This window comes from Bacillus rossius, chromosome 16, assembly GCF_032445375.1.
Source record: "Bacillus rossius redtenbacheri isolate Brsri chromosome 16, Brsri_v3, whole genome shotgun sequence".
NCBI lineage: Eukaryota > Metazoa > Arthropoda > Insecta > Phasmatodea > Bacillidae > Bacillus > Bacillus rossius.
The window spans coordinates 16,645,270-16,933,627 of NC_086343.1; the positions used below are offsets into that span (position 1 = coordinate 16,645,270).

General features: G+C 38.9%; 6 protein-coding genes across 10 annotated transcripts; 5 read left to right on the forward strand and 1 right to left on the reverse strand.

The window, feature by feature from the left end:
- Positions 1-27,786: 27,786 nt before the first annotated feature.
- LOC134539967 (protein PRRC1-like) lies at positions 27,787-40,191 on the forward strand. Of its 2 annotated transcripts, none has more exons than XM_063382364.1 (7): positions 27,787-28,233; positions 28,639-28,858; positions 29,658-29,890; positions 32,406-32,508; positions 33,869-34,036; positions 35,579-35,768; positions 37,652-40,191. In XM_063382364.1, exons 1-7 carry the CDS (start codon positions 28,137-28,139, stop codon positions 37,766-37,768), a joined length of 1,128 nt encoding a protein of 375 aa, XP_063238434.1. In that variant the 5' UTR covers positions 27,787-28,136; the 3' UTR covers positions 37,769-40,191. The 2 variants fall into 2 exon arrangements, with proteins under 2 accessions (XP_063238434.1, XP_063238435.1); XM_063382365.1 differs by having other exon boundaries at positions 28,642-28,858.
- Positions 40,192-42,397: 2,206 nt separating this feature from the next.
- On the forward strand, positions 42,398-218,197 carry LOC134540210 (uncharacterized). The gene is made up of 10 exons (XM_063382799.1): positions 42,398-42,675; positions 46,074-46,183; positions 48,318-48,523; positions 52,706-52,894; positions 54,377-54,523; positions 56,355-56,448; positions 59,776-59,940; positions 192,661-193,122; positions 202,936-203,081; positions 213,066-218,197. Exons 1-10 carry the CDS (start codon positions 42,506-42,508, stop codon positions 216,699-216,701), a joined length of 5,325 nt encoding a protein of 1,774 aa, XP_063238869.1. The 5' UTR covers positions 42,398-42,505; the 3' UTR covers positions 216,702-218,197.
- Positions 104,828-116,394, reverse strand: LOC134540509 (uncharacterized). The gene is made up of 3 exons (XM_063383335.1): positions 113,695-116,394; positions 113,428-113,568; positions 104,828-110,843 (listed from the first exon to the last, which is right to left on the reverse strand). The coding sequence occupies exons 1-3, from the start codon at positions 113,934-113,936 to the stop codon at positions 108,581-108,583; spliced, it is 2,646 nt and encodes an 881-aa protein (XP_063239405.1). The 5' UTR covers positions 113,937-116,394; the 3' UTR covers positions 104,828-108,580.
- On the forward strand, positions 138,854-148,418 carry LOC134540211 (uncharacterized). 4 transcript variants are annotated; one of them, XM_063382800.1, is made up of 2 exons: positions 138,854-143,193; positions 143,575-148,418. In XM_063382800.1, the coding sequence occupies exon 2, from the start codon at positions 145,667-145,669 to the stop codon at positions 148,016-148,018; it is 2,352 nt and encodes a 783-aa protein (XP_063238870.1). In that variant the 5' UTR covers positions 138,854-143,193; positions 143,575-145,666; the 3' UTR covers positions 148,019-148,418. The 4 variants fall into 4 exon arrangements, with proteins under 4 accessions (XP_063238870.1, XP_063238871.1, XP_063238872.1 ...); XM_063382801.1 differs by having other exon boundaries at positions 138,855-144,510; positions 144,746-148,418; XM_063382802.1 differs by having other exon boundaries at positions 138,855-143,712; positions 144,328-148,418.
- A 5,217-nt stretch (positions 218,198-223,414) lies between the features above and the next one.
- Positions 223,415-231,335, forward strand: LOC134540081 (uncharacterized). Its single transcript, XM_063382548.1, has 2 exons — positions 223,415-223,829; positions 228,809-231,335. Exons 1-2 carry the CDS (start codon positions 223,764-223,766, stop codon positions 229,202-229,204), a joined length of 462 nt encoding a protein of 153 aa, XP_063238618.1. The 5' UTR covers positions 223,415-223,763; the 3' UTR covers positions 229,205-231,335.
- A 21,831-nt stretch (positions 231,336-253,166) lies between these two features.
- Positions 253,167-271,334, forward strand: LOC134540195 (MORN repeat-containing protein 3). The gene is made up of 6 exons (XM_063382771.1): positions 253,167-253,927; positions 257,598-257,746; positions 262,047-262,206; positions 266,044-266,231; positions 270,761-270,876; positions 271,090-271,334. The coding sequence occupies exons 1-6, from the start codon at positions 253,774-253,776 to the stop codon at positions 271,097-271,099; spliced, it is 777 nt and encodes a 258-aa protein (XP_063238841.1). The 5' UTR covers positions 253,167-253,773; the 3' UTR covers positions 271,100-271,334.
- The last annotated feature ends 17,024 nt before the right edge of the window (positions 271,335-288,358 follow it).

Genomic DNA, 288,358 nt, shown 5'->3' on the forward strand with positions numbered 1-288,358 from the left:
TTAATTTTATGTCACTAATTGGTAGATCACGTTGTTGTTATTAAGCATTTAGAGATATGCTGTAATGTATAAGATTATACAAATATGCTTTTGGAAGGCGTTTTCATAAACAAATAGTTTGATCACCACCCTCTTGCACCCCTCCAAAAGAAAAAAAATAAATAAATGTGTAATATTGAAATTTTAATGATCCAACCGTATGCAGTCTGGAAACCCTAAATACATAAGAACAATTATTTCAACCATAGGAGTAGACTCGTTGAGGAGGGGGAAGGGGAGGCAGAAGGCTTGGGCATGCAAAATCGTGACAGGGAAACTGGTTTGTTGTCAATACTGTTTTATGGAAAACTTTCTGTAGGTATATTTTAAAAGTTGTCTGCATGTTTCATTCGTATATGCCATATTGTGGGCAGTGTTCAAGGTACAAGCTCCCTATCCAGAGATGACTTGCGTCTGTTAAAACTCACGCGATAAAATTCTCACACCTCCTCCCCCCCCCCCATTTTTTTTTTTTTTTTTGCGAATTACCGCGGGCTCATGCCCTTGCGACAGGGCCGGATTTAGGGGAGGGCAACCGGGGCGAAAGCCCAGGGGCCTCCACAAACGGAGGGCCCCCACAAACGGACTCATACAAAAAGGACTATGGAAAAGACCAATCTCCGGAACTATTTTACTACCAAATTCTTGCAGATCAAAATTTCAGAGCTACATTTCCAAACCTTGAAATTGCATTGAGAATTTATTTGGTTTTGATGGTTTCAAATTGCACTGGAGAGCGCTTATTTTCAAAAATGAAAATTATAAAAAATAGGCTCCGAAACACGATGGGACAAAACCGTTTATCGAAGCTTTCTCTCCTGAGCATTGAAAGCGATTTACTCCGGGAATTGGATTTCAGCGAAATCATCAACGATTTTTCGGCGAAAAAAGCTCGGAAAGGTTCCGTTCATTAACACTAAAATTTAATTTCATATAATTCTTGTCTCCTATTATATTTATGTATGTTTTTTTTTTAATACTAAGAGAATCTACTTGATTTCAGAATAAATTATTTATTGGAAAACTCGACTGAAAAAAATTGTTCATTTTATTTGGAAAATAATTTGGGGCCAGGGGGGCCTCCGCTCCTCTGTTTCCCCGAGGCCTCCAGACATCTAAATCCGGCCCTGCCTTGCGAATCCTACAGACTCACGCCCTTGACTTCAACAGTCAACCGCTGTCGTACGAACTGTCGGAACCACTGCTCGTACCTTCAACGACGCCCTGGGCATCTGGAGAAGACACGCAGACCGCCGGGTGGTACGAGTCCTTCCGAGACAACTCGTACTAATCACCTTGATGGATCGACGCGACGTCATCTGGAACGAGCCGGCGAGAATAACGCGCGCGGCTGACAAATTGCCTGCTCGTAAAACGCAGGCGAAACAACAACACACACTCACTGCTAACTACTGTGCAAGGGCCCTTGTTCAAACACGATGCGCTGGTAGCAAGCAGTCCCCCATTAAATACTGTTTAAAATTTCATTAGTTGAAGCATTAGACACTGACCCCCTCGCGGAAGAGATATTTTTTTTTTAATTCAATTATAATCATTGTTTGAAACGGTGAGGATACAAAGTAATGTTTGTCGGCGAACGCCTCTCTCTCTCTCTTAAAATAAAAGAGGCATGACTAGCTGTCCTGTTGAAAATTAACATTCTAAGCCAAACCATCAAAACAAAACAAAAAAAAAAAACCTATTCTTGTGACGAGGGGTGAAAAAATCCCATTCTCGTGACGAGGGGTGATGGAACCAGTAGTTCAAAGTATCAGTAAATTTACGTACTTTCTAACGAAGAGTCAGTCTCAAAAAAAAGACGCAAGGTCCTTTGCATTGCCAGACAGCCGCATTACAACTTCTGAGTTCTGTGTGTAAACAAGGTTAACATCAAGCGTAAGGAAATATAGTGCTTGTTATACTATTTTTAAGTCATATTTATTTTATAATATCATTATTGTATAAGTACCCACTCTGTTAAGAGTTTACGAAGTACGCTCTTTACAAATTATCCAGAGATGTCCGTCAATTTACGGTTTACCTTTCGAAAATTTACGGTACTGAGTTAATGTATTTTGAACATGAATCAAAAATTGTAATCTTATTATATTAACAAAACATTCAGAATCTTGTTGAATACACGGCAAACACCTTATGTTTTCCTTCCACACTTGTGTTTACTCTGTTTACAACGAAACACTAACTGAAGTCGGAATTCGCCGTACTTTCTACGAAGATCTAGATATCTGAGATTACGAAGAACATTTCGTTTATCTCGGGTTGATTCTTTCTTGGTAAAAACCGTAAATCTAATGTAATTTCTAACAGTGTGGTGTTTTCCAGTAATAAATTAGATCATTATTTAAGTATCTGCAATGAAAAACTGTTATTTTTAATATATAGGTATGGGTATATTTTAATTTCGTTATTAATTTTATGTTTTAAAATACTATTTCCCGCTTTTCCACATGCGCAGTGTATACAAACTAAAGGTGAGTAGATTCATTTTTCTCGTATATGAATTTCTAACTCAATTATTTAAAAAAAAATTTAAAAAAAATCTGTTGAACCTACATTCTCAAGAGGTGGGAATAAAATTATATATGAGGAAAAAACACAAAAATATAAGATTTTAAAAACCTTAAATCTTTAGAAATAAAAATATAATTATCGTTCGTTCAAAAAATTAAATCTTAGAAAGTTCTTCACAGATTGCTTTGAAACTTTTATACAACGTTCCATTTGAATACGCGCATGTTTTGATATACTTTTGCCACACCTGTGACAGGTAAAAAGATATTAAAAATAAATATAGGTAAATGAATGTTTGTGTGATCGTCTTCTATTTTGTAAAGATAAAGATATAGATATGAAGTTACAGACATAGAGATAAAGAGATATAGAGTGAGGTATAGAGAGGTATAGATAGGTATAGAGAGTTAGAGAGAGGGATACACAGAAATATAGAACGATAGAGCGAGAGATATATAGATATACTATGGGCGTAGATCCCGGGGGGGCCAGGGGGGCCCGGGCCCCCCTGGAATTAATGGGCCCCTCCTTGGGGGGGCCCACTTCGTGATTTTAAAGTTAATGGTGTACACAACATATATATATCAGATTATTATTTACAACGACGACAGACACTTGGACATGCTTTACATTCCTACCTTCTTCAAGTTCCATAGTTATTTTCCCTTACCCCTTATGCGAAAGCCATGTTATGGAGTTTTCCAGTGAGAACTTTGAAACCCTTAATTCCTAGAAACCGTTCATTCCAAAGGACGAAGCTAGGGTAGGGTTCCGTTAGCACGACAGTATTATAGGTTTCAGGTAGTCTGTTTTTAAAGTGGTTTTGCTCTCGTGTGCGCCAGTCTTCTGCTTTCTTGGCAAACATCAACATGAATAAGTTCGTGACGCGGAAGAAACGGAAAAAAGAATCTGATTCTCACCTGGTAAGCTTGATTGTTTTATAAGTAGTGACTATTATTTAGGTAATATATTTTATTTAAGTGATTATGTAACATTATTTTTTCCAGTAAATAAACAACTTAATACTTTAACAGTAATTATAGCAGAATTTAGTTTATTTACGAACTTAAACTTATATACCATTTTCTGGAATTTTTTTAGCTCATCTCCATTCTGTAAGGCTAGCTGCTCTGTACGTTACATGTGAATATACAGGGAATAATTTTTTTCCTCGTCAATATGGAATTTAAAATCACTTCCCTTTTATTATCAAACGATAATTTTCACAATTCATGGCCGATAATCACTTTATAACATTTGTTATTTGATAACTGCAACACTGCACGAGTAAACAGAAGTAAGAGTGAGAAAGAAGTATTTAAACGTTACACATCCGTATTTAAGTTAATAAGGAAGCAAACGCGTCTCTTTAATAACTAATCAAGCAGCATATTTTAACTAAATAATTCACTGCCAAAATACTGATTATACTAAATATAAGCCGAGAAATGTATGTGGTTCAATTAGCTGTAGGATAAATGTCATAGCTCTATCTCCGATATTTTTCATTTGTGTCATTAAGTTTTTTCTTTTTTACCTGGTTGATGCCTTTACTAAATAAAATAGTCTTTAATGGTTTTAATATGATTCGATCGTTCATTTGATGTTGATCCGTTTATTAGCTTTGGCGCTTTGGGTTTTTAAGGCGCATCAAAAACTGTGAACAAAGAATTTCACGAACAGCATTTGAAACGCAGTAATTATGTGATGTGGCATAAAAAATACCCGACAAAGTGCGAGTCGAACTCGCGCACGAAGGGTTCCGTACCATTATCTATAAAAACGGCAAAAAAATCATGTCTGTTGTATGGGAGCCCCACTTAAATATTTATTTTATTCTGTTTTAGTATTTCTTGTTATAGCGGCAACAGAAATACATCATTTGTGAAATTTTATTCTGTTTTCACGTTGTATGGGAGCCCCCCTTAAATATTTGTTTTACTATGTTTTTAGTATTTGTTGTTGTCGTTTGGATGAACTTACTTTACATGAATTAGCTAAAGATTTTGCTTCAAGATCTGAAATTAGAATAAACACTTTTGGAAAATGGTAATGTATGGGTGGGGTGTTATCTATTTGCAATATATTCACGTATATTATTTTTATAGATTTTTTCATGGATATTTTATGTATTTAGGTTAGCAAATTATTCAAACATGTTTGAGAGATCACTTGTTATAGTCATTAATTAATAATTACTAAAACATATGTTGCTCTGCTTTATTGTTAATATCAAGCAAAAATAAAGTGTATAACATACGAGCTTATCATCCAGAGAAGACTTGTTTCGGTTGACCTCTAGCGCAAAATTCTTAAACCACAGAATTCACGGGCCCCCCCTGGAAATCCTACAGATTTGCGCCCATGGATATACAGATGGATGTAGAGATATAGATAGGGAGATAAATTGATATATATATAAATATCGACACATAGGGAGATAGAGATAAATAGATATATATAGAGAGAATTTAATATAAAGAAATATAGTGAGATTTATAGAGGGACATCTATATAGAGAGATAGGGAGGGATTCTAATTACAAAAAAATTGAAAGAGGCATAGCAACGCATGCCGGACATTAGCTAGTTTTTAAAATAATAAAAAAACTTATTTTGTGTTAATAATACAAAAAAAATTTAATTTTTTCTCTAAAGTGCTAAGCACATTTTCCCAGATTATTGTATCTGGTGGCGCATATAAACATTTCTAATACTTATAGCTTCTGTATGAGTAAATAATGTAGTCATTTTTTTAATTAAAGAAGAGCTTTTGTTTGAATTTCTTAGTCTTCCTTCCTCAGATATACATATTTTGTGGAATACTTACCTTCTTATATCAAATATTTTGAATACAAAATATTTCATAGTATTTTAGGATATTTTTGACTATTCTCTAGCGCAAACTTTTCATAATTTCTCTGACTGATCAAAGAGTTGGAAACACCTGTAGAAGTGAAAGGCGGCTCAAAAGAGAAGGGAAAAAATGTTCATCTTAAAATACGCGTGCCCAAAACTTTGAAAACACGTCGAACGAGTTCAGAATGTTCGCGAGAAATTCAGATGGTAAATAAACAAATTTTTTGCATGATTATGAACGCGAGCAACCTGTTTGTACGCGTCCGCTGGAAGCAAGAATTCGTTATCACGGTGATTACACAATATTGAGTCGCTTTCCCATTAAATAAAACTCCGGCCCTATAAACGTCAAAACCTGTATGTGAGTTTAAGTTAAAAAATTCTGAGTGAAGGGGGAGGGGGAAATATTATTAATGTTTTCACAGGGCAAGGTACTCAACCTGTAGTAAGCTGCATGTACTTATGCGAACACGGTAATTTGACTTCTTTCAACTCATGTCACTATTGCCACAGCACTCGTCAGTGTACAGTTAAGTTGAACACAAAGGGAACCTTGGAAAAATAGAAACCCATGCTCAGCATCAGTGCACAATTTTTTGGGTTAAGCGTTTGAATAAGAATATAAAATTAAAAATCCATTTCGGCACAGCCTACAGGCGCAGGTAGATTTCGAAGAAACTATTTCTTCCAGAAAGGTCTGGAAATTTCTAGGAACTTCTGATTCATTTTGAGAATTTTATGTACATAACATTGTTAATGTTCTCCAATATTCCAAAATGATCGATTAAACATCCTCATATTCCATGCAGCAAAAATATTTCGAATGTTAATAATCCAATTAATTCAGCATTGAACAAGTTATAACGAATTTCATGCTATGCCTACTAAGGTAGTTAAGAATTGTATTGGCCTTCAAACTCTATACTATTTTATCATTTGTACTAATAAGTGGTTACATAAAAATTGTTTTGGACCAAGATTAAATATAATGAATCGAAACGAGGACTGACATAGATTAAGTAACTAAAAATGTGAAGTAAACTATTTTATTTGTTATATTATTGGGAATTTTTTTTTCGGAAATTTTTGTTTAAAATTTAAAGAATTTCAAGTTTACGGTAAAGGCTAAGGTCATGACCTCGGTGGCTAGTGGCGGTTTGCTTTTAGGTATCTTAAGCCGCATTTAGGACATTTTTTTCGTTTAAAGACAAAAATCTTTCGAAGCATTTCAAATTTTAAATTTTTGAATTTTGAGGAATAAAATGGGATATTTTCCCCTCAAAACGGGAATTTTTCCTTCTAAATAGGGAAATTTCTAGAAAATTTGACACCAAGATGGCCGCCGTAACGTCAGATGTCGGGCGGTCATTGACCCCACCACACACCACAGCCTGAAACCTGCTTCCGAAGCCCCTTTTATATACTGCTGGGTATGTACCCCCTTAGGACGAGTTCGATAAGCTCGTCGAAACATCCAGACGAACCTAGACAGTCACCTTCGATGAGCGCCATTTTCGCTTCCGACCACCGGGCCGGGAGTTCCGAGGATTGCCGAAGTTCCCCGACCCCCGACGAGGCGGTGCTCCGTGCGCGGCGGGACAGTATCACAGTCAGCAGGGACTCGCATTTATGTTCGGGTACACGGGTACCCGTAACAATTTAAAAGCTTATACTAGAGGTTGGTTTAAAAGTTTGAAAGGAACTCGCTAGAAGTACGTAATCGAAAAGTACCATCATGAACCGAGTATTTTAAAACAAAAATTTGTAAAACAAAAAAAAAAGAACAAATCAGCAAGGAATGTAACGATGTGATGTAATGGAATTATTCTTTTTTCTTCTGTCTAGGAATGAAAAATTTTGACATCAGCTGATATTGACTTGTTCTTCGTATGTTTATGTAGATCTATGTTTTCCGTTCTTGAGGAGTTTTCTGCGGCATACAAGAGTAAACAAACAACTACGTGTGTCCACGGAATAATATTAAACCATTTCTTTTTCCACTAACTCACCTTGGCCAAACATTAAACTCCCTGCGTATCGACGCTCCTGGAATCTTGAGGCCTTCTCCCGGCTGTTTAATTTCGTTCGTGAGAACGAGCACTAAATAACGCGTCTAATTAACGGCGCGGGGCTTATCTGACGGTGCAATTCAGGGGGGCGTTCGGGTATACGCGCCGCGGCACGAAGTTTTAAGGCCGCGTGACCTTGAATCTGGCATCTGGGCAGTACGAGGAGAACACACTTCTATATTAAGGCTGTGCGTAAACAAAAAAAAATCCTTAGTTTTTATTTGTAATGACGTGGTACTGAAGAGCAGTCAAAACTAACGTTACCTTAATTCAAAAGAATTTTTTTTTTATCTCTTGAACTTTTTCGTATTTATTTAAAAAATCTCTCCTGACTTTTATAAAAAAAAAATTTACTTATCCAGTATAAGATATTCAACGAAAATATGTTGTCTACTGTTATTTCGTTCACAGTTCCTATCTAATATTAAAATTTATAAGTAAAAATTATTTGAAATAATTTTCTAAATTTCAGATATTATGAAGTGTTATTTAAAAACCAAATATCTAGTGTATTATTAAATAATCATAACAAATGATATTTGGAAACATACATACGTACTTGGTAAGAAAGTATTTGTTTTTGGAGAGAGACCCCCTCGAGAGTGGCACGATGCGGAGTGACGGAATCCAGAGAGTGCGACTGAGTGGCGCGAGACTGTGTGTGTAGACAGGCGCGAGCCTAGCTCCAGTGAGGAGTGCAAACTGCAGAACTTTGCAGAAATTGAGTGACTTCCGAATAAACATTTTTAAGTGTCAGTGATTGGTGATCGGACATTTTTAGTACAATTATTTATTAGTAATGTATACATTAGTAATTAATAAAACTGTAATAAAACTTAATTGGGCTTTCCCTTAAGAACTCAGTTCTCGCAATATAGGTCGTATCAGTATTAAACATGGATGTACTAGTCCATGGTCTAGTGTCTGCGCTAAGGAGGAAATCACTTTTGTTGGCAATTATTGTAGCTGTAACTGAATAAACGCCAAATGCTTTGAAGATTGTTCAAATCTTGAAAGTAACTCCTTAGGAAGGTTCGTACAAATGTTTCATCGTGAAGTTAGTGTTGTTAAACAAAGATTTTATGAACACTTAGATATTAGTGTTCGAGTTCATTGATTAGGAAAATTTTGGTTGCGGGGAAGGTTATTCTCATTTTGACTTCAATCATTAAAGGGTATTACGCGTCAGCATCTTCCGATTTCAAATATTTTGGTTCTGCTTGCAATAAAGCTTCCATGCCTTTTTTTTGATTGACATGGCATAGGACCTTGCTTTTGCTATTTGTTGAAACTTGACATTTGTATTAGTCCGCGTGAAATAATAAGTTACTTTCTCAAGGCGCTTACAGACTAGAGTCTGTTAGTAAACGCGTGGTTTCAACAAGGTATAGAAGGTCTGGGAAATATGATTTATGACATGACATGCCAAAAATTGGGATAAAGAGTTCAAAATTAGAACATTATAAAAAATATTGCACACTCGCTATTTAAATTCTTACCTCCATAGTATAAATATCTTGGAAAAATATTTTTATGAACGATGCAACCGACAATTTTGATTAATGACTCGTCATTGAAAGCATAACCAAAAATTTAAAAATTTCCAAAACAGAAGGGACAAATTCCTCTTGACCGAACGAGGAAAGAAAATGAGTTGCGGGGGGGGGGGGGGGGGGGGAGGAAGTGAAGAAACAGCGCCTCTCGTTGCGAAACTTCACGATCGCGTGTTTGGAAACTGTAAATCTGATGAACTCCCCGTATGAAAGGCAATAATTAATAATTCACAGCGAATGTCCTCCCACCACCGATGGGCACCGTTCCAGCTCAGTATCGTTGAGGAGGGGGGGGGGGGGAACATGTGAGATAGCCTTTCAGTGCACGCCAGTGATACGTAAAAATTAAACGTCGGAAACGAGCATATTCATGTGTTCTCGTGTTGCAAATACACTTTATAATACGAATCTCGGACACGAAATTCAATGTAGAATTCTTTTAAATAATGCCGAGCGTGATAAATATGCGCAAATTGTGTTTTCAACTACATTTCTTGACGCGAAGCACACGTAGTTTCCGCACCCACCGCTAGAATTCGCTGCCGGAGCAGCTACGTCGACAACTGAATAATTTTATTATCAGATCGAATTCTTAAACTATATAATGAAACAGCTCCGATAAAAGTGAAAAATGACTCGAAAAAATATTAAACCCCGACTATGGACCTAATATTCGACAAGGTATATTATTAAAATACTGCCTATCTGTTAACATATAATTTTATGGAGTTGCCCCTTGGCTTTGTGAACTTTGCTTCACGCTATCCACCACAGATGGCAGCACCGTGATGATAAATCAACATTTAAAAAAATTAATGTATTACAACAAGATTTGCAGTATGCATAGAACTTTGTTCCAGTAAATGTTATATAATTTGCAGAAATATTGCTTCATAGTCTTTCTACATTACTTTTTCAACTGCTGCTGACATGTGCTGGTAGAATTCTGACTCATGCTGTTTACTGTACTTTTTTTATTTGTAAATGGAACTGAAATATTCATGTGAAATTACAGATACTTGTAAATTTCTACTTTAAAACAACTGTATGACTACAAAATAGTGTTCACAGTAATACTGTGTTCGGTTTCTTAACCACATTTATACTTTGTGTTGTCCCAGTGCCTCCAATAGTTAAAAGTTATTTGCAAACCGTTCCCTGATTAGCTTTCCAGTATTAACTGCGCGCCTAATAATGCATGATACAACAAAATAGTCAAATTATTGAAATATCGATTGTATTTTTCCATTGATTAAAAAACTATGCTTGAATGAAACATCGATTAAAATATAAAATTATACGTCAACTTTCATAATAATTATCTCGAAAAACGTATTTTATACGTGCAAAAATGTGTTGTACAAACCTACAGTACATTTCTTGTAGTATTTCAAACTGTTTCTTGGCAACTGGTTTTCGAAGGAAAAAAAAATATTCTGTGTATAAGCTTGGATGTTTTTTATCATAATTTTAATTTGGCACCGATGGAAGATAATTGCAGTTTTTCTGTGCTTGTCTTGCGTTCTCTTCTCGCCCGCATCTACTTTCCAAGGAAATCCGTGTGCGCAGCTGTTTTGAAAGTTGGCGGCAGAAAAGGCGTATAAATAACCGGAACCTTTACACGCGACCTCTGACGGCGGAGCCAAGGTTTCCATTTATCATTTGTCACCGAGCGGCGAACAGAAGTTGGTACGTCTGCAGTGGAAGCCTGTCGAAACGGCAGGGGATCGAGGCTGTAAACAAACACCCTTGTGATCATAAACAAGGCGCTATAGGCAAGACAATATTTTAATGGTTATTACCGTTGGCTCATGCTTAATTAAGTCTTATAAATTCATTAGGGCTTGCGCTCAATCAAAAACTTTTTTTTATTTAATGTAAAATTTACATGAAGAAATATGTATTATTTAGGAAATGATACACTGGTCACACAAAAAGAATTTTTTTTTCAGGATAAACCTCACCAAATATTGTGTAATAACAAAATAGTATTAGTAATAGCAAAACATTGTTATTACTTAAAATCGCATTTTAAGAGACTTAAACATTATTTTACTATCAAAAATATTTGATATATTGACAAGAAAATATTGTACCGGCCACACAACTGTTTCTTTTTTCAGTGTATAGATACATTAAAAAAACATAAATGCCAATATAGAAGCATGGTGATTCTGAATTCGATCGACAAACCTCTACTACAAACTACGATTTAATGTTTAAAGTGCTTCTCAAGGCTGTTTGGTAAACATATATGTCAAGTTCTTTATTACAAATTATTAAAAAAATTATTTAAATGTAACACTAAATTTTGAATAATGTTTAATACAACTAATATATAGAACCACAACGAAAACTGACGGTGTTGCAACACGAGATCACAAAAATATATATTTCCGTAAAAGTTTGTGACACAAAATTAAAATTGGTTTGTAATTTCGGGTTGTTAATCAAACGTGTTGAAACTAAAGTTTGTTATTGATTTCGACGTGTAAACGTCTATTCGCTCGTTATATTCGCGGTTTCATTTCCTGTTATGCTAAAATTCAAATAATTACCTATATCTTAGTGCTGCTTCTGCCATTGGTCCACTGTTAATCTGGAGGACTGAGGGCCAGTTAGAGACCCTCACTCATTGAAGTGTCGAATGCGAATCACAGGCCACCCAGTCGAAACGACTCACAAGTCAGCAGCCAATGAACAGTTGGCATTTGCCCGAGTGTTAGAGGATATTGGAGTCTATCCTGGAGGTCATTGAACCCGCGAATTTTTCCGGTCTCTACTTAAATGTCTCTAATATGTACAGGAAAGTTGAGTCTAGCCTGGAGTGTAGATAAATTCGCAAAATAGTCGTGGCTCTTTCTTAAATACTTTTATATTTCGCGATGTAAGTTATACTTAGAGACCAGAAAAATTCGCGTATTTATTTAGCGATAGGCTAACACTCATATCCTTTTATCTTTTAGATGATTTAGCAATTGGCTCACGGTTTATAAGGACACTGGCCCAGTGCGAGACTTGTACCAAGGAAGTACGTATCGAATCTCGGCCAAACCAAATGTGACGCCAGTCAGCAGCCAATGAACAGGGAATATTTGTTGACGTATGCAGAGACTGTGGAGTCTATCCTAGAGGTCAATGAAACCGCGACTTTTTTTCTTTCGGTCCCTCCATAGTTCGTCATATTAAAGAGTATCGATTAAGTGACAAACATATTTGACTCTATGTATAATGTAACACCGTTTTCTCAGCTAGTAAATTATAAGTAGAGACCGGAAAAATTCGTGGATTAATTTAATGATATGTTGGCATTCAAGTAATCATACCACTGTGCTGCTTCTATTATTGGTTGAGTGTTTATCTAGAGGACTCTGGGACCAATCAGAGACCCTCAGTGAAAGCTTTGAATATATATACTGTATAGAAGTCGCGAGTGGATAGGATTTACTCTACGTTTTTCAGGAGCGTATGATGAGCAGCTTGGGAACTTCACCGCTGCAGTGCGCTGCCGTAACGCCCTGTATCGTCTTAGTTGTTGTGTACACGTTATAGCGCAGCACTGTCGCCTGCTGTCATTCCCCGCACCCCTCATCCATCATTCACTGCAGCTCAACGTCGTTCAACAGGAGGGGGAAGGGGTGTTTGAAGAGTTGGACACTTGTCCGCTAGGAACCACCACAAGTCGATGCCCTAGAGATGGTGGCGATTGCGGCGGTGAATTAACCAACTACCTCAAAACCGTATTAGAAATTTTAACCTGGGCTGGCGACTTCTATACAGTATATATATTCAAAGGTGAAAGAGGTGTCGAATCACGAGCGGCCGATGGGCAGGCGACGTTGGCGCGAGTCTGTCCCGGAGGCCAGTGAACCGAACGCGCCAGAGGAAGTGTGCCGGCGGTGGCGACTCGTGCAGGCTGCTCAGGGGGAAGGGCGGGGAGGAGGATTGGTATTTTCAATGATTTACCAGCTGTGATAATTATTCCCGTTCATAATTATACAACACGTAAATTTTTGTTTGGGTAAGTAGCTGCGTGAAACTGAAGGTTTAATTATATTTTCGTTTTACCTCAATGTAATTTCTTGTGTGCAAGCAAAAATATAAACGATGGAACAGTGTGTGTGGCAGTTTTTGGCGTGTATAATCATGATGGAGACACGCAGTTTTTGACGTGACAACGTCTAATAAATCGATGAACGCCGGCTGCACGCACGAAAAAGTGCCCCACTACGGATGTCCCACTACGGATGTGTTCTGTTTGCTCATTGTACGCATGCGTGGCATCTCTCTTCCACTCGATTGGAACAACCATCGATTTGACTTTTCAATCATATTTTCGTCGTTTGAATTATTAATATTACTTAATTTAACATTCGTCCACCGATTTTCAGCACAATCGGTACGGTTATTTAAAAGTAATGTTGAATATTCAAATACCTACGTTTTGAATCAACAATGGTGTTTTACAGTTACACATAATAATTCAAATTACACCCGGGACCTTTTGCACAATGTTTTAAAATATATTGTAACACATCATAAATAAGTTTTGTGTATTTGGGATACGTATTTGTTATGAAATCGTGTTATAAAAACGAAATAATATTATTCCCCTACCGTGAACAAATTTTATATTACGAGTATATAACATCTGAAACTATGAATTTTCAAGGTTGGCCTCGTGGTCTTGTGGTTAGATATAAATATTAAAAAAAAATTATTCCTCAAACAATATAACATTTTTAATGCCTAAATGGTTTGGTTGCAAAAACCAATTACGGCTCAGTCTCAGGCCGAATATGATATTTCCTTTTCTTCTGGATCAATAATTTCATTCATGTTTTGTTATGACGTTGTCACGTTAAACTATCGTCCGTAAACCAACTTTACAGACAACCATTTTTTGATTAGAATATAATAAGTACTATTTGCAAGGTGAATGAATAAGAGCCAGAAAAAATTGACAGAGACAGTGATAGAATAAGTGGAGCTAAGAGGATGGACCTGGGAGGATGTGGAGAGGGAGGAAATGTACTAAGGCAGGATGACAAAGAGACTTGTAAACAATATGGTGAACAGGAGTGGAACATTGATGATGATGATGATGATAATGATGAAGAAGAATTAACACATACTTCTATGCAGTTACAGTTTGATGACTGATCCACTTACACATCTATACATTCCATTATCAATGTACAGCCTAAATTTATGGACACAACAGTATGAAATTTAAAGGAAATTTTCCCAAAATAGTGCATCAGTACACTAACTTCATACGATGAAGATAAACTAGTTAACTTAAATATATTTTGTTTTTAAAAATATTGGTAAGTAGCAAATTTACTACATTAACATATACAATTTTTAAAAATAATGATACCCTTATTTTTTTGTTTGCTAAAATACTGAGAACTGCAGGTTACATCGTATTTATGAAAAATTTTAATAATTTAAGCGGTGGTATTTTCTCTGCTTTATTAATGAAGCTTTTCATTAGGCTCCATATGTAATTATACCTATTACTTAATTTAGATATTTTCTCATCTCACAAACTCGTGCGTCTAAAAGCTGCTTCGTTAAAATTATGCTATTCAATTAATTCTAGATTAAAAGCTATTATTCGTTATCGGTGCCTCAAGCACCACCTACCCAAGTGTTTCTTATAAATGTTCAAATCTTTAATGTACTGCGGAAAGAGTCAAGTCTGTGTGTAATTTTTTCTTATTTATACTATTATTAATTTATATTTAATAAAAAATTTCACACTCTTCTTAATTAAACTTATTTTAAAAAAAAATATTTTTGTTATAATTTATATTTAATAGTTTGGTTTTTATACCAAGTATGTTTTTTAGTTTTTTGAACTATTAATTATTTTCTACTATTTAGTTTATTTATAAAGCGTATTTTTAGTTTTTTTAAACTATTTTTTTTATTAGAACAAAATTAATAGGTAACTCAATCACCATTCATTACAACAGCCAACAAGGCTCTTTCCTCAAAAAATTGTAAATTTAAATTCCTACTTATTTTGTTGAATTGAATATTCTCTTTGGTATTCGGAAATTTGTTAATATTAGAGAAATCGACTAAAGATAATGGTTGGAAATTAATTTTAACATAAATTCCTGCCTTATCGACTATAGATGAAAATTATATAAATTGACAAAAATCTTATTTTGAAAATTAAATAATGGAATAATCTTATTAAATTATTGTATTGTCATCGGTCCTCGATAAATCTACAAAGTTTGAATGAAATCTGACCGTTTAAAGTGGGTCAAAATCGCACCCAAAGGAGTCGGTTACAAACATAGAAACTTACAGGTGAAGCTAATATAAAGCGTGGTTGAGGTTTTCTCTGGGAATAACTGCCTGAATCCTAGAATTTCTTACCAATGGCGGCTCCAGGAAGACCTCTCGGGCAGGGCTCTCACACACAGGAGGATGCAGTTAATAATCATGACATTGCCAGAGGGGATATTCACAAAATATGTGGTCTCGAATACTGAAATTTAGTATTTCCGTACAAATTTTGATTGAAAGAAGAGTTTAGCACATTTACGAAAGTATTTAAGTTAACATTGATATTCCCTACAAAGAAATAAGAAGTAAAATTTGGGCTCGGAAGAGGCTAACGCCCCCCGCGCCCTGCCTCAGGAGCCGCGCTTGTTTATTACTTCCCGACCAGGCGTCCTCAGCGGTAGACACTTTTCCTGCGAACACATGTGCTTATCGCGATATCCGATACCCCGACGCGCTGATAAGGCGACCGAGCAGCAATCAGACCTTTGAATAATATATATACTGTATAGAAGTCGCCAGCCCAGGTTAAAATTTCTAATACGGTTTTGAGGTAGTTGGTTAATTCACCGCCGCAATCGCCACCATCTCTAGGGCATCGACTTGTGGTGGTCCCTAGCGGACAAGTGTCGAACTATTCAAACACCCCTTCCCCCTCCTCTAGAACGACGTTGAGCTGCAGTGAATGATGGATGAGGGGTGCGGGGAATGACAGCGGGCGACAGCGCTGCGCTCTAACGTGTAAATAACAACTAAGACGATACAGGGCGTTACGGCAGCGCACTGCAGCGGTGATTTTCCCAAGCTGCTCATCATACGCTTCTGAAAAACGTAGAGTAAATCCTATCCACTCGCGACTTCTAGACAGTATATATATTCAAAGATCAGACTGACTGCCTTCACAACACCGCTCGCTCCACTCCTCGGCTCCAGTCGCCGGCTGAAGAATACGCCGCGCGAGGGAGACACTTCCCGGCAGAATAAATGTGCGGAAATGTATTTCGTCGTAGAAGAATTCTGGGAGATTTTCAGCGGTGACCTATGTATTTTTTTTTTTACACCATTTTAATCAACGATTAATACTCTATCGTTGTGTGTGTCTACTTTTTTGTATGCATTACACACGATACATAAAACAGCTGCGTAAAACCACACATTCGGAAATAGTTTTACCTATGTTACGAATTTTAAAAAGCATTATAAAAATATTATAGATCGATCCATTCATCCTTTCCCTATACACAAAAAAACATGACAGTTTTATCTGTTTTGAGAAGCTGCAAATTCTTCTTAACAAAAGGCCCTACAATCACGCCCTGAAGACTGTCTGTACTGACGAAACCTTTTCTTTTAAGATGAAGGTGGAAAGTTTATCTCGGTGGTGAAATTAAAGATTTGGATTTTCTGAAGATGCCTCTTAATGGTCGGCCATGACGGCCATGATTGACAAAACACAGACGAAACCTTTTCTTTTAAGATGAAGGTGGAAAGTTTATCTCGGTGGTGAAATTAAAGATTTGGATTTTCTGAAGATATTGATTATTCAATTAATTTTACAAAATTTACAAAATGTCAGTTTACATTATTTTTGAAGCCACGGCTGATCTCGGTTTACAAGACGTCAGATAATTAGTAGATGCTTCGAACTGAGAAACAAGGAAATTAAAACATGAAACTGCACGCGGTACACAGACTCACGGCGAAAAACTTTACGAAGTGGGATGGGAGGCTTGGGCCTCCCTCGCCCAAACGGCCTACGGACACGGGCGGAAAAAGAAATTTAGAAAAAAAAAAAATAAGTGAACCGAAAGAAAATAAAATTACTTGTTATTAAAACAGCGTTATAAGGCCTGGGTGCTGCCTGTGTCCGGTAAATTTAGTCACTCGCCAAAACTTTTACGTTTTATATCGCTATCCTCGAATGGGGCCCTAGACACGTATAAGTGTATGTGTTTATATATATATATGTGTGTGTGTGTGTGTGTGTGTGTGTGTATATATATATATATATATATATATATATATATATATATACATCTAAAAATATATAGTACCATTAGAACACCAAGTGATTGTATATTGTTGCAAGAAGATATAAATAATGTAACTAAGTGGTGTCAAACTAACGGAATGAAATTAAATCTTAAGAAGATTAAAATAATATCATATTCTAGGAAAACATATACAGAAAATTTTAACTATGTAATAAACAACAACATGATACAGAGAACTTATTGTATGCGTGTCCTAGGTATTTTCCTAGATTCAAAATTTTACTTTCATCACCACGTGGATAATTTAAGTGCAAACAAAATAATTGTGCTTATAAAATATTTAAATTATTTGGCTAGCTCTCTTGATTCTGTAATTAGTCTTTATTTTACCTTAGTAAGATCGAGATTAGAGTATGGCTCTGTCATCTTGAACTCTTTAACTACCACTGGCTCAAATAGACTTGAAAATATACAAAAGAAATTGTTTAGATACATTTATAACAAACATTTAATAGATGATAATTCAGAGAATTTTAACTACGACTTAACCCTTGAAATCCTGAACACGCATGCACTGCAGTTTAGAAGGAAAGTTACTGATACTGTTTTTATAATAAATTGTTTTATAAATGTTTACCACAGCACTGAAATATTAAACAAAATTGGTCTTCGAGTTCCTTCATTCAATCATAGAACAATGCGACCCTTTCAAACGTATCATATAAAAAATGAACTATCAAAACGGTGTAATGATAATTGCAATGATATTTTGAAAGATTTAGACCCTTTCCAAAGGGCAAAAATCTCAATGAAAGACATTTTGAATTCTTAATTTTTTGCAGTTAAGATAACTTCTGATGTAAATAATGTTTTATTGTTATTTCATTGATAAGAATTAATTTAAAATTGACACATTTAGCTATTATAATCTTATATGTGTCTTTTGTCATGTGTTTATGTTTGTGTTGTCCCATTTTTATTGTTGTGTTTATCATTGTGTTTTGTGTATGTTATTGTTATTTAATTATGTAATATTTGTTAAGTGCCCACCTGTTAAATGCTTGGACTGTTGGTAGGCACTGAAAGAATAATAAATAAAAAAATATATATATACATATATAAAACCCAACGTTTCAGTAGTAAGTTAAACTTGTTTAATTAAAATACAATGCTATATTAAATAATTGTATTACATATTTTGGAAAACATTAAGTATGTTTAATAATAATATTTTTAATATTCTAAAATCATTAGTCCTATAGACTGGTAAATAGCAAATGCAATAGGTCAAAAGTTTTTGCCTAAATATTGAAGGATTCATTCGTTATCTTAAATTTTCATATTAAGTATTTGTTGTGCACTCATTTAAAGCTATATACCTCAATTAAAAGTGTGATTTGAAAAGTTATCCCCGCATTAGAATTTTTTGCACAAAATGCTCTGTAACTTATTTATCGGGCAAAGTATTGCACACCAGGACTTTATTAGACTAAAAACCTCGTACCTAGCTTTCGGTTTGCATTCTTAAAATTATTTTAATTAAAGCCCCTTTATCACATTTACCAACAATATAATTGCTTTGCAAAGATTTATTGCCAGAACCAAAATAAAATGACGAATAGGCCTATAGGTAGGAACACCTGTATTTCGCGAATACATTTCATGTCAAGGTATTTCACAAAACACTGTAGCTTTTTCTAAGAGTCATGGCAACATGTGAGGGTGCAGCAGTACGGTGACCACATTCTCATTGGCCCCGTCAAGAGCGGGACGACACCTCTCACCGACCTCAGCCAATAACCACAGGAGTAAAGCTACAGTATTTTATGAAATACCTTGACACGAAATGTATTCGCGAAATACAGGTGTCCCTACCTATAGGCATAATTATTATACAAGGCTTATTTATAAAGAAGCCAAATGCTTCTTGTCGCAATATCAATTACGAAAAAAACAAAATAAACTTGCAAACAATGTAGTTACAGACCTTCAGCACATAGTGACCACTATACTACGTACCCAAATTATAAAAAATAAAAAAACAGGAAATTGATACATACCTTATGCTGCCCCACTTCACAATAACTCGTGCTACAAAAAATATTCACAACACGTACACGTGACCGGCGTACACGAGACGCATGGTTACTCTTGGGCTTCAACAATGGAATGAAGAATCTTCCTTTTCCACGGCGACAATTGCGGCAGCGTTTAGCACTCCAAACGGTACCACTCGGAACTACCGCAGAGAGCTCGGTGTAATAAGAGCAGTCGATAACACAGTTTCGGTGCTACATGCAAGGACTGGGATATCTGATTACACAGCCACACACACTGCTATCTTTCAGCGACGTCTTGCTCAAGCATGACCATGGGAATGATGTGTTCAAGGCGCTCCCTCACTTCGTTCTCTCTGTTTTGTCCATACCTCATGCCAATGCTGATGCAGAGAGAATTTTTTCCCAAGTTAATGACATGAAAACTGCAAAGCGCAATCGCATGATTACTTCCACGATCAATGGAACACTTCTAGCAAGACAAACAGTGAAGATGTCTGGATGCTGTACAGGCTTCACTCCAACCAAAAGCATGGTTGGCCGCATGACAAAGACATCTTTGTATCCCAGGACCAGTACTTTGACTTCTGCGAATGTGCTAAATTCTGCTGACGACAGCAGTACAGAGGATGAAGCTCTTCCTTAGCTGTATTTGGCTATTAATATGTGTGTGTGTGTGTGTGTGTAAAGAAAAACAGCTTGGACTATAAATCAAATGAATATTAATTTATAATAATACATATTATAATAGTTTATGTGCACTATTAAGTTTTAGCAAATTTTTACAGCTTTATTTAATACAATGACTGTTGTGGTTGTTGAATTAAATAAATTTGTGTAATATTACGTATTCTAAGGATATTTTTACCCGTACTTTCGATTTTTTTTACATCCATTTTACGGTTAAATACCACAATTCTTGTGTTATTTTACACTACGAATGTACCACTTTTTAAGTGTAACAGAATAATGGGTAGTTTTGAACTGATGTACGTATTTTAACAAATACTGTTGTGGTTGTAAAATTACATAAATTTGTGTAATATTACTTATTGTTAGGGTATTTTTACCCGTACTTATATTTTGTAATTTTACACCCATTTTATGGTTATTTAGTAGTACTTCTTGTGTTATTTTACACTAAGAATGTACCACTTTTTAAGTGTACCAGAATAATGGGTAGTTTTACACTGATGTACGTGTTTTAACACAATGACTGTTGCGGTTGTAAAATTACATAAATTTGTGTAATATTTCTTATTGTTAGGTTATTTTTACTCGTACTTTCGATTTTGTATTTTTACACCATTTTATGGCTAAATACCACAATTATTGTGTTATTTTACACTACGAATGTACCACTTTTTAAGTGTACCAGAATAATGGGTAGTTTTACGCTGATGTACATGTTTTAACACAATGACGGTTGTGGTTGTAAAATTACATAAATTTGTCTAATATTACTTATTGTTAGGGTATTTTTTCCCGTACTTTCGATTTTGTATTTTTACACCCATTATATGGTTAAATACCAGTACTTCTTGAGTTATTTTACACTACGAATATACCACTTTTTAAGTGTAACAGATAATGGGTAGTTTTACACTGATGTACGTGTTTTAACACAATGACTGTTGCGGTTGTAAAATTACATAAATTTGTGTAATATTTCTTATTGTTAGGTTATTTTTACTCGTACTTTCGATTTTGTATTTTTACACCATTTTATGGCTAAATACCACAATTATTGTGTTATTTTACACTACGAATGTACCACTTTTTAAGTGTACCAGAATAATGGGTAGTTTTACGCTGATGTACATGTTTTAACACAATGACGGTTGTGGTTGTAAAATTACATAAATTTGTCTAATATTACTTATTGTTAGGGTATTTTTTCCCGTACTTTCGATTTTGTATTTTTACACCCATTATATGGTTAAATACCAGTACTTCTTGAGTTATTTTACACTACGAATATACCACTTTTTAAGTGTAACAGATAATGGGTAGTTTTACACTGATGTACGTGTTTTAACACAATGACGGTTGTGGTTGTAAAATTACATAAATTTGTGTAATATTACTTATTGTTAGGGTATTTTTACCCGTACTTATATTTTGTATTTTTACACCCTTTTTATGGTTATTTAGTAGTACTTATGGTGTTATTTTACACTAATAATGTACCACTTTTTATGTGTAACAGAATAATGGGTAGTTTTCCACTGATGTACGTGTTTTAATACAGTGACTGTTGTAGTTGTAAAATTACATACATTCGTGTACTAATACTTAGTTATAGTTTTTTACCCATACTTTCTATATTGTATTTTTACACACATTTTATGATTATTTAGTAGTACTTCTTGTGTTATTTTACACTAAGAATGTACTACAATTTAGTGAAAAAAATAATGGGTAGTTTTACACTGATGTACGTGTTATAATATAATGACAAATGTGACTGTAAATCACATAAATTCGTGTAATAATACTAATTCCTGGTGGATTTTACATGTACATATAAAAATGTATTTTTACACATTTTTCAAGTAAATTTTCCAGTATATTTGTGTTTTTTTTATCTTGTTAATGTACTATAATATGTATAAATAGGTACATTTATGTAAAGTTACACGCACAATGTACATGCATTTACAAGTTACTCACAGGAAATGTAAAATTACCTGATTTTTGTACGTGTATTTTTACTAAAAATTTTTACAGTGAAGGGTTAGTAGTTGGAGGGGATGCCCACCCCGCCAGACTCCCGCAGCGTCCTGATCTGGTCCGACCTCGCACACGTGATGGTGGCCGCGGCGAGGCTGTCGTTGCTGGTCCTCAGGCGCTCGGCCGCGTGCAGGATGGGCGACATCCCGAGCACCACGTGGCCCGTGGAGATGAGCTCCCGCAGCCTCCCGCAGCGCCGCAGCACGCAGCGAAGCACGTCCGACCTCACGCTCGGCCTGGTCTGGAACTGGTGGCCCTTGCACATCGCCACGACCAGCTTCACGAGTCTGCGGTTGTGCTTCGCCACGCAGCGGAGCAGGTCGTTGGCGTCGCTCCTGTTCTCCAGGCGCAGCACCTGCAGGAACCTGGCCCTCCTCAGCACGCGGAGCACCTGCAGGGTCGACCCCCTCCTCTGGTCCAGCTGCAGGATCCTCCAGTGGTACGGGTCCGCCGCGAGCCTCCGGAACCGCCTGCTGACGGCTGCCAGAGCGCCGCGCTGCTCCACCGGCAGATGCTGGAAGATCATGCCCAGGAGTTCTTCTGGCAGCTGCTCCAGTCCTACCATGTCGCGACAAACAGTCCGGAGAAACTTATAAAATTTAGATTTCAGTTGAAAATTTTGCTCCTTCGTGACGAGAAAAAATAAGAACGGTTGAATTGCCAGGCAACAAAACATTATGAATAATTACTCTCTTTCAACTATCGTCATTCTTGAAATTATTCATAGTAACTGATTCTTATTGAATCCCGGCCACAGAATAAACAATTGTTTATTCTGTGGCCGCGTTGCGCGATTTTTGGTAGGAGCAAAACTTATGGGTTCGCGTCACCGATACGCTAGTGACGTGTTGCGCCACCAGACTGGCGACGCGCAGCTGCCTGTGTACATGTATACGCATAAATACACTAATGCATTATATATACTCGACTGTATCATGTGCGTGTTGAACTCTTTTTGGATGGGTAAAATCTTGCGAGTTCGCGTCGCCGACATGCTGTAATAGCAGTAAGTGAAGTAAAATTGACCGCGTTGAGCGATTTTCTTTTGTTTATTTATTTACGTAGTGATTATTGTTTATTTGTGGATTTAAGTTCATAGTTGGCTATTTTTAGTAGGTAGTTAAGTTAGGTTATGTTTTTCCTTTTGTTTATTTATTTACGTAGTGAATTTCTTCAAATGCCAGGTTATTTGTGCATTTAATTACTTTTTTCAAGACCTACAAAGAAACCCTCGGCTCCGAGAAGCCATTCAATATGTGCAGTCTAATGTGCACCAATTATCTCTCTCTGCCCAGCACTCCCTTTCCTGTTAAGAGTGCTGAGAAAATACTTCACCCCGGAAGACCATACGCTACTTTACATACTAAATCCATATGAGGATCCTCCAGTGGAATTGCAGGTCTCTACAACTACAATTGGGACTTCTACAAACATATATCCTCCAAAATCCTACTGATATCATCTTTCTTCAAGAAACTCACTGGAAAAATTTCAATCACAGGCAATACATATCTGGGTACAAAGTATATCATGTTGAACCACCATATACGCATGGTGTTGCCATCCTTGTCAACATCAATATTGCCTCCACTTCATGCCATATTGATAATATTCCTGATGGTGTTGAACTTGTGGCATGCACTGTCTGGCATAATGACTGTGAAATCACTTTTATTTCTCTGTATGCTTCCCCCAGGCACAACGTTACTCAAGCCGAATGGGATACTTCACTTAATTTGGAGAAAGGCAATCTGTTTATTGGTGGTGATTTTAATGCCCACCATCCCTTTTGGGGAGATCCAGTTCAAGACTTTGCGGGACGGCACCTAGTTGACTTCATAACCAATTCCTCCTTTGTATTACTTAACACTGGACAAGTAACATATATGGGCACACCTGACCGTCGAGCCTCAGCAATCGATTTAACATTCTGTTCTTCCAGTATTGCTCACGATTTTCAATGGACCACTCTCCAGGATACTATGGGCAGTGACCATTACCCCATAGTTATTACTACGTCGACAGATTGTCCGAACCATCCTTGTCTTGCGCATAATACTTCACCACTATGGTACTACTCTTACGATTATCACCGCACTTCATGGGATTTATATAAAACTCAGGTGGAGGAACATCTCCTTCGTAGTAATTTGACTACCAGCTCTATACAAGAACTCTACAATCATTGGCAACATTCAATTACCACTGCCATAAAACTCAGCTCTCCTTCTAAACAACTCAAGACTACTACCCGACGACCATACTGTGGGTGGTGGTCTGCAGAATGTGCAAGCTTGAATGAAAAGCGTTTGAATGCATTCCATGTTTATAGCAAGAAAGTAACAGAGTGAATTTTTTAATCTACCTCTCACATCAAGCTAAATTCAAACGAGCAGTTAAAAGTAGTAAAAAACAGCACTGGAAGATTTTTTGTCAAAAAATGTCTGCACACACCACTACTCAAGAGGTGTGGAGGGTCCTACGAGCACTTCAAAATAAACCGCCTCATTCTACTTTTGAGAATTTAGGTCCCCGGTTAGTAGAAGCCATACACCAGCATATCGCTCCTGCCTATGTACCCTCTAGACTGGAAATGCACCATGCAGATATCCCATCTGGACATCCCCACTGTCGTCTTGATACTGCAGTACTTACTTCTCCGATAGCCTATAGAGAATATCACGCCGTTCTCAGACGAACACAAAAATCACCAGGACTAGATGGCATTACATTCTGCCACATTCAAGAAATGCCTCAATGTGGACATGATGTACTTCTTACTATTATGAATAAGATAATACAAGATGGACAGATACCATATCAGTGGCGACAAGCCCTCATCATCCCTCTCCTTAAACCACGGAAGAACCCCGCTATTGCTGCCTCTTACAGACCTATTGCACTAACCTCATGTATAGCCAAGACTATTGAACACATCCTGAAACTACGCTTGGAATGGTGGCTAGAACACAATCGTTTGATACGCAATGAACAGTTTGGATTTCGAAAGTTCCGTTCTCCTGTTGATCCTGTTGTTCTGGTACAGAAAGCCAAGGAGGCTATAACTAAGAAGAATATCCTAACTGCCTGCTATCTTGACCTGGTTTCTGCTTTTGATTCTGTCAATATTCCTATGCTTCTGTATAAACTCATGCACCTTGGCATACCCCACTCACTAATTAAAGTTCTCCACTCTATGCTGACACACCGCTCACTTTACATCAAAATAGGGAAAACTCATAGCTCTCCCAGATACGTGTTTTGCAGCACCCCTCAAGGTGGCGTCCTCAGTCCACTACTCTTAATCTTGTACACTCAAGACTTTTTTTCCACATTGGTTCCCATGTACGCTCCCTAGCCTATGCAGATGATATTGTTCTCTACCATCTTGCCTCACACCATTCTGAAGCTGAAGAAACAATGAATGGGGCTTTGAAGAAGTTGGAGGTCTGGCTTGATCACAATAATCTGGATATTTCCCTAGAGAAAACCAGACGTATGTTCTTCACACGCAAACACTTTGACCGTACTACTGTCAACTTTCAAATATACAACCATACACTTCTCATTGAAACTTCTCATTGCTATCTGGGAATTGAGCTGGACGGACACCTAACATGGCAATATCAAGTCCAACGCATGACCAACAAACTCTACCAAGCTCTCAACATGATTAAAAGTATCATTCATACTGTCTGGGGTGGGGACCCTGCCAGGCTTCTGCTATTTTACAACGCCTACATCCTCTCGAAACTGGAGTATGGTTGTATACTTATGGCCAATGTCAGCGCCACTCATTTGACTGCATTACATACTGTACAAAATACCTGCCTACGAAGATGTCTGGGAGCACTGAAAACAACGCCTGTGGCAGCTCTCCATGTGGAAGCCAACATTTTCCCCATCCACCTGCATTTCAAATGTCTTCTGCAACGTTATTGGATACAAACCTCCAACTATAGGCTTCACCCGCTCTTCATAACAATCAAGAGTATGGATTTGGATCTTTTCTCATGCCTTCAGAAATATCAGAACCTACTTCCTTTGGAAGGACGTCCTTCATATTATACCATGGAATACCAGGCGCTCTTCTATAGTGGGGAGGTTATTAATCCTTTTCATACCAATAAGCAACTCCTCTTGCCACGAGAGGTGCAATGTATGCATCAGGAAATCTTACGAGCCCACCCCGGAACCCTTCAAATATATACAGATGGCTCTAAATACGACAATGTCACTGGTGCGGCGTACTATGTCCCGCAACTAAAGAAATCTGGCCTCTATAAATTACCTGCTGACGCCTCGATCTTTTACGCCGAAGCCTATGCTATCTATAAAGCCTTGGAAACATGTAATATGGACTACACAGACATAGTGATTTTTGCAGATTCATATAGTGTGCTTTCTGCATTACACAGTAATAACCTCGCTCACAAAGCCTCTGATATCATCATAAAGTTAAAGTATCACTTGTACTCCTTGTCCAATCAAGGTATCCACGTTTTCTTTACATGGATACCGAGTCATATGGGGATTGAGCAAAACGACATTGTCGACAACATGGCTAAACTGGCAGCTACAAGTGGACTTCCAATAACTACCCCCATAATGGAAGTAATGCAACGGGAACTATATCGTGAAACTAGATCACTGTGGGCTCTTCAATGGGACAGAATTGAACTTACACAATCATATAAAGTAGTCCAACCAGATCTACAACCTCGCCCTTGGTTCTCTCTACCTCACTACAGAAGATCGTTTTATTCAACATTAATTCGTCTCAGGTTCAACCATGTTTGCTTTCGAAGTCACTTATATAGGATAAATATTGTCTCTTCCCCAATGTGTGACTGTGGAACAGCGAATCACGACATCAACCATATATTATTTCAATGTCCCCTAATGGAAAATCGTGACGCATAATATTTTACACTTATGCGAGAAGGGAAATTTCCTCCCTACAATCGCGAGTATGTGTTATATAGAACTAATCTTAATGTCTATCTTGCCATATATAAATATTTGTTTTCAAATGGTGTAAAAATTTAACAAAATGGCACCTAATCAATGAAGCAGTGCATTTATTGTATCCACTCTGACTTTGCGACGAACTTAGACTCTTCAAGAAGATCCGTAATAGGATCTATTCGGATTTGTGAAAACAATTTACTTTTATCGCAGATGGAGACACTCCAACTTTCATGACAATGTGTCATTTCTGATATTGGGCATGTATTCCTGTATCTTAACAGTGTTTCACACATCCAGGGGATTAAGTTGTTTACACAATATGGCGTCGCTTTGTCGCAAGTGCTCCCCATCATCACGCAGTCCAGACTTTGTGATCCACTGTCCAACATTGAGGTGTACCAAGTAAGTCGCAACTTCCGACAGTTATCTGCAGACAACCGAACGAAGTGGATGTGTGTACTCTCCACTTGTCACCGCAACGCCGCTCCGCAAGTTTTCCGTTAAGATGGTCAAATGCAGGTACGGAGGACGCAAGGTAACGTAATAATCGGGTTAGGGCTACGTTTCCGCAGCCAACTATGTTAATATCTATAATACTTGGGACAAACTCAAATTTGTCAAATTTCTGGCTAAACGGGTACCCCTCAAGGCCAAAACCCCAGTAGTGAAGTGAAGTGAAGTGAAGTGAACCTGAAAACATTACTCTATAAAAATGTTCACTTTTACCGTTCGTATTCATTTTAGCGCTAGTGTATAGACCGGACTGAATACTAAGTATTGCGTGTTAAACCCTAGAAAGAACAACACAATAACAGATCATTGCTCAGCTGTAAAGCCTAAATTTTCCTGCCTTATCAGTTGTTTTGTTGCTTTTGGTTTTGTGCTGAGATTTATATTGCTTGTCTGCATTATTTGAAGGCTTTGAGATATTTGCTGTCAATTTTTATTTTTTTTGCTGGTAGTTGGATGTTTGCTACAAACTGGAATGTTTTTGTAGTATCACATTAAAGTATTTGCGTACAATATGATGCAGGAAGATTCTAATGGTGAATCCACTTTTGAATTTGTTGAAAAGAAATTTGAAGGAATGTCTACTTCGGGCGATGATGTAACGAAATCAGGTAGATGTATACTTAATTGAATTTTTGTACTTATTTATAAACTATTTATGTAAAAAAAATATTCGTAAATTACGCTTTCAAATCTCACTAATGTTTTAACATTTTATTATTTATTTATGTCCTTTGGTCTGATAGGTGTCTGACACGTCACATATCAATTTGTTACGTATTTTCAAAACATATAGTTATAAAAATAAAATAATAATCCAATTAATCAAAGTTTTGTGTTAAAATTTTAAGAAATTAGTAAATCGTTTAAGAAAGTTTCCGTTGCTGATCCAGCAATTTATTATTAGTTGAGTATTGAAATAAATACGCTGCATTGATATGAAGCTAAGCTACTAAAGAGTGTCAAAAACTTGATTAGAAATTATTATTTTTACTCAGCTTGGTTATGTTTGTCAGAAGGGCTAGCAAGCAATGCCTCGGTGGGTACAACGTCATTGATGGCGGCTGCAGCCTCCATCACTACTTCTGCGGGCAACCTTCTCTCGAACGTGGCGCCTCCGTCAGCTCTCCCCAGTTTCCTTTCTGGCGAACGCGAGGCGGCAACCAAGGACTCTGCCCCGCCCGTCCCCAAGGATCCAGCTGCAGAGACTCACGTATTTCACCAGACGACATTCAGGTGTGTGTTTGGCCGGAGATACCGTCACTGATGTGCCTGAAAGCTTTCTTACTCTAATTTTGTTTGTGTATTTATTTTTTTATTTTTAAATGTCTTATCGATCACAAAATCATTAAAATGGACAAACACTATACCAGTCAAGGATATGAAAGAGGGAATCTGCTATTTCTTTATTTTACTTATGTATTTATTCCTTTGACACTTCAGGTGTGGTAGGTGAAGATGTTATTTCTAGAAAAGTATATTTGAGAAGATTTTTGTCAAATTTACCGGAAAAGTTTCTGAAAAACTAGAAAATTTTACAAAAATGTATGTTTTAACACACACTCACACAAATTTTTATTACTTTTTCATACAATCATAACCAAATAAAAAATATATATATTTAGTCTTTCTTTACCACCTAAGGTCTTCAACTAATAAGCTCACAAGTAGGAAAATATAAAGTTCTAATTATCTTTATGGTTAGTGTAGCTGTGACACATAAAGTCCTTGGTGGGTTAAGGGTTTTCCCACCACCATATTGATATTCAGTTGAAAGCAGCAATAGACAAAGAAAAAGCTCTACAATATCTAATAGCAGGGATGTAAATCTGTATGATTTGCTTTCCCAGAGATGGGGGGGGAGGGGGATTAGAGTTTGCGCGTGGGTTAACCGACACTAATAATCTTTGGGTAGTCAGTTTGTATGTTGTGTATACCACCCGAATCAGCGCAATGTCCCGGTCTCTGTGGTCCTTACAAAGAGGCCAAAACCCGGACTTCAGTTTTCCCACGACTGTTGTAATGCTGCCCGCAGTCCGGTGATCCCCGCGAGCAAGAGCTCGGGCGCCGCGTCCCCGGCCTCGCCGCAGGGCCCGCCGGCTGGCCCCCCCTCGCCCCCCGCCGGCGAGCAGTCGGGCGGCCTGATTGGCTGGGTGAAGGGGGCGGTAGGCACCGGCGGAGGCCTCCTGTCCCGGGTCGCCGAGAAGGCCAAGAGCTCCGTCGACTCCATGATCACCACGCTCGACCCCCAGATGAAGGAGTTCATATGTGAGTACTCCAGGGTGTCTCTCGACAGTTAGTAGGGTGGGCAGAAGCGATCACTCGTTAAGTGTGTGACGAAAGGTTAAAACGCTCAGTGGGGGAGAGTCGAGCTCCACTCCTCACTCTCGTTCGAGTGGTAGTAAACCTGTGCTGCAGTGCTGCATTTTTCGTCAGATATTAATCACAGAAGTTTTTTCTTTAAAAATTAAACTTCTTTAAAGCGGCTGTAATGAATGTTCTTACAGTAGTACAGAGAGAGAGAGATAGATGAACGAAAGGATAAGACGGAGAGTGTGCACATGCGGTTGTTTCAGAAAATAGGAGAGAAAGGTATCCTATACAGTCAGATTTGAATGCCTTGAATTTTTATGTTCTCTACCAACACGCTTGCGTTCCTCCTTGTTCAACCAGTTGCGTAGAGAGCGCTATTGAGACAGTCCGTCCGTTTCCCGTATAGATAGCGCTACCTGTTATGAACTTCATATTTCTTTCAGACATTTGGCGTGTTTCAAATGGCAGAATTATTTGAAGAAAAATACCATGTACAGTTTTTCTTTATGGTGTATTTCAACAGTAAGAAATATTTATTTTAAAAATTGTCTTCTCTCTCACTGCCGTTTTACCCCTTATGATATACTTACGAGTTTGATTTGCCAACAAGTTTCACTCTATCACGTGTACTATGTTACATGCACTCTTTTTTTTTAAATTTTTTAATTACTTTTATCTAAGGGCTATTTTTAAAATTTAACTCATTACCTTTCATGCATTTGTTTTTTTGCCACAAATATTTTGAACATATATTCTCAGGGGTCTAAAAAGTTGCACAAGTAATGATAATTACGAAGACTTGTGCACATGTTTACTCCCTTGATGTTACACTGAGTGAACATCTGTTGAAAATATGTGTGACAACCACAAGTGCAAAGGAGGTATAGAGTTTAAATTTTAGAACTAGCCCTTAATTAAAAGTATTAATGTGAAAATAAAATGCAGGCCGAGCCTTAAGAATCACTTCTAACGCACATGTCGGCAACACACACAATTTTTTTTTATGTATGTCTTTAGGGATGGTAATAGACGACGACGCTGATGAGGGGTATCGGGGAAGGAATCGGCCATGGTCTGTAGTAGGCAGTACTGCCAAGTATTAAGGATTTTCAGTTATTGTTAACCATAAAATTAATACGGAAGCTGTTCTTTAAGAGCCTAGCCAGAGGTGTATCGGTGCTGGTGAGGCAAGATGATAAAGCGTGACGCTGGTGCTCCTACGTGGTATCGCCTCTTAAGAACAAGACTGTGGTGGACTGATGCGTGGTCTTCTCGTCGTGCATAAACCAACCATGAGATTAGAATGGTAAACATAGCACTTTTTTGGTGGAGAAATTAACGTAAAAGTGAAGTGTTAGGTCTTTGAGTGCTTTCAAGCATCAGTTCCAGGTGTTTCATGTATAAAAATTATTCTCACACACTGTTTAGCCATTTTAACTCTTCTAAAAATACAATTTATAAACGAAGTACAGAAACTGAATGCTTTTCGTAAACAGACCCCACTAGGGTATTTTGTCTGTTTTTAAATCTCGTGGTTTTTATGAAACTCTGCACGCTGTATGTGTGTCTAGATAGGTGGGGGCCTTAAGGTAAGGAAAAGTATTTGTAGAAAAAATATTAGACACTATCGTACACATTTTACATTTCTTATTGTAGTATTGGTTCAGTGTGATGTATTTTTTTAGCTGTGAATGAACAAATTAACAACGTACATACAGCATGAAGAGCCGACGAGAGAGGACATAGATCAGGACTGTTTTCATTAGTGCTTATTTGGTTGTGCATTAAGATTTTGGCAATGTTCAAGAATGTGATTGATGGTTAGAGTAACGTTGCTAGAAACTGTTTGTACCAAGGTTGCTTTTATTTTGGGTTTTAGCCTCATAGAAGGGGAAGGTTTCACTGACATTTTGGTTGACATTGCAGCCGCCACGAGTCAAGCACCGTCAAGAAAATGACCAAAAAACCCACATTCCTTAATAGTTGTACCAGTTTTGAGTTTTGAAATGAAAATTAACTGTTAATTCAATGCATCAATAAAACAATGGAGATTGTATGTATCAGTGCCAGACATAACAACTATCATTAGGTAACATATTTTTTTTACATTAAGGCTTGTTATTTTGAATTATCTGTTCGTTTGTTTTTTTCCCCAGCTAATGTTAACTTTTGATGATTTAAAAAATAAAATATGTTTTTATTTGAAGGTCTATGAGAATAAATTTTATTAGCCTTAAATTAATGTTTATTTAGCACCTGATTTAATACTACCTGTACATACATTTTGACAGGAGATAAGCTTAACTTTTTTCCTGCATATTTATATATTTATATATTTATTTATTTATTTGTGTGGAGAATAAATAGCTTATGTTCACAATTTATCAGTTGTTTAATGATCTGGTTGCATTTGCAAAGAAATTGAGCTGTCTAATCAAGGAATTACTGCAATGGAATTTATTTTTCCCAGATTCTGGTGGTGATATAAGTGTCGTCGTAGCTTCTGACAAGGAAATAAAAATCAGCCCAGTGAGAGAAGCATTCCAAGCTGTTTTTGGAAAAGCAACAGTTTCGTAAGTGCTCTTGTTCGTGCTTTTATGAAAACAAACTTTACAATTCCACATGATTATGATGGGAAATCTCGAATACAATTGAATCTCTAGTGGCTGAAACATTCAATATTAAGGAAAAATATTGGAGGAAATGTAGGAAAATTTTAAAATTCAACACTAACAACTCTGTAGTTTATTAGGCCTATTTATGTTTTACTTTGTAACTATCCATATATTGTTCCCCAGAGTATTGTGTTTTTAATATGTAATTACGTAAATAAAATAATTAAGTACATGTATTAAATCAGGAAATTTAGTTTGTGAAACGAACATGTAAAGAGTTGAATGTTTCATCACCCTTTGTTAATATGTCATATTTTGTGTACATTATTATATTTTTCACACTTGAGAATTAGATTCTGATTCTAGGGGTAGGTTTGAGATGATCTTTGTGATAAAAATACAAAGTGTGGATTCAAGAAATCTGTCATATACCCATAACTGCACACGATCATATAATACATTAAATTAAAAAATATAATATATTGGGGAATAGTAACAGGATAGGTATGGAAAAAAAAATTATCCTTGTAAACTTCGTAGGTTATCAGTGTTAATTTTTTAATTTACAGTATTTCCTCTAATATTTTCCTACAAATCTTTTTCCTCGTATATTGAATCCTTTGACTACTAAGGATTTGATGGTATTTAAAGATTTCATAGGCCCATCCCTAATAATAATTATATTAATAATAATAATTATACTGAAGTAATAGTCAGTTTCATTTGATACACATGTATTCTGTGTCATGGAGCCTGTTGGACTCTCAACTGCAGAATCCACTTTAACTAAAAAAATAAATTAAAAATATTAAGTCATTCAATGTGTGTTGTGAATGCTGTGATGTACCATAAAATGGGGTGAATAAGAATAGTCCGGTCGAGGGTTCAATAAGTCTTCGATGAATTTGACTGGAATAATGATCTGTAAATGACTAGTTTTATGTCTAATAGTTTAATATCCAACATAAATTATGAGATAAGAAAGTGAGGAATGGCTATTAACTTACTTTTATAATATGGGAAATATTATCTATTTTGTTAAAATGATATACTAATCAGTGTAAAATGTTGTACCGTATTTTGTACTAATATTACACAATAAAGGATGATGTTGTCAATTAAAAACAGTGACTTTGATGCCTGTATTTTCAACCAAATAATCGCAATCTAACTTGTGTTCCAAGCAGCTCACTTTCAAACTATGCATCTGAAACGTTCCCTCTCGTTCACCGCAACACGGGCACACGACGTTTGTTCGTGCAGACAGACACACACTGTCCCGCCCCGTTTGACGGCACGCGACGAATGTTTCCCCCAGGGGCGTCGCGGCGCAGTCATCGAGCGTCGCCGCCCAGCCCGTGGGGTTCGAGGCGGGCCTGAAGGCGGCCGAGGAGAGGGTCGCGATCGCCAGGGCGGGTGGCAAGCTGCACCCCCGCCAGCCCGTCGTCGCCATCGAGAACTTCATCGTCGAGGTGGCAAAAGACAAGTGCGTCGATCGCCCTTTCCGTTGTTTGCGTGACGTGTCGGCAGGAGAGCGTATTTTTTTTCCGAGAGAAAATAATCTGATCGCTCATTATTAGAGACCCGGAAATTTTGCGAATTCGTCTGGCCTCAGGGTAGAATATTAAGTCATAGGTGTGTTAAACCGATGTTTGCTTATCCATTGGTTGATTTCTTAGTGAGACAGTTTTACACTTGTTAATTGGCGCTAGCTGATTCGCTTACTTCTCTCCTAGCTGGGCATCGTTGGCTCACAGTCGTAGAGGGGGCGTGTCCAAATAACTACGGTCCAATCATGAACACAGTGCAAGAGTGTAGAGGTTTGCATTCTAACTTGTTACTAAATGAATGTGCGAAATTTCCGTATCTCTACTCATTATGCTGAAAAAATTTATCCCTGCTGTAGCGATTTTTTCATTGTAATTGGCAGCCGTCTGAAATGAAGACCATTGGCCTCTTTGGTCGGGCCATTCAGGACGTACTGGATGGCTTTGATTTGGTCTGCTGACAGTAGAAACGTAACTGAAAAAAAAAATCCAGCCAACCACAATACGTAGACAATGCTGCAAAGTTTTCCAGCTTGTCTGTAAATCTTTTCATGAAAAGTACATGCCCCTGTGTGTTCAATACTTGTGCGATTGCTTTGTGGGTTTTATGGTTATGCACTTACAGCTGTGGAGTGGTTTCTCAGAGTGGTTCAGGAACTGCTTGCCTGTTAGCTTTGTCCACAGAGATAGAGAGTTCAGGGATACTCTTCCAGTGAAGGCAATCCTTGGGTCAGATTTCTTGGGAGGTATTCCTCGCAAGCTGAAACGTTGGGGGCGTTGCAGTGAGCCGGTGGGTATTCTCTTGAGTACTCACATTTTGCCCACTCATTCATTCCATCAGTGTTCCATTCTGTTAGTCAACTCCAGATTATCCGTGGGCAGGTTACATCATTCGTACCTATGCAACTCTTCTGAAGACGGAGAGATTGGGGGACTCATACACTGGGCCGACCCCTATGCAGGTAACTGATGCACACATTTTGTTAATCATTTTGTGTTACCCAATGTTTTAAATCATCCACGCCCTTGGCCCCCTTCAATACCATATAATAAGATGGGAGTTTACTATTTTATGTTCACCCCCCCAACATCTCTAATGGCTAGAGACCGGAAAAGATTCGCGGGTTCAGTGACCTTCAGGATAGACTCCAATATCCTCTACACACTCGGGCAAATGCCACCTGTACATTGGCTGCTGACTTGTGAGTCGTCTCGACCGGGTGGCCTGTGATTCGACACTTCTATGGGCGATGGTCTCTAATTGGCCCCCAGTTCTCCAGATTAACAGTGTACCAATGGCAGAAGCAGCACTAATGTATAATTATTTGAATTTTAGCATAACACAAAATGAATCCGCGAATTTTTCAGGTCTCTGCTAACGGCCCCGATGTCGAAACGGACCGGGCCGCGATCCCCGGGACCTTCTGGAGGTTTTGGGATCCCACCGGCCCCTGACCAGGTACTTTGTTTTCTCGCGGCAGGTGGTTCGACGCGGGGGCGCTCCTGCTCTGCGACCCCGGGCGCGACGTCAGCCTGCACGTGTTCACGCAGCTGACGCCGGTGCCCTCGAGCATCGTGGAGCTGGCCCAGGAGGACACTCCCGGGGACTACCCCCTGCGGTCGTCGGGCCTGGCGGTGCCCGTGGGCAGCCTGATGGCCGGCAACCTGCTGGTGGGTGCCGGCACGCAAAATCCCCGGAGCCCGTTTCAGTTTAGAGACTTTTTCATGCATGGTTTTGTGACGTGTGTGTTCACGTCACATTTGGCGCTTGTTTTTGTGTTCCGGCGCGGTGTTATTTACCGATAGCCGTATGGCGGCGCGAGACGTAACCTCAGATTTGGTGCTTTGGCCGGTGTGGATCTAGGAGCGCGGGCACGTTTCCGGTTGTCAGGATCTAGAGCCGCTAACTAACTCATTATTTCGCTGTCAATTCTTTGTATCCTGCCTTCTGCAAGTTTTTGGTCAAAGTGGGTGAATGGGGTACAGTTTTACTCTCATAGTGTTACACGTCTATTGCTAATAGAATTCAATGAAAACGTTACACATTATGCATAGGGCAAGATTTTATGGGTTTTTTTTAAAATGGAAGATATTCGCTTTTATTGTGTTTATTCGTAAAAATGGCCCATTATTAAACAAATATGAAACTAAAAAAATTTTTAAAAACATATTTCACCAAAATAGTCTTAATTTTGACTTAACACTTATACAATAAAATATTTTTAAACTACCTATATTTCACCAAAATAGTCTTTATTTTGACTTTACATGTGATGCACTTATACAATAAAATATTTTGTAATAAGCCTGTCTCAAAAAGAACTACTCAGAAAAATTAATTGGCCTATTTTTGAGTGTTTGAAAAATGTGCCAACATGATTAATGTAAGACATGTAAATAATAAGAGATGCAAGATCAAACATTAAATTTTTTTTGATCCTATTAATTTATACATTATGTTACATAAGTCATGCTAAAAAATTACATTAAATGAATTTTTAATAATGAAAGATAATTTTTTGTAGTTTGAATTAAGTTTTGTCAAATTATTATTGATTTTATGTTTTTTTAGTTCAATTTCGGTGCTAAATGGTGTATTAACTTGCATTTTGGTGTATTGACATGGTTTGCGGTGTTATTTCTGTTTTATCACAATTCACCATATAATCTTGTCCGTAGTTATGCAGTAGGCACATTTACAGTTACAGCCACTTTACCATTTACTCCCACTAGAGTTTTTTTAACTAGTGGGTTTTGAAAAATTATACATAAAGTAATGGGGAAGGGGCCGTACAAATTATTCACCTAGGGCCCTTATTTTTTCTTGACGGCTCTGTCAGCACAACGGTACAATTAATAGCCTGACGGTGGAGCTGCCTGCTCTTGATGCCGACATGGGTTATGTGTCTACGTACCTGCAGTGACCTCATTTGATAGTAGTATTTGTCTTTCTTTTGTGTGTTGGGCCCACCAGAAAAAAGTCCTTGACTGTTGGTGGCCATGTAGCAAATATAAATAAATAAGTTAAATATATTTTGTACTGCATATTAATCTTTTTTTTTTTTTTTTTTATTCTTGTTAAGTATAAATTTGTCAGGGTGTCCACATCCTGTAAATCAGGAAAAAGTCAGGGAGGTTGGAATTGGTCTGGGGAAAGTAAGAGGATATAGGTACTTGAAAACCTGGAAAATTCATGGAAACTGTGCAGTAGTCATGCACACTATAAAATGGCGTATGCAAAGTTCTGTTTGAAATATTGGAGAGAGAAGCAGGCCAGCTTTGGGGGTGGTGGAGGTGACACTTTCTTTATTTCTTGCAAAAAATTGCAAGTTAGCTAAGTTATTTTTTATGAAGTTAAGTTAGGGAAATTTGTAATTTCGATCAGGGAAAGTCAAGGAAATTACTAACCCAGCACGGTTGTGGTTAAAAAAAAAAGTGTTGGTGAAAAACTGCTAGCATTTTTATGGTGCTAAGAGCATTACTTGCTTTCAGAGCTGTATTGTAAACAATTCCATTCGGGACTCCCTAGCAATTTTTTTTCTTCTTTCTTTCAGGTTCACCACTCAGAGTGGCACCATGCCCTGACGGGGGTGTCGAGACGAGAGATGCTACTGGTGGCTGCCAAAGCCCTCGCAGGGTTGTACAAAACGAGCATTGGCAGCATCGTGTGACGAGGATTATGAACCCAAACCCCCCTCCCATCTCGTTTGCAGTGTGTTTGTACGAAATGTATTTATTTATATACTCGGGACCTTCGTAACCGTGTCTCAGGCCTGCGTGAGTGGGCTTTGCTTTTGTTGGGAGAACGTGTTCGTGCACAGATTCGTGAAGATAGCAAGCAGCTTCTAGCCGAGTTGTTATTGTGAATATTTAATATTATTTGAAGGGATTACTATTCTAGTATCATTATAATTTTGAGTACCTACCTTATTAATATCTTAAATTTATCATATTTCCTAAAAATATTTGTATTTTTTTTTTCCAGTGAATCTATATTTAATTTTTTGTTTTATTTTTGTACCTATACATATTTTAATGTGGTTAACTACGTAAGAATCTGTAGTAATTTTTTTTTAAAATCTCTATTGTACTTATTTAAAAGTACAGGTGTGCTCACCTAGGAACATGCTTGCCTTTTTAAAACATACACAACATATATATCACATTTTCTTGTTAATTGAACTTGAAACATGGTTTTGTCTGTCACTGTATGTTATGCAAGATTTTTTCTAATTTCAATGTTAGTCGGTACATACATCTGCACTTATGGGATAGCATTGTAACCATAACAATGCCGTATGTGAAAAATATTACCATCTCATTACTAAATAGTGTTTCATATTCTTAATTGTGCTTGAACCAGGAAAAAGTTAACTCAATATTTTTGATGTAAAGACTGAGTTTTTGTATAACTATTCAGTTAATCAGGCAGCCAACTTCATCATATCAATTATCATGGCTTTATGAGAATGTTCTGTATATGTATGTAAGATAGTTTTTTCTATACTTTTGAAGCAGCTAGGTTTAACTGTGCATGGCAGTTAATATGGACACAGAATTGGTGTTCACATGATCTGTACAATAATAAACATGATTACATACAATTACGTAATGGCGTAGCTGACATGTCAGAAGCACTAATGTGTTTTTTTATATTTCTCATTGAAAGTAATTTGTATTTTCTATGTTTATAGAAAATTATTATTCAAAGAAACATGGGATGCTGGGGTTAAAAATCCTATTACTGTTGTTAGTTGTCATTACTTAATACATACCTGCAAAATTATGATGGTTTCCTGGTGCCAGGTGTATGCCTGATGAATTATATCATTTGTCTCGTTTTCATTGGCTGTTGCAATCTATTCTGCAGTTTGGTAATAGTGTGTATTTTGCATGTTCGTAGCTAATACTGAGATCTTGAACTAATCAAACTGCATTTTGTTGTAAGTTGATATATAATTTATTTTATTCCCATTAACCATTGTGTGTTGTCTATATTATTGTACTGCCTCAGAACTTATTAATTGTTCATTCACCAACACTTATTATAATTAGTTACATTTTTATTTTTAAAAAAAAAATATTATTAAGAATATTTTATAGTTGTAATAATAACCAAGTTGAATCCTTAATCATCACATTTATATTTCCATTTTTCTCCATAACACACTCTCTCTACATCCTTAAACAAAAAACGGCAATACAACCTCAAAACAAAACACTCTCAAATTCCAGACCATGTTCCGACAAACAACACTTCCTCCTCCGTACCAACCCATAAACATAAAAACATCACAGAATAGAACCCATGGAAGATGTTTTATCAGTGTACTTTTTGTTACATCTCATTAACCCAGTTGGGATGTACTTTTCTATATACAGTATCTCCCTTCCTCTTGGATTCTGCTGTTGCATTGGCCGCCATCTTGAATTTAAGAGGGAATTGGGTTTTGTCAAATAACTCTGCCATTTCAAGTTGTAGGAATTTTATTTCTCTACAACTTTACTGTAAGATAAATATTTTAAATAAAATGTGAAACAAGTGGCAAAGTATAGTTATTGCATTCTGATTTATTGTTAATTGGGCATAAACAAACATTAAAAAACTTGTAGTGAATTAAATCCTGGACAGTTTTGGTTTTAATCCTTTTTTTATCCTTATTTTTATAGATTTTTTTTGTAATGTACTCACTAATTGTATTTTCAAAGAAAATAGCCTCCTGTGTGTACACATAATTAATATTTATGGGTTGAAAAGTTCTATATCTAATATCTATATTAATTATGGGAAATTTTTTTGTAGTTAATAATTTGAATGTTAATTTTTTTAAATAAATTATTCTGGAATTGCTTCATGTATACATATTCTACATATTTTCCCGTGATCATTTTAAATGATTGTTTCCATACATAGGTACCTTCAAATACAACTTCTATCATTTCAGCTAACTTTTTTTATAAATGTTTATTACTCTGTATAGTGTTTATTTTTTGGGACTCCAAATCGTATCCAAATCACCACATCTATGCTAAAAGAAGTTAAATAAAAATGTAAATGATGTAAAAAATGTTAAAAATAAACTTTTGGATTCAATGATCTTGTCCACTTCTAATCTATTTAACCATTCTATTAACTTTTGGTTAAAACACAGTACCACCTACTACAGCAGATACAAGTTTAAGGGCATATATTGTTGGCCTGCTGGTATCGGTGATGTGATGTTCTGAGTTAATGATTGATGATCGCTGAGGGTGCCGACTAGCCTAGGGGCATGATTTCGCCACATGGCAGGCAGGGATGAATTACGGAAAGAGAGGCTTTCCCAGACGTTGCAACCACCGGTGATGCTGGGTTGACGGTAGGTTGATAAACACAATTTGGCATGAGATCTGCTAGGTTTAATTTTATTCCATTCATCACTGGTACGTGACACTACCTGGCACATGGCTTGCCCTATATTCGAACTGAGTTTCGATGAGGCACGCATGTTCTGTTGTGTATGCAGCATGATAATGGAGTGAAACGTTCTACCATTCTTAAGGGCCCAAGCCCTTATCACAAATACAGTCCAAGTGCTCCTAGACACAGGAATGTTCTCTGCACAAGTACTGTGTAACTTCGTGGAAATTAAACATAACAGGGTACTAGTTTCCATACCATAAACTTAACATGGCAGTGTGACTACACGGAACTAGACATACCAGAATACTAATATAAGCTGGCACACTGCGGAGGTCTTTGTAGAAATGCAACATATGAATAAACAAAGACCCTAAAGACATGACTGTAACCCTAACATAATAGACAAACAAAAACCACTCCAGCATGGTACAACAATTACGTAGAACTCGGAATAACTACCAGTGTATAGCCATAAATTAAAATGAACACCTCATGGACGGTAAGAGAGCAAGCCCCGAAATCCTCAGGCCGTCTTAACAAAAATATGTCTTTGGCACATAAGGTATCGCTTTACATGAGGGCGCGGTGCGGGCGAAATGTCAATGTTGCCTAATGGCAAACATCCACAACTGTAGACCTGGGCACAACACGCAAAGATGTATGTAAAACGAAAAATTCCCTACGCGAAGAGAGACAATTAATTATTTCAGACCAACCGAGAGGCTAGCCATGGAGCCAACCAAGATGCCTGGAGGGGGCCAGCACACATGTTTTGTGTCTCACTTTCTCTCTGTAATACTGAGGGGGGTTTGATAAGGCTTAGTATTGAATGACTAATTACAGATGACCACTTTCTATGGGGTCATTTTTATGGCACTCTTATACACAACACATTTTACATAGTTGTTCCCTTGACTTGGGCATGCAAGCTGGGAGAGTGCATTCTGTCATCAGGAACTGGTATTGGTAGGGTGGGGATCTGGCTTTACTGCTGTGGCCTGCACACTTCCGTGTGTTGGTCAATTACTTGAAAACACTCGTCGATCCAGTAAGCATTTTGCCTGGCTGTGTACACTATGGTGCAGGATGAAGAACTAAGGAAGGAATGTTAGGCCCCCACTTTAAAAAACACAAAGTGAGATGCCCATTGAGTTTCAAGAATAAGAAATAGTTTAAAAACAACTTTTAAAGAACTATGTAATTTACTAATGAGTTAAGGCAAGACATGATAGGGTCTGCGAGATTAGATCTGACCACACAGGCCCGGAGCAAGGGTTACAAGACCGCAGAAGTCGTCGGTCAACAGTATGGCTAACTTAGATCTCAAATGCTGCCAGTTATATCTGGTTGGCGTAAAAGAACATATCAATTACATTGAAATATATGACGCCGTCCATCTTGCTGGTTGAAGTTTTAAAACTACATCTTTAAACACAATACTGGCGGTGGCTGGCATTGATGTCTTAGGATGCACTCCAACAGTGGCAGACAGTACTAGGAACTGGACGTTACTTACTACTCAGGGACTATCCTGAAAAAACCCACAGGCTCACAACAAAATCTTCTCGGTGTCCTTTTTGCTTAAAATCCGGTTTCAAGTTCACAGATTACTGGAACCCGGTCAGCCTTGGTAAGAGATTCTATCAACCATAATAGCCAGCTAGATAGGTACTTAGATTAGCATTGATTTTAAAAATTTGCTTTTGCATTTATAGTTGACCCAAAAGTCAACGTATTGCAGGATTTTATTTTTTGTGACTGTTGATTTGATTTTTTTACTACTTATTTATTGTTCTATAAATATAGTTAGTGAAGAGTAATATAACTGTTTCTAACTATTTCATACATTTTCACGTATATATTTTTAACTGACCAGAGGCTGAATTGTTTGTATTTGTATAATAGGCCTATGGTTTGTGTGTTGTGATTCATTGTGTTTTGTTGTTAACGTGACTAATTATGGTTATTAAGTTGTGTAACTAAATTTTTACTGGTTTTGAAGGCAATGGCAGACGCTAAAGATTATCTACATGTTTACAAAAAGTTTTTTGAAGATTTTGCAGCCAGTATTGAACCTTACGATCAACTTCCTGTAAAAGTCGCAGGTTATTATATTCGTGAGTCAGAGGTGACAGGGGAAGTTGTCGATTGGACTTTGCAATATCTGTCTCAAAAGTAAGTTGATAATGAGAATATTTGCTGGTGACAATTTCAAACTGGCTTGTTTATTTATTTGAAAAGAGTTATTTTTGCGTTTTAGACAATTTTCGGAAACGTATTCACGGCCATCCTGTAGATACAAGACATTGACGCATTACGGAAAGTTACTTTTCAGAAAACGTGACGATCGTCTTCCAGTAATCTCATAGACAATAGTGATGATTTATCGTTGTATTAACTTTAAATACACCTACAATTAAAAAATTAAAATGACACTTCTCGATTCACTTTCATTTCAAGTAGTAAATCATATTGCATGCCTTCAACAGCAGAAGCACTGCAGTAGTGCTTAATGCAGCTTGTTTAGCAGCCGTGCTGCAGCTGTTTTAGTGGGAAAATACTTGCTGCAACTCTGATGCAATCAGATGACTCACTATAACCACAATGCCGTCAAATGTAAACATACAATATGCTTAAGGCGGAATTACAATAGCCTGTCACATCCATCCATTGGTCATGTGACCTTCAGCCAATCGGATGGCCTGAAAAATTCTATTCGTCCATCCGTTGAAAGCTTGGCAAGCTCTAACTTATGACGGATGGACAGATTGATTATATCTATGGTTTTGACCGCAGCAGTCAATTGTTCCCAGAGTTCAGGCCTGTGGTGTTTCTGTAGGTCATTCATATGGTTTGTATAGTAACATTGCAGTTCGTAAAGCTAGTGTTCAAACAATTTAATCACGAGACTGAATATTTGAGAGAAAATAGTAATAAAATACCTATATAAAAATGACTTAAATAGCAACAACATCTATATAAATCTCTGAGAGAAAAATATGGTTTCTTGGCCGCACTTATTTGGGAAACTATTCTGACGGATGAATGAAGTACCTAGGTTGTAAATTGCTTGGCCAGATGCGTGGCGTTGATGGATGGAGGTGACGTGCTATTGTAATTCCGCATTTTGATAATGTTATACGAGGTGACTTCCGGTGGGATAGTAACATTTGGAGTTAATGAGGAAATATGGTTCGATTTTGGGTAAAAGAAACAAATTGAAGGTTTTACATTACACACTTATTTACAGAGTCTCAACCCATTGGCCCCTCTGAAACTACAGTGGTCTTTCGAATCAATTGTGTAGGCTACTGACTTGATGCTCTCAGATATGAGTGATTGAGTTGTAGAAATGTAACCACCAAAGCTCGTAAAATTAGCAGACACATTAGTGATCGCAACCACCAAGGACTTGACGACTTTAGCGATGTTGGCTTGAGTCTTGAAGGGAGGCTTTTGTTCTGCAGTGGAGAAGTTGTGCACCACTACTGTAGGTACATTTGCAGGTTTCCTGCAGACAGGGAAAATCTGGAAAATGGAGAAATTTCCAGGAATTGTTAAGGTGTAGGTATTCAAAACCTGGCAAACACAGGGAAATTTACAAATTTTTTTTTGTAGCAGTTTTAGTTTGTGCAAATTTAAGATTGATTATAAAAAAAATATCCAATGACGATGGTCTCTATCAACCATTTATCGGAAACACAATGTTTGCCAACTCTTACCGGTAATGGGGGGGAGGGGGGGGTGCCAACTTACTCGCGACCACAGGAATGTGGCGAACTGCGGAATACAAACATTAGTGTATGACATCATAGTTGCACTCCCAATACCATTTTCATATCCTAATAATTTCCAAAATCTTTTATTCCTGAATTTCCTTCAGTTTGTAAATTAATGTATTCCCTCCCCCCCTTCCCGACTTGAAATAGTTATGGTTACGATGTTATCCTATAAGTGCAGATGTAGGTATGTACCGAATAACATAAAAATTAGAAAAAATCTTGCATAACATGCAGTGACAGACAAAACAATGTTTCAAGTTCAATTAACAAGAAAATGTGATATATATAAGAAGATGAAGACTTTTGTTAATTTGTTTTGGGCACCAATAACATTATTTTAGAAGTTATATTATTTTTGTACAAGATTTTGTACCAAACCCTGATTTAAAAAAAAATGTGAATCAGTAGTAAAAAAAATTGTTGGTAAATTTTTTTTTATATTTCTGAAAAATATGCAATATATCAGCGAGGAGGTTGGTGTTTGGTGGTGGAGCCCTCTGCCTGACCCGAGAGACAAACCTTTGGCTCTCAGCATGCTTCAAGCGAGATACGAAGAGGGAAGTGGTGAAGTGACGATGGACGAAAGCAAATTAGTACCGTGAGAAAACCATATATGTTTCTTACTTACTATGAATAAGTAAATATAGGTCTTCTGATATCTGTTTGTATGTCAATTTTTTGCTTGGCCATTACACCACCATAGTATTATTTTACGTTTGTCCCACACGCCATTTTGATTTTTTTTAAATTTATTTTATGTCAATACTTTTATTTAAGAACTAGTTTCTAAAATTTTATAACTCTATTCCTTTCTTGCATTTTTTGTTCTGCCACAAATATTTTGTACAGAAATTGGCTCAGTGTAACACCATGGGTGTCAAAAGTCTTGTACAAGTGATGACAATTACACTGAGTGAATAGCTTAGCTGTTGAAAATATTTGTGACAGAACCACAAATGTAAGGGAGGAATTGAGTTAAAATTTCAGAAATATTCTTTAAAAACAACTACTGATCGAGCCTTAAGACATATGGGGCTATAAGTTGTTTTGTCAAACTCAGAATTTTTTTTTTTAGCTTGTTTCATCCATTAGATATTTTTTGAGCATACAAGTTTGCACAAAGATATTGGTAAAGTTTTTCCATACAATGAAAATGATGTATAGTATACAAAATTACAAAAATATAAGTAACTGCATAAAATTTAAATTTTATTGAAAATTATTATATTTTATTTGTACAGTTAGCAATTTTTTTTTCTGGCTTTCTTCAGTTTGGAATATTCTGCAATCAGGCACAACCATTTATTTTTTTTTTTTTTTTTTAAATGGTGGATTCTGGCATTTGTTGATGAATTTGTAGCCATGTGTAGCGGTGTGTTGCTGTTGTGTCCAATGCACTGGCTGTTACACATATTTATGTACACATAGCTGCACCCCGTGGTTTCACACACAGTTTTTAAGAGTTAGATTTAACAAAAAAACCAGTCAGGTGTGAGTCGGAGAAATACATTTTTAAACAATAACACTCATCTGTATTTTATTCTAACCATAGAGAAGCTTATTAACATTTGTTTTAAATATTTTAGTATTGCATATTTAATTTTTCTTTAGTATTCCAGTTAAAACTATATTGACGTTCAGAATCCCGCATGGCAGAGGTTCTGAACAGGTCGGTTTAAAAGGGCCTTTACTGTATTTGCTCAGATGTATAAACTTGACAGAAACAGCAGTTAATTGCTGCATTTAAAATGTGATATACGTAACTGCAAGGATTATGTTTTTGTGTTTCAGGAAATGCCCTCCTTCTTTGGTGACGCCTTTGATAAAAATTGTTGTTGATGAAGTTAAAGTGGCATGTGCCAAAAATCCAGCTGATTGCGGTTTTGTTGCACATGAAAACGGTATGTGAGCATGTACTTGATTCTGTTTTGTAGTAATCCAGTTAAAGTGTAGGTCTGTATTTTATTGCCTGTGAAGAGAAAAAATGAGAGTATTTTTGGAGGGGGCACAAATTTATTTGCTTGTAAAGAAAATTAAATAAATGATGGTATTAAATTTTAGTCATTATTAAATTAACAGTCTAGAGCATTCAGCATCTTCATTCAAAAGGTTACTTAATGATAGTTCTGAATGAATGTAACTTGTAAATTATAATAATATTATCCATGTTCAGTGAAAGGATGGAAGCGTAAACATTAAATCACTTTGTATTTTCAAGGAACTTTACAGTTTACATTCTGAAAGAAATATCAATATCTATACACCAATTATTATTTCACTGGATAAACTTTTTGTAGCTGTCACTGTTACCTAATAAGACATTCCATTAATTATGTACTATGGTCAAACAGAGCCTAAATTTTTAATATTAAATCAAATTTAAAAAAATTATGGCAAAACCTGTTGAAAATAAGATGGAGTGAACAGTTACGTTTTATCAAAATAAAAATTGAATGTTATCAGATGAGAATAAACAAAAAAAAATTATTTCCAATTTTTTTTCTTTTAAATATATTTATACCTTTTTCTTTTTTTTAACACTATAAAGTTGTGTTCAAATATTTAGTGTTTATCTGGCATAAGAGCTAATAGCAGATATTGTGCATTGGGATGAGACAGTAAATGTCCATTAAAATGCACACTGCAACCATGAATGATAAGAAGATGGAGACTTGTGTTAATTTGTTTTGGGCACCAATGATTTGAATAGCATTATTTTAGAAGTTATATTATTTATGTACAAGATTTTGTTGCAAAACCCTGATCCAAAAACATTTTTATGTGAATCAGTAGAACAAAAATTCATTAAACACATTTTTTTTATATTTCTGAAAAATATGCAATATATAATTTTATCTGTTGTGGATTCGAAAAGGTTTTCAAATTGCAACAATTTTTGCAGTTTGTCATTAAAAATTTAGCTTGGTTGCATTATAGCACATAACTTAGTTGTATGCCTGAAGTTGACAGTGATTACTAGAAGTGGGAAAAAAGGTTCAAAAAGCGTAGCTGAGTTAGTTAAATACAGTTCTATTTACTAACTACTATATACACTATTAATTTAATTACAACACTTAAAATGTATGTTCGCAAAATAATCATTCTTTCATTTAACCCACAGTTCAGTCTCCCCACTGGAGCTCGGCTCGACAGTGGCTTTCCCTTCTGCTCGTCTCTTACCTCACACCTCTGTCTCTTAGCACTGCCTCGCACCACTCACTCGTCCTTCAACACACAAAGCCCATTGCTCTTCGCCCACATCGCTCTTCACTGCCTCAGAGGCTGGCGTCACCGGATTTATGCCCCCTCATCCGCCTTCTGGAATGTTCTCACGCTCTAGTAAAGTGTCGCGACTTGACACCCGAAGCTTCCAGAACAATGGCGTTCTAGTTAATGTCGCTTCACGCAGGCAGGACTCTCGGAACGTGCCGAACCCTCCAGAGGCACCGTGGAATTGGGGGGGGGGGGGGGGGTAGCGAGGCGCTGTTGCTAATCCAATTAGTCATTGTAGCTGTAATGGACTGCACCCTGCCGCCAAATATTCATAATTAAAATGTTTGCCTGGTTGTCAGTTTGTGTTTTTTCCCCCCCAGTTTTGGTAACATATATGCAAAATTGCTTCCAATATGTAATTTTTTTAATTCATTAATTCATAAATCTGGAAACCCCGCCTATCCGAACTGGTTTCAAAAAATAAAATTTAAAAAATTTAATGTAATCTCATAGAGTTTTTGTTTGTTAATCCTAAATCAGTTCATATATTGAAAACTAAGGTCTACTTATACAGTAGTATTAAAACTGAGCTGGTAGAAAATGTATTTATGAAGAAGAAAAAAAAAGATTTTTATAGTTTTACCCATCCAAAACTTGTATAATGTGTATTTTAAGGCTAATTCCGTTTAATCCGGACTTTAAAATTGATCTGGACAGGGTCCGGTTCCATCCGGTCTGTACTAGTGGGACTCTACTGTAGGTACTTAATATAAATCTGCAACCAGCGAAAGACGGCCCGGCGTGTTGTTGGTGTCGCTGCAGTGTACCAGCCCCTGAGACTGATGCACGCGGTCATGGCGAAGGCCAACGAGGTGTGCCTCCGCTACAAGGACAACGGGCGGCTGCACTCGCTGCCAGAGCCGGCGTCCAAGTCGCACATATCCTGCTGCGCCATCAAGAACTCTCGTCGCCGCATGGAGGACAGACACGTCGTCATCGAAGACTTCCACGGTCTCTTTGGTGTCGAGGTCTGTCTTTTTTTGCCGCTTCTAGAAGTAGCGATGTGGCGTTCCCTCTTGCCTTTCCTCCTTCTTGTAGAAGTCTTCACACGAACCTGATTAGCACAGGCGAATCAGTGGCGACCAACCCAAGCTCGCCAGTTCTTGGATAGTGGCACGCCACACTAGCACGAAATTACTGCTCAACCACTGAAAAAAAAAAAAACTGGAACTAAGCATCATAGCAAAATTTCAACACATATTGTGTAGAGCTGTGATTTTAAGGACACAATTCATAGTTGCTTGGACTCAAATTCTGCCCAAACCAAAATCATGAGAATTAAAGGGAAAATGAAGGGCGGTGGTTCAGATACCAGAGCCTAAAAGAGAACACTTAGTGCCGATCCCATGGAGAGAAAATTTTTCGCGACTGATAAACCTCGACCAGGCGGGGAATCAGACCCATGACCAGTGGCTCACCAGCCTGAATCTTCAACCGCTTAGCATGATTTTTGTCTGATTTTCAATCTGGTTTTAGGAAATAACGTAGCACAACCACCGCACAGCTGAACGTCACAGAAGACCTAAGATTAGACGTTGACCCTCACGCAGTCACACTCGTACTTCTAGACTTTTCCGAGGCTCTTAACTCTGTGAATCACTATGTACTATTGGCTAAATTATTTGCATACTTTAATTTTTTACACACCAAAGTGATTTTGGTGAAATCTTACTCATGTGGATGATGTGGCGATGATTCATCAGAATCAGGTACTGTTGATATTTGAGTTCCTCAAGGCACTTCCCAGGGTTGGCTGCCCTTTTCCTGTTAAGTAAACGACATCTTTGCACCAATATTCTACTGTATGCAGACCTTCTATTATATGTTTCAACTAATAAGTAAAATATTAGTACAATAATGGAGAATATGAACAAAGATGTTATCTACGACTGTCGCTTGGTGAACTCAAACAGCCTCATACTACACATTGAAAAGAGACTATATATTCTAATTGATACACTGTAACTTCTCAGAACTGTTGATTATAGCCATTTAAAATTCATGAAAGTAAATTATTAGAATTTATCCACATAAACACAGTTAATTATCTTGGTGTCATATTTGCGATATGCTTGTTGGTCAGCCAATGCATTCAAATAAATTTTTAAAAAATCAATTCATTATGTAAACTCAAGAAAAATTGTTGATTGGAAAACATGAAAAAGAAACTGGTTCAAGCATTAGTTTTTCATCCTTAAGTTACCGGTATTGCAGCTTGTACCTACCTACACAAACAAAAATCTGGGCAGTAAAGTATAGGGATTGCAAAATTCTTGTATTCATTACATCATCTTCAAACATTATGATCAGTTATCACTATCCATGAGAAATTGAAATGGCTATGCTTGGAAGATAATCATAAGTTTAATTTTAATTTGCTCTTACTTCAACACATATGATCAACCATTAAGTACTAGTCATGAAAGTTACGAAAAATTCCAGAAATAAACATTAACGGTGATGGAAGTCACTGGGATTTAATTACAGAAGCATATTGCTACCTTGCATTTTGTTTAAACATAAATAGTCGAAAAGTATTCACTTAAATCATGTGAAAATTATCCCTGAAAAGTTTTATAGCTTTCTATAATATAAAAATAAAAATTGACATGTCCCTGTGAAAAGTAAATCAACTTAGTAGTTTTATTTATGTATAAAAATGACCCTGTGATATTAAAAGGCGTAAGAAAACTTTATTAAAAGATCCTGATAAAATTCTGAAACTGGTTCACCGGGTATTTGTACACCAATTTTTCATTTCATGTGACATTGTTCTGTGGCTAACAATTTGTATTTCTTTGCCATGCGTGTAACTTGCACGAACTGGGTAATAGAATTTCTGTATTATTTGAGAGGTCTTGCTTAAAAGTTAAAAGCAAGCATCAGAATGATTCACCTTTTCCTGGTGAGAACGTTATCACTGTTACATGAAAAAACACTCACACTGAAATGCTTCATTCTCGGCAGGTTGCCACTGATTTTTTACTTTGCCATCTGTTATCTTTCTCACCCTATCGTGATAAGCTATCTTTTTGTATGAGCTAGCTTGGAACAGGAAATTGGAATGTTTGCAATAGGAGCCAAATAATACTGACATGATTGAGCGGATTGCATATTAAAGATCCTGATTCTTATAATTTCATAAACTTAGCAGTAGCTACATTTTTGGCTCTTTATATATATGTGTGTGTGTGTGTGTGTGTGTTTATGAGATAAATCAATGGAAGACAATAGAAGGTAGGCTAGGCTGGACAATGCTGTGATTTTATTTCAAGGAAATGTTATTGAACTGAGTTTTATTTATTTTGAAATAATCCATAAGGCTCCGTCCTAACACACAGCTGCTTCATAAAATGATGAAATTCTTAAAATAATTTTTTTTAATTAATTTCATTAACTTTTTTTTTATACTTGCTTTGAGAGCCAGCAGAATATCATAATCGTTGGAGTCATCACTCGAACCACACAGCATCTTCAATATCGTGAACTAGACTGATATGTCTGTCCAGCTAGCTCAGCAAACATAGCATACATAGCGAACATAATCTAGCTATCTTTGTGGCCTCATGTTAAACAGAAAGAAAGCCCTGAACCAGGATTCTCAAGTGTTCCGTTCAAGCTGAGATGAGGAGAGTGAGCACATTTTCACCCACTTGTATAGCAAAGTGATAACATTTACATGTTGGTGTTCACGGAAAGTATGATACTCCACACAGCCGTCATGCAGTTCTGATGTGTCCTGTCGCCTGGCATCTGAGCGCAGTCATAGCCGGGAGCGACAAACACGAAGCAAGAAAACGTTGGTAGTTTCAGCTTGTTCGTTAGTTCCACAGAGGCACGTTACTGATGGAAAGACAGCACTCTAGTGCATTGTCTTGCGAGTAGAGGCGAAGAGGCATGTGATGCATGAGCCAGTGTTAGCCATACATACTTGGCTTCATCTGCCATGTTGAATTTTTTTATTAAATCTAGTTATTTATGAAGAAATATTTTTTTATGGGACCATATATGTAACGTTACAAGCATTACGCAGCTTTGGGACCATGACAATATTAGTCAGATAAAAATTTTTATTAATTTTTGGCTGACGTTTTATAAAAGTGGATAATGTGAAAGATGTGCTTATTGCAAAACTATATAATTCTAAAAAGTAATAATTTTCAGTGGCTGTTTCTGTACCTCAGAGCCAAACGAACCTTTATACAAAGTTTTACAACTTTTTTTACTGTATAGTACGTCTTAAAATATTTTTTTCTCTCAAACCACAACATCCTAACCCAGTTGAAAATTTTTCTAAAGCATTTAGCGAGAGTTTAAAGAGCCCAAGTCCAAAGCTTTAGTTGTACCAGACGAGCATAAGTCCAGATACAGTGTTATGTATCTGTGGCTATTGGTAAATGTCCCCCATCTGGAAGAAATTAATAATGAGCTGCTTCTTGCCAGCCACACCCATATGGAGATCTATTTGAAATCACCGAGAACTGTTTTATTCCCGTGAAGTTGCCCAATTGTGAATTAGGCTCGTTTGGTTCTGAGGCACAGGTTTAGTGAGACATCGAAAGGAATTGCAACAAAAAAAACATAGTGACGTGAAAATCCAATAACCCAGCTTGGAACAATGAGGCCGATCGTTAAGGGACTCGCATATTCAGGGGTTTTGGTGAGTCGAGATGATAAAGTGCGACGCTTGCTGGGGCTTCTAGCGCGGTATCTCCTCCAAGTTCAAGACTGTGGACTGGTGTAATGCAAGGGCCTTGAATTTTTTCAAGAATCTGTAACAGTCATTTCAAATCGTTCTGAAAACACTTGTTTTTAGCCCATTTTTCACTCTTCTTGAAGTACAGTTTTAAAAAACTAAATACGTAATACGGAACAACTCATTCTCCTTCAGTTTATTCTTAAATGCTGTTCGTGAACAGACACCACCGTTTTTCATGTTGCGTGGTTTATTTCGGAAGCCATACATACTAGCCAGCCACACCCATATGGAGGTCGATTTGAAATCACGGAGAACTGTTTTATTCCTGTGAAGTTGCCCAATTGTGAATCAGGCTCGTTTGGTTCTGAGGCACAGGTTTAGTGAGACATCCAAAGGAATTGCAATCGGCGTCCGTGCCACAGGAGTGCGGACGTGTGTCCCTACTGCGCAGGGCTGCGGGCCGGCCAGCTACTTCGCGGTGTTCGACGGGCATGCTGGCGTCGACGCTGCCTCCTACAGCGTGAGCCACCTGCACCAGTTCCTGGCCGAGAGCCACTTCTACCCGTCCGACCCGGAGCGCGCTCTCCGGGACGCCTTCCTCCGCACCGACGCCCTCTTCCTGGAGAAGTCCAACAGAGAGGTGAGTTACAGCCCCCCCTTCCCCCCCTGATCATTCCCACCAACAGATAAAAATTATTTATTTATTTATTTATTTATAAATTGTGACATGCACACCAACACTCTGAGAAGAGATTACAGGGGGTGTGCACGGTACAAAAAAAAAACACAATGCACAAGAGACACCACAGACAAAGGACACAAAACACAAAAATTTAAAAAAAAAAAAATTAATAAATTCAAAAATACGGAAAATTAGTAAATTTAGAATAATGGTACATTTAGAATGCCAACAAACAAAGATACACAGTTAATTGAGTTGACTGCAAGTGCTACTAAAATAATTTACTAATTGATTAAGCTTGTTACTATTACGTCTAAAATTGTAAACAAACAGTGGGCAAAGTGGTTCTATTTTCTACCCCCCCCCCCCCCCTCTTTTTTTTTCCTCCCTACAAAATTAAATTCCGGTATACGCTCCTGATGCCAAGTGCCGAGTTGTGCAAGGCTGGGTTCACAGAATTATAAAATAAGAACTACAGCGAGTGCGTAGCTCTGGCCCCGTGCACACGACTGAACCCACCGCCTGTGTGAAATTGCTTCACAATGAATTGATATCTGTTAATTTTAGCCAGTGAAATCACCCTTTGAATTTAACATCTGTTGTTAGTGTTATTAAATTTTAAAAAAAGTATTGTTCTTCTGTGACAACTGATTAGGTGCTTATAAACACTAAGTTTTTTTTTTACTCGTGGGGAAAAAAAGTGTTACCATTGGTTCTTGCACCTTCCATCCAAAACGGAAACAGAGTACATTCATTTCCCTCCCGTACGCGAGACCTTTCCCTCATGCAAACCATTGTGCAATGCTGAGTTGTGAATCGGTCGGTTCACAAACTATTGTGCGACCCATTTTCTACGGTACTAATATATATATTTTTTTTTTTTTTTCAATCGTGACTCCACCTTTGCATTTCTGTGAAAGTGTAACTGGTTGCAGTGGCGTAGCCAGGATTTGTGTGTGGGGAGTGTTAGGAAGCATGTCGTCGTCCCCGTATTAAAGCGCGGGGGGGATCCGGGGGTCCTCCCCCGGGAAAATTTGGATTTTAAGGTGTAAAATAGTGCTATTTCAGCAGTTTTCGGTACTCAAATTTAAATATTGTGATGGGAAAAATTTTTACTAATTTTAATATGAAATTTGTTTGAGTGATGAATAAGAAATTAATTAAAGATTTGGTGCTAAGGGGAGGGGGGATGGTGGTTTGAACCCCTAACCCCCCCCTCCCCCCTGGCTACGCTCCTGACTGGTTGTAATATTTTTTTTGGTTTTCAGGACAAATTTCCCGTTCTCAGACGACTGTCCTGTTTTCAGATGATTTTCCCGGCTTACAGACAATTTCCCGGGGTTTCGAGGCAATTTCCGGTGTAAATCGCCAGGGAAATTGCTCCGTAGGAATGGGGAAATAAAGGGGAAAGCGACGTGCGATGACTGTGCTGGATTGCAGAACCTGCACAGCGGCACGACGGCCGTGTGCGCGCTGCTGGGGCCGGGCAAAGCGCTCCACGTGGCGTGGCTGGGCGACTCCCAGGCCCTGCTGGTGCGCCGGGGGCGGTCGGTCGGCCTCGTCAACCCCCACAAGCCGGACCGCGAGGTCGGTACCCCGCCTTCGCTCGTGCCGTCCCTGTCTCTCGGGTGGCGGTTCCCTAAACCATGTTGTACCTGCTATTCATAAGTAAATTTTCAAAAAAATTGGTTCTCCCTTAACCCTGAAAATATCAGCCCTCTCAAGCTTTTTGGTTGATTAAATTTTTATTGATTTTTTTTTTTAACGATACCTCGAAAATGACAAAATTCACACACAAATGTCTAGTTCCAAAATGTGTATATGACACAATTACATGCTCTTTGTTCATGTTAGGATTGAAAAATATATTAGCTTTTAAGTTTGTTAGAAACTGTTAAATAAACACTTATTAAATGTCTAACTATTTATCAGATATCAATAATGATACTATGAAATTAATTAAAATTATTTGGGAAAAAAAAGTATTTATAGATATTATGTAAGATAGTTTCTCCTTAGTATTCATACTATAACAGTTCAGACCTCCCAAGTAAATGGTCAGACTGTTAAAAACATGTAAACACTGGAAATAATTTGCTGGGCATCAAAAATACTGTTCAGTTCCATTAACTGTTGTCCTTGATACTGTTTTCCTGAAATAAAGTGTCTCAAAACATTTCTAGGTACATTACAAGGCAACAATGAAACAACTCATGTTAGCCTCGTTGGGGGCAACAAATTCTAATTAAAAGTTCCAAAAAGTTGTGCATCTTGGCGTAGCCCGAACCTTAGCTGTGAAATTTGCATATTCATACATTATATATATTTTTCGAGCCATTGCCCGACCACAACTCAACGACTACAGGACACCTGACTACCTCCAATTACGATGGAGGTAGATGGTCACGTGTCCCCCCCACAAACAGTTGCACGCAAGTTTTATTAAACACATTTTCAAAAATCAGCCAACCCTAGCCCACTTTACAATACAGGAAAAAATTTTACATCCATATAATCGGGGCATTTTCATTGTCTTTCTTCAAAAATTAGATCACTTCCCTTAGGAATGTCTATGATTCATCATTCTCATGCTGACAAAATTTACATACTTATTGTATCATCTCGTTTCCTGGCACAAAGTCATAGCAAATAATACTAAATAAATAAGTAAAAATACATTAAAACTTAACAAACAAAAAAAATAGGTAATAATAATTTCTGGTGGCTTTATCAAATTAAATCAAGTAAATCATCAGAAATACTACTTGAAAACATGAACCTATATAAAATACAATCTTTAAAACATTCTGCCAGCACACATACAGTAGACTCCCGATTATCAGGTGCGGGTAATCCGGTTTGCGAAATGAGTATGCCATATTTCAATTTCATAAACCAGAAAAACAAAAACAATTTTTGACTTTTATTTCAGTGTGCACACAATGGCAACTGCATTTGTGTAGCATTAATAGGGGCAAGATTTTATGGTTTTATTTTTTGTGTACTCTGGTTATTCATAAAGATAGCACATATTTCAACAAATACAATTTTTTAAATGTAATATAACTTTAACTTCACCAAAGCAGTGTCATTTTGACTGACACATGAAGCACTTTTACAATATAATAATTTTTTTACGAGTATGTCTAACTATTGGGAATAATACAAACAAATCAGCAAATATATGTGTTATAAAAATGCACTAGTGTTCCTGCCGCATATTATTTACGCCTAATATTACCATTTTCAAATTTCTTCCTTATTTGAATTCTGGAAAGTTGCCAAGTATGCGGTGGTGCTTATTAAGTCCTGGCTGGTCTGAACGCGACAGACTCGAGTGGGACAGTTGTGCTGTCGTAATGCTCGTGGTGTCCCAAAGCGTCGAGGTTGAAGCAGGGCTCCCAACTGTTTGTTTCAGGACGAGCGCCAGCGGATAGAAGGCATGGGCGGCAGTGTTCTGTTCTGGGGGACGTGGAGAGTCAACGGCCAGCTGGCAGTGTCCAGAGCTATAGGTTCGAGCGACGAGATGAGACCGCATGCTCGCTAGTTCCTAGTCTCCAATGCTTTAGCAGGGTGTCTCGAGCACAATCCTGCTTTGTCTTCCAAAGTTACTGCATGCAGTTCCGAGAAATTGTGTTAAAAAAAATTTAATTATCGGGTGTGTGAGAATGAAATTTGCATGTGATTGGCTGTAGCAGTGTCCATTACTCATTGCTTTTTTCCAGCCCACAGTCAGATCCTAATCCTAAATTTTAAATGTAGCCGAATCAATCTTTCTCTTTGACAATTGTTTTCTCTTCTGAACTATTTCTTTGTCTCATGCACTCCTGCAATTATCTGTTTCTCCTGCCACCTACTTTGTTTTCCTTAGTGCTCCTTCTGTGCATATAATTCTCGAGGAAAGTTTTTGCCTTTCCATTCTTTGTATATGACCATACAGGCTATTGTCACCTTGAGCAGCCTGGGAATTCCGGGCTTACAGAGGCCGCTGCGTGGAGTGGCATGAATAAGTGTCGCCGTTATCGATTTTTGGGCGTCGCGTCGGCCCGGGTTGACTCAACTCATCACAGCAGCTGCGCTCTTCGGTTCGAGAAGGGCACCACAGGTACTTAAGCAACGACGCCGGCCTCCGCGGGAGTTCTGCGACAGTTCCGAGCGAGTTCTGAGAGTTCGGAGAGCAGCAACGAGTAAAGTGCGACATAAGCGAAGAGGGTGAGAGACCCCTCCAGAGTGGCGCGATGCGGAGTGACGGGATCGAGAGAGTGCGACTGAGTGGCGTGAGACTAAGTGTGTGTGTGTGTGGACAGGCGCGTGGTAAGGGGTGAACCACTGTGTTGAGCCTAGCTCCAGTGAGGAGTGCGAACTGCGGAACTTTACATACATTGAGTGACTTCCGAATTAAGCATTTTTAAGTGTCGGTGATTGGTGAGTGGACATTTTTAAGTGCAACTTTTTATTAGTAATGTAAATATTAGTAATTAATAAAACTGTAATAAAACTTGATTGGAAAAATTTGGGCTATCCCTTACGAAACCAGTTCTCCCCACATAGGTCGTAACAATACGTAGTTTCAGACAAATGTTTTGGATAAAAATTATATGATTTACAAACAATTTGAACGGATTCGATTGTGTGCCTACTAAGGTAGTTAAAAAAAAATTTTGGTTCTCCAACCCTGTTTCTTCCCCCCCTTGCAATTATGGTTAATCGTATCAAAAATTGTTTCAGACAAAAGATTTAGATAATATCTGTACAAACAATTCAAACTGGTTTAATAATGTGCATATTAAGGGAGTTAATGAATATTTTTGTTTTCTATCCGGTGTTTTTTTCAACCCCTTGCAGCAATAGTTTGTCTTATCAAAAGTTGTTTTAGACAAACGTGTTGGACTTGGATGTAAAGAGACTGTGCAGGCAGTGTGAAATGTGCTCTGCTAGAAAAGAACCACAGTACAGAAGTCGTGGGAAGATAAAGGCAAACAAAATGGAGACCTGTTTGAGAAGATAGCAATTGGCATTGCTGGACCAATCCCAAAGACTAAAGATGGTGACCAGTGTATTCTGGTGGCCATGGAGTATATTAGCAAGTCGTCAGAGGCTTGTGCCACTTCTAACCAGGCAGCCACCATCGTAGCAGGTGTGGTAGTCAATACGCTCTGTCTATTGACATGATGGAGAAATTCTACATAACTCCGAAGAAACGCCTTGCTCTAGCTGGTCATAAACAAAATTGGGACCAGCACATCCATTTTTTTTTTCTGATGGCATTCAGGGCACCACTCATGAATTAACTGGTCTGCCGGTATCATGTGTGGCCAGGAGTCGAGGCTGCCCTGCGATATTGGTTCTCCTCGACCAAAAACCATCCAGTACCACCGACCACACCTGTCATCTGGAGGAGAGTATGGCAATCATGCATGATGACGTGATAGCTACCAACCGGATGAAGACAAGGTACAACCTGCTTATTTTTTGAGGTACTCTAGCTGAGCGACAACTCCTGATGCAGCACGTGCCGGCTACTTTGGAACCACTTGACCGATCCCGCCATTTCTCTAGACAATTCATTTGGTCCTGGGGCCAGAAAATGTGACCTAGGCATGAAATAAAAAAAATTGGTTGTCTGTAAAGTCGGTTTACGGACGATAGTTTAACGTGACGACGTCATAACAAAACATTGATGAAGTGATTCCATACTTTTATGAATAAAATTGAATCATTTTTATTGAATTATCACTATTTTATATGGATACAAAGAAGGAGTATAATGAAATCTACAATTTAATTGATAAATTTACTTTTATTTGCACTCATTAATTCAAATATGTTTATTACTTTAACAAAAAGATTATTTTAACTATAACTTTTATACATGTTTGCTATTTAACTTCTTCCAATCTGTGTTATTCTGTTAAGGATAGGACGATGATAGGAAAAGTAGGAAACGAATGGGAGTGTTTCAAGTTTAATGTGCCTCGAAAAAGTCAAATCGATGGTGGTTTCAATCGAGTGGAAGAGAGATAGATGCGGCGCAAGCGTACAATGAGTGTAACGGGACACAGCGCAACAGGACACTTTTTCGTGCGTGCAGCCGGCGTTCATTGATTTATTAGACGTCACGTCAAAAAACACCAATTTGCAGAAAAGGTATCATTTCATAGCCAATCATTCTGCAGGTATCCGAGCTAGTCGTCGGATGAGCAGAGAGAGTATATAGTAGTGTTTTTCGTTGGCAATACCAGTGAGTATTGCGCGCAACTGTTCTGCTTATGGTTCGTGACCAATGAGTGGAAGATCCGAGCAGCGTTGCAGCACAGTTTGCGAGTGAGTAATGTGAAGAAGTAGTATGTTCAGCGCAGACAGACTAATGATAGATCAAGTCACTTTCGATCCAAGCTCCAGTGACAAGAGTGACAAGTGAATGTAGGGGATTAATTATGTTGAACGGACTGGTTATACCTAATTTGAGAGATAAGCTTTGAAAATTAGTTTAAAGAATAAATAGGTTAATGTAGTTAATTGATTGAGCTAGCCTTTCTAAACATTGCTATCCCAACACTTAACAATACAGTTGCGGTACAACTTCAGTATTAGTTACATCAAAATTATACTTTGGCACTTTTCAAAGTTGACCATGGACTGCTGTGTGGTAATCAATTTCTCCCTTAGATTCCAGCTTGTAATCTTTTAATAAAGTAACTCAAAATTAAAAATATAGCTGTAATTTTTTTATTTATTTAAAAAAGGAATTGGCAGTCATTGTGTAATGTTATCTTATTTTGTGTTGCTTGACAGGATTGTATGTGCTTTCCCTAAAGCCTTCACGATTCACACTGTAGGTGACCTGGAGTACAAACCCTACGTGACGGCCGAACCAGACGTCGTCTCGGTGCCGCTGGACGGGACCGAAGACTTTCTGATCCTCGGGTGCGACGGCCTCTGGGACTTTGTGTCCGAGGAAGCCATCGTCAGAGCGATATACGAGCAGCTGAAGAACTCCCCAGGTGAGTGCGGTGGGGCTTGCATGCCAGCTTCGTGGTTTCCTAATTACTCATTTATGTATTTTATTGCCTTGGACGTGTGCAAAATTTTCAATAAATCATGATCCCAGTCCTTGATGATGTGTGACCATTGTAAGATTAATTAATATAGACAAGATTGTGTGGCTATAGTATTAGAGCAATTTAGTTTTTAAATCAGAAGATTAGTGTTTTAATTTTTTTGTCTTATAAATTCAGTTTATTTATTAAAATAGTGTATTTTTTAATAAGCATGGCATCAATAAAGTGTGTGTTACTGATATATAATGAATTTTTACTATCAAATAAATGTTACTGATTACATAAATATTGGTTATAAATATATGTCTAGGACAAAATTACTCAAAACAATGAAAATAAATTCGCAAGCATTTGTATTTGAAAATTGTACTATCCGTGATTTTATCTCTCCATCCATTTGGTTTATATATTTTGTAACAAAATATTTCATTTTTCACAGGTTACATTTTTGTGATGTTAGTTGATTTTTGTTAAAATTTTTATTTATTTCAAGATTTTAGTTGCATTTGGGTGCTATATGGTGTGCTAACTTGACTTTCCGAATTATATGGTGCCTTGACATACATGCCTTTAGGTTTTTTATTCAGTTTTATCACAGCTTACAATAAAATCTTTACCTTGTAAATCAAAGAACTAACAGTCTCAGTTTAAAAATATTAAAAAATAAAAATAAAAATTAGTGATACATGTTTGAATATGCTATTGCAGTGTATCCTACAGTATTAGAAACAGACTGACTATCAATACATTTTAAGTTTAAATTACCTATATTTTTTTAATTCAAAGAAATAAATAAATAAAACGTGTACTCTCATTCATATAAATGCATCTTGTAATGTGTTAAAATTGTTATATATTGATACATAGAAAACAGAAAATTATGGTAAGCTATAATAAAAAAAATTTTTGTATTTAATCTTTACAACATTTGAAAAAATGCTCATTACCCTGCCTGCATGGTTCTAATTCAACGGAAAATGGACTCCTCAGAAGGTGAGACTATAATTGTCATCTCTGTCATCGTTGTTGCATGCAGAATGAGCATCAGTTTGGAGTCATCATGAATAGAAATAGAAACCTTCTCTATCCTAGATCCTAGAAGAATAGGTACAGGTGCAGCATGCAGATCCCGGTGCCAAGTGAGTTGTTGGCAATCATGATGAGTCCCCACCTATTTCGGTTTTGACTCTGGACCTTTGCTTTATTAGTCATTCCGGGAGTTTTCCCCCACCTTCAGAAATGAGAAGAGTAGTAGTATGCATGCATCACTCAGCTGTTGAAATACAAAAAAAAAAAAACAACTTCTAGTGAATGACCATGAAGACAAAAATTTTGATTATGAATTTTGTTCTGACTTTTTACAAATAGTAGATACCGCATAGAATAAATAACTTTGGTGCAAAAAAATTAATAAAAAATTTATTTTGAATGCTTATAAAGTGTTAAATTGGTAGGAAATGCTGTAAAACATAAATAATGATGGGAAAATGCAATAATCCACTACAGAAAGTGAAGACGAGCTTTAATTAAAACTGCGTCTCTTTGGTTCGTTTGTTACTTAGTTTCATCTATAAGTGAAATGTGCACGCCATGCTCTTTTAGCTGCAGAAACATATAAACTTGAATAAATTAGAGGAAATATTGGTTTGTTTTAATGTTTTTTTTTTTTTTTTTCATTATACCTTTCATTACTATTTGGTAGATAGCTGTAACCTTACTGAAATTTATATATGTATTATTGTATTACTATCTGTAACGGCCACGAGTTTCTGCGGCTCAGTCTGGTTAAATGGAAAATAAATAAAAGAGAAAGCACACATTTCTAATATGTTTAATTTCACAATTAAGTGAAACTTATTTAGGTGCTATGAGAATAAAATTTAAATTACAATTTCAAAGTCGAATTTTAATTCAACATTTTTGTGACACATTGTTTTGTAAAGTTTCTGCCAACAAAGAGATAATAAAGAGAGCCAAGAAGTTTTGTCCATCGCGTATACTGAGTTACACGCGCTCATTTTTGTGTATGAATTTTTATTTTATTTTTTATTCTTTTATTATATAAAAACATGCACATATACAAATGCAACATTTGTGTCCAAATTTAAAAGCAAATGGTGAGGGACTTTCTTTTATTTTGTACAAACGAACATTTACTTTTTTATTTATATTCATTACCTTTGTGGTGGTCGTAAGAATGAAACTGATTTTTACAATATACTTTAAGAAAGTTGACAAGTGGCGATCCTTTGAAAGGGGTGGTGCCCCCCCCCCCCTACTTTTATCTTCTCAAAAAAACACCTTATAACTTAAATAATTGAAACAAACAAAATAATCAACAACAGACCACACCTGGCCTTTGAAGTTTTTATTTTATTTTGGTGGTACTATACTGTCTCTGATTATCCACCTCTCTTGAAAATCGAGGCTGTTTTGCCAATGGGAAAAACTCCTTAAGCTTGTATCTTTACTGAAATACTATCTGGCAGTGGCAAATCACAAGAAGAGTACAGGGAAAAGTGACAATAAATAAAAGTGTCTCTCTTGTTTTGCATCACAGTTGAACGTTAGAATTTATTATTTAGGGAAACACTGTATTAACGTTATAAATAGTTTACAGCCAAGGGAACGAACTGTTGACATGACGTACCACAAAAAAACAAAAAAACAAAACATCCCCCCCCCCCTTCTTTTTTTTGTTGGGGACCCATTTCTGTTTTGCCGGTGACATTAAATACTCACTGTTCCAGGAAGATTGGTTCACATTTTTTGACATGTTGGGTGCTAACAATTAATATTACCATTTCCTTTGTTCAGAAATTAGTGGAAGTGTGTTAGTATTTACCATGTGCATCATTTTTTTTTTCTCTCTTTCTTGCAAGAATTGTCACAGTCATAAATTTTATTTAAAATAATTCATTCATGAAGATAAGGTTTTTTTTCTTTCTTCCCCCCCCCCCCCCCTACCCATCCAACCAACGTGGTGTCTTATGAAGATAGTCTACATAATGCCACATACATGAGTGCTGTATGTCTGCACGTCAGGAAGAAAATAAATTTAAAGAATTATTACGGTTATGAAAAAAGAAATGAAAGTTATTATTTTATATAAATATAACTCAGTACAAAAGACATTCAGCAATCTGAATAATTTAAAAAAAAAAATTCATAACCATTCTAGGTGAATATTTATGATACCTAATTTGTACATGGAATATTAACATAAACAATTTGTTAGCATATAGGCAGGCCTACTCTGTCCGATTCACGTTGCAAAACAGATATTTCTTTATATAATAATATTTAGGTTCTAAGTCTGAACAATCTTCTAGTAAATAATGAATGGTAATAAATTTCACCTGCATTTTAGAGTACAGCAGTTCTTCAGCTAAATACAAAAATTAGAGAAATCTTCATTGGTGTCTATTTTTTTTTGCTTTGGTTTTGTTTTTACGAAAGAAACATAGTTTGTCTTATGTTACTCGTCTCAATTTTGACAGTTTGGCAGTTTTTAAAAGTTATATGGGGGGGGGGGGTTAACCCATTTGCCAAATATCACTTACAAAGCTTCATATAATTTTTTTTTTTATGAACACTGACAATACAATGACAATCTCATGAAGTTGTTTATAAACAACTGTGTTGGAAGGATACATATACCAATGGTACTACTTTTTAGAACTATCAAGTTTGAGACATGTTATATGATGCAGATTATACTTGTCTGAATATAAAGTGATGACAAACCAACAAGTCTCAGACATGAAGGTGAATAAAACCAATATGAACTAGGTGTTATTTTTATTTGTGTACTTCTTATAACTTATGCATATTTAATGCCTTTGTATTATATGTGGTCTTTGTATCTACATATATACACTATAATATTGCTTAAGTTTCCAGACACCACAGGACCATTAATTTCTTAGTGTCATCTCTATGCTATGTGTGTATCACATGAGTAAATATTGTGATTTAAAGCAAAAGCACTAATAGGAATTTTGACCAATCCTGCTTGATTATTTTAGGATTGCATCAAGTCACATAACAGCCTGGCAATGTTGCAGTATGACATACTGATTATAAATGCTATTCACTGTCCATATTTTGTTCTTTATTGACTGTCAAGTGGTCATAATTGTATGTGTATCACTCCCTTTATTTATGTACTGTCTACTGAGTATGACATTGTCTGTGCATTATGAATTGTATTTAAGTTATTTCAAGAATAAGACTTTGGTGTGGCGAAGGTAAAGTTTTACAGTGCAGTGTTACTAACAAAAAGGCCTAGTCGATAAGAACTCCAACGCAAAAATTAGTTCTGAACAATTATTTCTATTGATTTTCTTATCTTAACATGAAACCTGTGCATTGTTACAACCGAATCACCATCTTGGCTCTCTTTGTTCGTTAAAAATACAGCGGCTAATGATGTACGATACAGTCTGACTCGACCAGAAATGTCGGAATGAGGTGATGCAGTGTTGAAACATTAGACTTGCATCTTAGAGTAAGTATCCTGTGTTCGAATCTCGGTATAGCCATTCTGATTTATTTTTTTCCTGTGGTTTCCCAAAGTCTCTCCATACATTGTGGTCACATTAAATTTCCATGGGTCCAACACTTATGACCTTGCTGCTGAACTGCCTTAAGTCCTCAGTGAAATTAATTAAATAAATCAGTGTGAAAAGTTTGTTTGATTCGGCGAGCTCAGCCTCACCACCAAATTTGGGTGATTGCATTTTCACGTTGTTATGTTTGCAAGTTTCTGCCATTGAACGCCTCACTCCAGAGCGTTCCACTGTTAGTTACTCTCCGATAAGTCGTCGCTTCGACTTACCCCACTGACTGTTAAGAATTTTCACATCAAATTCTTTATGGAGGTTCAAGCTGAGTCTTTCAAACTGGATCTCTTAACTCCATATTGATTGTTTGATTATCTTTTCACAACTATTATTCAAAGGTTTTTTTTTTTTGTCAATCTATTACGCTAGCTCTATTGCATTTTTTGTTTCGTCTCAAATTTTCTCCACTTATATTTATTAATTATTTTCTGGTGGTATTAAAACACCACACAAGTGTTAATTATCAGTAGTAGCCCCAAACTTTCCAGAAAATTGGGAAAATTTACTCTTTCAAAAAATTTTCATCCCAACCTGGAATTAAAAACTGTATGGGTTTTTTTTCTCTCTCTCTCTTATGTTAGAATATTTTGATATTTTTTTCATAGTGAATAATTCTCGGGTTACTTTATATATGCTCAAGATATATATAAAAAAAAATTGATAGCTTTTTTTTCTGATGCGTAATCATGATTTTTAAAAAAACAGGTATTGACCGCCTCATAAAGTTGCAATATAATAAAAAAAATAACGAACGGGGCCCCGTTAGGCGCGCGACCCTGAAGACGCCCCTGTTCATTTTTGCGTAACTTACGGGTAGTAAACATCGGGTAAGAAAATTTGTGATCCAACAAGTTCAAGGGAGCTGTCGGAGTTAATTTGCAGGAAGAGATCCATTGTTTCGTAGTGACGCACCCGTTTCGGCGCAGGAGACGGAGCCCTTGGGGAGCGATCGCCACGTAATCTACACCCCGCATCGGGCGGGCTGTCTTCAGCCACTATATCACGGCCTCGTTGCAAACACAGGGTCTGGCCTGTCTCGCGGCTCGCGGCTCCCGCCCGGATGCCACGGACATGCCGGTATCTGATTGGCAGCGGAGTGGTTTCGGACCACACCCTCCATGGCCCCCTTCCCCTCCCCCCCCCCTCATCCCCGACATCTTCACCAAAACCAGCCCTTCGGAACGCCGCGCGAGACACACCTCCCCATGATTTCAGATCTTCTGATTTCACAACTACTCATAGTCACGACAATGTGCGCATGCGAGGGAAAGGAGTATATATTTTTTATGCATGTTATGGGCGCATGGCGGAACAGCCAATGAGATTTTAGAGTAGTTCGGCATTTTCGGCTGGAGTAATGAGCTGTTGAAATCAGTTGCGTATGCAGATTTTTTTTTTTTTTTTTTCGGAAAAATAAAATTTTTAAAAATTTGAGCACGTGTCTTAAAAAAAAAAAAACTTACATTGCTATTGAAATAAAATCCCAGGCATTAATCTCGCATATCTTGCTTTTCGATATTCTTCTATCGGGCTTATTCCATAAACACGGATATCGTCGTACTTCTTCAAGTGATCTTTTCCCGTCGGCGTGTTACTAATTCAAAGCAAACACAGGAACTACAGCGTGATTCCGAGCGAAAAACAAGAGGTTTCTGTGCGCGAGGCCAGCGATTTTTTTTTTTGGGGGGGGGGGGGGGGGGGGAAGCCGATAACCAAACACCTGGCTACGTCGCCGACACAGCGAACTTGGCGAACGTAACTTGGTTTGTGGCCAGCGACAGCTGAGATGCGGCTGGCTTATGTTTTTACTGGGGACGCACCACAACGCCGACAGCTAGGAAACTGCTGTGTACCATAACGCCGAATTACCACAACGCCGAAAAAATGTCATTGCAGGACTTCCACAAATGTTAGGTTAGGTTAGACTAGGATAGGCTAGGTTAAGTTAGGTTAGGTTAGGTTATATTACGCAAGGTTAGGTAAGGTTAGGTTTGATTGTGGTATTTCGGCGTTAAGGTACATTTAAGAAACACACACAAATTCATTCAGTTGTTATTTCGGCGTTGTGGTGCACAGCAGTTTTCTAGCTGTCGGCGTTGTGGTCAATTTTGACATTTCGGCGTTATGGTATTTCGGCGTTGTGGTAACGACCCGTTTTCACTGGCGTAGCGAACATAGCGAGCATGGCGCTCTGTGGCTTTTAACACAGATACCGACCACCCTCTGAAATTCAGTCACGACCTTACTGGAGCGCGTCTGACGGCGAACGGGCGGCCACCGTAGCGCGGGAGGAAAGGGCTCGGGCCTTTTTTTTTAAATTATTTTTCTTGCCCCCGGCAGCGCGACGGAATCCGGGCACCAACTCCACCCCCCCCCCCTTCCCTATCTCCGCTCGCGTGTGCCCCGTTACGGGCCGGCTGCGTGACCGACCGACAAACCCGTGGCGTGGTCGCCGGCTGTGGAGGGGGCGTCAAGGCGTCGCGGGCAGCTAGGCCGGCCGGACGTGGTTGGGGGGGGGGGCAGGGGGGTTATTCAGGGCGTAGCGACGTCCTCCCCCCCCCCCCCGGGTCTAGCACCGGGCGCCCGCCGGCGAACAACCTTAGCACGGATGATCAATGAACAGCCTCTGTAAAGAGGTGCGTGCTCAGGACGGCATTCACCAGACTTTGCACCCACCGGCAAGCAGCAGCAGGTTGATGATAGTTAGGGACCGGAAAAAATATTCGCGGATTCAATTCGCGACAGGCTAAAATACAAATAGTTTTATACCCCAGTGCTGCCTCTGCCATTGGCTGACAACTCACCTGGAGGACTCAGGGCCAGTGAGAAACGCCCAACCGAAACTTTATCGAATCACGGGCTGCTACGTTGGGACGTCTCGCAAGACAGCAGCCAAATGAGTGGGTGGCATTTGACCGAGTGTACGCAGAACTATGGAGTTCATCCTGGAGGTCATTGAACCCGCGAATTTGTTTCCGGTCCCTAATGATAGTGTCTCGTATGGGACGCGGTTTACTCCCGTCTGTCTGGACACAGTTGTCTCTCTCCCTACTCGCCGCATCGCGCACCGAAGGGTCAACTGCGCCCTCTTCACTGCACACTGCTCCGAGCAGCGCTCTCTGGCCGGTGTCGCCACCTACCTCCCACTCACACACACACGCATACCAATTCCCGTTCGTGGCCCTTCTAAGCGTCGCGTCATCAGAATCGCCGGCTTCAATGCTCGAAGCCCCGAGAACAGGGGCGTCCCAGTCACGCCACTTCGCGCACACTGGGCTCTGGAAACGTGCCTGAGCCCTCGGGCGCAATGGCCGGGCGAAGGCGCCGCTGCTAGTCGTATCAGGCGTGTAGCGATGATGGAGGGTGAGCGCTGCCTGCATCGCGGCCCCCACCTGCAGGGCGTGTTCTGTCTGGCCAACCTCGTCGCTAGAGTCCTCGTAACAATAGTTTTACAAGGTTGTATTTGCCAATCTAAGAACACCAGTTAGTAACAGTTTAATGTATTTTAAGAATAGTTTATATGTATAAAGTACCAAAACCCAAAATGTAACTGTCCTATATTAACCCTCTCATGCATACAATTATACAACCAGTTGTAAAAAATATCAGACTACAAAAATTTCATTTTTAAATTTTTTTTTTTAGTGCAAAAAATTATGCAACAGTAAAAGTACAGTGTTTTTGCTCTTATTTTGTGCTGTCCTCATTTGAGGAGATTATACTTTACTGCCACAAACAACAAATATGTCCCGCATGAAGACAGTGTGTAAAAAAACTAGTTCTAAAAAAAACACCAACGTTGTTATTATCGAAGTATCCGAAATGTCACTAATACTCAGAAATATAATTTACAACATTACAATGTATATAATGTTTAGAACTATGAAACCATAGTAAAATTGTAATATATGTAATACTTTTGTTTTGTTTGGTAATAAATCTTTGTATACATTGAAACTAGAACTGGAACCTTGCAAGTACCACACAAAAATCTTGTCTTTCACCCACATTATATAGATATATATTTTTAAGGTACTGCCTGAGCGAAGAGCGGCCTTGAATTGTATCATCATTTCATCGACACTGTGGTATTCTTCTGGGTTAACAGCATTATAAAATGTATCATGCAGCTTATTAAAAATGGGACGAATTATGATAGCTTTTTCCTTATTATCTAGCGGAATGTAACTTGTATCGGTAAAATACAAATACCTCCATACTTCCTCAAAACGATGTACTGACATTGTGTGTTCAGCAATCAGGTCCATTCGTAGTCCACTTTGCTCAGACCATTGCTGTCTTACTCGTGGATACTTTATGTGGGTTATAACTAGAGACCCGGAAATTGCGCGGATTCTTCTGGCCTCAGGATATAATTCAAAGTTATAGGTGTGCTCGACCCATGTTTACTTTCCCATTGGTTGATTTCTTAGCGAGAACATATTTATCCTTGTTATTTGGCACTAGCTGATTCGCTTACTTCTCTCCTAGCTGGACATCATTGGCTCACGGTCGTAGAGGGGCGTGTACAAACAACTACTGTCCAATCATGAACACAGTGCGAGAGTGTGAAGCTTTGCATTCTAGCTTGCGACTTTATGAATCCGCGAAATTTCGGGGTCTCTAGTCATAACAAGGACGATGCCAAGAAATGCTTTATAGTTCTGAAGTGGGAAGAGAAAGGTTTTTGCCCTTTCCCGATTTGACAACCATGCAGATGTGTATGACGTGCAGTTTCTGAAAGTAGTTCAAGAGGAGACAAGTGAGTGGAGTGGTACTTTGTGGTTAGCCAGTAAATACTGGGGCAGGGATCGTGCCAGACGACGAAACACAAGCGATGTCGGGGGTAGGAATCAAGTGATATCGGGGAAGCCATGGTTAGAGACCCGGAAAATTCGCGGGTTCATTTCGTGTTATGCTAAAATTCAAATAATTATACCTTAGTGCTGCTTCTGTCATTGGTTCACTGTTAATCTGGAGTAATGAGGGGCCAATTAGATACCCTCACTCGCAGAAGTGTCGAATCACAGGCCGCACCCAGTCGAGACGACTCACAAGTCGGCAGCCAATGAACAGTTGGCATTTGCCCGAGTGTGTAGAGAATATTGGAGTCTATCCTGGAGGTGATTGAACCCGCGAATTTTCCGGGTCTCTAGCCATGGTATACCGAAGCCCGGATGTGCGCACCGTGTTACTTACCCGGGTTCTAGACACGTTCATTTGATTTGTTAAGTTATTATTGTCTTGTGTGAGAGGGTTTATAGGTTTTTTTTTTTTTTTTTTTTACTTACGCGGGTTCTCGACGCGTTAATTTGATTTGTTAAGTTGTTATTGTCTTGTGTGAGAGGGTTTTTAATTTTTTAATTACCTGGGTTCTCGATTCGTTCATTTGATTTGTTAAGTTATTATTGTCTTGTGTGAGAGGGTTTATAGTTTTTTTTTGTTTTTACTTACGTGGGTTCTCGACGCGTTCATTTGATTTGTTAAGTTGTTATTGTCTTGTGTGAGAGGGTTTTTAATTTTTTAATTACCTGGATTCTCGATTCGTTCATTTGATTTGTTAAGTTATTATTGTCTTGTGTGAGAGGGTTTATAGGTTTTTTTTTTTTGTTTTTACTTACGTGGGTTCTCGACGCGTTCATTTGATTTGTTTAGTTATTATTGTCTTGTGTGAGAAAGTTTTTAATTTTTACTTACCGGGGTCCTCGACACGTTCATTTGATTTGTTAGTTATTATTGTCTTGTGTGAGAGGGTTTTTATTTTATTTTGTTCCCGGGCGTGGCGTCTCCCTCGGAGGGGGGAAAGCGGTCGATGTCTCGTGCTCGAACCGGGGTGGGGAGGGGGGGTGGGGGTGGAATTGCGACACGCCCGCTCGTCCCGCGCCATTCCCCCAGCGACCACGCGGCGACGTCGAGAGACCTTGATTGCCGTCGTTCGACCCGCGCGCGCCTTCCCCCCCCCCTCGACATTGTCTGTCTGGAGGAGGGTGATGGTGGTCGTCGTCATTAACGGCCGTCTGCGGTGCGCGCAGAGCACGCCTCCCGACCAGCCGCACATCGGGAGAACGCGCACCTGCTGACTTCAGCATACCATACATGTAATATACATTATTTCCCTTTTGACGTGACAACGTCTAATAAATCGATTAACGCCGGCTGCACGCACGAAAAAAGCGTCCCGTTACGCTCATTGTACGCTTGCGCCGCATCTATCTCTCTTCCACTCGATTGGAACAACCATCGATTTGACTTTTTCGAGGCACGTTAAACTTGAAACACTCCCATTCGTTTCCTACTTTTCCGATCATCGTCCTATCCTTAACAGAATAACACAGATTGGAAGAAGTTAGATAGCAAACATGTGTAAAAGTTATAGTTAAAATAATCTCTTCGTTAAGGTAATAAACATATTTGAATTAATGAGTGCAAATGAAAGTAAATTTATCAATTAAATTGTAGATTTCATTTCACTCCTTTGTATCCATACAAAATAGTGATAATTCAATAAAAATTATTCAATTTTATTCATAAAAGTATGCAATCATTTCATAAATGTTTTGTTATGACGTCACGGTAAACTATCGTCCGTAAACCGACTTTACAGACAACCAATTTTTTTTTAAATGTGTATCATCCATCCTACCTCGCGGTATATGTATGGCATTGTGAGGATGGAAGGAATGGAAATGTGTAACAACCACGGTGCTGCCGTCTGTGGCGGCGTATGGCGCGAACCAAAGTTCACAAAGACAAAGGGAAGCTTTATAGTATTAACTGTTTAATGAATTTTAACGAGAAGAAATTCCTTGTCGAAAATCGTGCTTATATTCGGATTTTTAGTATTTATTTAAAGTTTTTTTTTTTTTTTCGCTCTGCAAGTCGAATGATTCTGTAGTCGACGTAGCTGCTCCGGCAGCGGATTCTAGCGGCGGGTGCGGAAACTACGAGTGATTCGCGTCCAGAAGTGTGGTTTGCAACGTGAGAACACGTGAATTTGCTCGTTACCAAGGCAATTGTTACACATTCCTGGAGAGCTCTTGAGAACCGATGTATTGATCCTTAGTTTTCCTAACTAGACACTTTGAAAATTTTCGTAAAAAAAATTGGAGAATTTTCAAAATTGATTATAAAAACGATTAAAATATCGTCAGGTAAAAAACCTTATGTTTCACTCTTCAGATACCAGAGAGCTCAATTGGACGGTGTTATGTAAAAATGGTTCAACCCACAAACATTTTCAACTGAGTAAATTGAGCTGAAAGCCGAACACACAATAACCGGTATTGTGGCAGTGCGTTGAAGGTTTGATCGCAAGATGGCATAGTAGCAAGGAATGTTGGTTAAAAAAAATTTAGCTCAATTAAAAGTGTCATTTTACCTGCATAATTATTTCAATAACTCTTTTTTTTTTTCCTTTTGTTGGTTAACTCATTTGTGCATAACACCATCCAATTGTAGTCTAGCCCATAATTATAGTGATTTTTATAGGTGTGTATGAGGCATACAAATAATGTCATAATGTAAAAATAAAAAATACTTATATTTTCACAGAAATTTGCTAACCAATCATTCGCTTGCGGAGTCAAGTATATGACTCTGTTTTGACTGAGTGACCTGAGATAAACGTCGCCGCTAGGCGTGCTCGCGGAGGAGGTTGAGGGAGGGGAAGTCATGTCCATTTATTTTTTTTTCCTAGTTAATTCTAAGTGTGTAGGGGAGGGTCCAGGTTAGGGGAGGACCTAAGTGTGTCTCAGGCCGAAGCCTATACACTCTACCATGCGGGTTTTTAACCATGCAGGACAAGGGCGCGTGCATCGTGTGCTTATTGGGGTTTACTGGCCAGCCATGGCTGCGATTGGCGCCATGACTGACGCCCCATTGGTCGCCTAGCTTAAAAGCTAGCTAATGTGACCCAGGTAAAACCTGCATAGACACAGGGAAAACCCTGGGCCGGTTCATGCGGGGATCAAATAACATGCATTAAGCAAGCAGGTAACTACTGGACAAGAGGGAAGAAGGGTCCAGGTAAGAAGAGTTGGAGGGGCTGAAAAATCAACCATGCAGGAGTTGGGTGCTTGGGCCTTGCGGCCCGCATTTAAAGTTGGGAGCTCCTGGGTTATTATTAACCAGGGGCGCAAGCGCCCCCAGGGGCGGGCGACTTCACTCGTCAGCCCAGCCACAGCTGCCCAGGCAGCCACAGTTAAAACAGAAGTGGGCAGACGAGCCAGTAAACCGGCTCGAACTGCGGGCGCACGGAGCGAAAGGCAGCCTGACGTTGCGCCATCTTCATCTTCCTTCTTCAGGTCAACAGCAGTACTTTTCAAGCCAGGGTGGGGGGAGGGAACCAACCTCGCCACCCAAAATCCCCGAGACGGTTTAAGGTCGCGCCGCTCGAGGCTACTGCTGCCACAGCTACAGCAGCCCCAGCTGAAGGTTCCTGATGTCTTCCTTCAGAGTTCCGATGCTTTTCAATTCCGTTGCGCGCGCAGCAGTTCACAGCTCCGCAAGCTCCAGCCCGCAGTTCGTCTACACTTCGCATTTTTTCAGCACATCGAGCTCCCCTGCGGTGCCTTCGCCGACGAAGCTGCTTCCTGCCACGCGCCGAGCTACATTCAGGCTACCTTTCACCCCGATAGCCGTAATAACGACTACACAGGCCGGCCATTGGTCCGCGGACTGCTATTGGTTATTCACAGCCACCCCAGCGAGATTGCAACTCTCGAGCTGGGCTCCCGTATCCGCCACCCGCGGGACGCGGTCGGTAGCAGTTGGCGCTGCTAGGCCGCCCCCAGCACGCACACAAATCCCACACGCACTGCCAGCCTTCGGTTACCCAATAGGTCGCAGGGAACTCCCAGCCAACAGCCCGCGAGAAAGATGCGCACGCCCCGAGAGACGACCACCGACGTCATGTCCATCAAGTTTTGTTCCTGCCCGATTACACCCGAACAATTCACCTTCGGCCAACCTCTGGTTCATTTATATATACATATTTATATTTCTCTGTTTATTCTAATGTAGCTATACTAACCTAACTAACCGTCCGTGGTGTTTTAAAAGTGTTTTAATGTTGCTAACCTAACCCGACCACTTTTAACATTTGAATTCATTTTTTCCTGCGCAAAAATATAAACAAATCCCGAAGTTGGCCGAAGGTTGAATTGTTCGGGGTGTAATCGGGAATGGCAGAACTTTAAGTGCATCTTAAGGTCTCCCTTGTGGGAAGGAGACGGGGGGAGGGGTGGGGGGGGGGGGGGGAGGTGCGAGGGCGTCGAACTCCCCACGAGGCCGCAGCGGCTGTGACGGTCACCCGGACCGTGAACGGCAAGAGACTGAATGCGCTCGGTTGGGAGGAGGGGAGACGTGGAACGGGGGCAACTTTCCAATCCCTCCCATTTCCCCCCCCTCCCACACACACCCCTTCATCGTCGCCAATCAGCACCCCTCCTGCCCCTGGCTCACGGTCGTTACTTCTCTCCCCGAAAGTACCCGGTGCCAGATAATTTTGGTCATCTTTCCCAAACTACAGAGTTAAAATAAAAAAAAAAATTTAAAAAAAATTGGTTGTCTGTAAAGTCGGTTTACGGACGGTAGTTTAACGTGTAAACGTCATAAAAAACATTGATGAAATGATTGCATAGTTTTATAAATAAAATTGAATCATTTGTATGGATACAAAGAAGGAGTGAAATGAAATCTACAATTTAATTGATAAATTTACTTTTATTTGCACCTCATTAATTCAAATATGTTTATTACTTTAACGAAGATATTATTTTAACTATAACTTTTATACATGTTTGCTATTTAACTTTCTTCCAATCTGTGTTATTCTGTTAAGGATATGACGATGATAGGAAAAGTAGGAAACGAACGGGAGTGTTTCAAGTTTAATGTGCCTCGAAAAAGTCAAATCGATTGTTGTTCCAATCGAGTGGAAGAGAGATAGATGCGGCGCAAGCGTACAATGAGCGTAACGGGACAATGAGTCATCCTTTTTCGTGCGTGCAACCGGCGTTCGTCGATTTATTAGACGTTGTCACGTCAAAAGTAATGAGCAAAAACACGAGATTATAGAAGCACGGTAATTTACTTGACTTGCTCTTACCAGCGCAGACACTTGGGAGGCCGTCGCCCTGCCTTTGCCTGCGAACGGCCGGATCTGACGTCAGCACCTTCCCCCTCCCCCTCCCCAGCACACAACCCCGCGGGCAATTAGGCGGGCAGGTGGGCGGTGCGCACGCGCGTGATGGTGTTCGAGAATGGCCGGCCAATTGTTTCCCTTCCGTGCCTCCCCGGTTCCCTCCCGCCCCTCCTACACTTGCTGGTCAGGTCCGGCTGGCGCCGACTTCCCTCGGACCCGTGCGCACAGAATAGACAACCTCGCAGAAGAGAAATGGCGCGGCTGCGGCGGATTTTTCCCACCACGCGGGCGTGTGTTCCTTCCTCGTGTTCCTCGACCACGAAATGGCGGTTCATCGCGGCGGGGAGATTTTTTTATTTATTATTATTATTTTTTTTACTGTCGCTGCCTTACCCGAACGTGTTGGAATACCGCCCTTATGTGGGAAGCCGTCATTTTCACAGACGAGAGAGCCACACCCGAAGTTCAACGAAGTTCATGCTCGCTTTTTTTTTTTTTTTTCCATTCTATCTCATTGTATAAACCGGTGTGGCATTAAATTTTGCGGTCAATTAGGATAGGTTAGCTACATTATAAATACTTTAAAACATTGTGGATGGTTGGTTATATATATATTAGGTAAGTATAGCTACATTAAAAATACCGTAAAATCATTTTATGGTTGCTTAGGAAATAACTTCTCAATATGTAGCTATCCAGGGCTAGGAAACCGTTTACATGATTTCACAGTATCTTTAATGTAGCTATCCTAACCAAATCAACCGTCCACAATGTTTTAAAGTATTTATAATGTAGCTAACCTAACCTAATTGACTATTAGTTATCAAGAGTTACAATGATCAAAAAGAAAACCCCGAAGATGCATGATCGGTCGTTTGGCTCTCTCGTCTGTGAAAAGAAGGTTTCACCCCCCCCCCCCCCCCTTATGTGCCCCGAGCGGCAATATGGTGGATCATAGGGCGGCGGCCTGGAATGAGCCACGCAAACTACGTCCGAAAGCGCGGCTGGACTTCGTGCATCGACGCGCATTTGTCTTGAGCAGAAAAGCTCAGTTCCTGTGACTTGTGTAGGGTGAAAAAAGGGGGGGGGGGAGTGGATTGTAGTACTGTTGTTCTGCGCCATATCCAACCCGCTTTAATCCTGGTGTGTGTGTGTGTATTGTTGGATATGGCGCAGAACAACAGTAGTACTACAATCCACTCCCCCCCCCCCCCCCCATATATATATATATTTTTTTTTTCGCGGATTTGGCATTCGAACTGTGTAGTGTGGACCATGCGCCCCCCCCCCCCCCCCTTCCCACATTCGATTACGGGCCCTGGACCCAAAATCGGAGACGGGTCTCCCCCCCCCCCCCTTTTTCCCGTGCTGCATTATAATTGCATGGTTATTTCTTACCTACACTTTTTTTTAGAATGTTATTTAACCTGAAAATACAGGTTATAATAATATTATGGTTACTATTTTATAAGTCCAAACTAAGCTTTATTTATAAAAAATATTCAATATGTTGTTTTTTTTTTCCTTGTTCGTGGAAAAAAAAATTATAATAGTTAAATATTTAAAAATAAACAGGGTTGGCTTGGACCTTGGACCCAGGTGTCGACCCAGCCCCAACCTTGTGGGGGTTATCTAACTCCCCCGTCGACGACAGGTACACGTTAATTTTTCCAGCATTACACAACCTACCAGCGCACACACAGGCCCGTGTGCCAAACCTATCCCACAAGACTCGCCCGTTGATCCAAGTGATTCTAACAAAAGTGTGGGGTGCATCTTGATTTAGTATGCACTGAGCGAGTCATAGAAACCTAGGTTTCTGGTCTCGCACACACTAAAATGCCCCCGGATGACAGTATGATGGATCGGGCGGTGTGTAGTGTGACACGTGTTATTTGTACATCATCATATGCCGTAGTGCTTTAGTGTCGCTGACACCCATATTAGTTTCAACGTTTCCTCCTAGCAAGCGCTAGTGAAATTCTATCATTAAATGTAAGGTCGAAATTTCCATTATCTGCCAGTGATTTTGTATGGTCCTTATAGGCACGTTAAATTTAATTTTATATACAAACTACATTAGAAGCGAGGTGATTGGAACATTCACAGCTCGGACAGCTCTAGAATGTAAAAATTAAAAAAATTATGCCTTTGACCATACTGTCATCGAGACATTCACCATATTAAGAATTAAATAAGGTAATCAGGGGCGCAAGGGTATTTTGCCCCCCTCTGAAACCTTGAAGTGGGAGCAAACAGGGGCAAAGAAAGTGATGTGTAATTAATTTTTAGATAATAAAACTGCTTAAATAGCACCATTTTCCACCTTGAAATACAAATTTTCCCGTGGGAGGACCCCCGGACCCCGCTTCAATAGGGGGGATCGATGATTCTTTATAAAAAGGTATATTGCCCCCCCCCCCCTCCCCTTTTTAAAATTTAGTTATTGCGCTCCTGGGTATATATAAAAATAGCACATATTCGTACTTGTATTTTTCTTTTAATACGAAGGAATATTAGTATCACCTACCAGATGATGTTGCCACCATATTTGATTTCAATACTTGATACTGGGAGCGCTAGTATCGTGTAGCGCACACATCTTTTACTAGAGGGTTCTGCCATCATCTTTGTTTAGTTTTTACCAACAATAGTGCAGTTGTGCCAATTGCCAGACAATCTTAGCATCGGCCATCTTAGCCGCCATATTGAAATTCTGTTATAATTGACCTATAAATTCGGGGAAATAAATATTTTAAAAAATCATCTAATAGTATAGTAATTAATTCGGTCGATTGTATTCCTTGATTCGATCCGTGGACAATGCAAAAATATTTTACCATAAATGTGACAGGTTCAAGAAATAAAACAACACACAATTTATTTACAAAAAAAAAGCATTAAGTGGACAGGTTCCATCCAGGTCAAAATTGATGGCCGGAACAGAAAATTCAACCATGCTGCGGTCAGAAGCTCGGACAACGCGGTCCGCATTGGTAGGGACCGGAAAAATTCGCGGATTCAATTACCTCTAGAATAGCCTCCATTATCCTCTGCATTTCTCAAGTAAACACGCGTGTTCATTGGGTACTAAATTGTGAGGCGTCTCCACTGGGTAGCTTGTGATTCGACGCTTCTTTGGTCGATAGTCTCTCGTTGGCCCAGAGAGCTCCAGTTAAACTGCGAGCCAATAGCAGAAACAGCAGAATTGTAAACATGTTTGTATTTCAGCCTATCACGAAATGAATCCGCGAATTTTTCCGGTCTCTACGTATTGGTGGTTGTGCGCGTCTGGATTGGTACCCCTGGCGGCGAGCGACTTCAATCGTCGCCCTACGTGTATTCAAAGAAAAAAAAAGTTACGAAGACGGTGTTGTGCACATATTAATAATATTATTGTAAGTTAATTTACTTTGATTATTCGCGAACTGACGGGTCATCGGATCTCACTCCAGAAGGGACAGATTGGTTGTCAGTAGTTAGCGAAATTATTAAATCTGTAAATTGCAATTGTTGAATTGTGGTGCGAGCCACGTAGTTGTTGCAACAGTGAGCGCCGCAGTTTTTTTGCCAGGTCTGCTAAAGTTTCCGTGCAATTTTGAAAAATCTCGTTTTTTTTCTTTTCTTTCTCTGAATTTACGTGGAGCACAGACTAGGAATAATTACTAGAGACCGGGAAAATTCGCGAATTCATTTCGCGATAGGCTAAAATACAAATCGTTATACCTCAATGCTGCCATTGCTATTGGCTCACAACTCACCTGGATGACTCTGGGCCAATGACAAACGCCCAACCAAAGCTTTATCGAATCACAGGTTGCTACGTTGGGACGTCTCACAAGACAGCAGCCAACGAGTGGGTGACATTTGACCGGGTGTACGTATAACTGTGGAGTTCATCCTACAGGGCATTGAACCCGCGAATTTTTCCGGTCCCTAATAATTACTCTAGGGATCTTCGTCGAGCTACGGGTACATATTCGCGGACATCGCACTCGGGACAGCACAAGAAGGAGATTCCCGCACGCCTGGCAACACTGCCCGTGCGGGTGTCGCTGTGCGTTGCAGCGTTGCAGGTAACGCCGTGTGACGCGGCAGACGGCTTTCCGCCGCCGGGAACATGAAGGTAACCGTCACAGCTCGCCTGCTTGCCTCGCGCTAGATCGCAGTACACTGTTGCCAGATTAAAACCACCCGGCGTGTTAACTTAAACAAACAAGCAATGGCTAGGGACAGGAAATATTCCCGTATTCAACGACCTCCAGGATAGACTCCACGATCCTGTGCCCACTCGGGCAAACGTCGCCTGTTCATTGGCTGCTGACTTGTGAGGCGTCTCAACTGGGAGACTCGTGATTCCATACTGCTTCGGCTGAGGGTCTATAATTGGCCCACACTCCTCCAGGTTAACAGTGAACCAATACCAGAAGTTGCATAAAGATACAATTATTTGCATTCCAGCATATCGCGAAATGAATCCGCGAATTTTTCCGGTCTCTATCAATGGCGTATGTCCACAAAAAAAATCTGAAGTCTTGTGTTTTTCAGCCGTAAATAAAAAATCAAAAGAAACGAGATAGTAACCCACACAGAAAAAAAAAAGTACTTTTACAATAGATTCCTTTGGAAACCAGTTGCCAAGAAATAGTTTGTAATACCAGACGAAATATATTGTTAACTTTGTACAACACACGGGTATGGTTATTTTTACATATGTAAGATACGTTATTCGATGAAACGCTGAGTATTTCTTACTAAAATCGGCGCATGATTTTACATTTTGATAGAGGTTTCATTCGAGCATAATTTTTCTAATCCATGGGAAAGATAATCGAATATTAAAATATTTTTTTTTATTGTGCTCATTAATGTGCGCGGTTTAATGCTAGAAAGCTATTCCGGGAACGGTTTACAAGCTACTGGGACCACACAAAGCGTAAATTCCCGGGTAAGAATCAGAACCCAGATTTACTGCGAACACTGTTTTGTAGTGTCTGAGGCTCAGATAAGTTGCCAGTACAGTCAGCGACCGTCGCGGAACTGACACTGTCGTCACTGCCGGTAGCGAGACACCCGGTCCGCATGCCTGTCTGTGCCTGTCTGTGGCATCGATCCAGGGAGAGTCCCAGGCCGCACTATGCCGCCCATTACCTCTTGTTTTGTGTCTGTGTGTACGTTTTTGTTGTGTTTGTGTGTAAATGATTCTGGAGTCTGTGGTGGAATGCTGGTGTCTGGTTGCGTGAAGTGGGGGAGTAACGGGTCGTTACCACAACGCCGAAATACCATAACGCCGAATGTCAAAATTGACCACAACGCCGACAGCTAGAAAACTGCTGTGTACCACAACGCCGAAATAACCACTGAATGAATTTGTGTGTTGTTTCTTAAATGTACCTTAACGCCGAAATACCACAATCAAACCTAACCTTACCTAACCTAGCGTAATATAACCTAACCTAACTGAACCTAGCCTAACCTAACCTAGTCTAACCTAACCTAGTCTAACGTAACCTAACCTTTGTGGCAGTCCTGCAATGACATTTTTCGGCGTTAGTGTATTTCGGCGTTGTAATTTGGCGTTGTGGTACACAGCAGTTTTCTAGCTGTCGGCGTTGTGGTCAATTTGGCATTTCGGCGTTGTGGTGCGTCCCCGGGAGTGATGCGCTCACGAGGTGCGCCAGGGCCCCTGCGCTGCGCTCTGCCAGTCTGCGCCTGGGTGTCGTCTTGTGCTGGAGTGGTCTGTGTCGGCCACCGCGGTCCACGTAGGGCCCTTTAGGCAGGAGGGGGTTAGGCCAGAGGCCGAGCCCGGGTTTTGTAGTGACGCAGTTGTTTTTCGTGTAAATTGCACGGATGTACTCGGCGCAGCGTTCCTTCGACAGCAACTGCCGCCTGTCGCCGCAGATTGGGGTTCCGCTGGGATGGTTTCCGGCAGCTGGCCTTGTGACGTCTCCTTCCTCGGTTTCCCTGGAGCGCGTCCCGTCCCCCGGCGACCGCTCAGGCCGCGAGACGTAGAAACGTGAAACAAAACACAGTGTCCTCCATCTTGACAAGTCTTCAAAAGTCGTGCCGATGCAACCTCCTGCGACTGTAGATCTGCCAACAGTGCTCGCAAACAAACAATGGAATTTGGCAGTTTGGGAAATGTGTGTCACTGGTACTGCTTTCGAGAGCTGTCAAATTCGAAACAAGTTTCAGCGCGCGTACTATGCGTACCAAAACTGTTGCGCAAGCAGCTGTAAACGTTTCTACGGAATATACGTTTCTACGCCCCCCCTTCCCGGAAGCAGTGTGAGGGATTGGTTCACATGAATGTGGTTCGCAGGCTGGAATGGCTGCTATTATTAATGTTCCCGCAGTCATAAAGGACAAAAGAGCAGTGATTCATTTTACATTCGGCGACGCGAGCTTTAGGATCGGGTTCAACCAACTGTGCCGAGCGAACTAGTTCAATCATCAGAATTATTTTTTCACGATAATTACCAACCAACCCCTTTCCATAAAAATAATAATTATTTTAATTGGGATTAGAATTTTTTTAAATTATACCTCTTTAGGCGCGTTATATTTGATTTATATATGCGTGCACCATGCAACGCAAATTTACAGGAATTAAATAAGGCTACATACGAATAAAAATTTTGTATGTGCTTTTAAATATTATAGTGTTTGATTCAGAATACTGGTCCTTATCATTAAAAAGTTTCATTTATTGCGGCTATTAGTGGGCGCTTTACCAGTCTTGACAGATGTTGTTGACCCACTGTTAATGTTATTGACCCGCTGGTAAACGTCTTGGTCGATGTTATTGACCCGCTGTTAACTGTCTTGGTCGATGTTATTGTCGCGGGCCGTGCGCGGGGCGCAGTCTGGGAATGCGACCGATGCTCCGGGAAGGAAGAGCCCCGCCCGCCATAAATACTCCCCGTCGGCCGCCATGTTGGAAGAGGGCGTGATGCAGTGCTTCCGAACAAGGGGCCGTTATAACCACGTGTTACATTAGCGGTCCGCCGGCGGGCGGTCTAGCTCTAGTCTGATGAAGCGTCGACTAGGCTGTGCTCTACGGACCATCAGGGCAAGCATGGTTCTACTCGCCACCGTCAAAGTAACGACGCGTCACCGATATGACGGCTGAAGGATGACGGCCGCGCGCGTATCCCATCACAACTAACTCTCCCCCGTCACCACTGCGACGTCGTACCTAAGACGGCTCGGCACTCGATGATATGCAGAGGTTGGCAGTGAATTTACAGTTTTTTTTTTTGCAGTTGGTGTATTTGCTAGCAATATAGGTGCGAGAAGCCTGAGATGTACATCAAGCTCTGTCCCTGCCCGAACACGCCCGAATATTCACCTTCGGCCAACCTCGGGATTTGTTTTATTTTTGCGCAGGAAAAATGAATTCAAGTATTAAAAGTGGTCGGTTAGGTTAGCTACATTAAAACACTTTAAAACACTATGGACGGTTAGTTAGGTTAGTATAGCTACATTAAAATAAACAGAGAAATATAAATATATATATAAATCAACCCGAGGTTGGCCGAAAGTGAATATTCGGGCGTGTTCGGGCAGGGACAGAGCTTGATGTACATCTTAGGCTTCCCATATAGGTGCAGCCAATAGAAACCCACAGAAACAAAAACAAGACTGTGGACATTCGCAAAACTTAGCCGTAATTTTTCTGTCCTATTTATGCATTTTCCACAGTTATGTTCTTTTTATTTTTCGCAGGCCTGCACGTTCACCTGACATAACGCCGTGTAATTTTTTTTTCTTTTAGGGCTTTTATAAAAGATCGTGTATACATTCCGCCGCTGCCTAATGATTTGCCAGGGTTGAGACACAGAATTGAGGCTATGAGACTATTGCTTCCATTACTCCGGATTTGTTAACCAAAGTGTTTGAAGAATTGGACTTCAAGGTTGGATGTGTGCCGTATAACTAAGGTGCACATATTAAAACTTTGTTAAGAAAAATTTAGGTTAATTTACCTTCAATTATATGTATGATTTGTTTAAATAGTCAAGATTAAACTGTTATACAACTGAAACTGGGACATTATTTTATGAACAATCTGTATTTTGTGGCTGTTATCACATAATCATCTGTACCTGTGTGACTTTGACAGCAACGCATGAGAGCGTAAACATAAAGAGCATAGTTAGATCCTTTCTTCTACTATTTATTTATTTATAAAAAAATGCTTTGTAACGTAGGATCGTCAAAGTGTAATTTAAATGTTATAAAACTATTAAATTTAAATTAAGATTCATTTACATTTTTTGTAGTGGCTGAACTTGCCTACCTGCATGCGCTAATGTGTCGAGGGTGAGAGTTGGTTGTGAGAGATCGTGAGAAACAACTGCTCGCGGGTGTAATTTTTTTTCTCTTTCTCTCTTTCTCTTTCAAGAAGGCCTCTCTACAACGTGTTGGAACATAGCATCATCATAACCCTCTGCCGTCTCCGAGTTTATTGAATTACCCGCATGGTACATTATAGAGGCCGGAAAAATTCGCGTATTCATTTCGCGATAGGCTAAAATACAAATAGTTACCTATACCTCAGTGCTGCCTCTGTTATTGGCTCACAACTCACCTGGATGACTCTGGGCCAATGAGAAACACCCAACCGAAGCTTTATCGAATCGCAGGCTGCTACGTTGGGACGTCTCACAAGACAGCAGCCAATGAGTGGGTGGCATTTGACCGAGTGTACGCAGAGCTATGGAGTTCATCATGGAGGTCATTGAACCCGCGAATTTTTCAAGTCCCTATTACATTACTAACTTGCTTTGTGCTGTAAAATTTAATTTTGATCGAATTTTTTTTTTTTGGCATGAACCTCATGTTTGTTCGTATTGAGTGCATATTTCTGCGGATCTAAAAAAGTTTAGGAAACACACCTTCCCCCGCCTCTTCCCCCCCCCCCCCATCCTTTCCCACGCCATGTATTTTCCTGATCACCTTGCGCGCGTCGTACATCTCATCGTTAGAGACCTGCAAAATTCGCGGTTTCGATGGCCTTCAGGATAGACTGCACATACCCCTGTACACTCGGGCAAATAACGCAAGTTCATTGGCTGCCGACTTGTAAGTCGTCTCAGCTGGTTTGTCTGTGATTCGATCCTTCTTTGGTTGAGGGTTTATATAACTTATTGAGATCCGTCCAGATGGAACAGTAAGCCAATAGCAAAATTGTCTAAGAGGTATATGTGTTTGAATTCTAGCCTATCACCGAATGAATCCGCGAATTTTGCAGGTCTCTACAGTCATCGTCAGGACACGGATCGGTCTCGTGGTTGCGGGGATTGACGGTGACTTGGTTGGTTGGTTGGTTGGATGGTTGGGGGAGGAGGGAGTGGTCCGACAGTGGTTGCCAAGTAAGGCGCTGCACTGTCTGCTCACGGCCTTATAAGGGGCAGACAGGTTTGTGACTCAGAAGCTGCCGCGGCCTTGACACTCATACCTCGGGGAGAGTCGTTCTCGACGACTGAGGCGTGACCATGCTGTCTTGCCTTGGTGGGAGTCCTACCGAAAGTTCCTGTGGTAGAAAGCTAATGGCTAGAGACCTGCAAAATTCGCGGATTCATTGACCTCTAGGATAGACTCCACAGTCCTTTAAATACTCGCGGAAATGACACCTGTTCATTGGCTACTGACGCGTGAGACGTCTCAACTAGGCTGTCCGTAATTCGGCACTTTCTTGGTTTAGTGTTTCCCATTGGCTGACAGTTCCCCGGATGAAATGTGGACCAATCGCAGAAGCGGTACGAAGGTATGGTTGTTTTGATGCTAGCCTATCGCGAAATGAATCCGCGAATTTTGCATGTCTCTACTAATGTAATAGCAACTCATGAAAAAAAAAAGGGGGGGGGGGGAATCTGGCCTTTGAAAAATAAAAATTTTTTTTTTTTTTAATTAAACCTAGTACCTAAAATTTCAACAATGGTTTTGCTAATTTTTTTTCAGGATTTTTTTGTATCCTTATTAATATTCAAATAAATTACGTAGACAACATACAATGAGTAGGATTGTACACTAATGATAAATGACCAATGTTTTGTATTTAATATTTGTAGGTTAATATTTCATCATAATTAAATATTTCCATATTTAAAACATTCTTTTTTAAATGTGATTCATCGGTAACTGCTGTAATTTGTAATATGTTAGTTTTTTGATTTTAGGTTTGATTCCTAGATATTGAAACCAGCGATCTCAACCACAACCCCTATTCCCTCAATATGCTGGTTTCGTACGTGATGTAAACACAATCACATCATTCAACAAACAAAACATGATTATATATTATAATTTTAATATTCTTTTTTTTTTTGGAGTGAGTACAAAACCCTTATAATAAAATAGCAAAAATACACACAGCATATAAAATTAGCTAAATCATATTTGTTACGACCCTCATGTAGCCGCAAATACAGTACAATTGTAGGAAGTTGACTATGTGTTTATCTCATATAAAGGAAATTAAGAAAGTTACATATTATTACCAAAAGTAAAATCACATCTCGTATACAGCTGTATATACTAGCCGCCTTTACAAATTCAAGATTACGGTTATGGAGCGTGTCGTAGCCCGACACGTATACTACACATAATTAGTTACATTCTTAATCAACATTACAATTGCTTTCACATATAAGTCATTCATGTAACGTGCTCGAGCTTCTTGTATACTTAATAGCTTTCATAAAAAAAATAACCAGAATGTAACTCAACATTAAACAAGCATCAGCAGTTTGCCGAATCTAAACAGTACCATAGAGTGTTAATTTATTACGCGACAAAATTGATTGCAAGTAAACTCCATTTAAATTAAGATAGAAAAGACTATGTATATTAGTCTAAAATGACATAGCAGACTAAACCAATGCATCATAAAAAAGCCTGATCGAAATGTCGCTCGGGCAACATGTTCATTAACTAGTACATAAAAGATAAAAGTTACATTCAAATCAATTTCTAAGGGCGTGCCGAAACGAATTGACTAGATAAACGTTCCTACGATCCGTACTCACGCTAAGTGCTGCCCAGACACCCAACGGCCATCACGACCTAACCAGACTATGCCATGTCAGTTACCAAGTTACGCCGGAGAAGAAGGAGCCAACCAAATTTACGAGCTTATATAAACTTTATGTGACGTCGGCGCATGCGCAGAGTGGACGGATCCAATTCAGGAGGGGTAAGGGAGACCTATAGGAGGGGATATCAATCTCTCATCCCGCGGCGGGCACTTCAAAATATCCGCCATTACGTCGGTCTGCCGGCTCAATATAACTTATAAGTTGTTTGTGTTTCGTGGTTGTGTTTCATGGTTTGCGCCTTCTGTTCATTAGCTAATGATAAGGTTCTTTACAGAAATCAAGATTCAATCTATTTCAAATAATTAGTCCAAGTGCGTATTCTTCTCAAAAACAGAAAAGTAGTTGGGGGAATTTTTCGAAATCCGACTGATAAAAGCTGGGGAAGGGGGGGAGGTAAATTTTCCTGAACTAAACTTAAAAAATATATATATAATTTTTTTAACAATAAATTGTGAACATTAGTCACAAATACCAACTACAGGGCCTTGCTCCCTTGTTTTATTTATTTTATTCACCTTGGGAAGGTTACTCCTCTTTCCCGGATATGCCCATGCTTTAGTGTGTGATCTTGTAGTCTCTCTACGCTTACAGCCGGGCTGTACGAGTTCCCAGCTTCCCCTCCCCCCCTCTTTTCAGCAACACCACGTGGGCCTCCGTGAGACGGTGCGAAGAAGCGCGGTATTTTTAGCCCGGCTCTTGCGCGGCTTCTACGTCAGCGCGCCGTGGCGAGTGTTGGACCATCTGCAGGCTGCACTTACTTGGCGCAGAGAGACACAGTGTGACAGAGAGAGAGAGCGGGTAGAAGTTGGGGGAATTGCAGTTGGCGAGATAGCCGGAGCTACTCGTGCCGCGAGTGAGCGCTTTCTGGAACCATCCGGACGACCCATTTTCTATCTTCTCCCTTCGAGTCGTCTCTCGCGTATCTGTGCTTGTGAGCAGGGTGTCCACAAGGAAAATAATATTTCGTATCAACTTAGGCGAGAAAAAAGTACTAGATTTGAAATAAAAAGCACTAAATTATAATCTGTTATGGTTTTTAACAATTTAGGAAGTTATTATGACATTGCAATGCTCGAACTTAAATATCACACCACACACACGTACATTCCATAGTTTTTAAAAATAATTACGCTTAATAATAAAATATATTGGAGTTATTAATATTATTATATTAAAGAAAAATGTACTAGATCTGAGAGTAAATGTACTAGACCACTAAAAAAAGTTATTAAAGTACTAGATCTAGTACGAAAGTACTAACTGTGGACACTCTGCTTGTGAGGCGGGATGATATTAAAGTGCGACGCTCGCTGGTGCTTCTAGCGCGGTGTCGCCTCTGTGCTGGCGCGCAGTCTTCTCCCAGTGCATGGGACAACTATGAGATTTGAGCGGTGACAGTAACATTGTATATGACGGAGAAATAAAAGATAAAGGTGTAATTGCAAGGTTCTTGGGTGCCTTCAAGAATCTTTACCGGATGTTTCATGCTGCTGCTGAAGATTGTCTAGGCTGATGGTCTGCACCATATTTGCAGGGCACCCAAAACATTGGCCGAAGTGTAGTATTTAAACTGTGGGGGACAGTTCTAAAGTGGCCGTCTTCTAACGAAGGGAATTGTAATCCATGCTTATCGACCTATCACCATAGACGCGGTAAAGCACCGTGCACACAATGTTCCGGGTGTCGCGCCGTAGCGTCGGTGAGAGTTACGTCACGCCAATGCCGTCTCCTCGTACTATTCGTAGCTCTATGTGGCCGCTGCTTGCAGCAGCGCGAATTTCGCAACCTGTGCGGAAGAAACGGCGCAGTCGCTGCGGAGATGGTCGATTGTCTTACCTCTCTCCTCCCTCATTTTCCTTTTTTTTTTTTTTTTTTTTTTTTCCCAAATTCTTCCTGTCCTTCGCTGTGGACACGGTCTTCGGTCGCTTCCGTCCTCCCATTGTCCCTCGGCGCACAAGTCGCGCGCCGCTGCCACCAGTCGCGCTGTTTCCATAAAAAAAATTAAAAAAAACCTTGTTTCGTCGGGGAGGAGAGAAATAGAGAGAGAGAGAGATCTGAGAAATGCATCCAGGAAACTATGGAACTGGCGGTTCCCCCCCCCCCCCTCCCCCCCCCCCAACATTCTCTTGTGTCCCCAGAGAACGTGGCGCTAATGTATTTTCCTTTCTTGCGTCACTGTCGCCCCCTCCCCTCCCTTCCCAACACAAGAAGAAAACCGCAGGACGTTGGATTCGTCATGTTTGATTCACGCTTGTTTCAAACACTTTTGAAAAAGGAGCTTTGAAAAATAAAAATTACAAACTGCACTTGATAAATACACACCTACGAAATTCACTTAATTTTTCTGGTACCACGCTAAACTCAGCACGCGCGTAGGCCTACTTAAAGTCGTTGTCTTTTGTTTTTTTAGCTGCTGCCAAGGGCTTATTAAGCAGAAAACTCATGTTTTGGTTGAGGAGGGCTGTGCCTTGGTGCAATAAATAATAAATAAAAGGAATAACATGAGTGAGTGTGTCTATATAACAATTAGTTTCTTTCATTGTGTTGAGAACTACCAACAACCCACCTGTCAATAAATACTTCAGGAATTTGTTGTTTATATGTTTTACGCTTTTTCCCCCCACCTTTCAAAGTTTTCAGCTACCCTTTCCTATCCCGTGCACCCTCCCTTTGGATACGCCCGTGGCTGCTGTTTAATATTACGTTCCATAATATCTAGCATGTGATTGGGTTATGTGTGGGGTCATGTATATTTCGCGAAAATATTCTGTGACTAGCTGAAAGCAAATGTTGTAATAGTGATGTCAACGAACCTGGTGGCGTGGAGTATACCTAGGTTTTGGTACAATGTGTGTTATACGTAGGGACTGGAAAAATTCGCTGTTTGAATGACCTCTAGGATGGACTCCACGATCCTCTGTGTAGGCGGGAATATTACACCAGCTCATTGGCTACTGACTCGTGGCACCTGCTAACTGGGATGCTTATGATTCGATACTTCTTACTTTGAGTTACTTCTTACATTGGCTCACAGTCCTTCAGGCAAACTGTGTTCCAATCACTGAAGCGGCAATAAGTTACACGCACTTGGATTCTAGCCTATCGCGAAATGAACTCGCGAATTGTTCCTGTCTCTAGTTATAAGTGCGTGGGACCACTCACAGTAGTGGCATCTAGCGGCGTGGAGTGGAAAATAGCTAGAAAGCAATGCAGTTATGTGTCTCTCGCTTCGCCAATGCTGATTGACCAGTCTTTCCCCTTATTGTCCTAACTCAAATTTTCCGAAAGTTAAAAACACTGCAGCAACGTCTGTGTTTCTTGTTTGGGCGAGTTACTTTCAGATACATGTTACAACACCAATCACAGTAATTAATTCACTGCAGAAGCAAACTCGTCCTGAGTGGCTCGTTCACATAAGGCAACGACTTCTCTCATAGACGGCCGCCAATCACAAGGAAGAAACCGCTGGTGCAGGTATACCTTTTTTGCAGTCCAAATAGGCCCCCTAATTATGTGTATTTTTGTAATGTTGTTATTGGTTTATTGCCTTTCAGGGCGAGTTCGAACTACCGAAGATCCAATGAGAAGGCCATTCAAAAGAACAACGCGAAATTTCCATCAGGTCTCTAGTGATAAATGGAGACCAGGCAATTTCGCGGATTCATTTTGTGTCAGGCTAAAATTCAGTGCACACTTACTTCCCTTCTTTCGAGTAAATCGATGTGATTCGGCCACTCTGCTACTGGCTGGTAGTTGACTGGCCCAAAGTCGTAAATGAGAGTGTCGAGAGAAATGCGATCCTATAATTTCTACCAAAAGAATCCACTGAATTTCCGTGTCCTTAGTAATAAGTAGGGACCGGAAAAATTCGCTGGTCCAATGACCTGCAGGATGAACTCCATAGTTCTACGTGCACTCGGTCAAATGTCACCCACTCATTGGCTGCTGTATTGTGAGACGTCCCAACGTAGCAGCCTGTGATTCGATAAAACTTTGGTTGCGTGTTTCTCATTGGCCCAGAGTCATCCAGGTGAGTTGTGAGCCAATAGCAGAGGCAGCACTGAGGTATAACTATTTATATTTTAGCCTATCGCGAAATGAATTCGCAAATTTTCCCGGTCTCCAGTAATAAGTTGAGTTGGCAGTAATTTTGGAAAAAAAATGGAATCTAATGTCTTTCAGCTGTAATGCTAAAAATACTGAATTTTTTTGTTGACGGTTACGTATAGTTTAACGTACATACACGAATAATGGTGTTTCCTAGTATTTATAATCACGATTCATTTAACGAAAGGATGAACTTGAAGTATATCTGATTCACATTTCATGATTGGTCTACATTTCTCACCCCCTAGGCGACCATTAGTGAGTAATAAATGGGGGCAGATTTTTTCTTTCAAAAAATAAAATCTGAACTCTTTATTAGACTTCAATATGGTATTCCTGCGCCAGCGGTTTCTTCCTCGTAAATGACGACCGTCAGCAAAAGAAACGATCGCTTTTTTTTTTGCCGGACCATCCGGAACAAGTTTGTCGCCATTTGACACGATTTAGAGTGCTGCTCTTTTTGGTCGATAACGAGATCAAGTTGTTTGGCGGGTACATATGCGATTGGGTAACCAACCACTTCTTTTCCTTGTTTACAACTGGCTCAGGGTCGTGTCAAGGGCGTGTCAAGAGCACGGTGGTGCAATCTTCAGTGTGAGAACAAATGTTCACGTGCTTCAAGTCTGCTTTGCTCCCAGTGAATCCGAAAAAAAATAAAAAAAATATCCAGTCCACTTTAAAAACAGGAAGAATTAAAAAAAAAATATTCTGGCCTTGCTGTCGGCCAGTGAGCATACACGAGTGGCTCCATCCTGAAGAAAGAAGAAATTCGCGAAGAAGTATTGGCGTCTGTTCTGTGGTACATACTTGGGGGGGGGGGGGGGGGGGGGGACGCACAACAACGCCGAAATACCACAACACCGAAATGCCAAATTGACCACAACGCCGACAGCTAGAAAACTGCTGTGTACCACAACGCCGAAATACATTAACGCCGAAATACATTAACGCCGAAAAATGTAATTGAAGGACTGCCACAAAGGTTAGGTTAGGTAAGGTTAGCACACAAATTCATTCAGTTGTTTTTCATTTTGCTCCTGCGCCCCCCCCCCCCCCCCTCCCCGCAGCAACATTTTTCGGCGTTACTGTATTTCGGCGTTGTGGTACATAGCAGTTTTCTAGCTGTCGGCGTTGCGGTCAATTTGGCATTCGGCGTTATTGTACGTTCGGCGTTGTGGTATTTCGGCGTGGTGGTAACGACTCATACTTGGGTCCTGATCGCGGCCACTCTGTCCGAGTGACGGGGAAGTCAGCTTCCTGGGAGCCGAGACCACCAGGAGGAAAACCAGCCCGTCGTTGGCAACCTTCAGCAAAGCCTCTGGCTCCGTGGGAAAAATAATCGCCGCGCCAATTAAAAAAAAAAAAAAACTTTCTTGTGGGGGGGGGGGGGGAGGTTTTGCTTGTGGTACTGTACCATCATCTCGTCTCCTTCCTTCTTCTTCTCTCTCTACCATTTCGACTTTTCCAAACCCCTCTCTGGCCGGGTCGTGCGCCAATCCGACCTTTCATCTAGGACGGCGCAACGAAGCAGATGATGAGCCATATTTTTTATTTTATTTTTTTTAACGGACTTGATTTCCTTTTTTGCTGTCTTGCTGTTTCGCCCGCTTCTGCTGAGCAACGCCGTACCTCCGTCTTCTCACGGGTTTCCTGTCCTACGTGTATTCCGGGTTACACTGTAAAAAAATACGCTGTTTTATTGTTTATAAAAAATAATTGGGTGTGTGTGGTCATTAAGCGCGTTAGGAGTATGTACACTCCCCTCTTGAACGATGAAACAAACTACGAACAATAAAGTTAGCGATAACGTACCAAAAGTTTTTTTAGTCATGATGTTAAATCACGATCCGGTACAGATTCTGGAAGCACTCGAGGGTTAAATGACACATATATCTTCATTCTCCGCTTAGTGTCATTGTTACTGTTCAAATCTCACAGTTGGTTTATGCACAATAGATTTTGTAATAAAATATTAGTTCATCCAGCCATGGTTTCGGAAGTCTATTCCTTGTGTATTTTCATAAAAATTATGTAAATAAACTTATCTTTAACAATGTGTTATGATGGACAACATGTCATTTATTACAAAAAATTACTAAACAATTTAAAATTAGCTGTGTAAACAGCCGTAATGTTCAATAAAGATTATGTATACTTTCAGAGACTTATTCCTACAGCGCGATTAAGTAATAAAAGGCAAGTACATTTGTTTAACAGCAAAATACTTATTCAATAAATAGTTAGAAATTTTACTAACCAAAATTGATTTATTCAAAAACCTAAGTTAAATCAATATTGCCCATACAGAACAACATGCAAGAAATAACCTTGCAAGTAATTTTAATTAAATTCATTATTTTGCGTTCAACTCATTACCTTTTTAATACTTCATATACTTATTAAAATTGTTGCATATTTGCTGTATGGTCCGCTACTTCCGATTAAAGGGCTCGTGTTAAGTTAAAGGCTTTTGTGATCAAATTTCTCGTCTTTTGCTTTAGCTGCAAGCCGGAGCGGTATTAAATAAATGATTTGACATTCGTCACAGTTTAAATAAAACCAAATAAGGTTACAGACTCATTTCGGTGTATGTGGATTTATTCCATTTCCATTTGTATCGTTTCAGATTATTTCGGTCGTTTCACATTTATATGTTCAAGTAGATAACATTTCTATACCTTTCAATCCCTTTCCTTTGATTTATTTCGTTACAATTCATGCATTTAATCATTGAAATTCGTTTCTGTTAAAGTACACTTATTTCGTTATAAATGGGTTCTTTTGATGATTTTTTATGGGTTTTTTAATACATTTTATTTATTTAGTTACGTTTGGGTACAAATCATTTTATTTCTATTGTATCGAGTGATTAGACAAAATACAAGTATTCTGGATAACCTAGAAATTTGTCCCGAGCTTGTCGTCCCAATTCCGAGGGTGAGCTACGCGGAACATCAGCCGCTAAGATAGCTCAGTGCGACGACGAGACCGTTTACAAAACGTCGACGGACTATCGACCTCCGTTGCGTAGTCAAATGCACAGCGGCTTACGATGCGAAGGGTTTTGGGTTCGAATCCCGGGCAATCAGTGATTTTGACTTGTTATTTATATAAATTAATTTCAGTAATTACCATTACTGCAGTAGAATTTGAATTATGTGAAGAAAATGTTGATTTCCATAGTAATTTCAGAGTGAAAAATATGTTTACATCTGTCTTAATTTTCTGTTACAATAATAAATTAAAACATATGTTTACCTCTTGGCAAAATTGAAAAATGAGTTATGATTATTTTTTTCATTGCAATATTACTAAACGTCATACAAAGTTTTGAGAGTTCTGAATAGCTATCATTCTTGATAGTGCAGTTTGTTGCTGCCTACTATATTGGCTGTGATATAAATTTAACGAAAGGACTACGAACGCAGTATTTTTCTACAATTTGACAAGCTAACTGATTTCGAGGAGCCCCCCCCCCCCCCCCCAACCTTGTGTCGTAAAATATTTATACCCTCTGTCAGGTTATTTTTTATAGTAAAAATATTTTGGTCAAAGTTATGCGAGGCATATATTCCGAAAAGTTTGATAGTGTTGGATTACGCCAATTGCTTCTAAATGTGCCTTATAATTATTTGTTGGATTTATGTGACAGCCCTGTTAGGAGTGTTAAGGAGAAAGTAAGCAATTTGCTGAACTCTTAATGTTTAAGTCGTGGTTCGTGAATCGTGGCTGTCCCAGGAAACTTGCATCGCGAATTGAAGCGTGGGCTTTAAATCATTCAAGTGTTAAGCTGCGGCAGTTAAATAATAATTTTTTTTCAAACAGTTTTCAGTAAAAAAAAAAAGTTTTCACTTTTAAAACAAATATAGCTCCCGTATTATTATTGCAGTTAAAGAAAAAATCTCTGGCATGTTAGCGTAAGTGATAAGATTCTAAATGTAGGACCCCTACCTACTTGAACACCCTTACGGTTGTTCAGCTTCAGAAGATCCTGCACGATTTGAAAGCTTCTGAAGATAGCCAAGTGGTGTTTGTTTACAAAAAAAAATTAAGAAAATGTTGAATGTTGGCTGTTTTCAGATTTCGTTTTTAAACTGCTTTTTTTGACGTGACAACGTCTAATAAATCAATGAACGCCGTATGCACGCACGAAAGTGTCCCGTTACACACATTGTCCCGTTACGCTGTGTCCCGTTGCGCTCATTGTACGCTTGCGCCGCATCTATATCTCTTCCACTCGATTGGAACAACCATCGATTTGACTTTTTCGAGGCACATTAAACTTGAAACACTCCCAATCGTTTTCTACTTTTCTTATCATCGTCCTATCCTTAACAGAATAACTAGGGACCGGAAAAATTCGCGGGTTCAATTACCTCTAGGATGAACCTTATAGTTCTACGTACACTCGGTCAAATGTCACCCTCTCATTGGCTGCTGTCTTGTGGAGGTGTCCCAACGTAGCGGCCTGTGATTCGATACAGCTTCGGTTGAGTGTTTCTCACTGGCCCAGAGTCGTCCAGGTGAGTTGTGAGCCAATAGCAGAGGCAGCACTGAGGTATAATTATTTGAATTTCAGGCTGTCGTGAAATGAATCCGCGAATTTTACCTGTCTCTAAGAATAACACATATTGGAAGAAGTTAAATAGCTAACATGTATAAAAGTTATAGTTAAAGTAATAAACATATTTGAATTAATGAGTGCAAATAAAAGTAAATTTATCAATTAAATTGTAGATTTCATTTCACTCCTTCTTTGTATCCATACAAAATAGTGATAATTCAATAAAAATTATTCAATTTTATTCATAAAAATATGCAATCATTTCATCAATGTTTTGTTATGACGTCACGTTAAACTATCGTCCGTAAACCGACTTTACAGACAACCAATTTATTTATTTAGTACACCCAAAATATTTTTTTAGATTGCAATTATCTTAAAAGGGCTTGTTTAAAATAATGTTATGTATAAAACTCTCGGTCTATATTGTTTAAAAGCACCGTACGCTGGTAAAAAAAAAAAAAATTGTTTGTTGTGAACAAAACTAGTTTTGTCATTATAGACCTCACAAAATATTTTATGGCGACATAATATTAACTGTGTAACGTAACTGAACTATTTGGTGGGGTCTAAATTGACAAAAACAATACGAGGCGGGAGCAAAACCAATTTTGTTTTCCAGTTGTGGGAACTTGCAAAACACCTCTAGCTTAATTTCTCACCTCTGACTTAATTCTACGCCATTAAACGTGAAGGCTTGGTCTCACACGCCATTTTGGATTTTCGTTTTTTTTTCCCCACTTGTCGTTACTTTTATTTAAGGATTATTTAAAAAATTATAACTCGATAAATTCCTTGCATTTGTTTTCCTGTCGTAAATATTTTCAACATACATTACCTTACACTAACCGGGGGGGGGGGGGTCTCGGAGTCGGGGCTCAGCGGTTTGGCTTAAACTGTGTGAGTAGAAGCAAATATTGTACCTATACGATATTTGGTAGAAGCAGGTAGTTAGATGCCCCTTTCAACGTCCGGAATTACCTCGCCTGAGTGGGCCCTAGAAAAAGAGAAAGGGCTCTTTAAAGATTTCTAATTATAGTTTGTTTTTTTCTCTCCGTTAACTGTCAAGTCAGCGGCGTGGTGCAGTAGTCAAGCACATTGTCCGGCCAGTTGGGTACGTACAACACAGGCACAATTACTGTGCAGTCCAAAAGAAGAGTGTTGTAGGCAATTGACACATAACAAAAACAGTGTTGCAAAACTGGATATCTTTTGGGTGTTGCAAATTACTTAAAAAAATCAAAACTGATTTTATTATACAGATTAAGTTTCAAACTAGCAAATAATGAAATCTGAACTTTTTTCCATCGAGAGATTAATGGTGGTTTATATTCAAGCGACACTAATGATTACAGAAAGCATTTGGCAATTGATTTATCGCTTTAAGGAAAAAATGGATAGTTAATAAAAAAATTGGCACACAAAAGCCCGGAATTATCAACTTTGAAGTGAAACATTTTGAAAATTGGATGGTGTTATGCACAAATGAGTTAACCAACAAAAGGAAAAAAAAAAGTTATTGAAATAATTGTGTACGTAAAATGACACTTAATGAGCTAAAAAAATTTTAACCGACATTCCTTGCTACTATGCCATCTTGCGACCAAACATTCAACGCACTGCCACAATACAGGTTATTGCGTGTTCAACTTTGAGCTCAATTTACTCAGTTGAAAATGTTTGTGGGTTGAACCATTTTTACATAACACCGTCCAATTATGCTTCTTAAACAAAAAGCAACTACAATTTTAAAGTGTCCATGCACAACTCTCTTGCATGGAAAAATAATAAAAAAATCTGTGCGATACTGCACGAGAAGCACCAACTAGCTACGTCATTATTTGACCTCGCCACCAAAAAAAAAAATTACACCACACCCCTCTTCCCCTCCGCACTCCTGGACATAAGGCGGAACCGCAATCTCGATCGCGCGGATGTTTTCGCCGGGAGCCCCAGACGCTTCCCCCAATATCCGGGCCGCCGCCACCTGCCCTGGCTGCGCCCTCGAGGGAGGCAGCGCCCTCTGTAGGGCCGCACGCAGACAGGCGCGCAGGTGCTGCGAACAACCCTGTGCGGGCCTGCTGGCCTTTGGAATTATTGTCATCTCCCGCAATATTAAAACTGTTCATTACCGGAATTCGCTGCCCTGCTCGCGACAGTTCAAGCCAAATCGGCGTAAACGTAACTGAATACTGATAGTTTATTCCGATATTACGGCCGGCATTCTCACGTTACCCTCCCACATATGCGCACTAATAAGGTGAGGTGGGAGTAACATTCCAGTGGGATTTTCATAAACATTCCAGAGCTTTTTAAAAAAAAAACAGTTTTTTTTTTTTGTTGATCGGGAGGGTATTAGAGCTTCGGCAATGACCAGCGGCTGGGGCCACCAACCCAGCATAGTCACCGCCTCACTCAGCTGACCAGACAGTTGGCTGTGTCCTGAGCCCTGAGACTTTATCAGCACTGCTGGCTGGCGCCTTCCCCGATCTCCATCACGCTGGGAATCCTCGGAACACCCAGTGAACCCGTGGTCCGGTGAAGTCATATTCTGAATACGAGCAAACGTATTTTCTCGTCTGTCTGCAACTCCAGTGTGAACAATGTCGAGTCCGGCAACGCCCATCGCGGTTAGCTTGCGAACGTCACCGCCGTCGCTTGCCCTCGCGACTACGATGTAGCTCGAGCGCCTTTAACTGTAGTGAACGAGTATGAGTTGCCACTTAAGGTGGGTTTACGATTGAAAATTAAGAATTAAGACTTAAGACTTAGTCGTGTACTTACCATATGACTCTATGTAAACTAGTGGAATGGTTTATGATTGTCGTGTGTGAATTTTGACGGGTCGTGTGCGAACCATATGATGACTTAAGACTTAACAGAAATGGTTATATTTTATATTTTTCTTTAAGACTTAAGGGAAGCGACCAATCACAACAAACCGGAACCTTTCAACCGGAAGTTTATGTCTTATTATTGGACCGAGCGAGGCAGTATTTTGGGTTAGAATTTGTATATTTATAATCATCATCCATTTCGAAAAATAGATATCCCATTTGTCAATAACCTATTTCAAACCTGCTTCTCCGTTTCAAACAATGGCCGACCATGTGTTTTGTGCTGTGATTGGTTAGAATTAACGACTTCTATGTCGATCATAAACTGGAAAATGTAGTTTTGACTTAATCGTGTGCTCGATGTTAAGTTATAATTCTTAAGGAAATCAATCGTAAACGCAGCTTTACTGACACAGTCTCCAAGTTACCGAGTTGTATTCTGCAACCGTCCGCGTACCAGTCTTGTTTTCTCTAACTCGAGCTAAAGTGTAGTCGACGAGGCTCACCAGCGTCTTGAAAATCCAACGTCTTCTGACGTCATAGGCGCGGCGGCGGTGGCGGGCAGCTTTTTGACGGTGTAGCTCGCTGAGTGCTCGAACACCCTGGCGGTCTTCGGCGTCGCCATCCTTCTGCGTCTCGATACCTTCGTCGAAACATCCAGAATAGCCTGGACAGCCGCCTTCGATTAGTGCCATCTCGATTTTTTTTTCTAACCTAACTAAAACTAAGTGTATTTTGGAGGGGTCCGGGTTAGGGAGGGACCTAGGTGCGTCTCAGGCCGAAGCCTATACGCCTTAGTCATGCTGAGATTAGCCATGTAGGGAGAGGGTCGCATGCATCATGTGCTAGGAGGGGATTGGCCAGCCATGGCAGCGATTGGCGCCATGACTAACTCCCCTCACTCTTAAATCTAGACTTATAACTAGAGATAGGTTGGGCCCAGGTAAAACCTGCATAGACACAGGGAAAAACCCTGGGCACATTCATGCGGGATGCAAATTGACATGCATTACGTGTAGGAATTTACAGGAGACAGAGGATGGTCTGGATGAAGTGTTGGACAGAGTAGAAAAGAGTCTACCATGCGGGGGTTGGGCACTTGGACTCGTGGTCCGCTTTGAATTTTGTTTGTATCTGGAATATTTGACCAGGGACGCAACCGACCCTGGTGGTGAGTGGTTACACTGACCACTCACTCCGCCGCCAGTCAGCACGTGCCATCTCCGCTTTCGACTACCGGGCGAGGAGTTCCGAGTATTTCCGAAGATTCCCGAACTGACCTCTCCCCCTCCCCCATCCGACGAGGACATTATCGCTCTCAGCAGCGGCTCGCACACACTTATGTTCGAGTACACGGGGTACCCGTAACATCGAGAATGAAATCATAACACGAAACTTTTGAACACGAAATTTAATGTAAAATTCTTTGAAATAATACAAGGGGCGCGATCAGTACACGAAAATTGTGTTTTCAACCACATTACTCGACGCGAAGTACACGGTCTATTGAGTCATTCGTTTTGCAGAGCGAAAGGTGAAACAATATATGCCTAATGAAACGGCTCAGATTAAAAGACGAATAAGACTTGAGGAAAAAAATAATCGATTCCCTGCTTTTGGACTTGATTTCCCGACAAGGAATTTGATCAAAAATACTGTCCGTATTGTTTATGATCCATCAAAAATTACTGTTAATGTTTAAATGTGGCTTCGTGAACTTTCGGGTTCGCGCCATCCGTCACAGATGGCAGCACCGTGGTTACACGCATGGGCGTCGCAACCGGGGGGGACTGGGGGGACACGTCCCCCCCCCCCCCCCAATAATAAAGGCTTCAATTTCGTCCCCTCCAATAATATATTTAGTTTCGTAGTTATATTAAAAATATGATTTCTGTGATACAACCCATATGTTGCGCATGGTGCATTTAGTCCAATCGTGGTAATGTGAGCACTTTTTAATTCGATCTTTGTGTAAAATAAAAATCAAGTCCGATACCGAATACAGATATGTTAACTGTGCTTTTACAAATTTGTTCTCTGAAAATATTAAAAAAAAAAAAAAAAAAAATTATATATTGCAACCAACCTTAATTAGAATATTTAGGAAAGAAAAATGCCTAAAAACCAACTTTTTGCACCTTCAAACCCCAGATTTGTCCGGGGGAGGCCCCCCCCCCCCCCCCCCCTCATCACGCGCTTTTTCCCAAAGGATGGATATTCCTCAACACTAAATCAATTGAAGTCCCCCCCCCCCCTCCCAAAAAAAAAATATATCCTTGCGACGCCCATGGTTCCACGCGACTCCCGTTCCAAACACCTCACACCGAGAGCCCGGATGTCGCACGTGTGAAAATGACGGCGCGCCGTCGCGTCGCATCGCCTCGCCGGCTGTCGGGGGCAGGAGGCGAGCAACACCGCTAATTATAGCGCTCGTCCCGGCGACCTCCGACCACCACGTGACGTCCGCGCGGTGTTTGTTCGCGGACGTTTCAGTTCGCCGCTTTCCTCCGGGGTGTTTTTTGGGGGGGGAGTTCCGACGACCCCCGGGTCTTGGGTGAGAAGCCCAATAAGATGTCCATCGAGTTCTGTCCCTGCCCGAACACGCGCCCGAATAATTCACCTTCGGCCAACCTCGGGATTTGTTTAATTTTTCGCGCAGGAAAAAAATTAATTCAAATATTAGAAGTGGTCGGTTAGGTTAGCTACATTAAAACACTTTAAAACACCATGGACGGTTAGTTAGGTTGGTATAGCTACATTAAAATAAGCAGAGAAATATAAATATATGTATAAATAAACCCGAGGTTGGCCGAAGGTGAATATTCGGGTTATGTTCGGGCAGGGACAGAACCTGATGTACATCTTAGGCTTCCCGTCTTGGGTCGGGTTCAGAAACCACCGCAACGACGCAACAACATCGCGGTCGTTCATAAACAGCACGCAAGTCAGAATACGTCACCAGTCCCAACTAGGGCCTAGTCAGAGAGGGGTCGGTAAGGGGTATTCCCACCCCCCACCCCTCCACCACCACCACCACCCAGAGCAACTCATTACCCAGCTTAAAATTACTAATGTATGGCTCAACATGGCCACTGATTATTCGACATTTAGTGTAGCATTTTCTTCAAAACGCGTATTAGGTCATATATCTAAGCAAGCGGTACTTTTTATTTAAGAATTTCCTGTTTAGAAAAACTTCGTTCATGTCCTCAGCCAGAAAAATACGTTTTTAAGGAATCATATTTAAAAAATTAAAAAATTTTGATGAGGACACCCGGGCAGGGGCTATGTATTCCACCCCTATCAAACCCACCAGAAACAGACCTATAAATATATATTCTTGTAGCTTCCTTGGTCCCCTATTCTACAAATCCTGTTTCATGAATCCTACAGCATGAAATTTTTACACAGTAGAAAACAAATTTTTCCTTGTGCTTCTTTTAATAATTCATTTTTTATCGTGAAAACATGTGAAACCGTCAAAGTTTTGATTTTAAGGTGTTATTTTCTTTTACTGTGTGAAAGTTTTAACAAATGTAAATGTGATGTACTTATATAATCAAAAGAACATCGTAGGTTTCTATGCACATTATCTTCTGCGTCTTTAAAAGTTTTGAGCACGAGTAGGGAACCCTGGTTAAGTATTGTCCTCGAATATTATTTTTTTAATGTTAGACATCGTAGCTCTCGGAATACGGCATTTGGTAGGAGTAATTTCGTAAATGGAACGGAATTCGCCGCGTGGAACGGAAATGTGTAACCACGGCGATGCCATATATTGCACGAAGCCATGGGGAAATTTTATAGTATTAACTATTTAGTGAATTTTAACAAGATGGGCAGTATTTTAATAAATCTCCTGGTTTAAAATTAGGTTCAAAACAAAGATTTAGTGTTTTTTCAAGCATTTTTCGCTTTTAGCGGAGCCGTTTCATCATAAGATAGTTTAACCTTTCGCTCTGCAAATCTAATCATTCGCTATTCGACGTAGCTTCTCCGGCAACGAATTCTAGCTGCGTGTGATTCGCGCCCATAAATCAGGGCCGGCACGTCCATATAGGCGAACCAGGCAACCGCCTAGGGCGCCAAGTAGCTGGGGGCGGCGCAGCACGACACATAACAGCTCATATAATATGTTTAACGATTATTGAAACTAGATGAAAAAGGATTTTTGTAACAGTTTGGAATGTTTATATTGATATAAGTAATTATTTAAAGTCCACGGTGACCTGTTTATGATTTGTAATAAGTAATAAGTAAAAAAGCAAAAAAAAACACAAGCCTGCTTACATTTGATTGTTGACAATATCCTAGGCTTACGTGATGTATTTTGAGGCAAGGAAAAATTTTTTGGGGTGTCCGCCGTGGGAAGGGGGGGGGGGGGCATTGAGGTTTTTCGCCTAGAGCGCCAATTTACCTTGCAACGGCCCTGCCATAAATGTATTTTGAAAATATAATTTGCGCAAATTTATCACGCTCGGCGCTATTTTCAAGAATTCTACGTTAAATTCCGTGTCCGAGTTTAGTATATAATAAGTGTATTTGCAACATGAGAACTCGCGAATTTGTTCCTTACCGAGGTTAGATGTTACACATATCTGGCAAATACTGAAAGACTAGATCGATATATTTTTTTTTTACATCTCGCTGTTTGCTGGCCTGAGCTCGGCGGTTGGGACTCCCAGCAGTTTTTTTTTTCCCAATAAAGAACGGATTTGCACGGTTCTCCTTCCCCCCCCCCTTTTTTTTTTTTCCTTCTACGTGAACCCTCGCGAGAACCCTCGTCATTGCCCGCTTTCCTTGCGCCCTATGGACGTTGGTTCGAGGGTTGGAGGTCGGCAGGTGTTGAGACGTGCCTTTGGAGATCCTATGGGAGGATGATGGGGATATTCCATCCGCACCCCCTACTAATTCACAAACCACCCCCCAAAAAATATTTTTAAGTGAAAACCTTTAGCGATAACAAAAAAAAAAAATTAGTTGTCTGTAAAGTCGGTTTACGGACGATAGTTTAACGTGACGTCATAACAAAACATTTATGAAATAATTGCACACTTTTATGAATAAAATTGAATCATTTATATTCAATTATCATTATTTTGTCTGGATACAAAGAAGGAGTGAAATGAAATCTACAATTTAATTGATAAATTTACTTTTATTTGCACTCATTAATTCAAATATGTTTGTTACTTTAACGAAGAGATTATTTTAACTATAACTTTTATACATGTTTGCTATTTAACTTCTTCCAATCTGTGTTATTCTGAGGATAGGACGATGATAGGAAAAGTAGGAAACGAATGGGAGTGTTTCAAGTTTAATGTGCCTCGAAAAAATCAAATTGATGGTTGTTCCAAACGAGTGGAAGAGAGATAGATGCGGCGCAAGCGTACAATGAGCGTAACGGGACAATGTGCGTAACGGGACACTTTTTCGTGTGTGCAGCCGTCCTTCATCGATTTATTAGACGTCACGTCAAAAAAAATCTACGCTAGACGGCACCTGATCTTTGAATTTGTTTTTGTTGTTGTTGTAGAATGACCATTTTATTGCTTAATTAAAGTACTCTAAAAAGATCAGAGTTTTTAAAATGACCTTCCAAAGTGTCATAAATTAGTTAAAATAACGTTTTTTGAGACCCCCGCCTACCGGGGGACACATACGGTGTACAGATACTCGGTAGAAACCACGTGATATCCGAGTGTTGTCTGTTTACGAGAAGCATTTAAGGCTAAGATCCTGAGTTTCTCGCGAGCTGGCAAAGACACGCGTAGTTATCTTTGTCCTCAACAGAGCGCACTAGTAGTACGGCTGAACGATGTAGTGACGCGCTGAAAAAGGATTGGGGGGGGGGGGGGGGGAAAGAGGACGCTGTTCTCAGAATTCTTATCTCCCAGCGGGGTGTCATGTTTACGACAGGTCTGGAAGAGGGGGGTGGGGGAAGAGTGTACTCTGCCTCGGCGAGCATTTAGATTTCCAATCCCTTTGCCATTCTGTCCCTTTCCACCACACCCACTCAAGACTACTCGATCCTCAACAAAGCGCAAGGGAATAAATATTACTATTTTTGGTACATTTCAGTTAGAAACCTGTACGTAACCGAGTGCAACCCAAGGTAATTATAATAAATATTAATTTGGTGCACTACACATATACGATATACAAATTGTATGTTTTACTGCGGTGATTATGTGGCCAAAACTGTCAGATTTGGTCTCTTTTGCAAGAACGCTCGTTCACAGCTAACCACTACATTCAAATAAACTGGCCAGTAATGAGTAATGTAGTTTTCCTGCCCCTGTAAAAAAAAATAATAATTTTTAACTGAGTACTACAAAGGTTTTGCGCTTCTACAAAATTTTTTTTTTTTTCCACATTTTGTCACAGGTGTGTGCGTATGTGTATTATACAAACAGTTGAACGTTGACCATCTAATAGCATGACTTTATGTTGCAAAACGGTATTATTTGCTATATTGATATCTGATTAGAACTGTATTTTTCTGTGCAACTATATATATATATATATATATATATATATATATATATATATATATATATATATATATATATATATATATATACAGGCGAACTTTTTATACTATCGGATAATTTTTTGTAGCTGAATATCTGTCTTCAAAATATTGCAGGTTATTGCATTAATTTTAGTGTTTTAAATGTATTATGTTTTTATGTATGTATACATGAGGCTAGAGCTAGAAAAACGTTTTTGTTTGCTTTTTTAGCTGACCTGTGGCTTTTGATTACACTTTTTTTTTATATGTGATGTTTAAAAACGTTATTAGTAAATGTCCTGGCATTCGTACTTCTTGTAAAAAATATAATCATATTTTCGAAAATTAAACTATCATTTAGTAATTTATTATTGCAATATAAATACTTGTGTATGCCAGTCGCGTCTGGCGAAATGAGGAGCTCCTTCACGCTATCCCTACTGGTGACGTCAAGCATCACTGGTAGTTCGTTTTTTATGTATGAACTGGATGTCAAAGAGGCTCGAAATAAACATCAGTTGTAACTAATAATAATAATAATAATTTAATTATGAAAGGGCCACATACTCGAAGAATCGCCTTCTCTACGCAATCAAACGTGTTTTAAAATATCTAAGGAGTAGGCTACACGTCATAGGTTGTATAAGAATATTTCGGAGGGAGCTAACCAAGGATATTTTATCGTGCATACAGATAAAGTGATATTTTAAGAGTAGTATTATCCCCCCCCCCCCCAACACCACCACCAAACTGATGGATTTATTGGCACATCCGTACATAAAAAAAAAAACACTGCTCCAGAATCTGCACCTGAATCGTCTTAGTGGGAAAAAGGTGTACATAAATTACGAGATCACTGAGGTTATAAGGAAGGTAATCAACCAGAGTAAGTGATTAGGAGCAAGGAATACTAATGCAATAAATATTCCATTGATATAATTTAATGATAATTTTTACTCACGTTTTAGAAGTTGATATTGCTGAATAGCAAATTTTTCATTTTAAAATATTGTAACAATGAAAAATTGCGAACCAATAAACATTTTTTGCTTAGTATATCATTTTATTATGTCTTAAGACAAATGGAAACTAGATATTATGAGTACGAAATATTTGTAAGTAATAAAAATTTACATAATAAAATACTTACATTCATACAAAATACAAATATTTTTCTTAGATATACAAGTATAACTACATTTCATTTTCGGCCAACGAACAAATAGTTTTGCTTTGGGCCCTGATAATAATACATAATTACATTTTCATTTTTCACCAAAAGTACATGAGGCACAAAAGTCAATAAATCTTAAACACACAATAAAAATATACCCAGATACAAACACCAATACAATAAAATAAAATACAATACAATACAATACTAATTTTAACTGAACATTTTTTGGATATATGCATAATTTTATTAAAATTAATCAGAAAGTAATGCAGTTACATGTTTGCAACCTTACGTACTTCACTTGCCTTTAACGAATCCGGATAAGTTCAATGTTTAGCCAGCCGAAAAGGATGTTTAGATTTTATTTTTAAACGCATGTGAAATTAGTCCTTTTTTTTTTAACACTTCATCGCTGTCACGTGAATTTACGGCAACATACATTATTATTGTACTTTTGTTTTGTAGTAACGATCTGTAGGCTAAATATGTACATGTGTTTGTTGAAACTTCGTTTTAAACATCCATATACATAAATTAATTTTGTCAATTTATTTATAGATACCAGTAAAATACAAAATAAATTATATTTATTTTACGTCCTCTTAAATTATTTAAATGATATATAAAATATGACCAAAAATATTTCAAATGAAGAAGTATTTTCAACTTCAAGTACGCGAGAATTACACAGACTCATTTACTTGCGTATTGCATAGCATACATACTTCACGTCCATTTCTGACAGTCTTGCAAAGTCACTTCCAAAGTATCTACAAGTATATTCTTCAGGCGAATTCGGACACGGCATTATAATCTTACATTATATCTAGAAGACGTGTTCTTACATTTGCTTGGAGTTTTAAATTATTTTTTTGAAATAATAAAGTCAATTTTAAAGTTTAACTCATTGCAGAAACACTTACGCAATATATTTGGTGGTTCTCTGCAAGTGTATTTTGTGTTTTATTATAGTTTGATAATGAAGTTAATATGAATTTATTGCCTTTTTTCTGATATGTGTATACATTAGATGTATATGAATATAAAAATTTATGTAACAGGATGAATCTTAAATGGTTTGAACAGTTATCTATAATGACTGAGTAGGTTTTTTCATTAAAAGCCTTTCTTTTTTACTGTTTAAGTTGGATTTCTTTATAACTCAAAAAAATTATCACGTAACTAAAAAAATGAATAAAAGAGCAAACTTCTGTTCGTATGTAGGTGTTAATTTTGCTACCGTTTAAATCATGAAAATAATGTAATACAATTTGTTCTCTAGATAATTAGATTTAGAAGTAAGGCTACATATTTTAGTCATTACCATGGTACGACTTCCGGAAAAGTTTTACATTTATATATTTTTTTTACAGAAGGTACCGGAGCTTGCAGGTTGCGCAGAAAGGAATTGTATTGTTTGTGAGAGTTCTCTGTTCGCAGTAACACCTATGATATATGTTTGATGTTCTGTTTACAACTCATCGTTAAAACTAAATTTTACATACTGATTATTATCCTTTTATTTAAAATCTAAGTTATTTACAGTGTTTAAAATATGCTTTCTTGCGTTTCGTTTTGTTTGTATGATATTTGAGTCACCCGCAAAGATAATGAGATAGATATTTTATACTGCTTCTTTCGCAGTTTTTTTAATTTTAGTCTTGACAATGGGGAAGCAATTATACAGGCTGTGCTAAATAGATAAATTATGCTTTATGTCATTGAGATCAAACTCTTCTATTTTTGTGCATTTTATAGTATTCCTAGTTTAGTTAATTTATCCAACAATATATTTATACAATCAAGGCCTTAGATGCTTTATAAAAAAAACTCATCTGATTCATAATCAGTTGCCGTGTATAGATTTATTTTGTAGATAATAAGCAGTATGGGTTTTAGTGCTTAGAGTTGATGTAAAACCATGTATTAAATTTGAAAGTATTTTGTACTTTTCATACTTAAAATTATCATACAATGTTCAAATATTTTTCGATATAATTAAGGACACCTGTATTTCGTGAATACATCTCGTGTCAGGCTATTTCACACATAACTGTAGCTTTTTTTTCTTAGAGGTTTGGCGAATTGCGGGCGTGCAGCAGTACGGTAACTACGTCCTCATTGGCCCCGTCAAGTGCGGGAAAACAGCCTTCACCGACCACAGCCAATAATTACAAGAAAAATCTACAGTGTTTTGTTAAATACCTTGACACGAAATGTATTAGCGAAATACAGGTGTCCCTAAATATAAGACGTAATTGCTCTCGGACGATAATTTTCTTTACTGGTATTATCACCTTTCTTATGCAGGAGAATAGTTTTTGTAGTCTTGTGATTCCCATTCTGAAATAATTCCAATAATGGAATATGTGTTTATTATAATAAATGGAGAAGTGTATATAATATTAGCAAATGGCTCATTAAAAATATGAAAAGAAATAATCATAAATTACAAATCATTCTACTGCACATAAATCACAGATTTTAAAAAGCAAAAATTACTATAACATTCAAAATATTACAGAGCGTGCAATGTAGAAAACACGGACGCATGTTGTTGTCTAAATGCAATAAATAAAATACAAGTCTGCGGCTTTAAAAACAAAAGAAATAAAATGTTTCATAAATATTCAACGCTTGTAAGGGTACAACTATTACACTGATATGACATAGTTTTTCTAGTAAGTACATCATACAAATTCCTAACCAGGCACACACAAATATATAATTTGTGTTACACTTCAATAAATTTGGCCATGATTTAAACCTAATAAATAAAGAATGCAAACAAGCTAAACTCTACAGAGTATCGTCGAATAAAATCTGGGCCAAAAGTAAATCAATATTTTAGTGCTCAATACAATTCGAAGGAAATGGAAGATATTTTGTAGTATTATAAATGATAATACAAGGATTGCTGATTTGGTTTTGTATTAATTTTGAGCGTAAAACCACCCCGAAAATATTGAATAAATTTTTCAGTTAAACTGCATATAAACTGAACTGGTTTGCTAGCTGTCTTGCTATCGTAAACATGACTGTGAGTCTGATTGGCCATGTTGGTGATATGCACGATTTTCAAGGCTGTCTCCCGATATTATATATGTGTTTTATTTTTATACAAAATGAAGCACGAATATGTTATATATTTATTGTATGAGATACTAGTTGCAAAGACGTTACAGTTTGATTTTATGGGTAGTGAATCAGTGGTATAAAATAACTTCATTTATTTTTTCCCGATAACATCTTTTTGACATTAGTATAAAATAATCACTCGCCAACCAGAGAACCTTATTTTTTGTAGTCATGAAAAAAAAATGTTTGTATTCAATATCAGCTAATAACTTACTATTGCTTATGTCATCAAATACATTTACAGTACTGTTCAATTTGTACAAGCATGAGAAGTAAACAATAATTAGAATTTTTTTATCAGATATAAAGCATCACTGTATCAAATTAAAAAAAAGAGTTCTCGTCAGCCACACAATTTCTGTCTCTCAAAATTCACACATCTGAAATTTTGCGTTTCTTTGAACGACTTTCTTGTGCCTGTATAATATATTCTGGCTCACGAATCGGTTGTCCCCTGGGACGACATGGATCAGCAAGCTCTGGCAACAAGCAGTTGTTAAAAAATCGCAACAATTTTGACTCCATTTTCTCAAGCCAGAAACAATCATCTCTCACAATTCTTTCTATTGAAATGCCTTTCGTTGTCCAAACGACAAAATCACACCACTTTCTTCGTGTGATGTGTAATTGCCCTTGCACTTGATAGTAGTAATTGTGAGAGCGATTCAAGCAAAGCTCGCCGTCGACAACTCTGCAAAAGAACGTTTTCAGCTGCATTGCTGCATCTAAAGGGTTAAGTTCCCTTGCAGAGTATGGACATTTCACCTCCACCAAACCATCTTCATCAACTAAACCATCAGGAGAAGCTGCAAGAAAGCAATGCTGAAGGTCAACGAAGAGACCACATTGTTTAACAGTATGGCCTGTTTGTTCTTCGTATAAAGCGACAGCTATGCGCTCGTTTGCTAGACCATGTATTGTGGCAGCATTCTCCAATACACGACTGTACACAATCGCTTCCACTGTCACTTTACACGAAGTATTTTCCCTCATTTTACAGACACGTCCGAAAAAGGAAGCAGTGACTCGTTTTCTCCGCTCCTTCATCCACAACTGACTGCTTCCTTGATCTCGTGTCTGCACCTCCAGATCATTCCTTTCTTGCACTGTAAGCTCTATGCTTCTCATCACAGACTCAGTCAGAATTTCTAGTTCAAGACCAGAAGCTGGAGGCTGAGTTGCATGAGGACCATAGCTCTTATCACCCTGTGGTTTAAATGATTCCGATTTCCGTGGTACATGCGGATTCATATCCAACCTTCGCCTACAGTTCGCCTGCTGTTTCTGTCTTTTTGCCATTAATCGCTTCACAGTCACTCCAGGGCTGTGACCTGTGATCGCCTTCATAGTTTGTCCATGCCATTTGTAGCGAAGTTGGAAAGACAAACCAGCAGCAGTAGCCCTACGGCTGTAAGACCCCTGCTGTGAACGGTTTATCTGCTTACCGCCAGCCATCCTTGCAACTAATGACATGTACATTTCTGCTTGGTTGGTTGTGAGATCCATTACAAGTGCTTGTGACTTTGCTCTCACTCGGTCAAAAGCTTGTTTGATTCCCACAATCAATTCACGAGGCAATGCGTCATAACTGCAGGGATTTGCTGTTTTACCAGCTCTCTCACACACATCTAAATTGCATAACTTATGGTCTCCAAACACATGGTTGGGCACATTTAGAAGTGTTGATTGAAGTAGCATAGCATCACCCCCACAGTTGCTGATACAACCTCTTGCACAGCGACAGAGGGCTTTGATTTTCGACTGGCTGAGATGCCGCATATGGATGCCCTTGGCTATGGCATAAAGATTCTTTTTGAGATTCTTCACGACATGGTTAGCACATTCAATCTTTTCAACATCTCTTCCGTACGAAACATTTGCAACTATGGCTGCATGCACACTTGAATCCCCATCACCAACAAACTTCTTAAATTGAAGTTTGTACTTGGCTTCACAGAACCGGAAACCTTCCACTATAATGTCTGCCTCCATTGCAGTGGAAGAATCAGTCCAGTTCCGGAAACACAGGTGAGGCGTGGGTTCCTTTTCCATCCGTTCGCTCCGAATGCATGCGGTACAATATTTGTTTCTCACACCAAGGAATAACAATTTCTTAGTGTAGAAGCCAATTATTATAGCACATCCAGACTTAGCAGAATACCTATGACCATAGGATCTTTGGCTCCAACCTCCATCCAAAATTCCTATGGTCCAAGCATATTCCTCATTTCCAACCATACAGATGCGTCCATCATCTTTCGCCATAGAGAACTCTTCCAGTGCAGCATCTTCCATTTCCTTCTGCAACATTGCCTTCCAGTGCTCTCCGATTCTGTTCTCGTGATAAGAAAAGCAACCCGGGCTCATAGGATGCATATCAATTAGTGACAATAGTTCATACAATGGTCCGTAGCCTAGACCAACCGAAATTGCGCCCCAAACAATCTTATCGTTGATATCTAAGTTGGTATCGATTTTGCATTTTCTTTTTCTTCCCACTGGAAGGCATTCCACAGGCTCAGATTTGAACTGCTGCTCTTGATTGCAGTGAGTGCACTTAAATTTAAAATTTGTCAGCAGACCGTACCTGTTGACACTTTCCAGAAAATATGTTCCTGAAGATGAAATGGGACACCTGTAAAACCAACATAATAATAATTTCTGGTAACATCTCCCAAAAACATTTGTTACCCGTTTGGCTTTCACACAATAAACAAGACAATTTTTTACTAGCATCGGCAATTTAGCTATAACTATTGCTATACATTGGTACTCAAGCTGTTAGGTTGTGATTTTATTAATTTCATACAACTGCTCTAACAGCATAATATTGCATACATCCAAACTACTGTCGTTAAAATCGAACATAAATAGCTTGCAGTGAATCCTGAAAGATCTGCCCGACTCTTTGTGATAAAAGATTATTCTATATATACGTAAATGTACGTTGAAGTGCACTGAGGTAAGGTGGTCAAGTTATCAGTACGGGTGTTACCTCGTTTCACCATACACAATAATCTTAGCAGCTCCTGAGCTCTGTCGAGTGACATGTGAACAGAATAAAATGAAAGAGATAAACTTACATGCCAGTAGGTTCGCTAATTTTTGAATATGAACAGAAGCTTCTTTATCTTTGTACTTATCAATATAATAACATGCACACCACTACAGTTTTCCCAAACTGTTGATGTGCATGTCACAATTAAATAAAAAAATAATTGTGACATGGCTCGAACAGATATACATTTTACATGCTTAAAAATTATGCTATTTTAATGTAAGTCTGAAATGTTGTTCAAGAAAAGGATACAATTTTCATTTGCATTTCACTGTGCTGCAAGAAGCCATGTGGCCATGGCCACATTTATTCGCGCATTTGCCCTCTTACACATCATGGTATAGTAAAACACTATTTCGATCGTCATCGTCTTCACCTCCAAAAAATTAATAATAAAAAATTAATAAAAAATAAATTGGATATTTACGTTGAGGTATTAAAATGTTACTTACTCGTAGAACAGATAGGTACTATCGCCATATCGGCAGACACGTTGGCACGTCCAACTGTCGTAAGCCAAGCGTGCAAATGTTATGATGCTATCTTCTTATAAGTAACAAGAATATGCACAATTAGAATATTACGTTTTTAAATTATTAAAAAATATATTTATCTTGTTCCTTTTACTATGTTTCTTAAAAAATTTCTGCAACAACGTTCTTCCGAAAGAAGGTATACACCGATTTTAAAGGTGCGTGCCTACTTTTTAATTTTATTTTTTTAGTAATTAGAAAATAAAAATTGGTACTTTTCCCACTTTCATCATTGAGGCTGCGACCCAAATTTAAAGTTTCCAGCCCTTTTGACAGTGGGTTGGAATTTGTATAGGCCATTGTGTGAGCGAGTGAATTACTTTTTGCATATTCGAGCAATTCTAAATTTAGGCCCTAAGTTTAATTATAACAATTTCACGTCAGCCAGAAAGCTCAAAGGCTGGTAAAACAATAGAATTTTATTTCATATAATTCTGTATCAATTTCATCTAAGTATTACACACCCATTTAAACACAATTTCTATACATAATAATTTTACTTCAGCAAGGTCTTCGGTTTCTTGTAACAAATAAAATTACCTAAAAAAATAACTGGACATACTTAAACAAAGTTTTTAAATTGTAACATTTGCCAAAGAATTTAAATAAATCTAACTGCAAATGTAAGAACACAGTATAAAGGTCTTTAAAATTGTATTTTGGAAAATTACCTCAATGTTTATTTGCTAAAACTCCTCATTTCACTTGTTGTGTGTGCGCGCACGTGGAACTTATGTTTCTATGATCATTTATAGTTGCAAATAATGTAGCGGAAGTTAAATTGAAAAATATATAATTCTTTCTGGCCAATATTTGTTTACAAACAAAATTTTACAGACCCCAAAAGCAAAAAAAAAAAAAAAGAATCGCCACTGCCTTGTAATTGTGTTTCTAACGAACTTGTATAACTAACGAAAATGTGTAACTGCTAGGGGTTAGTGATACAATAAATGCTTGGGTAGTGAAAAATCCATTGTTGAACGACAGCATCGAGAGATTGGCCCTTATTTTTGTATCGTTATATACATAACTAAATAATTACGGGAGGAAGTGGCCGTAGGCGGCTGGTCCGCTCGGCGCGCAGGGGGGTTCCTTTGCGCGGCTGCCAAAAGTATGAAATTAAAAGAAAAACATAATATTGTTCGTACTGCAATTCAACTTTGCATTGCTTAGTGTAAAACTATACGATAAAAATGGAACCCTGTAATTTTTTAGCATAGTAATTATTTTTTTTGTTTGTTGGGGCAAAAGTCCATCTTTCCCCGATGAAAATTTTATATGGTGTGCAATTTTTTTTCCACTATAGTGTTTAACCTCTTATCGAATAAAGGCTTACTACGTTAGTAAGTAGCTCCACCACAGTTCACTCGATATATGCGTTAGCTGTGATTACATTGGCTATTTATCTCTCCTCGTCAATATGGCTCAAATATATTTTCCTTTTATTTTCAACATTTATTAATTTAAATCGGTATTGTTACATATCTATCCTATTTACTTACTAACTAATGAAGTCAATAAGTTTGTAGAAGAATTTTCAACCTTCCAGCCGGTTAAACGTTCAGAAGGCGGTAAACAGTAGTGGAAAAAAATCTAAATAACTCAATTTTACATAAAACAATTTTTACCTGTGTCTCTCCAGAAGACGGCATTGCACCATGAAGTGACGAACGTCAACCATCATTCGACCCTCTAACATACTGAGTCCCGGATCTGTCTGTGGCAATGGAGGCTCGTAAACCACTATCAGCGGAGGAAGGTCATCATTCCTAGAAGAGTTATTCCCTTTTAAGAAACATAGCCCATACAATAATTTTTATTCATATGAGTATTATCACATGAATTCTAAATTTACCTGTCATATCACAAACAAGATATGTAAGTGTAAAGCTTACCCTTGATAGTCATCGGACAGAGTATGTGTACTGTCATCAGTGTTGCGTGATGTACACGCCGCCACTGAAGACGCCATGGTGGTTACATCTGGCACTGTGGGGACCGAACTTTCACCGCCTGGGCTCTCTGGCAAGGTTGGTGTTGCAGGACCATCACCAGCAGGCAGAGGGTTCTGTGTCAACCCCAGCTTCTTCTTTTTTCTCGCTAATGTTGCAAGCCTAAGTGAAATAATATAATTCATTAGAGTAGTTAAAGAATTTTAATTTGCCTTTGCTTTAATATTCATTAAGTTTGCTAGTTTAAGATTTATTAAAAATTTATTTAAAGGAAACTATTTAATTAAAAATAGCCTGTCCCCCCCCCCTTCTTTTTTTTGTGATTCATCTGCTGTTTGCCTAGATTTAGTCCATTAATCATTAATCTCTCTGTTGTCTATTTTCATCTGTAATATTTTTTAAAATATTTCTGAGTTAAGTGGTTTTTGTTTGTTGATTTTACTCTCGAATTGTTTAAGGTTTTTTCTGGGTGCACTTATAGCAATTTTTGCGGAAATTTTGATTTATTTACTACACATTATAGCATAAGTTTCGACCAATAGGTGGCACGGTAAAATGTCTAACATGTTTTTTATGTGATTAATTACGCATTTGTATTTAAAAATGCTTAAACTGTCTTTGGAATTTTGAATTCTATTCTGAACCACCTTTAGCATGTTACTGAATTTTACGTAACTATAAAAGATGTTGTCAATAACTTAATATGTTGCTCAGAATTCATATAGTATTACATTTGGCAAATTTTAAACCTGTAGATGCTCTTTAATAGTACTTAATTTTTTTTCATTATTTTTGCAAACAGTAGTTGTACCTTCGGAAATAAAAAGTAAATATTACAAAACTAAACTTGAAAAATATTTATCTACTGTATTAATCTTTATGCTACAAAACGAAATTTCGTTTGTGTGTGGGTACATTTTCACATTTGTAGTGTTACGTAACTGTTTACATACACGGATATCATCGTGATTATGGTTAAATATTTTTTTAATAAAATTAGTCAAGATTTAATTTAATAATGGGCCATTTCAGCGAAAAACTTGTAATGAAATGTTGGTATTCTGTAAGACAATGAGTTGAAGGATTGCTGGAATCAGAAGAAAAAAACAGTATGTGACGAAATTGTTTGTTTGTTTTTTTCGAAAGAGGAAGTATCTAAAATAAACTTAATCTCATAACGTGCCAGAGACGATTAAATGTTATGTTTTTGTGCACGTAAACTGTCAACAGAAAATAAAATTTTTCTAAATGGCCTGCTTGTTTTTAGTGCATTATATACTGTATTTTATATACGCATTTGTTATAGGAATATACTATAAACTTTGACTTAATGGAACGATGTACGACATGTAATATGATTTGTCTTGTCATTTAGGTTGTATTTCCCAGGTTAGAACGAACAGTTACAACTCAAATGGAATTTTTAAGTAAGTACTTAAGTTTAAAAATTCATAATATGTTTGTGCCGCGTAGAATGCATGAAAACCATCGATAACTATATAATAATTGCCGCGGACTAATACGTATGCACTCATTTATACAAATTTGATTTCCTAGTCTAAACTCCCCCGTATCAAATACAGTCCTGCTACGATATTTGTTTTGTTTGCATTCATTTTGTTTTAGCACACCAATGTTTTTTTATGGCATATAAAACGTGCATTTTGTATCTAATTCTTATTCCTTACATTACTTTCTTTAGAAAATTTCAAATACGTAAGGAAAAATCATTAAAAAAAATATAGAATTTTCAACGTACCAGCGCAGCGGTGCGACTTCCTGAAAGATTTTATGTAGTTTTACGTTTCATAGTCCAAGAAACCCATAACCATCATCAGTTCTAAAGTTATATGTATATGTATGTATATATATATATATATCACAATTTTATGAACACGATAACTGCCGTAATTTTTCGCACATCAATTCCAAACTGATACATAAAATCAAGTAATGGAAAATCTCGATCGAGTTCGTCAATGGACAAAATCAGTCCATAGGGGTAGAAATGGGGAAGGTTTTTTTTAACAGAAAAATCGCAACAACTTCCATAATATGATGCATATCGCATCCGTGTGAACATAAAGCTTAAAGGAAAAAATAGGAAGAACTTTTGTCTGAATAAGTTTTTGATACGACCAACCATAACTGCAAGGGGTGTAAAAATTTAAGTGTTTCGGACCAAAAAAATCGTAACTCTCTTATTATGCATACTATCGAATCCGTTATAATTCTTCAAAAACCTTGTAATTTTTTAACTAAATCTTTTGTCGGAAACAATTTTTGATTAGACGAACCATTTTTGCAGGGGTTAAACAGGAATTGACAAAAAAAAAATCATTGCTCCCTTAGTAGGCACACCATCGAATATGTTCTAACTGTTTGTAAATCTTATAAACGTTATCAAAAAATTTTGTCTGAAACAATTTTAGATACACCCAATCATTGCAGAGTTATCCTTAATTTTCGCTATAGCAAAAAACTATGGGGAAATATTGAATAAACACAATCTCTTTCATTGCTATATCAATTTGTTATTTAATTTGAGGTGTTGCAGTTACTAGGAAACATGTATCACATTAAAAGAATATTCATATTTTTAAATTTTTATATAACCAAGCATCACTGCAATGGGTGAAATAACAAAAAAAAAATCATTGTTTGAGTAACTACGCTATATAATATATACGTCTTAATTTTTTATAAAAATTCTAAATACTATCTCAAACCTTTATCAAATAAATAAATACTACAAAATATACGGGCGAAAGGGATTTTTAATATAATGCCATTGATTTTAACACCAACACAGTATGTACAAGAAAAGGGTAATGTAATTATTTAAAAAAAAAATTACCGCTAGTTATAAATTAATAAATTCTTTAAACTCTAAACCAATAAAACGGCTAATAATATAAATATATATAACATAAATATATACATATGAATGGACTGGAATTACTTTTCCGGGGGAAAAAAAATACAATATGTGATTACAATGTAGAACAAGTACATAAAAATACTTACTCAAGTTGGCGTCGATGGGCTTCTTTCCATTTCCTGCTGTGCTTCATTTTAAATACACGTCCACTTACTATTGCTGATACTAGTGTTGTGTTTTGACCGTTTCGAAGCGATAATATTCCCGCCTGAACTCCTGCGATATTCGAGGCATCTAGTGAGTAAACTCGGAACCAACCGGAGCTCTAGCGGCAAACTGTTGAACTCGTTCCTTTCATCAGCGGCAAGTGACAGTTAAATCACAATATTTTGTACTCAGATTATTTAAATTCTGTACGTTGTATTAAAAAAATTAAACCGAAGAATTGTTCATTGTACCTCCTTTAAGTTGTGTGCAAAGTAACAGCCGTGTACAGTTTAAATATATACCTAATATTTAGTTTTGAAAATTTCTAAATTAAAATTAAATAAGAAAGAATTTTTTGAGAAAATTTTCATCATCATATTTACAAAATTCAAAGTTTTATTTACAATTCTACTGTTTATTAATTTTTTTATCTACTACGATATTCATGGGAGAAATAATTTTCTTGGAGGCTGCAAAACTAAGGATCTTAGCCTTAATAATGCGCTAAGGCAGCCCAGCTCTGATTGCCAACCAAACGAAAGGAAGGCTGTGATTGGCTCACAGCTGCAGCCAATCGGGAAACACTCCCCTCTCAGGCGAGAGTATTGAAAGGCAGGAGAACTTGAAATAACCTCAGTAGGTAACTCTACCCTTTTGATAGCGACTGTGGTAAAAATAATGTTGAATTATCTGCATAAAAGTTATAAAAAAGAAAAACGTTTTTGTGTGTTGAAATATATATGTATTTTTTAGTTTCTTAAAAGAAGTTGATTATTTGAAACACTAAAATTCCAAATAATTCGTAAGTAAAGAGAATAGTATGTTACCATTTGTTTGAATTATATATTTTTTTTCTAGTAAAATGTTGATTATTTGTATTTTATAATTCTAATTATATAATGTTAATGTAAGAGCGGGTAAAAGAATATATATAACTGCGAGATTACCTTAGTGAAGAAACCTAATTTATTTTTTGAAAAAACTTTTGTAATAAAAATGCTTGAAAATTAATATTTTTGTCTTATTTAATATTATTCTCACATTTAAAAAATGTACGATTTTTTTTATTCCGATTTTCATATGCGTAGTTACATCACTAGTGGATACGTAGGCCGTGGGTTCTACTTTTGAGAAACTGCCCGGTTTGAGACAGTTCAGCACGACACAGACTATACGAACCACGTGAAAAAAGGAGGGGGGGGGGGTGGCCTTGCGCAGAACTGTACAGTGTACTATAACTCCCTGGGCTTCGCAGCTCCTGTAACTCAGGCTCTGGAAGTGGCGGCAATACCGCGCGGCAGTTTTTCTCTTCCCCCATTTCCCCTTTCTCAGATCTTGCCAGCCGCGCTGTTTGCAATTCCGTTATTTATGTATGAGTTCTGCCGCGTTGCGGTCGAAGCTGTAGACCTGGGGAAGGTGTGCGGTTGTGGAGTCTTCAGGGGCGGGGAGGGAGGAAGAGAGCCTGAACTCTAGTGGGGGGAGAGGAAATTGTGGAAAGGGAAAGGTAAGGAAACTGAGAAACAGGGAGAGAATGATGAAGAAAGAAAGAAAAAAATGAATTACGGAATAAGGGGAGAGAAGAATGGAGGGAAATAGCTAAATAAGGAATATCTAGGGACCGGAAAAATTCGCGGATTCAATGACCTCTAGGATAACCTCCATCATCCTCTGCATTTCTCAAGTAAACACGCGTGTTCATTGGGTACTAAATTGTGAGGCGTCTCCAATGGGTAGCTTGTGATTCGACGCTTCTTTGGTCGATAGTCTCTCATTGGCCCAGAGAGCTCCAGTTAAATTGCGAGCCAATATCAGAACCAGCAGAAATGTACACAAGATCACGAAATTAATCCGCGAATTTTTCCGGTCTCTAGGAATATCTTTGAACAGAAAGAAAGTAATGCGGGATGTAGCGAAGAGTAGGAACTCCCGTGGTTGTACGCAGTCGTCACTGCTGACGAGGGTTGAGTGTACAGCCCGAACCGGAAGTTGTTGGTTTGCACCCAAAACTCCCGCGTTCCATTCGTAGTCTATTGATCACCGGGTTCAGCTTCCGGTTGTTACAGGGCTCTTTATGTAATCTGGCGCTATTTAAGAGGGATACATGAAAACACCATCTTGGTTTTACTAGTTATTTAGGTTTTTAGCACTATGTTATATCTTTAAACTGTCAAAATTTGGCTTCGTTAAAAGCCTAGTTTATAATTTAGAGGAATTTCTGACAAATATTTTTTGCCTGTGAAGTCACTTAAACAGGGTAGTCAATGTGCACGTGAAATGGGGAAGAAAGTTTTAGCTGCTGTCTTTGCAAGTTTTTGGAGGTTTTTTGCTGTTATTCTAAATCTAAACTATTTATACCAAATTTGTGCATGTCAAGGCATAAATCATATCTCCCGGAGCTTCTACACCTTGTTGCAACCACATGTTCACAAACAGGCTCTAGTCTGTAAGTGCCTTGAGAAAATAACTTATTATTTCTCCCGAGCCACTACAACTGTCATGATAACCACGCCCGTTCACGAGTGCCGACTCCAACAAGTAGCAAAAGCTAAGTCCTGTGCAATGTCAAACCAAAAAAAAAAAAAACTTAGCACCGTAGTGATATCAAAATATTTTTGAAAGTGCAAGATGGCGAGGACTTAACGGAAGTGAATTTTTAGAATTACCCGCGGGATATCCCTTGATGATTTCTAACCATCAGTGTTTTTGGTAAGTTTTTGGGGACTTTTATTTACATTGTACTAATCGTCTTTCCGGCTTTGAGCAGAGAATGTTGACGACTGGACGAATAGCCGTTAGCAAGCGTGTGTCTCGTTATGATGGGTGTCCCGTGTGTGGAATGGAATTCCCCTCTTGTCAGAAGTGTTGGAAAGGGGGGGGGGGAATATATATGTCTTAAACGAAAGGGACGAATGATTACGATTCGTGTGTGGAAGGCGTGCAGGATATATTTATGACGACGTGAGTTCCAGACACTCTGTCCATGACGGGAACGCATTAAGCCGAGGATGGCATTCCAAGTAGGAGTTCCTCCTGTTCATTTATGGTGACAGTTAAAGACGGGTTTTACTGACTGACGTCAGATTTCTACGTGCGGGATGCCTTGTCCATCTTCCCTTCTCCTGTGAAGGCTATTACAGCGTCCCATGCCCAAGTGCTTCTTTACATGGAAAGAGTTATGTATGCTTCAATTATTTATTTACATTGTCTTTTAGTCACACTTTGTCGTTTCCTAAGTTATCATTTTATTATTTCATTATGTATAAATAATCTTAAGCTATAATTATAATACATATTAATATATGATTTATATAACATTTAACTTAATGTAAATCATATGTATTGCCCTAAATCATGATTCGGCTAGAATGTAGGTTACACCATGACCCATAAATTCAAAGGTAAATTACGAATGGACAAAAAGGGCCAAGTATTTCCTCAAGGGATTTCCCATTTAAGGAAAAATATGTCTAGGATTCCACTGCAGGAATTTTAGTCTGTAGACAATTTTTTTTACCTTCCTGGTTATATAGCTGACGTTTCAGGAAACACGACGAAAACGATTGATTTGGCCTAAAATTAGCATATTAGTGTCTTCTTGTTATATTTTTGAAGTGAAAACTTCTATTGGAAGGTTTGGATAGGGAGTAAATTCATGTAAGTCGTCATCGACATGGTCACGTGACGTGTAAATTTTTTTATATTTAAAGGATAAAACTTAATTTCTTATATTTTTAAAGATACAAGTTTTTAATTATATCTTTATTTTCCAAGGAAATTTTAACGTTATTGTGTGGTGCATATTGCGAGTATTTAACATTTTTTAGTAGGTAGTTAAGTTGGGGTTATGTTTTTTATTTTGTTTATTTATTTACGATGTGAATTTTTTCAAATGTCGGGTTATTAATTTAGTAGAGATAACGTTGATTATTTTTAGATTTAAGTTAATAATTTTTTATTCTTTCAATGAAAAAACTTCGTTTCTTCTAGTTTTAAAGTTATTATTGGTAGGGGCAAAACTTATGGGTTTCGCGTCACTGACATGCTAGTGATATAATACAAAAATAATTTTCTTGCGTACATTTGACGTAGAAATGATTTCATATTACACGTTTAAAAACAAAATTTTAAGTTTTCACTTCTGTCGACAGTCCCCATGACTGACTTTTAGTTTTTTTAAATCTTATTTTATTAATTCTTCTTATTTTATCTTGACGTTGTTTCGTCTCCCAAAAATACACATTTTGCAGTTTTTAATACTAACCGTCATTGCTTGATTGTGCGTGCGTGCCCGACTGGACCTAAAGTCTCTTGCAGGTGTGAAGCAGGTCGAGACTTTAATGGTATGCCAAAGGAGTAATAGACAGTAGAAAATAGTCAGTAGGTAATTGCTACCTGATGATGGCGACTGTAGTGTCGACCGAAACGTCGGTGAATTTATCGCCAAGGACACGGCTACAACCCAGAAGCCAAGCTACTTCAGACAATGGCCGTGAAAGCCTGCGAAAATTAATAATAGAAAGTAGTTGCACATTTCCGGACAGGCCGCGCAGACAGCGTAGTACTGTTTGGGCCGCATTCATGCGGTGGTCGAATATTTCTGTACCGATACGGAAGTTCGCGTAACCCAGTGATACACGACGTGAAGTGTTTTGCGTTCGAGATTGCGGATTGGATAACTGCAGGGCAAGTGCTGTTATTGAAAAAAATTGGTAACAACCATTTCCTCACAGAAGCGAAGTGCTACAATCATACTCTAGATGATTTACTTTTGCAGAAGCTAAATTTCAAGCAAGAGTTGCGAAGATCACGTGAAGAATCTACTGCATTACGCCTAGGTCTTTCCTGACCTGGGCCTCTCCCGTACTTACTTCATTATTAATTTAGGTTAGGAAAAAAATATTGTTACTTTGAACACTCACGTTCCCCAAAATTACTACAAAACTCGCAAAAATTAGTCAAAAATACAGTTTTCAAAAACGTGGTATCGGATCGACGCAGAAGTGCACATCGGACCTTGCGGATAGGCAGGCTTGGAGTTGCGTCTGAGAACCACACAAAAATAAACTTGTTTAAGAACCTTTATTGAAAAGATTTTCGAGGGACGTCTTAGTTGATGGTGTAAGTTGGTTGAAGGTGTTTCTGATAGTTCGTCTAGAATGAATTGTTGTATAATAATTAAAATAAAATGTGTGCTTGGACAGTTATCGAATAAATTAAGAAGGAATATATATATATATATATGTGTGTGTGTGTGTGTGTGTGTGTGTGTGTGTGTGTGTGTGTTTGTTACGGCCGTCGACTTACTCTTATCTGTGTCGACCGTAAAGATGGAAATGAAGGGAATATGTACATGAAAAGTTCATAATGAAATGATTCGTGAAGGATGATGGGGATAGGGAATGAATGGGAATGAATCTACCGGGATCGTATGTGTACATAGATATATATGTACATCCTTTTTTTAGGAACTGATGCAAACATTATTCCCGGGACGAGGAGTTCGTAACGTAACCGCAACCGCGTGTCTATTTAAAGCTCATTGCGTCATTCTTCAGGGAATGTAGCAGTCGCATCTTGTTCGTGAATATTTCCCCCACTCCCGTGTTGAATCGTTGATGCGTAACTGTTTCTCCGTACGTAGTTGTGTTCGAACGAGCGATAACAATCAAGTGGAGCACTCGCGATTCACTCAGAAAGTGTTTCTAAGGGCGCGGTTACACGGGAGTCTGAACTACTTCAGGTGAACATGTTCAGCTGTTGAGTGCGGTTACACACAGTCTGAACATGTTTCGTTCGAGGCCATTTCTCATTTAACTTAAACAGGTTGGCAAAGTAGTTCAGATCGACATATCTTCTACGTTAGCCTCTGATTGGCTGGTTAGAATATAAACAGTCTTTTGCAGAAATTCTAGATGGAAAGTGTTTCTGGCACAAGTTCGAGTAATATTTTACCGAATGCAACAAAAAAACCAACAGATAATATACATATTTTTTAATTTATCCTGACCTTAATTTTCTTAAAACTGAGATAGGTACTCTCGCTCAAAAAATAATAAAAAATAAGTTTAAAAATTTTACTGTGCATGTTTGAATTCCCGATTTGTAAAAAAATATTGAGCAATATGTAAACACATTTCATTTCTGCTGATAATGCTGTATAAACAAGTTAGAAAATCCCGCGTTTTCTGGATGCAATTAAAAAATAGAGATCAACAACACAGTCATTCGTTGACAGTAGACAATCGGTTTTAGAGCTAAACACACTTTTCAGCAACTACCGTGTAACCGCACACTTTCGCGTTTGTAAACGTGTTTACTTAAACATGTTCACCTGAAGTAGTTCAGGGTCCCGTGTAACCGCGCCCTAAGTAATGTTATCTGCAGTTCACGAAAGTCCTGAAAGTCACGGGAAAAAAGTAACGAAACTGAAGGTCTGGTCGCGAAATTCACAAAAAAAAAAAAAGTCTTGAAATCAACAGTAATTATGCTGGAATTTTCAGTAAAATTTCACCAACTTCCCCCCCCCCCCCCCCCCCCCCCCTCCTTCTCTTCAGAATGGTTTGTGACTGTCCAGTTTAATCACGGGAAAAAATATATCTGAATAGGTTTTCGGCTTACAACCATAAAAATCGGTACGTGCATGTGAATGCAAAAAATTTTGTTTTACAATTTATGTTTATTTTTAATTAGTAATATATTTAAAAAATAGTCCATAAGAGTTCTGGGTTCGAGTTACGGGTAAGGCAAAGTTGTATGTTTGTATGTGTGTAAATGGGGAATCTCCCCCCCCCCCTTCGCCTCCTTCATACCCAGAAATAGGGAAAAAAATTTACAAACTATCAGTAATAGCAATAATTATTTTTTAAAGCAGGAATTACATACACTTAAAGAGTTGTAATATCTTGACAATTCATAGCCACGAAATTATTTATTATTAAAAACATTTCTCAAGTCCCGCCAAAATTCCATCCTAGTCTACTATCATTGGCTGTTGCGCCATGAGTCCGTAACGAAATGAAATATATTAATTTACCTCTTATGCACATGACCTTTCTCTCTCTCTCTCTCTCTCTCTCTCTCTCTCTCTCTCTCTCTCTCTCTCTCTCCCACGCATAGGATCATCCTATGCGCTATTTTGAATCAGTAGGTTTCAAAAACATGGTGGGTAAATCTTGTGCACACGATTTAATTGTTACTGTTTGTTTTTGACGTGACAACGTCTAATAAAACGATGAACGCCGGCTGCACGCACGAAAAAGTGTACCGTTACGCACATTGTTCCGTTACGCTGTGTGCCGTTACGCACATTGTTCCGTTACGCTGTGTGCCGTTACGCACATTGTTCCGTTACGCTGTGTCCCGTTACGCTCATTGTACGCTATCTCTCTTCCACTCGACTGTTTATAAAGTGAAGTGAAACGTTAATGTGGTTTTCATTGCTTATTACAACAACAATTTCGGCAATAAAGGTTAATTATTCTTGCATTTTAAAAATCTGATTACTAGTATAATTTCAAGTATTTATTATTTTATTATTAAATAAAAGTGATTCAATTTTATTCATTAAGTATGCAATCATTTCATCAATGTTTTGTTATGATGTAGTCACGTTAAACTATCGTCCGTAAACCGACTTAACAGACAACCAATTTTTTTTTTTCAATTGCGTTCGATCGCCGTTGACTCTACGGGTCGCATTCCTCGGCCATGAGTCTTGCAGAGGCACACACTCTCCGCTCTTTGTGTTCTGTCAGTGATTGTGGCGGAGGGGGAGGGAAGGTGGTTTGATATTTACAGCCCCGTCTCGCCAGGGAGTGGCCTCATTCTCGATGCAGCCACCCGGGGCGCTGCTGGCGACTCAGCCCACTCTGCTGCTGACACGCACCTGTTGTTGTATTCCTCCGACACAGGAGCCCCTCGCGAACTTTAACCGCAAGAGTTTTGTTTTTTCGCGTGTGAAGTCCCTGTCACACTGTCATGTTCACGCTTCCGACACCTTCCAGCATGTTGGTTCAAAGTTGGAGGGTTATGAGTATGACATTCCTTTACCAGGGCCAAGACCCCAGCCCACCGAGAGAAGTGGATGTGGTGGGACGAGTGAAGTGTCTCCAGACCGTTTACGAAGAACTGAACTGCGCGCGTGGTCCGCTCTGTTGTCACCGACTCCTGTCCGAAGTTAACGACCGTGACGCGGACGAGAATGGGAGAACAAACACCCCAGTTGCGCCTTTTGAGACGCTCGTTAAGGCATAGTTTCAGCTCGTTAGCCCGTCGAAACGAGCGACGGGTCTTGAGAAGTTCCGTCTGACACTTCGAGGAACGTGCTGTAAGTGATGTTAATTCATCCAAGGGTTGCGTTAAGCGCATGCCCGAAACTGACTATGGGATGTATATGTGTGCATGCTCTCAGCTACCATTAAAAAAAAAAATGGTTGTCTTTAAAGTCGGTTTACGGACGATAGTTTGACGTGACAACGTCCTAACAAATCATTGATGAAATGATTGCATTCTTTAATGAATAAAATTGAATCATTTTTGTTGAATTATCACTATTTTACACTATATTTATTTTCACTATTTTATTTCTTTTTTTACAGTTTCCATTCTACTGCTGAAACAATACTTTATTATTAATAACTTATATATTTAACAGACCATCGTCGGCTTCAGTGCACAAAATGCTTGCGTTTTCGGAACACTTGCCATTCGATGTGGTCGTCAGAAACGCAAGACAGAACTCAATGAAGTTGGGAGTTGAACAATACTTTCGTTGCGTTAGCGCCTTGCGCAGCTCATGAACCGATACTCTGGAAAGCGGTTGTGTTCTGGCGCAGTCTCTATGCTAGGGCTAAGGCTGGGTTCACAATTGAAAAAAATAACAGTAACAGTAACAGTAGGTCGTGTGCACAGGATATGAACGCCATGTTTCCTAACCTAACGATTCACAATAGCTGAAAGTTGGTCGTGTGCATGGGAGCGAGGTCGTGCGCATAGGAGTGAAATGAATATATTTTATTTCGGTCGCGTACGCATGGCACTACAGCCAATAAGAGAAGAGCAGGGTGCTTTTTTGGCGGGACTAGAAATATGTTTATATTTATTAACCATATTGTGGTAAGAAAATGTCGAGATAATAATAGTATTATCGTTATTTTGAAAGTTAATATGTTTATTTACCAACACTGTTAACATGTCGCATAATTCGCGAAATTTCATTGGTTGAAATTAACAGTAATAATTCAATTGTGAACCGATTTCGCAGTTCACACAGGTCGTGTGCATGGCTTGCTATGCACTCGCTTAATTTTTTAAATTGTGAACCCAGCCTAAGTGTGTTTGGTGTAGGGTTGTCATTGCTGATGACGTGAGGCGGGTGTTGCTTCGAGGGCACGTTATACGTCGTCCATCGAGCACTTGGGAGGGAGGGGGGGACTGCCTTCGCCCAATTTGACTGCAGCACTCACCATGGTTCATCTTCCACCGACCCACACACCTGAAGTACCTAGCGTTGTCGGGCCTTTATGTAGAGTAAGAGGTTTCAGTTAGGAGGATGGAGTTTTTTGAAGTGAAACTTCTAATGAGACTTCCAGCAAGGTTGCGTTAAAAGTTTAACGCTACCATGGAGGGGGTATGAAAGCACTGTTGCGTTAAACGTTCAACGCTCCTGGGGAGGGGGAATAGAAAGAGACAGAGCGAGAGTGAATGCGTGGCAGTCGAACGCATGCGCGAGCGTTAGCAACTTGTAGCGTCCAATATTCCAACGCAAGAGGGAGAGAGAAAGAAAGGTAGAAAGTAGGAGAGAGAAAGAGAGTGAGTCAGTAGATCCCAAGCACATGCGCGTGGTATTCTTGCTATGCATTGTAAGCAATGTTAATAAAGTTTGTCTTAAAGAAACAATATGATTTCACTAAAAATAAAATTTCTACCCCTTCCTATTTTCATTTCCACATTACGAAGTTTCACTTCTTCCGCGCGGAGGGACTCCGCGCACTATTTTTATTTTATTTTTCGAATTCTGTCGTAGACAGTAATTGTACTCTTATTTTGAACGTCAAGTTTGCAAAATTGTATCAAAAAGCACCAACATTTTTCTTAAAGTGGTAAGAAAGTTTGTTTGTGAAGGTTAAATATGCAACATTTTACTGCGCTCGAAATGAAACCATAAAACGTCTTTCGCCACCACGGCGTTACGTGGTCGGACGCGAGTTTCAAGGTAGCGTCATCATCGCTGGTGATTAAACCAGTCAATGTCGGGGCCATGGCGGTCTATTTCATCATTAGGATGTGGTACGGATGCCAAGAAGCAGCTGGCGTGAAGATGCAGTAAAAAAAAAAAAAAAAGATGCATCCGATAGTCACGCAGGCTGAACAAAACCATGTCCAATTAATTCGCGTAATAATGCGGCCGCCTACCTAGAACTATTATTATTGTTATTATTTCCTTCACGCGAAGCATCTGAACTCTAAAATAAAATAAACATGTGCGCTAGTCTTTCCAGTACTGGCCAGAGATGTGTGATCATCTAACCTCTGTAACGAGCAAATTCGTGTGTTCTCGTGTCGCAAAAGCACTTATAATACGAAACTCGGACACGAAATTTAACGTAGAATTCTTTAAAATAATGCCGAGCGTGATAAATGTACACGCGAATATTGTGTTTTCAACTACATTACTGGACGCGACTCACACGTAGTTACCGCAACCGCCGGCTAGAATTCGCTGCCCCGGAGCAGCTACGTCGACTATCGAATCATTTGATTTTACATAGCGAAATTTTAAACAGGTATAAAGAAAAGTCTCCGATTAAAGCAAAAAAAAAAAATATTGAAAAAATATCACACCCCGGCTTTGGACATGATCTTCAGGTTTCGGTCGTGTTTCCGGCCAGGTCACGTGGTGTGTGGGTGTGTGGGTGGTGGGGGGGAGGGGGCAGAAGCCGTACACGATCCGAGATCCGAGCCGCGCGACGGAGGGAACATCCGACACCGGCGCGGCGCGGCGACGTGCCCCGTAGCCCACATCCGGTCGAGATACGCCGTCCGGCGCGACGTTGCCACGTTGCCGCTTCGTGCCTGCGGGCGACGCGACGTCTCGCCAAGGCCGACGGCCCGCGCAGGTTTTTTTTTTTTTTGCGTGACACCTGGAACATGGGCTGAAGTGCAGTGTTCGAACTGAGGAAACTGTTATAGGCGCCGGCAGTGCTGATAAAGTCTCAGGCCTCAGGACACAGGCAACTGTCTGGTCAGCTGAGTGAGGCGGTGACTATGCTGGTTTGGTGGCCCCAGCCGCTGGTCATTGCCGAAGCTCTAATACGCTCCCGATCAAACAAGAGGGATTGATCGCTAGCAGTTCTGTTTAAATTTATTGCTCTGGAATGTAAAAAAAAAAAATAACTGGAAATTTCTCCCACCCTACCCTGATGGGGCGGGGGACGCACCACAACGCCGAAATACCACAACGCCGAACGTACAATAACGCCGAAAACCATAACGCCGAATGCCAAATTGACTACAACGCCGACAGCTAGAAAACTGCTGTGTACCACAACGCCAAAATATATTACCGCCGAAAAAGTTAGGTTAGGTAAGGTTAGCACACAAATTCATTCAGTTGTTTTTCATTTTGCTCCTGTGGCCCCCCCTCCCCGCTGCAACATTTTTCGGCGTTACTGTATTTCGGCGTTGTGGTACACAGCAGAGTTTTCTAGCTGTCGGCGTTGCGGTCAATTTGGCATTCGGCGTTATGATATTCGGCGTTATTGTACGTTCGGCGTTGTGGTAACGACCCGATGGGGCGCATATGTGGGAGGGGAACGTGAGAATGCCGGCCGTTGGTCGGAACAATCCGTGGAAACTGTTGTAAAGCCCCGTGTTTTATTATTTATTTATGTGGTGACCTTTTCTTACACTTGACCACAGTACTATGAAACATACTTCATGAACCTATAATAATAAACCAACCTAATCTAAATCACTATATTTTGCTCTACTAAAGAACATAAACAAACATGAGTTAATAACGTTAAAAAATTTAAAGAAATTAAAGCAAGCGTACAACTTTTACGTGGTTGCAAACTATACACATACATATAAGCGACTGTGGTTTGTGTAATCATCGGCGACATTGAACGATGTATTTCGCAACCTCGTGTTTCAACTTGGAATGTGTTTCTGCAGGAACAGTGGTTGAGTGGGGATATGGCACTGCGTATTGTGAGCGGGGATACAGGAGTGACTGCGTTCAACCACCGGAATTGTGGTTCGTTCTTATTAACCATCATCTGGCGTGGTGAAGCACCATCTCCGCAATGTATTGGGTGCATCAGTACGGCGGTGGTGAGACGATATTACCAACTACGTCAAAGCATGTCATCTCCTGACGATTCCTAACTCTGCGATGGAAATTCAATAAGGCAACTTGAGCTTGTTTGGCGGGAAGGGGGTGATAAACTAAGCTGACACTGCATGTCATACTTTCATTTTGACTTAGCGTGATATTTTCGATCTGCGAAATGTTATAATAACTTTTCAACGTCAGCAGACATTTTCTTGAAAATTTCTTTCACAATTTTGGAACATGCTGATTCTTTGATTGTTAAAGTTTAAATTTGAATGTATTATGTGACGAGGTCCATAACAAAATTGTTCGAGTTTCCGTCGAATATTTTCCCCATTCGAAATTTGTCGGATGTCTGTCGGAAACAGCGAGAGTGGAAGTGACGCACGTTTTCGTCTCGACAGATATTTAAAATGGCGAAAAGGACGTGAAAATAAAGAGGACATGAAGGTAAATAATATTTGTGAGAATGACGTTTGTTAGGTAATTTAGCTTGGGGAGGGGGGGGGGGGGGAAGTGAATGATTTGTCTATAACTTTTAAAAATTGCAGAACATTTCATTATTTTTTAAGTTGTCATTATTTATTTTAATTACTATAATTATAATATAAAGTATTAAAGGATAGTTGTAATATTATAAAGTTTTAGTTTAAATATCTTTGCGCGGTGTAAAAGGGCTGCGGTGTTCATGAAAGGAATATACACGGATGGATCACACGGGTCCGCCATCTTGTCGGGATTTCTTAGACGTCCACAAAATGGCGGCACCGTGTTTACACATTTACGTTCCATACACAAAATTACTCCAACCAAAAATACCCTCTACCGAAGAGCTAAGATGTTACACATCAGTAAATATTGTGGAAAGTGTGTAAAAATTTTGTAATGCCGCGAAGTCGGACGTGCGATGGACGAACTTCGGGTTACGTCGAGGGTGGACTGATTAAGTTTTGGTGATACGTAGGCTTTCCTTGAGGACACGGTGAGTTTGACGGTGAGGCGAGCGCGGCTCCAGAAGGGGGGCGGTGGGGGGCGATAGCCCCTCCCGCGACCAATTTTATTGATTAGTGTATATTTATGTTTACTTAAATATTTACTTTCATATGTTAAACTTTCATCTCATCAAAAGTTTCATGGAGCTACTAAGGTTCTGTATTTGAAACCTGTAATTTGTGAATATTATTCCAAGGCCAATATCTGACCACTTTCATTTTTTGCAACTACGACCTTTCTTTGTGCGATAGCCCCTCCCGAAAAGTCATCCTGAAGCCGCCATTGCGGTGAGGTCGGTGGGTATCGCTCAGGCATTAGCGCTGGGGCGTTGTCGAGCTGCGTCACGATATGGCCCACTTACAGGAAGGTCACCCGTTATCCCAGGCCTGTTTCAGGGGGGGTCAGGGAACTCGAAATGTCTTTGAGCCTTGGTACTGAACCTTTATATCGGGGAAGTTCCGATAGAAAAATACCTACCTATCACATAATGCCAGCTACCCTATGGTTGCATCCGAATACTAGCCTGTTGATCCGCTAAAAAGTGCATCATCGTAATAGACGCGGCCATCTTAGCGTTGCTTTCGAATCCTCGCAAGAGATGCCGATACATCGCTACTTGCGTCCACTAAAATCAAGATTTCTAATGATGCGACACTCGCATCCACTCATGTGACTCTTTGGAATCGTGTTTTATTTTGTTTCGTATATAATATTACATCACATTTTTGGCATAATATTTGTTTAAAATGTTATAAGCGTAAGTGATAATTCAAATAGAGGCAAATAAATACGCTAATAAAATTGAAAGGTTAACTTAAACACATAAGAGAATTTAATGTTCATTATAAGTATGTTTTGACGTGACGATGTTTAATAAATCGATGAACGCCGGCTGCACGCACGAAAAAGAAGACTCATTGTCCCCGTTACGCACATTGTCCCGTTACGCGGTGTCACGTTACGTTAATTTTACGCTTGCGCCGCATCTATCTCTCTTCCACTCTATTGGAACAACCATACATAGATTTGACTTTTTCGAGGCACATTAAACTTGAAAGACTCCCATTCGTTTCCTACTTTACCTATCATCGTCCTATCCTTAACAGAATAACACAGATTGGAAAAAGTTAAATAGCAAACATGTATAAAAGTTATAGTTAAAATAATCTGTTCGTTAACGTAATAAACATATTTGAATTAATGAGTGCAAATAAAAGTAAATTTATCAATTAAATTGTAGATTTCATTTCACTCCTTCTTTATATCCATACAAAATAGTGATAATTCAATAAAAATGATTCAATTTTATTCATAAAAGTATGTAATCATTTCATCAATGTTTTGTTATGACGTTGTCACGTTAAACTATCGTCCGTAAACCGACTTTACAGACAACCAATTTTTTTTAATATAATTTGAGATTCATAATTTTTTTTATTTTTTTTAGAACGCTAACATTTATAACATCCGCGCTACATTATTATTTTTTTTAACAGGTCGTTTTTATTTACGTTTTGGTGATAATTTCGTATATATCACGACTCAGAATGGGTACGTGCACATTAGTACGACCAACTATCAATGTAAAATATCTCTGAAAAGGTTTTAACTTGCCAACATAAAAATCGGCATGTTTCTGTGAATAGTAATTGCTCTTATTTTGTATGATGATTGATTTTCTTTAGTGTACATAAAAATTACCCTTGGTTAAAATGATTGTTATTAGGGATGGTTCAATCAAATCTTCAAATACAGTACCATCAATCCTGAGTATTGGAAAGAGTCTATATTCGACAAAAAAGATTTTAGTAAAAATATTAGAGGAAATTAAGTATCTTACAAAATTCAACATTGATAACCTCTGAAATGTACTAGGTTATTTTCTCTTCGTACCTATCCTGTTACGATTCCCCAAGATATTGTACTTTTATCACGCAATTACATAAATAAAATTGCAATATGTATTGATTCTGGAAACTTAGCTAATGAATAAACTATTAAAAAAGTTAAATGTTTCAAAATCATAGTTGATATTCATTTATTGTGCAGTATTTTTATTTTGTACCTTGAGATATAGATTCTGATTCGAGGGGTTGTAGTCGAAGTACGCTTTGGGATTCGAATTTGAGATACGGATTGGAGAAAATTGGGTTTTTTTTGACCCCATTACTGGTTGTACTCGTAATGCAATGTTATAAAAAGTTAGTGAAAAAAAATTTTTTTGGACGTGACAACGTCTAATAAATCGATGAACGCCGGCTGCACGCACGAACAAGTGTCCCGTTACACACAATGTCCCGTTACGCTGTCTCACGTTACGCTCATTGTACGCTTGCGCCGCATCTATCTCTCTTCCACTCGATTGGAACAACCATAGATTTGACTTTTTCGAGGCACATTAAACTTGAAACACTCCCATTCGTTTCCTACTTTTCCTATCATCGTCCTATCCTTAACAGAATAACACAGATCGGAAGAAGTTAAATAGCAAACATGTATAAAAGTTATAGTTAAAATAATCTGTTCGTTAAAGTAATAAACATATTTGAATTAATGAGTGCAAATAAAAGTAAATTTATCAATTTAATTGTAGATTTCATTTCACTCCTTCTTTGTATCTATACAAAATAGTGATAATTCAATAAAAAATGATTCAATTTTATTCATAAAAGTATGCAATCATTTCATCAATGTTTTGTTATGACTTTGTCACGATAAACTATCGTCCGTAAACGGACTTTACAGACAACCAATTTTTTTTTTTTTTTCCCCCCCTTAATTTTGTAAATGTGTTGTTTATACTTGTAGAAACCTTGTGCTTTCCGCGCGCTGTTCGCCACGTGTGTCGCACCTACACCGAGCTCGTGGCGACGCGCCGGTCATCAATCAAGCTCAATCATTGGTTCATCGACAGGCCGCTCGCTCTTGTCCTCCAACCTCGCCTGGCGTTTCTGTCGGCCCAGGAGCTCGCCCGTTGGTGGGATACACACATAGGTCCGCGGCTCCAACCTCCTTTTTCAAAGCTTTCTTGGTATGGTATTCATACGAATCGCGGGTTCGTAAAGGGATAGCCCAATTAAAGATTTTTTATCACACATACTGTTTTATTTATTGCCACTATTTACATCACTAGCAAATAATCTAAAAATTCCAATTAATCACTTTTACTTAAAGATGTTGCTTCCTCAGTCACTCGTTTTTTCGCTGGGCGCAACTCTCGCCGCAGCACCCCTCTTGGTCCTCCGTCGCAGGACTCCGTCGCCGCACTCCGCCGCCGCCGTCGCACTTCCCCTTCGCCGAGGACCCACTAGACGCCTCGCACCCACTTGACGCCTCGCTCGGAACTTCTCTTGGAACTCCGCCGCGGCCGCAACACTATCGGCCGGAACTGAACCTTCGTCCAGGGACTTCGCCGCTCTATCGCCCGGAAACTCCATGGCACTATCGCCTTGGAAACTCCGCCGCGGGAAAGCTCCCGACTTCACTCTGAACTCCTGAGGCCGGCGTCCCCCGGCTTTTATATCAGTCCAGACACCTTCCAGAACTCTCGAGCGCGGCTGGGGCCAGTCGCGTTATTCCGCGCCGACCCGACGGCAGAAATCTCTCGAAACACGTGTCGGCGGCTCGCGTAACTTGGCAGCTGTCAGGTTTCGGATGTCAAACTCACAGCGCCGCGCGGGAAGCTTAGGTCTGGAGGGAGGGGAAGCGGCGATCCAAGGTGCGCACGGCACATCCTCATGTTACAGCGGCATGTGATATCAGCCCAGCTAGCTCTGCACATGCGCGTGACGCAATCTTGCTCACGTTCGTAACAGTATTATACACAGGACACGCATTTAACGAGAAATATGTGCATATGAACGAACATTCAAATCAGAGAGGATACGATCTCGTCGCAGGGATACGACAGGGATACGATCTCGTCGCAGGGATACGATCTCGTCGCAGGGATACGATCTCGTCGCAAGGACGATCTCGTTGCAGGGATACGATCTGGTTCACAAGCAAGCATTTATGGATGTCGTATGTTTGGTGTGTCTGTAACAGCAAGGAACATTATTTTATGTACAAGTTTTTTTTGTTACCGTGTTGGTAAAAACCACATGTTCACAATAACGCGATGATGTGCTGTCGCATCGCAATCTTCGCATCGCGCCGTTGCGTTGTCGAGCATAACTTGTCTAAAAATGTGCGACCGTTCTCAAAAGTAGTGCCGGTGGTCAACGTATCATTCCGCCGCTGTTGTTCTTGTGAACTGTGTTTGTAAAATACGTACTTCAATCGGTAACCACTGAGACCTGTGGAATTCCAGACAAGTTACGTGTCACAGACTGTACCCTGTTTAAACCTTCAGGTGACGCGTTTTTGTTGGAGTGCTGGTGTTGCGGAATGTACGCTACAAACCAGATGACTCACTCTTTTCGCGTTTTGCTGTTCTGTGGTTATGTTGCCCAGCCTGTTTTGTTTTGTTTTGTTTTTTGTGCGGCGTCAGCTGCGATAGGTACTGGTTTTTTTTTTTTTCCCCGCTCTACGGCTGCTTGCATACGTCCTTCGCTAGCAGTACTGCCAACTTGAACACCGGTGGATTAAATTCTCACGAGGCAGTTCGGCAAATCGGTCGTCGTTTTCGCTCTGGTTCATCAACTACGCTATGCAAGAAACGCTATAGACGCAAAAAAAAAAGTGAGCTAGTCTTTCAGTAAAGATCTAACCTCGGTAACGAGCAAATGAACGTTTTCTTATATTGCAGATACGAAACTCGAACACAACATTTAAAGTAGAATTCTTAAAAATAATGCCGAGCGTGATAAATAAACGATAGGTATTAATTTTAGGGAAAAACGGCAAAAACCTTTCCTGGTGCGCGCCTATCAGCATAGTGACCTGGGCTATTCCTGGTGCTCACCCTGGGATACATGTTGTAATCTTTAATCATAACAAGATATAATCGCAACCTTAAAAATGCTGCAAACTTTCAGCATGTTTACATATAACTTCGATAATTAATTTCAAAACATATTTATATTCAAAGTTTAAATTGTATAAATTATTATTATTTTACATTGGAGCATTGATACGGTCAGCAACTCGAACTTCATCCATATAATTTCATCTAAATGTTCCAATTTGATTTGATTTAATTTGGTTTTGTCATGTACATGCTTGAAGGTTTTAGTACATATTGTTACGATTTACGGGGGTTCGTAAAGGATAGCCCAATTAAAGATTTTTTTACTACACTACAGTTTTATTGATGGCCACTACTTATGTCACAATTAATCCTCCAAAATGGCAAATAATCAATTGCACCTTAAGAAATGTATCTTAACCGGTCACTCGTTTTCACACACCGCACACCTCGCTGGGCCGCACCTCTGGCGCAACTCCCGCCGCAGCACCCCTCGTGGGTCTCCGCCGCGGGACTCCGTCGCCACACTCCGCCGCCGCCGACGCACTTGCCTTCGCCGAGATCCCACTCGATGCCCAGCTCAATAGAATACATTAGCCGGAATAGCGAGGAAGGCATGAGCACTTACGTGTTATCTCTTGTTCTTTTTTTATTGTTTTGAAAATTCTCTTCTTTTTTTTTCGTTGCGACACTGTTTTGCAATCGCTTACGATTAGCGCCTTATCAGATTTGGCCTTGCCTCCAACCCCCCCCCTCCCCCTTTTTTTTTCCTTCTTCATTCTTGTATTGGGTGGATGGCGTCTGGGTTCACAGTAAAAAAAAAACTTTTAATCGAGTTCGTGAGCAGGCACTGCCCACCACGTATGCAAGATGGATTCACAATTAAATGTTTATTCGTTACTTTGAGCTAGTGAACAGTACGATTTTAGTTTGATTCTCCCGCGACAACTGATCAGCAGCCTGGAAACACAATTTTTTTTTTCAACGTAGTTATCTAGAGTCAGTTAGCAACGTAATATGTCGACGATATCTTTCCACCATAATATAGTGGATGAATACGAACTGTTCCAAACTCTCGGCAAAATTCCACCCTATTGCCTATTCTGATCTTATTGGCTGCTGCGTCATGCGTACGTTAACAGAATTTATATATATAAATAAATATATATAAATTTCACTCTCATGCGTATTACTTATATACCATGCTTACGACAGTACTATGCACAGTTATGAATAAGTAGGTTTGAAAATACGGCGATAAAATCATGAGTACACAACCCGTGTTCAACGTTAGTGTTATTATAATTTTTTAATTGTGAATACACTTTTACGTTTCATACGGTTGCTGCTGCGTGTCTGTGTTTATTTTATTTATTTATGAACCACGTGATAAAGATTCTCTACACTAACAATGCATATTAAAAGAAGAAGATAATAGTGTCTTTGGTAAAGTGTTACCCATGGTGGAAAACCAACTCCAATGTTAGTAAATGTTCAAATGCGAAACATAAAACAGAACTCAACTCACATGTAACTCGAAGTTCGGCAAAGGCGTTCACCTGGCTGGAATGTAATTAAAGGTTTATGAAAGTCACTCGTTGCCACTATGAGGTAATACGAGATAGTGTTGCATCAATGCGATTTACTGGCACATTCGCAAACACACTCATTCAGCAGGTAAGCCGTGAAGTAATCGTGCTGAGTAAGTGGATCAGACGCCCGTGCGTAAAGGCAGGTTACTTGATCACCTCGTCGCTCTGGTTCAGTTTCCAGAGCCTTGCTACTCGATGTACGAGGATTTTCGGCAGCTGAGTAGGTAACTTAAATTGGCCGATAGATAGCTAAGCAATCCCGGCTGCAGTGTATTATACTGTAAGTAACAATCAGTCTGTGGAGTGTGGATGTAATGTCTTTGTAACAGTTTGAAGCATTCCAAGTGCTGACAGTTCGGTAGAGACCCAAGCAATGCAGTCGACGGTTTCGGCTGCAGACGAGTCCAGCTTGCCGCCATCATAAAGCGATACAAATAAAATAAATATATATGTATATTTTTTTGTGTAGCCAGGAACATTCAGGGAAGTTAGAATTGGCCAGGGAATTTACTTAGAAACCCTGGAATAGTCATTGAAATTTCCTAGTGGTAGTAATTTGAAGGTAAATATGCTATACTCCAGTTTGCAATCACACAGCCTGAATAATTTTTTTTTTTAGAGTTGGTGTTATAGCGCATAGTCTTACACACTATAAAAAAATGTTTATGCAAGGTTCTGTTTGAACTATGCTTGCTTTGGGAATGGCAAAGGCTAGATTTTTTTGATTTTTTTTTTCAGGTAAATTGCAAAATTAGTTTTAAAAAAGAGCGAGGGAAATTTGTAATTTTGGTAATGGAAATTTAGGAAATTTGATTACAGAGATGTGTGGACACTGATAACATGAACTGTCCAAAATGTTTGTGCAAAGTTGTACAGGTTAAGAATTATAGGAAATATCTACTAGATGCTATACACTGAACCACACTTAACTAAAAAATATCCATGATTCAATGTACCCAACCATACAGTGAAAATATTTATACAGTATACTCGGTAACGTCGGTGCTGAAGTTATTGAATTACCTCGCAGGTAGTTGATCAGAAAATAGAATATGATACTTATGCCCAGATACTTCCTTTGAGGGTGGTAATCTGGTAATTTATTACTAATTATTGTGTATTGAAGGAAATGAGCTTCGCGCTCATGTTGTGAGGGTCGAGGGTGCGAGTCCTGATTCCAGTTCTCCCCTGACCAATCGAAATTAGTAAAAAGTTTGTAAAAAAAAAAACATTACAGTAGACGCAGGATATCTCGAAGCTTCGGGAACGACGACGTTAATCTTGAACAAAAAACGTGGTGATACCCTTAAAACATTTATTTTTAGGTTGCCTGAGGATTCGTAGCTGTTTTTGCACAAAATAAGAGTCTTGACTACCGTTTGTTGACTTTTCAATGAAATTAATCCAGCCGTCACCAGACTTTTCAGGTAATAATACTGAGCGTAGTGTAGGTGAAGTTAAAGGACTTGAGAATAGCTTGCAGTTTTTTTCGCCGGACTCGTTAAAATTGTGGCAACCTGCCCCCTTTTAAAGTCACGAGACGGCGGAAACGGAACCGGGACGGCCTAAGTTCATTACGGACTGCACCCGTTACGCGTGGATCCCACCCGGTTTTTTTTTAAATTTTTTTAATTTTTATTTAAAGGTTTGACAAGTCAAGTATCACCTATTGAGCAAGGTACTAACTCGTGTAAATTACACGATCCCACCACCAACAGTTGGGTTCAAACGCTCCAGCTCTTGGAGCTCTTTCCGTAAACACTGCTACGAGCGGGGGAAATAAAGCAAAGAATGAAAATAATAAGGTATTACCAGCAAAGGTATAAGATGCTGGGAAAAATTGGAAAACCCAGCCCGCGTGGATCCCACCCGGAGCGGAAAATGCGTCTCCCGGGAGGACAGGGTAAGGTCAGGGTGGCGTCAGTCATGTGACGCATCGTTGCAGTGGCGTGTTCTTTGCCCTTGCGTTTCTCTCTCTCTTTCTCTTACCGTCCCCTGGCTGAAGGGAGGGGTACGCGAATGGCGTATAGTGTGGAATGAGAGAGAGGGATAACCGAGGAGGTGATATGGCGCCCACCGGGTGTGCGAGAAGGACATAGAAGAGGAGGTTGGAAAGAGTGGAACGGAGGTCCGTTGGGCCACGCCGGGTGACTCAGACGCGGCGTTGCCAAGTCTCCAGGCGGTAGATTCCCTCTCCCCCCCCCCCCCTCTTTCCACTTCCTCCCTGTACTTTGCCACCACTGCCACCCCTGCATCTGGCGTTTTTGGTTTTCCGTCGCGCCCAGCTCCTCAGTTGCGCTTTGACAGTCGTGTTGTGCGGCGGCGAGAAGACGTATTTTGTGTTGCGAGAGCGAGCTATCCCCCCCCCCCCCCTCTACACTTCTACATCTTGTGGTTGACGCCCCGGGTCTGCCACGCCCATTCACGCAGGTGAGTGACAGAAAACTAATTTCCCTTCACCGGGGAAACAAAAGGGTGTGTGTGCTTCCTAACGACTGCCTACAGCGCCGGTAGGTTGTTTTTTGTTTGTTCGAACGAAATTTCTCTCTTGTGTTTGCAACAGGTGAACAAAAACGTGTTTTTGCGACGTAAACATATTTAGTCGAAGGTAAAAAAAAACACGCTTTCGCCCATCAAAATTGCACCATTTGTACTCAAAGAGTGTTAAAATAATTTATAAATAATTTTGGGAATATTATGTATTGCTTGTAAACTCTTGAATCGTAATGTTTGCAGTTTTCTTAACACTCATTTTAAGTTGGCGTCAAGCTAAGAAAATTATTACCAATTTAAATAAGAATATGAGTATTAGGTTACATTAAAAAAAATTGCATTTAAGAATTTTCTGAGGGCCGAAAAGTACTTTTGATCTCTGATTAAGTTTTTAAACAGTATTTTCTCTTTAGCTGTGGAGTGGGTTTATTGCTTGTGTACCAAGTTCTGTTTTTTTTTATTCGTTTCTGGCCTGGCTATATCTTATATGCAACATCGCCTCTACAGGCCCGTCTATAGAATCTTTAAGCAAAAAATATTTCAGGTATACTGTCGTGCTTAAACCATTATTGTATGCTTGTACCGGACACCTGTGAACCACAAGGGCATATCCAAATCAAAACATAAGTGGTGAGGTGTATTATTCGATATTAAAACTTATGGCTTGTTTGCGAAAACCAATTGACTGTGAATGCCCAGTGTGGCTAACCCATTTAACCTTTTTTCACCAATAGTGCTTCTTGGCCATGTTTAAGTAGACAGTAACAAGTATTAGTTACATTGTTACCTGCGGAAAACAAGGGATGTGAACAGTTTAAATCGAGACTATGTACACGACACAGGCTGTGACGATATTTTAACGAAAACTTTACCGTTGTCCACATACGCTTATGACCAGGGGCGCAACAACAGGAAGGGGGGGGGGGGGGGGGCAAGGGTGTGTTGCCCCTCCTCTGAAACCTTGAAATGAGGGCTAACGGGGGCAAAGAAAATGCTGTGTAATCAATTTTTATATAATAAAACTGCTTAAATAGCACCAGTTTCCACCTTGAAATACAAATTTTCCCAGGGGATCGATTCTTTATAAAAAGGTATATTGTCCCTCCTTTGGAAATTTAGTTGTTGCGCCCCCTGCTTATGACGCTTCTGAGATGATTGACGCTTCGATTAGTAGCAAATCGCGAATGATGAGATCCAACGCAAAAAAAAATTTTTTTTTTAAAAAGCTATGTTCCTTTCTAGGTCATTAATTTTGCCTTAAACACTTCAAAAGTTGTATATCTTCTGAATGACTTGATTATTTCAAGTACACATTTTCCTAATACGTTTTGTGTGATTAGGTGTCAAGAATTAAACATTATAAAGTTTTTTGTGCAGTGTAGATAAGAAAAATTTGGCTACTTCATAATGTATGAATTTTTACAGAACAAAAATTAATTTTATTCAGCTATCAAAATAAAAATTTATACTTCAAATAACACTTTTTTTATACTAAATTTGAAACTATTTAGTGCTGTTATTGTTTTATGGCGTGCGATAAAATACTGGCTCCTCGCCCGTCTCTAAATGACTTCGATATCTGAGAGACTCAAGTCCCATTCATACATCCAATGTCGACTTGATGTAAAAGCCCAATTTATTTATTCGATGTCTACAAGTTCAGTTCATTCATCCATTCATTCATTCGATGTCGACGAGTTGTCAAAACCCATTCATTCATTCAAAATCGATGTGATGATTTCAACCAAATTCCGTTCATTAATTCGATGTCGGACGAGATGTCCAAGCCAATTTCGTTCGTACGTTCGTTCTCATGTCAACGAGACGTCAAGCTCGATTCATTCCATATCCTTTTTATTTATAAAACCGGTTCTCTTTGCGAGGGCGTGGGACACTGTATTGTTAGTCCCGGAACTTCAAGTGTTTTCTGCTTTCCCTGTGGCAGCAGCGCTGGCTCTTCAACTCCCCCCCCCCCCCTTTTCCATCCCGGGACCCGCGGGTGCTTGTATCGATGGTGTTTCATCTTTCCGGCGGTAGCGGCGCCGTGCTGTGCCGAGCGCGGCTGTTCTCATCCCACGACCTTCGCCGGCGGACTGTGAGAGAACCGCATCCCCACACGGCTTCCCGTGTGAAGAAAAAAAATTGCGCTTCCTCCTTATGATAATCTGTTGTTTTTTTTTTAGTTTTTTTTTTTAGACAGAGTCTTGTTTATTTCACGTTACCATTAAGGCCCCCGCCTACCCGGGCGCGCACACGGTGCGCAGAGCTTCAGGAAAAACAACGCGATTTCAAAACTACTCAAGATAGCCGAGTGGGGTCTGCTTACGAAAAACATTTTCAGAGTTCGCTGAGGTCCGAAAAGTACTTATGGATTTAGGATTAAGTTTCTTTAAAATGTATTTTTAGAAGAGTTAAAATGGTTAAAAAGGTATGATTTAGGCTTAAAACAACCGGTGCAGATTCTTGAAAGCATTTGAGGGATTTGAATTACACCATTATTTTCATTTCTTCGCTATATAATGTTACGGTCACCGCTCAAATTTCGTAGTTGTCCTATGCTTGGCTGCGCGCCAGATCAGAGCCTAGCGCCTAGGCCCGTTCTACAGTGGCACGTAAACCGGAGACGGATTTCCCGGAAAATTTCACCATCGCGTCTCTTCTGCTTTCACAATGCACGGTAACGTAAAATTGGCAACCTATGAGATTTAATTTCAAGGTTATGAAATATTAATTTAAAAAATATATAGGTGTGTTATGCCTCAGGAACATTGTGCGATAAGAATTTATATTTACTATGAAAATAGCATCGCGCCTATCGTCCCGCCTGACTTCATACAAACGTGGAGTAGGAGATTTGTGGTATGATAAGCCAGTATGAAATTCAGAACATAAGTATGTATTGTCTCGTCAAAAAAAAAGAGGGGGGGGGGGTGGTTTGAGCTACTTACCAGTTCACCACCAACCAGTGTGTGTCATGTTGTCTGTATTCATGGCCTTATTGGCTGAATAAACTCGTGTGTGGTTTTTGAGTGTGGCGAAAAGCTGTTGGACCCCACAGGCGTTTTATTGGAAGGGTTGGCACCCATCCTGTCCATGATTAGTGAATGTTTGTCTACCGCTTAACACCCTTCCCCCCTTTTAAGAGGCCTATACAGACAGTCTTCAGGGCGTGATTGTAGGGCCTTTTGTTAAGAAGAATTTGCAGCTTCCCATTACAGATAAACTGTCATGTTTTTTTGTGTGTAGAAGGAAAGGATGAATGGGTCGATCTATAATTTTTATAATGCTTTTTAAAATTCGTAACATAGGTAAAAATATTACCGAATATGTGGTTTTACGCAGCTGTTTTATGTATCGTGTGTAATGCATACAAAAAAAGTAGATACACACAACGATAGAGTATTAATCGTTGATTAAAATGGTGTAAAAAAATACATAGGTCACCGCTGAAAAACTCCCAGAATTCTTCTACGACAAAATGGTTTTCCGCACATTTATTCTGCCGGGAAGTGTCTCCCTCGCGCGGCGTATTCTTCAGCCGGCGACTGGAGCCGAGGAGTGGGGCTAGCGGCTGCTGTGAAGGCAGCGGAGGGGAAGTTCGTCTGACGGCTGCTCGGTCGCCTTATCAGCGCGTCGGGGTATCGGATATCGCGATAAGCATATGTGTCTACAGCTGAGGCCGCCTGGTCGGGAAGTAATAAATTCTAGGATTCAGGAAGTTATTCCCAGAGCAAACCTCAACCATTCTACGCCCACCACATCGCGCGGCGAGAAGACTCAGTAAGGCATATTCGGAGCCAAGTGGAGGTTATCTGTAAGCGAAAAAAGTTGAGCGACTGTTATTTTTACCCCTTGTTGAATCGATATTTGACTTTGTAACAGCATCGAGAAATACTATTATATGCACGATTTCTTTTTCAAGAATGGATGAGAAGAGAAACTGGAGAAAAGGAAAGAAGAATCATCTTTATATTTCTGCAACAAGAAAGAAAAATAAAGCTACTCATCTCAAAGCATACTGGAGTCAAAGGTCAGTTTGTTTTGTAATATGTCATACAAAATACAGATGGCGTTCATTAGCCTGCGTAGTCGAAACTTACCTTGTGATCTCTCACCTACAACACCTTCCCCACCATAATGTTGAATTATCTTAGATGAACAGTAGCATATTGAAAAGTTTATTTAAAATATATAGGTTAAATATGTATGTTTATGATATGTAATGCATCCATAAGTTATCAGTTTTGACAGGCTGAGCTCCCTGTTGAGAAGGGGGAGGGGGGAAACAAAATCTGGCTCCTCACAGTCGAAGCATATAATATGTGTTTGTATTAACATTGTAGTATTAACCTTTAAAATGTGTATGTGTACATTTTTTTAATTTGGCACTGAATTATCAATTTATTCACAGGAAAAAAACTATACCTAAACAAAACAATGTCAATGAAGAATTGGAAAACCAGAGCCTATCAAGAATTCACTGCAGCCATCAAGCACTGATTGAAAACGAAATAACTTCCGGAGTGCATGAAGAAAGCTATCCGGCAAAGTGAGTAACTGTTTACATTTTATTTAAAACAAATCTAAGTTATTCCCAAACGGTGGGTCGCGGAAGGGTTACAGGTGGGTCGCGACTCAATCCTATAACTATCAGAAACCATCGAATAAACAACCAGAAAAAATAAGAAAAATCGAAACAAATCGAATTGTGTGCAAACACGTATCTATTGTTAAATAAATAACTGTTTTGCTACAAAGTGCTTATTATTTGTCAACAATTTTAAAATCAGAACACAAATTGTTTATAAATAATCAATCTGTATCTTAAAAAAAACATATACATGTATATATTTGCAATATTTGTTGGTAAATTATGTATACATAAGGAAGGGATACGATACAAATAAGGTTTTTTACTCCACCATGGACCGATAGACCGTGGAGGTATTCCTATAAGGAAAGGTGGGGCGCCAGCTCGAAAAGTTTGGGAACCACTGTTTTAGAGAAAGTAAGATTGGCAACACAACCAGTTCTATTAATTTAACAAATATGCTTTGGCCAAAATATACATATGATTTTTGGTCTGTTCAGTGTAAGGTCATTTATGGCACAAAAAATAAAGAAGTCTAGGTATTAAAAAAAGGATAAATTTTATGTATTGCAGGAAAAAAATTAAACTTGATAGCTGCATTTATCAAGTTCCGGAAGGCAGAGACTCACGAAGTCACCTTGGCAGCCAGGGAGTAAATAAGGCACAAGAAATTTCTTCAAGAGAAAATGACACTTCAGATGAAGAGAATAACTACTCTGTAGCCAATGTCCTGCACAATGAAGATGGACAGTGTATGTAAGTCCCTTAGGCCACTTTAAAAATAAGTTAATTACAAATTAATACATGCTATTTTTCTTTCTTCAACTATTTCCTGAAAAATTGTTTACTTTTTTTCCTTCGTATCATTTGCACACGGTCCGGTAGTTATACTATTACACAAAACTAGACATTCTTTCGAAACTATGTTTCTATCTAAATAAATCAATATAAATAGTTAAATGTTATTGCGACTGTAATGTGGCTCTTTCAGCTCTACAGCCGTGTCTTACACAGAAATGCAACCGCCTCTGAAACTATTTGAGATGGAAGCAGGATGTTCTTTCTGGTCAACCACCGAAGGAGCCATTGACATTCCATACGAGCTGGTAGACAGGAATGAGCCAACTGTAGACAGTAGATGTATCAACAATTCAGAGACAAGCAATCAGGTTAGCTGAATGACAATGATATTGCTTTTAATTATATTGACCTGTTAAAAAATTTACAGTTAAGTTATAATTTAACTTTACAAATAGGCTATACTTAAATTGAAAAATTACACTACTCAAACTACATAAATATTTTTTTATCTGAAATTTCACTAAAAACAGGGCTAATAAATGAAGACAGTAAAAAATCTTATCCCCATTTAGTGACAATAGACAGTATATTTTTTTTACCTTACTTAATAGTGATACACCATACCCAGTTAAAACACAAACAGCATTCTTAAGAACACTGACTTAAGCACTAAAAATGTTTATATTGTAGCAAGACTTTTCAAAGTATGCATCATACATTGGACAAAAAACTATTAAAAATACTACAGCTACTATTTACTGCTTTTACTGCTATCAATACTCCTTTTTTATTCGTAACTTGGGAAACAATAATATATACATATTTTATGCACATAGAAATATAACATGATTTTTAGTTACATTAATAGATATAAGTTATTCAAAAATAATGTATTTATGGATGATTTCAGCCGAACAGTTTATTCATTACTCCAAGAAAATATCAACATTTGGATGAATATATTGAACATGTAAAGGAAGACAACGGTTTGATACTCCAAAAGCAGCAAACATCCACATCCTCACCAAGTAGCTGTTCTCAGGGTGAAAGAGTGTTTTCAAATGACGAAGAGAAAACTGAAGAAGTGTTGTACGGTGTCAGATTTGTAGATATGTCGTACTTCTTACGAAAACTCACGGAAGCAAGTCAGCATAATAAATCGTTTGGGTGTACTCTTGCAAATATGTGTGTAAAAAAAGAAATTCGAAAAGGATTTTCATCTATTATAGTATTTTTTTGTAATATGTGCAACATGACTGTCGGTGTTCCTACGCATAATATGGAAGATAATTCAGTTATGGATATGAATTCAAGGGCTGTTGCTGGAGTTATGGGCATTGGGGCAGGGTATTCTCAATTACAAGAATTATGTGCAGCAGTAGGCGTGCCTTGCATGGCGCCAGCAACTTATTCCAAACATCACGATGTTATCTGTAATGGCTGGGAAAAAGCAGCTTCAGAAAAAATGGAAGAGGCTGCACGCGAAGAAGCTGAATTAGCGAGAGCCAATGATGAAGTTGATGAGAATAACATTCCCCTCATTACTGTTGTTGTCGATGGCAGTTGGTGCAAACGCTCCTACAAATGTAAATACGATGCACTTTCTGGGGTAGCTGCGATAGTGGGGTATCGCACTAAGAAAGTTTTGTTCATGGCAGTTGCAAACAAATACTGCTATGTTTGCGCTCGAGCGAAAAATAACGAATCTATCCCTTCACATGATTGCTATAAAAATCATGAAGGTAGCTCAAGTAGCATGGAAGCAAAAATAATAGTAGAAGGATTCAAAAAGAGTGTAACTATGTACAACATAAAGTATGCCAAAATTATAGCCGATGGTGACAGCAGTGTATACAAGAAAATTCTGGAAGCTAGGCCATATGACAATCTTACTGTTGAGAAGATAGAATGCAGGAATCATCTGCTCCGCAATTACAGGAAAAAAATTATTTCTGCAAGTGAAAATACTAATCTTGGGACTACCATTCTGAGGAAAATAGTTTATAGTAAAATGAGTAAACTATCCATTGGAGTGCAAAAAGCAATCGCTTACAGAAAGTCACAGGACACCGATTTTCAAGTTAAAGTTTCACAGTTGAAATGCGATATTGAAAATGGTCCGAGCCACGTTTTTGGTGAGCACAAAAATTGCAGTACTTTAGGTTACTTCTGCGATGGTCGAAAAGACGGTGAATCAAACCTTGTCCCAGAGTTGGAAAAAAATTCTTTGTGGTCTCATATTTATAAAGCATGTCAGTATTTAGCTGCTCATTCTCGAAGCCTCATACATGATGTAGATAGCAACAAAGTCGAACAATTCAATTCAATAATTGCGAAATTTTCCGGAGGAAAAAGAGTGAACTTTGCAACGAAACGATCTTATCAAGGGAGATGTGCTGGTGCTGTAATAGCACACAATACAAAAACACCACAATATGTGTTGCACAAAAGCATGTTCAACGGTATAAGTCCGAATAAAATTTCAAAAAGGTTAGAATTCAGACGGCGGGAACTTCGAAGACGGGAATTAGAAATAAAAGAAAAAAACAAACAAATTAAATCATCAACGAAAACAGCCAAAAAATCTCTCACCAAAACCTATGGAGAAAAGGACTATGGTCCTCAATGTCAACAGCCTGACATGGATCCAGAAACATTTGAGGAACAGAAACAAGCTTTCCTCAGTAGGTTACAACTAACACAAGAGGACCGTCAACAGTTAGAGAGAGACACAATTCTCCAGGCAGGAAGCGGAAAATGGCTTGAAACACGTAGAAAAATTCTAACGGCTTCGAATTTCGGGAAAGTCTGTCGTAGACGTGCATCAACAAGCTGCGCGAACTTAGTTCGCAGTATTGTTTATACCTCCGATATTTTGAACGTGCCTGCAATTTATCATGGTAAAAAGTTTGAGGTAATGGCTATAGAACAACTAGAAAAACAAGAAGGAATTAAGGTTGGAAAAAGTGGACTCTTCATTGACAAGGAATTGCCTTTCTTGGGTGCCACTCCGGATGGTGTTATTGGAGAAAAGGGTCTTGCAGAAGTTAAGTGTCCATCATCTGCAATTGGAAAAGATGTTACTGCAGCAGTTAAACAAGGGAACATCCGATATCTGAGTTTCGAAGGAGATGAACTGAAACTGAAAAAAACACATTCATATTTTTATCAAGTTCAGGGACAGCTGCACATTTCAGAGAGGGAATATTGCATTTTTGGTGTTTGGACATCAGTTGAAAAAGAGATGGCAATATTTCGAATTGAAAGGGATGACAATTTTTGGAAACAAGAGATGGAACCACATCTTACAAAATTCTATTATAACTGCATTTTGCCAGAACTGGTGGACCCTAGGCATACGAGGAGCATGGAAATTCGAGACCCTCCATACATTATTGACGCTATTGAAAAAAGAGCAAGAAAAAAATTTGCTGCTGTCAAGACTTGTTCAGCTGCTCATTAATTACTTCTGTAGCTTAGCTTCTTAAAAAATGGGGGAATATAATACCTATGTATTTTTTCTCAAATTATTTATTGCGATGTAACTTTATTATATAAGAAAATATAAAGTCAGTGTGCTGTTAAATTATGCTTGTAAAAGCAGACCATCTAAATGTACCCAACTGTATCCATAAACGCATGTTTTTATCTTTGTGGTGTGTAATTGTGTTCAAATTCAATTATATTTGATTAAAGAAGATGTATTTGTACAACATCATACATTAACTTTGTTTTTCTTCATAAAAGCCAAAAATAATTTGTACAGATAAATCGATGATTGTTATTTTCTGAACAGTTATTGGGTGGAGATGCATACAAATATTTTAAATAGCAAATTGTAAACAATCTAAACATGTACAAAATGTAGAAAAAATAACATGATTCTGTGTCGTATTGAAAATGCATTTTGGCACATATTATCTTTACCATAATTTTTTTTAAAATCGCTAATAATTGATATTGACAATATTGCAAAGATTCTATTTCTAAAGGAATAAGGAGTTACAAATACATTATTTGACATGCTGAGTTATCGCGTCATTATTACAAAAAAAAAAACTATTCACAAACAACCGGTTTGTGTACGTTTGGAATAAAAATTGTGAACACTAGTCACTCACCGTAAACGCCACACATCTTCCTGTATACTCACTTCATGTTATAGAATGGGGAAAGTCCGGGTGAACAAAATTACGATTTTTGCCTCATAACGTCACCACGTTTCGGATGACTTAGACGACTAGTTCCGTAATTTTGCAAACTTTAAATACAATTTGCAGCAACAAATAGTACCTGTGACTATGTTATATGACTTCGTTGAGCTAAGAGATGCATTTCAACCTGTTGTTGAAACTAACATATTTTTATGTACGAATGTTTGTTGACTGATTGTTGCATCAGTGCACGCTTCGATTCGTTTGTAGTCGTATGATAAATTGTAGTTTAGTACATACATTAAAAAAAATACTGGAAGAGTGAAAAATCATGTAAACTATTGATGAGTTATTTCTGAAACCCATTAATAATATAACTACGTTCGTACATAGTATAAAATTGAAAATTTGGAAAATATTATTCTTTATTTGATGGTAATCATATTACTTTGTTGCTGGTGGACACGTAATAGCACACAACTTGAAGGATAACCAGACCCAAGTGTATAACTGAATTATTACATAACTCAATAAGTCACAACTTAATCATTTAAGTAAATCATTGCTTGCCAATAATTGGCACAAATCAATTTTAATTTCTTAGTCAGCAAGGTTTAAAACTACAAACGAAAAATTTCCCAGCAAGGAAGTGTGCATGTGTCCGCGTATGCGTACCTCTGTTGTTTATGCATAGGTAAGCGCACTTGCTATGCTATGTATGCATTATTTTTGACTAGGTAACATGTAGGCCTACATATTTCCGACTATGATATTAACATATGTAACATTTTTGGTTAAATATAACGGAAAATGCATTTGATTCGTTATATGGATATGAGTTGCGTAGTTTTGACAGCTCCATAGAACTTGCAATGAAAGATCGGCGCAGCTCCGAAAGCAAGGAAAATGAGAGATCTCTGAGAAGAAATACTCCAGCAAATAGTCTTGTCTGGTGTAAATAACCTGGCCGGGAGAGAGAATTGGGAAGTTGGTGGGCAATGCGCTCAACACAACGCCAAGTGTGGCCTTTATCCACTGACGTATAGTAAATAACTGTGCCTTGAAGGTAACGCGACACCGCGACAACACGAGACTCGAGGACAGAGCGATAGCGGGTACGGAACACCGCGATCTTTCCCAAAAGACACTGCAAGTTGGAATGACGGCGGGGTGGAAAGTGTTTCCCCCACTCCGCCTCCCAGTCGAAGTGACGCGCCGCCAAGATAACCAATCCACGTCTCCTCCTCCCAGCTTTGTCCCGCCCACCCTGCACGATATCGTTAGCTAAGAACCCGCTGGCGGAGTTGCGCCCTGTCTGTATAGGCCTCTTAACAACTACACCCTTCTTCTCTCTCTATCTGTCTCTCTCGCGGCGCGTCGTGGCGCACAAAGTGACTCCATTCATCGGCGCCACCACCCGCCCCCTTACTTCCTCTCCACAGTAGCCACCCACTTCCGTGTTTTCTTTGACCCAGACAGACGACCGGCCTAGTTGGTGCAGTCTGCTTGTGAACTCTTAAAAGGCCTGGTTTGAATTCAGTGTTTACGCTACATCATCGTAATCAAGGTTTGCCGATTTCCATTACGCATTAGAATGGACGCTTCGAACCGAATCCGTGAAATTCGCTTGCATTTAGGCAGTTGTTGATCCGATAGCTTGACATTTCAGATTTTTATCGCTGGAACGTAACACATATTTTATTATAGTGCATCGTCCGGGGGGAGGGGGTTTATATCACTCTCCCTGAAGTTAGGGAAAAAAAAGTGAGACCTCAGCAAAGGCAGTACGTTGTTTTGAGTGATGCAAAGCGAGCTGTTACAAAAACCTGGAACTGAAAATACACACAGGAAGCTGTGCATGTTGAGAATGGTCATTAGTTCCGTTGGTCCGACATCAGCTGATTTAGTCCTGTTTCGTGTGAATTTCTTCTGTATTCATATTCCTATTCATTTGTTTGTTTTTCGGAATTTTTTCCTCGACAAACAGTGCAAAACTGCAATGGCGTATGTAAAAAAACTGCATTGAATCAAAATTCTCAATTGCATGAATCATTTAAAGAACGAATCATGATGTAATTAACTGTCCAAAAACCCCATGTTGACGTAAGTTTTTGTAACGCAAAAATTCCATGTTATCTTTTTGCGGATGGAAAATTTTCACTATACAATTTGTGTTCTGAGCCGTCAAGTAAAAAATAAACAGAATTAATTTTTCTTCGCGTTATTTTATAGTTTTTCTTTAAAAGATAAAACTGTTCCCCAGTTCCCTCTTATTACGAGGGGCTGATGGGTTGATCAAATGACTCCGTCCACCAAGACGATTGCGGATCGTTTTCCTGACATGGGCAAAGTTGGAAACGTGGCGGACGTTAACTGTGAAAGCGGTGGAGTTTTTATCGGGGCCCGTCCCCGTGCCATAGTATCGTTGTGGTCGTGACCCTTGAAAATGATCCAGATCGTTGTGACCCCCTCGAACAATAATTCTTGGCGACGCCACTGCCTCGTTAATTTAACATTTCCGAGGGAGGGTCTTCGGAATCCGTGATCGCTATTGCGTGGGGCTCGTGTGGCGTGGGTCGTGGGTTCAACCCCCATCTCCTCGACACTACTCGCATTTGTTGAGCGCTGGAGTAGGATCAGAGGACTTGATGTAAGCTTTTGGACATACGCCATTGCTAAGCACTTGGTCTGTAGGAGAAAATTAAAAAAATACCCAGATGACAAAAAAAAATTAAGCAAAAAAAATTGCTTTTGTCAACAGGATATAAACACCACATAATATTCGCACGTGTGTTTTCGTACCATGTGCGTCTCTGCCTGAGGACGGCAGCAGATAGCAATTCCCGAAACGTCGCTTGTTTCTGTTTTGGAAAAACTATCGTGTTTGTTTCGTTTTGTCTCATTTCAACTGTTTTGCTAAATTTTTTTGGGTTCAATATTTTTGTGCTGTCATCATTTGTGGGTTTTTTTTTTTTTTCGTTCTCTTAGTCTATTTTTCTTTGTTTGTTGGCCATATTCCGGTTATGGAATATTATGTGGTTTTTATATCCTGTTGACAACAGCAATTTTTTTTGCTTAATTTGTGTTTTTTTTGTCTTTTGGGTATGTTTTAGTTTTCTTCTACAGACATACATGTGCTTAGCAATGGTGTATGTCCAAAAGCTTACATCAAGTCATGCACTCCCGTTGCACAAATCTTTCAAAGATAGGATCAGAGTGTTCGGAACCCACCTTAATAATCTCTTTAAGGGCACCGACTTCCCGGACACACATAAGGTTGCGGGTAAAAAAAAAATACCTCGGAAGTTTATTCGAATGTTATGTTTTGTCATATTTTTCATATGTTTGCTCAATGTAATTGAGGCTTTTTTTAAATGTGGAAAAACATTAATTTTGCTTGGCTTGTTACACCCATCTGGTGCCAGCATTGAGGTATGCCTACAAGAGCTGTTTTTTTTTTCTTCAGAGACCTGCCCGTGCAAAACCTTATTGAAATCGATTTTCTGGTAAATGTGTATTTGTCAGCATATCTTTAAGAAAAAAATCTGGTATTGTGTTTTCCCTTTAAAAGTTCTTTTTTCTCATTTCTACGAGGTGTTTGTGGGAGATTAAATCACCAAAATTATTCTGAAGGATGGTTCTCTCAGTTGATTTGTTGATAGCTCGATCGGGCTGTAAAGCAAGTGTATTCTTGAACCACGATTCACCTCAAACATCCTGGAATTTTTTTTGGCACATCGTGAATAGAGGCCTTTCTATTTCGGGATAGTATATACATATTTGTCTGGCCTTCAAACCTCAGCGATTTGCTTGTTCATATAAATACTTTAAATCTGTGAACGAGTATTTTTTTTAAAGTTTACATCTAAATATGTGTGTCCATATAGATCACACTGTAAAAAAAAGTGTAATTTTACACAAAATGTTAGTGGCAGTAGTCTCTCCGCAGACATTACACCTACGTGTGTTTATTTATTTTTTTGGAAACACGGCTGTTATCTCGAGCGTTCTTTTCCAAGAGCTCTTATCGCTCTTGTTGATCTATTTACCTTCGGAGAATGGGCTTTAGTGTCGCCAGTGTTTTGTTTGCCGGAGCGGTGCTTCAAATGACTCGTGTTTTTTTTTTATCGCGATACGCATTCCATTCGGTTGAGTGTTCCAACTGTTTTGTTCGCTGTGTATTCAAGTACTCGCTATAAGGTGACGCTATCAAGGAACGATTTTTTTTTTAGTTGACAATTTGTTCAAAGTATTTATGTACTTCACGACATACACAATTTGGCACTGTAGTACCTTTTTCAAAATTTATTCGATAGATTTTAGTGATACGGTAAAAAGTAAAAACAAAAGTTTTTTTTGTCTAATTTTTTTTAATACGAAATCTATTTTAGGCTTTTGATTTGCTCTGTCTTTTTTAACAAACTACCTGTTTATCATTTTTTTTTACACCTATGCGCAAGCTTAACCAGACCGCAAATCGTGGTTAGGGGATATGCTAATGTTTGCTCTTGTTAACTTGTTTTAAAAAGTGTCTTAATTACCTGTTTTTTTTTGTTGCCTTTTATTGTTAATGGCCGTCCATTAGAAGGCGTCCAGTGAGTGTGCCAGTTCTGGCGGCGCTGGTCCGGGGTTCAATGCCCTGGCTCGTGCAGCCGTGAAGCGAAACCAACTGGAGATTCGGATCGTTCGTTAATTGGAGCAGATCACAGGATGTTGCAGTCGGGAAGGGTGGGGGGAAGAGCATTTTTGCCCACGGCCATTTTTCTAGAAATAAACGGGAGGAGTTCTTCTGTGAACCAAAAATGTTCCAAAATGCTGTCCTACAAACTGGAAGAATTTTTTTTTTTTATTCAAATTCAAAACTGAAACTTGTTGGAAAATTTTAAATGCTCAATAAATTCAAATTTAACTTACTACGTGAAACAAAGTAATTTATAAAACTAACTTTATGTTCTGCCGTTTTGAAGCGTCTGGTTAGCTTGTGATTTCCTCCGTTTTAAATCTCCTCCGCTGTAAATCTCCTAGTGTTCCGTGGCGTATATTTATTAAGTCTTTAAGTGGGCACGGTTCTACCCCCACCCCCCATTTTTTTCCCTTCATTTACCTCTACAATAAAAATAATTTTTTACTGGCAATTTGTGAATAGAATATATCGCGAGGTTACTGGAAAAAGTTCCCTAAGTAAATTTCTGAAATATGGTTGTTTTGTAATGGACAAGGGAATGAAACGGTTTATTTGTCCAGAAGATGTGAGGAAGACAAAAAAATTTGATGAGTCCAATTTTGTCTCGTCTTTGACAGCAAGATACCTTTATCGGTTTCTGTTGGTTGCCAATTATATTTTTTCCTGGCAACCCCACGGAGTAATTTTGTAGTTTGCGATGAGGAAACGATGGGTGACATGAAAGCTGGTAGTGGCAAATCGTGCCACAGTCGATGAAGTTCGCGGGGCGATGTCCGCCGGACTGCTTATCTGCCAGTTGCTCAAGACAAGTTCGTTAACGCTGCATGTATTGCAAAAGAACAGTGAAAACATTTCTCTGGCTTATAAATAGTCGCGTGACGCTTGTTTTCATGCGTGCACGAGCTGGCCGGAGGGAAGCCTAAGATGTACATCAAGTTCTGTCCCTGCCCGAACACGCCCGAATATTCACCGTCGGCCAACCTCGGGTTTATTTATATATATTTTTATATTTCTCTGTTTATTTTAATGTAGCTATACTAACCTAACTAACCGTCCATAGTGTTTTAAAGTGTTATAATGTAGCTAATCTAGCCGACCACTTTTAATATTTGAATTCATTTTTCCTGCGCAAAAATAAAACAAATCCCGAGGTTGGCCGAAGGTGAATATTCGGGCGTGTTCGGGCAGGGGCAGAGCTTGATGTACATCTCCTGGACGGACGGCGAAGCCAGACGAGACGTTTGACCGTTATAACTCGACCTGCAGGACAGACAGAAAAGCTCGCTTATATCGGAACGCGAGCCCGAAAGTCCCAAGATTGCAGAGGTCGAAAATGGTCGCTTATCTCGCTTGAAGGCCCCTCCAACACACGATAAGTCGGAACTGTCAGTTCGAACTTAACAGTCGGAACTGTCAGTTCGAACTTAACAGTCGGAACTGTCAGTTCGAACTTAACAGTCGGAACTGTGTTTGAGCAAAGGAGGTGGACTGATGGCTTTCCATAAAATCTACGGTCTGTCCAAACAAAAAAAGTCCCATCATCTGGGAGTCATGGCGGACATCTTTGTTAATAATACTCTTTGGTTACTTTGCATTTTTTTTTTACTTTTTCTAACTAGAAGTGCAATTACAACTGCATATGCTACGGTGTAACCACACATCCAACAGCAACCACAAGGCTGTTTTTTTTTTGGGGGGGGGGGGGAAGGCTTCAATCGGTTGTCGGGACTGAAGGTTAGATTGCGCTAGCAGAAGACGTTTAAATTGTATAAGAATATGTGTTATGTTCGGGGTATTTTCTTGTGATGTAAGGAACAAGTTGAATGATATAAAGTATTAAAGTATACAAAAAATTCAAATAAGATTTTTTTTCTGTTCATAAAATGTTTTGTTTATTTTCTTGTACTAATATGCAAATAAACATTAAATGTGAAAATATCAAAAAATTATATGTTAAAAATATTTATATTTTTTTAGAATGTTAAAAAATACAAAATGGTAAGATTAAAAAAAATCATTACTTATACATAAAGATGAAATACAAAAAAAATGAATGCGTGTACTTATGTACGCGTGATAGAAGTTATAAGTGGCAAAATAAAAGGACTTGAGTGATTATAAATTAAATTAGTAAATTATAAATTCTATCAAATTAAAGAAAGTAAAATAATAGGTAAATTTTAATTAATATTGAAAATCGATAAATATGCTGAATGTTTATTCGAAGTGTTCACAGTGAATAAACGCTTTTAATTATATGGACCAGTATTCAGTATCAATCACTAAAGTGATTATTTAAAAAGCTCATATATAATTTTTTATTTGTATGCAGTCTTTTTTTATTTCATCCTGTGAAAATTTAGTTCCATGTTGCGCGTGCATCGTAAAATTGTTTCTCAATAAATTTTTTTTCATAACGCACATAAAAAAGTAGTATACTTAAATAATATTTTAAAACCGGGTGGTAAGAAAATGACAACTGAAGGAGCCGCCATTTACTGCGTGCTGCTAACTGGGCGTGACACAGACTATAGCCATATGCAGTTGGGATAGCATCGCAGGTCGTGTGGGGGTGGTGGTGTAGATTGGGGAGGGGGGAAGAACGAACCCTCTCTTTGGGGACGCGATCTGTATTCGTCGCGTCGTACTAACTGTCGTGCGTTCGTCTTGGAAAGCATCGTGTGCCCTTCAATTGTGTTATGGTGGGGGGAGGGGTGATGGATATTGCCATTTCCTCGTCGCAGTTACGGCGGGTAGGGTAATTGGCGGAGAATCTTTTTATGGCTGTTAAGGGCTCGGTCACACTCGCAATGTTGCTCATCTCGTTTTCCTGTGATTGCCGTTATTTAACGGGCGTGGTTGTGTCAGACGGGTTGATGAGTGCGACGCTCGCTGGTGCTTCTAGCGCGGTATGTATCTCCTCCGGAACTGGCGCGCATGTCTTCTCGTCGTGCATGGGGCAACTATGAAATCTGGAGTGGTGACAATAACGTTACATGGCGTGTAAATGAAGACTGCAAGGCCCTTGGGGTGCTTTCATGAATCTTTACCGGGTGTTTCACGTCTGGAAATTATTCTGAAAACACGCGCTTTAGCCATTACTCTTCTAGAAATTACTGTTTAGAAATGAAGTACGTAAACAAAAGCGTTTATTTTCACAGAATTTTTTTTTAAGCGTTATCTAATATCTGTAAGACCTCACATAAAATGTTTATATTATCATCACTTTCGTGGCATTTACAGCTTTCTGGTAAGATGCCCAGTGAATATCTGGTGACATAACTTGTGTGCAAACAACAAATGCAAAGGTCTCGTGATAAATGTAGGCAAAAAAAGCCCTGGATTAATGCTAATGATAAGGAAACGAAGATACCAGCATTGCGAGTGATGCCCAAGCCCAACGGCTCTATCACAATAACATATTCATGTCGGTACTATCAGGTTGCACTTCAGGTATTCATCACTCGTACAAGTAAGGATGATATTCACAATGTGGCGCTAGTTTGCCAAATATGTCCCCGTTTGTGAATTCCACCTTTAGTCTTTCCTTGCATGACACGTAGTTTAATGTTTAAAGAACCTCTTTTAACGCAAATAAAACACTCATTAGGTCTTAAGTGTCCCCATTTAAACATTTTTGTGATTAATTTTGAACGTTTCAAATTCTTTGGGCACTGCCCGAGACAAATTCTATTGTGTTCGCATGAAGTCAACCTCCGTGGCGTATTTGATTGCGAGACAGCCTTCGGTACGATGAGTTATGGTAATTGACTCGTTGGTAGTTAAAAAAAAGCCTAATAGCCAATCATTAAAACAAAATTTAAAAAAAAGGCGGTGTAGCGGTCAGCTTATGAGTCGTGACCTTCGGATCCCATCAGGTGTTACACAGATGGCGTTTTAACAAACTACAAAGGCAATGATGCGTGTTGCAGTAAGTTTTTGTAATAAAACATTTATTTTTTTATTTTTTAAAACCCTTCTCGAAATAAATTTCTGTATCCGCCATTCCTTAGTACTGTTTGGATACACTTTATGTCATAAGAAACCGCAGTAATGGACAAAAAGAAAGATGAATAAACAAAAAAAAATTGCAATACATAAACAGCACAGATGTACACACAGCTGCAGGCAGACAAACCCAACGGTGATTGAACATGCAATGTGGACAACACCATACGCATAGGCGAAACACAGCCATGTGAGAAAACAGATATTCCGGACACCACGACGACAGCACATAAGAACACAGTAGGCCGAGACAACAGTTGCGACGTTTCGGGAACAGAGATCTGCTCCCGTCCTCGGGCCACAGACAATGACAGATGGCGTAACAGCAGCAATATGGCGTAGGTAAAAAAAAAGTATTGAATCGATCTTCCCTCATCGCAGTAACCTTTCAAAGAACACATTAACTGTTAACCTACTTTTTGAACGGGGTGTATTTTTTTTTTATTTTTTTTAAATCCTATCATGGCCGCTTCCAAACTCTTTACGTATTCCGTATTTCCTCCTGCTTGTGTGTAGCGCTTCTCACCCCAGCGCCCGAAGGCGACCAAGACTTTAGGCCCGCACTATACAGAGGATGCTCGCCTGGTCCTAAAGGAGAAAGGAATACGACAAAGGGAAGGTAGGTATAGGGTGGTCACTTCCTCCCTGATCCGTAATTTCCTCTCCCCTCTTGAATTTCGGTTTTCCTTTTTTTCGTGAAACTCGACCCGGGGCTGTGCCAGACGCCCAGCAAACCCCCCGCCCCCCCTTGCCCGTGATGGTGTCGGGTTGCGAGGACCGGTTTTCCAGGGACGGAAACCACCAGCCGGAGTAGCTACTTTTAGAATCGCCCGTCCGTGTTTATCCCGAACCCGCCTGTCGCTGGAGGCTTCGCCGTTGACGGCTGACGTCCTTCGCACGCCAGGCCTTCGCTACGCAGTTCACACTTTTTTTTCCCCCTCACTGTACTTCGTACCAGGGTTCCCCGCAGACGGGAAACATCTGGAAAACTGGAAAAACTCTTTTTTTCTTCCTTCACTGAACCTCGTACCAGGGTTCCCGCAGACAGGGAACATCTGGAAAACAGGAAAAACTCAGATGATCGAAGGGGGAAAAAAATCTTCCAAACCCCGGAAAATACTACGCTGTATATTAATGTCTTAAAATCGAATGCATTTTAATGCATCAATTCATTCGCTGTTGGTAATCCGTATCCGATATTCACTCAGATTTAAGTGTAAGGGTTACAAACAACTTAATGTGTGTGAATTTTTGAAGCAGAATTGAATGTCTGTAGGCCTACTTTAATCACAGTCAATAATGTATCGTTTGGAAGTTTGATAAAACAAGCGTATTCGTAATCTTCGTGGTTACGTAGTGTTGATCAAAATGATACCTTATATTGTGCAGGAAAACATTTTGGAGTTACATTTTAATTATGCGCATGTACGTGGAAAATTTTTTTGATTGAATCTTTATTTTAGTATACCTGTTATTTTGGCAAATAGACCGATGACTCAGAAATAAAAAAGTTACATGGTACAGAGAAAACTTAAGGAACGAGCTGAAATAAGAATGCGGGAACCCTTTTAAATGTTTTATTATGTACGCAAAAGTCAACGGAAGAGTTGAAAGACGCCATGTTGGGTTGAAAGATTTTCATAAAGTAACATTTTTTCCCCGTTTAATATTGAAACAATTCTCAATGATTATATATAATATATGTTTCTAGACAGTATTATTATAGTCGTGAATGCAATTCCAAACGGCAATGATATCACCGAGTAAACTTTTAACTAAAGGCGTTGCATTATTTTATATACTACACTTTTACGAAGCCACCTTTGAAAATTAACCGTTTCAAGTGCCTATCAAATTCGGTTAAGTGATTTTTATACTTGCTAATAATTTCCTTATGTTATAAAGTATTTTCAGTGAATCAGCTCTCGGTTACATTACAAAAAATGTTATGGAAGCTTTTACAAAAAACATTTTATAGAAAATTTACTTTTTTGAGACATGGAACACAAGAGGGCATTTAGTATAACTGAAGTGTAAAATTGTCATTATAATTTTCCAAAATTAAATGTGTTAAGTTTAGTGCAGTAGTTTCTCGTCATGGTTATACTGTAATTGCAAGTACAATAATGTTCTGTTTTGACGGGAAGAGCAATTATTAAAATTTATATGAAATGATCTTGGCACATCAGGATGAGAGTTGGGAGCCAGAAGACAATCTTGGTTTCAGGTTTTCTTTAGGCCAATCAGTTTTATATCATTCGATTTAAAAAAAAATTCTTCGTTAAATTATATAATTTGGCGGAATGCCTAAAGTTAATTACTGGCTGTTACAAATAGTTTACGTGTGAAGTCATTGGCGTTTAGTATTCAACTCATTTTTGGGGATTACCACAACTGTAGTAATACTCTCAGTATACATGATGCTGTGTCTTAAAAAGTGATGTGTGCTTTAGCGAGGCATATTTCTATATTAAATTACAAAATTATGATAAAAATTGGTGAAACCAATATGGCGTCCTTCGGTTATATCTTTCCCTTGTAATTAATAAATTAGTTAAATTTATATTAATCAGCACTGTCAGATCAGGTCTGTGAATAATAACCGAGTAAACGGATGATAAAAACATCTTAATTAAATAATAAATTATGTACAGTAATTAGATTCAACTGCGGGCTCTGGATAAAAATGAAGTAAAAATCTTTTAAAGTAAATAACACATACCTTAATGTAATATAACGATAATTATGAACTAAATACAGTAGTGTGTAAAAGTAGTAGTCCATGGACAATTTAGAAACCTACTTTTACCAATTTCTTCACAAAGTGGTATGAAACTGATAAAAAGTATCAAAATTGCTGACATGAAAAAAAAATAAAGGGCATTGAAAGACACATAGTATTAAAATTGCTCAATGCTTTCTTAAAAATAATGCCCCAACTTATTTCACGAGATGTATGTTCAGAAAGTTAAATAAATTTATAAGAAAAACGACTGTGTGTCTTAAAATGTGCTAATGAGCGCCTAATGTAATTAACCGCCAATAACCGGTCCCAAAATTAGTTAACTATAATGTTTTAGATATGTATGTTAATATTATCTTCGAATGATTTGTGCAATGGGAGTGCATGACTGTATGCTTTTGGACATACGCCATTGCTAAGCACAGGTATGTCTGTAGAAGAAAACTACAAAAAACACAAATGACAAAAACACGAATTAAGCAAAAAATTGCTGTTGTCAGAATATAAACACCACACAATACTCCACAACAGGAATATGGTCAACAAACAAAGAAAAAACAAGAAAAATGGACTAACAGAACGGAAAAAAAAACATTTTTCTTTGTTTTTTCTTTGTTTGTTGACCATATTCCTGTTGTGGAGTATTGTGTGGTGTTTATATTCTGACAACAGCAATTTTTTGCTTAATTTGTGTTTTTGTCATTTGTGTTTTTTTGTAGTTTTCTTCTACAGACATACCTGTGCTTAACAATGGTGTATGTCCAAAAGCCTACATCAAGTCATGTATGTTAATACTCGCGCTTCTTTTTTTTACGATGTCTGAGAACAGAAAGTGAACTTTAGTCGAAGTTGTACTCAATCGCAATTATTTTTTTTTTTAATTTGCACACTTGGGTCACGTGTGGGTGGAGTGTCGCCGGCGTATTTATAGCTCGTGTCGTATGTGCTGATGGGTTCGCTGACCTCGACCTTGGTTTGCCAGATACGGGACGAGAGGCGCTGTTGCCCGACACTGTCCAGAGCTGTGCACCCTCCCTCCCTCCCCCCCTCTACCTCATTCCTCATCCACCCCTACCTCCTTCTGGACTTCTGACCTCGGTGAGGCGGTAAACAGCCGGCTTTGAAAAGAAGCCTTTCTAATTTTATTTCTCCGTACGGTCACGCGCAAGTTCATTTTTTCTCTCTCTAGTCTATATGGCGAGAGAGCGTGGCGGATCGTGGTTAGGAGTTTTGACTTCGGCACAGTAGTTGTGAATTGTGTAAAAAAAAAGGGGGGGGGGGGGAGGGAATGTCTACAGGTCACGAAAAGAAATAAAAACTGGAAAAAAAACTTGTCACGAAGTTATCAATGGAAAAGTCTCGAAATGAACAGTGGCGGTTCAAAAAGTCACCGGCACTTAATTTACAGCTGCCCATTTTGCTAACTTAACCTTTTGATTATTTTGATACCTGACGTTAGTTAATATAAATATTTGGAGACAGTCCACTTAAGTAATGAGATTTATCTCTGAAGAGATTGTGCCTGTCTTGCATGAAAATCGGCTCGTTCCTGCGAATTTGCATCTTATTCCGTGTTATGTTTAATTCTGCTTATATAAAAATGACCTTGTGATATTAGTCTAGTATTTTTTTTTAAGTAAATTGATGTGTTAGCCTGGAAAATACACTAACAGGAAATATAATTGAGGACATAGAAGGCCTATACCTGTATCTTGAACATATATCTGGATCCGCTTTGAATAGGCATTAATTTTCCCGTGAGCCCGTGACGTAACAAGAGCGTATCGAGCTCATAATGGAAAAGTAATAAAAAGGGGGGGGGGGGGCATTTTGCGGAATTCAGTTTAATTCATGGGGAAGGAAGTGTCCTCGGTACCTACAATAATAACGGTAACAAAAAATCAGTTAAAAGTTACAGTTACAAATTTCAGTACTTCAACTTCTTGCCCTCCCCCTCCCATTTTTCCGATGGTTAGGGGCAGCTGTCCCATTTTGCCCCCAAGCCGTTACGCCCTTGTGATGCAATATCAACTTCTGCTGGTCGTGAGAGTAGGATCATGAAGCATCTGACACAACGAATCATAGGCGTGCGCACGGTAGGTGCCACAGGTGCCTTGGCACCACCATTAGGGTTAACGTTATTTTGTTTTTTACAAGCAGAAATAATACATACTTACAAAAATCCGTATTATTACCAAAAAAATATGTTTTCCAATCGTGTCGAGTTACATATATGTGCTCATAACACTACCAGTATATCAATTATCAATCGAACCAACTACACACACGGAAACAAGCCAGTTGCAATTACTTGTGTTGTACACGCGGGCCGCAGCTCCAAAACTTCTGAAATGTAAATACTTCTCCTAGTTCTCCTCGAATTACATAGAATGCGCGCTCGGTGTCCACTGTTCACTCCACTCGGCAGGCGCACGGAATAATAGCCGCCGTCCGCCAGGGTTTATTTAAAAAAAGAGAGAGAGTTTAGTTAGTTTAAAGGATAGGCTTAATCGATGACTTATATGCATTCGCCGACAAAACATTTTTGTTGTATTCCAAAAGTTAAAACTTTTGCCCACTCTTATTTGTGTATTTTTATTATTTTAATATTTTACATATTTAAGGTATGTTACAAAAACTCCCTTGATTTGTTGATTTCAAAACTTAACATTTGAGAATGTTTTTTCTAGCATTTATTTGGTGTCTTCAGAAAACATGTAAGTACGGTTTTTCAAAGCCACCAGCATGAATTCCGTGCAAACAATTTGTGCAATTTACTTTATGGCTCAACAAAGCTTAAATCTGTAAATAGTTTAGTAGTTTTCCTGGTGATTATATTGTTCAAAGCCATAATTTGTCATAAAAAATTTTTAAATTTTTACATTTGTGTATTTAATGTTTTTGTTCGGAAACACCTTAAATAGCACCATTTTGCGCTTTCAAATTCAAATTTTTCCGGGGGAGGACCCCCGGACCCCCCCGCTTTAGGCTCGGGGTCCATGAATGACAGGGCTGTTGTGTAATCTGGCACCACCAATGCTGAAGTCCTGCGCACACCTATGCTACGAATGATTTGAGGTTTCCTGAAGCCCGAGTTGGTTGTGGTTTATAAAACACTATTGTCCCAAGACATCACAACCCTCCAACTGCAAAAAAAAAAAAAAAACGTAAAACAGCGAAAAAAATATTGGACGGTCTTCATTTCATTATGTTTTTCACAACATGTGAAATTCTTAATCCGTAGTTTGCTTCACTGTGCAATATTTAAATAAGCGTTAACGTGATGCACATGAGAGAGAAAAAACCTTAGCCTTCTCTATACAGCACGTTTAAAATTGTGTATTTAAAACTTTTCTAAACACTTCAAGTACACAAGGCGGAAAAGCGAGAAGCTTAAATTTGTGTTGTAATTTTATTTTTTTGTGTATTGCGGAATTTGTAAACGGTTATATGAGAACTTACACTCAGAACATTTTTTGCTTGTTGCGTAGACTGTAAGTAACCCTCACTCTTATCGGCGGTTTATCGGATGAGGATGTATCGGGAAAGTAAGACTGGAGTGAGGGCCGTGTAATCGGGCGAGATATCGCGCGCAGAACCGGAGAACGCCCGGAGACCTGCGTTCTCGTTTCCAACCAATGACCCCGCCCCTGTTCCCTTCTTACCACTCTCTCTCCCCTCCTCCTGCTGAATGCTTGACCATATTTGGGAACTGCTCCCCGGGCGTCGTGCAAGTCTGTAGCCTTTTACAGCGCTGCGCCGTGGTGTCGGCCCGGGAGCTACAATAAAACACTTAGTCGCCGTTGTTCAGTGTTTGGTGCAATGCTGTTACTTTATAGACTTGGTTACACATACACACTTCTCTCTCTTTCTCCGTTCTTTCTCTTTCTTACTCTTTCTCTCTCTTTCTCTTTCTTACTCTCTTTCTCTCTTTCTAGTTCTTACTCTTTCTCTATCTTTCTAGTTCTTACTCTATTTTCTCTCTTTCTTTCTGTCTTTCTCTCACTCTCTTTACTCCTTTCTCTCTCTTTTTCTCCTTTCTTTCTCTCTTTTCTCTCCTTTCTGTCTCTCTCTCTCTTGCTTACTCTTTCTTTATCTATGTCTTTCTCTTTTTCTTTAGTTCTTTCTCTTTTTTCTCTGCTAATGGCCAGTTTCATCATTCTAGTTTCTTTAACTGATGTGACATAAAATGGTTCGACCAGATTTTCTGTTCCACAGTTGTGGTTTTGATCTACCAGGAACTTCGAGATGAACAAACAGACCTGGGCCCTATTTCATAAAACTCGACAGGCGTGACATATGCGACAATTATGTCAAAGTTTACAAATATGTCAATTTGTAATGACAATTGAACGTTTCACATAAAAAGAGGTTGACAGGCAAAGTATCTTAAAATAGCTACAATTAAAAACAACTGTCTCATAAACACGACCGTATGTGACAATTAATTGTAGGTCAAATGTTTTTTTTTAGTGATGTGGCCAAAAACAATCGCCCGCGGCCACGTGTATGTCAAAACATTAGTTGGCTTTCAAGTGGTGCGTGCGATAATCGAACCCTGCCATACCTTTGCGTTTCGAGAACAATCGATGACATTTGATCTCGGATCGACACCGTGCCAGCAGACATGTCCGCCTCTCACGTAATTAACGGACACTCCCCCTATCGACATTGTAATCGGGCGCGGAACCTAACCCAGCCGGTGGGCTATTTTACGGGCCGACATCCTGTAGCGATGATGATGAATAATAATAACAATAGCTCTACTTTACAGTTTCACCTTTGAATATATATACTGTATAGAAGTCGCGAGTGGATAGGATTTACTCTTCGTTTTTCAGGAGCGTATGATGAGCAGCTTGGGAACTTCACCGCTGCAGTGCGCTGCCGTAACGCCCTGTATCGTCTTAGTTGTTATTTACACGTTAGAGCGCAGCACTGTCGCCCGCTGTCATTCCCCGCACCCCCCACCCATCATTCACTGCAGCTCAAGGTCGTTCAACTGGAGGGGGAAGGGGTGTTTGAAGAGTTCGACACTTGTCCGCTAGGAACCACCACAAGTCGATGCCCTAGAGATGGTGGCGATTGCGGCGGTGAATTAACCAACTACCTCAAAACCGTATTAGAAATTTTAACCTGGGCTGGCGACTTCTATACAGTATATATATTCAAAGGTTTCACTCGCTGGAGCGTCTTCGCAGTTTGTCAGCGGATAATGACTTCGGCGGCTGGCGCATTGCTAGTGATCTTGCCGGCTGGCGCATGGCTAGTGATCTCGGCATGGCGTAACCGACCCTTGTTGAACCTCGTCGGGCCGGCAGGCCGCGGCGTTTGGAATCCTCGTTAAGCCATTACTCCTCTCGTAACTACCCACTTGCCTTGGTGGAGGAGGGGCGGGGGGAGTGGAGTAGACGGCTCTCGCCCTCCTACAAGGGGACGCCCACGAAGGGTAATTACCGACGGCGCTAGACGTCTCTTCGAGGCGCCCATTTACCGCCGCGGAAAAAAACAAAGCCCGGACGAGCGAACACTTAAACGTCTATACAGGGTCTCTCACCAGGTCCTTAGTTCATGATACTGTTTAGTTTTGTATTGTTTGAATCAAGGCCATATCTAGGGGTTTGCAAGGCCTTCCGAAGTGGGGGAAAGAAAATAAATCAAAACTGTATGCTGAAGATTTCTGAAGAAAAAAAAGGTGCATGTTGGCTGTTGGTATTTAAACAACTGTGAAAGAAATTAATTACCTATTGTAGACACAGTGTCATCTGTAAGAAGCCATATGAACCTTAGAGAAATTATTGTATTCCGAAAGAAAAGAATAGCCCCTTATCCCTTTTCTTTTCCGTTTTGTACCGGATACGTCCTTTATTTGCGTTATTATAGAACTTATGTTTTCGTATGGTACATGTTAGCCTTGCTTAAGAGGTGTAATGTTTATTTAGCACTAGCCGTGTGCCCGATGGGAAATTATGCGAGTGGGAGATTGTCATTTCTGCCTCTCCCCTGCCGTCTCATCTACATGTTCCCCCCACTACGTACCTAACTATTCCGCTCATGCAATCTGAATTTTTGTAAAGCTCGAATATTGTACCCCCCCCCCCCCCCACCAGAGAAGTGGTTTTCACTTCGAAAGTTAACTTTCGCACTTTCGCAGGCGAGTTTTTTTTTGTTCTAACCAGATACTAACTGAAGGGGGGGGGGGGGGGGAAGTTTTGTAAATGTGTTGTCGCAGGCTGCGCTGCAGTTGCAGCCGACACGGCCTGCAAGCTGAGTGTTGCCAGTTCTCCGCGAAGCGTCGCGTGATGGCTGCAAGTCGCGTATACCTCGTTAGCGTCTCGTTAGCGTCTCGTTAGGAGAGACGGAGGCGTGTGTGTGGCGGTGCAGCGCTAATGCAGCACTCTTGCTTCGCGGAGCGCCGAGATAACGCCTATCTCCATCCAGGCTCAGCTTTTTTATCTGGATCTGATAAAGCTTGCATCGCAAGGTGACTTTGGTCTTGGGCGGGTGCGTAATCCTCCGACGAGCTCTTTTTCTCGTGCCTTTTCAAGTATCAGTTTTTTACATCACCATTTCAGGTTTTTTGTGCTTCATATTGTTAACTTATCAGGAGCGATAGTTCAGTTCCCAAATTGCTGGAATCAGAATCTACGTGTGAATGGGCAAATATTAAAGAATGCACAAAAAAATGAAAAATTTCCCCTTTTAAATGTTTCACAAACTGTTTTAAGGATAGTTACATGTTAAAATTTCAGTATCTTGGGTAATAGAATAGATATGAAGGAAAAAGTTTCCTCAGTAAACTTCAAGGTTATCAGTGTTGAATTGTTTTATTGTACTTAATTTCCTCTAAAAAAAATTCCTTAATCTTTTTCCTCGAATATCGAATCCTTCGAATACTCGGGATTTGATTGGCCCATCCCTACTTCTCAGTACTACCCTATAAATTACTTGTATTTGAGCGAAATAAATTTCTTCCGTTGCGAAATACTTTAACGGTGTTGTGAGTCAAAAAACGTCAAAACCCTAACAACATTTTTTGATTTGCATTTAAAAGTTTAGTTTTTTGATTTATCACTTCAGTTCATAGTCGCATATTAAATATAAATTCGTACCTCGGAGGCACTAGACATTGTCACAAAAACCTTATTTTAATGAGAGAGGTTTGAAGAATTTTAAGGATTGCCTCACTTATTTATGACTATCCACTTAAATCACGTGGAAACAGTCTCTGAAAAGGTTTTACCCTTCTCTTTATTTTTAGAATAAAAATCAGTACGTTTCTGTGAGTCGTAGATATTGTTTGTATTTTGTTAATTTTACTGTGTTTAAGTACAGTGGAAGGTCTTTAATCCGTCAGTCTGTGGTTCAGCACATTGTGTAAAACATGTATCACATAAGCTGGCTCGCCTTCAGATTTTTTTCTGGTATGTTCCGTCTGTTGATCTTGGCGGCCAGCGGTGTTGGACGGTTTTAGTTGGTTCAGAGTTGATCGTTACTGTCTGGGTAGTGTGGGAGAAACTTCCAGTTCTTTTTATATACATTCCAGAGCTATAATTTAAACAGAACTGTTAGGGATCACTCCTTGTTGTTTGATCGGAAGGGTAATTAGAGCTTTCGGCAATGACCAGCGGCTGGGGCCACCAACCCAGCATGGTCACCGCCTCAGCTGACGAGACAGTTGGCTGTGTCCTGAGCTCTGAGACTTTATCAGCACTGCTGGCGCCTTCCCCGATCTCACACATCACGCCGGGACCCCTCGAAACACCCAGTGTACCACGCCCCTCTCCTGGCGAGGGGGAAGAGGGGTGTGGCCTGGTTCGCCGTGGGTCGTGGGAGGGTGCTAATCCGGGCGCCCGACGACGGGTGTTGCACTTCTCCCCGCGGGCCGTGTTATTCTCGGCGTCCGGGCGGCATCTCTCCCACACTCCTTCTGGCGGGCTCGGCTTCCAGGATCTCGCCGCCGGCCGAGGGCAGAACATTGGACAACACAGCCACGGGTCGTTACCACAACGCCGAATGCCAAATTGACCGCAACGCCGACAGCTAGAAAACTGCTGTGTACCATTACGCCGGAAAATGTTGCTGAGGGGAGGAGCACAGGAGCAAAATGAAAAACAACAATGAATTTGTGTGCTAAACTTACCTAACCTAACCTAACCTTTGTGGCAGTCCTGCAATGACAGTTTTCGGCGTTGTGGTATTTCAGCGTTGTGGTGCGTCCCCCACAGCCACCACCAAAAGTTTAATAAACACCACCATGTGTTATAAGATAATGGAATAATATTTCTTAACAATTCTCAATTAATATAGGTACCAACAGTGGCGTAGCGTGCCATCTCGGCGCCTGGGGCGGGAGACCCATTTTGCCGCCCCCATTCTATAGGTGCTTAATTAAAATTAAATTTCACATACAATGAGGTACCTTTTATTGAAGTTAAAATAGGATGAGCGGTTTTACAAGCGGATTCTACAGGCCTTATGAGCAGCGAAGTCAGAAATAACTTTGTCAAAATCAATATTAGCAGCCAATTCTTGTTCAATCGACAATATAGCCAAGTTTGATAGTCTAGCGGAGCTCATAGTAGATCTGAGGTAATTTTTTATTAGCTTCAACTTCGAAAAACTTCTCTCACACTTGCAACACTAATCGCCAAAGTCAAATATATACAAATCAAGATGACTATATTTGGAACCGAAATTACGAGATTCAGTTTTTGAATGAACTGGAGGAGCTCCAGTGGTCCTTTACCACTTATATCTTCCTCTGATTCAGAACAGGCAACAACAACAACAAACTGCTGAGTGCGAAAGAGAGGCATCGACACGGGCCGACGCGTGAAACAAAAGATTTTGTATGAGTAATTAACGTAATAAGGAGTGCCGCTCAACTCGACTCGCGCGCGCCGGGCGGCGCGGCGTGATGCGATGTTGCCGTTCGTATGTAAACAAACAAACGTTATAAAGAGCTCTGTCAGTGATTTCACAGTTTTTCTTTTAAATAAATATTAAAAAATAGTTGGTGCGCAAAATTCTAGATAAAAATGGAACATTATAGTGTGTCCGACACATGTAATGAATGAATCATAGATCAGATCTCAACCCGCTTCACCGGCGACCCGCCCCCGCGGGCTGCCGCCCGGGGCGGGCCGCCCCCTCCGCCCCACCCACGCTACGCCACTGGGTACCAATAACATTTTGATTTTAGTAGTTGATAGGAAAATATACTTCTAGAAAATCTGTAAATAGGCAGTCTTAAAATCATCTCAATTATTAATGGCGTACTAAGTGATATTTTTAGTGTAAATAAGCAATGTGATTAACAAATGGAACGGAACCAATCTATGCAGAGATTAGGGAAATATACAGATGGAGCATGAGATTAAGATTCCGCAAGAGGGGGCAGAAGCCGAAAGGGGAGGGGGATATTGTGCTACACGTACCAATATGGCGGCCGTTTGTTTACAAAATGTATCGGCTGTGCCTGTATTGGAGGTTAAATTGGAGGAAAATGTCCTCATATCATTACATTTGTATTATGAAGATTCGTTTTGGACTTATACACATACACACACACACACGTATATCTAATTTTCTTCCGAACAGATTATACAAATATAAACAAACGTCCTCCATATTGGTAAGTGAAAATCAGGAGAGAAAAATGGGGGGGGGGGGGGGGGGGACACTGCTTTAAGTCTGGCGTGTCGTGTCGCGTAGTCATTCTGGCAATAATAGTGCGCGACATTTGACTCTACTCTAGCACTGTAGAAGTTCAAATTTTCTGTGTTGCCACGGTTATGGTGATTCGGAATTGAACGGTTTTTTTTTTTTTTTTTTTTAAAGTATCGGCGGGTGGTAGTTGCTTATTGTGCAGTTTCACGTGACGTGGGGAATAATTCTCCGCGGTTGGTGGGAAGGGGGAGGTGTAATCTGAGGCCGGTATTGTAAGAGAACTCGCCCCATATACAGTATACAAAATAAAATGGAAAAAAAAAAACCGTCCTGCAAACCAGTTTCGCACAGCTGGCGACCACCTGCCGCGCCTTCTCGGAAGAGACGGGGCCAGCACCTGTCGGGCGAGACGATACTATTTGTTTTTTTCTTCTTTCTCTTCTCGCTCGTGCTTTGTTGTCGTTCGTTGCGCGCGCGCGCGGTGCTGACCACAATAGAAGAGGGGAAACATTGGTCAGTCCCGGTGGTGATCTCGACGGGCCTTTGTGGAGGGCTGATTTGGGCGTTGGACGGCCGGCGTGATAGCCGGAAGGCTTCTTTGGTGGGGAGGGGGGGGGGGCGCGTATATTTTTTTTTTTCTCACCGAGGCCCTTTCGTGTCTGCTCGTGTCTTTGCGGTCCGGCGCCGTCTCTTTCTGCCGTCGAGTGTAACCGAGGCTCTTTCCGAATGCGTATTCCAAGGGTCAGGGGCGCAACAACTAAATTTCCAAAAGGGGGGGGGGACAATATACCTTTTTATAAAGAATCATCGATCCCCCCTATTGAAGCGGGTGGTCCGGGGGTCCTCCCCCGGGAAAATTGTATTTCAAGGTTGAAAATGGTGCTATTTAAGCAGTTTTACTATCTAAAATTGATTACACAGCACTTTCTTTGCCCCCGTTTGCCCCCACTTCAAGGTTTCAGAAGGGGGGCAAAATACCCTTCCCCCCCCCCCCCTGTTGTTGCGCCCCTGCCAAGGGTACGTTCCTGGAAAGTCGAGGGATTTACCCGATCTCCTGGAAAATTACCCAGTGGTGGTAATTTGAGTTGAAAAACGTCATAACTCCAGCTTGCAAGCATTCAGACTGTGAAATATAATTTTTTTTTCCCGTGATGATTTTACAGTGCATAGTCGCGCACACTTAAAAAATGTCTTATGCAAGGTTCTGTTTGGACTATGGTAGGTATCTATGGGGATGGTAAGACTAGATTTTCTTTATCGTTAGGAATATTTGAAAAACATAGGTGAATATGTACAAAAAAATATATCCAGAGAAATTTGTAATTTTTGGTTATGTCAAAAATTTTTATTACAGCTTTTGTGTGGACATCCTGATATTAGCTTAATGGATCATGGTGGTTGACGCGGCCATGTTTTTTTTCCTGGCTTCCGACGGATGACTGTACATCTATAAATGCGTCCACTCAATCAATATTGATGCGACACTCGCATTCAATGATCACGGTTGTGTCAGGAGTTTAGACTAGAGATTTGTTTGAAACTTAAAGTTTTGAGTTGCAATTCAAATATAGACGAGGATAAACGTACTCAAGTATAAATTATCACCCTCAGACGGTTGTATTTTAAATTCATGATTTTTTTTTTTTTTGCTAGGGGAAGATTGATTCAAAACCATTTTATGGACATACGCCATTGCTGGTTTACACTGTATGTCATAGAAAAACCTCAAAAATGGAAAACGAACTTAAATACACGGAGAACCAGCGAAATGCTACATGCCTAGACAGCACAGAGCTTTCCGTGGAATAATTTAGCGGTTATTTTATCAGCACCTGCTTTCTGAACGTCTAATTTTAATCTCAACATGCGCTGAAACTTTGAATAAACTCTCATCTAAGGACATGATTTCCTATCCACAGATGCTTTTAAAACCCCTTGTTCAGTTTTTATTTCAGTGTTTTTTTTTGTTGTAATTTTGGTGAAATAAAAATTTTTTTTAAGCTAGCCATTTTTGTCATACTTACGACGTTGCTACATCAGTTCTCAGCTAGATTATGAAAACACACTATGTACGAGTTCACCATAGACAGAACTATAGTATTGAAACCGTTCATTACTACCATACCTCCCCTTCAATACTTAGTTACAAATAAACCTGTTACGAACACAGCTGTTCTGTATGCACCTGACAAGTGGCAAAAAAGGCGGCATGTTCTTATTTATGCTAGAAATTTACCATGCGGCAGTGCAAGTGTTTGCAAGATTGTTTTATAAAATAATAATAAAATGTAAACTAAATCATATGGTAATACTGAACTAAAATTTACACTTTTTTCTTCTTTGAACTCCAAAAAAAATTGTACAGAAATTGACATTTATTAAAATGATAGACAACAAAATATCTTTTAGAGAATATTATTTTTTACCGACCGTATATTGCACTCGTTTAAAAAGGATAAAAGAGGACAAGACGCAATATTTTGTTTCAACAATTTTTTTTTGCCATAACAATTATTTACGTTTAATATTGGAAAAAATGTTCCTTCGTTATAGAAATAAAGATTTCAAAGACCGTGACATAGTATTTCTTCACTTGGTTACATCCCGAAAAATTATTTGTATACTAAATGCCATTGAAATCACGGGAGAAACTATCTGCATCAGCCAGTCATTAATAACTTAAGGAATTCCGTTAAATTGTGTGTGTGTGGGTGTGTGTGTGAATTGACAAAACCAGGTATTAAAAATCTAAAAATCATTTAAATCACCAAGATGGCGTCTTTCGCTTCTATCTCTCTTTAAGATTTAAGCCACACGTCCCTCCCCCCGCCCCAGCATCTTGTTCGAATTTCGTGACACTGAGACAGTAGAGGTTCGTGCGTCATTGGAGTGTTTGGTAGTCCGTGGCACGAACGGTGCCTCTGTGAGAAGAAAAAGGAATGGTTAAGAAAAGAAGAGAAAAAAGTTGGGAAAGAACGAAGGCGGACAGCTGGGAGAATCCATGAGCTGTCGTGCTCCGAACAGCTGCTTCGCTTCCTGTTGGAGAAATGACTGGGGCCTTGCGTGTGGAATGATAGAGAGAGAAAGAGAGATGAGCCCTCGTGTACTTGAGAAGAGCGCGTTTGCTTCGGCGGAATGCTTCAATTACAACAGCCCGTCCGTCCGTAAAAAAACGTCTGGCGAAATCACAAAGCCTCTTGCCACACTCCCTTGTCCGATCTGCGCGAACGTGTTGTCCCCCGAGAATGCTGTCTGATGAATTTCCTGTAGCAGCGTGTCACGTTCCAACTAGTCCGATGTAATTGGTACGACTGATGGCAGCTAAATAGTTTTCTATATAGATATTTATCATGGCTTTACTCGACAGATTTAGACAAGATAGAGATTGATGGAAGCGCGTATTGAAGGAAATGTCGATGCATGTCTTAAATTTTGCTAAAATTTTACTACTTATTTTGGCCAGAGCTCTTATTTTCATGCGTACATATTTTATTTTTGGGTCTTTTTTTTTTTAAAGCAATTACAGGAAATCAAATACAACACATTGATAAAACCTATACTGAAAAAAAAATCTTTTTTAATAATTTTTTTTTGCGTGATTTTACAGTTTGCGTTGGTACTCACAAGGCTTCTCATTCGCGATTATTGTTCATGACGTCAGGGCAGATGGCAGTGAGACCTGTCAGACCTCGCCAGATCAGTTCCACTGTACCATTAATAACGGATGGAATTTTATCTGTGATTGATTGCGCTTCAGTCAGTTGTTAACCGAATACAAAACTTCCTGAGTTTGGTTTTGTGCATCCCAAACTATTCTGGTGTTAGTTAGGTTTTGTGCATAATAACATTGCGGCTGTTTAAAACTCACGTCCAGACAATTCAATCATGACTTCCTGAATTTTTTTTTCCCCGAGGATTTGTTTACGTACGGGAACATGACATAAATATCAAACAACATTTTTTAAGATTGGTTGGCTGTTCTGATTTGGGAATATGTTCAGTTTGACGGACGGTATATTCTACGGGAAGCCTTATTTTCACAGACGAGAGAGCCAAACGCCCTATCGTGCATCTTCGGTTTTTTTTTTTTTTTGTTCATTGTAACTCATGGTAACTAATGGTCAATTAGGTTAGCGTTAGCTACATTGTAAATACTTTGAAACATTGTGGACGGTTGATTTGGTTAGGATAGCTACATTAAAGATACTGTGTAATCATGTAAACGGTTTCCTAGCCCTGGATAGCTACATATTAAAAAGTTATTTGCTAGGCAACCATAAAATGATTTTACAGTAATTTTAATGTAGCTGTATTTACCTAACATAACCAACCATCACCAATGTTTTAAAGTATTTATAATGTAGCTAACCTATCTTGGATCGACCGCAAAAATTTAATGCCACACCGGTTTATACAATGAGATAGAACGACGTATGACGTGTGAGTAAGCTACATCCCAAATAAATACACCTGTTGTGGTACGGGGAAAAAAAAGCTAGCATGAACTTCGGGGAACTTCGGGTGTGGCTCTCTCGCCTGTGAAATGTAGGCTTCCCGATATTGTACGCTAGGCGCCCTGGATCATGCGGCCGGTACAGCGGGCGGGATCTAGGTCTCGAGGCCGGGATCTAGGCGCAGAGGCCGGGATCTAGGCGCAGAGGCCGGGATCTAGGCGCAGAGGCCGGGATCTAGGCGCAGAGGCCGGGATCTAGGCGCAGAGGCCGGGATCTAGGCGCAGAGGCCGGGATCTAGGCGCAGAGGCCCCGGGATCTAGGCGCAGAGGCCCCGGGATCTAGGCGCAGAGGCCCCGGGATCTAGGCGCAGAGGCCCCGGGATCTAGGCGCAGAGGCCCCGGGATCTAGGCGCAGAGCCCCCGGGATCTAGGCGTCGCGACCGCTGGCTCGCGCACGCGCCCTTCCGGCCGGGCGGGCGCTAGGGCGTGACTAAAAGGCGCTAGCGAGGCCCCCCTCCCGGGCGTCATGCGGGCGGTTTGGGGAGGTGATGTCACCGGACGGGATGTGACCTCCCGCCGCCGTGGCCCGGAGCTCTCCTCGTGCGTCACCGCGACAAGTGTGGCGCGCGACGCTCTTTTGTTCACCGGCTGCGAGTCATGGCGCCCACGTTAGCTTCACTTGTAACCAACGAACTATTGTAAATAAATCTCGGAAAGTCGATTATAACTTAATTCTAATTGTTTGTCGTGTCGTATTTGAAACTTTGAAAGTATACGTAATCCGGATGTACAAACAGTACAATAATTTGGTACCATCGAGTTGATATGATGTAACATTTTTAGCTTTTCAATGTGTAACTGATAAAACCTCATTCGCCTTTCACCCCTCGCTCGCCTCCCACCCCTCCCTCGACTCCCACCCCCACCCTCAACTTGCCTCCCACCAAGGGAATCGGATGTTCAATTGCTGCAGGGGTCGAATCTTGATTTATCGCGAATGTGATACGTGGTGGACGGTACTTAATCTATTTTTGTAGTATTTTTTATCAACTCGTATCTCGTGACTTTCGACGAATTATTAATTATTTAAATACTGATTCATTCTATTATTCAAGTTGACTTGCCGGAACAAAGCGATATGTATCTCGGCGGATTTCCTTATGCTAGTTCGTTTGCAAAGTAAAGCTTATATATAAACGTACAAACGAAGCGAGAGATAATTACAGATGGCAAGAGTAATTGTATCCAAATGTATGCGACAACCATTGATGTGGTTAGCTCGCATAAAAAATGACCTTCATTGAGCTGTTTGTAACTAAAATTAAGCCATATGCTGATATTTGTGTAATGTGGTTCTGTCACACACAGTTCAGTATCTTCGTATATACTTTTGAATATATATACTGTATAGAAGTCGCGAGTGGATAGGATTTACTCTACGTTTTTCAGAAGCGTATGGTGAGCAGCTTGGGAACTTCACCGCTGCAGTGCGCTGCCGTAACGCCCTGTATCGTCTTAGTTGTTATTTACACGTTAGAGCGCAGCACTGTCGCCCGCTGTCATTCCCCGAACCCCCCACCAATCGTTCACTGCAGCTCAAGGTCGTTCATCAGGAGGGGGAAGGGGTGTTTGAAGAGTTCGACACTTGTTTGCTAGGGACCACCACAAGTCGATGCCCTAGAGATGGTGGGGCTTGCGGCGGTGAATTAACCAACTACCTCAAACCGTATTAGAAATTTTAACCTGGGCTGGCGACTTCTATACAGTATATATATTCAAAGCATATGCTCATGTAGTAATCAAACGCTTGCAGATTCTTCCCTTACTAACACCCCCCCCCCCCCACTCACACACACACTCACACACACACACACACACACACATATATATATATATATAAAGAAAACTGCTAGTACCATTCGGCGTCACATTAATTACGCGTGGTAAGAGTTGACGCACCCGTGTACGACTTTCTTGACCAGGGACGAGAGTTCATTAAAAAAAAAATCCCCCCTCCCCCTTTTACACTCCTATTCGAGCTTGACTTTTTCAAAGCTTAGAGGTGCACAGTTGTGGCTGAAAAGATCATTCGTTTGGCTGCATTTCAGTGCGAAATGGCAACGTGCAGAAGTACAAGTGTTGTAATTAATTTTTTTTTCCTTCAAAATCAAGACCAGTGAATGTGGGAGATGGCTTTAATTCTTATATGTATAGAACTTGGGGAAAGTACCAAAGGCCAGATTTTCCCGGTTGACAAAAGTTTTCATTGAAGTTATGATTTTCTGATTTGCGAAAATTTTCAGTAGGAGACACTAAAAATCATGTTAAAATTATCTCTGAAACGTTTCAGGTTCCTCCCTACTTAAAAAGCGGCACATACCTGCAAATATTTGTATGTATTACATTTGATCATTATACAATACATAATCGCCATGTGGCACAATAAAAAAACCCGCAATAATTGTAATTCGATGGTCTTGAAAAAGTTCTAAAAAGGGAAATTAGTCGTAAGTATTCCAAGTTTACATGTAGATTAAAATAGTAATTACCACAGTAAATGAACTTGACCGCATAAATCCAGAACTGTAGAAGCTGTCAGTGAAGTGTCGTTTGATATTCTTCAGAAACTTCCGGGCAGCCGAAGATTCACTAGAATTGAGTCAGTGCCGAATAGTTCCGAACATAATCGAAGTTCATCGTTCGCTCGTGCTACTTCACGGTCAGAATTTTAAAGACCATTTTGCGAAATTTTATACATTTTAACAGTTTCAGTGTGTTTTAATGTCACTGAACTAAACCAACGAACATTTCACAGAGTTACGATCACCAAGATTAGCGAAAACCTACCAGTTAAGAACTCATTTCTGCGAGAATTTTCGTTTATGTATGCAACATATCTAATCCACCTTTTACTTTTACAACAGAAAAAAAATAAAAGAGAATATGCGTGAACGCGGGCTTTTTCTTCTTGTTCTGGATACTCGGGGGTTCATGAATGGTAGGTTTTCCTTTATCACAGTCCGCACGAAATGTTCCTTCGTGGCGTACGGGGGCTTCAGCGAGTATTTGGCCTCGGCGATCACCGTGCAGCCAGAACAAGCGCCGAGTTCGGGCTTCGCGCACGACGTGTTCACGAAAGTTCAAAAAGCTCCGTAGAGAGCCGTGCCTGTTACTAGAACGTGACCGAGAAGGAGAGCGGGGAGGTAAGTACCGCACAGCAGCAGCTACACCGCTGCAGCCAATTTTTTTTCTTCTTCTTTAATTAACAGCGGGGATTGGAAAACTGCAAGTTTCCGCTCCGCGTGTTGCGCGGCGTTGCGAATCCCCGGGACAAACCGGAACGTAGCCGAGGCTTGAAATGGCGTCCTGCCGTCGCTGTGATCCCGTTCAAACTCCCCTCGGGTCGTTGATTCAGTCCATCCCATGAACGAGCGCACTTGTTTGGTGGATCCACAGTAATTCTAGGCTGCTAGGGAAAAGGAAGTATGTCACAAAATAGGGTTAAGGGGCCCGCGCCCGCCTCGTCAGAGGTGTACGTGTGTTGGCGAGGCGGGATGATAAGCGCGACGCTCGCCGGTGCTTCTAGCGCGGTATCGCCTCTGGACTGGCGCGCTGTCTTCTCGTCGTGCACAGGACAACTGTGAAACTTGAGCGGTGACCGCAACATTATATGGCGGAGAAATGAAGATAGGTCCAATGCAAGGCCCTTAAATGCTTTCAAAAATCTGTACCGGTTGTTCTACGCCTAAAAATTACCCTGAAAACACGCTTTTTAGCCATTGTAACTCTTCTAAAAATACTGTTAAAAAAACTTAATCTGAAATCGAAAGTACTTTTCAGACCTCGGAGAGCTTTTAAATGCTTTTCGTAAGCAGACCCCACTGGGATATCTTGAGTAGTTTTGAAATCGCGTTTTTCCTGCAGTTCTTAACACCGTGTGTGTGTCCGGATAGGCGGAGCCCTTAAAGGCTCCCCAGGTTCTGTTTCTGTATTTATTTTTTAAACTGCATTTTTATAACATCGACAAGAGCTAAAACGCGTTTTTTCCAGAATAATTTGAATACGTAATACTCCCGGTAATGATTCTTCAAAGCACTCAAGGGCCTTAACATTTATCCGCCATATAATGCGGATCTCATAGTTGTCCTCTGTGCGCCAGTCCACAGCTTTGCCTTAGAGGCGATACCGCGCTAGAAGCACCAGTGAGCTTTGCACTTACCATCCTGCCTCACACTGATGATACACCCGTGAACTGGTTTGCAAACAGACAGCGCCTGCTCACGTGGTCTTGGAATCAACCAGATTTTACTGCGTAACATTTGGTTTTAATATAATGTCACCATATTTTCCATCCCTAAAGGAAAAATATTGTAAGTCAAATGACTTGTAATCATTTTCCCTTACAGCTTAGAATTATTTTCATGGTTCCCTCAGACAGGGAAAATTCAAGAATTTGAAAATTTTATCAAAACCTGAAAAACACCGGGAAATCGACAAAGTATAATTTATTTATCAAAGTGATTTGTTTTAATACTAACGTGTTAATTTTCTGTCGTAAATAAAATGAGTGTATTAATTATAACTATTAAGTAAATTATTTAATCCAAAATATTATGAAATCTTTGAAGTTTTATGCTAGGATAATCTACATAAAAATATGCGTTTTTTACCATTTTTCAGAATTCACTCCCTAATATAATGAAATGCGAAGCGATAGTATTTTATCAAGATTAAATACATATCCGGATACACTAAAACAGGAAATAAAGAAATAGGCACTTCTTATAAACAATCTATGTAAGCAATAAAATGTCAGGTTTATATAAATGTACAACTTTACTTAACAATATTTGCACGAGCGGGTGGTAAACTGTAAATACTATTTGAATTTTTTTCCCTATTTATTTTATATCAACTATGGTTCATCAATAGTGGATTTATGAGACACAATGGCTTTATTTGTGTTATAACATTATGGTGTTTATGAAACAAGCGTGTTAACAATAAATACGCCTCATTCAGTTATTGATAATCGCCATAAATTAAGTAGTAAACATTCTAAAATATTGTTTGGAAAGTAATTCTGTGAGATAAAAGAAATAATCGTTGCACGGAATTAATTTCACGTTCGTGATACGTGACGCAGCTAGCCGAGTTTTGTTCTCGTCGTTGCCAGTTGCTGCACGCGCTTGCCCCAGGTGTGTCGGTAGCTCCGAACAGTAAACTGCGACCCGGGCGGTAAATAAAATCGTGACAAGGATATTTGCGAGCTCGTAGAAATGGGTGGCGCCATCTGCGGGAGGAAGTATACTGCGCCATTTCTTCCGACCCTTTACTTGTTTTATTTTGTAACGGTTATAAAAAAAAACAGGAGCGTGACGTCTCGAACGTGTGTTCGACATTGTCCCCGTTAATAAAGGTTAGTTTAGATGTTTACGAGTCGGTTCCACACTTTTTAAGGTCGTGGTTCAATGAACTTTGCAAGAACTCGAGCATGCAACTGACAGTGTTAACAGCTCTCAACTCGGTCACAAAACAGTACAACTTGAAATTGTAAAATTGTAGAAAAATATCGGTGGTTTTTTTTTTATATAGTTCCTGTTGAGTGAAAATGTTGGTGATTTTATTTGAAAGTGGTATGTACTTGCTTTCACTGTTCGAAAGTTTTAAACAAGCGAGAACTTGAAGCGTGTAGTAAAAAATAATACCCTCTGCATTTTTCAAAAGTTTACGGTACACTTTGCTTCAATATACGCATGGAAGCCGGAAAAGCGAGAAGTTGAAAGTTGATATTTTGCTTCTTGCACTTAAAGCGTGTATTTAAAAACGTAATTTTAAAACATTTTTTTTTTTGTCTAGCACTTATTTTTTGGTGGTTTTTCTTGAATTGTGTATTACATACCCGGCCGTATTGTGGGTGCACAATCTAAAAACATAAGCGAGTGCATGGCATGACATCGCTCACGACCTGTGCTGTATCTGTTCACAATTTAATTTCAGGCAATGTAATTACGATGAAACCGACGTCTTTTGGAGGTGTTAGTAAATGACTTTATTGACTACCTCATGATTATCCCGTGGCATTTGACCAGCAGTTTGTGATCACAATTTTTCAACATATAAATTAATTTTGTATATGTAAAATTAGTAGATAATTTCTAACTATGAATTTTTTGTTTTGTTTTTTACAGTTATCACTAATTACATTTTCTAAGTAATTGAAATATTTTTTTAAAGCATTACTACTGAAAAATTGTAATATCCTGACAATTTCTTACCACAATATGATTGACAAATTAAAAACCGCTCTCAAGTACCGCCCAAATTTTCACCCTATACTCTTTTCTCTTGCGTTGTTGCGCCATGCGTCCGTAACGGAAATAAAATATATGTATTTCCCTTCTGTGCTCACGACAGTCCTATGCGATATTGTGAATCAGTAATATAGAGAACATGGTGGTCAAATCTTGTGAACCCAGTCTCCGTCCATCCGTTATCCGTTCGTCCGTCACGTGACCTGCAACCAGTCGCAGGGTCCGAAGAAAAATTTCATCCGTCGCCTCGTCAAAGATTTGGCAGACTCACACTTTTGACGGACGGACGGATGGATGGATTATATCTATGGTTTTAGTTGCGGAAGTCACTTGTTACTAGAACCTTTGAATATATATACTGTATAGAAGTCGCGAGTAGATAGGATTTACTATACGTTTTTCAGGAGCGTATGATGAGCAGCTTGGGAACTTCACCGCTGCAGGGCGCTGCCGTAACGCCCTGTATCGTCTTAGTTGTTATTTACACGTTGGAGCGCAGCACTGTCGCCCGCTGTCATTCCCCGCACCCCCCACCAATAATTCACTTCAGCTCAAGGTCGTTCAACAGGAGGGGGAAGGGGTGTTTGAAGAGTTCGACACTTGTCCGCTAGGGACCACCACAAGTCGATGCTCTAGAGATGGTGGCGATTGCGGCGGTGAATTAACCAACTACCTCAAACCCTATTAGAAATTTTAACCTGGGCTGGCTACTTCTATACAGTATATATATTCAAAGCTAGAACACAGGCCTGTGTTGTTTGTTGCTAGGCCGTTCAGATGTTTTGTCTAACAACATTGCGGTTGTTAAAACTCCTTCCCAAACAATTCAATCACGACTCTTTTAATTTTTCCGGGAGGATATGCTAATACAGTAGGTACAAAAACGTGACATAAATAGTTCAAATAAGTCTGAGCGAAAAAAAAAAAAAGCTCATTGTTGGTAGCATTTGAAAGGGCCCGCCTAGACGAGGGTGTATGTGTGTTAGTGATGCGGGATGAAAAGCGCGACGCTCGCTGGTGCTTCTAGCGCGGTGTCGCCTCTGGACTGGCGCGCAGTCTTCTCGTCGTGCATACAACTAAGGAATTTGGGCTGTGACCGTAACATTGCATGGCCGAGAAATGGAGATAAAGGTGTAATGCGAGTCCCTAAAGTGCTTTCAAGAATCTCTACTAGTTGTTTCATGCCTAAAAGTTACTCTGAAAAAAAACTTCTTTTTAGCCATTTTAAATCTCCTTCTATATATACAATTTAAAAACTTAATGCGGGAAGAAAACTACTTATCGGCCCTCATCGAACTCTTAAATGCTTGTCGGATATCTTGTAGTTTTCAAACGGCGTTGTTTTTTTTTTATTTATTTTTTCCTGAAGCTCTGCGCAACGTGTGTGCGTGTGTGTGTCCGGGTAGGCGGGGCCCCTTAATTGGGAAAATATTTGTACGGGCGTGTGAAGCCATTGTTGTAAATCGCTTTGGCTGACTGGCGGAGGCGACGGGCTGTTGTTGCAACGGCGCGCCGGTTGCAGCGCTCGGCGGGGAAAGCTTGGGGCCGGTCGCTGCACCGCGAAGGGGAGTAGGCCGGAGGAAACGGAAGTGGCGTTAGTTGGTTATCTCCGGCATGATGGGGCATTGTCTCTCTACCTCTGCCCGCTTCTCGCCCGGGGTTGCGGCGCCCGACCTGCCCGTCAACCGTCGTGACGGGAGCAGGGAAGCCTACAACTCACGTAGCTTCGGTTCCCTGCAAGAATTTCCGAAGATTTCCGAAGTTTTGCGTCTTGGTATTAACGCCACTTCAGCCGCTATATCAGAAGTTTCCAATGAAAACAAGCATGTTGTTACTGACCTAACCTAGCCTAACCATTCGATTTTTTTTTAATTTCAATTTTTGAGAGAAATCCGAAGTTGCACGAACGTGGTAGGGAACCGAAACTACGTGAGTTGTAGGCTACCGTGGCGGGAGCAGGGTGTCCACAAGGAAAAAAAAAATATTTCGTACCAACTTAGGCGAGAAGAAAGTACTAGATTTGAAAAAAAAACGTACTAAATTATAATTTGTTATGGTTTTAACAATTTAAGGAAGTTATTATGACATTGCAATGCTTGAACTTAAAAACATCACACCACACACACACATTCCATAGTTTTTTTAAAAATAATTAACGCTTAATAATAAAACATATTGGAGTTACTGTGATATTATTATATTAAAGAAAAAAAAGTACTAGATCTAGTACTAAAGTACTAACTGTGGACACCCTGGACGGGAGCTGACCTCAAGACTTCCCTGAATAACAGCAGGGCGGGTCCGTAATGAATGTCACGAGAGGGCCAGATTAAATTTTCTGATGCAATTTTAGCACATCTAGAATTGAAATATTTAGTACATTGTATGTGTGTTCAAAAAAAAAGCCGTATTATTTATAACACCGCATTAAAATAATAACTACTTTACTAAGTTTGGAAAACTACGGGAATCAGGGGAAAAAAATATATATTCCGCTTTGCGGACCCAAGTGTGGCAACGTGCACCTGTATATATTTTTAACTTTTTGCCAACATCAGGGTATGTAATAAGTGTAATGGTGTGCCACAATAAACTTTTTGGTTGTGAAACTATCCCGTAATAAATTTTGTAAAATTTACTTTCATAAAAAAATATAATCTCAACTTTAAAATTTACTATCTAGGGAAATTGTGTTGGAACAAACATGGCGTCCAATATGTTTTAACATTTTGTGGTTTCTCTAAAGCATTACGAACGCGGCGCCATCTTTTAAGTTATTTTCTAACTAAAAGTTACAGTTCATGAAATACATTTAAACTAAAGTGACCTGAAAATTTTTTTAATACAAATATTATAACACTCTAAGTACAGCTGTTCCTACAAACATACCTTAAACTTCATTGAGCATATTCAACATGGCGTCGAATATATGCAGGCTAACAATTTATTATGTCTCTACAGTATGATGAACGCTGCGCCGTCTCTGCACGTTAACTAAGGCTGATCGAAATTGTAATACGTTTTTTTAAGGTTGACATTACTTACTTTTATGGCGTTAAATTATAAAAAATTCTTGAAAAGTTTTAAATGGTTTAGTTTGGCACACCAATACGTTTAGTGCATCCACAGATGGCACCACCGTTTTTACACTTTTTCCGTTCCATTCACGAAATTACTCCTACGAAATGCCGCATACCAAGAGCTAAGATGTTTACACATCAAAAACCTTTTATAAACAAATGTGGTTATTTTATGAATTCATTTGAAATGTAAAAAAAAAAAAATGGGGGTTGTCTGTAAAGTTGTTTTACGGACGATAATTTTACGTGATAACGTCATAAGAAAACAATGATGAAAAATTACTTATTGATACATTGTTAATTAAAATTTGATAACTTGTGATTTTTTTTTAAATTGGCGTGGAGCTAGATGAAAATACATGTAATTAAATACGAATCAATACACTTAATTAAATTCATCCATCTTTTGATTTTTTTTTCAACTTTTGCTAGTTTAATGTGAATTATTTGTTTAAAAATAATTATGAGCAATTTTTTTTAGAAATAAACTTTAATCAAATTAATGTTAATGAAGTGTTAATTTAAAACGATGATTTGAAATCATAAATCAAATCCATGAAACTGATACTTTTGAAAAGCCCGCCAAAACCTGCGGAACGTGACAATGTCATGCTTTTTTTCGTGCGTGCAGCCGGCGTTTATCAATTTATAAGACGTTATCGCGTCAACAAAAAAAAAACATAATTTTAGAAGCAGAATTACTTGGGACAGTGGCGTAGCCAGGATTTGTGTATGGGGAGTGTTAAGAAGCATGCGCCCCCCCCCCCCCCCCCCCCTCTGTATTAAAGCGGTGGGTCCGGGGTCCTCCCGGGAAAATTTGGATTTTAAGGTGTAAAATAGTGCTATTTTAGCAGTTTTCGGTACTTAAAATTTGAATATTGTAATGGTAAAATTTTTATTAATTTTAATATGAAATTTGTTTGAGTGATGAATAAGAAATTAATTAAATATTTGGTGCTAAGGGGGGGGGGGGGGTAACCCCCTAACACCCCCCCCCCCCCCTCCTGGCTACGCCCCTGACTTGGGATACAACTTTGAACAAATAGGAAGAGTCTCGACGGGCGCAGCCTGGTTTGCGGGTAGGTAGGTAGGTGGGCAGGTGTGTTTCTTTTGTCGGAGCCGGCTGAGCGCTGATCGGTGTGCAGCGGAGCGGACAGGAAACCCGAGACCACAATGCACCACGTGCCTGTCCCCCCGCGTCCCATGTACAGTTCGCGCCAAAATGCTGCGCAGTAGAACTTTTCTTTCTTCTAGAGCCCATCATTGAAACGTATTTTTTTGCCTGTTGACCGAAAACTTAAAGATGCACATTTGAAGCGTAGATGTGGCAAAGATTTTATCGCGTTTTATCATTTATTAAACTATCGCAAAGTGAAAGATAATGACTCTTTTAAATTGTAGGGTTGGTGATGTTCTGTGAATTTCGTGCATCTTAACGTCAAGCGATTTTCGTGTTTTTTTTTAACGCTCTTTGTGTAGTTTTATATCCCGGCCTGAATAAAAGTGTGCATGTACAGATGCTTGAAAAGACGTGTTTATTGGGACACTTAGCGCGACGATTTGTCATTGTGGCATTTTTCTTTTACAAGACGGTAAACACAGCTGATCAAACTGAAGAAATAATTACTGCAATCTAGAGGTAACATGGTAACCCACTAACCAGAAGTTCGTTTCCACGTGTCTGAATATTTGGCAGTTCAGTTGAAAACGCCCAAGAGATTAAGGGGATTAAGCCTCGCCATCTGGCACCTCCTGGCAGTTCCAAATATTTTGATACGGCTTGCAATAAAGCTAAAAAAAAATTTATTCGTCATGGCACAGGACTTAAGCTTTGGCTACTTGCTGTAGTCAACACATGTGAACTGGTGTGATTTATCATGAGAAGCCTAAGATGTACATCAAGTTCTGTCCCGGCCCGAACACGCCCGAATATTCACCTTCGGCCAACCTCGGGATTTGTTTTTTTTTTCCGCGGAAAAATTAATTCAAATATTAAAAGTGGCCGGTTAGGGTAGCTACATTAAAACACTTTAAAACACTATGGACGGTTAGTTAGGTTAGTATAGCTACATTAAAATAAACAGAGAAATATAAATATATATAAATAAACCCGAGGTTGGCCGAAGGTGAATATTCGGGCATGTTCGGGCAGGGACAGAGCTTGATTAACATCTTAGGCTTACCGATTATCATGACAGTTGTAATCGTCCGCGTGAAATCCTCTTGACGCAGCAAGAGCCTGTTAGTAAATACGTGGTTGAAATGAGGTATAGGGGATCTGGGAGATATCTTTTAAGCCTTTACATGCCAAAAACTGGGTTGAATTGTTCAAAATTAGAATTATAACAAAAAATTAAATTAAAAAATCCAAGATGGTGGGACCTAAATTACCTTCAAGGATTAAATATTATTTCATAGCGGTAAAAAGTCAGTAACCTTTTACAGATCGAAAATGACGTTTGGTAAATATTCGGCGAGAATTTGTGACCCAAAAAAAATATCAAGGTAGTTGTCTGAATAAATTGTTGGGAAATCCTTCAAATATTAGTGATACAGAAGAATATGTTAACTCGGCGTGTGAAACAGCCATAACCTCAATCTATAATGTAGTTCGTCTAGTCGGACGTTGAGTAAGGCCAGGTTTATAAACTTCGCAAAAACGCAACGTATGCATCGACCAACTTTCAACTTCCTGCGTTTCGACTCGAGATTTCGCTTCCGTATTTGAAATGGCGTTCAGAAATTTTTTAAATACCCAGACGTGGAAACGATAATGTTTTAATTATATACATCACGTTTATTAAACTTTCACACAGTGACAGAAAGTAATACTTTTAAAAACAATTATTGACAGTTTCATATGTTTTCACGATCAGTACAGTAATTTCCGAAAGAAGCCATGGGGAAGGAATTTGTTTACTGGGCCGTTATTCCAAAGCACAAAAATAAGGGTTTAGTTGTTGAGTATGCTACTCCTGTACCCTAAACCGTATTCCTAGGGCACGATAGGACGAGGCCAGTTCCTTATTTTTAAGGAACAAATTCAGGTGTTCTATCCATTGCTGGACTGTTGCCCTGATTCCGCGCATGCGCAAAGCTCACTTTTTTTATTTTTTTTTATTTAGTTCAGATGGCAGACCTGCTTCTGGCGTCATTAACTCGAACATTTTTGTGATCATCGGGTGACGTACCAAGCGTGTTGGTGTGCCAAAAGAAACCTTACGATAGCGAAACTATGCTAAAATACATTTTGTACACTAATGATCATATCAAGAAATAATAGCAAATTAAAAAAAAGTACTTGAAAATTATAAAGGCAGTTCTATTTTCGTGCGATGGTGCTGTTATCTCTAATATGTTTTTCCCCGTAACAATTGTATCAATGGTTTCTAACGTCCGCTAGAATGCGTTGGAACAAGTTTATAGCCTCGCGCAGGGCACCGTTTATTAAAACTGTTGCCGATTTGCTCCCATAAGGGCTCCGCCTACCCGGGCACACACGCGGTGCGCAGTGCTTCAGGAAAAAACTACGCGATTTCAAAACTACTCAAGATATCCGAGTGGGGTCTGCTTACGAAAAACATTTAAGAGTTCGCTGATGGCCGAAAAGTACTTTTCATTTCGGATTAAGTTTTTAAACAGTTTTTTTTAGAAGAGTTAAAATGGCTTAAACGCATGTTTTCAGAGTAATTTTTAGGCGTAAAACCACCAGTACAGATTCTTGAAAGCACTTAAGGGACTTGCATTACACCTTTACCTTCATTTCTCCGCCATGCAATGTTACGGTCACCGCTCAAATTTCACAGTTGTCCTGTGACGACGAGAAGACTGCGCGCCAGTCCAGAGGAGACACCGCGCTGGAAGCACCAGCGAGCGTCGCGCTTATCATCCCGCCTCGCCAACACACATACACCTTTGACGAGGCGGGGGAGGGGCCCATATTGAGATTCTATTTGGACGCGTCCTGGAACACGGCCCGCTAGTTGATGTTACGGTCGTGTCCCAAACAAGGTAGTGCTTATTCGCCACCTCGCCCGAGCGTCTTGGAATATACCCGGCCCCGTTGCTGGGCAGACCCTCGCAGTGGTTTGTGAGCGGCCAGGGATCGGAACAGTCGCGACAGTCATCGCCCCGGGGTCGCTGGGGCGGGGCATGTGTCGGCGCGCGTGGAAATAGAACTGGCCCCCACGTGGCCGTGTCTGCGCGCGAGACACCGCGTGAGGGAGTCCTAGCTCTGGCCACACGCACACACACGTGACGCGACACTCCGCATTTCCCTTACGTCATTTCTTTTTTTCACATTCTCGAAATCATGGTCGTGGTACTCCTTCAAAGAATTGGTTGTCTGTAAAGTCGGTGTACGGACGAAAGTTTAACGTGACAAACGTCATAACAAAACATTGTTGAAATGATTGCATACTTTTATGAATAAAATTGAATCATTTTTTATTGAATTATCACTATTTTGTATGGATACAAAGAAGGAGTGAAATGAAATCTACAATTTAACTGATAAATTTACTTTTATTTGCACTCATTAATTCAAATATGTTCATTACTTTAACGAAGAGATTATTTTAACTATAACTTTTATACATGTTTACTGTTTAACTTCTTCCAATCTGTGTTATTCTGTTAAGGATAGGACGATGATAGGAAAAGTAGGAAACGAACGGGAGTGTTTCAAGTTTAACGTGCCTCGAAAAATTCAAATCGATGGTTCCAATCGATTGGAAGAGAGATAGATGCGGCGCAAGCGTACAATGAGCGTAACGGGACACTTTCGTGCGTGCAGCCGGCGTTCATCCATTTATTAGACGTTGTCACATCAAAAAGATGGATTATACCGGGTGTCCATAAAAGAATGTCCCAGTTTGAATGGTATATTATAACAGTTTAATCTACAACAATTAACAACAAATCATATATCAAATTGAAGGTAAACTTAACATTTTATTACAAATGTGAGGCGTGTGTCGCCCTTAGCTCCCTCGTGGTTTAAGGGTGGTATTCCAAGACGTTCAGGTGAGGTAGCGAATAAGCACTGCCTTGTCGGGACACAACCGTAACCTAACTCGCGAATCGTATACCAGAATGTGTCCAAACAGAATCCCAGAAAGGGAAAAGAGAACGGCAAACTTTTTTTTTTTATAAACGGTGCCCTGCGCGAAGCTAGAAACTGGTTTCAACGCGTTCTAGCGGACGTTTCGCAAACCATCGATGCATTTGCTTTGGGCAAAAATGCTAGAGATAGCAGCAGCACCATCGCACAAAAATAGTAGCGTCTTTTAGAATTTTCTCAAGTTATTTTTATGTTGCAATTATTTCTTATGGCCATTAAAGGATAGTTTCACTGTCATAAAGTTTCATGTGCACACCAACAGGCTTGGTACGTCCCCCGATAACAATAAATGACTATTTACGATTTCATGGCGCCAGACGCCATCCAAACTAAATCAACGAAAAAGTGAGCTCTGCGCATGCGCGTAATTTGGGCAATAGAACGGCAATTTGATAAGGACACAAAAATCTGTTTCCTATAGGGATTGGCCGTATCCTATCGTGCACTGGGAATGCTGTTAGGGCAAAGGTGTTGGCATACTCAGCACCTAAACCCTTCGTGTTGTGTCTCGGAACACCGGACATAAGAGCGCGTAAGCCCAACCAGACGGACACCTCAATCGAATTTCGCGGTTGGAGTAAACGGGTGGCGTCCTAGTGTGTACACACAACTTTTCAAACCCTGAGGACTAGAACATTACCATGGCCATGACTGTAAACGTGATCTGGGCTTGTTACAGATTGTAAGCGTTTCCTGCGAGTTTTAGCAATATACTTGAAATTTTCGTTCTATCAAGGTAAACAAAAAAAAAACCTTGAAATTAAATGGGACCCCCGGGGAATTCTCCCCCCCCCCCCCCCCAATCCACCACCAGATTAGATGACCCAGGGATTTAAAAAAAAATTCAACCTTTTGCGAGATTTCGTACACTTTCACGATTTAAGTGGTTTTTAAATGTTGCTGACCTAACCTGATATATAACCTGTCTTTAATTTTAGTTAAGACGTGCCGAAACATATCCTCCCGGAAAATAAATTTAAAAAAACTAATTTTTGCGAATTTTTTTTTACTTACTACACCTAACCTCCCCTTTTCGTTTGAGAAGGGGGGGGTGGTGGGGGGAAATAACTAATCCGTAGATGCATGAACGTGGATTATTAAGGGGGCCTGACTCGAGGTCTGTGAGTATGTGGTGTTGTTTTCCCAAAGTCGCCGCACGCAGCCACGACGTGACGTCACGCAGCGCAGCCAGCCGCAGTATTTTTTTTTCTCCCCCCTCCCATGCGTGACTCGGCGGAAACCCGTGGAGCCCACGGGCTCGGTCGATAGAGCGCGGGGCTTTTCGTGGAACTGGCAGACGATGTGCCCCAGGGTGGCGACAGGGCCGGGAATTTTCGAAGGAGCGGTTGGCAGTAATACCTTTTTTAAAACATTTTCTCATGCGTTGTGGCTGCCTGGGAAGCTGGGCTAGGTTGACGAATGAAGTCGCCCCCGCCCCTTGGTGGAGGGGGGGGGGTGCATGAGCCCCTGGCTAATAATAACCCAGGTGTGCCCAACACGACTAATGCGGGCCGCAAGGCCCAACTCTTCTTATCCTCTTGTTGAGTAGTTTCTTGCTTGCTTTAATGCATGATAATCGATCCCCGCATGACCCGGCCCAGGGTTTTACCTGGGTCACTTTAGTTAACTTTTAGGCTAGGCAATTAAAAGGGGCGTCAGTCATGGCGCCAATCGCAGCCATAGCTGGCCAATAAACCCCAAATAAGCACGCTGTGCACGCGCCCTTGTTCTGCATGGTTAATACCCCACACTGTATAGGCTTCGGCCTGAGACACACTTAGGTCCTCCCCCCCCCCCCCCTTCCTTACACAAAAAGATTAATTTATGTTAGGAAAAAAAAATTAATCTTATGCGTAGGTTTTATTTTTGAGTTGTTTTGTCACACTAAAATCTCGGTTATCAGTCGACTTTTAGAAGTCTAACGTTTACACGTAGAAATTTAAGCAATGATTTTGCCTGATAAATTAATAAATGACATTTTATATTTTGGATTTTATATAATTGTTTTTAATGCTTTTTCCTTGGGTCAGTTGGATAATTTTTGGTAAAACAAGTCATAAGTACGTATATATTAATGTTACTTCATGAAACGCAATTGTCAAGTTTGTATGATCTACATGCTTACAATTAAAAATGTGTGCAAACCGGCATTAAATGTAGACTTCTACGCAATTCTTGCCGCTTTGTATAAGGCATGTTGGCTTTGTTGGGCTAGATGTGGGAGGAAATGCCCACTGTAAAGTATTATTTACAATAATCTTTCCAAATGAAGGTCTCTGTAACCTTATGAAGCTGAGTTGCTGCCATTTTCACATTCTGTCAACTCAAGTTTTTTTAATGAAAACTTCTATGGGGTTTGGATAGGGAGTAAATTCATGTAAGTCGTCATAGTCATGGTCACGTGACGTGTTAACGATAACTCTATATCTGTTCCTATTAGTATAACTTATTCTGCTGTTAAAGTTTAAGTGCACGATTACTGTGCAGTAAAAATTGAGTATAAAATATATTAGTATTCTCATATAGATATATAGTTCGAATAACGAAGAAAACGGAGTCTTTGTAGCAATATAACCTAAAAATTAAGAACATCATTATTTATTTTTTTAATGCCTACCTTTACTATGCAATGCGTATTTTATAGTAATTTTGGAGTTATTTTACTATCGTGTTAAAACAAATTTGTTGTGTGATAATATTTTTTTCGTAAATTTTTGCGAAAATGTTTTCACTTCTGTCGGCAGTCCTCATGACTGCTTTGAAATTTATTTATATTTATTTATTTATTTATTTATTTATTTAAATCCTATAAGGGAAGGGTTCGGAACCATGGAAACCCCCCCCCCCCTCCATGGTTACGTCCCCGGAGGCAAGCACTGGAGACCCGCGGACAGTTTGTCAGTGGTGGCGCTAATCTTTGTGGTGCCATGGGCTATGGACGTAACTAGAAAAAGGGGTGGAAAATGGGGGGTGGGGGGTAAGCAAACCGGGGAAAAAAACCTTTTTCGTCGTGAATTTTTCATGACTAAATTCCCTCCACGGAATTCTTGCGCTGCCTGATACTTAAAAACGTTTGACTGTGTTAGTCTTGTGCTGTCGTCGTTGTATGTATTGTCCATAATTACCCGTTTAGGTTTCATCGTTGGGGGTCCATCTGTTCGCTGTGTTGTCCAGGGTCTCTTTAATTTTGCACTCTTGAACTGTTTACCCCATGACAAAACGGTTCAAAACTGCAATGGCGTATGTCCAAAGAATAATTATCGTATTAAAATCAAAATTCCACCGTCGCATGAATCATTTAAAGAACGTGCCTACGGCGATCGAATTTTGCAGGTGCTCCATAAACCAGTCTTGAGAGCTACAGGCGAGACACTCTGGAAGTGTAATGTTTTTTTTTTATAAAGGAGGGAGAAGAGATGGGAAGTTTTTGTACCGTAGCAATTTATTATTATCGTTTGATAAATGGAAATCGCACATTTGAGTTTTTATCTGTTGACAGTATCATTACAATTGTAGCCATTCCCAAAAATAAATACATTTTATATAAATCGGTTTTTTTTATTTATAGCAGGCAGTCAATATTAACTTCAAGTATTCCATTAAATTTTCTGCCATGCTTTAAGAAGCCAAATTTTAAAAAAAAAATTCGAAAAAGTTTGGACGAAATTTGCTTCTTTTCAGTTTCTGTCGTTGTACCTCTTAAGGGGGTGCGTTCTTTTCAGTGTTTCTTGCAGATGGGAAGACCGATTTAAGATTTTTTTTTTTTTTTTGGACTTGCGCCATTGCAGTTTACGCGCATGCAATGACGTTAAATGTTAAAAAAGGACGGCAGTGAACGGTGTTCTGACGGCGCGGTGACCTGTGTGGTTCCCCAGGAGACCTCGAGGCGGTGACCGAGAGCCTGGTGCAGCTGTCCAAGGAGCAGGGCTCGACGGACAACATCAGCGTGATCGTGGTGTTCCTGACCGACCCCGCCGCGCTGCTGGATGACCGCCGCCTGAACGCAGCAGCCCGAGCCGCCATGGACGCCCAGAAGACCGGCCTCCTGCTGGACCTGGAGGGCTGCGCGCGCGGGCAGAACGGCCCGGAGCGCCTCTTCCCCTCGCCGGGGACCAACGGCAAGCGGGAGCACGAGGACCACGCAGGCGGCTACGACGACTACGACGACGACGATGACCTGGGCCCGGAGACTGACGTGGACGCGGTCGACGACGTGCTGCTGTCGCCGGCCATTGCCGCCGCCAAGAAGCTGCTGGTCGAGAAGCGGGGAGGAGGAGTCGGGGACGAGGGGGAGGCCGCGCCTCGCGGGGACACGCCCACCCCGCCCGCAGACCGAGGTACGCGACACGCCCCCGTCGGCTCCCCCGTGCACGTCGTTTGTTTGGGAGCAAGGTCCGTGGCTAGCTTTCAGGCAAAGAAAAATATTAGATGTTCTTGAGCATTTTGGGCAAATTTTTAAGTCCGTTAAGGCCATTTTTGGCCATTTTGTTTTGTCATTTGTGATGATTTGCCCCCCCCCTCCTCCCCCTACAAATTCTGCCCCCTCCCCCCCCCCCCCCTTTACAAACTTTCATATGGGCACCCTTGGTTGGGAGTGAAACCACGTTTCTGCCATCTGTGGCGGTTGACCGGGAAAACGAAAGTTCACGAAGCCGAAGGGAAAACTTTATAGCATCAACTGCTAATGAATGTTAGCAATATATATAGTATTTTAATTAAAATTCCACAGTCGAAAAATCAGCTCAAATAATCGGGGTTCAGTATTTTTGAAGTCTTTTTCACAGGTCACAAAAAATCCCGAAATGCAAGGGGAAAATCATTAAAGTGCATGACTGACCTACGTGAGCATGCACAACAGTGTGTAGAGCATCTGGGAAAAACCACTGAATTTGAAAACTGATCATCAGATCCTATCAGTTTATTTTTACGAAAAGCATTTAGGAGTATTCTGAATTTTCAGATTAATATTTACGCGTGAAATTCTCTGTACATGTTTCCTTGAAAGAACTTCAAGGGACTTGCAACACACTTTTGTCTTAATTTCCCCACAATTTTATGGTTGCTGCTCAAAAATCATAGTTTCCCTATGTACAACGAGAACACTTGTGTGCCAGTCCACAAACATGCACTTAGTTATTCCAAACTAGATGTACCAGCAAGCATTGCAATTATCATCCCATCTCTCTAACTCTAAAATCCCTGGCTAGGGAGTCCCCGTAAGTATGTCACAAAATATTATTTAAAAAAAAGTTAAATTAGTGGCATTCACTTCAAAACTATTTTAATTTCTTGAAGTAATATCCACCAATATTCATGCACTCATCCCATCTTTTTATCAGTGCTCCAACACCAGCTGCATAAAATTCTTTCTAATCAATATGAATTGGATATTATGAAGCTGAATGATGCTGCCATCTATTAACATTCTCGGTAAGTACTCACTACTATTTTAAAGCAAATATTTACAATTTGCGCCTTTACTTGCTTTCCCTCGTAAACTGTAATAGTGCTGACTGAAACATAAGACACTTCAATTTCTCGATGCCATTTTTCAGTATTAAGTCTGAGACTGTCCATTTGTATCACATGGAAATAGAAGATATATTTTACATAATGTTATCTATAGTTGGATACTTTTAATTTTAATTGCGTGGAAATATATTTGACAAGGTTTTAGCAGTCTGACTGAGAAAGTGGTAAATTCCGTTGAATAGTAGATTTGTATTATGCTTAATTTGCAAAAATATATGTGTGTGTGTATAAAACACCCAAAATTTCTCTTTAGTATAAAAGAAGTTGGAAGAAAAGTTTTTTAAAAAGTCAAGAAATTGTGTCACTAGTATTTGTAGACACAGCCTGATGTGTTTGGTAGAGCCTCTGTTATTCACATTAACCAATTCAAGGACCTATAATCTGACCCACGACGTCTCACATGGTCAAAAAAGCTTGGTGAAACTGAAGACTACATTTCTTGTTTTCAAAAGAAGTAATGATTGCTTGCCACAGAAATGAGGGTGGACTGGCCTATAAAAATAGGGTGCCGACCAAACCTGTGTACAGGGTTCGTATTGCCCTCAAGTGAAGGTTGCCTTTGGTAAGTCTCCGTTCCCTATTGGGCATGTCTTGTGTGTCGCAGTATAATGTAGTTTATTGCATTCATTGGATCACTTCAATCTGTACAAGTTTAAACAAAGATATTGTGCATGTCAGGATATACAAAAATGTAGTGCTATGTCAAATAAAATAAATTTTTCTTGTCTTTGTACTAGACAAGCTAAGGAAACAAAGAAAGGGCTAGAAAAGATACAGTGAACACTATTATGGAAGGAAAAAATGTGTAAATTTAGTGATGTAAATTTAGTAAGTTTGTGGTACCTGTGATACCATGTTTGCAATACCTCATTCACACGTATTCTGAGATAAGCAAAGATATTTATTAATGCATTTGAAATTTTTCCAACCAAGGTTATCTTAGTGTTGATTTTTTTATGGATCTACTTCTGTCTATTACCAATATCATTTATTTTTTTTGTTGGTATTCCATAATTTCTTTGTATTTAATTTTGTTGACTTTTCATATTTTATTTCCAAGGAATTCTTAAACCAATTTGACTATAATTTTGGTTTTGTCCATTCAAACATGTTTTTAGTTGTATTATGTACTGTAGTGTGCAGAGATGTAGTGAGCAGTAAGGTCATAAACTAATGGCAAAGTAGCTGTGGTTTTGTAATCAAGTATGCCACAGTTGTGGACAAAATCTAGGGTGTTAATGAACAAACTGCTTGAACTTTATAAACACTAACTTGTTATAACATTAACAATTTGAAACAACGTTAAGTGTTATTCGTTGTTTAAATCTCTGTTACTTAGCAATTAGTTGTCAAGTACGTAAATTAACATTATATACCTAACACTTTGGATTTGAACCTCCTGTCAGTTTTTTTCTAGTAGTTATGGGCCCACCCAACAGATAGCATCACATGTCGTGCAAAACATATTTAGGTTTCCATTGTAAGAGTTGCACTTCTGTATTATCCTCCATATTCTATGAGGAGTAGACTTGTAGACTTGAGAGGCTACTGTTTAAAAATGTTTCTTTATGTAAACCACAGCTATGTGAATTTTTTTTAATGCATTGCATTTTTATTTATTGCTGATTTTTTTTTTGGAACTTTTTAGCAAACTACTTTAATTCTTGTAACTATAGTAAAATTTTGGGATGTTTCTGTGTAAATATAGATTACCTACAATTTCCTATTGATTGGGGCTATCTTATAGCTTTGTAAACTGTTTGTAAATATTTTTTATTATAGAAGCTCTTAAGTTTGTTTCATAGCTTAGGTATGAATTTTTCTTGGCCAAGTTTGAATACATTTATTTTTAAGTGTGCAAAATATTTTTTACCTGCAGCAAGATCACTTATTTGCAATATAAATCGGCATGCATTTCTTTTTAAGGCTGGTTTATAAAAGTGGGTACATTATTTTTTTTTCTTAAGCTAAGGGACTGGTTAGTTAATATTTATTTAAGAATTATGTTTTACTTCGTTAAATAAAAAACTGAAGGCAGAAAATAAAACTTTATATTAAGTTAATTGTTGCTGTGAAACTAGATCAGAATTTTTTAAATATTGGCGTATTAAAAAAATAATTTTAGAAAAGGAAATTGTTTACAGTTTCATGTTTTTATTTCCTATCAGTACCATTACTTTATATGCCATGCAGTGTCTTGTTTTTTTTGTGAAACGTACAAATAACTTAAGTTAACCACCACTATCACATCGTTCCACATCCCCTACACTCCGTATTGATCGGAAAGACAGCTGCTGTAGCGGGATCTTGGCGACAGGATTTGCTGAACGCGACGCAAGTTGTATTTTGGAACGAGGCCAGTGACTGTTTGGTTTTTTTATCGTTCCGTTCACTTAGTTTCTCGTATATAAATATTTACAAAAGCATTTTTGGAAGCTCTCACAAATAATAGTGATTTCAGCATAACATTTAAATCGTTAAATTTCTCTAACTTAACACTTTCGATTTTTGCGGAGCGGTACTTTTAGTTTTGTCATCCGCCTGCACTGTGGCGCGCTCAAGCGGCGGGGAATGTTAGTTACAGGAGTTCACGGGTGCCGTGTTTAGACATTAGATTCCTGACGGGTATTGTAGAATATTCTGAAGGCGATCTTTTGTATTGGACTGGTTTTTCTGTGTTTTGATAAAATCAGGTGAGTTTAGGTGCTTCACTTTTCATGGCGATCTACAAGTGGCTTTTTGAGCGAAATTTTTATGTTATATAAATTACGTGAGTAATGTTCGATATGATTAATAACATTTGAATCAAAAGTGCAGCTCATTGTGTGCAAAAATACCGCCAAATTAGTCGCTTTTTCTGAGGTTTGATGAGACATGGGCGTTGTTCTGTTATAGGTTAAACACGAACAGGAAAAGATCTCACCGTGGAATACCGGTAGATGTGTCGTTGGGTGGATAGTTTACTGAAAGTAAATGTTAATTTTTTTTTAATATTTGTGAAACGGGCCACTTTGATTGCTGGGTTGAAATCTGTGAAAGTAGACGATATGGCGTAAATGTTAGCAGCTGCGCACTGAACAGTATTGAAAGTAGAGTTGCGCAAAGCTGCAACTGGAACTTTCACCGTGAAAAGCAACAATATGAACACTGCGTAGGTGGTTTGGCCGTTTATTTCCTAGTGACTAACCCACTTCTTCGCCGTTTTTGTGTTCATTGCCGTTATACGTCGTAAAAGGTAACGTAGTCGACATTAATTAACCAAGTTGTTAATGTATGATGCGGTTTTACATTTTAGAGCTGCTTTGTTTTCCCAGGTCATTGCCTTTTTTTTTTAATTTACAAAAATAGTTTTGTAAGACTTACATTATTTTAAACATTGATATATTTTTTCATCTCAAAGGGGTAATAGTATTGATAATGTTAAATACATATCACTGCATCACTTAATATCATGAGCCTATTGCAATATCTGTATTTGTTTTGCTCAGAAGTTTAAAGGGCCAATAGTGTTCTATTTAAGTATGGATATTTTGGATTAGTAAATTAAGTGCTCTTAGTTAATTACCTCTGTATAAGCACAATTGGATGTTGCCATCACCATGTCAACTATACCTACAAGTAATTGCGTAAAATGCCTTTAATTTTTATGTGAATATGTGCTGCATGTTACATAAAGCACAATGATTATGCACTTGTATAGTAAAGATAAAATTTTGTAGATAAGTGATAATCTAAAACACTATTTAAGTTATTTAATGGAATTTGTCACTTGGTGGGCTTAAATCAATATAAATGTAGGGTTTAAGTTTTGATCCAGCTATAACCTAACCCAACGTGTAGGATAACCTACTTAAAATACTCCCATAATTGTCTTATACTTACTCTAGCTAATTAAAATGTGTATATGCCTCAGTAAAAAAAAAATAAAAAAAACATGCTGCAAAGTTTTGCTTTCCCACCCCTCTTGCTTTCATAGCAATGACAAAGGCCCCACCTACCTGGGCATACGTACAGCGTGTAGAGCTTCAGAATAAACCGTGCAATTTGAAAACAGCTGAAGATATCAGTGTGGTGTCTTGTTTACGAAAAGCATTTTAAGGTCGAATGGGTAGTTCTGTTTCCATATTTTGTTTTTGAATTGTAGTTTTAGGAGAGTGGAAAGTGCTAAAACACGTTTTTTCAGAGTTTTAGATATTTATTGCCTAATTGACCTATACTGATTTTTGAAAGCACACAAGGGCCTTTATCTTCATTTTTTTTGTCATATAAGTTTAAGGTGGGACTAAGATAGAAAAAGATATATACCATTTTTAATATCACCAAGATGAACTCTTATATCATTACCACCCCTACTTTCAGGACAAGCATGGGAATATGGGGGTTTTGGGCGGAGAACATTTTATTCCATATTTTTTGCTTATGTTATTTTCTTATTGTTTTGTGGTATTGTTAAGTAGATTGGGATACCTACTAACATTTCCTTGAAATTGATTTTTATTTTTACCAACACTAAATGCAGTAATCACCATAATTTGATCATATACATCACATTTTTAATGTAATTAAATACTGGTTTTGTGAAATAGTGGGATCAGGTGGAACTGTACTCTAGTTCATGATACCAAAAATAATTTGTTGTGCATTTTTCACACTTTAACAATTAAATCACTGGTATCACCAAATAGTATTTCTATCTACATACATCCTTTAACACACACAGGACCCCCCCCCCCCCCCCCTCCACCTTCCTCATCTGCCTTTCTTATGATAACACACTACATTTAGTTATACACAATCAATTATTGAAATTTTATTCACACCATTACATACACATGACTAAATATATCTTTACTTGTATTTAACTTACTTTCCTCTCCTACAGTGATACCAATACATAAACTACACTGATACCAACTATGAAAAAAAAAATTAAATTTTTCTCATTCACCTACTTGAATGAAGGGGCGGCCCCACCTTAAGCTTTCTCAATTATTGTTATCGCATACCAGAATTTCATAGCTGTCCTATGCACAACGAAAAGACTGCGCACCATTTCAGAGCATTACACTTAGATGTGATACCGCACTGGAAGCACCAGTGAGCGTTGCACTTATCATCCCGCCTCGTTAACAGAGATATGGATATATGGATATCCATAGATATGGACCTAATGGACATTAGTGTGCTTCCATAAACAGTTACTGCACTCTGTTTAGGCTCTTGGGTAATTGTTGACTAGAGCAGCTTCAATTTATCTTACCTCCACTACTGTAATTTTTCATACTCCAGTTTGAATTCGGAAAATGCTTTTTTTTTTTTGCAAAATTGTTTAAGAATATCAATAGTACTCAAAAACCCCATTTGGTAATTGTTCCTAAGTGTGTATCCAGTTTATATCAAAGCACATTAGGATGCATATCTTCAAAATCGAAAATATTTTTATTATTGTATGGTTACAAATCACAAATACATTTAACTGCTGACTTCAATTTTCTACGTTAAAATACAATTTGATGTATTACATATACCAGTTGCTCCCAGGAACAATGTTCCTCGATAGTCTTATATATATTTTCAAAATCTGAATATATTTTGGTAATTCTTCAGCTTTGCATCACCAACACAAATATTCCTTTCTTTAATGTAAAATTTTATTTTAAAATACAACCCTATATGCTATAAATAACAATTACTTGCCAACCTCTTGATTATTTTCTCCAGCAATTAGCTACTTCCAACATTTACCAATAAAATTACCATTTTTGGATTTATATTTACACTGTATAGCTGCTTTCGTCGATGCTTATTGGCCTGTGTGTATAACAAGTTTGCAATGATGCACCATGTAACTGACACAAGAAAATCAAATTTAAAGTGTACATGTTTAAAAGAAGTTGCTGACACTAAAACTTTAAATCATACAACATAAATAAAAATTTATTTTTTGGTAATCATAATAAATTCATACATAGCCTTTATACACGTCATTTGAACCTTAAGAATTTTCCACTTCTAATAAATGAGTTGTTAACTAAAGTAGAAACATAAAAAAGTGGAAGTATTTTGTACTAAAAGATTCCATGACAATATTGATTACATAAAAATAGATATGCTTTTGTTGTTACAACCTCTACATTCTTTTTGCACAATAATAGAAAAATGTGTATTTTGGGATGAGGAACATTAATATAATTACGAACAATATCATCCCATGATCTAGAATGGTGAAGGTCAACTTGTGGGCCGTATGCGGCTCGCTACGTAGTTTCTCACAACCTGCCTAAAGAATCTTGCATCAAAGAAATATTGTAGTATATACTGTCATGTTAGCCATTTTTGTTTGCATAGGTACCTACATGAGTTAGCAGATGCTTTAAGGAAGCACAATACTCTCACAAAAATATATAAAAGTATTACTTATTTGCAATCTGTGTACCTATTGCTTCTCGGTTATTCTTACATTTAAAGTATTTTTGTGAATACTATGCACTTTTTTTAAGAGAATAATGTTTATTTTCTTTACCATTTACCACATACTGTATTTATTATTTACTGTGAGAAATGTAATAATAATAATGTGTCAGGCGTTCAGATTAGTCTAAAAAATAATACCTGGCCCTCAAGGAGTGGAGTTGGCCATCACTGCTTTAGAGTGGTTCAAAACTTGTATCTTAATTTTCACATCAGACACTGTGAATTCCGATGTGGTACTAGAACTACTGCAGTCTTCTGCTTTTTAATGTGCGTAGCATCATCAAAGCTTTAGCTATGAGTGGTCATGTTGAAAGTTTATATTTTTTTTCTGGAAGTGGGGTATGTAATTGTTCCTTTTTAAAATAATTTTTTGAATTTGTGATTAGGCAAAATTGAGTTACTAGCTAAATTTGTAGTGCATGCCAATATTATTTCCAAATGTAGCCAAATGCATGCATGAGTCATGCTAAGAATTATTGCAACTGAATTAGGTAAGTTTTTTTAATTGGTGGGCGATTCTGGGAAGGCTAAGTTCATATCATGGTAGCTAGGTTTATGCAGGTCTAGTTCATAGCTTAAGTGAGGTTAAATGCTGTAAGATTTTTCAAATAAATGTTTTCTTAAAAATTCTTTTTTTTTATTCTCACTATTCTGGAGAACTCTGTGGTATATATGAATGCTTTCATGTCAGGGAAAATGTGCTATAAAGAATTGAAAAAGCCATTAAGTATTGATTTGAAATAATCAAATTTTTATAGCAATTTTGCTCAATTTTGCATTAATTTTTTTAAAAATCACTTTTACACTTAATATTTTCCTAGGCTTCATCGCAATTGAAAGTATAGACCCTAAAACTGTAATTTAGCAAGAATGATTTATCTTGTTGGATAGCAGTCAAGTAGAGATTTCCTGTTAGTTGGACAGCCCATTGCCTGAGCTTTGGCTGGCTATAATTGGCCCACAGGTTGCAGAATGACTGCCATTGTCATATTGGGGACATACTTGGAAAGAGGGGATTGTTTTTGCAAAGTGCACATTCATGCCAACTTATTTAGTGTAATAAGCTTTGCATACGTTCTTTAAATTATTCATGCAATGGGGAATTACGATTTAATAAAATATTTTTGGCCATATACCATTGCAGTTTTGCACTGTTAGTCACTGAGAAAAATTTAAGAATGCAAATTAAGAAATAAAAATTAAAAACATTAACTTGCAGAGAACAAGCCTAAATTGGCAAAGTCGACCAGATAAACCCAAACTGTTTTCCCTAAACAGGTATTCTGGGCAACACAGCGACAGCAGCACAGACAAACATATTCTAACTTAAATATCAGATAACACAAGATTATTTAAGTTTGAATGTGTACCTGTGCTGTTGTTTGGGTTTAGGTGTTCATCTTTATTTTTTTTAAATTTGCATTAGTTGATTTTTCCATGACAAACAGTGCAAAACTGCAATGGTGTATGTCCCAAGAAATTGTATTAAATGATAAACTTTGCCAAAACTTAATTTCAATATTCTAACCATTTGTAGGAAAACATTTTCTCAATAAATACTTGTGTAAAAATTGATTTGAGGTATATTATAAATGTTTGCAAAACAGCGTTCCACAGATAGAGAAAATCGGGACAGGGCAAACACTGCATACCTAAGAACAAATCAGTATCTAATTGTTCATACTATGCAGTCGAACAAGATGTATTTCAATCAAAAATTTCTGTGCCCTTAAGCTTTTAATTGAATTTTTACCAACATTAAACACAAGGCATACAAACAACTGTGTTAATTTGCAGCAAGATAAAATAGTTGTTTTGCTTGATTATGTTAATGAATTGCATATAAGTTTTAGTAAACAAATATATATATATATATATATATATATATATATATTTATTTCCAGACTTGCAGTGTTTGGTTTTATAGTGTCAATTGAAATAACAGTGCAAATTATATTATGGAGGAAATATTTTGTAAGTAAACTATGCATGTTTGTATGTTGGAAATGTTTCAGTAGTAATCTGTATTGTAGTGTTTCTGTTACCTGCCAGATACTGATGAGACAGGAGGGAATGACAAGACCGGGAAAGTTTGGGGAGAACTCTGGTTGTGTTCAACTGTGATGTGGAATTGTTTCTTTCAGTTGCTAACGTGAGCCGAGAAGCTGCGGAAGTCGACAATGCTGGAGAGAGCGGGGAAGATTCGGAGGACGAGTGGAATTACTTTGCTGTAGAGCCGAAGAAGAAGCCCACTTCAGAAACAATCTCGCTTTCGCAAGAAAAAACTACCGTAAGTTGTTCATTGTTGCATAGATCACGGCTGTCTTACAGTGAGAGGCCAGAGTGGATATTTTTAAAACATTGTTGCCATTCATACCATACAATAAAGACATTATAGAAGTCTAAAGTCAAACACAGAATATTATGGAAGTAATGCTCTGAGCACTCTTTGACATGTCTATGGTTACAGCTTTACGTTTCTTGTTTGCCTTTCTTTCAGTAACTCGGTAGCAAGCATTAAAGTAACCTTTCATATCAGAATTCTCTGCTCGCTATCAATATTTTAACTAGTAGTCAGTTTTTTACATCAATCATAAAGTGGCAGTTTTCATTATTTCGTAACTGTTTTGTTTTTAAAATTTTAAGGTTGTTTCATGTGTGTATCATTCAGTGCCTCAACATAGCATTTGCACTTTAAAGTTTAGCAGAATATAGGCTAAAACATATGAAGGTGACAGTTGGTCGGGAAATTGGGAAAATGTGGAATTACCCAGGAATATTATGCTTCAGGAAATATACGGGAAATACCCAGGAATTTATTCACCCCTCGGAAGATTTGTTCCATGTCCATGCTCAAATTGTCTTAAAAATTAATAAAGTCGTTGACAATGTATGCATGCAAATTATATCAATATGTAAAAGGGAAAATATATTTAATAACCGTGGCATACCTGCCAACCCTCCCGCTTTAGGCGGGAGACTCCCGATTTTATAACCTTTCTCCCGCCCTCCCGATTTGTCATTCAAATCTCCCGCTTTTTGGTTCTGTTTCTCTTGAAGTTTTTAATGCCGTAAATTTATAGTATTAATATGTTTGTACCATTAATCCGTGCAATCGTTTAGTAACTACGGTTCGTACCATAACGTGTGGTTATTTTAATAGCCTCAATGCCCACAATTGTCGGCTAAAACTCTTAGTTAAGCGTAGAAAGAAACGTAGTTATTTACGATAATTATGGGAGCTGTTTTGGTACACGTTCGTCATTGGTGTTTGTTAGCACACCAGAAAAAGGTTTCATTTGTTTTCGAAGATGGCGTGTGCTGTCAACATTGAAAACTGTGTTTTCGGTGGTGGTGGTTTGAAATAAAGACGGACTGAATTAATGAGTTTATGATACCACTGTTTACATTCGTGCCCAAATTCGCTTAAGCCGGCTATGTGTGAATTGTTAGTTTGTGCCCGAACAAATTCGCCTTTGTTTGCGTCTGTGCTGTGTGCTCACAGAGGAAGTGTAGTTAGCATTATAGTCTTTGAATTTATTCAACTGTGTATTCATAAAAATATTATTTTGTGAAGCAGTTGCGTGATTGAGTATTTTTGTTTAGTTGTAGGTCTACTCCACAATAGGGATTTAATAGAAATGGCGCTAAGTAAGCCTACAGTGAAGTATCTTGCTGTGTACAAGAAGACATTCAGTGACGAATTTCCGTGCATTTTGCAATCGAGGAAAGGTGAACATGCTGCATTTTGTAAAGTGGTATATTTCTATAAAATATTGATAATGACATAGGACTTATTTAGGCATAGTAAATATCAAGAAACTTAAAGATGTTGATTGAAAATTGGGGAAAAAAATTTAACAATCTAGAATTAACGCATGTTAAAGATGAGTAAATTTTAAATTTGTTTTTATATGGTGTGCACGTACTATGCCCTCTTTTTGTGGCCCTGCCTACCCTATATTTTGTAAATGGGAAAATCTTTCTCTTTTGAACTCTCCACAGTAGGCACGTGCAGACAATTCTTAAAAATAACTAGCCCAATAAAAATATTACAATTTCAACCAGCTGTTTTTTATAATTTTTACTTAGAAATATGCTTAAAAGCACTATTTTGCGTCTTCAAAACAAAATTTTCCCGGGGGAGAGCCTTATTGGGGGAACAAGTATTTACTCCACTAAAAATACCTCCCTCTTTTGGACTGGCCAAAGTTGGCAGGTATGCCATGGATTGCGAATGAAATATTTATTTTTAAGATAAAAGACATCAGGTGAGAGTCAGCATCAGCAGACGAAAGCGTGATCAGCAATCCCGACACTATATTTACTTTGGTGATGCTCAGACAAACGCTTTTAGAAGCTGACACCAGAGCGCAGTGAATTAAGATTGTCTAGTGTGCGTAATCCAAATTTTCTCAAGACAAACCACGTTTAGTATTTTTATTGTTGGATGATTTATGGTTTCTGTTAATTAAATTTTTACATGGTATATATTTTTTTTAGCTAATGTTGGTTTTAAATAACAAATTTTTGTATAAGGGACCTTCCTAGCAAAAATGTTCAGCGTGCTGGGGCTGAAGCTAGTGGTTGGGCGAAGCAAAATTTCTGAGCTTTTTTTTTGGGGGGGGGGGGGGGGGAGGCAAGAGGTAGGTTTGGGTTGCTGTGTTATCTGCGAATGTCACGGTAAGGCCTACCACTACATACACCAACAGGATAAAATTCACCTTTGCTTGCTTTTTTTCGTAAGTGTTTATAAACTTGAAAAATAGGAAAAGTTTTGCGCTCAATACTATATCCATGAATTGCAAACAACTTTAATTTGTTTTTAAAAGTGTTTTTTAATTCACATACTACATAATTAAGAGATTAACATTCGTTTTATAAAAAGTAAAAAAAAAAAATCAACGCATAGCTTGTGATTTTAAAACGTCGAAGGGTAATTACTAAAATTTATTACCTCTCAAAAATTCTGCAATATTTTTACTTTCGAAATAATATTTAATTGATGAATGGTTTTTAATGTCCAGTCTCACATTAAAAAAAAATCTTCCGGACTGCGATGAAAAATCACGTGTTACTAATAGATTGTTTTCTATAACTGGGAATAAAAGATGAAAAAAATTAAATATTTTTACTGGGGAGACATGAAAAAAATCAAATTTTTAAAATTGCAATAACTAAACTACAAGGCAAATTTTTAACCTACATCCTGAAGTGATTACTTTTGGGCACTCATTACAAGTTTACCATTTGATTTATTAATATAGATGTTTTTAAAACGACTTTAATGATGCACAATATGATTAATATTTGAACATAAAGGAACTGGGATCCTGTTCCGAGCTAGTTATAGATACCTTTGATGTGCTTTATTAATTTTTTATATGTTGCAAAAGCGAACTACAGGTGGATTCAGACGTCCTGCTTATTAGGTCATTTTGAAGTCCACCTGAGTTCACATATGATCGAAGGAGTACAGGTGGTATGGAAGAACTCAGTGTGCACTGACTGTTGTTTTTGAGGTAACAGTTCATGTATAGATGGAATTAATTATAAGCCTAAGTAAGTTATTTAGTGCAGTTATCAGGCTGTCAAAGGAGGTTCAAAAGATGGCTGCATTGATGTTGGATGAGAACTACTTTTTTGTCTGCAAAAGTTATCTCCAGTGACACCCCTGAATGAACTACTGCTTATTCGATTATCTATACAAATTATCAAAACAATTTTGGTTTCATCACTGTCACTAGCTGGTCTTGTTATCGTACGAAAAATTGTAGGTTTTGTGTATTTATTTATGGCATTCAGCTCAGTGTTAAAACGTTGGTCATACATCTGTCAAAAATATTATAATTTTATTTATAATAGAGAATAAGCAAGGTAGTGGATAGTTTAACATCCAAAACTGGATAAAAAAAAAATTTTGTTCACAGAAATTCTGATTTTTTTAAAATTAATTTAATCAAGATTATTTTAAAAACCTGCTAAAATTGAAAAAAATATTTTTTAAAAGGTTAAATAGTGCTTTATGAGATCACACATACCCTTTTAGGAATATTAGAACTAAACATTTCAAATGTATGTTTCACTTGTGATGAAATATAATTTACCTACAGTTACATGCCTATTATAAATAATCCACTACAATTTATGATTTTTTTTTAATGCTGTTCATAACTACACTACACACGAGAAAATATCAACAGACTTAAAACTAAGGAATGCTGCGTAATATTGTTAATGTGTGTACAACACTGACAGAAATTTAAATAACTAAGTCTTAAATTTTTACTCATTAGGTATTTCATATGTTCAAATTAATGTCAATTATGCTTTCATGTCAATTAAGACACATTAGTTAGCAAAAAGGAAGGGTGCATGTATTCAGTTTCAACCACAGACCCTCCAGATCACAGAAAGACTAAACAAATGAACGACATTCATAGCAAGGGTATCGTTTTCGTTGCCGTTATCTTCCTCCCCACGTATGCGCACACAACCTGCCTCCCCTCCGCCCGCGGTTCCCCTACTGCGCTCCCCGAGTGGTGGGCTCCAGGTAATGTTGTCATGTTCCAAAAAATATAGTGTTCACTAACTTTCGATGCTACTAGGGAGGCCCCTTAAGGGTAAACTATCATATCAGTAGTTGGAAACTTTTCATCTAATATAACAATATCATCGTTTCTGCAATGTGCATTTGTACGGAAAGTTATGTGATTCAGCATTTTATGACTGAAGTGTTTACGCGGGTAGGCTTAGAAGTAAACTAAAATTTAATTATTTAACATCATAACATAAATCGTTACCGCCCTACATTACAATCGTATAACTTTTGGAAGTAAGACGGACATGTCAAGTGTATAAAAAATAACTAGATGTTATGCAACTTAACCTCAATGTTTTTTTTTACTGCAGAGGATATTCATTTTTATGTTGTTATGCGTTAAGTTAATATTGTTTCTGTTTGTCATATTATCTTAGTTATTGATATGTTAATATCAGTTTATATTCATTGTTTGTGAATTTTTTCAACTGAGACTGGTACCTATTAAAAATTGACCAAATCAGGTCATACAGGAAAGTCTTACTTTCAGGACCAGTGGTTGAATGAACTTGATTTTAATGTTTGGTTACATGAAGTCCAGGGTGACAAATATTCAGCCTCGTGTTCTCTTTGTTGCAAAGTGTTTTCATTGTTATCGATGGGGCAGACTGCAGTTGCGAGCCATACGAGAGGAGCAAAAAACACAAACCTATGCAAGAGCAGTCGGCAATCTTCAAAAGTACAAACATTTTTCTGCCCAGCCACAAGTGCTTTGCACGCAACAGAGGGTATATTTTGTATGACTCGGGCCTTCCAGCTCAAATTCAGCTCCTGTTACAGCAGTGACAAGTGCTGGATGCATGCTAGTGCCTGTCAAGAGAAATGACAAATGTTAGAAGTAAATGTTAGAAGTAAAACATGCTGGTATTCTTAAGTATTTGCTAAATGATGACATAGCAAAAGCGGAAGTGCTATAGGCAATGCAATGTGTGATGACTCGCAGATCCACGCGAAGTGCTTCTACAGATGTTAATCTCTTTGTTTGAATGTTTCCTGACATTCAGATAGCAGCGAAAATGAATCTGTAGAAAGACAAAATGGCATACGCTATTGTCTAGCAATTTTACAAAACTCTACCTACAGATTATGAAAAAATTTTGATTGAGTTTGTCAGACTGGCCTCCATGGCATTTCTCCATAGTACATTGATTCTGTGGTTCAAACCATCATGGAAAGATTTTTGAAGCCCGGGTCTGTGAAAATGTCAATGTTGAAGAAAATGAACTACTTTCATTCAAGAACATTGGCATAGAATTCAGTACAAGTGAAGCTATAAAAAAAATGCAAAGGGCTTGAAGAGATTGAAATTTTGATGTTTTGCAATGATTGCAAAAAAAAACTAGAAAAATTTGATAAAAATATTACACTCTCCACTGAAATTTAAGCTTGCAAAAGCATTGTCGTGTTTATTCCAGCAATAGCAGGAGATTATGTCATTGCAAGTTAACAACTCCAAGACCTACTCAATATTCTAGTTGGCAATGGCTGAATGGCACAACTGCTGATAGAGCAGTTCAGCAGTAAAAAAAACCTTTTGCTCCAAGAGGGATAACAAAATGCATTTAGCACATTTGTTAGGTCAAGAGATTGTGTGGATCACTTTTGGAAAAATTTGTTGTGCAATAATGACGGTGAAATTGGAGTATTCTGGAAAGTGCTTAAAACAGTTCTCGTTATGTCGCACGGTAATGCCAGTGTTAAGAGAGTGTTTTCTATAAATCTTCTTAATTATCGTCTCTTGGGGAGGAAAAACAAAACCTGAATTATATGATAGAATCTTCCAGGATTACCATGAATTACCTATTTATACGATTAAAGTAATTCCTCCAAAGTGTACTCCTTTCGTTCAACCTTGTGATGTCTTATCTTTATGGACAAGTAAAAATTATATAATTAAAAATGCTGCTTATTTAATCAAACAGACTCAAGAAATACATTCTTGAGAAGGTTGTATTAAAATACAATCAATAGTTCACATCAATTGTGATCATAAATTTTTGATAAAATGGTTAGATATGCTTAGTATGCTGCTAAACTTACAGAAGACACAGAAATATTCATCACTGTGAATGAAGTTTGTTTTCCAACTGATCATCTGAAAGAAATTGCTCTTGTAAGCATTAGTCGTTTATTTGTTCTAGATGCCAAAACATTTATTGGTTCCCGTGTTTCTATGATATCATTCAGGTATTTTATGTAATAAAAATACATGTAAAATTTAATAACAGAACAATGTTAGCTGTTTAGTTCCTGTAATTACCATTTGTAACTAATATTAATCTACTTATTAATTTTTTGTATTGTAATTAAAATGGCATGTAACAATGTATTCAACAGGTTACATTTGTTGTTTTTTTTTTTTTTAATGAAAGAGTTTATTATATTATAAAATTAACACACAGTGACGACAGCTGATATTCGAACCCTGAACGACTTAGCCAAGAATGCTGCAGACTAAGCTGCTCAGCAGCTGCAGATGAAGTGATGCTTATTATTGCATAAGCTGAGCTCATATGTTTGAAGGCTTTTTTCTCAAAATTTGCTGGCTTTGCACTTTCTCATTTCACAACTGAACCTATATACCAAGTCTCGTCCCAAAGTGAATATTATCCAGGTCGTGCCCTCCCCTTGTTAGAAAAAAAAAAACAGTAATAAAGATTCAAAAAAAAGCCCAGAAAAAAATTATGAAAATATAATGTAGGCAGAAAAGTTATAAAAAAAGGAAGTTCTAAAGTAGTATAAAACTTAAAATTTTAAATACAATTTCTTATTGTTTTGTGTGTTTTTGATCACTTTTAATAAGGCCTGTGCAAATATTCAAATCTTTGAATACTAACTTTTTGAAATATTGAATATTCAGTTACCTATTTATGGATATTATTTTGTGAGGTCATATATTGCCCACTGTTGAGGTTGTTATTTGTATAATTTAAATACCCAGTTTAGATAGAAACAGACTGCCACCATATTACACAGTAGCCACTTGCTTGCTGTATTTATCACATTGTGGCTCAAAAATCAAATAAACAAACATAATAAGTCTGGATTCCCGAGGAAATAAATAGAAAATGGGTTAAATATTGCTGAACTAAGATTAAATTTACGTAGTTGCCATAATAATCAAAATAGGTTAATAACTATGGTTTTAAAAGTAATAAACTTATAATGGTCACTATGTTTGAATTAAGTTATTATTGAATAAATTTTTGGGAAATGGTTGTGATTTTGTGGTTCTCCTTTTGCTATATTTTGTGGTTTAGGAAAGATTTCTGGGTCAATATGTAGAGTAACAGCTTCTGTAAAAAAAAAAAATAAGGCAAATGATAACTGAAGTGAAATATTGTTATCTGCATAAAATCACTTTAATAGAATTTTAATATGTTAGCAAAGAGTTGAAAAACAGGTTCGGAAGGATAGCCCAATTATAAATACAGTTTTATTACCTAATAATTACACTTTGTTCAGTTATAACAATGTGTTTATTAATTAATCACTCTTTCATTAAGTCCATGATTTACTCTTCCCATTGTTGGAGCTCGGCTCAACAGCGGCTTTCTCTACTGCTTTTCCTAGCATGTACCTCTGTCTGGACACACTGCCTCACACTACTTACCCGTCCGTCACACATACCGTATTTACTCGCATATAGTTCGCCATCGCAGATAGGTCGCACCCATAATTTGAGGTCTTGAATTTGGTATTTAAGATTCCCCCCATATAGGTCGCACCGGTAATTCATTACTGCGCCATGCACGGAGAAAGGTCATTGTACTCCATCAGCTGCTGTTACGGCGCGCCTGCTCGCTCTTTGTTCACTGAGCTGCGCATGCGCAGTATAACTCACTCAACGCTCCGCCCAGACTCGTGACCTTGCATCAGCAGCCAGCCAATAGATGCGAGCTTAGCGGAAAAAAATATAAGCTCCACCTCCCGAGTACCAGTTATGTCCAGTTCTAATACCAGTTATGTCCAGTTCTAATACCAGTTTTGTCCAGTTCTAATACCAGTTTATTGGTATACGCACCAGTTTTCTCGCTGCCGTAACATGTTCAAGTTTACGTCCATCTTGATGTTTTGATACCAATAATTAAATAATGACGATCCCCAGAAATAAATTGTTAGTTTAAAAAATATGCGTCAACTGTACAATACTTCCGAAATTATAAAATACGTATAAAACAGTTAACAAGACTCCGCTCATTTTATCTTGGAAGTTTGTCTTGTACCAGTATTTCGGCTAAGTTGTGACATAAATACAGTATCAGAAATTAACAATCAGCCACGTTCATACATTCGTGAGTTTACGTTTTTCCCTCGTGCATTTTAGATTGTCTCCTGCTATAATTACTTGGACTTTTACACGCCTAAGCTTAAATTATTACATGTTTAGAAATAAAAACCAACTTTTCATGTTATAAAATATATATATTTTGTGATTTAAAATGTTCATTGCCGACTATAAACGTTAAGTTTTTCACGATGTTTTTAGTGTTTTTAGGCCTACTCGCTAATCTTATCTACTCTTAAAGTACCCACGGTATTTTCTGGTTGTTTATGGTTGTTACGTGACGTAAATAGCGGGATGGATTCGATTTTTGTCGTAATTTGCTTGAAAGTATTGTATTGGACTAAATGGGAACTAAACGGGACCTGAAGAATATAGTGCAAATAACGGGAAAACGTAAATAACAGTAACGTAAATAAGGGGTTTCGCTGTATGTGTACATTGTAAATAAATTTGCTTATACCTATATAAACTTCTTTTTCGCATTTTAAAACAAAATATTGCAAAATTTAAAAAAAAAAATTTCTTCACATATAGGTCACACTTCATTTTTTTCCCATCAAATCTGGTAAAATTGCCGCGACCTATATGCGAGTAAATACGGTACAACACCCGGATGCTTTCGGTGCCCGATGCACCTGTCGCTCGTCATCCACTGTTGCTCACAAAGGGGTCACTCGCCCTTGTCTCTTCACTGTCCTCTCAGCCCAGTCTCCGTTTATATACTTGCTAAGTCCTACCGTGGAAAGGTCTTGTAACCCTCCAGTGTGTCGTGACATCAGAATCTCGAAGCTTCGAGAACTGTCCTAGTTGTGCCGCTTCATGCAGACGTGGCTCCGGGAATGTACCGAACCCTCGAGACAGAGAGGCGCCGCTCCGAATCTGATTACCTCAGAAGGATGGGCGCTTCTTGTCCTGGAGATGGAGCTTCCCCTGGACCACCGGCTGCACTGGTCTGCCTCGTTGCCTCGCCTCTAGTACCCCTCGTAAAAATACTATCATTGCAGCTGACATAACTTATCTAATCTTGCACTTAATTTATTATTTGCCTAATTTCCCAGATGCTGTACTCTGCATATTTACCATTTCCTTTGCCTATGTATTCATGCAATGTGTGAGGAAAAAAAAATTTAATGGGATCACAATTTTAATCCTCTCTTAAACTTGGTATTTGTATTAGATAATTTGGTATTTGTATTCAATTGAAACTATAAAATTTACATTCACGTTGGCATACTTATAATAAATGTGCATATTAAAATTATATTGGCTCCCTAGACAGAGAGACCAATTATTTTAATGATAACAGTGTGTTTGTGTTTGAATTTATTTAACTTTTCAGAGTACATGCTATGCTCCTGGCAGATAGTGTGCTGTGGTTGTTCCAGGATTGCGACATCTCTGAAGTGGAGAGACAAAAAATTTTGGATATGGAGTCCAGGTTGAACCCGAATGCAGCAGAATTTGTTCCCTCGCCTACACACGCTGTTCCACTTTTGGAAGAGTGTCTGTTGGCATGTTCTCCGAGGAAAGATGAGAAACGAGAAATAGCAGCAGTGCCAACTGAACAGGAGTTTGATAAAGAAGCAAGAAAATGCCCTGGTCAAGAAATTGAACTCCTCGAAAATCACGTTGATTTACTTGAAGGTGCTGTCGTAAAACCTAGGTTTGGTGACGATGTAAGTTCCAATTTAAGTGATCTGAAACCTGTAGATTTGCAGACCCCAGATTTCTACAGCAATTCTGTGCAGACTAAAAATCCATTTGGAGATGAATTGATTAGTGGAGTTAATGAAAAGGAATCTCCTGTTCAGAGTGATGTCTCCAAGGCCTTCAGATTTGATTCTGAAAATGAGCTACTCAAGAACTCTGAACCTGTGTCTTTTGAACTGAAGAAAGAGATTTGCCCTGAAATGGAACCTGAACCAGAGAGGGTCTGTTTGGACACAATGGTGGATGACATTGCACAAAATGGTCTCTCTCCTACCACTTCTCCAGACGTGTCTGAAACTTCTCATGGCGATGAGAAAATTGAATACGAACCATTCATTGCAATTTGCCCACCAAAGCCAGAAGATTTGACTGGTGGTTTAGATTATATCCCAGAACAAATGTTGGAGTCCTACGTTGCACAAATAAATGCAGAGATTAAAGAATCGGCAGAAGCAGTTCTCTCATCGTGTACTACTTTGCCAGACACAACAGGTTTAGATGAAACTGGAGGTTCGCTCAGTCCTTTGGAAACTGATGCAGTTGAGACAAAGCCTGACAGCACTTCTGATAAACATTTGTTTGAATGTGATCCTGATATAGTACCAGTCCTTGTAGATAGTACTACTTTGTCTGAAAGTGCTACAGACAGTAGCCCTGTTAATGACTTGGAGACTAGTAGTCCCTTGAACAAGCTTATTGAAGATCCCAGTCCACTTTCTGAGCATAGTGAATCTTACAAACTGTTGCAGGAACCATCAGATGTTGGCCACCTTGAAAAAACAGAATCCCAGCATCCTATGCAAGAGCACAACGATTCAATGACTGCGTCACACAAATTTTTTGGAGATGATGCTCCCTTCCATGGGTTTACTGAAAGTGAAATTCTGCAAGAACACATGGACAATGTCTCCTTGTTGCAGAAAAATGCTGAAAACAAAATTCTTTCAAATAATTTTGGTAATGTTGGTCGTTTGCAAGACCAGTCTGAAGTGGAAATTGTTTTCCATGGCAGAGTGGAAGGTGGGATTCAGTCACACGACCGCATTGAAGATTCTCTACTGTCGCACGACCGCATTGAAGATTCTGTTCTGTCGCATGACCGCATTGAAGATTCTGTACTGTCGCACGACCGCATTGAAGATTCTCTACTGTCGCACGACCGCATTGAAGATTCTCTGCTGTCGCACGACCGCATTGAAGATTCTCTGCTGTCGCACGGCCACATTGAAGATTCTCTGCTGTCGCACGGCCACATTGAAGATGCTCTCCAGGCACACGGCCGCATTGAAGATGCTCTCCAGTCTCACGACCGCATTGAAGATGCTCTCCAGTCTCACGACCGCATTGAAGATGCTCTCCAGTCTCACGACCGCATTGAAGATGCTCTCCAGTCTCACGACCGCATTGAAGATGCTCTCCAGTCTCACGACCGCATTGAAGATGCTCTCCAGTCTCACGACCGCATTGAAGATGCTCTCCAGTCGCACGACCGCATTGAAGATGCCCCCCAGTCGCACGACCGCATTGAAGATGCTTTCCATCAGCAAAATCTCACTGAGCTGATTAGTTCTACTCAAGGAAAACTTGATGATCTGGCAGATTTTGACTTTGATAAGGCCTTGCGTTGTGAAGTTAATGATACTTTAGATATTGTTTCGTCTACATCTCCATTTGATCAAGACTTTCTGCAGAAAACTAAAAGTGAAGCCTTAACTAATCCATCTCTGGTTGAGTCATCTGCAACAGATTTCCACATCAAAGATGTTTCCAGTTCTCCATTTGATTTATCTGTAAAACAATCAGAACTATCAGTTGATAGCACAGTGACTAACAAACCAGAACCAGAAGTTCTGGGAGCGTCCACAAAAGTTCAAGATTCAGCTAGTGCTCCAGAATTGATTTTGGGAGAAAGCGAAAGTTCAAAATTTGCTGCAGAATCTTTGGAAAAAGAATTGAAAGATGACAAAGATGTAAATTCAGTACATGTTTCAAAGGGTGAGTTTGAACCATCTTCTCAGACTTCAGTAGTAGTCGAACCAGAAACTACAGTTTTGCCTAAATTTGAAACTGAAGTTACAACTGAAACTGTTGAGAATCTGATAGCATCTCCAAATAAGGAAAGTGATGAAATATCACTTATACCGGAGCCCAGAGTTGATGAATCTGCTGATAAAACATCAGTGTCTGATGTTGCATCTGCTGCAGCAGTTGTTACTGCAGCTGCTGTAACAGCTGGGGCAGTGCTGGCAACAAAGACTGACACAAAGGGACCTACACCTGTCAAGGCACCAGCGACCTCGAAAACCAAGAAGACTTTAACAGATAAAACAAAGTCTCCTGTGACTCAGAAATCACTTACTTCCCAGAAGACTGTTGCTGCAAGTCCAAGAGTAGCATCGAACACAGCAGCGAGCAAATCTCCTTTGAAACCATCTCTCTCTCCAACAAAGACAACTACAGCAGTAAAAAAGACTGCCACACCTACTAGACCAAAGTCTGCTGTGGCTACTGTCACCGTTACTTCTTCCAATCTCACATCCACAACCACATTATCACCATCTAAGACTAGACCTTTGTCGGCAAGACCGTCTCCTGGGTCAGTCAAGTCTTCTCCACCCCTCAAACCTTCCGCACCGATCCCGAAAGCTCGGCCTTTGTCTGCTGTTACCAAAGCGTCGGCGGCAGAAAAGAAACCTGCACCAATGACTAATGGTATCGCAGCCAAGGTCCCTGTTAAAGAGCATGTGATTATCAAGCGAACCACTGCTTCTGCGAAGACACTGAGGCCGGCACCATCGACTGCGACGGCCCCTAGGCAGTCCATCAGCAGGTCTACCACTGCAAAGACCACCACCTCCTCCACCACCACCACCACCACATCCACCGGAATGGTAGCAAAGCCAAAGACCTCGGCAACAAGCGTGGCAGGTGTTACAAAACCTCCAGCACGGGCCCCTGTCTCCACTGTAACACAGAAGCAGGTGAAGGAAACTGCTAACAAACAGATCTCTTCGGCACGGCCGAGTTCTACCATTTCTGCCGGCCGCACGTCTTCGACCACCACCACTTCTCGCAGGATGACTGCAGGCGGTACGAGAACGACCACTACCACCATGACCACCACGTCTCCAAAATCGAATCTAGGAAGCAAGGTAACCACGAAAAAGACGACCATTACGTCTCGCACCACGGCACCGGCAAAGTCGAAATCGCAACCAATTGAGAACAACGAAGAAATTACGACCACAATGATATCGACTGAAATGAAGGTTGATCCAATCGAAACTACCAAATCCACTTTGTTAGAATGATAAAACTCGAGACTGAATGTGCATGTTTCATACTATGGCAACAGTTGCTTGGCTGCTATGTGTACCGCAAAAGTTTAAAATTTGACTTCAGTTCTCCTGAATTATTTCCTTGTAAATATGTTACTTTTTCATAGCCTAATTTGTGGGTGCTATTTATGAGCTAAGGTTGCAGCTTCTCATTCTGACTGAACTGTTAAAATATTTGTCCAAAGACCTCACTTACGTAATGGTAATGCTTTAAAAAAAACCTGCCGTTTGCTAAGTGATAAGGAAAGTTTGTGGTCTTGTAGCTTTTTAGTGTTCACATCGTATGTTTGCTTTTGATGAATGTTAGCATGCATTGACATGGTTCTGCACTGTGTGTATAGTTTACAAGTATTGTGCAAGCCTTCTTTTAATATCTTATAAGTGCTTTACATGTTATCACGTTTGTTGGTGCAGTTGGTGTATGCTGAGGAAAGTCTAGACTGTCTCGTAGTTATATCTTGAAACTGTCAAATGCCATGTTACTAGGGCATTTCACAATTTTGCATAAGATATAATTACATAAATTGTGACATTTAAGCCCTAATTAAAGTTCTAAAAGTTAACTGCTTGTGATGTAATGTGTTATGTATGTAATGTATGTACGCTTGGTGGTGATGCAGAAATATGTATAAATGTTTAAAGCTTGTTTTATAGTACTCTGAATAGCCATTATTTATTAAGTGACTAAAGTTGTGTTTGTGCTAATAAAAAAAGATGGCCTTTGTTGGCCTAGGTTGAGATATTTGGGTTGTCATCTGTGTGTCTTAACATTCATAGCAACATTCAATTTTAGGTACATAGTTGTATGTTTGAAAGTTATCTAATGGATTACTATTACTCAAATGTTTACTTAATAAGTGTATGATATATTTATTCCCAGGTGTGGAGTGTTTTTGCATTCAAAGTTACTATGTATGTATGTAATTCTTTGCAGGCACACTGTTAAAACATACAGCATCGCACCAAAAGTTGTGTTAACAATAATTTGCTAATGGGATTTTATTTGTTGGAAGTTTAGTATAGGCCTAACAGCCAAGTCGAATAAGTCAGTATTTTGTAAACACTTTTTGAATGTACGTCAAAGTTGCCCCCACATTTTTGTATAATTTAAGCTGAATTGTGATGGTGAAAAGTGTTGCATTGTTTTGCTGAAATTGTGAGAATGTACAGTGATATCTTTAATTTTAAAGTGGAAATTTGAATTTTTAAGACATTGAAGCGCTTGGCATGTTTGTCATACATTATATCAAGAACTCTATAATGCACAACAATTATTGGGTGCCAAGTGCCTTATATTATGGATTAGAAGTAAAGCATTTATAGCTATCTTTAATTTATATTTTAATTTTTACATATTAGTTATGGAGAGACTACTTATTTGTGACTTGTATTTAAAGATATCTTGTGTACAGCATACTTTTTATGGCTTTCTTGTATCCAAAAATAAAAAAAAAAACTTTTTTACGAAACTAATTTAGTTTTTCTTGATAAGGAACCTAGTCCTGCAGTAGTTTTCCATTAGTGTATTAACACTCATGAAACAGTTTAAGGAATTATAACTGTTAACTAGAGAATATATTCAATGGTGGATTGTGATTAATCCAGAATAATCCATATAACACTGAATTCGAGGTTCATACACAGTAGGTATTAAAACTACAATCCTGAATTTAATCTATATAAAAATTACATTATTTAGGTAGAATTAGTGTTAGACCTTTTGGTGCCTTATTTGTTGAATAATACACTGTCCTAATAAATAAATAGTTGATAAAAAATTTACACTAAAATCTCTTGTTTTGAAAATTAAAAAAAAAATCCAATTCAACTAAAAATATTGACAGAGCCAGATATTTCAGCTATCAGTATAGAGAATACAGTAAAACCTCTTTATAACAAAATTGAAGGGATTAAATTTTGGCATGGTTGTTATAAAGAAGTTCTTTATAAAGGGGTCATTTTTTTTTATCCAAAATCTCGAAAAAGTTTGTTTTTTGACAAATTTAATAAGGTATCGATAATAGGAATTTTGAAATACAGTAAACGATCCAAGACAAACACAATAGCCTACATACTGTACACATCAATCATAAAAAATAATAACATGGCACAATTGCAAGAGAATAACTTACAATTAGGCCCTAGCAAATAATATCAACATTTCACAATAAAAACAGAAAATTAATTGATTTGATTAATAAGGACAATCGGCACTGACCCATTAATATGTAATTCTTTACAGGTTACTGTACAATGCAGGAAATATACATCTACTTTTCTGAAAAGTAGTCCCGAATTGAAGTTTGCTTACAGCTGCTGATTTTCATTTCTTGTACAACTGCACACTCTACCTGGCGTAGTGATTTCAAGCTTGACTGATTGTTCGAACAATCTGACGTCAAAAGGAATCTTTTGAGTACGTCAAGAGCAGAATACACATCTTTTCTTGATGGTCTGGTCACTTCAGCTTCAATCTCTTCACCTTCTTCATCTTGTTCATTATCCTTGCATGTTGGTTGAGTTTCATCTGTGGAAGATGAGCTTGTGATGACTGCACTGTCAACCTCAACAAAATCTTCAAATGTAGCACCTGCTGCATTGTTGGTAACATGCTTCCACTCATCCTCATCAACATGTTCAAGTGTTTCATCATCTATTTCGTTAGGGCTAACTTGAAAGCCTGCTCTCTGGAAGCATTTGGCAATGGAAGTTGCTTCAATGCTGCTCCATGCCATACATATGCGTTGCATTGCCTGTAGTATGTTCCACTTCATGTTTTCTGTATCTTGACATTCCATTTTTCTGATGAGATACTGCACAAGTTGGCGACGGAAAATCCTCTTTACCTGCGATATCACACCTTGATCCATTGGCTGGAGCTTGCTAGTGGTGTTTGGTGGGAAATAAACCACTTTTACATTTCTCAGTTGTATTCCTTCCACTCTGTGTGCAGAGCAGTTGTCAAGAAACATTAATATTTTCCTGTTCTTACAACCCATTCGTGCATCTACGCTTCCAAGCCACTCACAAAATATAGATGAAGTCATCCATGATTTATTGTTGAATTTGTAAGGACATGGCAGGTTCTTCACATTTTTAAAGCAGCGGGGTCTTGCAAATTTACCAATGACAAGTGGTGCCAACTTTTCTGTTCCATCTGAATTTGAACACAAAAGAACTGTAAACCTGTCCTTGCTTTTCTTTCCCCTTTCAGTGCCAAGGTTTTATCTGGAAGGAGGTTAAAGAACACATCAGCCTCATCTGCATTAAAGATGTTGTTTGGTGCATAACCGGCTGTAATTCCATTGAGTTTTGAAGTCCATGCTGCTTCTACTGCAGGGTCAACAGAGCCTTCTTCGCCAGAAACCTTTAAAGTTGTCAGGCTCCATCGACTTTTAAATCGGTGCAACCATCCATTAGATGCCTGAAAGCCTTCTATCCCCATTCTCAGTGCTTCATACCGTGCCTTCTCCTGCAGAATCGGCCCTGAAATAGGTATGTTTGCTGATCGTGACTCCATCAAAAAATCGAACATTTTCGTATCTAACGCTTCATCTTGGCATGGTCGATATTTCTTTTTATCTGTCCCAAGAAGAACTGCACTGTCTATTTTACTTCTGTTCGAAAGTATAGTCGAGAGAGTTGATGATGGTATTCCATACTTCTTAGCGACGTCAGATTTTTTTTCACCACTATCCACAGCATGCAGAATTTCCATTTTTGTGGCTAGCGAAATTGCATTGCGTTTTCTTTTACCCTCCATCGATCAAAACAAATTAATATTTCACTTTGTTAGTTTCGTTGCAGTGTATCGCGCACACAAACATCACACGAATGTAACTAGCGGGCGGTAAAAAAAACTCATAACAGTCAGAGATGTCATACTTAAATGCAGTAATCGTCACCTGGCAAAACAGAGATGAGACTGCAACTGTGGCTATAATCGATAGTTACTGTCGAGGTTTTTCTAAAATGTATTGTCGCAGCTATGGAATAGGTTTTCATAGATGTTTACTTTTTTCAATAGATGTGGTATGTAGCCTGTACTATGGTTATCTATGAAGCTAAGCCAATATTTACGTTGTGAAGTTGAATGTATACATATTACGTGAAAGCATAATACAAGGAAATATGTAGCTTGCAAACACTATATCGTGTTTAAAGTTATTTTAGTTCTCGTCCTATGGTAAAAGTAATTCGTAATAACGGAGTTACGTCATGTGGCGAAGAAAAAATGCTCGTTAATTAGAGGTTAATATACGTAAAAAATAATAGTTTTGGCGGGACCATATTGCGTGTTTGTAATAAAGAGTTTGTCGTTATAACGGTGTTCGTTAGGTCGGGGTTATACTGTATTATACTTTTATTTGTATATAAATTTAAAATGCAAGGTTTTAGAGGTTGACAATTTCTTCAGGACTGCCAATTTTGTATTCATCCATAAAATTTGACTTCCTGTATTACATGTTTGCAGTTAGCCTCAATATGTTGGATTTTGAGGCTGTACGTAGTTACTTTTAGATTAATATTTATTTTGTCTTTTTGTAACTCAATTCTCATTAACACCAATAATTCACAAAAAAAATTTTGCTATAAATTCTGTTTTTAAAAATTTCTTCACAAAGTGTGTTCATCTTTTTATAACATTGGCTGGTGGAAGCATAAAAATAAGGCACACAGTCCAAGTCCAGTGTTGCAGCCATGGGATTAAGCCTGTCCGTATTGGCAGTTATTCCTCGTGCAACAAGGCTGCTTGTGTGTGTTGATCAAATTTTGAAACATAATTTGAAAATTCTACTTATTCCTGTACAAAGAAAAATTTGCTCGCATGCAATTGTTTCAGCTGAAAAGATATTGAATATGTCGCTAGCCTTAATGACATGAAATGCCAAAACTTGAGTCCCATGCTGCTTACAAGAACAGTGTGTGTAGCTGGCAGATCTTAGAAATTTGAGTCAGGGTGTTTGAATTTGCATGAATGCCTTAACCAGCCCAATGAAAAATTGCATCGAAACACACGTATTTAATGCAAGGTAAGAAGTTCCCAGGGCACTAATTTCTTGAAGTCATTATGGAGTATGCAGGTGTTCCTTTGCCCCCATCTTCTTTTTTTCTAGTGGAGCACTCGTAGCACAGTCCTAACTGCCCTGTGGTCCCCGTGTGTGTTTGAAACTGATCGCTGTGGCCAACCAACTGGTCACACAGACCCACGTCCTCATGAAAGCCTGTCCTGTCCTTCCTAGTGCCCTTGAGCTGACCGTGTAAAGAAGAAAAAATTAAACATGAATGCATATTCTGTCACGAGACAGACAAATGGTTGGTTGTGACAGCATTTTTTGTCAGGAAGGTAAAGACCACGGTCTGGCAACTTATTATCTTTTTCCTTGGCGCGTCTCATCCGCTTAATGAAGCTTGTGGCGGCCTAGAAACTAATGGTGCTGATTGTAGTGGAACCCACTTACATTGTTTTAGATGGGAGTTTCGTATGTAATGTAATGTTCCTAATTCAGTCTCAATTTCCCCCCCCCCCTCCCCCCCCAGATTACTATTTTTTTCTTCATTTGTTTGGGTGCTTGGTAAATTTGTTATCTGTTCCAATGCCTTAAAATGTTTCAGCATTGTCAGTTAAGCTGAAGCAGTGAGAGTAAGAATGCCCTTGTGCCTGGTTGTAATTAAGGTTATGGCTTGAAACTTCAAGTTTTTGGTTTTTGTACCTATCATAATGACCTGGTTAAAAAAAAAAAGGCAAGCTGCAATACCAGGAAAATTAAGAGTTGAAATCTTAATTAGATTAAAAAGAATTACTGAATTAAAAATCCTATTTGACAGAATTGACATTTGCTTGAAAATTAAAGTGTGTAGCAAAAAATATTCTTGATTTAAAAATGCTATCAACATTTCTTCTTAAGGGAGATTGTAGTTTGGGTTCTGCATTCTGTATACTACTATTTTTAACAGACAATTGCAGCACATTTACAAGTCGTTGCAATACCCCCACAAAGCTCTCACATTAAAAATTCTACTGTAACTGAAGTCTAAATCTAAACCGATACTTGAAAAATATGCCCACTTTAATACAAAACTTCCATTTAATGCTACTTATGGGTTGCACTACTATAGCGCTGTTAGTTCGAAAGCTGCCGTGAGCTTCATTAAGTGAACTTAGAATAAATTTCAGTTGTCAGACCTATGTATATGACCATAGTTAAGGCTTTAAAAAACAGGGTTCCTGCGAACAGGGAAAACCTAGGTAAGGTTGCAATTATGAAGTACAAAACAGTTAGGGATGTAACTTGGACATTTTTCTCACCCAGGGCAAGAACTATCTTGGTGCAGACTGTGGCTCTCTCTATCTCCCTCTCTCTCCCACTCCCTCTCTCCTCTCTCTCTCTCTCCTCTCCCTCTCTCCTCTCCCCCTCTCTCTTTTTCCCTCTCCCTTTCTTTCTCCCTCTCTCCCTCCCTCCCCCTCCCCCAATTTTTCCATCAACCAAACAAAAAACCTATTATACATCGTATATCATATTTTTTATGTAACTTAGATGACTGAACGTATTTATTTGCGGTCATTTCATTTTTAGTACCAGTTAAAATACCAAATTAATTCTAAGATATTTAATTGACAATCTTAAGAGTAGGATGTTTGGTATATCCTTTCATAATACTTATCATAAATGCTGCAAATGAAATGAAAATTTTTATCAAATGATACAGGAATATGTCTGTGCTGAAATCTGAAATGACAGGATAGTTATGATGTGTAGATTTTACTTAAGTTGTTATCTTGAGAATTATAATTATACATTTTACACAATCTCTTAACCTATTGGCTAATTGAGATTAAAAAAATTAATCTTAACACAGTAAGCTTGAACTAAAAGAACTATACGGGCTCTTTTGTCTACAAATGTTTTTACAATGCCCTCAAAAATACAGCTTTGAAACTAACTTGTGCTCTATTGATATGATGCTCAGGTTGATTAGTTGTTGACCTGTTAAGTTTCTAAGGTAAATTTTTATGACTTACAGTTTTCTAAAATGCCTTTCATTACAGCGACTGAGACTGGTATTGTGAAGAAAAATTCTCGGTGCCATCATGTTGGGGTACGTATCTTCAAGCCCATTCTTGTTTATTAATGTTAGAACTGCTGGTGTAGCTGTTTTTATATTAAGGCTTGAATCCAATGGATGATACTTAAAACTTTCAACTTATATCATCAGCTCTTTATGTGTGGTAGCTAAATCAAGTGCCTGTTTCTTCAATTCTTCTCCATTGTGTTTCAAACAGAGCTCCATTGATTTAACCAAATAAACTTTTCTTATTTTGAATAGCTTGAAACTAGAGGTGGGACGATACCACATTTTCGATACTCCAGGGGAAAATATTTTCCCATCAAGTAACAATTATTACAAATAACATAAATTAGTTTTAAACATTTAAACTATATAAATTCCCTCTTTATTACAAAAATAAAAACAGCAAACAACTTTAAAGACTTGAGTATAAAAATCAATATAAAAAATAGAAGTGAAATACAAAATGAGAAACAGTGGCCTTACAAAATGTTATGAAGTCCTTTCTTGGAGGAGGGGAAAAGTCACCAAGCCTAAATTAGAAATAAAAAAAATAAGGCTATTGTAAAAAGAAAATCAGAAATTTTTGCTTGTTTGTTTCATTTTACAAACAACTTAATGAAACAGAACAATTTTCAATAAAATTTTAACTTGAGAAACGTAAATTACAAAACAATCCGATCGTAAGAAAACAATAACAAATGGGTATATTCATTTCAAAGATTAATGAATGCACAAAATATGAGATCCGTGCCTTGGTAAAGCCCGTGCACCATTTTCATAATCATTCCTAGTTTGCGCTACTAGTATCACTTAGTGCTGGCCATAGATGCTACTAGCGAAGTGTACAGTCTTCCTGATACTATCCATATCTATGGTGATATAAAGTTATTTTCTTACGTTTGCAAAGGTAAACAATGAACGTTTTTCAAAATAAAAGCACTAAAACGTAGTTTATCAGGAGGAATATAACAAAAAAAATTGTGCATTTTAGGACTTTTCCGCTTCGTAAAAACGGATGAAACGGGAAATAAATGATTTTATAAGTGTATGTTCCGGGAAAGTAAACCATTGTAAATATAGTACTTTCGGCGGGACCAAAATTAATCGGAGTATGACACGGGAAAATGTATGAAACGGGAACGTAGGTATCATCGAGGTTCTACTGTAGTTGTATTTTGTACGATGGCGACTCAAAACTTAATTCAATACAAATGATCAAGCATTCCGGTATCGAAAAAATGTATCGAACTTACAGTTTCGATACTCGATACTTTTCGATACCGTCAAGTATCGAAGGTATCGAGGTATCGAAGTATCGAAGTATCGAAAATCCCATCACTACTTGAAACCTTTGCCTTGGGTCACTCAGAATCCGATTTATTACCTGTATAATCAAGTCAACTATTTTTATTATTCGAATTAATAGCTTCCATCTTCACCTTTTTCATCAACCATCCACTTCTTCTTTCTCCCCCATATTTGTTTAAAATGATGTAGGTTAAGCTTTTATGCTATTTCTTTCGCTTCTTTGATTGCATTCGTGAACTATTTAACCTTTCTAATTCTGAAATCAGACTGTTAAAATGTTTTGTTGATCTATAGTGATGTCCTCTCTTTGGAATAATTTATTCATATCAATCCGGCTTGGTTCCTTATAGCAAAAGCAGGAGAAGACAATGAATTCAAATGTTCTGAGATTACTTAGAAAAGAAGTTGCTTCCATTTTTGTTTAAGCTTTTTTTGCGGGCTGGTCCCGAGATCGATTAAAGCATCCATAATTTTGTCAAGATGCTTATATATTTCAGCTACAGCTTCCCTCTTAGTCGATCATCTGGTATTGCTTTGCAGTTTGAAAGATAGGGAACATGTTTCACTAGAACCTCCCATCTATTGGTGGAGGAAGTAAAAGAATTTGTACAGGCAATTAAGTTTGGCCAAAGTCAGGCCCTGCCTTTGGTGATAAGCTAGCCGTATTCACACCAAGTCTAGCGAATGTACTGCACAAACAAAATATGCCAAAATATTTACTTTGATTCGAAATTGAACTCCTTTGTACGCATTAGCCACGTTTGACCCGTTATTATACGACTGCCCTCTGCAGTTCTTAATATCTAATCCATCATTTTCGAGTTTTTCTAAAATCTCCTCTGTAAGAGCCAATCCACACATCACTTTCAAACTGATACATAAAATATAAACATGGAAAACCTCGGTCGAGTTCGAATATCACGTCCGTTTGAACGCATTATAACTCGTGGAAGTCATACCAAAAACTTTTACCTAAAAACATTTTTGATATGCACAACCATAACTGCAAGGGGTGGAAAACACAAGGGTTTGAGGGCAAAAAACTAACACGGATCTATTTCATGAAGATTAATATATTTTAACAATTATACAGTAGGCCTATTTTAAACCTATTTAACCTAGCCAGACCAACCCTTCACTTTTGTTTATAACCTAGCCTTTTGAAGGGGGAAAAAAATTATGTAGGGGAATTCGACCTACAATAATATGGGAAGTTGGTACTGTTAATTCTCACCCCTTAAACTAAAAATACTTTATTGTAGTTCTTTGATCTGAATTTAAATTGAGTATTAAAAAATAGCATGTCGTTTGTGGACTTTTCAAATACGTTAGTCAAGTTCTACATTTCAAGGACGACATTTCAAAACTCTCCGTCGATACGTGAAAGGCCGACAATTGATATCAAATTCCGAATGTCGCACTCGACGATCGACTTCAAGTTCTGTTGTGTCCAGGGGCGTAGCCGGGGGGGGGGTGGGGGGGGTTTTCAACCCCCCCCCCTATCACCAAATCTTTAATTATTCTTATTCATCACTCAAACAAATTTAATATTAAAATTAATAAAAATTTTACCATTACAATATTTAAATTTAAGAACCGAAAACTGCTAAAATAGCACTATTTTACACCTTAAAATCCAAATTTTCCCGGGCAAGGAGCCCCGGAGCACTCCCCCCTTTAATACGGGGGGGGGGGGGGCATGCTTCTTAACACCCCCCATAAACAAATCCTGGCTACGCCGTCAATGTGTCCTCCCCCTATAACAATTAATCGAAAAAACACATAATTAACCATGCAATAAATAAAACATTACGATCCCATCGTTACATTGCATTTACTTGCGAACACATTACACATCTTTTTTTTTGTTACAATGATCACACTTTTAACAAACATAGACACCGTCTTGAGTGGCTGATATATTACTAAAACAGAAAACATTTAACTCCTTAATTCAAAGTTGTGTCCAATGCAAAAACATTCAGCAATACAGTGTTCATATCCAACAAGTTCCGAATGCCACACACACAGCTCTGATAGGATGTCGGTGCGCGCAAACCTGTGTCCACGGCCTAGTAACAATGAACGCAAATCGTGGGCGTGCTAGATGCACAGAAGTGAATTTGCGTTTGTGTGAACAGCATAAAAAAAAAAGTGTGTCGTGGTGGACACAGCTGGCGTGTTATTTTCTTTACTAATTCTCGTCCTAGTTTGAACGTGGTGAGTGTTTGGTATTTCTTGGATAGAACTTTTATATGTGATCTGCATCAAATTAACACTTAATTGGGGTGTGTCCCGTTCCAGATTTTTTTTTTTTACGTTGAACGTGGTTAAGGACAAGTACCGGACAGCCTCTACTAAAAATGCCAGGCGAGAGTGTGGAAAATAAATTAGTGGTTAGAGGTGCGACTACAGAAATGTTTTATAGACACAGTATTAAATTACATAATATATTATCTGGTGTCAAACATTATTAAAATATCTTATAAGAAATTTGAAACATTGAATGTTTATTTCCCCCATAATATGTTTTATGATTAATAAAGTTTTTTTTTTATTTTCAAATTATTTACCTTTGTTGGTGGGAATAATAGATGTTGCTAGACTCTTTATGGTTTTCGAGGGGGGGGATATTCCCCCCTTTACCCCCACCACCATTTCCCTGCGTACGCCTTTGGTGACAATAACGCCAGGTTTTCACACAAAATTCTTGAAGCTGTCCAGTAAGAGTCTTCAGTGTATTTTGTTAAACTTTTAGATTTTTTGAAAAACATATGTTGCATACTTTTTGTTCTGTTATGGAGAGCCAAATTACATAAATAAATCAAACGTATTGGATTAAAGAGACAATGCCAAGCGTTACTTCGTGATATGGTCAAGAATTATTCAAGAAAAAAAAATTAAGTTCACTTAGTTAGCCTTTTAAAATCCTCGAAATTATGAGAATTGTTTGTGAACAAATGCACATGCTGCTACTGCTATAATAATTTTTACTATCGTAAATTGCTTAATCGCTTGAAAACAGATATTTAATTTTTCTCAATTATTTTTATGTACCTAAATTAAATATAGATTAAACTAAAAACAAGTTAAGTAAATTACTAAAGTTTTGCTTCACCACATGATGTAAGTTTTGTGCTACTGAAGCCACCTAGTAAACATAAAGCACTTGTGCTACCTAAGTTCTAGGTGATTTGTGGTGGAATTATGTGTATATATACACTTATTTATAATATATGTTGGTTCAAGAACACATCGAAGTGCTTTATAGAAGAACTAAACTCCAATAATTCTTGGGTGACTAATATAGTGCAGATATTAGCATATTAGATAGATTAATAGGTACAATATTATTTTATCTCTAATGAGATAGATATTTTTATTTGTAAATTACGATAGTAATGATTCATTTCCAGAGTAATTATTTTGCATTACATTTCTGTAATTAATTGCTGTCGAAGAGAAGACAAAAAGGACGTCTTAATATTATTAACGTATTTTTCAAAATAATGATACTTCTCGGCACTACTTGAAATTTAATTTTTTACTACTGTATAGCTTTACGGTAGTAATATTTTCTAAGCCAGATATTTCGTATAAATTATTACATTTCGCCATTAGAGCAGACTACAAAGCGTGCACGAGCTGATTCGGAACCTGCGCAGAAGACGAGAGTCTGTGTGTGTGTCCGTGTTCAGTGCGTGCCCCGAGCCTCGAGGCAACAGAAACAACACACATCGTGTCGAGTGAGACCGCACCAGGAGCCAGCTGCCTCCCCCCAGTCGTGGCTGTTATCGCGCCGAGGGGGGAAGGAAGGGGGGCCGCGGCGGTATAAATACCCGTCGGGACGCCGAAGACGCCGCAGGGAGAGCATGGACGCCGACGGCCCGTGCAACGCGACGGGCGGCGCGTGCGGCGACGGGCTGAACGCGACGGGGCGGGTCGCCAGGGGCGCGCTGCCGTCGCGCCTGCACGAGTTCCAGATCGTGAAGGCGGCCGTGCTGGCCGTCGTGACGCTCGTGATCCTGGTGTCCGTGTCCAAGATGGTGTTCCAACTGTTCGTGCGGTACGCCGTGCGCTCCGGCGACAAGTGACGCCGGCGGCGGTCGCCCCGCGCGCGGCGGCGCAGCTCCGCCTCGTCGTCGTCGGCGAGGTCCAAGATGTGGTGAGGTCGCGCCGCCTCCTGGGCCGACGGCGACCCAGCCGGAGAACATGACCCCCCACCCATCCACAATCCCTGAAGAGACTTTCAGTGACGACTGTGACGGTGACGCCCACCAACAAAATCCCTGAAGAGTTGTCCGTGGACAAAGACACCATCCACAATCCCTGAAGAGAGTTTCAGTGACAATTGTGACAAGTGACACCCACCAATCCAAAAACCTGGCAGATATTATGTTCGGTGACAATCCCTGAAGAGTTGTGCGTGGACAACGGTACATAGCGACACCAACCAAAAATCACTGAAGAGAGGTTCAGTGATAAATGTGACAAGTGACAACCACCAATCCAAAAACCTGGGGCAGATATGTTCAGTGACAATCCCTCTGAAGAGTTGTGCGTGGACAATGGTGTGACAGCGACGCCAACCACCAATCATTGTAAAGAGGTTTAGTGATAATTGTGACAAGTGACACCACCCACCGACCCCTGGCAGGAAAGTTCGGCGACAGTGGACAGTAAGTGCTCCTGGGCCGTACTGCTGGTGGTACCTGCCGCTGTCCTCCCAGGAAGAATGGCGCCGAGGGGGCATGTCACGCAACAGCCGGCCAAGCCCCGGCGAGGACGGCGATGGAGGTCCACGCGTCCAGAAGCTGTGGCCAGTGACCGCTCCCCGGGAAAGGCGACAGTGGCACCGCCCATCTACTGTGGACCACTTTACCGCCCATCTACTGTGGACCACTTTACCGCCCACCCGTCCATCTACTGTGGACCACTGTGCCAGTTAAGCAAGGCTGCAGGGCCCCGCGCCGGCCCATGTCAATTTTTATTTTCCTTCTTGGTCTGGCGTCCTGATAAAAAAAATGTGGACATTGCGGGAAAAAGGAAAAATTAAATTGTTACGTATTTTAAACTACTGACCAATACCTATTTCACTGATCGAAAAATCATTTATAAAGCTAACCGGAGGTTAATTTTTCAAGGAATACCTACTGTAAAACAAATTTCTTAAAAAGAAACTGGCCAAACCATTTTTGGAAATTGAAGTTCCAGATTCGCTTGAAAAATTTATTGAGGAGTTGTTTATTTGCCGTTTTTTTTTTCCGTACAAAGGCCTGAGGGTCAAACCACACCCTCCTGGTCCTATAAAAGGCGCCTTTTCACAAAGTTAAGCCCCTCGTAAAAATTAAATGGCGCAGGGTCCCCCGCAAAGTGTGGGGTCGCCACTGGCTATAGGGGTTTAATCAGCCGCAATGCCAGATTCGTAGCACCCAAGGCCGGTGCCCTGGGGGGAGGGGGGGGGGTGAATTTGGTGGTTTCGGGAGTTGTTAGTTGCTTGTCTCTAGGGTCCAGACAGTCCCCGAATATTACGAAGAAAATTACTAAAGTCAATACAGTATTGGTAAACTTGTTTCACGGACTCGTTAATAAGTAATTAATCTATAAATATTTTTACTCACATTTTCTGAACAAAGAAATGTTACAAATGTAATTTTTCAATAGGTTGAGAAGTCAGCATCTCTCGTTTTTATAACACACCATCACTTCTCCCCCCTCCCTCCCACCACATGCTTCCCCACCCTCAAAGCCAATAATTCTAGATATTCACCCGGAAATGTAACTGGTTCGGCTCAGGAAACGGTCAATGTCTCAAGTCTTTCGTATTTTTTTATGGACCAGAAACATAAATCCTTATCATGATTTTTTTAAGTGTTCGCTTTTTTGGAGTTATCTGGCAAATTCGTCGATAAAATGAAAATATCACCGACTACTTAATTGAAAGTGCAATCTGAATACGTAAAGTAATTGAAAATGCAGTTCTTCGAACTCTTGTGTTTAATAAAATGTATTGTTATTTCAGCAAGTGATTGCAAGAGTGACTGAAACCTTTACCAAACAACTACAGGTGACGGCATTTGACTTGTGCTTACAGTAATACGATTATCCAGGAAAGCTATTCTGTTCTTCCGTGATTGAATATCATGTTAAGTCGTATCAAATATGTTATGCATTTACTAGTGTTTTGTATGGGTATTTATATCATTAAAGACGTTATACCTGTAATGTAGTTTAGTTGGAATCAGTTGTTTCCAAATGTAAAATAAGTGCAGCTATTTAACCTTTACGTCAAGTGATGAAAGATGCCCTAGTTAAGGCTAGCCAAGAAATTGTTACCTGGGAAATATTTATATTTCAGAGTAATGTTTATTGCCATTCCAAGGGTTGCTCCTAGTTCAGTAGAATAATTATTTTAAAGAAATGTATTGGATAGAAGTAAAAACTAATGAATCTTATTCTAATCAGCATTAAAAATTCTAACTTAATTTAATTATCTCTATTATCTTTTGTATTTTTCACTAAGCGTAACACATTATACATGTTTTTGTAACCATGATTATGATTTTTTATATCAATTAAAACAAATAACAGTAGCTTATTATGAAAAAAAACACGATATTTAAAAAAAATCTAGACTATCATTAAACATTGATTGTCTGTAGGCCCTATCAGTGTAGTAAATGTGTTTACCTATATTATATTTATTATGAATTAATTACGTGTACCCTTTTTATTTTTGAAGTGGAACTCTAACCTTTTGGTAAATTTAGGTATGTAATTTCCTCGAATTTTAAATAAATGTAACTAAATTTAAGAAATGAATCAAGGCGAAATATTCTGCAGTGGTTCTTCTTTCTTCATAAAATTTTTAAATCAGCGCACTACAAAACAAAATCCATAAAATTTAAATATATGTTTTAAGTAGGTAAGCGTCAAGATAAATATGCTTATAAACAAGCATTTGCGTGGAAAAGGGCCATGTATTTCTGTGTGCTGATTGCCAACTTACAGTTTTCTTTTCTTTTCAAAATGATTGTTTTGCAACAAATCCTGATCAATTTGTGAAAATTGTTAAATACTATATGGTTGTATACTCAACACAGTATTAAATAATGAAAACTTTTTCTAGTAAATAATTTTAATTAAAAATCAAATGGGTATTAATTTCAAAGGATTATTTGAAAGTAAATAGAAATTTTTTTTTTGTTACTGCGAATTTAAAAACTGACCAAAAACACTAGCCTACGCGGAACAACAAATTCTGGCTGTTTCCGAAAAGTAAGGAGGATCAGATTTCAGATTCAGCTTTAAGGTAAGTAAGTATCCTTCAGTGAGAAACTAGCCGCGAAAGGATTCCCAAACTCTTGTGAATTAAAAAAAAAAAAAAAAAAAAAACTTTTTCGGCAGTTATTTCTTTGCGTTTACAGATTTTTCACAAACTATTTTCGGGCAATTTTCACATTTTACTAGTTGAAGTTGATAAAATGACAGTAATCTATAAACGTAAGAGGGCATAGACAACAGACTATCGTTACACTTTTCCTAAAAGAAAATCTGTAGGATTCACAAGGGGAGCCTTCGGATACTTCCTTGGGAAGGGGGGGGGGGGGGGGGGGTGAAGCGAGAGTTTTGCACGTGAGTTTTAACCGACACAAATAATCTCTGGATACGGTGCTTGTGTGTTGTACACTGCCCACATTTTGGCCAGCATGCATGCAATGAGCAAAAAAAGAAATTTAAAATATTAAAAAAAGTTTTCCATAAGACACAATTTTGACATCAAACCAGTTTTACAGTCAACACTTTTGCAAGCGCCCTCACTTCTTAATTCCAGGGGGTCCGGACCACCCCCCCCCCCCCCCCGGGCCCCCTACGTCCATGTCGTCACTAACACCTCAAAGGTCGCAAAGATGCATGGAAGAACGCGAGCGATTCGTCCTTTCTCTAAAGGTCACATCGGCGATTCTGTAAGCATCATTTGGGCTAAAGGGGCCTTTAAGGAGGTAAAGCCGTCGAGATGTCAGGGGGGGGGGGGGGGTGTAGGGACAAAACCAGTTGGGCCTGGTTGAGTTTCGAGATATTTTTTTGATGCGTGAGTAATTAATTACAAGTCTTATCTACTTAATAAAACTTTAACATTGATTAACTGAGAGACAACGCACAGCTTAAACCGGTAGGTGAGCAACAAGAAAGGAGTTTTGAAAATCCATCCCCTAAGGGGGGTTGATTAGGGGATGAAAGATTGTTTGGACTATGTCAATTTTTGAAGTTAGACATATACGTAAATTGGTGTTTAGGCTTCTCTTTGTGATCGAAAGTCAGTTGTATCAGCGTTTTTTTTTTTTGTCATTCTTCTAAAATGAGGATCAAATACTTAACCAGCGGGGGCACACTGCTAATTGCTAATAAAATTTATCGAAAATCTTACAAGTTATTTGATACGAGCTTATCACGTTTACATTTATGGCCACAGTAACGTGTACAGTCTTTAGATATTTTTTTCTTAACTGTGGAGTTTGAAAATGTGTGCATTAATTAATGGTAAGAGGCCCCGACAAATGTTATGACTAGCGTGCCGTTGATTTCTCTCTACTGCTCTGTGAAAGAAGTATTCGGAAACTGTCATTGTTTATACAACTACAAGTAGGCTTACCATTAGCAATGACGGCATGGCTTGACTGGAGGGCAATAGCGTACGTATTCAATGAACGGTAGGGGCGCCAAATTTTTTATTTCTTCAAAAATTGAAACTATCAAATTTCTGAATTTGAGACCATACTTTGTAAATCATCCAAAGATAATTCCTGACTTATTAATGTCATGTAATGTCGTGTTTTTGCAACTGCATCCTTTCTTTGTACGACAGTGCCTCCCGGGAAAAAAAAAAGAAGTCTTTTCGGAGCCGCCCTTGTTAATACATAAACCATTCTGACCCTTTCTTTATCCATCAGCCGAACATGAATCAGGTGGAAACTGGACCAACGGTCGTTTACCGACGGGAGAAGACGGCGTCGCTTTGTCCGAAGTGCTCTGTTTACGACCCGGGCCACACAAGCTCGGAGTGAGGACGACTTTATTGAGGGCGGATTAACGCCCGTCGTCAGTTTACACCCGGGGCTGCCGGGACAAGGGGGTGAGAGGGGTGAAAGCGAGCGTTGAGATGAAAGTCCCCGGAGCGTAAACTGTAAACTCCAACCGCCCCACCCTTCCTCTGCCTCCATCTTCAACACCAACTCCTTCGCCGCACAAACCCCCGAGACCTCTCAATCAGGCTCCTTCCACGCCAGCGGTAGCACAGACGCGCGATTGATTATAGACACCGCCTCGGAAAACAACAGCCCGCCCGGACTTAGGCCGGGTTCATGAACTACGCGGGGAACTCTTCAAGATCACAAGTCGTTTACAAAACGTGCCATGCCACAAATACTACACCTACCCTACAACTGGAAATTGTAAAGCTGTTAGAAAACAAGTTTCTACCCCGGGCTTTTTTTGATATAATTCATAACTATCATGAAACCCAAAGTATTAGTCAGTAAATTTATTGAAAAGTGAAAGTTAACAACGCCGTGGCCTTGTATGCACATAAGTTTCAGGAACACTCCCACTCCAAATATGGACGTCGGGAAACGCAAGCCGAAACGCAAAAAGAGTTTAAAGTTTGGGTTGATGTTTGCTTTTGAGTTTTTTGCGTCCTGGCTCAATTTATTTAACGGGTATTTGAAAACTTAGTTTTTGATATCACCTCCCATTGCCTCTCCAATAGGATCACCATTGGTCACACGGTCAAACATTCGCTTACAACGCCTTCCACACTAATGTTTAGGAGGGTTATGACGACACGGATAATGTTCACTAGCGCTACCGTGTCAGCAGTTCTGTCCATTCTTGAGACCTGGAGACCTGGTCAGTGGTCTCTCCACTGTTTCTTTACTGAATATATTAATTGAAGAAGAAAAATTGCATGAACACAGAATGAGCATTGAAAATAAAAAATCTCATGTCCAAAACTAGTATTGGCGAAAGCAGAATTAGCAAGCTCAGAGAATCAGTACCCTCGAGTTGTGACTTTATGCTTCTGCTGTGACCCACTTTGGATTATAAATGAGTATTAACGGAATTAATATTTGGAATAAACTGTAGAGTACCCCGAGGGCTTACACAAACATATTGCTGGAATTGGTCGTAAGGTCTTAAGCGTTCTCACATTCGGGAATGTCTTCACCCTGATTTTTAAAAGTTAATTGATAACATTTTATGTTCGTTCGTAAACATCAAAACTTTTTGTAGACACTAAATCTGCCACTTTGACCTTTGTTGATAGAATTTATAAAAAAAAAAAAAAAAAAAAAAACATATTTAATGTAACCTCGCCTGTTAAGTTCGGGGTTCGTGTCAGTCGTATATGGGTAACCTTTTTTGCCCCTTCCTAAACTTGAATAGTTCTAAGTCTGTAGTCTTAGTCTTTGAATAACACCTCTGTTCTGCGCCTTTATTCTTAATCTCTGGATAATTTTTTACGTTTCTGATACATGCCTTTAGTCTATGCCCCTGGTGTTAAGTCTCATAATAACACCTCTGGTCTAATGTGTCTGCTACACTCCTCTGGTACACTCCTCTGGTCTATGTCTCTGGTACACTCCTCTGGTACAATCCTCTGGTCTATGTCTCTGGTACACTCCTCTGGTACAATCCTCTGGTCTATGTCTCTGGTACACTCCTCTGGTACAATCCTCTGGTCTATGTCTCTGGTACACTCCTCTGGTACACTCCTCTGATCTATGTCTCTGGTACACTGCTCTGGTCTATGTCTCTGGTACACTGCTCTGGTCTATGTCTCTGGTACACTGCTCTGGTCTATGTCTCTGGTACACTCCTCTGGTACAATCCTCTGGTCTATGTCTCTGGTACACTCCTCTGGTACACTCCTCTGATCTATGTCTCTGGTACACTGCTCTGGTCTATGTCTCTGGTACACTGCTCTGGTCTATGTCTCTGGTACACTGCTCTGGTCTATGTCTCTGGTACACTCCTGTGAACTACGCCACGGCCAGCCTGCGCGTGGCGTCGCACATCCGCCCTCGCCGCCCGCTGACCTCCGGCGGCTGTTTGGTGCCCCGGGTGCTGTATGACGGATTGGCTCGTGCTTGACGGATATAGAACCATGGACCATCCGCCCACCAGCTGCGCTCACATGGCCTCTCCATCCCTCCGACCGCGGCTCTTCGGCGAAGAACTGGAGTCGTAAACACTCCGCGGAGTGCGTGCGTGCTTGTGCTTGTGCTTGTGTGTGTTGTGTATGTGCGTGTGTTGTGTGTGCGCACGTGTCTGTTATTTGAGGCCTTTTCATGGAAAATTTATCACGTTAACGTTATTGAATATTAAGTTTCGTCTCAAATTTTCTCAACAGGTATTTACTGAATAATATGTATCAACGATCAAAAGTCACGTGTATGATTACTCACATCTCAAAAGTAACGTTGAGTAAATGTTTGGTGGGTAATGCAAGAGAGCTCGAAACTAATTGACAAGAAATTATATTAATTAATTGCAAAGGCAAGAAAATTAAATAACCTACACGTCACGTGCGACTGAACCGTAACGTGCGCTTTTTTTTTCTTTTTTTTTACTTTCAGCTAATTTAATTTCGAATTTAATTTTTACCAGAATATATATATATAATATATATTACAAACTATGAGTTATGGAGGAAAAAAAGGGGGTGAGGGCTGAATGTATTTTCTGCCCATCCACGCGTATAAATGCGACATGTTCGTCCTTAGCTGATGCTCCTTTTCCGACGTCCGGGCCAGAACACAAGTTTTCACCTTCGAACCAATTCCACAGAGCGTCGCTGCTGTTGTGTAGTGCGCTCGCAATAGTCTTCTTATTTTTATGTGTAAACACCTTAGCTCTCGGCACACGCCATTTGGCAGGAGTCATTTAATGTGGTGGCCACATAAGCCCGTGTATGAAAACGGGATATTTGCTAAATTAAAATAAGCATAGTATAAAAAGTATTCTCAAGTTCTAAAATGCTTAAGAAAACTCGCATTACAATGATTTTTAATACGTCTTCTAAATTCCCAATAGTGTGTGTGTGTGTGTGTGTGAGTGTGTGTGTGAGGACGTGTGTGTAAATCCACCTTTAGGCCTAATACACATGGAGCGTAGTTAAGTGGAATACGTAGGTGTGGATGAAAGCGTACACACGCTTAGCGCGCAAATTACAGCACACCGACAAGCCTCTAATGCACACCAACACGACACTACATCACGCCAGTTAGCCGATCTAACTGGTGGGGAGCTTCACTCCCCCCGCCGAATTAGGTACACGTAACTTTCATAGCATTACACAACTTACCAGCGCACACACAGGCCCGTGTGCCAAACCTATCCCACAAGACACGCACCCCGGCCGTCGATTCAAATGATTCTTCACCAGTGTTGAGGTGCACCTGAATTACTATGCACTTAGCGAGTTACGGAAACTTCGGTTTCTGGCCTCGCCCACGCTTACTGCCCCGGATGGCGATATGATGAATCTGTGGTTGGCGCGCGTTATCGCTGAACGCCTGTTCCAACGTGCGTTCCGAGATTCCCAACGTGTCGAGGGACCCAGTGCCCACTAGGACTGTTCCGTTTAACGCGCGCGTTCGTGTAGCGTGCACCTGTCTCCACTGGGTAGGCTGGTCAAATTGGTGTTGTTTCACTCACTGATGAAGTTGAAGGAAGACCTGTACTGCTGGGTTTTGGGGTGCTCGGAGCACAGGAGTAGAAATGCGAAGACGTCGTGTTGGCGAGAGGTGGTTGAGATATTCGGAAGTGCCGACTCGTTGGAAAATAAAATGTGGGTAAGTAGTATAAATTCGTTTATCAGAATGTATTTATTACATAATTTTAAATTCTAATTTAATATTTATTTAAAATATTTTATTAATTCAATAGTTGTACGTGTGTAAACAGTTACGTAGGTACGTATTTAAGTTTATTAATAGTCATCTAGTTACATACTTGCATAGATTAAAATTATTAGATTTTTCCTTGGTAACTAACACCCATTGTTCAAAAAGTAATCCGCTAATTTATATCGCACTGTTTTAGCAGACATACTGCCCCGAGGTGCATTTATATTTTCAATGCTTCTCAGTGGTGTTTCGTATAGTTATGTATTCATAATTATACCCGTCCCGCAATAATACCGCATGTTAATTTCTCTCTCTCTAAACCAGGATGGACCAAATATTGTCTTTGACTCTGCCTTGTTAAATTGATAGCGACGATAGAGTTAAGACATGCGAACTCTTCGACTTGCGTCGTGAAACTGCTGCAGTGAACGCCTTACACTTGGAGCGTGTTGCAATGCTCCGTGTGTACTAAGCCTTGGAGTATCTTACGGCGAACGGGTGAGGTTATAACCTGAATTACGGGGACGCACCACAACGCCGAACGTACAATAACGCCGAAAACCATAACGCCGAATGCCAAATTGACTACAACGCCGACAGCTAGAAAACTGCTGTGTACCACAACGCCGAATTACCAAAACGCCGAAATATATTAACCCTGAAAAATTTCATTGCCGGACTGCCAAATACAAATTTCGTTCTATGGTTTCGTATTTAACGTGTACTTTTAGGACAGTGAAGAAGGGCTAAAACGGGTGTTTTTACGGACGTTTTTTTTAAGTATGAAATATTCTACAAACGGTTATTGTTAAGTGGTATAGGGAAGTGCAAGGAGTCTTTTATCTTTAGTATTCCACAATATAACTGTAGGATCACCGCTACAAGTCCCCTAGAGGCAGACGGGTTACCGACGCGAAGACTGCACTCCAGTTCCGTGCCTGGCGCGTAGAGGCGGTGCGGCGTGCGATGCGCGATCCACTGTCGCCCTTAGCGACCCTCGCACCTCTAGAGCTCGTGCGCTCGGCCGGGCGCCCCCCCCCCCCCCACCCCCCTTCCCAACTTACTAAAATACACAACCGGCGAGGCCATCTGTAGTGTGTCGTTACTCGAGGATAATCGAGCGCGGCCATTAGCGGCTGTATCTCTCTTTCCCCCTCCACCATCTTTCCCTCCTCTTTTTTTTTTTTAACCTAGCTGGATGGCGAGTGAAAAATCACACGAACCCCTCCCCCCCCCCCCTTCTCAGCCACCCTTTTTCCACTGCAGGATACTGCGTGGAGTAAAAATTCCCCTGCGCAAATAAACAGGAGGGATAAACCTTCTGGCCTGTGCCGCGGGGGGCGCTAGAGCGCAGATTACATTCGGGTGTCTGTTTTTCTCGCCACAACCCTGCCGTTGCTGTGTTTTTGATTGGTCGTTGAAGTCTCGATAAATAGTTAAAGTGCTGAATTGTCAGAAATATGTATATTTTGACACGGTTTAGTTCCAGTTTAAACTGAAATCATAAAAACAACTAGAAAACAATGTGATAAAATCTTACAAATACGACCCCGCGAGAAACCTCTGGTAATTTAGTAAGCGAGTATAGAGCAACGGTTACACAACTAATAAACTAATTTGAGTAAACATGCATTTCAGGTTACACCATAAATATATTTTTTTTACAGCTAGATTCTATCTCAGTTTTTATGTTTAGTTTCAGCGTTTTCAGTTTCAATGCGATTTTTCTATCGTATGAAATGATTTGAAATTAACATAATGTGATCCTATCGCCGTACCAAGTTATTATGTTTATTCGGGTGGGTCTTAAACTGAATGCTTTAAGTTATCATACCATACAATTATTCTGTATTATCATTAATTTACGCAAAAACCAATCAATTCTTATGTGTTATTAATCTGGTGATTTTTTTTTTTGATGGCGCACCAATCACGTTCGGCAATGTTTTGGTGGCGTTTAGCTAGCCAATCACAGGCCAGCATCGAAATTTGTCGTTCTGAAGTGTTTGGAAAACCTGTTTAGTTTTAATGAAAAATAAACCCGATTGGTACATATTTTTTAACACACAGCAGTATCCTATCTGTGACTCATTGATGTTGATCATGTTATTTGGATGTCTCTCTCTCTCTCTCTCTTTGCGAAAGTTTTTTTTTGATGGGGGAAAGGGAGGTTAAGTTGGTTAGGACTATCTCTTTTCTCATCTTTCGTCTCTCTTGTGCTGGGAATTCAGAACATTAGAGAAGCTTCCAGACCGTTCTAGTATATTCTTCACTATTTTGTACCATAGTCAAAACAATCGATATGTAGACGAGGCTTCGCTTTCATTCTTCTTTTTGCTGAGTACGCTACCTGTCCGGTTGGTACCCCTGAGTTTGTTTGGTTATGTTGACAATAAAAATGTTTACTCAACCTTCTACTTGGTCTGTGGGTTCTTTTAATATTTACCGTTTTTTTCAGGACACAACAGTACTTGTAATCTACGACTCGTTGATGACGACATATGTTTTGTTTGTCCCACACTAACAAGGGGAAGGTCCAAGTAAGGGCTCACGGATTCGGCTTGAACTGTGTGAGTAGAAGCAGGTAGGTAGGTGCCTCTTTCAACGTCATGAAATATCTCGCCTGAGTGGGCTCACATGCGCACAGGTTCTTTATTTGGTGTGTAACACTGTACAAGTTCTCGGTATATGGCGTCTGGTAGGAGTAATTTCGTGAATGGAACGGAATTAGCATGGAACGGAAATGTGTAACAACCACGGTGCTGCCATCTGTGGCGGATGGCAGCGAACAAAAGTTCACAAATACGTACCTACATACCGAAACTTTTTGGTATTAACTGTTTGGTGACCTTTAACAAAATGAGCAGTATTTTAGTGAAATTACTTGTCGAAAATCAGATCCAGAACCGGGATTTAGTTTTTTTTTTTTTTTTTTTTTTTTTTTTTTTTTTCAATTTTATCGGAGCCGTTTCAGTATATTGTTTAACCTTTCGTTTTGCAAATAAAATTATTTGACAGTCCCGTAGCTGCTCCAACAGTGAATTCTAGCGGCGGGTGCGGAAACTACGCGTGATTCGCGTCAATAAATGTACTTGAAAACTCAATTTTCGTATATGCACCACGCTCGGCATTATTTTAAATAATCCTACGTTAAATTTCGTGTCCCGAGTTTCGAATTATAAGTGTATTTGCAGCACGAGAACAGATGAATTCACTCGTTACAGAGGTTAGATGTTACAACATCTCTGGCGAGTACTAATCGCTCACATGCTTTTTTTTTTTGACGTGACAACGTCTAATAAATCGATGAACGCCGGCTGCACGCACGAAAAAGTGTCCCGTTACGCTCATTGTACGCTTGCGCCGCATGTACCTTTCTTCCACTCGATTGGAACAACCATCGATTTGACTTTTTCGAGGCACATTCCACTTGAAACACTCCCATTCGTTTCCTACTTTTCCTATCATCGTCCTATCCTTAAAAGAATAACACAGATTGGAAGAAGTTAAATAGCAAACATGTATAATAGTTATAGTTAAAATAATCTCTTCGTTAAAGTAATAAACATATTTGAATTAATGAGTGGAAATAAAAGTAAATTTATCAATTAAATTGTAGATTTCATTTCACTCCTTCTTTGTATCCATACAAAATAGTGATAATTCAATAAAAATGATTCAATTTTATTCATAAAAGTATGCAATCATATCATCAATGTTTTGTTATGATGTTGTCACGTTAAACTATCGTCCGTAAACCCACTTTACAGACAACCATTTTTTTTTCTGCGGACGTTACAGCCGATCAACTTCACCGACGGTAGCTTAAGAACTTGATGCGATGTTCGAACTTCCCAAGCGCACGCGGCCAATTGCCCAGGTTCAGAAGACGGATGTTGCACTACCGCGGATTGAAGGACGGACTTTATCACTTCAGGGTCGTCGTGAAGTACAATCTTCCTCCTTCCTTTTTTTTTATAACCCCCCCAGAATGTTCCTGCGCGCTTCTTGCGGGCGGGAAGCGCGATGGACGGTCGCCGGAAATAGAACTTATCACTCCCGAACGAGCCGCGTGGTCAGTCTCGGCCGCAACCACAACAGTGACGTAATCCACCGGTGGAGGGGGAAGGTTTTGGCGAGGAGTGGAGGGGAGGTAGTTAGACACCTAGGGCCCGTATTCCAAATTCACAAAAATAAGGGTTTAGGTGTTGAATATGCAATACCTGTACCGTAACCATATTCCAAGTGCACGATAGGACACGGCCAGTCCCTTATTTTTAGGGCACTGATTTTTGGTGTCCTATCTGTTGCCGATTTGATCCATAACTTTATATATATATATATTTCCTTTTTAATGAACTTTAACGGAACTTTTACGATTACAATTCCCCCCCCCCCCCCCCCTAATATCTTAAAAAAACAGTAAACATAAATACGGCCAAAAATTCATCGTTTATTCTTGTACAACCAAAATTAAATATATTTTATTTCACATTATAATTCCATAGTTTTAAAAAATAAGCTAAAATTACGATGGATTCCACGAAGTACAACTGCACAAGTCCTCGGTTATTAAAACTGCTGCCGATCTGATAGGTACCTTACAGGGGTTCAGTTAGGACACGTTTTGGAATATGACCCGAGAGTTAGGGTACGGCAGTTGCCCAACAAGGCAGTGCATATTCGCTACCTTACTCAAACGTCTTGGAATACCGCCCCTAGAGCCGAGTGCACGTGTTTCGCAAGAGATCCTGTGGGCCACTAGCACTTCCTCTAGCGGAGGTTTCGAACACCATTAAGATTTCGTATACGTTTGGAATATTCTAGCGTCAGCCCGGCCGGGATTAATGTACGGAAAAAAGGTCGAGTTAAACCCGAAGGAGACCCGAATTCAGTGACGTCGAGATACGACATCTGGGCGAGTCTGGTGTCGGAACATTCGGGTAACAGGCAACGCCCCTGGCTGTCTGTCGCCCACCTCCGCGCAACGGAGTCCAGCTCTCTCTCTCTCTCTCTATCTCTCTATCTCTCTCTCTCTCTCGATAGCTTGTTCAAAATCCACGGCAACGCCATCTATTGACGAAGTTCAGAACTGAACTGTTATTAGCGCCTTCTTAGTTCGCTAGCCGCCGCGAGCTCCACTAAGCAGACGTGTCTCGCCAAGGAGAAGAATAGGAATTTGCCAGACCTTACTATATGACTCCATGACTATAATGCACGATCGTGTGGTCGACATAGAGAAATGACACACACGCATTGTTTGTATGTCTATGACCTACTATGATTTTCTGTTGTAAAAATTAATTTACCCCTTTTTCACTCCGTTGGGGGATGGAATTTCATAGTAATATGTGGTCTATGTGTTAATCCAGGTTATGAGCTAGCTGTATGCCAAATCTCATCCAAATCCTTTCAGCTGTTCGAGCGTTATTGAGGAACAAACAAACACTCAAACTTAAGCATTTATAATATTAGGATATATATATATATATATATATATATTGTCACGATCCACCTTCAGAGGGGGGAGAGAATCGTAGCTCTTTACATAGAAACAACTCGCTTGGCATCAACTAGTCTTAACTTCATAAAATACTTTACTGTACCTAGGATCATAGGTTCGTCATCCCGTACAGGATGTCTGGTGAGAGCTGAACTAAGGAGATTTTGCAAAATAACATAATACTTAATTAAAATTATTTTATTCTTAAAGTCAAATACTCAACATCATTTTAAAGAACATTTAAATAGCGGGATTACAATTTAAAACAATAATCTCTTTACTTCCTTAACGATTGAACGACCTTACAAGAGAGAGAATGAGAGAACTTCACTAAACACTTCCCTAGTCCTTCCGAATACCTCAAATCATAATTAATACTTAAAATTAAAACAAAGATAAGTCCATACTCACATTTTCCGAAAAGCCTTTCTTGATCGATTACTTAAAACTAACGTAGGGGCCTCTCCTGCCCTTAAAATCCGAACGAACATTACATTTTAAAAATTATAACTAAACGACTAGTGACGAAGGCCATTGCCTCCGCCCGAAAGCTTGAAGATGACTACATTATGACCTAACTTAAATTAAACGACTCGTGGCCTCTGGCGTCGGCCATAGCTTCTGCCCGAAAGCTTGAATTCCTACATCACGAACGAACTAACAACTCGTGACCACAGGTGAGACGCATAGCCTCCGCCTGAGTGAGCCTGAATTCCTACATCACGAACGAACTAACAACTCGTGACCACAGGTGAGACGCATAGCCTCCGCCTGAGTGAGCCCCGAGTCACCACTCACTTGCGCTTAAATTCGCGCGCCCTGCCGCGCCTACCATAACAAAAGCTCGTTATTGAAGTCAAATTTACTAAACAACTAACTAGAACATCTGGGAAGACTACCCCCCCTCTACCCCAATGTGCAGGCCACACCGCGCGGCTTGTTACGACAGCGCGCCCCAGTAACTGCGGCCCGTGGCTGCGCCAGCGCGCGGCCAAACAAACAAACAAAATTCTGCAAGCCCGCAGCGCGCCGCGCCGGCCCCGTGCCCCAATTACATGGTCACGCCACTTGCGCTGACGAGTGAACAGAGCAGCCAGCCCAGAGTCCCGTCAGTAAAGTCCCTAAATTTGATTTCAACAACCCTGCAAAATTTCAACCCGCGACATAACCCTCCCCTCACAGAGCTCGAGCCCCATCGAGCTACCTCAAAATTACAAATTGTCTTTTTCCATTAAACCATAACTATAAATTCCTCATTTCACAAAAATAATAATTTTCTTAGTTCCTTGCTGTCTGAACATACATCTAGATTCTGCATAAGATTTATTTTAAAACAACAAGTATTCATAAAATTAAATGTAAAACTTTTATCTGGTTTGTTCTCACAGGAACCTTCAGAGGCTCGAGTTCTCAATTCAAAAAAAATTGTTCTGTTAGTGAAGCTCTCTTTACAAATTAAATTACTGTTCTTAGTTTCTCAGTATTCGTTAAACAATGTGCAAATTCTTGATAATTATTATTATTTTTTTTTTTCGGTTTCTGTTTATTACCATACTTCTTTCGTTCTTCAAAAAAAATTAAGTGTCCTTACAGTGTTTCAATTAATTAAACTCTTATCTCGTGAAGGTTGGTGCAACTCCTCGAAGTCAGTGTTGTCGAGAAGAGTAGCTCCCTGGGCTGGCCATCAGCAAACACCACTCAACTCCAACAGCTACTGGACTGGCTTCCAGGGCAGCTCACAACTTCTCCCCACATCTGCTTCGGAGTTGTGCCATCCTCATCACGAACAGATTACAATTCTGAAACATCATCAACAGGCATTACCATCACGCCTGACAAATACAAAACTAACTACTAAACTGCAATCGATGGGCAAGGATGCAAACACACAAAAAAATAAAATTAATTAATTCAACTGCTAACATAAAGTATCCCACCCTTAGCATAATCTAATCAGGCAAATAATTTGATAGGAAAAACTTAAGGAAGGGAAACATGACCTCCAATGATTTTCCCTAACTCTTGAGTCTTGATCTTCTCTATACAGCAAATAGTCCCCACGAAGTAACTGGGTTGAAGGTCAGTTCACATGACCCACCCATAACCTCTTCTACTCTTCTTTTCTTCTGGGGGCAACCACAATGCCCACCAATCTCTCTCCATGGTGCCGAACCAGCTATCCCATGAGAGTAAACAACGTAGTCAATAGAAGCGCAGAGGGGAAACACCAATCTCTGGCTTGTCGAGTCATAAAACTGCTTTATCTTCTTCTTCTTCTGAGTAAAAATATCTGACTAACCTTGCTACTATTCTTCCAAACAGTAAAAGTTCATCAGGTATCTTCATGAAAGAAACATTCTAACTAATAATTCTTCATTTTTCTTCTTCTTTATTTCTGTTAGTTGTAATAGAAGGCCATGTTAGGGAGGTTATAGGGAAAAAGAGTGGCCAATTCCCACCCCATCACCCACCTAGATCATGACTAATTAACTTTTAAACTTTCTATTTCAAACAAATAAAAAAAAAACATTTTTTTTTATTCAAACTTTTAAACTATAATTACTTTTACTTCATAACCTCAAAAGCAAATCAATAATTCTAAATGAAATTGTGATTTACTGCATCCTTGTTCCATCCGATCTGTTTGTTTATAACCTTTCTGGTAAAGTATAAAATTTTCAAACATTACTAATTCAAAAAAAAATTAAATTCTGGTGTCCTTTGAGTTACAATTAAATTTACTATTTCTTAGCTTGAAATAATTTAAGTTTTCAAAACTATTTCATTGTCTAATTCACAACACCTAAAAATCAACTCAAAACAACAAATCATCAAAATCAATAAGATCATCTGACCTACCTATCAGTACGGTGAACTTGAACTGTTCGTACACATTTATAATAAGCTATTGTATTGAAATTCCAACCTAAATAAGGTTTTAAAAAAAACTACTAATCCCTCTGTAAATTAAGAAAATTAACTTTAAAAATTAAACTTAAGGTATTAGTTCTTTTTGACAGCTACCACAACTCACTAGTTCCATTACATTACTATAACCTAAAAAGTTCTGTAAATAATGTTTATAACAAAAAAACTCCAGTTATTGTCTTCCATAAAAAAAAATAAAACTTTACATGACCTTATTAATCTCCACTTGTAAGTCCATGGCTGCCAGCTTTCTCTTCTCTTGAATCTTCAGTCTTGGCTCTTGTTTCAGTGATCTTGTATCTTGTCTCTCGAACTCTTGTCATCTTGTAAACTGGACTGCTGCTCAGCTCATCTTAAGGAATCTGTAACAGTTTCAAAAATACATGTTAATTTAAATTACATAATTCCTGTTCTTTGGTCCTAAAAAAAAATTGTATTATTAGTACACATTACCCTGAAACAACATTATTATTCATTGTTTATTACTTAAAAAAAATGCTTTACCATAAAATCCTTTTTTGTTCTTTTCATTAGGCCTATTTATTTTCCTTCTTCTTTATTAAATTCTGCTTCAAATGTTAATCCTAACTTAAGACCTACCATCTATTTATTATTCATTACCTACATTATTTATGTTACCCTAAAATTCCCATAAGTTTCTAATACTTCCTATCAAAGACATTCTCTCTAAAAAAAAATTTACTTGTGACTCTTAACTTAACAAACTTAAAAAAAACTTTTACACTAGACTTAACTTATTATTCATTCTTAGTTACTAAATTTCTATTTGTAAACTTTAGTACTTACAAACAAAAACTGCCTATTTCTCTCTACCTCTTAATCTCTTTCAATTATTACAATAATAATGTTACCTTGCATCTTTAAACTTTCTTCTTTTCAATTAAATTAGACATCTCATAACAATAAAAATTCTGCCTATACTCTTCTTATGGGTGTACAAACCAACAACAAAATTTCAAATTCTCAAGTTTCCTTATATTTAAATTATGCAATACAAATAACCTCTGTGGTGCCTGTACCCTTTTAGGCCTACCACCTTCTCCTCTCACAGCATGACAACTCTTATTCCTCGGGGTCTGTATTCACTGTTCCAAATCAAATATCTCAAAAAAATTAAAAACAAATTTATTATTTTAAGAAAACAAAAATTTACATTGAATTTACTATGGAGCCTGGAAATCTTAATGTCTCACAGCAGCTAACATGACTAAATCCCATGGAACCCCAGGTTTACCTAACCTGTGCCCAAAAATTTAAGCATACCAGGCTTTCCCTGCACTGGTTTTACAGCATCACACACTATTTAGGGCCCCTGATCTGCCATCAGTCCCAAGGAGTTTTCCCACAACCCCTCTCTACACAAGCGCCTACCGCATTCCTCTCAATTGGCTATCGGTTTTACGGCATTCTTTTGGGATCCGACCATCAAGTTAGGGCTAATCGAACACTAAACCTCCATACTTCCAAACTAATGTAAATCAATTAAATTTTCTCTGTAAATTCTAAAAATCAAAAAAAATTATTCCAACATGCCAAAGAAACTTCCAAAAAAAAATTCATAATCTTATCTTCAAACCATTAAAATAAAAATAAATAGATTACTCTGTTTTCTCCTTAATAACTGTAAACTGTCAACAAATATCATGTCGTAAATTTTAACTATGCTTACTGACTCTTAATCATAAAATCTCATTTGTCCTAATTAATAAACAACCGATTTCCTTAAAATCTCACTGTATCTCTCACACTCAAACTTCACTGGCTGAATATCTCAATAAATTCAAAAACAATTATCTAAACTCTTAAAGAAACTCCTCCCCAATTATTCAAATTACTTCACCTTATTTTATTTCATTACTTAAAACACCTTACTCAAAAAAATTAATTAATTATCTAGCTATCTTCCATTATTATTTATTTACCGAACAAAACTTTCTCCTAAATTAATTTAGTAAAATTCAATTTCACATTAGGCAAGTACACTAACTCTCTACAGCAATGTTTCTCATTTCCCTCCTTCCTAACTGAATCCAATCTTACTTAACCTCCAGGGAATTTACCTCACAAAATAACCAAAAATTTCACTGTAGTGCCTATCTGCTATAGGCCCACTACACAGGGGGCTCTAACCCCACCAACAAACTTCATTGAAATGGTACCCTATCCCATACAGGATAGCCACTTCGGTACTACCATGGGGAACTCCTGCCCCAAACTACTCACAACTCTCAGGATTCTCCTGACCCTTAATTCCGTAGTCAGCCCATCTCCTATGGTCTGCGCTACAATTCCCTTTCTTCCCAGGGACACAACGCCTCACCTTAGGGTCCCTCGCCCTAATGAAAACATTAATTTTGTCTCTCTGTTCTTTTGGAGTAAATTCCCTCTACACACAAAATCTAGCCTTCCCAGTTTTCTCAATGCTTATCGATTTTATAGTGTACCTCCTTAATAATGTTTACAAATCCCAAAAAAATATTTTTAAAACCGAGGTAGAATTTAACTAACAAAAACATAAACAACTTACAACGAAACACTTCTAGCCTATACATCATACACTTCTTAAATTAAATTACTTACATACTGAAAGTTCCTCTTCTCCTAAAACACACTTAAATTTAAATTTATTTAACCAATAGTCTATTTTCTTATCGCTAAGTTACCGTACAGCTGATCAAAACAAGGTCACGGCCTGTCCACGTCTCCGTATGAGCCCGTGACGTCACCGAATTCCATCAGGTGCGCCAACCCTCGCTTGCGGTTCCTCCGTTCTCCGCTAGGTCTCAGCACCTCCCCGTCACGTGTTCACTCTGCCACGTCCACTGACGTGTCGTTCTGAAACAACTCTCAACATTTTTCTAATTAAAACAAAACATCACTATAAATTCTATAACTCTCTTTTACATAAACTCTCGTTTTCTCTTTAATTCCTTTCTAACGTTTATCCTTCCCTCGACTGATTTAATTCGTACGTCTCGTCTCCTACGCGCACGAAAACAAAACAAACTTCTCTTGAAAATAATTCCTATTTACGACAAAAAACTTTATTTTAAATTATAATTCTCTTAACCTACAATCTTAAAATGAACTTCAATTAAATTAAACCACTTGCATTATCTCTAATAAGCATTTAACTTATAACGTATTCTCCTCACGTAATAATCCCCGATATAAATCTACAATAAATTCAACGACTTAAAACAACTTATCACTATAAACTTTATCCTTACAAGTATCCTCAAATAAACATCTGTTACGTCAAAAAAAAAATCTCAAAGACTTCCTCCACTATAGACTAAAATTCCGTAATCCTCTCCTCAAGTAAACTCTTAATAACCTGCTATCAGAAGCTGAAACTAACTTAATAATAAACATAAAAATCTACCTCTCTCTCTCTCCAGAAATAGAACCTATCCGGCGAACTCTACCATTTCTGTCACGTGCACCTACCCGGCGCCTCCACCATTTCTGTCACGATCCACCTTCAGAGGGGGGAGAGAATCGTAGCTCTTTACATAGAAACAACTCGCTTGGCATCAACTAGTCTTAACTTCATAAAATACTTTACTGTACCTAGGATCATAGGTTCGTCATCCCGTACAGGATGTCTGGTGAGAGCTGAACTAAGGAGATTTTGCAAAATAACATAATACTTAATTAAAATTATTTTATTCTTAAAGTCAAATACTCAACATCATTTTAAAGAACATTTAAATAGCGGGATTACAATTTAAAACAATAATCTCTTTACTTCCTTAACGATTGAACGACCTTACAAGAGAGAGAATGAGAGAACTTCACTAAACACTTCCCTAGTCCTTCCGAATACCTCAAATCATAATTAATACTTAAAATTAAAACAAAGATAAGTCCATACTCACATTTTCCGAAAAGCCTTTCTTGATCGATTACTTAAAACTAACGTAGGGGCCTCTCCTGCCCTTAAAATCCGAACGAACATTACATTTTAAAAATTATAACTAAACGACTAGTGACGAAGGCCATTGCCTCCGCCCGAAAGCTTGAAGATGACTACATTATGACCTAACTTAAATTAAACGACTCGTGGCCTCTGGCGTCGGCCATAGCTTCTGCCCGAAAGCTTGAATTCCTACATCACGAACGAACTAACAACTCGTGACCACAGGTGAGACGCATAGCCTCCGCCTGAGTGAGCCCCGAGTCACCACTCACTTGCGCTTAAATTCGCGCGCCCTGCCGCGCCTACCATAACAAAAGCTCGTTATTGAAGTCAAATTTACTAAACAACTAACTAGAACATCTGGGAAGACTACCCCCCCTCTACCCCAATGTGCAGGCCACACCGCGCGGCTTGTTACGACAGCGCGCCCCAGTAACTGCGGCCCGTGGCTGCGCCAGCGCGCGGCCAAACAAACAAACAAAATTCTGCAAGCCCGCAGCGCGCCGCGCCGGCCCCGTGCCCCAATTACATGGTCACGCCACTTGCGCTGACGAGTGAACAGAGCAGCCAGCCCAGAGTCCCGTCAGTAAAGTCCCTAAATTTGATTTCAACAACCCTGCAAAATTTCAACCCGCGACAATATATACACACACACACACACACACACACACACACATACATTGCAAGAGAGAAGAACGGGAGAATTTTCCTTGAATGTTATTTTTTAATAATGCTTAGGAAATTGGATTTCCATGCTTTACCGACTAGTGTGTTCACGTTGACGAGCGACCCATATTCTGTCTACATCACAATGACATAAATCACATAAATCTTACGGTAACTATAGTGCGTGAGGAAATACAACTTTGCTGCTTACGCTAAACTCTTTTATCCGAAATCCCATTTGTTTCTTTTCCCTTCACCTTTTTTTTTCACCATCCGGTTTCATTTTCTTGCGTCTTTTGTGTCTGTACCTGGCACAGATGAAACGTGATTTTTTTTTCTGGCATTGATTCAATAGATTTGATTGTGCTTATTATTGCACCCTATACTTTCTGCTCGGTATGAGTCTTTATAACAGGGTGGTAGCTGATGAAACTCGGTCTGCCAACTTTGAAGGGAAAAAAAAGGTCTCACGCAATCTTTTCATTGCTGCAGTTAAGAAATACTGCTGTATGCAAGAATAAATAACGCTGTAAAAAAAAACCATTGCGAAGTTGAGAAACCGATTTACAAAAAATTGTTTGTATATATGTACACAAGAACGCATTAAATAGACATGAGAAGTCAAACAAAGAGATCTAGGTAGTTGAATGAAGGTTTTTTTTAGTAGCTATGTATTATACATAAATATTTATTTCTTCATTTTGCTGCATCCGGAGTTTAAAAAAAATTTTTTATGAAACAATATTATTTGCTTGGGATTACATTTTCCATGGACGTAAGATATTAAGTGTGCAATATTTCCTATCTTGATAACAGACTATTATTTTTTCATTGTTATCTTGAAATTCAACGCAAATCTCTTGTTTAACAATACCCACTTAAAGTGGCATTTTTACGTTTATTTTTAGGGATTACATTTTAAGCTATTAAACAAACTTCTAGCATTAACCTTTATACAATAATTATTATTTGCTTTGTTAACCAGAGAGACGCGAACTTAAGAACAGACACCTACTCCATAGATCTCCATGACGGTTCCTTTTCATCTTACTGCTGAAAAAAAAAATATCCAAAGATGGAAACGAACGAGATCAGAATGGGCAGTAAACTTTATCTTCGTTGTTCAAGTGGGTCAGGTGAATAAGTGAGGTATACCTTGGTGATAGTCGCCGCCGAGTCAATAAAGCCATTTGTTTCCCACGACGCCGCCGCCGCCGCTTTCAATCTTTTGTTTTATTTTCCTCCACATTTTACTCCCTTTCTCACGCCGAAGTTTCCGACACTTGCGAGCGGTTGTCACGCGACCATAGACTCATGCTGAAAGAGAACGCGCACCTCAGTGGAAAAAAAAAAAAAAAATCTCGGTGTACGCAGCTGTCACGCTTTTGAAGTTTTAAAATTTTTGTATTGTGATAGTGCCATGTTGTACACTAGGTTTATAGCATATTTCAAAATAGTTGTACTGTAATTATGAAATGGTGTATTTTATAATGCGAGCTTGCAGCGTGCATTTAAATGAATATTTACTCTCTCTTTCCAATGCAATATTTCTGCCATTACCACTGTCCTTGCTTTGTTGTGCTCTGTTGTCACCATAGAACACAATAGTTTTAGACACAACTTTTTAATGCAATGAAAAAAATTTCAAATGTAGCTGAAACATTGGATTTCGTAAAGTAAAATTTAGAGTGAGAATTGGGCAAATACCTTAATTTTTCCTGTTGTATTTCATCAAGGGCATAATCTGTTTATATTCAATTTTTTTTTCTAAGGAGGCGTGATTGAATTGGTTTCAACTTATAAAATTTAATATTAGATTTTTTTTTTTTTCCTGTTTGGAGCATAGTGCATAATTTTATGGAATGCCTTGTTGCGAGTAGTGACTGACTGCTAAAAATTGTTTCTCCTGTGAAATAATAATTAATGTTTATAATTTAATTTTTTTATCAGAATTACACCTGTAATAATAGGTCAATAGACACTAATTTATTCTCTTAAAAAATCAAAAAAAGAAATTTTTTTTAAAAAATGATGATAAAATGTATCGATTAACGAAGGTATACAAAATAAGATTTTTAACGTTGACAAGCCGGGTGGTATCAACCTGGCAACAGTAACGTGAGATGCACTGAAGCGTCAGTCTTTATGCAGTTACGATTTGTTTTGCAACAACTCTGCTAACTTGAGTGACGTGGATAGACTACAGTTCACTCGAACAATTACGAAATTTACCGAAGTCAATTGGATTGGTTAGGTTAGATCAGTATAATAAATAATAGATTTTTTTTTCATCAGAGAGGGTACGTTAGGTTATCGCAGCTAAAATGAAATGGTTAGGTTAGATGGTGTTTTTTTTTTTTTTTTAACGAGTGATCGGCAAAGTTCGGAGAACTTCGGAACTTCTCGGGCGTGGCTCTCATCCCTGTGAACTGTAGACTTCCCCCGAGTGAATTCAACCTCAGAGCAGACATCCGCCGCCACGTACTCCGGCCATTGTTGGCGATCGGCAAAGTTCGGAGAACTTCGGAAACGTTCGGGTGAGGTCTCTCATCCCCGCTTCCCCGGAGTGAATCCACCAACCTCGGAGCAGACATCCGCCGGCCACTGTTGGCAACGCCGCGCGGCGAGGCGCGTGTCCATGGCAACGCGGCGACCGGGGTCCAGGGACAGGCCCGCGCGGGGCCACAGCCGCCGGAGAGGGGGGGACCTGGAGGGATGCCGTTCCTGAAGACCCCTCGCCGCGGGGTGGAGCAGCTGGGAGTCCGCGCTTCGGCGGAGCTGGGGTCCTTCAAGTCGGGCCTGCGTCGCGCCGTCTACTTCCCCGGCGACGGCAGGTTCGTCGGCGAGTGGGAGGACAACCTGCGTCACGGTACGAACCACTACACCGGCCTGACGGTCATTTCCTACAGTCCAGTGGCGTAGCCAGGGGGGGGGGGGGGTAAGGGGTTCAACCCCCCCCCCCCACACTTAGCACCAAAACTTTGAATAATTTCTTATTCATCACTCAAACAAATTTCATATTAAAATTAATAAAAAATTTTACCATTACAATATTTAAATTTAAGTACCTAAAACTGTTAAAATAGCACTATTTTACACCTTAAAATCCAAATTTTCCCGGGGGAGGACCCCCCCCGGACCCCCGCTTTAATACGGGGTGGGGGGGGGGGCATGCTTCCTAACACCCCCCCATACACAAATCCTGGCTACGCCACTGCGTACAGTCGCCGCTCATTCGACAAGAATTAAAAAAAGTGATGTGCGCAGGCTCTCACACCCATTGTCTGAAGTAGCTTGGCTTCTGGGTTGTAGCCGTGACCTTGGCGAATGATTCACCGACGTTCCGGTCGACATTGCAGTCGCCATCATCAGGGAGGTTCAGTAGGTAACTGCTCCCTGATGATGGCGACTGCAATGTCGACCGAAACGTCGGTGAAATTATTCGCCAAGGACACGGCTACAACCCAGAAGCCAAGCTACTTAATTAAAAAAAAGTGACCGATGTGTAACATCTAACCTCTGTAATGAGCAAATTTCATGTTTTTCCTGTTGCAAACACACTTATTATACGAGACTCTGGACACGTAATTAAAAAGTAGAATTATTTAAAATAAATGCCGAGAGAGATAGATATGCACAAATTGTATTTTTCAGCTACATTTTCTGGACGCAAATCACACTTAGTGTCTACACCCGCCGGCCGCTAGAATTCGCTGCCGGAGCAGCTACGTCGACATTTAATAATGTTTAATTAGCTTAATTAAATTTTTAACTATACAATGTAACAGCTCCGATAAAAGTGAGAAAAAATACTTAAAAAAAATACTCAACCCCTGGTTTGAACCTGATTTTCGACCAGGAATTCTTTATCAAAATATTGCCCATCTTGTTAAAATTCACTAAACTGTTAATAATATAACGTTTTCCTTTGCCTCTATAAACTTAGGTTCGTGCTATCCGCCACAGATGGCAGCACCATGGTCGTTCCTTGACTTACGTCGCATTCACTAAATGTTCCCACCCAATGTCGAAAACCGAGAGCTAAGATGTTACACATCAAAAACACGTAAATTCCACTTTTAAGTCTACTAATGTTTCTTTACTATTCTGCAAAACTGCTTTTAAATTACCTTCTAAATTTTGAACATTTTATAGGTCTAACCTAATCAACCTTTCACACTAAAAGTCGTTCACGTTTATTCCTATTAAGAATTTAACTATTTTTAAAATCCAAACATGCTAACATGATCTTAAAAGTAACTGAAACTGCTAGAGGAAGAAAAACACTTTCGTATATATTTTTATTAGTAAAAGTCGCTACTGTAAAAAAATACCTTGTTTTTGATACACACTGTTGGATATACGGTGAGACTTTTGTGACAGTGGCTTTTGCAACATTCACTCTTTGACAGCTGAATATTATAATGTACTACATAAACCAAACACACATTCATATTTATTTTGTTAGTTTCGTAAAAATATTCTTCTGTATAAGTGTAAATGTAACTATGTTTTTTGATCAAATCTCCTAACGGGTTAGATTGGTTTATAATAATTTATTGGACATACGCCATCTCTCGTGTATAGGCTACTATTTGTCATAGAAAATCCTCAATAATGAACACATATATGGAAATATAAACAAAAATTTAAATTTTAATGAAGCCCTATGTGCTTTGTTCATTAAAACTATTTGTTTTGTGTATTACTTGATTTTTAATTTCAGCTTATTAAAAAAAATATGTTATACAGAGTCGTAGTTCATTCTGTCTATGTTGAACAAATTACTTAAATTTAAAGGTTTATACAACAAGGTTTTTAAAATGTAATATAAAGATTATTGCACTCGGTCCGTACCAGGCATGTATCGTTCGAACTAGCCATTAAATAGGAGACAATAATGGAATAGGTGCATAATCTTTTGCAAATTTTTCAATTGTTTACCAATTTCCACCGTAAAAAAAAATATTCAATGAACAAAGGGGAAAAAAAGTGTCGATCGTTACGAAATGGGGATGCTATGTATTATGGAAATGCTCTGGAATGGTGATTTTATGGAACTCCACCTAGGGTATGTAAAAAAAGAACTTTTCCCAAATGCAACGGAGAGAATCTGAATGCAAGCGAGCAACTGCGCTCGGAGACTCCTTTTTAAAATCTACTGTGATTACTTCCCCTCTTTCCTAGCCGATAACCGTAGCAATTTTTTTTTTTAACGTTGAAAATCAACCGAATTTCTGTGTGGGCTTCTAGCACTGCAAAACCAGCACGAATTGTGAAAAAATGATTATTTGGAAAAGGAAAAGGGGGGGGGGGGGGGGAGAAACGTTTCGCCAGATTAGCGGATTGAGCGAGTTTCTCTTTATCAACGGATGTTATTTTTAGAATCGTTAATCGCAGAAGCACGCGATGTGGCCATTCCGCCATGTTGTTGGTGGTGAACCGAACCAGCCGCTGCAATTAACGCCTCTTTCCTGAGAACTGCCCCACTAGCGCTGCAACGGCTCAAATCAAAACTACTTATATATTTATTTTTTTTCTCAGTTTAGTCAAAGACATTTTTAGTTCATCCGCATTCATGCAGTAAACATGTTTAGTATATTTTAGAGCTACGCAAGGAAACAAATGAGAGGAAAACTGCATAAGTACAGGTCGGCTGAAAGAACGTGGAACTATACTGTAATAGAAATTAAATACTTTGACCATATCTCATTTGAACGATGTTTAAAACAGCTTAGATTTATCTCCTTGAATTAAGTTTTCTCAATATCAGACTGTGTTTAGTTTGATAAAGGTTTCCGTTGCACGGTTATTCACACACATAAATGGAGTAATTTAGGTTGATTATTTTTTTTTGGCCCATAACCATGACCCTCTTCAAGTGAGCCTGTATCTGTGGCGAACATTACCACCAACCATCCCCATTTATTTATTTCTTTCGGACGATGTAATAATCTTGTCCTCATGGGATGTAATAATTGTTACGTATCACGTATCCAAAGTTTATCCCTCGATCATAATAGCATGAGCCTGTTCACATTGATCCTGTGGTACGTGATGCTTGCTGTTTTATTTTAGTACAAGGAAAAAATCTTATATAAAACAATATCTCGAATATCACAATACAAAAAAAAATTCAGGTCTTGTGGAATTTTTTTTGTTCATTTGTGTTCAACTCACGATCGTAATTCATTGTTGTATCACGTCAAGGGATAAACGTGCATGTGTGATACGGGACTTTTACCTGCGCCACTTGAAGAGTAACGGGCGAGTGTTTGCATATCGGCACACTTGAAGAGTGGCGAGGGTGTGTGTGTGCGTGTCGGCGCACATGAAGAGGGGCGGGCGGGCGGGGGTGTGCGTTTTGGCACACATGAAGAGTGGCGAGGGTGTGTGTGTGCGTGCGTGTCGGCACACATGAAGAGTGGCGAGGGTGTGTGTGTGTGTCGGCACACATGAAGAGTGGCGGGCGGGCAAGTGTGTGTGTGTGTGTCGGCACACATGAAGAGTGGCGGGCGAGTGTGTGTGTGTGTCGGCAGGCAAGGGCGCGCAGCACTCCGGCTCGAGTCTGTACGAGGGCGACTGGCACCGGGACCAGCGGCACGGCTACGGCGTCCTGAGCCGCGAGCTGTGCGAGGGCAGCTACGCCATCAGCTACGCCGGCGGCTGGGCGCACGGCAAGCAGCAGGCAAGCGCGCCAGGCCCTCTGCCGGCGAGGCAACGTCAGGGGTGTACGTGTGTTAGTGAGGCGGGGTGATAAACGCGACGCTCGCTGGTGCTTCTAGCGCGGTGTCGCCTCTGAACTGGCGCGCAGTCTTCTCGTCGTCACAGGACAACTGTGAAATCTGAGCGGTGACCGTAACACAATATGACCGAGAAATTATGATAAAGGGGTAATAAGAATGCCTACTGGTTCTACACCTAAAATTTATTCCGAAAACACGCTTTTTAGCCATTTTAACTCTTCTAAAACTACAGTTTAAAAACTTAATCCGAAATCAAAAGTACTTTTTCTGCCCTCAGCGAACTCTTAAATGCTTTTCGTAAGCAGCCCCCACTCGGATATCTCGAGTAGTTATCAAATCGCGTTGTTTTTTGCCTGAAGCTCTGCACACCGTATGTGCGTCCGGGTAGGCGGAGACTTTAAGACGGGGTGCGCAATTGAAAGAAGAAAAATAACAGTTACAGTAACGGTAACACAAGATTTAACCGCCATGTTTTCGAACATACTGATTCACAATAGCGCACAGGACGGTCGTGCACATGGGAAGGAAATGGATATATTTTATTTCCGTTATGTACCCATCACCCATGGCGCAACAGACAATGATAGTAGAGTAGGAAGCCATTTTGACGGGACTAAGAGAACTTTTAATATTTATCAGTCATATTGTGGCAAGTAATTGTCGATATATTACAATGCTCAGGTGAAATTCCTGCTATAAAAATTAATTAAATGCTATTAGTCATGGGTAGAGACCCGAAAAATTCGCGGGTTCATTTAGTGTTATGCTAAAATTCAAATAATTATACCTTAGTTCTGCTTCTGTCATTGGTTCACTGTTAATCTGGAGGACTGAGGGCCAATTACAGACCCTCACTCATAGAAGTGTCGAATCACAGGCCACCCAGTCGAGACGACTCACAAGTCAGCAGCCAATGAACCGTTGGCATTTGCCCGAGTGTGTAGAGGATATTGGAGTCTATCCTGGAGGTCATTGAACCCGCGAATTTTGCGGGTCTCTAGTCATGAGTCACTAGCAAAAATTGAAAATTAAAAAAAAAATGTGTTGTGGTTAGAATGTTTAGCTAAATATTTTATAAACCTATATTTATTTATATGTTGAAAAACTGTGCTCACAAATTGCTGGTCACACGCCACGGAATAATCATTTGGTAGTTAATATAGTTACTTACTAACACTGCCTCAAATGTCGGATACATCGCGAAATTTCGTTGGTTGCAATTAACAGTAAGATTTCAACTGTGAACCAACGAGTCGTGTACATGGCCTTAGCTGTCGATGTACGGCGTTTTGGTGGATGTAATTTCGGGAATTTTGCAGGAGGGGGGAGGGGAAATATGCAGGAGGGGGGAGGGGAAATATGCAACAGGAAGCAGGGAAAAGCGCGCGCCATTCCATTGTTCGGTGCGGCCTACGGTCGGCGCTTGTGCTGCGAGCGAGCGCAAAACATTTCCATGGTGTTTGAAAAGAGAGAGAGGGAGAGAGAGAAAGAGAGAAAGAAAGGGATAAAGAAAAATATGCCGCAACCGTTTACCGTTCGGTGCGCTAACAGTAGTCTTGAACGCGCGACGCATTACCGTGTGACTTAACTAATACGTTATAAATACGTAGTTAAATAATAATATATAATATAAATCCAACATTTTTGTAAGTTTTCTATTAAAATACGTGTTGTGTTAATACGTAGTTTGTGATAAGATAGGTTAGATGTCACACGTCACTGGCGTGTGCTGAAACACTCTTTTTTTTTTTTTTTTTTTTTTTCATTTTTCTGTCGTTCCTTTTATTTAAGTGCTTTACAAAAAAAATTTAACTCATCCTTCATTTAATGTGTTTTTCTGTCACGAATATTTCCAAAGATGATGACTTAGTGTAATATAATGGATGTAAAATTTGGGGCAAGTTGTAATAAATAAAAATATGTGACTTTTCACATTTTATATATTACACTGAGTGAATTTCTTAAAGTAAACACAGATAGAACAATAATTGCAAGGGAGGTTGAGTTAAAATTTTAGAAATAGCCTTTAAATAAAAGTAATGACAAAAATTTAAGAAAAATTTCAACATGGCGTGCGAGAACGAGACCCTAAGTGCGTCTCAGGCCCATAGCCATTATCATGTGGGGTTTCAGCCATGCAGGAAGGATAGCATGCTTTAATCGGGGAGTGGCCAGCAGTGGCGGATCCAGGATTTAGGTTTGGGAGGGGCTTGACCCAGCTGAGGCTTGGCTTTATCAAGGCAAAAACTAAAACAATAGTGGATCCAGATGCTATTGGAGGGGGCTTGAGCCCCTTAGCCCCCCCTCTGGATCAGCTACTGGTGGCCAGCCATGGTAGCGATTGAAGCTCCGACTAACTCCCCCATCTTAACTCCCTTGGATTTGTTATTGTGTCACAAATATTTTTAACAGGTGTTCATGTAGTGTAATATAATGGTTATAAAAATTCGTGCATGTGATAATAATTGCAGAAACTTACATGAAAGAAAAGCACAAGTGTTCGTAATTATTATCACTAATTTTTATAATCTATTATTAATAGTTATGAAAGGGCAACAAGATTCTAGAGGTGTGTGAGAGATTTGGTCTGGAAGAAGGAGGTGCTATTAATAATGCAAACAAGCGCTAAAAAAAACATTCTGTGTGTCCATGGAACAGATACTTATACTGTAGATAAGAGAGATGCTGGGAAGATCAGAGCAATAGGAATGCAGTTTATGAGGAGGTTGTTGGTAGCTACGAGGCGAGACAGGATCAGGAATGGGATCATGGGATAATCAAGAGTGAGATGGTATAGCCATGTCCAGAGTATGTGAAAAGAAACCCTGACAAGGAAAATGACTGATTTGTAAACAGAAAGAAGGGTCCAAGGAAGACCAATGTGAAAGCGGGAAGAGCAAATATTTCAAGAAATGTAGGAAAGAGGAGAATAATGGAGCAGAGTGAAGGAGAAGGAATGGTGGAGTGATAGAGGAAGATATTTAACACTGTTATTCCGGCCGTAGGCTGGAAGCAGCTGATGATGATGATTTGAACTTAAAGCGTCAGTGTTGCATAGCTTAAGTGTAAAAACGTGGTTTATGTGATAAACAGAAAACCGTCTGGGTCTTTAAAATTATCAGGAACATATCACTTAAGATTTGGAAGGCGAAAACCCAAGCCGAAATGCAAGAAGTGGTTTCTTTTGAACATATGCAAGAAAAACATACGCATGAAAAGCAAAGAGTTAAAAATGTTAGAATTAGCATTAATAAAGTAATTATGGGGAAAAAAATAAGAACGTGGCGAGTGAGACCAGCCCTAAAAGCACCCCACACACGATCAGTCCAGCTCCCAGTTCGGACTGCTCAGCCCGAACTGACAGTTTGGACTGAATTGAGACCCTCTGCATACACTATCAGTCCATGTGCTCAGTTCGGAATGAGCAGTCCGAACTGACAAGTCTGTTCTAAACTGAAGCCTTCCCCATACACGATCACCTGTGGTTGCTGTTGCTGTAGGGTGTATCGTTTCATCGTAGAATATGGAAGAAAATTTGTTTGTTCAAATTGCAGTTGCACTTTTAGTTGGATAAAAAAAGGGGGGAAGTAAAGCAATCAAAGAGCATAACAAAGATGTTCGCCACGACACTCAGCTGATGGACCGATGGACTGATTTTTTTGGGACTGTTCGTCAGTCATGGGCGTCGCAAGGATATATTTTTTGGGGGGGACTTCAATTGATTTAGTTGTTTGAGGAATATCCATCCTCTGAAGAAGAAAAAAAGTAGGGGGGGGGGGGGGGTCCGGGGGTTCTCCCACCGGAAAATTTGGGGTTTGAAGGTGCAAAAAGGTGGTTTTTAGGCATTTTTCTTTCCTAAATATTCTGATTATAGTTGGTCTTAATATTTAATTTATTTTTTATAAAAAATATTTTCAAAGAACAAATTTGTAAAATCACCATTAACATATCTGCTGGTGCTATATCCACACAAAATTATTATTTAAACATAAGGAGATACATACTACGAAACTAACTATATTTTTGGAGGGGACGAAATTGAATACTTTTATTATTGGGGGGGACGTGTCCCCCCCGTCCCCCCCGGTTGCGACGCTCATGCGTCAGTCCATCAGTTCCGACTGATCAGTCCACCGTCCTTGCGCGCACACGGTAAGTTCGGACTGATGGTGCGTGGGGTCCTCAAGAGCAGACACTCGCTCCCGGCTGGACGTGTCTCAGCTCGCCTCTCGCCCGCTCCAGGGCCGCGGGGTGAGGCACTACCCCGACGGGGGCATGTACGAGGGCGGCTGGGAGGCCGGCGCGAGGAGCGGTCACGGCCGCATGTGGTTCCCCGACCACACCTTCTACGAGGGCGGCTGGCTCGACGACACCTTCCATGGCCTGGGGCTCTTCGTCCAAGGTACCTTTCCGTCATACCTTTCTCGGCCACACCTTATCAGTTCCTAAACCTAAAATATTTATCGACCGAGCGAGGCGAGGTCTCCGTAACCACGGGGGAGAAACTCGCATTGTCGAGACTGGTACTTAACTTTTAAAAGACGTTTTGGTCTCGCCTGCTAGATATTAGCTTTCATAATGTATGAGGAATTCTTAAAGTAAGGTCTGTTTGGTCATTAAAAAAAATAAACTCACGCAAAAAGTTTTAATTAACAGTTTTAATTTACTACATATCTACTTGACATTCTTACATAATCCCCATTCAGTTTCAAGCACTTTTTGTAACGCTGCACCAGTTTTTTTTTTTTTTAATCCTCTGCATAGAAGTTTGCCGCCTAGAAATGGAACGGATGGCTTGGCCTTAGCCATCACGGACTTCGAATACGCTATGTGTGTAACCTAAATATAGGTGCTTAGTAATTACCTATCTCCAGAAAAAATTTAAGCAATCTCCGTACTCGAGTCGAAAAATGTTGACTTACGTGTTTTGGGATGAAAACACGCTGTCAGTTTGATTGATTTCATAAAACGTGGATCAACAATTACAGCAAACATGAAAAAACATGACGAGTGTCAAATGGTCTCTCTCACGCTTAGACTGCAATGCAGAATAAATTACGACCACGGTTATCAGAATGATACTAATATTTAAAACAAACATTAAATTTACTATTATTTTTTGATTTTTTATAAGACATGAATTAGTGTCCATTAACAGTATTATTACATTTGCCGTCGTCCGGGGTCTCGGGCTCGAGTCCCGGTGTGGCTCCTAGTGGGAAAAGGCGGTTCTTGATCTGTGTTGTCCGGGTGGGCGCCAGACTAGCTCGTTTCTAGTCGTGAATTTGGGGTCGTGGATGTATGTGCCCCTGCGTGGCCCACTAGGGCCGGCGGCGGTGTTGCGTGAGATGATTTTAAATAAGAGACGTGGAGTTGAGGTGGCGGTGTCGTACCTTTTATTCAGAGGAGCGAGTCGTACACAATACAACACTCTACAGAGGTCCCCGGGGGGTTTTACTTGTTATTCCGTGGCGCCGTATTGTTTGTGTTCCGCGTTACGTGGCCTCGGATGCTGTTATGTCTCAGACGTCTCACTGGGTACGCAGGTAACGTAATTTCGTAACACAAAGGCGGGACACAAAATACACTGAATTAAGGGGGCGCGTACAGGTTACGTGGCACTCGTTACTCGGGTAACGTAAGTTAGCAATACAAAATACGGGATACAAAATTACACTGAATTAAGGGGGTGCGCACAAGTTACGTGGTACTCGTTACTCGGGTAACGTAAGTTAGCAATACAAAACACGGGATACAAAAATACACTGGATTAAGGGGGCGCGCACAAGTTACGTGGCACTCGTTACTCGGGTAACGTAAGTTAGCAGTACAAAATACGGGATACAAAAATACACTGAATTAAGGGGCGGGCGATTGGAGACGGCCAATCCCGTATGCAAATGTCTCGGCGCGGGTGTTGTGCCCACTGTGGTGAAACACGCACCGCAATTAAGTTTGTCCAAGTTCCCTTGCGGGTTTGTGGTCAGCGCCGTGCACGTGACCTTAAACAAAGTTCTGTACGTTGCGGGAGACGGCCCGTGCCGTATGCTGAAGAGCAGCCCCGCTGACCAAGTGTGGTGCGGGGTGTCCTTAAGTTGATGCGGCCGGATTAGGTCCGGGACCGAAAAAAGGGACCGGGTACTCACGGAGAGGTTAAGTAATAAAAGGGGTTTGGTTAATTAGTGACTATATTTACCGGACGTTACTTTCAATGTAGACAAAGGATGTTGCCTCTCCGTGGGACGTAGGTCCGCCCCGGTCCATGAGCTGCGCTGAACTGCCGAACTGGCATGGCGTCCGAGGGAGGCTCGGCCTCTCTCGCGCCAGGCGTGACCTCATTACGCTAGACTCCAAACGGGTGTCTCTGGAAGAGATTTTATTGTCGCTAAAATCCTCATTTAATGTTTCAGGAGGAATGGGTACGGTTCTTCTCTTGTCTACTCAGGTTTCCGCGGCTTTGTCTTTAATTGCTGTTCGGGTCGCCTGACTCGGGTGGGCCATGGCCAGGGGTGTGTTCCGTTAGCGGGAGCGTATACTGGCGGGTGCAGGTCGGGCTCTGGGGTGGTCGTCGGCCAGACGACGTCACATTTGTAGTCATTTTGACAATAAAATTATGTATAATCAGTCCTAAAAACCAATATTATAATTTCACTGAAGAAACTGTTTTTAGTTGTCGTTCACTAAAAATAACAGAACATTCAAATAAATTATGCTCTGCTCAAACCAAAACAAACAATTTTAATGTAAAATAATACCAAACATTTACCGTATCGCATTTATCGACAAAAAAGTTTGAAACCAAGATGTCATCTTTCATTTACATCTCCTTAGAAGTAAAAATTGTAAAATACGCAAGAAAATTATTTACCAAAATTTCCTTTAAAAAATAAAATATTTATGTACATTATAATTATTTTTCATTTAATTATAAAGATGTGTGTAAAACATTTGTGCTCTATGGCACACCGAAACAAGAACAGTGCTAATGACATTCATCGTGCATTGGAAAGAGACAGTAAAGTCACATTAAAATGCTCAATACAAAACTAAGAATGAGACACGCTGCAGCGAATGACGTGTGCACAGATAGGGTGGGTGTGTCAGCGGAGGGATGGCTCCAGGACCAGCACTTGCTCTTTTACATTTTTACTTTCTTCATTCGTTAAGTTTTCTTTGAAAAAATATAAGAATTTATGGTTAAGAGGAATGGAAAGGTACAATATTTTGGGAATCCTGGAATCGAAGATCAAGGATAAAATCTGAACTACTTATAATATTTCTTTGCGGTTTGTTTTGCCAACTAGATAATTTAATAACAGAGGGTTGTGTGTACAGAAGTGGCCACAATAATGCATAGTTTTTTAGAAAAAAAAATTAAATAACTTTATGCATAAATAAAGGGTATTAGCCACAAAATTAAAAATTATACCAAAATGTAATTTTTATATTGTGTAATATAATATTATCTAGAACACTATTATAATCAAAGTGAAAAAACACTTGATCACTGAATTTTAAAGGAATTTTAACCAATTAAAACCTGCCATGCAAAATTTAGGTAAGGAAGGACATGCTTGTTGAGCGATTACGTAAAATTCTGTATTATAGAGCTCTAGATAATATTGTATTTCACCATTAAAAAATTATATTTTGGTATAATTTATAATTTTGTGGCTAATACCCCTTATTTCTGCACAAAGTTATTTAATTTTTTTCTAAAAAACTATGCATTATTGTGGTCACTGCTGTACACACAACCCTCTGTAATTAAATTATCTAGTTGGCAAAACAAACCGCAAAGAAATATGATGAGTAGTTCAGATTTTATCCTTGATATTCGATTCCAGCATTCCCAAGATATTTTACCTTTCCATTCCCCTTAAAGGAAGAATCAAATTGTTATTGGCACACAATTTAAAGACCTGGTCAGTACCCTTTCGATGTCAATTGCATTTGCATGATTTTGTATTGGAAAAAAAAATCAAAGATATTATTACATCGAAATTGACGATGTTCCACTGGAGTTTGAACGTTAACATTGGTAAAAAGGTAAGTATAATTTTGCTACGAAATAATGTAAAGATGACTTAAAATAAATTAGCAAAACATTTGTCGAAATTAAAGTGCCGGTTGGCTTAAAAAAAACGTTTTAAAGAGTTAATATTTCATAGTTTTCCAGGGGGAACAGCTATATAAAATGATAGGGCCGAGCTAAGTGTCTGGTGGCGGGTGTTGGCAGCGGACGGCAACCGCTACGAGGGCCGCTGGGAGCGGGGCGCACGCAGCGGTTACGGCCGGTACTACCACCTAGGCACCGGCCAGCTGCAGCGGGGCTTGTGGCGGGATGGTGTGGCCGTGCAGAGCACCGTGGAGGACATAGCTTACCGGCAGTCCGCCCTCCATCCCACGCCCTACCCCATACCCAAGGTCAGCACCAAGCACCCTTCAGGGCCTTCGCACCCCCCACGCAGCAAGTGAGATAGCGGCGCATGCTTCCACACAATGTCCTTAACTGTGTCCGATGGACACTGGTCGCTGATTGGTCCACTTGACCTTCTGACTTCATGGGTGGTGTGGGTGAGGGTCCGAATGCATTGGTCAACTTCAACCTTTTGTCCCAATGTGTTTCCTTTGGTAGCATAGAACAACAGCATAACACTCGCGATGTTTAAGTTCCAGTTACCATTTGAAAAACATGCATGAAAACAATAAACAAACAAAAAATTTAAAAAAAACTTACGGGGCTCTATTGAAAAATTTAGAATTCAGGATATTCGGACATCGAACATCACAATTGTAGACTGGGTAGTTTTTCATGCGACATTGTGACATGTTAACATTAGGATAATGACATGGACCACCCACAGGTCCAGACTGTTTTAGGCGGGCCTTCATGATGTCACATTGTGGCACAGAAGACTGCACTGTGCCGTCGGCCGGGGTCTCGGGTTCGAGTCCCACGACGAGTCTAAGGGGCTGGGGGTGCTTTATGGTGTGTTTTTCTGGGAGGGCGCCAGGTTAGCTCGTACGTCTAACCAATGGGGTGGGTAGATCGGCCCCAGCGTGCTTCCCTAGACTCTGCGGCTGTATCTTAAGGGCAGTATTAACTGCTAGTAGACAATGGTGACACTCCCTGTTCAGCATAAGGTGGCTGATGCCTAACTACAGATGTAATACATACACTGGAACTGAAAACATGTGGTACATGTATTTATGAACGGACATATTTGGGTACACGATATTGCACGACACGACTCTTGGTTAATTATGATTGTCTCTCCCTAAGGCAGTCCATTAGAGGGGGGAGTTCGTTGGTTGTCCTGTAGTCGGACAGGTCCGTAAAATGACTGACCTTAAGGCGGCCCTGTGGCCCGTGGCCTTAAGGCAGGAAATACGACGGCCGGGTTAAGCCCTGCACCGTAAAAACCGACCTGGGGTCGTGTGGGGAATTGACGTTACAAAGGAATTGGTTCATGACTATATTTACCAGAGTGAAGAATCGGTGAGTTACCAAATTGATGGTTCCCCATGGTACGAACACACGAACACATCCAACCCAGGCCGCGAGCTGATCTGGACTGGCGGAGGGGGCTGTCGTGCAAGGGGGGGGGGGACATTTCCACTGCGTGCCAAACCGCGAGTGAAGATAAGAAATTACCGTTATCCGGTTTTTAATTGAAAACTTACTTGTTATTTTTACATGACCCTTGTTTGAATATTAATGCTGACATTAGATGTATTATGAAATATTGAATAAAGCTTTAGTTTAAGAAACTGAACAAATATTATTCACAAAGATGAGTCCACTTAAAGACTACTTACTAGTTGATAAAAACCATTGGTTATGTTTATGTTTGTGAGTTTGTTCTGGATATTGCTTCAGCACCTTGTTTCTTACTTAAATTAAAGCTCTAGGCCGCGATGAGAGTTAAGGGCGTTCATTAAACACTGTGCCCGGAGGGGGCTAACACTCGTGCTCTACGAAGCACATTTCTTATCATGTGTTAATTTAAGGGGATGGCTTGAGCTTACTCCGTGAATCAGGGGTGCCCACAAGGGGGGGTAATGACGCAGACTGCGTCATTAAAATTTCAGGGAGGGGGGGGGGTGGTTAAAAGACGAGAAAAATGTATATATTATTTACATAATTATAGCTTCTAATGTGAAAATAAGTTTCTGGTGCTTTGATAATTGAAAGGGATCTTGTAAATCAAATTGGCAACCCCGCACTTTCCTCAACAAAAGTATTTTGGCATCTTGTCGGTTCAGGATGGAAATATTACCTGATATGACCAAAATTATTATTAGAAAATCAGTTTTAATTCATGCAAAATGTGATAAAATATAATACTAAAAAAGTATAATATTATAAAATAATTGAGTAAATCATTGAGAAAATGGCATAAAAAATTTCGGGGGGGGGGGGGGGCGCATCTTTAGATTAGGGGGGCGAGTCATAGTGTTTGGGGGGGGGGCACCTCTGCCTGAATTGTTATCGGTTGTTTGCATCAGGTGCAGTTCCGTGACAAAATTTATACACTGGGAGTACATGCGTATCGTATCTACTCCGCGTTTGACCCGGGTTGAGTTTGCGAGGGGTGTGTTCCACCAGCGGGAGCCAATACTGGCAGGTCGAGGCTGGGCTTAATGGCCTCCGGTCGGTACGACGTCAACTGTTTACAATAATTAGTGTGATGTCCGATGACTGAATAAACTTATTTATTAAGTAGTCACCAGAGCACATTTTTTGGTTTTTTAAATTTTTTTTTTTCATCCATTGTAAATGAGTACGTAGCTAAGTTTTGAATATTCATTTAACCTGTGAAAGTTTGAAAGTTCAATAATATTTATTTATCCTGTAAGGTAAAAGTAAATTCTAATAAATTAATTCATGTGTTCGGTCTTTGAAAAGCGCCAGTCGCAAACAGACAAAACTGATCAATATTTTGTCGCTGTCTTCTTGGCTTCCTACCACAACGTCCGTTATTTTCTGTTTACCTCTTTGAAATGGGAATCGGAAACAGCAAATATCACGAGTGTTCGTCTGTGCTACCAAAGGTATAAAATATCAAGGGAAATATTTATTTACATACATTAGATGGTTATGCGAGATGCTGAAGAAATTTCCAGGTTGTATAAATAAAGTCCCTAAGGTCATATGCATTTATGTTTATTAAATATGGATTTGGTCTCCCCCTCCCACATCATACCATTCCGTCTCAACAGCCCTGGCAATAGGTCTGACCGGCTCAGCACTGCAGCCATCTCCACGACAATATAGGGTTCCCTCGGCGGTCATCAACGCTAACGATTCATGATCCTACATATTAACACCTTCGGCCTGGCTGGGGTCACCGAGCACCGACTTGGTATCCAAGTGGTTCAGCAGAAGCCACTTTGATTTCGGAGTCCCCATCGCCTATAAACCTCTGTGTAGAGCACGTAAAATACAACACACAAACAAGTGTAACAATAACATGCAGTGAAACAAATCTTGTGTTACATAATTCTCAAAAAAAAAAATGGTTTTAAAATTGTATGAAACACGCCTGATTTAAGTGCCATATATTATTTAATTTTATTTTAGCTTAATTTTTCACCAAGGTAGACATTAATAGCTATATGGACTGACGTCCCTCGGCTTCTGGTCCCTGATTCCCCGTTTACGTAATAGTCCTGTTGTGCCCGTTCTGCTCTCGTCGGTGAGGTGTGGGTCCAGGCCGACGTGGCCGGGACCGGGAAATACGGGACCTGGAGGGAGAGTTAGGTGAGGAGGGATAGTGGTAGGCTGTTCCAAGGATAACTCGGCGTTGACGATTTCACGAGCCTCTTTTATTGACGTTTAAGAGCCTGCCGCAGCCTGGCGGAACCGTCGCGGAACAAGCGCCCTTCCCGCGGCGACCCGGACTCCCGTAAGACCGTACTGTCCGTTAAGACGTCCTGACACGGATTGGGAATTTACCAACGTAATACTGACCCCGTTTAAGGTTACTCCGCGAAGAAGCGCAATGCGTGCGCGGCCCGTTAAGTAACGTTTCGTAAAGACGACGTAAGTTCAGAGACCCGTAATTGCACGTCCGCGTTCTGGAACTCTCGACTGGTAACGTCCCTCGAAAGACTCGTAAATTCAGTAAGACCACGAATGACTCGCGGAGGCAGCTCGGCTGCCGCGACAATCCGTGAACTAAAACGTACGACTGGCCACGAGCTCAAGGTACGCGCCTGGCCACGAGCTCAAGGTACGCGCCTCGCGAGCAGCGCGGAGCGGCGTACACGACTGTCTCGGTTCGAGCCCTGAACACGACTGACTCTCCCCGCCCGCCAGCGGGCTGGAGCCCGCGGGCTGCGGGGGAGGGGAGGAGAAATCGGCCGGCGTGGGAGAGGTCCCGCCCCGCGGTGCGCCAGGCTGCAATTACATACTAGCACACTTGAGAAAACACAGAATATTTACACAGCTAAACGAAACATTAATCACAAGCAAATTTACAGAATTAATAAATTATGATTATATTATTTACATCCTCGTTGAGGCCCGTGACCATTTGGGAAAAATATACAAACACAATATTATCTATTGCACAAAAAGGCTCACTGGCACGCTGGGGAGCACGCGGGTGCGTCCCTGGCCGTCGCACTTCACCGATGTTGCACTGGGGAAACAAGGGAGGAAGTTGACGAGGCATAACGGCCTGAAGGAGCCGAGGAGACACTTGGGTCGACGTCAGGACAAATATATATTGCACTGTAAAAGGAAAGTGGAAAGCATTGGCTATGAACTAGCCAAAGAACCATGAAAAATCGAAACAGAACTGCAGGAACTCCAACCCGAGTCCTTTCGAATGCGCTTTCAGTGTTCTACCATTGTGCCACATGGCTCATTTTGTATGGCACAGATAACAAAATAAGGATGTAAAAAAATAAAGTGATTTTGTTCAAAGGTTATTTCTCTCCCACAGGTGGAGGTGATGGAACCAAACAAAATAGTTAATGTAGTTGAAGATGAAGAAGAGCAACCAAGTTTGAACTCTGAAAACAACAGGGTAAATGGAAGACGATGTAAAGTAAGAATATGGTGAGAATTCTGTTTTTGTGTATTTATGCCAGAAGAAATAAAATTTACAGCTTTGTAAATCATGTGGCATATCTGCCTTTAAAGAATGTTGCTCATTTATCATTATGATTTGAGTATTTACATTTATAGTTATACTGCACACAAGGGTTCAAGTTGGTGAATGTAGACTGCTTATCTGGGCCATGGCCACCGACCAGTGGGTGCGTTCCACAGGCAGGGGTGACTACTGGTAGTGAATTTGGAGACCGGGCTTCAGGCCTCGTGAGAGGTAAGATGTCACTCTTATAATGGTATGTCCTTGTATGGGAAAAGGGTTAGATTTGTTTGTTTTCTATAGAAGCATTCAATTCTTCGATATTGAATATTAAATACCTTTTTTTTGATGTTATATTACTCTTTTTCAGCTAACATAACTTCTAAGATTGCTTAAGTTTAAAGTCAAAGGATTAAATAATTATTATAACTTAAATTTCTACCCAGAGAATACTTGATTTAATATGAGGTTTGAGAACTGTTCTATCTTACATGCAGCTACATTTATTTTGCTTGTTTTCTCAAGTGTATTTGATGACTGTAGAATTTTTTGTGTAATTGTAACAGCTTATGTTTAAGAAATATTTGTGTGTACTTACAAAGTTCACGATAAACTGGATGGTCCTATTATTTGTATTTTTATTATAAGACATATTGACGTCGACCCAAGTGTCTCCTCGGCTCCTTCATGCCGTTATGCCTCGTCAACGTCCTCTCTTGCATTGCTAGTGCAACCTAAGTGCAGTGCTACGAGCAGGGACGCACCCGCGTCCACCCTGGTACGTCAGGGGTGTTGTAAATAGTTATGTTTTGCATAAACATTTTAAATAACCACGAGCCTCCACAATTATATATAACTCTCACATCTGGAATAGTGTATGTAAATGTTGTGTAAATACTTCGTTTGTCTTTAATCTGTAACTTATTTATTAATTCATTTGTGTTTGCATTTCATTAACTAATTACTTTTTATATCATTGCAATAATTCTTTAATTCATTCGAGTGCTATGTTAGTCATGTAATCGCAGCCTGGCGCACCGCGAGGCGGGCCTCTCCCACGCCGGCCGATTTCCCATCCCCTCCTCCGCGGCCCGCGGGCCTCGGCTCGCTAGCGGGCGGAGGAGGGCAGTGGCGAACCAGACGCGGAGACGAGTAGACGTGCGCTCCGCTCGGGAGACGCGTTTATTAGCTCTGAGTTCGCAGTCAGTTAAAATGTCACGGGACTGCCTTAGCAGTCGAGCTGCTCTATATCAGTATTCGTTGTACTGCTGGACTTTTCTCAGACATTACGTCGTTTCGGGACTTTAGTTGCATACATCATAGGCCGTGAATGTGCCTCTTCGAACCGCCGAACTCTCTTGGTCAGTATGTGTATTTACTGGACCTTTTCCCGCTTCCGCGACGGGTCGCGTACGTGCTGTGTAGCACTGTTGAACTTTCGTAACCGGTACGATTCGCTACGGAGTTACCTTCTCTGTCGTTTCGGGTCGCATCTTGAGGCCGAGACTTATTTCCGGGAGTCCAGGTCGCGGCGGGGAGGACACTCGTTCCGCGATGTGCTGGACAGGCTGCAGCAGGATTTCTTTACGGAATAAAAGGTGCTCGTGAAAACGGACATCATCGCATTATCCTTGGTACTACCTACCGTTCCTCCTACCTACGTAACGTATCCTCCAGGTCCCGTATTTTCCGGTCCCGGCCACGTAGGCCTGAACTCACTTCCTCACCGACGAGAGCTACATGGGCAAATCTGGACAGTTCACCTCAGGAAATTAGGGACCATAGGCCGAGGGACGTCAATATATAAATACAGTTGTAATTTCCAACACTTAAATTTAACTTCGTATTTTAAAACTATTTCATCTTCAAAAAATGTTCTTAAAGATCAGTGTCTGGGAGACCAACAGATGGGGTTAGGTTGGTGGCACAGCGAGCATACTTTAGAGAATTATAGTCACCCTGGAAGAAAATTATTGTCCCATCTAGGTTCCATTACACCCATACTGTGAGTTGGTCCGCATTCATATTTCCTTCTCTCACCAGTAGGCATTCACGAAACCCTTATTTTACCTTATTTCTTTATTTCCATAACTATCTAGGATCGTAGGTCTCATCAATTTGTGTTTGAACTTACAAATGTTTGTTTTATAATAGGTATTTTCGTAACCCAACAATATGTTGATAGAAATTATAACAGTAAAGATCTCAGTAAAAAATGACATTCTTGTACTGGATTTGTGAAAAACAATCAGGCATAAGCAAAAATTACTTAACTGGTGGCTTTATATCTTCGGAGCAGTTAGAGCCAGAAAAATTTGAAAGGGTAAACCAAGGGGTGCCCACATCTGCATGATTACATGGTAAATGTGTTAAGCGATTTTTTTTCTTCAGCTGATAGTTATGTCATGTTGCAAGACACCCAAAACAATGGCTCAAGTGTAGTGCCCTCCACAATAATAAAACCAAATTTTTATTCTTGACCTATTAGTAACTAAATGTTATGTATATATTAAATATATTTTTTTAATGGAAGCACATGCACATGCCTGTCAAGTTTGAAAACTTATATTTTTATATTTGGGAACTGAGTATTTATTTAAACATACTAAAAAAAAAAATAGAACTACCAGTCCTTTTATAAGATCAAATTCCTGGGATATGACGAGCAAATTCTTTACTTTTTTACCTTTGAGACAGCAATGGAACATAACCACTCAACATGAATATGTGAGGTGTAAGTTATGATAAGTGTAGGTACAGCAAACAGTTCCTAATTAAACTTGAATTTTTTCATTAGAATTAGGTTTTAGTTACTTAAGGTTGTATGTATACAGTTTGAGTTTAAAAAAAAAAGTTTATTTTAGCGCCATAGATTTGTATAAATTTTTGCTTGTAAACGTTTCGTCTTTATTCCCAAATACACCGTTATTATGTATTTTTAGTAGATTTAAATATTAAAATATGTATGTTTTAAAATTTTAATGAAGCTAAAATACCTAGTTAAATAAGCTGATGATAAAAAAAGCTTTATTTTCTAAGGTTAAAGATTAATAGTAAATCTTGTAACAATTATCGTATCATATTATAGGAATTCATTATTTATATTTATATATATATATATATATATATATATATATATATATATATATATATATATATATATATATATATATATATATTTATTTATATATATATATATTTATATAGGACCGAATGCAAATAGGCATTTGGATTTGGTTCATGTGACGATGTAAACTCAATATGTTTCGACTCTATGACAGTCTGGTCTGTGTTTACTTTTTTTAATATCTGTATCCTTTGCTGTGGTCCCAATTCCTTTGTACAATGTAGGCTTCCCGATATTTCTACTCTTATCACAGATATTTTGTAATATGAATAACAGACTGTGTATGCGATTTCGTGATATCTGCGACTTAATCACAGGAAGTGATTATACGCCCCATTTTAGTGTTGTCGGCGTGAAGTGTTGTTTCGTTTGGAGAGCAGGTATGATTTAGTTCACAAGGAGTAGAAAATACGGAATTATCTTGTTAATAAATGTTAAAATAATTTGAAATCATTGACGGAAATTTGCTATTATACGAGTATATTAATATTTATTTATAATTCATGGATATATTTTCTTACACTAAAGCCATTTTATGGTGGATTGGAATGGATTATAATAGTATTACATGAACTAGTATTTATATAATAAATGTAAAAACTCTCGATTCTTTATTGTTGACGGATTGTTGGTTACGAGCTGAAATGTAGCAATTATTTGGTTTAATCGTAGCTTCGCGTCTGGTTTTTCATGTAGTTACATAACCAATAAATTTCTCTGTATGCAGTTCCTTAAGATTGAGGAGTATTAGGCATTTGTTCATAAACATATTTGTGTACACTAACTTTATCTTTGGCACCTGGCTTAAGTCTGCTGTTTTCATCTGCTTGATAATTAAAATCAATTAAAACACAGCCTGCAAAATTGATAGAAAAAAAATAATTAAGATCGTAAGCACTAAAATATTATTCAAATATGCAAACATTATTTTAGGTACATAAACTCTTTGCTGTAAATAAATAATTTTTGGGATGACAGAATTTGTTCCAATTAATATAATTAGGGCTTGGCCGAGACCCCAAGCAGTGTCGATAAAGTAGCTAAAGTTGAGTTTTTTTATACGCTACAGGATGAGACACCAATTTTATTTATTTATAATGTTGTTCATAAGCAACAATCATAAATCACGTACCATTATTTCCAAAGAAATCTTATATTCATAATTCACAGTGTTTAAGTACATTAATTTTACATAATTACACTGCCCTTAACAGTATAAAATGTTTCATCTGCTTAATGTTTCAAAACACTGGAGTAAATACCATTATGGTAATTTATCAAGGAGAGATTCAGTAGTGCTGCTCTTAAAATGTAAACTGGAACCTTGTTTTGCATGACATGTCACTCTGTTGGGTGGGTCCATAACTACTAACAATCAAAAAATATGGCAGGTCCAAAGTGTTTGTTTTATAATGATAATTTAACTACTTGATGACTAATTTGCTTAGTTAAAGAGAGATTTTAACTGTGGGGTGGTAAAACAAACTTGTACTCCTTTGTAATATATAAGCCTGTTCTATGAGAGAGTAGCAAATGGATTACTTCTGGTATACCACACCATAACAAATTGTGGCTACCAAAATAAAATTAATTCTCACTGGTTTGTTTGCCCCATAATAGTTGATGAACTACATCTCACAATAAGTGTAGCTATGTTGGTAGTATATTATGAAAGCTAACATCTATTGGATTGGCCCAAAACTAATTCAGAATCTAGGTCTGCAATCTCTTACATTCTCCCACATGATTTTGGAATGGCCTAATGTATACATCAGGGGTTTGTAAATGAGCAGAAAGAAAACATTTTAATGGCTTAAATTTATTTTTTATACTACAGCAACACAATATTGATGGTATCGCTGTTCGTCACTAACACAAAATTGTTACACCATGTATCTTATCTCTTAAGCTGGAATCACAATGCCCCGACGGGTCCGACACGACAGGCCCGACAAACTGTCGTGCAGTATCTCAGCACGACAGATTTAAAAGCGTAGGGTCACAATACCACGACAAAAATAACCCGACGATTTTCAATTTGGCCTTCGGCAAATCGTGCCAAGCTAATTACTTCAATTAAAATGCATTATAACAAAGTAGGCTCTTTTATTTATTATTGACAGTTGAAGTGCAAAAAAACATTTAGTCGTCTGCGAAACGAAATAATGTTGCCCACTTTTCGTTTTCGCTGCTCTCTTTTCTCTAAGGTAGGAATCTCTAAGATGCCGCCATTTAGTTTTGCAGAATGATGCTGTTAAAGGGAAACATTTAGTAGTAACAGCTATCCATAAAATACTAGCATAATCATCTTGAAACAATGACAAACAAGGCATTTATTTAGATTACTTTTTTTTCACAGGTTTATTTTTAAAAAACGAACTCTTTATTTTACTACTTCCAATACATCATTATTAATACAGAAGTATAAATTATTAACTTCACTTCGTAAAATAGAGCGAAATAATTTAGTTAGCTGGTTTTACATTTGCTTTAAACATACCTACCATTCACATCTTCATCAACAAATTGGTTGGCAATTTCTGTCCACGCCTGATCTTTTTTTGGTTGGTTTTTTAAGTCCTTTCCACGAATGTCATAGAGCTCTGGATATCTGATCTCTGTACTTTATAAATTAACTCTTCTTCGCTAAAACTTTCCATTTCTTTCTTTACAATAATACAATACACCAGACCTGAACCACCTGATGCAAAGTTTATACAAACAAGTAAAATTTCGTTTTTCTCTGTTTGACTACAATGTACCACAGTAGGGACATTTGAGCGAAATTTCATTTTATTCAGTTCACATTTATTTCGTGGCATGCGTCGTGCACACCCCAACACGACGCAGAATAGAAATAGATTCTACTTTTGTCGGGCTGTCGGAACTGCGTTTTCGTCGGGCTGACGTCACTGCAGCCTTGTTTCTCATTGGTCGCTGCTTAAATTCTGTCGTCGGGTTGTCGTGTCGGACCCGTCGGGGCATTGTGATTCCAGCTTTAGACTACATAATTAGTAAAATGCTGAACCACTGTCAATGGGCAGACTTAAATTATTTTTGTTAACTACAAAAGTTAATGCACATTTTTCTATGTAGTTAAATAACATTTAAAAAATTTGACATGATGTTTGAAAATGCTTATGGGTGTTTGCCAAAATAAGGTACCTAAAGCATGTCCCTAGGCCTTAAAAACATTATACATTTGTATTAATAGTAATGTTTACAATAAGATATATTGCTTGAATGTAATAGAAGCCTATTATTTATATTATTTCTTAAATAAATGTTTTTGTATTTAAGATGTGAGACCAAGAAAGTGCTAAATGTCCCTTCCGTGGACTGTCCCCAAGTACAGCTTGATAACATTTTAATTATCCACAACAATATAATTTTATGTTATTTAATATTAATTAATTAAATTGTAATGTCCAAAGATTAAAAAAGAAATCATAAAATTGCTGGACTGCAAAGGTTTGAATTTTCAAGTAAGATTAATGTTTATTAATTGTCCCCAGGAAATGGGTCCTTTGTGTGGACATACAAAATAGTTTCAATATAAACCTCCAGGGTGCAGCACTGGCCACTGAACCCTACAAAAAAGGAGGGAAAAGAATCTATCTTGTTTTCTATCAAGTCATAAGTGGATGATTTGGTGATTTATTGGTACTTACATTAGTTGATCCATGTGATTTAACGGTTGGTCAAGATCGCTTAGTCCACTCTGTGGACAACTTTTTGAAGGTGAGAAATGATATCTGTCACTTCTAATAGATGAATAGATAAAAAGTACTACGTACGTATAAATTTCTTTTACAAGTGCAGTGATATTATAACCTTAAAAATTAAAGGACTAGAAACCAGAAGTACAGTTTCTGTCCCCTCCGTGGAATTATCAGGCTACGGAGGGGACATCATTGTACATGTAGTGAAATATTTCCAGAGTTGAATTAATGAGAACTGTATGGAAGTGTTAGTGCTATTTCGAGTACCAGAACTGCTGACATTGCAGCATAGGCCTATTAACAGACCATAACATATTTATGTACTTAATCATTGATGAAATTTATACATTAATTATGAAAATTACCATACAGCTGCACTAAGTACTGTGTTTGTTACATTCATTAGATCCAGTATTCTGTGTAGAAAGATATTTGACAATTTAAATATTGTCACAGGTACATGATTTTGTAATACCTTAAATGTTAATAATAATTTACCTTTCATTCTGCTGAATTGATTATTTTCTGCTTTGACAAATGTTCATGCAGCACGGCTGTGGTCTGTCTATCCTCATTAAAAAAAGCATTAATTTTACTCTTTCAGATGTTTTATCATTACAACAGAGCCCAATAAACGTTCTGATAGATTTTGTATTTATCTTGCAGAATAATGGCTCCCATAAAAAAGAAAACTTCAAATTTCACTGATAAGATCAAAAAACGAAGGGAACAGAAAAATGTCAGCATGAGAAAGGCTAGAGAAAGTTTAACTAACATCCCAAGAAAGTATGAAGAAGAAAAAGCTAAAGAAAGGGAAAGATACCACATGAGGAAAACATTAATTTTGATTATGAGTGAAAGGGATGAACGATCAGTCAGGAAAGAATGGAGAGACCGGAAACGACATCAATGAAAAGAGAAAAAAAAAAGTGAAAGAAACTGAAGAAGAATTAAAAATTAATTCTCCTGAAATGCCACCAGAAGTTTCAGATGCTGTAGTACCCTCAACTTGCAGAGTTGAATGTGGAAAAAAGCGTTCCAGGAAAAACCGGAAGAAAATGTAAGAAGAAAAATGGAAGTTGGAAAAGGACAATGAGAGACTACGAAGAAAACTTGATAGATACAAAAAAAGAATAAAGAGAATACGATCATTACAACCTAATGCAGATACGATCATTACAACCTAATGCTGATACTCTAACCCCTAGGAAGAGAGTGGAAAAGTTATTTAGTAATAACAACACTAATTCAGAAGAAGTTAAAAAGAAAGTTTTTTTGCTGAAGTTATCCTTGACCAAATAAAAGACAGTTTTAAAACTGAGAAATCTTTAAAAAAAAGAGAGAGAACTATGTTACGAGTTTTAACTGGAAAAATTATCAAGAAGTACAGACTCTGTGTACATAACCACGCATTAAAAAAAGTACCAAAATCAATGGTAAGGTTAAATTTGTCCACTCGGTGGACAGTAGAGTCCACTCCGTGGACAGCCCCAAAATTCTATTTACGTTTTATTAATTCAATTTAATGTATCGATCTTGACCACTTATTGTACTGAATTTGGCGCAACCAGGGGAATATTTAAGAATCTTTTTAGGTGTATAAAATATAATAATTTTTTTTTTCAAACCATACATAGTTTAGGTACCTTATTTTGGCAATCACCCTTATGTATTGCAGTTTTTGAAAGTGGGGCATATGTTTCTAACCCGAAAATAGAAGAATACAAGGTAAGGTATACAGAGTAAATTTTCTGTTTGTGTACTTTCTATGTTTCAGTAAGGTTACACACTTAATGTGCATTATTTTTGTACATCCGTTAAATGACATTAACAAAGTAAAATACCTGAAGGAAAAACAATAAAATTCAGAAAAATGTATGAATGTGGCTATTATGCTGCAAATGGAATTGTTTTGATTCAACTGGTTTCTTGAAAAATACTTCATAGAAGGGCTATTAAGTCAAGTCCTTTAGGGAAAGCCATTAAAATATCCAAAATACTATTTTATTTCGCTTATGGCATGTTTTAGTCCTCTAAGAAGGGGCTCTGTGTTACTTAAATTAGTTGATCATATGTTTGCAGTTTTGAGTGGTTAAGTTCGGTATTGTACTTAAAAAAAAATACTGTGACATGTGCATTTAACTTACAAGTTAGCTATTTTGATCTTACCTGTTCCAATTCTTGTGTGATTTTAATATAGCTAAAATCAAACATTTTTTTCAGTATCTTTAATGTTGTCCCAGCCAACATTATCAACATTTTTAGTGTATATAACCTAACAACTCTTTAAAAATGTTAACTACTCGTAAACTACTTCAGGTATCACAATATAATCTTAGCTGACATGTTAGGAATTTTCAAAAAAAAAAAATTAGAATTTTTTTTTCTGGAAAAAGAATTTTCTTTCATAACTATATCAAGGGAAATTGTAAGATGAAAATTATTTAAAAAGAGAAAAACATTGTTTATGCTATTATCAATATTTTTCTAATAATTAATTCACTTAGCCACGCAATTTTCCTATACTTCAAAGGCCTTCACATCTACTGAATTTCCCAGAATCCAGAGGGAATCAAATACAAGATTTTAAAAGAAATAATTAACAGGAATGATTAGTAGTTATATTTTACTTATTTACTTGATACAAATGACTGGACTCATTTAAAAATGCATTAACTTTAATAAAATGCTAACGGTAAATTGACATAAATATAAAATTATTCTCTAAAATTTCTACAATTACTTGAGCTATGCTCTATTTTTAAGAACTCAACTCTACTCAAAAATTTACATCTCATGCATTACTAAATATAATGATACGATAACAGGCGAAAGTAGCTAGTAGTTACGATTAGTTTGAGTAAAAATTATATGACAGTGTAACTTCACTCGCCATGTTTAGCCCTTACTACACTGCAAATTCTGTCCAAGTAATGAATGCATGAAAATTTTATTCTTCATACTCTTAGCTCTCACAAAAAAAATTATTTTGGCAGCCATTGATATTGATGACATCTTTGTTGACTGTCAGGTAGCTTGATCCTTCATAGTTTCTTCTGGTGAGTTAATGTTTAAATCTTCGTAACTCAGTACTGAATTGAAAACTGACAATAACAAACAAAAAATGCTGGCAGCTAAGATCAACAACTGAAATACACCCTGAAAATTCAATGCCAATATAGGGATCAATTTTTTAGTACAGAATATGCTGAGCTATAGAACCTTGGATTAATGCCCCTGCCTACCTCGGCACATAGACAGAGTATAAGTAAAGAGCTTCAGTAGAAACCACGCAATTTGAAAACTGCTCAAGTGGGGTCTGTTTATGAAATGCATTTAAGAATACTTTAAGGTCAGATGGTAATTCCTGTACCCGTATTTTGTTTTCAAACTGTATTTTTGGCAATTCAACTTTATCTTCATATATCCGCCACATAATGTTACTGTATGCACGACTAGGAGATTGCGCTTCAATTCAGAGCCTTGCGCTTTAGAGGTGAAACTGCACTAGCAGCACCAGCAAGCATCACACTTATCACCCTGCCTCACTTACACAACTAGGCAGGCCCGTTAAAGACCTTCACTGCGGTAGTGTGGTTTTGTCAGTAGTAGTGGTGGTAGTTAAGTTCCCGATCATCGGAACACACTGACATAGTAATTTCTCTTCTGGGCTTATGTGCGCACAGGAAAGGCTTTGAGATGTAGCCTGAAATCCTATTTCTCCTTTGTTCAGTTCTTTTGGCTCAGGATTGAGCAGCCAGTGGCAGATTGAGACTCATTGTACAAGGCTAATTTTTGTGCTAAATATATCCTACGTGCTTGGGAAGGAATTGGGGGTATATTCCTCCCCCAAAATCCTAAAATATAATATCCACCAAATAATGGGAAAAAATTTAAAGCAAAGTGAGTAAATTGGGCCCCATCTCTTCCTGAAATGAAATTCTGCATCCGCTCCTACCTACACCATTTATAAAAAAAAAAATGGCCAATGCCATTAATTAAAAATATAGCCTATCTAATTGCATTTGTTACATTTGCTGGAAGTATATTAATTTTCAATTTTTCCATAGCTGGATAAATCGTACAACTTTACACTTATGGTCCCATTTCTGAAGTATTCCTCTACAAAAACCTGAATTTGTAATAAAATAAGTCTCACATAGCAGGTGTTTTGATAAAAGCCAAAAATTATTGGGACATGTTTCCTATCAACTGTTTGTAAAAAAGCATTTTTTATCAGAATGTTAAAACTTCATGAACACGTATCAGAAATGCATTGCCATCTGTTTACTAGGATTACTGTACTTGATTGAATTATAATTCAGATTGAGATTGATTTATAGTTGCATACAATGTGGAAAATTTTTTCCAGGTTTTTTCTTCTGAAATGTTATAAAACAAATGGTTTTGGGGGTATAATAATTAACTTGATTCACTCCAATTCTGTGAAATATTTTAACCTAGTATTTCCATTACAAAATTTATAAGCAGTTAAATTTTTGTTTTGGACTGGTTAAATTCATAATTCAGCAGAAACAATATAATTTCTGCAATATTGAATTCTGTATGGAAATTAATGTTGCTCTAGGAGACCAGCTTGTTTAGCAGAGGAACACACATATTTACTCTCTTCCATACTTTTCCTTACTCTATTGTTGGGCAGACAGTGTGTACAAAATTGTCTATGGATATTTTAAAATGTAAGTGAACTATAATTATTAAATGTTTTACGTGTTGTTGTTGAGTAAAGATTGGTAAGTGATGATTTTGTGATTTTCTTAATACCATGTATTTTCTTTTTTCTTGTAGTTTTTATTGTTTGTAACTTATTTGGTTTCAGGGTATAACCATTGTGTGTGTGTGAGAGAGAGAAATAGGGAAACACCTCTTCCTGATTGATACTCATCATGTATTCTCTAAAACTATAAGACCTACAGACATAAGATTAGGCACGTATATTTCTTTTGGGTTCTCTGATATATGCTAAGAAATGATGTTACGAAAGTCATCTCCCAAGGGGAGTTTTAGGGGCATAATACATCAAAATTTAAGTTATTGGTTAGAAAATCTCTATGACAATGACTATTGCATTGTTGGTGCATTCATCTCAGTTTAAAATTTTTCAGGGGCTTACATGATCAAAATTACCCATTCTTCAAGTATACATATTAAACTCTGCAGGGATGTTCCTGATATAGTGTAGCCATCAATTTAGAACAAGATTTTCAGTAAATCATCTCCTAAGGCTGGCTTAGTCTGGGAAATGCCAGGTAGGTACTTCATCTATAAGCCTGATACTTCCGTCCTTACAGTTACGACTTTTGAATTTTAGATGCAAGTTCTTCCACCTAATAAGTTGGGAATTCCAAATATTAATTTAAAGTTATTAACAGAGAAAATAATTTTATAGTTAAAAATAATTTGGTTGTACTTCATGAAAATTGTGTACTAAGAGGCCCTGTCATACACCATGTTAGTGTTTTTGTTTCCTTATTTTACTGAAATTAAGGGCTGTTCCTGTAATCATAAAGGCTTTGCTGTATTTGTTTGGTCACAGAATTCATCTTATATTTGTCATTTGCTACCTGGCAAATGTCACACAAGTGAACTTAATACTATAAACATTTGCATGACTTTTTACCACTATTAGATACAAGAAAATATTTGTTGACAGAACATAAAATGTGAGAACTATAGTGATTAATTTACAACTAAAGTCCTTAAATTATAATTATCAGTAATAACAAAAAATATCTAAAAATGAAATGGCAAGTGGAATGGAGCCTTCGAAGTTAAATATTTACGAGCAGAAATACTTGCTGGCTAGTGCTCATGGGAAGATGCAAACGGAAAGAACACTCACGTCATTATTTTGGGAATGCAGTGTGTTTTGGTGTGGTAGGACCATCTCTCGGATGTTAAGTAAAACTGTGGACTGCTAGTAACTCTAAACATGACAGGTAGAAGCATGGATGTTTGAGTATGTTACATACAGTGAATCCTTCGATCCGCAACCTCCCATAAATTGGTTCCATAGAAATTTCATACCACTCCACGTATCTTTTCTGACCCGTTGTGAGCCACTCAGCTGCTAGGGTTACTATGCAAAACCCACAATCCACCGTGTAACTGGCAATTTGCCGTGTTCTTTTAGCTGCTGTAGGATCTTCTTCTATTAGTGACATTACTTTTTGTTGTTTAAATTTTTAAGAACATTTCATCATATAAGCATTAGGAATTACCCTTTGCAAATAAATTTTGCACTGGATATGCTCTAGGCGTTACCTGCCATTGCCCATTGGTAAAGCATCTGTGAATATTCATAAAATAAAATTTCTGCTTTATAGCTAGGGGCATGAGAGTTTAGTGGTGGAAAAAAACTGATCGCTCATTAGACTGCAATAAGGTAAGTATGCACCAGCGATTGTTTCCTTCTAGTCGGAGGCAGTCTGAATGAAAATCCATTATTTGTTCCCCTTTAGCCAGGCCATTCAGAATGCGTTTGCTTCTGCACTCCGTGAGTGGTGCCAGGACCGGAGACATGTTCGTCACTCGGCCAACCATCAAACACAGACAACGCTCCAAAACTTTTAACGCATAGCTGGTCTGGAAATATTTTCGTAAAAAAATGCATGGCCATACTTATAGCACCCTGGTCCCGTCCGAGAAATTAAGTTTCCACTGGTAGGTAATGCATATTAGCTTCTTTTCTGTAGTCACATTTACGATATATCTATAAAGACCCTAAATTAGTACAAAATTAAAAATCGTACATGGTGGGTGAAGTCTTTGTGTTATTTTGCAATGGCACAATGTTTTTTTTTTCTTCATCTAAGATTAATTGCTGTCAGTTATTTTTGTATAGTCTCTTTCACTTTCAATTATTTACCTAGCACCAGTTGTAAAATGCTTTCCTGCATCAAAAGACCTAAAAAAAATTAAAAAAAATTTCTTTTTTTTTTAATGTGTGGTTATTGTTTCCTATTTGTAAGTTCTGAAAAATATTCTCTCTTCGGGATGTTTACAAAATAATCTTGCCAGAGTTTTCACTAACCTCATTAGCTAGTCTTGGCCAAGTTTAGTAAAGGAAAAAAAAAACTATCTTAAAAAAGTTTTAAATTTTGGTTGAGTTAAGTTACTGCAAGAGGAGTGTACTACTAACTGCCCAATAGTCCACTTGTCACATCACATGGTAAGAAAGGTGCTGTAATTTAAATTTTGGCAAGTATGATGAAATATTTGCGAGGCAGAAAATTTTTTATGGCAGTTAACATTTGGATAAGTTCTAAACTTAAGTTTCACATTGACTTATTTTAATCATTATTAAGTATAAAGAATATTAGTGAATATTATTTCCAGACTACAGGTGACTAACACATTTCCATTGAATTTTTTTTTAATCTTTAATTGAAACTATATCTGATATTTGTATATGTTAAATATGAGAGTATAACTTAAATGTAAGGAAAAAAAAATTTGACTACCAGAAGCCAAGAGAGGAGAATTAAATTAATTACGTGAGTTGCAAAAAAAAATTAACTGAAATGTATCTCCAGTTGTATGTTGTCTTTAGTATTAAGTTTTTCCACTTAAGAACAAGTATTTACGTTGTTCTGGAGAACTAGTAATAGTTAAGACAGGCTTGATATTGAATTTATAAGAGACTTGAATTTTGGTTTTCTATGTGGTATGAATGTAGTATTATTCTGTAAGTTACTCTTTTACTTTGGTGAAATAAGATTGTAAAACTGTGATCTAAAGTATGTAATATAAATATGTGTGTGTGATTAAATAGGTGGATATCCGTAATGCCCAAATTGTAGAAAATATGATTCACTTAAAAAAATAATTAGGCTGTAAATATCTATGCATGTTCAACCTGTAAGTGGGGGAGTACAGTAAAGTCCAAGAAATATGTTCAATAAAAAGCATTAAAAAATATTAAAAATTTTAATAGAAAATTATTGCAATTGTTGTTTGAATGAAATTAATATTTCGATAATTCTCCAATATCTACTGCTTTATAACTCGCAAAACCACAAAAAATGATTTTGCTGTAAGGTTTGTCCCAACTACTTTTTCCAGAGTACAGCAATTTCTGAGAAGTCAGTCATTTCACATGCTGTAGGCCTAGTTTATTTTCATGCCAGACAAGTACCCTTCAGCTTACTGTTGTAATTACGGTAAAACCCTCCAAAGATATTTCCTTCATTGTAAGTTTAAAATTTGCACTTGACCTACAAATACATACAGTTTTTAATGAGTTTTCTCTGTTAATAAGTCTACATTTCTAAGTACCTTTAGGACTCCGTATCAATCAAGATTTATTTTTACTGTCATCTAGGATTAAAAAAAACATGCAGAAATAGTAAATACTAACCTTTGGCAGCCATGTTTTGACATTACTTGTTTTACCTCAGATTCTTAAGCTAAATTTATAAAACCTATTTATGCATGCAACTTTGTAAAATACTGACCAAGGAATTTTTTGTTTGTCACTACCCTACCTTCTCTGTGCTTGATGTTGATTTTATATAGCCTCGGAAGGTGGTTTGCATTTTAACGTTTTCATGCTCGGATATTTTGAGTTCCTCATTTCCTAGCGGGGATACTCAACCTTAAGTCTGCCCTTAGTATCACAAAAGTCATAAACCACCTACCATAGTAGTCTTAGATGATAGGGATATGCGTACATAGTGCCTTTTATTTAGGCAGCAGACATTCCAATTTTTTATTGATGGAAACTCTGTAGCTTGGGCCACAGAGTAAATATATTATTAGATACTTAAATTTATTTATTTTGGTATTGTTGAGACACTTAAAATTAATGCAGAAAATTTGCTAAACATTAATTGTTTTCTTTTGATATTATTGATATTTTCATAATGAGTCATTCCATGCCAGATCATCCAACCAAGATACACATTGTCCTCCCCACCATCTCAGATTTGGTTGAAATTTGGTACAGGGTTTCTTCAGACAAAAATAAGAAACTTTTTGAAAAATTTTCATTTTTGGAATATTGGCTCTAGTTTGGAATTAAAAAGCACCCTTCAGTTTCCCTCTTTTTGGTGAAATTTTTTTAATCCTAAACCGAAATCAAGTGACACATCTATTTGTAATAACAGTTATTAATGTAGAATTGTTAAATTCAACATACTTATTCAGAACTTTACGTAGATTACAAATATTACTCATAAAATGTAATTAAATGCCCAGAAGCACATGCAATTTTTGTTAGTTGAAAAAATGAATTACCAAAAATTGTTAATTTCAGTTCAGTAATCTTATTATATTTTTTTTCTATTAATCTTTACAATCTCTGGTTTTATTCCATTAGAGAGCAAAATTTTCTACAAAATGGTTAAATAAAATTTGTGGATATTTACCTTCCTTCCTTATAAAAGCAAGTTCTTTGTGGTTAACATGATTATAAATCAGTTTTAAGTTTACAAAATAATTTGTACATGTAAAAGTAAATATGTAGTAAATTATTTATTGCAAAAATGTTTTAAATAATGATTTAGCCTTGTTGGAAATGCACATTTAATATACTGTAGGCCTATATATATATATAAAAAAAAAAACAAATGAAGAAAACGTTTGAAGAAAAGTTATGGTCCAATTAATTTTTGGTCACTCATCAGTTTGCATAACATTGCATCTTGCTTAAATGTAGATGAAGTAATATATTTAATCATCTAATGTTTACTGTAGGGTGATCTCATAGATCTCAGTCAAAGGTTGTCCAGTGTGTGGGGGTATTAGGAGTTGCTATTTTTCTGTGTACTTCAAGAAGTTGTTTCCAATTGTTTAATACAGTTAATGTTTGAATGTTGACATGCAGCTGGTTATATTTAATTGATTTTTTATATTCTTACTGAAGTGGGTAAAACCAACAATTTGAGCGTTATGAAAATTCCAATTGCACGATAGCAATAGTTACATATGTGGTGGGGGAACCGGTAGAGGAAAGTGCGTCAGCAGTGACGCCACTCCAACACATGCATGTGGAAAGATGGCAAGTATGGGATGGAGGGGGGATAGGTATGTAGCGGAGCATGCTATGTGCTAGTTGTAACGCCTGCAAGGGAAGATGGCACGTGAGAGGTAGAAGTTATGCCAGGGATTCTAGTAACGCTGCTTGTGTTTGTTTACTACTCAGTTTTCGTAACAGCTAACGAATAACAGTACCATACTTTTTTCTTATTATTTGAGATCATACCTGCATCCTTACTATTCTCAATTATTAACTCTTGTTCAGCTTAAAAAAGAAAATACTAATTATTTATCTCTATCTATACCTAATAAGCAAGAAGTTTCACTTCTATCACACGTGGACACTACGCATAAACCGTTTATTGATTTTGGGTTTTGATAAGTTGTGTATTAAATAATGGGAAGGAGGCCCAACAAAATGACTCGACCCCGGGTCCTTAATTTCCCTCGATGGCCTTGCCAGGAGAGGTGATGACAGGCTATAACATTTAAAATAGGGCAATAAATAAATAAATAAAATAAATAAACAAACAAACTCAAAATGAATTGCATCAACTTATTTAATCACACATATATTTACATCACAAACTTTATATCACA

Bases quoted from the DNA above. Each gene is read 5' to 3' on its own strand.
- LOC134539967 (XM_063382364.1), top strand. From the start codon at position 28,137: ATGATGCAGGAAGATTCTAATGGTGAATCCACTTTTGAATTTGTTGAA. The intron at 28,234-28,638 runs GTAGATGTATAC...TATGTTTGTCAG, and splicing joins CGATGATGTAACGAAATCAG to AAGGGCTAGCAAGCAATGCC. The intron at 32,509-33,868 runs GTAAGTGCTCTT...TGTTTCCCCCAG, and splicing joins TTTGGAAAAGCAACAGTTTC to GGGCGTCGCGGCGCAGTCAT.
- LOC134540210 (XM_063382799.1), top strand. From the start codon at position 42,506: ATGGCAGACGCTAAAGATTATCTACATGTTTACAAAAAGTTTTTTGAA. The intron at 56,449-59,775 runs GTTCGAGCGACG...TTCACACTGTAG, and splicing joins GGCAGTGTCCAGAGCTATAG to GTGACCTGGAGTACAAACCC. The intron at 203,082-213,065 runs GTAAGTTGTTCA...TGGTTGTTCCAG, and splicing joins TTTCGCAAGAAAAAACTACC to GATTGCGACATCTCTGAAGT.
- LOC134540509 (XM_063383335.1), bottom strand. From the start codon at position 113,936: ATGAATTATATTATTTCACTTAGGCTTGCAACATTAGCGAGAAAAAAG. The intron at 113,569-113,694 runs GTAAGCTTTACA...TAACTCTTCTAG, and splicing joins CTGTCCGATGACTATCAAGG to GAATGATGACCTTCCTCCGC. The intron at 110,844-113,427 runs GTAAAAATTGTT...TTGGTTTTACAG, and splicing joins CGTCTTCTGGAGAGACACAG to GTGTCCCATTTCATCTTCAG.
- LOC134540211 (XM_063382800.1), top strand. From the start codon at position 145,667: ATGTCGTACTTCTTACGAAAACTCACGGAAGCAAGTCAGCATAATAAA.
- LOC134540081 (XM_063382548.1), top strand. From the start codon at position 223,764: ATGCCTTTCATTACAGCGACTGAGACTGGTATTGTGAAGAAAAATTCT. The intron at 223,830-228,808 runs GTACGTATCTTC...GTCCGTGTTCAG, and splicing joins CTCGGTGCCATCATGTTGGG to TGCGTGCCCCGAGCCTCGAG.
- LOC134540195 (XM_063382771.1), top strand. From the start codon at position 253,774: ATGCCGTTCCTGAAGACCCCTCGCCGCGGGGTGGAGCAGCTGGGAGTC. The intron at 253,928-257,597 runs GTACGAACCACT...GTGTGTCGGCAG, and splicing joins GGAGGACAACCTGCGTCACG to GCAAGGGCGCGCAGCACTCC. The intron at 266,232-270,760 runs GTCAGCACCAAG...TCTCTCCCACAG, and splicing joins CGCCCTACCCCATACCCAAG to GTGGAGGTGATGGAACCAAA.